This window comes from Camelus dromedarius, chromosome 9 (assembly GCF_036321535.1).
Source record: "Camelus dromedarius isolate mCamDro1 chromosome 9, mCamDro1.pat, whole genome shotgun sequence".
NCBI lineage: Eukaryota > Metazoa > Chordata > Mammalia > Artiodactyla > Camelidae > Camelus > Camelus dromedarius.
The window spans coordinates 3758276-4046633 of record NC_087444.1 but is presented as its reverse complement, the minus strand read 5'-3'; the positions used below and the strand labels follow the sequence as shown (position 1 = coordinate 4046633).

The 288358-nt window shown below is 44.4% G+C and overlaps 3 protein-coding genes and 2 long non-coding RNA genes across 17 annotated transcripts; 3 read left to right on the top strand and 2 right to left on the bottom strand.

Moving 5' to 3' along the window:
• Positions 1 to 112272: 112272 nt before the first annotated feature.
• Positions 112273 to 123106, top strand: F3 (coagulation factor III, tissue factor). Of its 2 annotated transcripts, XM_031457640.2 has the most exons (6): positions 112274 to 112501; positions 113582 to 113693; positions 117692 to 117882; positions 119843 to 120021; positions 120688 to 120847; positions 122158 to 122402. In XM_031457640.2, exons 1-6 carry the CDS (start codon positions 112402 to 112404, stop codon positions 122289 to 122291), a joined length of 876 nt encoding a protein of 291 aa, XP_031313500.1. In that variant the 5' UTR covers positions 112274 to 112401; the 3' UTR covers positions 122292 to 122402. The 2 variants fall into 2 exon arrangements, with proteins under 2 accessions (XP_064344811.1, XP_031313500.1); XM_064488741.1 differs by lacking the exon at positions 120688 to 120847 and having other exon boundaries at positions 112273 to 112501; positions 122158 to 123106.
• Positions 123107 to 129500: 6394 nt separating this feature from the next.
• Positions 129501 to 266760, bottom strand: ABCD3 (ATP binding cassette subfamily D member 3). Of its 7 annotated transcripts, none has more exons than XM_064488740.1 (23): positions 266743 to 266760; positions 175750 to 175786; positions 169588 to 169686; positions 166039 to 166127; positions 159607 to 159676; positions 158130 to 158227; positions 157648 to 157771; positions 155416 to 155472; positions 153370 to 153512; positions 150690 to 150759; positions 148284 to 148353; positions 148094 to 148191; positions 147878 to 147969; positions 146201 to 146292; positions 146047 to 146110; positions 145850 to 145913; positions 140339 to 140416; positions 140171 to 140236; positions 139980 to 140069; positions 139385 to 139504; positions 133681 to 133785; positions 132199 to 132255; positions 129501 to 130207 (listed from the first exon to the last, which is right to left on the bottom strand). In XM_064488740.1, the coding sequence occupies exons 3-23, from the start codon at positions 169612 to 169614 to the stop codon at positions 130130 to 130132; spliced, it is 1752 nt and encodes a 583-aa protein (XP_064344810.1). In that variant the 5' UTR covers positions 169615 to 169686; positions 175750 to 175786; positions 266743 to 266760; the 3' UTR covers positions 129501 to 130129. The 7 variants fall into 7 exon arrangements, 4 of the variants coding, with proteins under 4 accessions (XP_064344810.1, XP_031313498.1, XP_064344808.1 ...); XM_031457638.2 differs by lacking the exon at positions 266743 to 266760 and adding an exon at positions 192314 to 192509; XM_064488738.1 differs by lacking the exon at positions 266743 to 266760 and adding an exon at positions 176426 to 176721.
• Positions 192667 to 214104, top strand: LOC105085218 (uncharacterized). Of its 4 annotated transcripts, none has more exons than XR_004138712.2 (6): positions 192667 to 193112; positions 193778 to 195707; positions 197335 to 197384; positions 199614 to 199939; positions 206479 to 207056; positions 213031 to 214104. It is a non-coding gene; the product is annotated as an uncharacterized LOC105085218 (long non-coding RNA). The 4 variants fall into 4 exon arrangements; XR_836782.3 differs by having other exon boundaries at positions 207714 to 214104; XR_010382179.1 differs by lacking the exon at positions 197335 to 197384 and having other exon boundaries at positions 207714 to 214104.
• On the bottom strand, positions 229160 to 230119 carry LOC135322153 (argininosuccinate lyase-like). Its single transcript, XM_064489967.1, has one exon. The coding sequence runs from the start codon at positions 229914 to 229916 to the stop codon at positions 229380 to 229382; it is 537 nt and encodes a 178-aa protein (XP_064346037.1). The 5' UTR covers positions 229917 to 230119; the 3' UTR covers positions 229160 to 229379.
• Positions 257180 to 272904, top strand: LOC105085210 (uncharacterized). 3 transcript variants are annotated; one of them, XR_004138713.2, is made up of 4 exons: positions 257180 to 257383; positions 267934 to 268041; positions 268679 to 268796; positions 269709 to 272904. It is a non-coding gene; the product is annotated as an uncharacterized LOC105085210 (long non-coding RNA). The 3 variants fall into 3 exon arrangements; XR_010382181.1 differs by having other exon boundaries at positions 268679 to 269288; XR_836780.3 differs by lacking the exon at positions 269709 to 272904 and having other exon boundaries at positions 268679 to 269526.
• Positions 272905 to 288358: the final 15454 nt, after the last annotated feature.

Genomic DNA, 288358 nt, shown 5'->3' with positions numbered 1-288358 from the left:
CTGGTTTTTCAACTGAAATATTACATTTAGCACCAGTGGAAGAAACGATCGGAAAGTTCCCTTATTGGGAGGCAGGCACTTTTCAGGCATGCGTTTATAACATCTGCTTGCTTTAAAGCCAGCCGCTCTGAATAATGGGGCTATTTTCAAAAGCATAAACCCCTGACATTCAAGGCCACGGGTGCACTTGCAGTTTTAGATCAGCCTCGGCATCCAGTTTATTCCTGTATTTGTTTCTGTTGCCCAATGTGGAGGAAGTTTGGTTCAAGATCTTATTACTGAACCAAACCTGGGTCCGCTTGCCCGTGCACAGTACAGCCAGCCCACTGCCACCGGGCTGTGGTGAAGGAAAGGGCAGGGTTTACTGCAGGGCGCCAAGCAAGGAGCCCAGGTAGCTAGTGCCCACGAGAGCTGAACTCCCCAAAGGCTTTCAGGGAAAGGCTTTTAAAGACAGGGAGAGGGAGGAGGGGCTGTGGGGTGTGTGATTAGCTCATGGACATTCTGATTGGTTGCTAGTAAGGTCATCAGGAGTCAACATCATCAGCCTTCTGGTTCCAACCTGTCTGAGGTCGACGTGCTTGTGGGCAGCACACAGTTAACATCTTCCACCTGGTGGGGGTTTCAGTGTCTGTGGAACAGCTCAAAGGACATGGCTCAGAATATTATCTGTAGTTCATGAGGAGGAACTAAATGTCCTTGACTTGGTTTAATGGCTAAACTATTATTATTTTGTCTTGTTTGACTGTTTTCCTTTCTTTCTGCGTTTTTTCACTTCTCTGATTAAATGCACTGTGTGGAACTCAGGGAAGCCGAGGAGAGTAAAGGTTTTTCAAGCTGAGAACATGTGCTCGTGCAATATTACCCTGGCCGCACAGCTAACTGTTACGCAGGAGAGAGCGAATGCGGTCGCCTGGGCTTTCTCAGCCTGTGTTTGCTCGCTCAGTTCTCCCCCATAACGTGTCTGTGTAATTGATGTGAGAGGACATGGTCAGGCCTGGATTTTGAGAAATCACCTGTACAGAGCTACAGTCTTTCTAATCGATGACACCTTTATTAAATACTCAAAATCATCAACCAGAACAGCAGAAAAGATCAAATCTTCTAATTGTATCAAAGAACATTTGCCTATCAGCGTGAATTAATGAATTGGTGGTCTCCAGTATGTGAACGTTTAAAGCCCATGTGACTATGTTGAAATAAAATTGCACTTGATTTTTTACTGGTTTAAAGTACATATTTCGGATCATTTTTTTAAAAAGTATTTTTAATAGAAAATCTATGGACATTGTCCAAAAGCCAGAAGATTAAAAAGGGGTATTTAATGACAAATAAATCTCCCTCCACCTCACCCTCAACCAGCCTTTTTCTCCCCAGTGTTTTTTTTTTCCACTATTACCAGTTTGTTCGAATCCTATTGGAGATATTCTGTGTGTGTGTGTCTTAGTTTGGGCTACTCTACAAACAGACTTGGACACAAGGATTAAATGCAGCTGTTTATCTGGGAAGAGCTCCCAGGAAAGTCCAGCAGGGGCTGGGGGCCTGAGACTGGGTAGGGAAGGCAGCCAATGAGGGAAAGATCACCGAGTAAATTGCACTGTGGACAAACAGGGCTTAATTCCAGTGGGGACTCTGGGAGCCAGCACAGGACACGTGGATCAGAATTATTTCTCCCGAGGGAAGATGAAGCTGGCTTTATAACCAACCACATTGTCTGAGGGCTGTGGGGTATGGATGACCAGCCATGTGGCCAGGCACAGTGGACCCTGGCAGCCAGAGAAAGCCCTCAGTCAAAGGAGTGCAGGAGCTGGCACTTGAGAGCGGCAGGTGTGCCCTGAAATGGTAAGGGGCAGGAGGCCTGGGCAGGGCACCAACACCATCTGCTACAACATTCTTCTAAAAACATTTTGAATGAAATTTGAACCAAATGTTTGCAGCAACTGTGGCCCAGCCTTGTGAATGCCAGGCTTCCACAGAGCCCAGTCTGGAGGCCATTGGAGTTTGTGGGAACAGTGAACGAGGCCTTCTAGAGTCTAGCTCCTATAAGCGACTTCTGGTTCCCTTCCTGCCTTCATCACGGTCAAGTTTTCACCCCGTGATACAAGTGATCTGTGCTGGTGAGGGGACACCCTGCAGAGCGCCCTTCCCTGACTTTCCTCATGACGCCTTCTTGGTCTGGGAGCGCCCCTTCCCTTCCTCCCACCTGCCTGACGCTACTTGTTCTCCAGACTCAGGTGAGTGCAAAGAATAAACTTCCCTTCGGGGCAAGAGAAGGCTTCCCGAGGTGTGTAGCCCTGAGCCTGACAGAGACTACGCCCTCAGGAGTGATCTGCCCATCTCCCCATCTGTCTGATGCCCTGGGGAGCCTTCCCCATCACCCCCTGGCTAGATTAGGATTCCACTCTGCTCACTGTCCTAGCATCCTGGGCTCACCAGGGTCAGAATGATCTGCCTGCCTGCCTGCCTGTCTCCCCCAACTGCACCAGGAGCTTCTTCAGGGCAGCAAGCAGGCTTTGCTCACCTCTGCACCCCCGTTACTGGGACAGGGCCAGGCACCCAGCAGGGCTCAGTAAATGCTTTTGAACGGAATTCAACTGAGGGCTCTGCACAGTGACCCTTCTTTGCAGTGTTTGTAGGAATTCTGAGGAAAGAGAAATTGCTGCAGACAGGGTGGCCCAGGAATTCTCGTTAGGTGACCCTGTATAAGACACGCACACGTGAAGATTGCTGCCTCCTGCCCGGGGAGAGACCTGTAGACCGGTTCCTTAATTTGCATGCAAGACTGCTTCTGCATTGGTTTAATGGATAGCCAGTCACTCTGTCCATAAGTATTTTCTGAGTCTCTACTATAATGTTGGCCACTATTTTAGGAGATGGAGATACAGGGGTGCACACGACAGAAGTAGACTCCATCTCAAAGAACTTACCCTCCCCTGGGAGGTGGAGAATGGTACAGAGTGGAATGTTCATTTGGACGAGCCTGCAGTAGCTGACGAATCTGGAACAAGTGGGGGCTCTTCAGGGCCTGGCTGATGGAGACTTCAGGCAGCTGTAAGTAAAGGCACAGGGGCAGACTTCCCAGCAGGAGGAGGGAACCAAAGGAGGTCCGGGACAGCTGTCATACAGAAACACATCGAACTGTGTCTGTGGTCAGCATGTGGAAGTCGCAAAGAGGTATAAGCCTCAGTCCCTTCCTCTGAAGATCTGCTGTCTAGACTGGGGAGGGAAGTCACAGTTATCCTGAAGATTATCAGCTGGTGAGGACCATCCAGGCAACTATTTTTAAAGACACTTTATTAATAACTAAAGACTTGGAAGGAAGTTGCAGAAAATAGTACAGAGGGGTTCTGCATCCCCTTCACCCGATCTCCCCCAGTGGTGACGCTTACATAACTACAGGACAGTCGCACGTCAGTAAAAAGCACACATCTTATTCAGATTCCATTAGTTTTGCATATGAGTCTACAAAATCTTTCACGTGCGTAAATTCCTGTAGCAACCACCTCAGTCAAGATACAGAACTGTTCTGTCACCACAAAGACATCCCTGGTGCTACACCTTTGTAGTCACCCCGCTCCCCCAACCCCTATCCCCTAACCCCTGGCTAGTGTCAAGTTTCAAAGTTCTTGATGGATCCTGGCTGAGTCCTTTGCCACGTGTGTGGTGTGCAAATATTTCCTACTTATCTACAGCATGTCTTTTCATCCTCTCCACGGGTCTTCTGCAGAAAAAAGATTTTAATTTTGATGAAGACCAACTTAATTTTCTCTTTTATGGATTGTGCTTCTCATGTCACATTTAAGAACTCTTCCTGTTTCCCTGGGTCCTGAAGATTTTCTGTTTTCTTCTAAACGTTTTACAGTTTTACACTTAAATCTATGATCCTTTTTGAGTTAATTTTGTATAAGGTGTGAGGTTTAGTTTGAAGTTGGGTTTTTGTGGGTTTTTTGGGACTATGGATGTCCAATTGTTCCAGCATAATCTGTTTTTTAAAAAAACTATCCTTTCTCCATTGAGTATCTTCTGCTCCTTTGTCAAAAGTCAGTTGGTTGTCCTTGTGTAAATTTACTTCTGGCTTCCCTATCTTGTTTTGCTGATCTATGCCTCCATCCTGCCTTATCACACATTGTCTTGATTACTGTAGATATAAACTAAATCTTAAAATTGGATAGAGTGATTCCTCCCACTTTATTCTTTTTGTCTAAAATTGTTTCAGCTATTCTAGTCCCTTTACCTTTCCACCTAAATTTTACAATAATCTTGTCTAAGCCTACAGAAATTTTCCTCGGGGTTTTGATAGGAATTGTGTTAAACCTGTGGATCAGTTTGGGGAGAACTGACATCTTTACTAGGCTGAGTCTCCCAAGCTGTGAACACGGTATGCTTTCCCATTTGTTACATCTTCCTGAATTTCTTTCATCAGCATTTTGTCGTTTTCAGCAGATAAGACCTGTACATGTTTGGTTAGAATTATGTCTACATATTTTGTTTTCACTTCCACCTGGTTACTGACAGTATATAGAAATACAATTGATTTTTGAATGTTGATCTTGTGTCCTGCAACCTAGCTAAGCTTTTAGTTCTAGATGGGTTTTGTTTGTTTCCTTGGGTTTTTTGTTTGTTTTTTGGGGTTTTTTTTTTTTTAAGATTCTTTGCGATTTTTTCCATAGGCCGTATATCATCTGAAAATAAGGATCGTTTAATTTGTTCCTTTGCAGTATGTATGCCACCGTGGGTGGATTATCAACTGTGAGAATCATCCCACAAAAATCTGTATTTAATCCCAAATATTCTGCTTTCCCACTGTCTTCTAGGTTATTTCCCCATGTCCGCTGGGTGCTCAGGGAACACAGACTCACCCTTACATTAGATCAAGCAGCTATTATTAGGAAAAACATCTGGACACAGTAAGACAACACATTGTAGAGCCAAAGAGGGAGGGCTGGGGGCCTTTCACATCCCGCCTCCTCCCTGAGCAGAGGTCATCGGAGATGACTCTCGGTACTGTGTGTTCCTTTGGGTGAGGACCACCCAGGGCTTGGGCTGACCTTCTCAAAGACCACCCAGGACAAAGCAACCCTTCTCCCAGGACTGGCTGAAGTCAGGCCTTTCTGAAGACAGACTGGGAGCAGAGACTGACCACCGGGTCGGAGGGGTTGTGGGGGGAGGCTTTGGGGAGGTTGAGGACGGCCTCCCCTCACCTTGGCTCCAAACAGGTTTTCAGCAGGTGTGTGGGGCACATCACTGTCCTTTGTCTCTGATCTGAGACACATTCTACAGGGTCCTGCGGGACATGGGTTTAGGTGTGACTGGAGAGAAGGAAAACAAAACAATGCTCTTCTTCCCAGTGGTAATGAGTCTGGGCCATACAAGGAGAGCTGCCCCCTTGATACCAGGAAACAGAAGCCGGGACTGGATGTGCGGACCCCACCATCCTCCATGATGTACCAGCAACGCCCTGTGTGCAGAGGGGTCCTGTCCAAGGAAAGCTCTGCTTACCCAGGTTGCTTGCAGCTTTTTAATCACAGTACTGTTTACTTTTCTGATTAAGTGTTGGACAATTCATGGCTAGAAAATACTAAAATTTTACACTGTATGCAATGCTTAATCCACACATTTGTTAATGGTGGGTATGTTTAAAGAGGCTGAAACAAAGGGAGTTCACTTCTCCTTCATACGTGCTTGGCTGTGGAGAGATTTATTTCATCTAGAATAGTAAGATACAGAACATAGAAGACATTTTCATCCACTTTTTGGAAAGCAAGAGATGAAAATACATTTTTTTAAGCTGAGGCTATTTTGAAAATGGTAAACTGGAAGAAAATTTCAACGCAAATTTAGTTAATTGGGCAGTAAATTCTTACTGCTTCTGTGTTCTGTACGACTCTGCACATGACTCTATAAGGTCTGCCAGCTCATGCAGTTAGAGGCTGGCATGACCCTAGATCTGCGGACATCAGCAGGCTGGAGGCTCCGGGGAGGGGACTGGTGGTTTCAGTCCAAGTCCAAAGGCCTGAGAACCAGCAGAACCGATGGTGTAGTTTGCATCCAGAGTTTGACAGGCTCAGGACCCTGGAAGAGCCAGTGTTTCAGTTCAAGTCTGAAGGCAGGAAAAAAGCTGCTGTCCTATTCTGAGAGCCGTCTGGGAAGAAGGGTTTCTCTCCTCTCGCGGGGAGCATCAGCCTCTTCTGTTCAGGGCAGCAGCTGGTGGACGGGGTCCCAAGCACGAAAGGGGGTGACCTGCCTACCAATTTCGGCGTTCGTCTCATCCAAAAACACCCTCACAGAAACATGAAGAATAATGTCTGACCAAGTATCTGGGCGCCCTGCGGCCCAGACAAGCTGACACATAAAATTAATCATGGAAACACAAGCACGCACCAGTGAAAGACCATTCAAAAGAGAGTGAGGTTCTGGCGCCGACTTCTGATTGCCTTCCCATGGAGGGCCAGGCTTCTCCTACCTGCCGGCTGACAGAATGTTCCTTACCCCCTTTTAAAATCTGAATATTCTCTTAAAATTACAATAATGGATGCCATTTACTGCCTCCCTACTATGTGTAAACATCTCACTTAATCTTCTCACTAACCCTTCTCCCCACTAAGCTTACTCTCCACGGGAGGGGATGTTGGTGGCATCTGCATATGAGAAAACCAGGCTCAAAGAACTGTATACCCATCAGTGTTTACAGTACCTGGAACACAGCAGGTGTTCAACAAATATTTGTTGAAAGACATTAATTAAAGGCCATCCTGCCAATAAGTGGTGAAGTTAAATTTCAAAACCAGATCATTTGACCCCAAAGTCAGTGGAGAAAAACGAGTGAGCACAGACAGGAAGAAAATGCGTGACTTGGAGGCTAGGCAGTCGGGCCTCTGGCACTTCATCTGACTCCTCCCTGAGGTAGGCCAACATGACTGAGCCTGGAAAAATTCCGGTAATTCCAGCAAAGCCCGTCGGGCTCTGGGACAGCTCCTTGAAAGTGACCTTGAGCAATTAAGCCACACACATTGGCGGACATCAGCTCTAGTACTGGTTGACTCAGAAACTCAACAGCCCCATTCCTGGAACGATTTTGAGCATAATCTTCTCCCTGTTATTAATTTATCCTCAGAATGTTTTGGCAATAGCTAGAAAGACAGGGACAGTATATGTTTGCAAGCTACCTTGTCTCCCTTTGATTAACAGTGTTCAGTTGGTGGGGTTGAGGTGAAGGTGATGGAGGGCTGGTTATTAATTTCATGAAAGTTACGTTGTTCAGCCTCAGTGAGATGTTTATCAAGGGGCTAAGATTCCTCCTAGTAACTTACTGGCTATATTTGGAAGCCTGTTAGGTCCTGGAGGCCACGGGGCGCTGTTTGATGCTCCTCAGCGGTGATTCATGACATAGAAGCTACCTTAATCATTCTCCCGAGGCTCTTCCCAACTTTCAGCTCAAGTGCAGCTTCACCCCGGGAGCACTGGCCTTGAGCATTCACCGCCAAGGCTGTGGGGAATCTGTTTTTTATTTTCAAAGCAAATGTGTGGATCAGTTTTCAAGGAGAATTTTGCTGTTTCATCTGAACTTGCCAAAGACTTGACGAGGAGATCTCAAAAAGGCAATGCGGTTTTGTCAACTGTTTCCGACCAAGGGTGGTGAACAGTCAGGGGGAGGAAAGGTGGGCGTAGTTGAAGAAAGACGATCCATCCAGGCAGAGGCCCCTGGAAATGCCCTATTGTCTAAAACTGACATGAGTCATGTTATACAAGAAAGGTTAATGGTTGTTCCTGGGAGGGACAAGATGACCTCCATCTAAAACTGGAAACTGAAGCCAGAACCTTTGTTTTGGGTCATCTCTCCCTAGTTCCACCTTCAAATCACATCTGGGATGTGTCTTGTCTCTCTTCTCCACCGCTCTTACTACCACCCTCATCAGCACTCCCATCATCCCTCCTCCGGGGCTGCCCCCAAAAGCCTGCTTCCTGGTCTCCCTGCAGTGCATTTTCCACTCGGTGCGACCTCTTACAAGCCAGGTCACAGGTGTGTCTACTCTGCTCAAAAGCTTCCCAGGTCTCCCTGCATCACCGAGAGTGGAAGTCACAGTCCTTCAGTGCCCTCCGTGATCTGACCACAGGATTCGGCCCCTCCCTTCCCTCGCTGACCTCCCCTCCTACCCAAAGATAGGGCCCAAAGCAAAGGCTCGGGCTTCACTTTCCAGTCTTAGGTTGGGTGGAGGGTCAAGGCTTCACTTCAACGTGTCTCTCTCTGCCTTTCTTGCACCTCCCTTGTCCTACAGTCTCATCATGTTTTAAATGACAGGCTCATTTGCACGAGCCTTGCTCTCCCTGTTGCTCACTCTATCCCAGGTGCATTGGTGTTGCTCTTTCTCAAACACGCTGAGCTCTCTCTGCCTCAGGGCATTTGTACTTGCTGTTCTCCCTGCCTAGCATGCTCTTTTGCCAAATAATCATATGGCATGCCCCCTCATCTCCTTTAGGACTCTGCTCCAATGTCTCTTTCTTTTCTGACTGTGCCAGTTACATTGTAAATCCTTCTGCAAAACCATCTCTCCACCCTAGTGCACCCTCTCTTGATTTATTTTTCTCATTAGCACTTGTCATGACCTAAAATACTATATATTTTAATTATTATACTTTGCCAGTAGGGATCTTTTGCTCTATTCTGTTCATTGCTGTATCTCCCGTGCTTAACAGCACACTTAGCACACCGCAGACACACGTCACCTATTTGTACAGTGTAGAAATGAATGAATGAAACATTCAATAAGCAACTAGAATCTGCCCAGGCTTGAGCTGCTTGTGCACAGTGTGGGGGACATGCTGCTTGCTCCAAAGAGATTCATAATCCACTTGGGAAAATGGTGTTGGGAGGACGGGTCATTCAGGTGCTTCTGCTGTGAGATGTAGAGCCTTGCTCAAAAATACTCTCAGAAATTGAGGTTGATTTTAAGGATACCTGTGGACTAAAACTGGTCCAAGAACCAGTAAGTCATCGGGAGCCCAGGCAGTGCTGGGAACCCTCTCCTTTCCTTTTCTTCCACGGTTTCCCTCTCTTGTAGAGCCTCTGGACCATCCCCAAGGCCCTGGTTTATTCTCCTCACCTGCCAGGCTGCCCAGCCCCTTCCCCACTCTCTTACCCAGATCCCACAAGAGCTGCCCTGCCCAAGGTTCACTGTCCCCGCATTGGGCAGAGGCCCTCACACCTCGTGGGTCACCAGACACACCCAAGAGTGAGCTGCTGTTGGCCTCGCTCTCGTTTCCTGAGCAGAGACCCAGGTTTGGGTCAGTCAGCCAAGTTCAGGACAGGAATAGTACAAGATAGGCCGGAATTCTTTGAATTTTTTATATAGGTTACTTGTAATTGTAAAAAAATGAGAGTATAAAGAAGAAAAAATAGCTTAAAATCCTGACTACTGTTAACATCTTAATATACGCTTTTCCTTGCACACATATATGCTCATCTTTTTGATAAACACCTTTTAAACATCTTTTTTATAAGACGTATCTCCTATGCACTTTTTTTTTGTTTTGATAACTTATTAACTGTATTTCGTGAATATCATTTCATGTCATATCTAGAAGTATATTGGTATTTAATTATTGATAATGTTTCATTTATGGATATATAATGATTTATTCAACCAATTCTCTATCCTTGGATAGTTAGGCTGTACCTAGATTTTGATATTATAAAAAATGCTGACGGAATGGTTTTTTACATAAGTCCATGATTACTTTCTTAGAATGAATTCCTCGAAGCAGAATTTCTGGGTTAAAGGGCATAAGTATTTGAAAAATAATAATAGCTAACGTTTATTGAGCACTGGCTGTATACCGGTTACTTTATATGTCACGGTCACAACACGCATATGAGGTCGACACTCTTATTCTACCATCCCACGTGAGGACACGTTCACGGAGACATGAAACAACTCCCCGAAGATCGCACAGCAGGCAAACGGCAGAACCGGAATTTGAATGCAGGAACTCTAGCTTAAAGCCCTAAGCATCTAAATGGTATTGCCCCCCTGAGAGAGTAGGAGCTTTTGCAGAAGGAAGGGCCCTGGTAGGGTCTTGAGGAAAGGAGGGCCTTCTGCAAGCAGGACTTTAACCCAACAGGCCACGTGCTTCCAGTGGACACATTCATTTATGTAACAAATGACATCGTGAGGGCTTCCAATGAACAGTGATGTCCCTCACTGGTGACTTTGGATGCAGCTAAGATGTTTCTTCTTTGACCCTTTCAAGGTAGAATTTGCTTACTGCCCTCTTAAGCCCAGTCGATAGCCCCTTGATTGAGAAAATATTGCCTTTTCTCATGAATGGACTAGCAGTTTGGCTGGCGAGATCATTCCTTGGTCTTAGTAACCCATGTTTCTGGAACATTACTAGCCTGTACCTAAATATTATTAAAAAAAAAAAAAAAACACCTTAAAATTTCAACAGAAGGTTGATAAGCCCAACCTCAGGGTGATAGAAGGGACAAGAATAGGTAAAAGGGGGCTGGAAGTGACTCTCAAAGAGCCGGCGGGGGCGGGAGGCCAGGTGGCTGTCGGGCGGCTCTCTGATGGGTGAGTCACATGGCGAGCAGGTGTGTGCTTGGGGCAGGATAAAAGTCTAGACTTGATGAAGTAGCAGTCCTTCAGCCGTCAGCAGCAGCAGAGGAGTGACCCAGAAAGGCAAACATATCTTATGACAACGTGGAAACCTCACTTGAGAGCTCTTGGCCTCCTCATAGGTGCGGGGACCACACGTTCCTAAGAATTGGTACAAGTGATCTGACACATGGTCGTCTAATGAGTCAGAGTGTGTGGAAGGCCACTCCCAGGAACCCAGGAAAGTATACGGCACAGCTGGAGAGTACCGAGCCCTTGACATTGAGAATTCTACCCCCTCCATCTTTAACTCCATTTTAGATCCATTCTTTAAGATATTTATACAGATAAAACATAAAATTATTTTACCTATGCAAGCATATCCTGAAAAGACATCTGCTGGTTTGCCTCTGTCTGTTTTCCATCCGGTTTCCCAGAGTAGAGCTCCCCTCACCTGTGCGGAAGTTAAGGACCAGACCAGGGACCATCCCTGAAAAACATCCTGCCCTGAGTTGATTGATTTGCCCCCATCACCTGCCATCCTGCCAGGCTCTTGAAACCTGCTGCACTTTTTCAGGCATGTGGTGAGATGTATACAGAGGGTAGGTGGCCTCTCGCCTTGGGCATGGTACCCACCCTCCTTCCTAACTGAACCTCAGTTTCATTCAATTTCTCCTCCTTGGTGAGGCCCTTGTGCTTCTAGGGGGGCTGAGACCCTCTCCAGCTTCCAGAGGCTGGGTCTTGATGAAGCTAAGCCACTCCAGGTGACCCTGTTCCTCTTGCTAGAAATAGATTAGGCCTGAATGTGTGGTGCAGTTCTGACCAGTAAGAAGTGAGAGAAGGCTGCTGGAGGGTTCTGAGAGAGATGAATTCCTTCTTAAAAAGAGAGGCAGGGACACTTCTTTTACTCGACGTTTGTGTTTTTATGTGATACCACCTGTGAGCTATAAGCAGGGGCTGCCGTTTTCCAACCGGAAGTTGATAAGCTAAGGAGAAGCCCGTAGATTTGCACTAAGGATGATAAAGCAGAAAAGGAGAGAGAAGCTGGGTTCCCTCTGTCGCTAACTTGGCAGCCGTCCTATCACAGGGCTTTTGTTCTGTAGAATAAGAAAATTTCCTTGTTGTGTAAGACTCTTTGAGTTGAATTTTTTAGATACTTCCAGCCAAAAACATTCTAATGCAATCCCTCAATGTTTCCATGCCCAAAGAGTTTCTGACCAGCAGTAGGTGACATTGAAGCATCCAGCATCTCCTCCCCACCTCCCTCTCCTCGAGGAAGAACATTTTCAAAGTCTGGATTATGAATACAAAGTAAACAGAATTTCACCACACCCTGTTGGAGAAAGAAATGAAAGTTGATTGACACACTCTCCCAAGTCAACCACATTAGTTCTGAGAATTGTCACCAGTCACCATATAACCATAATTCTTAAAACCAGATTCTGGGTTTTGGACTTGAAATGTTGGTTGGTAAGCCTTCAAGAATCGTAATTTTTGGCACCCCAAATGTTTCCAGTTGCCTGTTTATCCCACTCTGGGGGCACCTGGTGCCAGTAAATTTCACAAGTTTATTACAATAGCATGTAATATTTCAGTTTAAGACAAGAATAGTAACAATAGATGATAAATGAATAATCTGGTTCTAAAGCTTATAAAAATTACAAAATTACTTCCATTTAAGAACAGGCAATGCCATCTGGATTAAGAAATGACCTAAGCTTTATCCAAAATGGTCATAAAATTTTGAAAGTAAAAAATTCTCCCGTAACTCCCATGTAAAACCTAGACTTCTGATATCTCATCATCTTCTGACTCTAAGATAAAGACGTGTTCCCTAATTTAATGTCTAGTAAAGTGACCCAGACGCAGCTCTTTTTCCTGAAGTGTTCCAGAAGTCAAATATATTATACCCGTGTCTGGGAGGGCTGTGAGAGAGAGGTTTACTTAGCGGACAGCTAGATCTGTGACTTTTGTAGATCGGGCGGCCAGGAAGTTCCCAGAATCTCTACAATTATCTTGTCTTAGCCCATCATGTGACCTAGGATTCGAAAAGAACAAAAATAACTCATCATCCCAGAGCCTGCCACAAGCCGCAGCAGGCAAGGGCCTGGGACCGGCGTAATACTGGTAGGAGAAGTTGGGTGCACACCCCTCTCCATGGGCTGAGGAGAAGAGACTAATCTGGGGGAGACAGGGGCTCAGAGCCGCTATGATAGACAACAAGTAACAGAATGTGACTTTACCTTTTCATTAGGGCTGGTGCACTGGGTAGTCTCCACTGCCCTTTCAGGTGGATTTTCCTCCCTTTCCACCGTGCTCTGTGCCCCAGGAGGCTAATGATTTGCATCAACAGCCACCTTTGACCTTTGACCCCTGGTCGAATTTGCCAAGGAGCCCCCACAAGAAACTGGAAGGCTGATGGAGAGTGACATGGGTCTTTATTCCCCCCGGCTCCCTGTGGGCCCCAGGCCGTCTGTGGCTATCTTCTTCTACCTAAGGCCCAGCCCCTGTGGGGCCACCCTCCTCTCAGTCTGTCCCTCCAGGTCCTGGTAACCCCTTCAGGCCAGGGGCAGTGGAAGCTTCCTGGTGCTGCTGGGCCCGGGGTGTCTCTTCACCCCTTGCTGGCTTTCCTGGACAAGAATGAGCCCCATCTCACCTGTGTCAATGGTCCCTTCGTTTACCTCCCTCAGCTACTTCCGCAGTTACTGCGCTGTTGGTCTCCCGCTGGGCCCGGGCTCTTGCTGCTGTTCAGACACCCAGGTCCCACATGGAAATAGGAGCACTGAGCACGCAAAGAAAGTAGATTTAATTTATAGGAGAAAGTTTTTCCTCTTTAAATTTAAAAAAGTATTTCATTCATGTATTTATTTTGGCAAAATATGACAGCCCATTTCACGAACATTTTGGCTATAGACTAGTGTCATTTCTTAATTCCAATTGCCCCTAATGCCTTCCAGGCACTTGCTGAGTTCCTACAAATTTGTGATTTCCAGACAACTGGCTGTCCTCTCTCCCTGGTGAAGGGTTAGGAATATCTGAGTCTTTAGCATGGAAGTCTGGCAAAGAGAAAAATCATTGGCTTAAGTTTCTGATACGGAGCCATGAAGATAATGCGTCACATAAACTTAATCTGTTTCCTAAGAGGTTGTCAATGGTTCAGTTAACTTCCACCATGTTTATTGAAAGCCTGTAGTGTAAAAGCTCTGGGGGTTCAAAGATGTTTAAAACACGCTCTCTGACCTTAAAGAATTTAGGGGATTTAAGGCCTCGTGGAGGTGTCCTAAACCTTCACAAAGGAGAAGAGAGGACAGTGAGCTGTTCAGAAATCATGGAATTGTAGGAGCCCAGCAATTGCCACTTAGGAATTAGGGGTAGGTGGGCAGTTTTAGCCAAAATGTTCATGAAATGGGACCTCAGATTTTACACACACACACACACACACACACACACACACACACACACACACACACACACTTGGTTTTAAAGTAGAGGTAAGTAGGGGCCCGGGGAGGCATAGACTCATAAACACACCGTTTCTGCGCACATGCACTAAATGCTGTAATGGATTTCGTGCAGGCAGGCATTGTGGGAGCACCGAGGAGGAGCAGGGGCCCAGCCAGGGACTGGAGAAAGCTTCCTGGAGACAATCCCTGGGCTGCACTTTGGAGAAGAGATCCTAGGGAAGAAAGGTGGGCATACGTGAAGGCAGAGGGAAGAGCGAGGGCAGGTCCGGAGACGTGAAACAACCCAGGGTGTGAGACAGCCAAGTGCAGTTTTGTGCCCAGGACAGACGGAGGAGCTGGGGCTGGGCGGGACCCGGGGGGCCAGGTGGGGCTGGGACCGGCCATGCGCTCAGCCCTTTTATTTATTATTCTTCTTAACCCTGCTGCTTCCCTGGGGCTTGGCACAGGTTCCAAAAGTAAGCAAAGAGCCTTCCCAGATTGCTTTAGGGAGAAAACGGGGTGACTTCAGGAAGGGGCAATCTTGATGCTGCCCTCATCAAGGCAGGGACTGAGGCCAAGGAGAGGGAGTTCTGTCTAAATGACAGCAGCCTCCCTTCCCCAGACACCTGAGTGAATGGGCTGACTGCCAAATGGAACGGTCCCCCCTCCCCCACCCCAGGCCAATCCACACGCAGGACGCAGAGGTGCTCAGGGAGCGTTTAGGAGCGTGGACTTCTAGCTCCCACTCAGTCAGAGTATGAGGACTGGCATTTCGAAAGCTCCCCATGGGATGTAGGTGCTCAGCCAGGTCTGCAGACCACTCAACATTTCCTGAACAGTGTTCCATTGTTCTGGGAGCTACTGGGCCAAACACCTTAGAAGAGTTGTCCTAACTACAGGACCTCTCACTTTTCTTTATCTGCCACTGTACTTTAAAACTCTCCAAGAGGAGCTGGGGCAAGGATAGAGAGAAATACTTATATTATATTTTCTAAGTGTATTTGACCACAGCAGGGTATTTCTCTCCCTTTCTCTCTCCCTCTCTCCCTCTTTCAGTGGAGTATGTCTTAGGACTGGGCTCCATGAAGCACACATTTTGAGAAAAGCTGGTCTAAAAGCTCAGGAAAGTGGTGCATGATGGAGAATTTTTTTTTTGTCACCTTGACTAGGGTACCCAGATATTGGTCAAACATTATTCTGGGTGTTTCTGTGAAGGCATTTTGGGGTGAGTTTACCATTTGGATCAGCAGTAGACTGAGTGAAGCAGATTGCTCTCCCTAATGTGGGTGGGCCCTGTCCCATCAGTTGAAGACCTGAGAAGCTGACCCTCCTCCAATAAGAGAAAGTTCTTGCCTGACTGCCTTCAAATTGGGACATGGATTTTTTGCTTCCTGCCTTTAGACTTGAGAACTGAAATCTTGGCTCTTCCTGGGTCTTGGGCCTGCCAGCCTTTGGACTGGAAATTATACCATCACCTCTCCTGGGTCTCCAGACTGCTGACTCATCCTGCGGATCTTGGCGTTTGTCAGTCTCCATAATCTCATAAGCTAATTTCTTATAAATAAATTTCTTTCTGTCTACCTATTGTAGGAGACCAGAACAGGCCACTCCAAAATGTGCTCTTGGCATGAAGATTATTTTGAGAAACAGTAAATACAGGAGAAGCCATAAAGGCAGAGTAGCAGTTACTCTTCTATAAGGGAAATTTGCATTTATAAAAAGAAAATCTCCATTTGTAAGGGTATCTCTTTCTCGGTGCCTGAAAGAAAAGGATGACTGAATCACTAGAGACTTATCGATGGAGAAGACACCCACTTAAATCTGCATAAGAGTGGGGGAGGGCATATCTCAAGTGGCAGAGCACATGCTTAGCATGCACAAGGTCCTGGCCAGGACCTTCTCTAAAAAAAACATAAGTAAACCTAATAAACTCCCCCTTAGAAATAAATAAGTAAAATAACAATAAAGTAAATCTGCATAACAAACTTGCTTTTCCCGGACTCCCCCATCACTGGCCTCCTCATGCCCTTTTGTCTTTGACTTAGCTGAAGGTAGTAGTTAAGTCTGAATTCGAAGGTGCCTGTTTGAGAGTTCCTCATTTTCCCTGGGTGTCTCCCATGTTTGCATGAGATATGTTAATAACCTTCTGTATTTCTCTTGTTAATCTGTTTTGCTACAGGGACCCCAGCTGAGAATTTAGAAGGGTAGAAGGAAAATCATTTTTCCTCCCCTACTTTACCATCTATTTATCTACCTACTTATCTATCATTTCTGTCTATCTATTCATTCATCCATCCTACTGGTTCTGTTTCTCTGGAGAACCCTGACTATTGCTGATGACCTCCATCGGTCACTGCAGGCCTGGGGCCAAGGCAGGGCAGGCTGCCTCCCACCAGCTGGCCAGAGATTGCCACGTAGTCAGGAGCTGTCATGGTGACAGGCAGTGGCCTCGGTGCATAAAACCTCCCTGGTGAGTAAAGTCTCCCTGGGGAGTGCTCCCTCACAGAGCCAAGGCTTTCTTTAGGCTCCGGGGAGGGGATGACCACCCTCCCGGCAAGCATGCTGCTTCCTGCAGGAGGGGGCACTTACAAGGCCCGGCTGTGATACTGTAATGTGTGGGCTCCAAGGTAAGGGATTGCATTCTTTATGGAGTTCTAGAATTGACCAAAGGACTCCCTTCCCCCAATCCCTTCATGATTGCTCAGGTTCTTCAGGGGACCAAAATGGGTCCAGAAAGCAGCCTCAGGACGCGTGCACAGGCGCTGTTGCATCAAAGGCCCAAAGAGGCTGAAAAGGAAGCGAACTAAAGCTGCATCTCCCACAGGCACCTGCCTGCTCTGGAGGACGATGCTCAGGCCCTGGAAAGGCAGCAGCTGAAGGAGGCCCTCGTCTCCTCATCTGACACAGTGGATGCTGTCTAACGCAGAAGTTTCTGCAAGCCACAACATGGGGCTGCCAGTGACGACGTGCTAAACCCTGCCAGGACCCCTTTCCTGTGCGTGAGGCCAGCCTGAGAGAGCAGAGCACTGTCTTCCAGAGATGGGCAGAGCTGGGATCTGGGCGAGGACCAGGCCCTCCCCAGGGTTCAGACCTGTGTTGCACAGCAACCTGCAAACCAGGAATGGGGCGCACCCAGCTTACCCCTAAAGCCGAGATGAAGGCTTGAGCCTGGAAAAGTTAACTTCAGGAGGAAGGAAAGACTGTGAAGAGAAAAAAGAGAGAGAAAAGAAAATTTTTAAAATTTCCTGCGCCTGCTCTGGGCCGGGCGCACACATGTTCTCACTGACCCTCACCACAGCACCACAGGAGAGCGCTGTTACGACTCCCGGGAAGGGCAGGATGCAAACAGGGAGCACAGCGGTCAGGAGACTTGCCCGCGTTCACCCAGCGAGGATGCTAATTCCCGCCGGCCTGCCTGCAGGGCCTGGGCGAGCGTGGGAAGGAAGAATGCAAGACAGAGGCACCAGAGGAGAGATGTTGGGGGCGAGATACACAGAGAGACCAGCACCTGGGTGCTAGGCACGGGGCATGGTTCCTGGGGTCACAGGGCTGGAAATGAGAGGGGACAAGGGCAGGGAGTGTCAGCTCCCCCAGGGTCCTAGAGGGCACTTCTTTAGCATCCAGGGTGGGGGCTCCAGACAGCCATTTACTGTTCTCCCTGGAAACGTGCTTTGTGAGTTGCACTCTTTCTTACTGATGTTTGTCTTGTCTCTGTTTATTTACCTGTTCCCTTGGAGCTGCTAGAAGGGCTGTGGCCTGTGGCCTGTGGCCTCTTTTCATCTGAGTGGGACGGGGAATTAGGAGCCACAGGAGCAAGAAGCGAGGGGGCCTGTCGGGCCTGCTGGTGGCCAGGAGAGGGCTCAGGGCCTCGCGGGGGTTTGGCCCACCCACGGCGCCCTTTCATCAGCGACGCCTTCCCTATGAACAGCAGACCCAGAGGCCTCTGCAGAGCCAGGTCCTCTCAATTCCCGTGGGCCCACAGGCTTCTCCAGAGGCCTGTGCCAAACGGGGCAGAGGATCCTGTGGCTGGAGGGATAATTGGAGATGCGTGGGCTGGGCAGATGTCCACTTCTGACAAGAGCAGCGGTTTAAACAGCCTGGAGAACATGTCCGAGTCCGGCAAAGAGACTCCTGTCCCCACATCCCGCTGTTGCTCGGCCTTAACCCCATGCTGGGGATTGCTCAACAGCCCCACCAGTCACACAGAGCCCCAGCCTGCAGCCCCGTGGGAAGGCAGTCTTGTCCACCCCATGGCCTGGGGAGCCTGCTGGCGGCCTCCTGGCCGGACTCTCCCCACTCTCTCCAGGGCGAGGAGGCTGCCTGGCAGCGAGGCTGGCCGACAGCCTCTGCCTCTCTCTCCTCCACTGAGTGTTTAGTATCTGGACCTGCATCTCGCTGTCTTCCAGGAAGGCAGAAAACAAAGGCCAGCACAGGCCTGAGAGGAAGCGGTCACCCTGGGGGGAATCAGGTGGGTGAAAATGAAAGTGAATCTCCTCTGGGTTCCTCTTGGACTTCCGTTCACGTATTACTGAAACCGAGGTCAAGAGGTCCTCCAGTTCATAACCCGGGACTGATCTACTCCAGAAGACTGCAGGGACTGGCGGGGAGGCCACATGCTCCCCCGGGGCAGCCACACTGGCGCTGTCACACTTTCTGGCGATAGTAAAGCTGGCTGCATCCTGTCCTCCGTGGAGGTGGGCCCCTCCCAGGCAGGGTCCTTGCACGTGCTCAAAGCCGGCTGATAACCAACCCCTGAACCTGTGTGCATGTTTTAGCAGCGTTATCGAGATATAATTCATCTACCGTATGATTCACTCTTTACAGTGTACAATGCAGTGTTGCAGCTCACTCACAGGGTTGTGTGACTGTCACTACCGTCTACTTGTGCACATTTTCATTATCCCCCAAAGAAATCCCACACCCCTTAGCCGTCACCCCGCTCATCTTCTTCACTCCCCTAGACCTAGGCAACCACTAATCTGCTTTTTGTCTCTACAGACTTGTTGATTCTAAACACTTCATATAAATGGAATCATACAGTTTGTGTCTTTTCTGACTGGCTCCTTTCACATAGCATAACATTTCCCGGGTTCACCCATATTGCAGCATGTGTCAGGTCTCCAGTCCTTTTGCTGGTGAATGATATAATCCATTACATGGCTGTACTGCATTAATTAAGCCATTCATCATGGTCATTTGGGTTGTTTCCTCCTTTGAGCTACTCTGCATAACCTGCTAGGAACATTCATGTACAAGTTTTTGTGTGCACCTGTTTTCAGTTCTCTTGGATATACACCTAGGAGTGGAACTGCTAGGTCATTTGGTAAACTCTGTTTACTCTTCAGAGGAACTGCCAAACTGTTCCCCCAATACACCGTTTCAATGCACCATTTTGCATTCTTTCCAGCGGTGCACAAAGGGTTCCATTTCTTTACATCCTCAGCAGTGCTTCCTGGAGGAGACAGCACTGAGGTGGGCCTTGAAAAAGAGGCAGATTTTTGAGGGGTAGGTTATCAGAGTAGAAAGTGGAAAGATGATGTTCTCCATAGAGGGAACAGCATGTTAAGGATGCAGAGGGCAGGGTGCCTGGGGTTTGCGAAGCGTCTGGACATCCAGTTGGCCGCCGTGCAGCACTAGAGCAGGGGAGTAGGGCTGGTGGGCTTGCCACCAAGGGCCCAGAACTCACTGTCCTTAGTTCACCATGAGGCTCAGGAGAGGCTTCCTGTGTTGGGGGTGGGGAAGGACTTACAAGATCCATCATTAGGATGGAGACTCTGCAAGAAGCTGATACTTAGTTCAGAGACAGGAATTTCTCCACTTCATCCAAATGCTCTGGCTCTATGCAAAGGTCAGAAAAACACTGGTGATCGTCTTTCTTGGGGAATATTTCCAGTCCACTGACGCTGTCAGGGAGATAAGCATCCTTGTGATGGCTCTGGTGCTCCAGGCCCACCCTGGCTCAGGAAGTATGAATATGCAGAAAGATTAGCTGTGCTGGGGGAAAGTATTTGCTAAACATTCTCAGTTCTTCAGAAAAGTTCAGGATCAGTTCAAATTTGGGGCTGAGGTTTGAGCCGATGTTGATTTTATCAGCACCTGGATGGTTTAGAAGAAGGGTTGTTTGTATGAGAACAATGATGCCAATGGAGGAAGCAACAGTGACCGTTTATTGGGTGTTTCCTTGTAGGCACTGACATACATTTTCACTCATCTTTTCGGCAACTCTGAAAGGCAGGTGACTTAGAGGTATGTGGTAGCTACTGCTTTCGTCTGTCTGGCGAACTGTTCCATCACCTGCCTGTTGGTGGCCATGTGACTGGGCACCGGCCAATCATAATCATTCATTCCCTGACCACAGTGATTGGACCAAGGAGAGTGCATAGGACCCAACCTTCACCAATGAATGACCCGTCCTGTTGCTAGGACAGAGGGGCAGGTTCTCCTGAGCTAAGCTGAGGCTATGGTGACCACCGTGACAGCTGCATGGCAGTCCAGCCTCTGCCCAGTCCTGCTTCCTTTACTCCCTCCAGGAGTGGAGCCTGAGCGCTCACATCAAACACCTTGCTTGTTTAAATCATTTTCTCAGAGTGGTCTCCTAGGGAACAGACCAAAGAGAGGGAGGAGGGGGAGGAGGAAGAAGAGGCGGGTGATGATAGTGGTGGGGGTGGGGTGCTGATGTCTGACTTTACAGAGAATTTTTCTTCTATTGCATAGTGTAATTAAAATGAAAAATACAAGCATTCAGGAAGCCCTCAGGGTCCATCCAAAATCTTCATCCGAGAAAGGCTCAAGCCAACCTTTCCACCAGCTGCCAGACAGGCTAGCACAATTGAGAGGTGGTTTGCCTAAAGGCTAGGAGTGACCCAGATGGCCTCTCAAGAATGCTTCTGAGTTTCTGTCAATTATGTTTTGCATATCTAAGAGCTGTCTTAAATGGATGATTTCAGAATTCTAAGTTTGCAGTTTGCATGGGTTGAGATTCAATGCCCTTTTTGCTGAGTGGGCATGGAGGATGATGAGTGCCTCTGAATAAGTGGGGCGAAGGCAGTGATGCAGCCATCGGCCAGCCTGTTAACTCCAGTCACCCTCCCTGCTCCATCGCTGACCTGACTGTTGTTCTTGGGTCTGTGGTGGGCAAATCTGAAGCGGGCATTCCAAGATCTAAGACACCATGAACCCTCTCCAGAGCAGGGCAGAGGCCCTCTCAGCGAAGCTATGTGGACAGGGGCTGGGGCTGCCTCACATACCACCCACCGAGGGGCCAAGTGGGGGCTGAAATCAGCCTGCATGCTGCTTGTTGGGCCCTGTGCCCAGGAGACACTGTATCTGTTACCAAACTCAGATCCGGCTGCTCACAGCTCGAAAATCAATACTGGAGAGGCAAGTGTTGGTAGAAAGGGAAAACGTTTTTAATCAGAAAGCCAGCATTCTGGGGACAAGGTGGACTTGTATCCCAAATCCACCTCCGAAGATTCTTCTTAGTCATGCAGGTTTTTAAAGGGGAAAGAGGAAGGAGTCTCAGTGAATCATGCAGATAGGAGATCAGACTGGTCTGCGTGCAGGCTTGTCAACTCCTCCTCGTGGTCTTTCTTCGGATGCTGTCTTGTTCACCCAGTTTGTTCACCAGATCACTGAAGGGAAAGCCAGGGAAGAGATCTGATCATCAGCTAATTACTTGTTCTTCATTTTAACATCTTTGACCTATGGAAAAAGGTTAGGCAAGGTATTGTGTGATCAAAAGATTTGAAAGGTGTCTTGGCCAGAGATGAGTAGAGCAGGGGTACCTTGTTTAACTGTGTTACAGTGTAGCTTTTCCAAAGTGACAAAACAAAAGGGGCCTCCTGCAGAGGGCTCTTTCCTGCCCAAAGCTGCTTGCATGTCCACCTGGAGATCAGGCTGCCTGTCTCCAGTCTTCGCGAAACAGGCCCCACACTGACTCGTTCCTCCTGCCAGGATCACACCTTCCCTCCTTCTAATCGTTTTCCCATGTGAATTAAAAAGGAGCCTGGAGCCCCAGCATGAATGATTGCCAGGCACACACCTGTAATGGGCAGGTTTGTTCACAGTTCACAAGGCATAAAGATTGAATTTGTTTTCACATTAAATGGGCTGATTGGATTTGACAACTAAATTTCTCGTTGTCCTCTCAGTGACAAAAAGGATTTGGAGCAATAGAGAAAGAACTTTTTTTTTCCCATGCAGAAAGGTCACAGAGTTTACCTGTAAACTTAGCTCACAAACAAAAAGGTTACAGCTGGGCATGTAGAGTTTGTTGAAAAGTGTAGGGTGAGATCAAAGGAAAGCAAATATAATTTTTCTTTACTTTTTTTTCTTAGGCCCGTGCCAGAACGTACACATTAGCCAGTGTCTTGAAACTTTTCCCACGGAGATAATTCTTCCTGCCTCTGTCACAAGCACCTGAAGGTGAACGTCGGGCCCTGCCAGAGGCCCACTGCGGCCCAGGCCTCGTGGTCAGGGCCTCTTGGTCACGCTGAGGGCGCAGGTAGACTCCGCGTAAGAGGTAGGCCTGGCCACCTCTAGTGAGTTACGCGCACTGCGTGACACACAGACTGAGGGTCCGGGGGCTCCTGAGAGCGGTTAGCACATTTGTACCCAAACCCTCAATCCGAGTAGGACAGGAAGAGCCTCTCTACAGACACTAGAGTCATGCGAAAAGAACTTAACCTTGAGCTGTTCCCCAGACCCATTCGATTGAATACTATTAATAAATACATAAAACTGATGTCACAAATGACAAGGTAGCCTGAATGCCAGGTCCAGGGGGTATCACTTGCTTGGTGCAATTTGAGAAATTCTGCCTTTGAGTTTAACGTTGCTTTTACTGAGGAACTTCTTTCTAATGGGAACGGAAAGTAGTAAGTCACTGATACCTTAGTAAGAGTGGGTCTGTTATCTGGAACCAAGGGAGCAAGAGGAGAGGGGCCTGGGAGTTGTACGAGGGTTGGAATGACGAAGAGGGAAGAGGACGTGCCGGGTAAGTCTGTCCCGCTCCTGCAGGGTCACCTTCTCCACAAGCTCGTTCTGGGGTAAGAGGGCAGGCTGTGTGCAGTTTTAGCCTCTGTTTTGCAGCAGTGAGTTGGGAGATGTAGATTTCCTGGTTTCCACACAACAGGGGTGCCTCAGACTTCTAGACATAAACAACAAATCCCACAGCCTGAGTCAGTTTTGGGCCTCAGGGCCCCAGTGGGATCAGGGAAGAGCCAGACATACTAGAAACCAAGCCTCCCTGAGCAAATCTATTTTGAATTTCAAAGTTAGTAGGAAGCATCTAAGAAAATAAATGCAGCAGAAATAACTGTTAGCAGAACACAGCTGCTCTATTTATTCTGTGGGATTAGGTGCCTACAGAAAGCCCTCCTCTTGCAAACCGAACAGCTCACAGTAGGATTTGGAGAAAAGAAGCAACATAACAGCCAGAGAGTGTGTCGTTCTGGATTATCTGAGTTCCTCGTGTTCCAGAATGTTTTTATGCACAAAAGATCCTAAATCACATGGCAGTCAACCCCTCCGTTCATCCATCTTCCTACCCATCATCCATCCACTCATCCACCTGCCTGCCCATCCCACATCCATCCATCGACCCATCCACCTGCCTGCCCATCCCACATCCATCCATCCACTCATCCACCTGCCTGCCCATCCCACATCCATCCATCCACTCATCCACCTGCCTGCCCATCCCACATCCATCCATCGACCCATCCACCTGCCTGCCCATCCCACATCCATCCATCCACTCATCCACCTGCCTGCCCATCCCACATCCATCCATCCACTCATCCACCTGCCTGCCCATCCCACATCCATCCATCGACCCATCCACCTGCCTGCCCATCCCACATCCATCCATCCACTCATCCACCTGCCTGCCCATCCCACATCCATCCATCCACTCATCCACCTGCCTGCCCATCCCACATCCATCCATCCATCCACCAAACACTACTTGGTATCCATTACAAGTGTCAAGACAGTAATCCATATGTACCCATCTACTCACTGGATGGGCAGGAAGTAGGTAGTTCTTTTCTTCGGTAAGGGAAGTAGTTGACAGGCATAGTGAGGCTCAGGAAGACGCCGTACAGAACAGACATAAAGAGCGTGGGTGCTGGAGTTAGCTGTATTTTAATCACGGTTCTGTCACTTTCTAGCCATGTAGGAAAGCTACCTAACCTCTCACTCGGTGCCTCAGTTTCTGCCTCTGTCAAGTGAGGGAATAATAGTCTCTATCCTACAGGACTGTTGTAAGGATTAGAGAAGACAATGAATGTAAAGGGCTTAGCACAGGGCCTGGCCCACGTAATGTTCTCCGTACAGTTGAGCTGGTGCTATTCAAAGTAGAAATTTGAACAGAACCACAGTGAATTCTGCAGCGTCTAAAGCAGTAGTAGGAAAGGGGAGCTTCCCGAGAGGCAGAGGCCAACGCCAGGCACTGGGGACACTTTACTAAGGCCCCGGTCCCTGTGCGTGGAGGGCGTAAGTTGGTGGTGGAGGGTGGGGAGTTAAAGCCTAGGGTTTTCTCTCTATGTTTGTCTTCCTGTTCCCAGAGGTCCAGCAACAGCTCAGGCCAGTAGTTCTGGTGGGGAAAGCCAGAGGATGAGGAATGTCCCCAGGAGAGTAGAGGCGGCAGATCAGAAGACCTTGGTGGCAGAAATCTTGCAGGATCCCAAAAAGGGCAAACTGTTGGCCAGGGGAGCCTGCAGAGGCTTTGAGAGACAGGGCACATCAGAGTCCTCCGGCCTGCAGGGCCCTGGCTCTCCTCTGTTAAGTGCTCCCCCAGGAAGCAGTGATACAGAGGAGAAGCTGGTGGAGAGACAAAGTCCAGGTCGAAGGCCCAGAGGTTCCACTGTCGTGAACACGGCAGCTTCTGTAACCCCACCCTGGGCGTGTGGAGAACGGAGAGATCCTGGGGAGGAAGCACACAGCTGGGTGATACAGAGCGGCCACAGACGGTCCTGGCGGAGGAGAGAGGTGGTCACCCTAAAGAAGTCCCCTCAGCTTCTTGTGACCAGCTGGTCCTGGAGCATGGGAGTCAGGGGCAGGATGCGGGAGGATGCTGCGATTACAGGAAGAGGCTCCCTCTGAGCCTGGGACCTGCAGCTACACCTCTCTGGGACTCTTTCTGTGTATCCTCAGGGTGGAGGGTAGGTGTCTGGACACCCCCTGCAGATGGCAGTGAGGACCGCCATCTGGCTGCCTCATCTCAGAGGGACAGGATAGACGTATGGCCTGAGGAGGACTGGAGACCCAGGGCAAAGGAAAGATGGGTGGCTGAAGACTCCCGCCTGCTGGAGGTGGGTCTGCTCTGGGACAGAGCCAGGCTGTGTGTGTGGTGGGGGGTGACGACTATCTCCAGGCTCACACAGTACAGAGCTCGCTGCTTTAGGGGCAGGCACTCCTGGGAGCCCAGCAAGGCTGCCCCGAAGATGTTGGAACAAACTGGTTGAGTTTGTCCAGGAGATACCATGTGCACGACACCCAGAGACTCCCACCTTATCCTTTAAGACATCAGGGTTGGCTCAGATACCGATTCAAAAGCCCCTGGAAGGTACGAAGCATCCCCGAAGAGATCTGCAGCTTCTAAGGAGGCTTGTTCGTGGTCAGCCTTGGTTCTGAGTCCCTGCTTCCCTGAGTTAGTTCTGTTTCTGACTCTGCCCCCCCCCCCCGCCCCGTTCTGAAGCTGCTGTCCTGGGTTCACACCACAGCCACCGTGGTGGAACTCAGCCCCTTCCCTTGACTTCCGCTAAACAAGCCGCTCCCAGCAACCTGCGCGAACGCCTGTGAGCTGACTCTCCTGGAGGCAAAGGAGGCTGCAGGTGGGGCTGCATCCGAGCAGAGCAGAGACTTCCCCCTCTGCAGGAGACCTCCTGGTCTGTAGGGGTCTGTTGGCCTCTCTCTCCACGCCCCTCCACAGCTGATCTCTGCTCTGCACACGCCCAGATTCTGTTAAATTCTAATTCAGGAAAGTCAAATCATTAATTAAATTAATTTAATTTTAAAATTAAGATTAAATTAATTTTAATTAGTTCAACTTAATTTTGAACAGCCTTGTCCTTCGCTAAGGCATAAGCCAGAACCCACCTTCTAACCCTAGGTGTTTATCAAGGTCTGTTCTTCAACCAAGATAGTCCCCTCTGAGAGAGGCTTGAAATGACTTTTGTCTTGCTCTGTGAGGTGGGACTGAGGTAGAGGACAGGAGGGAGAGGATGAGAGGATGCTGCTTTTCCTTGCTGACCTGGGAAGGGCTCAGCCCCATGGAGCGTGTAACCAGGTTAGGAAGCAAAGGAGGAAGGACAAGGTGGTCCTGGGGAAACTTCCAGTGCAGGTGGGAGGGGTCACGAGCTTACTTCCTCTTCCCCGGAGAGCAAGGAAGGACACTAGCCTGTGGTGGTGGCTGCTCTTTCCAGATCCGATGCTCATCAAAACAGCCAACCCTCCACCTGGAGGTCATCCCTGACAAAAGTGTTTCTTTTAGTAAAAATCAAACAAAACTTTAACCCTCACTAGAAAAAAAGTAATACGGTGGTCCAGAGTAATTGCTATGACTGTTGTGTTGCTGAGTCAGCCCTAGGAAAAGGGAAATGAACCGCCTCTCCCCCTCCCACCCCTGCTCGCGCCAGGAGATTGACGAGAGAGTACAAGGGGCTTGGTAGTGGTTGGCTGGCCCGACAGCCCTTAGCACAGACTGGCTCTGTGTTGAGTGCTCTGGATGCAGGATCCCGTTTAATCCTCAGAGAGAATCATCAGAGATTCTCCAGGGTATGTGTCTCCTCTATGCAGATGAAGAACGGAGGCTTGGGGAGGTGGAGTTACATGTCCAGAGTCAGTCACATGCCATAAACTCAGTGAGACATAGAGGTTGACCTGGACTCCGTTTGCCCTCCTCCAAATCCCGGTGACCTTCTACGGCTGTCCCCAGAGCCATCCCCCACCCCACAGTGACTGCATACCAAGGGGAACAATGCTGAGAGGAGGCGAGGAAAATGCCTACAGCTCTGAAGGGCGCAGAAAGGGACAGTGACACTGAGATCTGAGGACGGGCTCTGCAACTGTGGTCTCTGCACCTCTGGTGGTGAGGGTCCTTTTGAAAAACCCTAACCCGTCCCAGCTTGACAAAGGGCAAGGCTATTTGGTTAATTTCTTGTCAGAAGGGTGGCAGCTGGGTGGAAAGGGGAAAAGGGAGAAGAGCCATGAAAGACGAGACAGGGCAGTGGCCTGCTTGCTGGCAGCACCTGCTTGGTAGGGGTGGGGATGGGATGGGTGTGGGGATGGGGATGAGGATGGGGATGGGAGTGTGATGTGGGTGGGGATGGGACAGGGTGGGGTGGGAGTGGGTGAGGGTGGGGCCGGAGATGGAGTGGGGGTGGGGGCGGGGATAGGACGGGATGGAGTGCGTCTGGGGAGGAGGTGAGTCCTGCACGCACTGCTTTTCCCTCAGCCTGTTCCGTGGAGTCAGAAGTGAGAGCAGAGCTGAAGGACTCAGGCAGTGATGGCACTCACCCTTACCTGAGCCCAGCGCTGGTGGTGCTAGAATTTATAAACATATTAACTCCCCCAGTGACATGCTGAGGTGGTGTTGGTTGATCTTGTTTCCCAGGTAAAGAGACGAAGGTGAGTTAACAGCTCGATGAGTCACCCTGTAGCTGTACAGTAACCTCTGTACCCTCTCCTTAGACGCTTTCCATTTGGAGCTTTAATATCCTCTGAACTTCATTGTAAATTGCATAATTACAAATGACGGTCATGCCGTTGCCCCTCAAACTTTTATTACAAATCATGTAACTAAAAATTTCGATCATGCCTTTTCCCCCAGAACCTATCCCTTGGCATCATCTTATATTAGAATCTTTAGAGAATACTCTACAGGGCATTTTTTCAATTACTTTGTTTTAAACAACCAAATGATGAGATATATTCATCATAAACTACCTACAACCATGCTAACACGGGATTTTGGGGTAGGCTCCTGGAAATACAGGAAGGGAGGGCGATGAGGAAATCTGACACATATTTGGCAATTATTCCTGGGATCTAACCCCTCAGTTATTAAGTGTTGGAGGCCACAGTAAACAAACTATATAAAGATCATGTGAAAAATCAGTATTACTATATACTGTCTTTTAAAGATAAGTGGTCATCCTGAGAGATCACAAATACAGAAATGAGTATTGGAGCTTGGAGTGAATTTTTCAATGACAATATCATACGTAGATACAAATCGTGCTGAGTCTCAAGCAACCTAGATAGATACGAAAATGATGTGCTCTGAAAAACCAGCCTGAAGACTGGCCCTAGTAAAGACCAGGATGCTGATGACAAAGGCACGTTGGAAGAGTTTGGTTAAAAGTATTGCATCATGAGTTGGTAAAAGCAGTTATGTCTACATTATAAACGTGGTGTGATTTTTAAATATGTCATTTGAACTCTTAACCTATTAAACAATATTTATAAATTAACAAATATCACACGTGATTTTAATTACGTACATGTAATTAAAGCCATGCATTAATTATTATACACAGACGTGTCTTTCTCATTCACATCCTGCCACATTTTTATATTTACATCAACAAAATTGTTTCTTAAATGCTCATTCGGTAAACGAGGATGCTCTAATCTCAGAGTTACCTGACATTCGGTACTCACCCAGTGCTTTGTGTCCACCACGTCACTCTCACTGAAGTGAATGCTCTGCCCTCACACACACCGTTCAGCCCAACGCACAATCTGTCCTCAGTCAGAGGTTGTTGAGTTATTGCTGACATTTCAGAGATAAGAAACAGAGATGCCAAAGGGGTAGGAGACTGGGCCAAAGCACACAGCCGTGCGTGAGCGGAGCTGGCTGGTTCTAGGAAAGCCGCCCAACATCCCAGCCAGGGCGCAGGCCACTCCACCAAGCCGGAGAGCGAGGAGACGCTTCCCCTTGCTCCTCTGGGAGCAGAGCCCCACCGCAAGGCAGGGACTCTGCAAAGCGTCCGACGGGACGCCGCAGAGCTCGACGTATCTGGAGACGTGCTTTTCTTGGATGTGGCCTCTGCCCAGGGCAGCACCTCACACGTAAATGTGGCCTTGTGCTAATTTGTTACCCATCTTAGTAGCTGGGAAGCATGGCTGGCAACGTTTGATTATTTATTTGGTTTATAAATTCCCACCTTTTTTCCATCTCAGATATTTTCTCTTTTATTCTCATATTCTTTTCAACGTGTGACCGTGGCCCTGCAGCCCTGCCAACAATGCGCTGTGCAAAGAGCTCTTCCCTGGAACTCGCCACTTTTTGGAAGGGACAAGCTCAGTGGAAATTCTGCAGCTGTGCTGATAAAATAATAGGAAAAGGGCTTTGACGGCCCAGGCGTGGCGGCTAGATTGCTAATGTTGCAAGTTGGTGGGTGTTTTGATCACTGATAGTAAACTTAGTTATGATAAGAGAAAAACATTTTAAATCACGTTTTTTGGAGATTTTGGTGATATATTCTCGCAATTGGGAAAAAATTGGTCTCCAAATATAATTTTAAGAACAACACTTTAAAGAAGTGTTAACGTTCCCCTAAATAGGAAGCGTATGGACTGCGTGTGTGCGTGTGCGTGTGCGTGTGTTGAATTCGTCCTTCTAGACAAGCGGACAAGTCAAGCTTTTGGAGGCAGACCTGTCTCTGGGTGGACTCATGCCATAGTCAGAGATCCTCTCCTGCCTTGTTGCCTTCCCACCCATCAGTTGACCAAAAAGACCTTGTTGCCATCCCACCTCTTCCCCCTTCCTTCCACCCCTCCCTGGGCCCAGCTGCTCTCAGAGTTCTCCGCTAGGAAGCGCTCCCAGGGAGGCAGCTGAGGCCGGCACATCTCCTATTCAATGAGTGGGTCCCAGACTGTTGGGTGAGACAAGACCTTGGTGGATCCTCTGGGCCACGGCCTTCACTGCAAGCACGGAGAAAGCCCTCAATCCTCAGTGGGGACACCAGGGCGGACTCTGAGAATGCTCCATGGGGGTCCCGCAGCGCTCTCCCAGGATGCAGGAGAGCAGCCCACGTGGACTACCCCGATGGAGGAGATCGTCCTCCAGGTCCTGGGGCCACTCTGCTCTCTGCCTGTCTCTCCTCCCACCTCCTGCCCCCAAATCCACCTCTCCGAATGGGCTTCGAGGGGCCCGCAGATGGCTATGCGGGAAGACCCTTCCAGATTCAGGCTGCTGGCAGGGCTGCGTGAATACTTCCACTTGGAGACAATTGCCTGGACTTAAATCACCATTGTCAAGAACAAACATTTACTAGGACCCTTTAAGCACCGGGGAGATTTTGTTGGCAGATGCATCATTCCCTTTTCCCTCGACTTGCACACACATGTAATTCCCCACCTACACCCTACGATGGGGTCTTGTCGTTCCAGAGGTGGCCCAGATCTGTAAAGGGCCCTCGGGGCCAGACCTTGCTTAGTGCTCTGGCCCATTCTGGGCAGCTAGTCAGCTCTTCTTCCTGAGGGCAGCTGTTTCTGGCCCTCCTTCCTAGACAGCACCCCATCCCCACCCCAGGGATGCACTATCTTAGCAACTTAACAATCTTTGCAGAACTTATACAATTGTAGTTAAGCAATTAATTGAGGAACTAGCTGGTTATTTATTTACTCCACATTCCCAAATGCCAGCCCCCAGAGGGCAGGGATGTCTCTGTCTTATCCCTGAGACCTTAGGACCGTGCTTGGCTATATAATGGGTATGAAATATTTGTTTGAATGAATAATGGGATGGGGGTCAGAATGTCAGGGCAGCCACACTGAGTACAGGGTGGGTTTGGTCCAGACAATTAGCTCTGGGAGCCAGAGAGACGCAGCCTGGGTGGGTGGGGAGGGGAGCCAGAGGCTAGGGAGCAGGAAGCCCAGCCTTGGAGCATCTCACAGGAAGGCCTGCACCGCCCTGCTGGCCTGGCTCCTCCAGCAGAGACAGTAGTCAAGGATGTGACTTTCAGTCCCATGTTTTTCTGAGCAACACAGGATTGGAAGGAAAAACAGTTTAGGAAGAAACACAACATTCGTGTATTTCTTGAAGGTCTGAGAGATCCTCACAAGGAACAGGACAAGTCGGAGTGGCCAGAGTCATTCTTCGTGCCGTGCAGCCCAGAGGGCCCTGGGCTTCTGTGGGCATCAGGTGTTTCTGGCTCCCGTTGAAAGAACTCCCCGGGCTCCGGGCTCTGGAGTCAGAAAGACCTGGGTTCAAGACTCCATGTTTCACTTGCTAGCTGTGTGAACTCGGGCAAGTGAATTAATGTCTCCTCGAGCTTCAGCATTCTTTTTTGTAAAATGGGCATTATTTCTAGCTTCCTATAGGAACTAACGGATCATAAATGAAGCGTCTGACCTACAGGAGGCGCTTTCCGTAGAGAATGGCTAGAATCATGGTGTTTGGATTACTCTGTTAGCTCCTGGAGGAACGTGGGTTTTGGTCCCTGTGGATTTTGACCCTTCTCTTGTTAGGGGTTAAATAATAACCCATTGAGAGGCAGGTGTTTATCTAGCTGCTAGGAAGTTTGTTTCTTAATAATAAAAAAATTTGTTTTTCTTTAAACAACTCATTGGCCCCACAAATCCAGCTGCAGCACTGATTCAGAAGCTTTCTTGTTAGGATTATCTCCAGCAATTAATACTCTCTCGGCTTGATAAGCAGGAGGCCACCTGGTTCTGCGGACCCGGAGATGCTGCGCTCAGGTGTGGAGCCCTGTCGCCAGGTGACAAGGGGAAGAGTGCGTGGAGGCGCACAGTCTTGAGCAATGAGCTGGGGCTTTTCGTTTGCCTGCTCCTTCCTTGTAAGGAGCTGGTATCATCAGTCTTGCAGAAATGTCACTGCTGTTTGTTTATCTCTCCCCAAGTGGCTGAACTCAGCTTTTTTTCTCAGAGGGGTGGGGTGGTGAGTACGCGGGGTAGATGTGCCAGCATGTGGTGCTTTCCTGGCATGCGGCTTCCGCTTCATCTGTGACCCTGCATGAGTGCTGGGTGTTAAGTGGGTGCTTAGTGAGAGCTGGTTCGGGGCTTGATGGAAAATGGATCAGGTTACGTGCTCCGAAAAGCCTGGATGGTCGCTTTTATGTGAACTGAAGAAAAGCTGAAGGCATCTAGGTCTCCACCTGACACTTGCTCCTAGCTTTCCCCGGGCTGACCGGGCCCAACAATTCCACTCTCCCTTCCTCTTGCAGGTGTCCATTTTTTAAAATCTACTTTCCAGGTGCTCCTCCAGTCCCGTGTGAGTGAGCCCCACTGTGTGCCCAGCACTGTGCTCAGACGTCCGTGCAAAAGAGGCCAGAGCTTCTGTCCTGCTGCGGGAACCTTCTGTGTAGTTCAGGAGTGAAAACACACTGAGTGGTTCCTCCATGGGTCCTCCTCACCATCTACCTTTCTTCTACCCTTAGGGACATTATTTTTAAAGATTTTTTCATGTATCAAATTTCCTGCCATTCATTTCCACAGCCTGGGAACATGGGTCAACTTCTCAATGTCCCCTTTGTGGTTCCCTGATACCCTTCACGGACCTCCTTTCTGTTTATGGGTTTTATGGTTAATCGTTACAGGAGCAAGTAAGAATAACAGGCATGGGAAAGCTACGTGGGTCCCTAAATCCTGGCTTTTAGCTCCTGCTTAAAGAAGGTAAATTTGATGCAGCTTTTCTGGACAGGAAATTGGTGATACTGCCTTTTAAAGTTCATGTACCACCATATGTAAAAATAAACTCAAAATGGGTTAAAGACTTAAATGTAAGACTTGAAACCATAAAACCCCTAGAAGAAAACATAAGCAGTGTGCTCTTTGACACTGGTCTTCTTAATAGTTTTTTGGATATGTCTCCTGAAGCAAGGGAAACAAAAAGCAAAAATAAACTAATGGGACTACATCAGACTAAAGAGTGTTCGCACAGCGAAGGAAACTATCCAGAAAACGGAAGGGCAGCCTGCTGAACCGGAGAAGATGTTTGCAAATGGTACATCTGATACTGGGTTAATGTTCAAATATACAAAGAATTCACACAGCTCAACATCCAAAAACAAACAACCCGATTATAAAATGGACAGAGGACCTGAACGGACATTTGCCCAAAGAAGACAGACAGACGGCCAACAGACACACGAAAAGGTGCGCAACACCCCTAGTCATCAGGGGAATGCAAATCAAAACCGCAGTGAAACTTCACCTCACACCTGTCAGAATGACTACCACCAAAAAGACAAGAGATAGTGCTGGCGAGGATGTAGAGGAAAGGGAACCTTCACGCACTTTCGGCGGGAATGTGACTGATGCAGCCGCTGTGGAGAACAGTCAGGAGGCTCCTCAGAAAAAGGGTGGCGCTCACTTCCCACTTCCTGCGTCCTTCAGGCTGAGCCCACTTTGGGTCCGGAGGGACACGGCCTCCCTGAAAGCTCACCGCCAGCAGGAGGCCCAAGACAGCTTTTTAGGGCAAATAAATGCGAACGCTGCAAAGCCTCCCTGTCCCAGCCCAGCCCTCCCTGGCCCCTCCCCACTTGATGTGCAGGTCACAAAGGCATGAGCATCTGCGCCCTTCCTCTGTCTGCATGGTCAGGTCCTTCATCTGTGCAAGCTGTGAACTGACGCATTGCTGGGGGGACTCTGGGGAAACCCACTAGCCTGTGCGGGGCGGGGGGCTGGTGGAGCAGCTCTGAGACTTCTCGGTGCCCCCTCTAGCAGCTCTGACCCTTGGCTAGTTCTTTAAGAAGAAACTGCCAGATGTTACTACCCAGAAAGGGACAGGAGTCAAAGAGCAAGACTCGAAGAGCCGTGGGATTTACTCACTGCTGAATCCCCGGCCCCGGGAACAGTGCCTGACACACAGCGGGCGCCCAGTACAGGTTTTTAAATGAATGAACGAATGAATACACTATCTACACGTCCTTGGTGCTTTCTCCCTTCTCTCTTTTATCTTAACCTGGGGCATTTCAGACTTGTATCCCAAGAAAGCAGGTGCTGTGTGAAAGTGCGGACAGACCCTGGAAGGGGATGTTCTGCTTCTTGCTGTGGGAATTTGGGCCAGTTCTCCATCACTCAGTTTCCACATCTATCAAGTAGGAATAATACGATCCACAGTCTTCATCCTGGGGTAGCACGAACAGCAAACGGGCACACGTAGGTGTCAAGGCTCTCCTGTGTGTGTGGTGCTTGCCCACTATCTGGTGTCGGATTACAGCAGCCCAGACGGGGACCCTTAATGGACCCCTGGGGATCCTCACCTAGGTGCCAAAGAGAAGTCAGTCCTGGAGATGAAGAAAATCTTTTATTTAGTAGGTCGCCTCACTAAAATGAGTCGAGTTATCTGTGTGGGTAGAAATTTGTTTGGTTAGAAACTGAATTCCTGGTCTGAGTCCAATCTTTCCTAATGGTCCATATAAGGGAAGGGAAACACTCCCACGCGGGATCAGTTGACAAAGTCTTGAGAAACCAATAACTCTGGGTTTACCTAACAAACAAGCCCTTTCCTGACTCAGCCTTCTCAAGTCCGGAGCCTTTCGGGAACGCGCCGAGCTCTCTAAACAGTTACGAGAGCTCTTGTTTCATCGTCCAAACATCTATTCTGAAAGCTGAGCCCCAGCGCACAGACCAGCTTGGATCGATCCTCACCCTCAACCCTCAGGGTACAAGGCTGCTTGTGGAGGTTGCTTCCTTGTTGTGCAGATCAGACTTTCCCAGTGACCCTCCTCCCTCCTGCTCACCACACCCTGCCTGCTTGCTGGCTGGGCCTGAAGTCTCTTTGACAAAGACAGAGTTTTTCACTGCTGGTTGGAGAGACAGCCTAAATGAACATACCTACCCCAGGATACGGCTTACATTCCTGCCAGACTGTCACCGGTCACTCCTGGAAGCAGAGTGGTGTGAGAGGGAGGGAATGAAGTCGGGGAGTAGGATCTGGAGGAGCACAGAGGACCCAGAAAGGGAAACTTAGGGACAAGGACCAGGTCGACCAACTTTAGAATCTGGCCACGCGTCAGCTGCAGACCGCAGTAGCCGGAGCACAGGTCTGCCCTTGTCCTCCCCTATCCACACAGGGCGCCTTCCATCATGGTCTGCTTCGTGGGCCCAGAGAGACTAGAAGTTCTTCTAGAAAACACACGCCCTAATTGCCCTTATTTTGTCCATGAAGCCAGGGATGTAAGGTCCACGGTAGGCTGTGCTGAACTGGGCCATGGACTCTGCAGGCACATTTAACCTTGGACAAATCATTTGACCTCTGCGGGCCTCAGTTTCCTCATCAGTAACATGAAGTGGTTAAGCTGGAAATTTTCCAAGTCCTTTTCTAGTTCTAAAAGATGGCTCAACTCCCCAGGTCACCCGGCCCTGTATGGATTCCGTGGAACATCGGGGATTCCATATCTTGCCCTGTTGAGAGAATAGAGACCCGGGGGTACAGCTGAGACAGCCGTTTGAGGTGCTTCCTGCCTACAGCTGATTACACTTGAGTCCCAGAGAGCGTCAGAACTATCTGGCTTCTTGGTCTTTGCAGCTTCCTAGCTGTGCATGACCTTGGAAGACCTTTGCACCTGTTTCCTTATCGCTAGAAGAGAGTGGGAGCTCCTGCCTGGCCAAGTCAGTGGGAGGTTGGAGTTGATGTATTTCATTTCCTGGCTCACTACAAGGAGCCAAGGAATTGTTGCCTCCCTTCCTTCCTTCTTGTGGACAGAGTCATGCTGGGCTGGATGTGTTTGGAGGAGGTAAGTTCATGAACTGCTCCACAGATGTATTGGTTAGGCTATCGGCTAAGCTTCTGTAACAAAAAGACCCCAAAATACAGTGGCCCAAATGTGTCCAAATTCAATTTCTCTCTTATTAACGGAGGTCATGGATAGAGGTAGGAGGTCGGTGAGCAGCTCTGCTCTGACACCTCAGTTTTTCTCATCCTGCTTTTCTTCAAGACAAGGTCAGAGCCCCCCTCCCTTGGGGGCCCCAGATCCCTCTTGTCCATTGGGATGACACATGGGCAGCTCCCCTCAGCAGACACAGTGCACTCTGCCTTGCAGGCTGAATAACTTTGCAGGCAGGAAAGCTGTGACTCCGCCACCGGGTTGGGAGCTCCTTGAGGTCAAGGGTCCTGTCTTCTTGACATTTATTCCCATGGTCTTGGCACATGGCAGGCTCTCCAGGAGGGTCTGCATTCCTGGGAACCTCAGCCAGCCACGGTAATGAAAGCTGAGGTGTTTGCTTAGTCATTGCCACTTACATATTTTTTGGCTTAATGACCATGCAGTTTCTTCATACCTTCCAATAAGTGAAAGAAAAAATGTGGATTGGGGGGGAGGTGTGTGGAAATCAACTCTCATAAAAATCTTGGACCCACCACAGACATTGGAGCAATGTGCTTCTCCTCACACACGGACGTGGAAACACCGATTCCCCTGCTGTGTGCGTGTCAGGAGCCCTTGGGGGGGACAGCTAATGGGGTGCCGAGTGGAGTGAATATTGTATTATATGTAAAGTTTATAGAATCAAACTTCTTAGTGGAAAAGCTTGCTGCAGTCGTTAGTTGTGGTCACTGCCCCTATTTAACTGGTTTATGGTTAATCCCAATCCCAAATAGCAGGGCCATTCAGTCATCCCCGTGCTGTTGGCGTCACAGCTTGTGCAGTGAAGGGAAAACCATGAGCTGGACAACGGGAGCTCTGCTGATACTGCAGAGCTGGCATGGGTCGGCATAGGATGTATTTTGTTTCACCTGATTTGGAAATTTTCAGACTAACATTCTTGCAGCCATTCTCTGTGTTAGATCCAACTTCAAGTTCTTTCTGACAAAGACTCCTGGTCCTGCCCACTGCTCCTCCCTTAGTCTATTTCTGCAGGGAGTGAGATAGTATGTGTTCTTTTCCAGTGCTGGAACATTTGTGAATGTGGCAAGACTTCCTCTACTTCGGCTGCCGGCTAAAGCCTGTGGTTCTACACTCAACCAGTGTCCTAAGCAGAGGATGCCTCATACAGCTGTGCAGGCTGTGCACTGCATGGCTCCAAGGAATACTAATTACATGGACCACAATGGAGTCTCCACAATACTCCAGGAAAGCCCCAGCTCATAGATTACCTGCAAATTTCTTAGCAAATGTAAGCTTGAACCCTCTGCCATATAGTGTTCAACAAAACCTTGACTGGGAGAAGAAGTCCCAAGAGCCACGAAGCACGTCTGCTCCCGGGTACTGTCAGTTTGTTCCTGGAACAGCCCAGACTAATAGAAAGCTGCGTGTCTGGACCACAGTGTCCTGGCTCTGCGTTCAGTCGCTTTCACTTAATTATGCTCTGGCCCAAGGCGCTGGCCACAGTGGAGACTAACCAGGCACATTCTGATCCTCTGCAGCTCTCTGAAGGCTCTGGTGGGGGAACTTGCTCGCAATATACAACCTCTTTGGACGGGCTGAGATGGGAGAGAGTTCTCTCTGTCTCAGTATCAGGAAGACTTAAGATTTTTCCTGAACTGTTTGACTTTATAGACAGGAGCTGACCCAGCTACAGCTGCTTCCATGTGTGTCTTGATGGTCAGAGAGCCGAGAGGCAAGTTGGTGGCGCGACACTCACTGGTATAAAAACCTTAGCATGTGATTCATGCCCTCGCCCCACGTCTAGCTTCATCTGCATGAATTAATTCAACAACAGTTATTGTGCACCTACACGTGCCAAGAGAACTCTTCTAGACACAGCCCTGAGCAAAACAGACAGAAGTTCCCACCCCCAGGAAGATTACATTCTAGTTGGGGGGAATACACGATCAACAACTTACATATGCATATATGTAACGTTATATATATGTTACCCGTATAATTACATATGTGTGCATATGCGTATGCATACCATTATATACAACATATGCATATAATATTACATACGTAATATTGTATTAGTTGGTGATAAAGAAGTAGGGAAAAACCCAGGGAAAGGGAAGAGAGTGGGAGGAGGTGAATTTTAAATAGAGTGGAGATTTGGGAAAGGCTTTCTGCGAAGATGCCACTTGAGCAGACTCTGAGGAGGCGAGGGAGTGTGCTGTGTGGGTCCCGGGGAAGGACACTCCACGCAGAAGGAGCAGCAGGTGCGCAGTCCCGAAGCAGGAGCGTGCCCAGCAGGCTGAGGAAGCAGCAAGGAGGCTGGCGCGGTGGGAGCGGAGTGGATGGGGTGGTGATGTGGTCAGACTGATGGGAAGTAAGGTCATGTCAGGTGTGGAAGCCTGTGATGTACTTGGACCTTATGCTGCATCAGATGGGAAGCCGTCCGAGGGTTTTGAGCAGAGGAGTGACAAAATTTCAAAGGACCACTCTAACTGATGAGATGAGATCAGGCAAGGAAGACAAAGGGAAAAGCAGGAGGCCGATCGGGGACAACTGCAGGAACTCAGAGGTGATGGTGCTGTGAGCCAGCTGGTGGTGGAGGCAGGTGAGAAAGGGCCTTGTTCTGGGTTCATTTTGCAGGTGGAGCCAACAGGATCTGTAGATGCAATGCGGATACGAAATAGAGGGAAGCTTTTGGAGGGCTGAGCTCTCCCAGGTAGTAGAATATGGGACAGCAGATTCGGACACACCAAGCTTGAGAGGTTGGTTGGACACCAAGTGAGGAGGTAGGAGTTTGAGTTCTGCGCAGATATCCTGGTCGGGTGTAAACAAACTGATGGTGTTTGGAGCCGTGACATGGGAAGGGACGACCACAGGGGTGGAGAAGAGGGCACAGAAGAGGGGCCCAAGCACAGAGCCCGGGGCACTGCAGAGCTCAGAGCTCATCTCAGCCTCCCACCCTCGTTTTTTTAAACCTGATTTCCCAGGCTGGTATTTAGCAAATCTCATTATTTTCAGTTCTGTGAACCTCCTTATATTCTCTCTAGAACAGGTCAAATACAGTAGCAGTGATATCACGTTGTTCGTTTAAGACCTGTTTTTTAAGGGCCAGTGACACTGGGCATCAGGATATGGGGACAACCAGCCGATTGGTCTCTGCCCCTTGAAGCTTCTGTGACAGCTGAGGAAAAATGACAGTGCTTGATGTGTAAATAAACACACAATAAAGACAAATTCAAATTGTAACAGGTGTTGTGAAGAAACTAGAACAGAAAAAAAGGAGAAGGTAGCACAGGACGGGAGCTGAGACTTGGCTGAAGACATGCTATCTGACCTGGAACCGAGGTGGTGGGAAGGAGGCAGTGATGCTCAGAGGAAGGGGCAGCCAGTGCAAAGGCCCGGGACAGGAAGGAGCTGGGCGAGTCTCGGCGACAGACAGTAGGCTGGCTGGTGTGGCGGGAACTCAGGGACGGGGGAGCCGTGCGGGAGGCAAGGTGAAAGGGATGGGCGGGAGTGGTCCAGGTTGAGTCTTGCCAGCCTGGCATGAACACTGGATTTTATTTCCCAGCAGGGGAGTGGTGGGCTGTGATTTATGCTGAGTGTAGCACGGCCTGGAAAGGAGCAGGGAGACTGACATGGAGGGTGTCACAGGGGCCAAGGACGGAGAGGTCGGGGACTGGGCAAGGACAGAAATGGTACAAGCAGGGGAGGGGCTCGGTGCTGGGTAGGCCTTGCAGGCAGACTGAATGAAGGAAGAGGAAGGTCCAGGATGACTCTTGGGCTCTGGCTTGAGCAGCTGAATGTACGTCGATGCTATTTACGAGCCGGGCAAACTGGAAGAGGGCCAGGTTCAGGGAGAGATGAAGAGTTCCGCTGTGATAAGACGATGTTAAACTTGCGATGCCGGTTAGTCACCTTGCAGTTCTGCACATTATCCACAAGGGAAGTTGCGCATTCATTCAGTTAGTATTTGTTGAATGAGTGAGTGGATCCCGGCCCTTATGGGATGAGGGAGGCCAGACTGGGAGTTCAAATCGGCAGTTCAGAGTGATGATGCCAGTATGACACCATAAGAAGCGGGCTCCCTGGTGTTCCCACGATAAGTCACCTCGGCCACTGGCGGAGGCGCTGGGCTGGGAACGATGGGCGGTCTCTCTTCTACGGGCAGAGGGTGTGTGGTAGGAGAGACTGCAGGACCAGCGTGCCCGCCCCAGGGCAGGTCCAGGCCCCGTACCTGGGCTCCTTCCGCTGTCTCACACATGACATCCCCATGCGAGGTGGAAATAGCTGTGGCCCTTGGGGACGACGTGGTGGCTCAGGCAGCCAGAAGCTGTGGACACAGTTCCAGCCTGAAAGAGCGCAAGGCCATCAGTAGGCAGCCCAAAGCTGGCCAGGGCTTCCAAACAGGCCTGACCCAGCTCTGTGACAAGAGCAGTGACTCCCCAGACAAGGCTTCTCCCCTTGCCCTGTTCAGAAGCACCTCAGGGGAAGGTTGGCTCAGGCTCCAGGAATGGAGTTCGGGCCGGGTTTCTTCTGCAGGAGCCAGGCCTCTTCTCTGGGCCGTCAGCCTCACTAGTGTTAATTCATGAGGCGGCAGGAGTGGTGGGCTTGGCCCCCCCCAAAGCCCTGTGCCTCCCATGTCCCTGTTTCCAAACGTACAACCTCACAACCCAGTTCAGCACACTCCCCTTAAGAACTTTGTTTTTGTAAATTTGCACATCAGTAGTAGAAATACAGATTTTTTTTTTTTTGGCAGATGCAAGTAATTGTACTAAACAATAACTGTAATGGTGGGTTTCGAATGTAAGCATAAGAATTTATGGGGAAAAGAGGCAGTATCTTAGTCCATTTGGGCTGCTGTAACAAAATACAGAGACCTGGTAGCTTAGAAACACCATAAACTTATTTCTCACAGTTCTGGAGGCTGGGAAGTCCAAGGTCAAGGCAGCAGCATGGTCACGTTCTGCTGAGAGCTCTCTTCTTGGTTCACAGCTAAGCGCCTTCTCTCTGTCTTCACATGGTAGAGGGGCTCAGGAATCTCTTTTATAAGGGCACTAATCCCACTTATGGGGGTTCCACCGTCATGACCTAAGCACCTCCCAAAGGCCCCACCTCCTAGAGCAATCACATTTGGGGGTTAGGGTTTCAACATATGAATTTTGAGAGACAAACGTTTAAACTATAGCAAACAGTATTTTGACGTGATTAAGAGCTTGAAATCTGAAGCCAGACTGCCTGCATTTGACTCCAAGCTCTATTACTTACTAGTTATGCGCCTTTGGGAAAGTTTCTTCATCTCTTAATACCTCAGTTTATTCATCTGTAAAATGGAGATAATAAAGGTACCCAAATCATAGATTATACTGAGGATTAAATGAGTTAATTAATGTAAGGTAAAAATGGTGCCTGCACATAGTAGTGTATAGTAAAAGCTAATATTATTAATAATAGTATTGTTTTTATAGGTAGATGACTTGATAGAAATGCCAAGCCCAGGGTCATACACAGAGTTTCCATTTCAGTGGGCCTCACAAGATTTTGGTGAATTTTTCACAAGCACTGTAAGAGATTTTTGATGCAATTGGAACAAAGTGACACTTTGAGAAACCCTGAACTATAAGGCAAAACTGAGCGTCCAGGACCAAGGCAAGGGGGGATGTACTACAGGGACAGAAGTGGGAGCAAAGAACTTCCCCTCTTCCCTGATTCACAGTTTCATACTCTTCAATGTGATGTGTTTAGAAAAGAATCCATTAAGCTCTTGCAATGGATACAAAAATAGTTTCCAAAGAGAGTAATTTCACTGTACTGTTGATTTTTTCACATTATTTTATTTTTACACATCTCCCTCCATGAGATTCTTTAATTGTGATATAATTCACATACCATAAAATTCAATATCTTAAAGTGTGCAATTCAGTGGTTTTTATAATATTGAGAAAGTTGTACAATCATCTCCACTGTCTAATTCCAGAGTATTTTCATCACTAACCACTCAGAAAAAGATGTACCCATTAGCGGTCACTCCCATTCTCTCCTTCCCTGGCCCCTGGCAATCACTCATCGCCTTTCTGTTCCTATGGACTCGCCCCTTCTGGACATTTCATGTAAATGGAATCTCACAGTATATGACCTTTTGTGATTGGCTTCTTTCATTAATCATGCTTTCAAGGTTCATCCGTTTTGTAGCATGTATCAATATTTTTCTCCTTTCATAGCTAAGCAACACTCCATTGCATGGGTATAACACATTTTGTTTATCCATTCATCAGATGATGGAATTTAGATAGGTCCATTTTTTTTTTTTTGCTATGATGAATCATGCTGCCATGAAATTCATGTACACATTTCTGTGTAGATAGATGTTTTCATTTCTTTTGAGTAGATACGTGGGAGTAAAATTGCTCTGTCAGTGGTAACTCACTATCCAACTTTTTGAAGAACTGTTTTCCAAAGCAACAGCACCATTTTACACTCCCACCAGCAATGTATGAGAGTTTCAGTTTCTCCATATCCTCACCAACACTTGTTGATGTCTGTATTATCTGTCTTTTTTATTTAAGACAATGTGTTTATTTATCCTAGTGTGTGTGATACGGTATCTCAGTGAGGTTTTGACTTGTGTTTTCCTAATGACTAATGATGTTGAGCAGCTTTTCATCTGTCAGTCTCTGGCCCTGCGGGGTTTTGGGTCCTCAGGCTGGAAGAATGCTGCTGACTCCTTCCCATCAAGCCTAAAGGGGTGCGTGTTTTACCCGAGCATGAGCAAATAGCTAGGCCCTTTCTACAGCAGATGTGGTTTTTGCCTGAGAACCTAGCAGAGGAAATGAACACAAAAGTTTTAAAATTATTTCACAAACTAAATGAAAAGCTGAAGAAAATAAACTAACATGAATAAAATAGAAGAGAAACTATATGGGAAGACATTTTGTTATTTAAATACTTGCTAGAAAGATATTTATTTGCAGTAAAACTCACTACCTGGATCACCCTCCTATGCTAAACAGGCCGGCCCACTGCCCTTGTTGACAAAGAATGCTGCCTGCCATTCCAGTAAACAACCAGTGCTGCCCGCCATGTGGTCGTCAGCCACTGCAGCCACCCCTGACAGCGCACCCTCAGGGGAATTCAGGGTGGAGAGGAACAGCATACTGGCCCCAGAGAGTTCAGAACCATATCGAAGGAATAATTTCAATGAGCCCAGACTCTTGCATCTTCCCATACATAGAAAAGCACTAAAATCATTAGCTTGAGATGTCTGGGGTTGTGCGTGTGCGTGCGTGCATGCGTGCGTGCGTGCGTGCGTGTGTGTGATTAGCAGTAATCTTTGGATGCTTGACTACATGTTTTTTGTTTTTTTCCAGTAAAAACTCTATATGAGCTCTCTCCTCCCTCACCTCTTTGGAACAATCCCCTAGAGCTATCTGAGAGGCAGCCATCCCAGGCTATAGTTCTCAGTACTGCCCCAAATAAAGCATAATTCTCAGCTTTGAGGTTGGGCACTTTCTTCAGTCGACACCCAGGACATCCAGTGATCCTGTAATATGCAAAGACAAACAGGCATGTTCCTGAGTTACACTTCCCTCAGAGAGATCTTATGACAAGTAACACACACAGGATGCTTCCTGACTGCGGGGGGGTTTACTTGGAGTCCTCAGTTGCTCAATCGCAGGAATTTCAAAGTGTTCTCAGTCTGTAGTTTGGGGATCAGAGGGCTAAATTCCTGGGGGGCCTGGAAAGCGGTGTGTATCACTAAGAATCTCTAAGCCAAAACTTGATGGGAAATGGATTTGATTTGTACTTATCGTGCAAACCAGGAATTCCCTAAAAATGAGATCGCAAATCCATTGGGAACTCTACTGAGGGTGTTCTGGGAGGTTCCAGAACCTTCATCATTTGGGAAATCTGATTTCAAACTTGAATGCCTCCTCTCTAGGCACATTCTCTCATCCTCTGAGTAGCATGATGAATTACTCTGCCTTTTAGAGCTTATAGTAGTAGAAATCTAAAACCAAGTCTGATTTCTAAAAAAGAAGTTTGCACAAAGTTGTTGACAGAAGGTCTGTTCTCCGACGCACTTGTGCCAGAACCTGATGGAACAGCTTTGCCGCCCAGGAATCCAGCAGCAGGCTGGAGAGACAAGGAGGAGAAAAGAGGGCCAGTGGCCAGCTGCTGTTTACCACTTAGTAGTCATGTGGTTTGGGGCAAAGTATTTTCTATGAACCCACTTCTTTCTCTGAAAAACTAAGATGAGGCTACTTATCTCAAAAGGTCGCTTTGAGGCGTAAGTACACGATACAGTGAGCACTTGACGTAATGAGAAGTGACACGTGAAGGAGGCTGTTGTTACTCTGCTCTTCCCTCCAAGACAGTGGGAACTTTCCATCCCTTTCAGACTCTTCCCGGACTCTAATCTCAAACCCCAGGAATAACTCCAGGCATTCAGAAGGTATTCTATAAAGTTTTCTTAGATGAAACAAATCCAGCTTTCTGGATGAATAAAATATTGAGTCGATAAGTGGATCTAATCATTTAACAAATATTTATTTGGTGCCTGTTCTGTTCCAGAGACAGTTCTAGGTCCTGCAGAAATAGCTGTGAACAGAACAGACAAAATCCCATGCCCTTATGGTGCTTCCATGCTGGAAAGGAGAGCCTCTAAATTAATCATGAGAATGAATTGGAGGTTAAGTGCTGTGGAGAAAAATACGGCAGGGGAGGAGAGTGCGGGGTGCAGGGGCGAGGAGAGTGCGGGGTGCAGGGGCAAGGCGAGGCTCCGGATGGGTGAGGGTGTTTGTCAGGGCGCTTCACAGTTCTGAAGGCTGGATTCTTCGGAGGTGAGTTCACCTCCCAGGGCTCATTTCTAAAGAGGCGTCATCTTCCTCCCAGCTCAGTGGTCTCGCTGGCCCCAGGCACCAGCAGACAGGCTCAGGGTCAAAAGCCAGGCAGCAGTGATGAGGGCAAGCCCTGCCCAGCCCAGCAGGTGGAAGGAGACCCTGGGGCAGGGCTCCAGGACAGCCAACCCCGGGAATTAGATCACCTCAGGAAAGAGTCTCCACCTTGGTTCTGTCTAAGAAGCCGGCCACTGTGTTTCCTTGAATGGCCCCGGACAGAGACTGGTTTCACACACTTCAAAGTCCTTCCTTGTTTGCATTACACCAATGACACATTCTTGTCCAGAGTCATCCAGACAAACAGCTGCTAATTTCCTAGCAACACTGCCCTAGTCATTCTTGGATGGAATGGAATTAATCCTGGCACAGAAATAGAAGTTTATGTTTCAGGAAAAAAAAAAACTTTCCAGAATCCCTTTCCAAGTCCGCCCAACTGTTCAGTGTCCACCCCCAGAAACCATACTGGACCGCGCTCAGCAGGGGGTTCGCTCCCTTCAGTAGCCTTAGAGCCCGGACGTGTGGTAGCTTTACAGGGAGGACTCACATAAATAGTAGGAGTCACAACACTTGCATGTGTGCAGAGCCACCGTGGGCTGTCTCTCCAATTTTCAGAATCATCAGTGTTCTGCCTCATGACAAGTTTACTAGGACACCTGGACAAGCCTACAGAAAATGATTTAACATCATACAATGTCAGGGTAAAAAGGCCTCACCAGACTATCTGGTGAAGGGTGAAAACTAGGTTGTGTCCTGTGTGTGCACCCATGCTGGGTGTTGGCTCTGGGAAGCACTGCCTGTGAAGGAGTCCCAGGCGGCCGGTTGGTGGGACGTGGTGGGTGATTGATTGGCAATGTCGGCCGTGGATGAGCGGCAGTAAAGGGGCATGCCTCCTGGGTATCTACCATGCCAGGTTTAGGTCCAACTTCTTACTTTACAAATGAGGCAACAGAAATTCAGAGAGTTGAGATGACTCCATTGAGATGATACCACCAATGAGAAGCAGAGCTGGACCCAGAATCCAGCCCTCTAGAGTTCCACCTGAGTATTGTTTTCAGCATCCGTTCTTTTGCTTTCATTCATAAGGTCTGGAGACGGCTGCCTTAATAAGGAAAGGAGAGATTAGGGACCTGGCTGGTCTATCTGGTGCCTAACACTTGGCTCACGGGAACCAGCTGCTCTGGGGATCCCAGCCCAATCCTGCTCCCTCTGCCCCCTCCCAGCAGGACGGCAAGCCTCAAGCTCTTGTGGACACAGCAGGAAGAATAGGATCCTCCTCTTCAGAAACCTACAGTGATGCCCAGAGGGCTGAATCCCTGACCAGAACCTGAAGTTATCTCCTTCTCCCCATGGTTATATTGCCTTCATCGTTCTTATCATCCCGGTTTGGGGGCGTGGCTCAAACTTGTAATGGTATGCACGAATTGCTTTTATTTTCCTCCCAGAGTGATGCTGACATAAATTGCATTTACTACTATTTTAAAACCTAGTCTTCCTGGCTAAGAATAACTGATTTATTTGGTGAGAAAAGACATTCGTATGTGGATGTCACTAGAAGGCAAAAGGGACCAGAAAGGGTTTTTGCTTTTGTTTTAATTTATCAAGAGATAAGCTTTCTTTCAAAAATAAAATAAAATAAGCCTTGGCTGAACTGATAGTGTTTGCCATTTCTTTTGGCCCAGGACCTGGTCTTATGCCAAGCTCTATGCTTGTTTTCACCTCCTCCTGAGATGCCCTGTTTCCTAACCTGGCAAACACTGTTCCCTAAACCCCGCTTCTGGTGGTCACAGGCTGTGCCTCTCGCTCTCTAGGTGGGCATCATGTTTCCCCTTTTACGGGTGAAGGACTGAGGTTGACAGAGACTCAGCGGCTCCTCCCAAGGTCTCCTAGTCGAGCTGACTCCTCTGTAGCACTCCACATCACTTCACCTTCCTAGACTCAGTTTTCTCATCTGTAAATGGAGGAGCAGGCTGGATGATTCCATGATCCCTTCAAGCTCTAAATTTCATAGCCAATGCCCAAAGTTGAATTTTACACTTTAAAGGGGCGAATATCATAGCATAGAAATTATATCTCAGTCAAGTTGTTTAAGGTGTGGAGAGTACAGCTCAGTGGTAGAGCGCGTGTTTGGCAGGCATGAGGTCCTGGGTTCATTCCCCAGTGCCTCCATTAAGTGGGGGAAGAAGCTGTTTAAATTTTGTGGGATCAAAGATATTCAATAGGAAAATGCAAGGCTAACTGAGAAGTCAGGCTCACCCCCATTCTTAGCAGCCAGAAGGCTCCTCCCACCACCACTGTGACAAAGCCACGCCCACAGGGTGCTAACGCAGCGTGGATCCTCCAGGATCCTCTTGTCCACCTGGTTAGTGACGCTTCAACCCCGTCTATGATATTCCCGCCGGGTGATCGTCTAGCATGTGCTTGGCTAGCCTCTTTTTCCTCCTCTCCAAGCGTTTGTTGAACACCTACTGTGCGCTCAGATCTACGCTAAGCGTTGAGAATACCTTTTTCAATGCTGTCTCTTTAATGTGGTAAACTTTTATTTTAACTTTTGTAATGTGTAAGACAGTTTACTGGTTTGAATTCCTTTTTGTTTATTGATACCTCTTTTAGGTTGGATTCTCCCAGAAGCAAATCCTGAGGCAAAGGTTCAAATGGAAATCATTTATTTGGGAAGTACAGGTTAACACTTGTAGGGAGGTGGGAAAGGGACCCAGGGAAGGAAGCCAAGAAGTGAGCTGCCACAGTGAGCCACTACAGCATAGCCCTGAGGGGAAAGTCTGAGAAAAGGTGTAAAAGTACCCCCCACAAGGGCCAGGGAGGCGGGGTATCTGTGCGCCAAGTTCGGGGGTCCTTGGCTGAGCATGCGCACTGGAGATGTGTTATTTCTTGGCACCCCTGGCGGCCGAAGGAAGCGCGGATTATGCAGCTTCCCAAGATCTAAGTTAGGAGAGAGGAGAACCCTCAGACACAAACACACACTCTGGCAGTTGGTATTTGCAGGACCTGTGGTCCAGGGGATACAGGTGGACGCTGACAGCGTCAGCTGCAATCCCCCCTCTCCTTCCACGCGCGCGGGTGGCGGGCAGGAGCACACGAAGTGCGTCATAGCGCCGTGAAGTAGGTAAAGGCCTAGAGGAAATACAAGGTGAAAAGGAAAACAAGCCTTTCTGGTAAGGCAGTGAGTGTCCTAGCTCACCCAGACAGCAGGTCATATTTGTTAAACTCTGGTTCCCCAAAATACCACCAAAACTGCCTTTGAAAAGGCAAAACTGAATTGCCTGCCTGTCACAAGAATTGAGGCCACAAACTTCACAAGAGTCTGGAGCAGCTCCAAGGGGAGGGGCTTGGTTGAGATCTGGGTTAAAGCAAGTCTTCCTTCTGTGCTGAAGTGCGATTAGAAATAAGGGTCACAGTGTGACCAAGGCTGGCCAGCACAGAAGGGCGAGGCTTTTGCAGTGACGGTTTCAAAGAGTCCTGTGTGGTATTAATTATTGGAAAGGTGAAGAGTCATGTGTTTGTCTAAGTGGTTTTGAGGGGGAAGTTCCTGAGGTGAGCGCAGTGATCGGCAACATCAGGCTCCCGGAGCAGGTGTTGTGCGGGATGGGAAAGTCGTGCTGATGGACAGTAAGCTGTGTGGGTGGTGCTGGTTTCTGTTCACACCTTCAGCCTAAGCCTGCGACATTACAGGCTGAAACAGTGTAGGGAAAGCAGTTCTCCAGAAGTCCACACGCCGCCCAGGGACCGGTCATTCTTGCTCATTAGGGAGAAAACCCCCACACCCATGTTCCGTCTTGGAGAAGGAGCAGGATTAGAGGGGAAGGCTTGGCGTGCAGGGGCGTGACAGTGTCTGTGACTGGCACGGGGCACGCAGCCCTGGAGCCCCCAGTGGGGGCCTGCAGGCTGGGAGCAGGGGCGTCCCTGCAGTGATGTTTCCTCTTCAGGAAGCGTGCCCCCTGCCTCGCTGCCAGGTAGCAGCTCTCTCACTGTCGCCAGAAAGGAAGTCACAGCCAGTCTGGCCCCCTCTGCCAGCCCCTGCTTCTCCCTGGCTCACCCTGGCGTTGTGGCTGCTATCCTGTTCTCTGCTAAGTGTGTCCCCGGGGCAGCGGAGCTCGGGGCAGGATGCTCCCTGCTCCCCTAGTCTGGTGGGATCACCGAAACCCCAGGGGCTGCTCCGCCTCTTCTCTCCAGGCCACTACGTGCCTGCCCCCCTCGCCCCGTCAGCTGCTGGCGGCGCCCCTGGCAGGCAGGCAGGCAGGCAGGGTCAGATTCTCCCTCCGGACAGGAGAAGGGACCTGAGGCTCAGGGTCAAGTCAGTAAAAGAGCTGGGTCAGCAACCGGGTCTTCTGTCTTAGTGCAGAGCTCCTTCTGGGGTGAGAAGCGCCCCCCCCATACTCACCCCTAAAATCACTGTGACAGAGTCGCCGGCCGTGTAATGCTGCGCTCCACGTCCGAACCAGAGAAGCCGCTCTTTCCATGAGAAACGCGGTTGCACTTGGCTGCGCTCTGCAGGGCCTTGCTATTCAAACATTTACAAATATAGGTGATTATTTTTTTCATTATGAGAGTAATAATGCTCATTACAGAAAATGTGCTTCGAGAGTGGATTTCTGTGCTTCAGAAGGAAACCTTTGCTTCATTCCTGGGGGAAGGTGACCTCATCTGAGAGGAATGAATGCTCCTAGGGGAGGGCCAGGTCCTGGCCTCACTGCTTTTGTGTTTCTAAGGCAGGCCTGGGCCTTTCTTACTCTCCAGGAGGGTAAATAAGTCCTTATGTTCCTAAAAGCTTAACAGACCTTCATGTCCTTTCCAACAAGCTGTTAAGTCTTATTATGTAAGAAAAGAAAGAATGAGAGCTTTTGTGTATAAGAGCCCAGTGAGGGGGGGCAGTCCTCAGGAGAAGGGGTCACTAACAGTGGCTTTGCGGCCGGACTCCATCCCTGGGGGTGGACTGGACCAGGGCTTGCTGTCCTCAAAGTGCCAATGACAGGGCAGGAGACAGAGCACTGGGTGAGATGCTCTGATGTCCAGGGGCCGACTGAGGGGCCACCCACGCTGCCGGGACCCACTAGGAAGGGCGAGCAGGCCCCCTCAGAGTGCCTGATTGACTGAGCCAGGCGGGAGGGAGTGAAGCTTCACAGAAGCCTTGCTCTTCGCCCCCCCCCCCCAGTGCCCACATCTGTCAGGCCTGGGAACCTGGTCCTGGCATGGGGTGGATTCTGTTTCTGTATTTGGAGGCCAGAGAAGAGTGGCTAGTGCCCCCGAGCAGGGCGGGAGGGGACTAGACACCAGTGTTGCAACACACAGAAAGTTACAAGAATTCCACGGGACTCCCCATCCCAGCGAGCGCGGCTGACAGTGCTGGGGTCCCAGGTTCTGGGGAGCCTTTGCCCTTGGCCCTCCCTGCAGATCAGGGTGTTCCGTGGGGAAACAGGGGGGTGGTTGGTTCCAACTCTTTCCCCAACACTGGCTGCGGCATCTGTGCAAAAGCAGCTTTTAGCCAGAATGTTCCACCCCTGGAGAAAGGTGAGCCTCAACACCCAGGACTGCTGGTGACAGGCCCTTCGCTGCCTTTCTGTTTTCCTAATTCAGCAACATCTTGCAACACCTGAAACTGCTTAAGGCTGCCTGGGGTTTTGCAATCCAAGTGTTTGCAGCAGAGGATGCTTATCAGTGGAACAGGTAAGTCCAGGTGTCAGCAAAGCGGCGAGTGCAGAGGGTGGCACGTGGGGGTTCAGAGCCCCTTACCTTTGGGGTGCATGCAGGGCGTGTGTCCCTGGTGTCGCCCCTGCTTGGGGTCTCAGTGGGATTGAATGGCTTTGGTGTGACCCTCCAGACATGATGGAAGTCCGGCTGTCTCTTGGTTACTGCTTCTCGTAGTTCACAGTACTTCCGTGAGGCAGGTGATGAGATGTGATTGAATCTTGGCTTGTGCATTGTGAGGATCACAAGCCTTTTTGCTTAATTAAACAGAATTCAATAATATCTAAGCCACATGTGGGAAGAGTACAATGACCCTCAAAGTCATCCATGTCCTGCTCCCCAGAGCCTACAGCTGTGTTGGATTGCATGGCAAAGGAGTCACGATCACAGGTGAAAGTAAGGTTGCTAACCGAACGACGTTAAGGTCAGGAGGTAATCCTGCAATATCCAGGTGAGCCCAGTACAATAACAAGGGTCCTCAAAAGTGGAGGAGGGAGGCAAGTGATGTGATGTGAGGGCTCAACGCACCTCAGCCGACACCTAGATTTTAGCCCAGGGAGAGCCACGCGGGACGTCTAACCTGCGGGACTGAACGGCGATAGAGCTGTGTTACACTGGCCTCTAAGTCCGTGGTACCCGTTCTAGCAGCTGTGGGGAGCGAATAACCACGTGGTGACACATCTTTGAGAAACCGCTCACCAGGCATTGATGGATGTTTGAGTTTTCAGATCTCTGCCTCAAACAAGGAAGCAATCCTTACTCCATTTTTTAGGTTCCTCCAGACCTTATGTATCAAGGGGAAAATATGTCCTGAAAGCTCCAGAACCCCTTTCCCCGGCCCCGTGCTGCTCCCTTCTCAACCCGAGAGGCTACCCTGGCCTGGAGAAGAAAAGCGAGAAGGGACACCACCAGCTGGAAGGCCAGGCTGGAAGCAGCCGCTCCCCGTCTCCGAGCTGGGGGAGGCTCACCCCAGAAAGGTCCCGGGCCCTGCCTGCTCAGGGAGGGAGGCCCAACCGCGGAGCCAGCGCTTGGTCAAGAAGGAAAGTTGACCCTTCCCTTTCCCGCATCTCATCCCACTTAAACAGTTCAGGGTGGTGCAGCTCACTGCTGAGAGAGGTGACAAGACGCCTCGGGGGCTTCAGTCTGCTCCCAGTGTGAGGAGGAAGGGGGTTTGCACTGGGAAGTTCTCTTTGCTTCATTCAGTCCTTGGGGGAAGAGGGGACAGGGTGGCTGCCAGCTAGTGCTAGGCCCCCTTCCGCCCACCAGCCCCAGGCCTCGCTGAGCAAGGTCACAGACTCCAGCGGGAGGGCTGCTGACCACGTGTTCCACGATTTAGAGGAACAAACACTCAGGGCGAATGCAGCCTCCTTCTCCAGCCCTCCGTTCCCTCCAGAGCTTGGGCTGATTTCCCCCAATGCTAACAAACAGCTCATAATTACTAGCAAACTCCTTGGCACCCGGAAGCCAGGCAGCGTCACTTCCAACGTGGATGTGGGCCAGGTCTTGGCCCCAGTGCAGCCCCAGGGTGTCCCTAGCCCCTGTCCAGCCCGAGTGCACTGATGTGCAGAGGCTCACCACCGTCCCCAGGAAGCTGGCTCATGGCAGCCAAACCGGAGCTCCCACAGGCCTGTTTCCATCCACCTGAGAGCGAGGCGTGAACACTGAGCCCTCCCTGATGCTCAATGTGGAGCAGGTCCAGAAGGCCCAAGATGGGTGCCTGGTCTCGGAGGCCACTTACGTGCGGACGGAGAGCAGGGACCACAAGCTGTTCCTCCCCAGCATCTGCCCTGACACCTGCTGGGCGGTGTGGGAGACGGTGTGAGAACTGTAAGGGGGACACTGAGCTTGTGCTCAGGCCACGACGGGCTGAGGCACACGGTCAGTTCAAACTTATTTCCCTGAGCCCTACGTGTTTTCATAAGGAAACTTCTCTCCAGAGAGAGCAGAATGAAGCAACACCTCCATCCCCTCCCCGCCCCCTCCCCCCCACTGGTGGAGGCAGAGACGCACACCTGCGGGGCCACATTCCCACCCTGGGCTGGGTGTTCATTTCGCCTTTCCCACGCAGCCTGCTGGTTTTCCTCCAGGCACCCGCACCGCTCCTTCAGGCTGGGCCATGGTGGACAGGAGAGTCTGAGAGGCCTTGCCCACCTCCCCTCCCGCTCCTCCCTCCACGGGCCCCCACAGTCTGGGACTCTGCCTGAGGGATTTCTTTGCAGGAACGTGCAGGCAGACTTGTGGCAGTTGGTGCCCTCCACCAGTGACAGGGAATTGGCTGACCCGTCCCCCTCCTTCCTCACCCCAGGCTCGGGGGACAAGGCCAGGCAAGGTCTGCATCGTCTCCCAGAGGGCCCCCGTGGGAGTGAGAGCATCTCTCTACCTGGTCACACGCTTGTTCCATGCACTTGGATGTGCTTCCTTCCCTCATCAGCCTATTACTGGGAAAAGGGAAATAAGCATTACCTAGGTTCTTAGTCACCTGAAAAAAAAAGAATTTTTGACGAGAGACAGAAAGCGTGATATAAGCAAGATTTTTATTAGTGAAGTAAAAAAGAATAGTGAAAGAGAGCACACTCCTGAGAATTGGGGGCGGGCCAATCCCAGAGAGGAGAAACAGCGCCGCCCCTTTGTCTTTCCTGTTTTTACATCCTGGTTTCACGATCAATTGGTTGGTTGATTGACAACTCAGGTTCCCTGCGCTCGGTTGACAGACAGCTCCGGTTCCTTGTGTTCTGGGTTGTTCCTTTCCCCTTCCTCTCCCCCTGCCCAGTGCTCGACTCTACCTAACTGCCTAACAAGCCCACTCAAAGCCACAGAGGGGAGGCTGTGTTAGAAAGAAAGAGGGAACATCAGTGAGAAGGTGCCTCCTTTAGGACCTCGTCAAGCCCAAACCCAGGAGAAAAGCAGCCCCGGGGAATACTTTGGCCGAGCAGTGGGCTCTCACTGCTGTCTTTGGGTTCATAGTTACATCCTTCTCAGCTACTGCAGGGGTGCATGTTGTGTGAGGCCATCAAGGACACAAACTGTGGCACCGGCGTGGCACTTAGTAGGTGCTCAGTCAACCATCAACTCAGTGGAGCTCGCCCCAGGGAAGCTGGGAGGGGGCTCTCCGAAGACCCCCGGGGTGAGAGAGAATGGCTCTTGGACTTTCTGTCCATCTGAAGCCACCAACAAGCAAGAGTTTAGGCGTCGCGACATCCCGTTTTTCTCTATTACTGGAGGAGTCAACTTCACCGCAGGCTCATGGGTGGACCTAAGTCTCCTTGTGCGCGGACTGTGAGGTCGTCTTCAGGTGAGAGAAGCTTGGAGCCTGGCCTGCTTTCCAGGGCAGGAGGCCGAGCCCTGAACTGATCATTGTCCTCTCCCCAGAACTGCTAGCGGGCTGTCCAGGGCTCCTTTACGCACTGTTTCTGCAGGGCTCACCCTGGATGCTGCTCCCACGGTGTAATAATGTTTGGTCATAGCATTTATTGCACATAATTGATTATTGTACAGGGAACCGGGAGGAGGTTGAAACATCCTCTGAGCTTGGGAACAAGCCTGAGGAGTCCATTTCTATAACCCTACTGAAGAATTCCTTAATAAGTTAAAGAAGGAAAAAGAAAGAGAAAAAAGTCCCTGGCACTTGAAGACCAGAGAATCAAGTCATGTTCGTCCCCCACAGGCCTTAGACAGCTGGTCCCCTAGGACTTCCTGTCACTGCCGTGAGATCTCGGCGTCTGTCTCTGCAGGGTTAGTAAGCATGGGGGCAGTTGGTGTCTGGGCTGTTCACTTCCTCGGCCTGAGCCACGCCGGGCGAGCTCACCTCTCCCCCAAGAAGCGTGGAGGAGTGAGGAGGGGCGCAGGCCTGGGCGGGGTGGCGCTGAGCCCTCGCCAGCCTGTGCGTCCGTCCTCCAGCTGCAGAGCAGCCTGGCCGACTCACCCAGCCAGCGGCCTTGTGGTTTTTTGGAAAAGGAAGTGTCAAAGTAAAATGGGAGGTGGAGGGGACGCTAGACGGGATCGTATTTCCAGGCCTCTCTGCCCAGGAAGTAAAAGTTTGCTGGGAAATGCTTCTGATGGCCTTAAGCGGCACAGGTGATACACTCCAGAGGGAACACCGTCCCCCGCTGCGCGGGGCCTCTGGCAAGTATTTAATATCGCCGTCTCTTGTATTTGTCTCCAACTAAACGGTCCTTTCCTTGAGGATGGAGGTTAATTTCCACAGCTTTGTTACCTGCCCCAGGGCCCTTCATCCACATGCCCAGGAGTGTTGATCTGCTTTGATCTCCTGTTGTGGAAGACAGTGTTTTTTCAGGAAAGGAAGAGCACTGAATTCATGAAACTCAGTACAGGTTTTGACCTTGATTTATAGATGGAAACGTCTAGAAAATGAAGAGGGTTGGGCCAGTCTGTGAGACCAGTTCTAGCTCTGGCCCTGGCGTCCTCGGAGTCGTGGAGGAGTGGGGTCAGAGCGGGGCGGCCGGCTGTTGGCAGCACCGCACAGGTGGGTGCTGGTGTCCAGGGCTCCAGAGACCGTGTCCTAGTCCCTTCTTTGCCACCACCAGGATGTGCACACAAAGACACAGCAGGACCTCAGCACCGCCCCTGGGTGTGTAGGCAAATATTAACTTCAGTCATTTACTGAATTAGTATTTGCTAAGGACCTTCTGCAGAACACTGGGTTGAGGGCTGTATTGTGAGGGGTGCCAAAGGTGCCTTCAGGGAGGTCGGGGTCCAAATGCCAGCTCCGCCTGCAGCCAGCTGTGTGGCCCCACACATGCTCCGACCTCTCCGAGTCGATTTCCTCGTCTGTGAAACAAGGAACGCCAGTCCTATTTTGCTTGTTTTAAGAATTTGAGGTAATATATGGAAAGCTTGTTGGACTGTTTCCAGGACTGGATTGTTATTAAGAAATAGATTTTATCTGATAATTTCCCAGCACAGTGCTTAGCACCTGGGAGTTATTAAATAATTGGTCATGTAGGGGAGCAGATTTTGCCACCCCCAAATATGTCTCTTTGTCATAGGGATTTTTTTAGTCTGATTATTTTTAAGAAACAGCAGATGCAGGAGAAGCTCGGAAAACCGAGCAGAGGCTGCCCTTTGTAAGAGACATTCACACTTACAAGTGAAACCTCTGTTTGTGAGGGTGTCCCCCTCGCTGTACCAGAAAGAGGGGGTGACTCGATCTCTAGAAACCCTCATCCGAGGAGAAGGCAGGGACCTGAGTCTGCACAAAGCCTTCCTCTTGTTGCTGCGCTTTTCCTGCGCCTCCGATAACTCCCCCACCTCCAGCGTCTCTTCAGTTGAGGCTGATGTTTAAGGGGAGGGTTTCCACCATTTCGGCTGTTACTCAGTTTCCTAGGTCTCTCCTCTGTATACAGGAGTTACAGGGGCTAATTTTTGTTTGCTTCTCTCCTATTAATCTGTCTCATGTCAATTGAGTAATAATTGTACCAGCCAAAGAATGTAGCGGGAAGGAGGGAAAGCGTTCCTCCGCTGCAGTGGTTACTGCAGTTACTGTTAAAACACTGTCACCCGTGTCATCCGCGTGGACCAGCGTTAACGACGCTTTCGGAAGAGAGGAGACCTGAGGGGGCCCCAGTGGAGGACCGGGGCTCAGCGAGTGGCAGGCGAGTCTCCACCCGAGGGCTCTTTGCCTCCCTAGTGCACAGCCTGCGTGCGTCACACCCTCACCTGTGTCCCTGCGAAGCTACTCATAGGTTTGTTATTCATTCTCCAGAACCCATAGACCCACCCTTCCGCAAGGCTTTCTGACAGGAAATAGAACTGTCAGCAGATCTTTTAGAAATTAAAATTGGGTTCAGCACTCGTGTGTTTCTCCAGGCATTCGCCGCAACCCGGACGGCGGCTTTGTTATCCGCAGGGCCATGGCGGGTGTGTGTGTGGGGGTGCTTTGGAGGAGGTTCTCCCCTTAAATGGGTCTGAGGCAGCCTGGGGCCAGTCCACTGCCCCCAGAGGAATGTAAGAAATGCCCTGATCCCTCAAGAATCTGGATTAATAGGCCTTCTTGGTGGGCAAGGGAACCTGCTATAAATCCTAGCATCTAAATTCAAGGGCTTTCAAATTCTTGCTTCTTAACGCTCTGCTATTAATTAATTCCATACACATCATCACGTGTTCTTTGCCTCCCCCCACCCCCCGCCCCTATTTTTCTCTGGAGCCATAACCATATTTGGGGGGTTAGTAAACAAGTAACTGTGGGAAAGGTTTTTACTTCTTTGGCCTTACCTGTCCTCCCCGCCTCCCCTTCTCTCTCCCAGGAAAGCATCACACTTGGCTTTACTGCACTTCACAGACACTGAGGGGTTTGTTTGTTTACAAATTGAAGGTTTATGGCAACCCTGCTTCCAGCAAGTCTGTCGGCGCCATTTTTCCAACAGCATTTGCTCACTTTGTATCTGTGTCACATTTAGGCAACTCCCTCAATATTTCAAACTTTTAAATTATTACTGTATTTGTTACAGTGATCTGCGATCAGTGATCTCTGATGTCACTGTTGTAACTGCATAAGGCGCCCACAGAAAACGGTGAGCTTAATCCATGAACGGGTGTGTGTTCTGACTGCTCCACCGACTGGCCATGCCCTCTCCTCAGCTCCCCCTATTTCCTGAGACACAAAAATACTGAATTTAGGCCACTTAATAGCCCTACAATGGCCTCTAAGTGTTGAAGTGAAAGGAAGAGTTGCGTGTGTCTCACTTTAAATCAAAAGCTAGAAATGATTCAGCTTAGTGAGGAAGGCTGGCCAAGCACTAGGCCTCTTGTGCCAGACAGCCAAGTTGTGAACGCAAAGGGAAAGTTCCTGAAGGAAATGAAAAGTGCTGCTCCAGCGAACACATACTTGATAAGAAAGCAGAATAGCCTTGTCACTGATAATGGAGAAAGTTCCTGAGGCCTGGAGGGAAGATCAAACCAGCCACAAGGTTCCTTTAAGCCAAAGCCTGATCCAGAGCAAGCCCTAACTCTTTAATTCTGTGAAGGCTGAGAGGGGCGAGGAAGCTGCAGAAGAAAACTGTGACCTGGCCCGTGGCACTTAGCCTTTCTGGGCCCCACTTTGTTCAACTGCGGAACGAGGTTAATCATACTTCTAACACCCCGTTCCTGCGAGTGTTAAAGAGTGTGCAAAGCCCCCTGGTGCCTGGCACAGTGCAGGGTCAACAGATTTAGAAATCTCTCCCTTCTCTCCGCTGCCTCCTGGGTGCATTATCTTGCTTTATTGCTGCTGAAATTTCAGTAGCTTAAGATATCTTAATATTGAAATGTGGAACCTGGAAAATACTATTTTTTTTTAAATAAAGACAAAAGTAAAATCGAATTACTTTTTTTTTGCAGGGCTTTTTCGACATTTTCTAAATATCCTGCTGGATGGGGGTGGGAGATCTGGAAAAGGAACTGGGGACTTTGCCCTAAATATCCATTAACTGGGGCCTTGAACTGTGGTTTCAGGTGTTGTCACAGCTCCTACAGCACACAGACCAGGGAGCAGCTGGGCTGCTGTAAAATCACCTTCCCCAGGTGCAAAGACTGCAGCTTTTGAGACAGCCTGTGAGTCAGCAACAGGAGTGCAGTGTGAGTCACTGATAAGGAAGGGGTGACTCAGCCAGCGAATCTTCCTTTATGTACCACTACCTGAACGAAGTGCCACTTCGGTGGGTATTTTGTGCAACGGTGTCGGGGAGAGAGGATGAAGTCATCGAGACTGTGAGATGGGAGCTTTCCTCCTGAAGGGACGGGGGCGGAGCCCCAGCAGACACCCGCGCACCCCCCTCTGCTAACCCCCTCCGCCCTCAGATCCTGTTTTGCTCCAAGAATCATCCTCTTGAGGAAACGCTTACTTACTTTGCTCATTACTACCGCTCTCCTTTTTTCCTCCCCCAAACCACATTCAGAAATGCCAGGGCTCAGGAGAAGAGTCTCTCCCTTCTCCGCCTCCTCACAGTTACAGAGCTACCCGGAGCCACCTTAGGAGGCCACGTGAATCCCCCAGGCATTTCCCAGAAGGATTCTGGCCCATCCTATTTCTAAAGGCAGCCACAAAAGGAATTCCACGTCGAGTTCAGTATAAACAGGTCACCATCTGCCTGGAGTGTCCACTCCAGCACAGGTGAAGCACCTTGTTTCCCTCTGTGCTCCAGTTGGCTCCCGCCTCACTCAGCCTCCAGAGCATCGCATGCCAACAGGTCCGACTTCCCGAGCCTGCAGAGGAAAGGGCGTGATGCTGCAGGTCTCATCAATCCAGATTGTCAGACTGCTTCCTTGCACCTAGATCAATCCAGCTGATGCTTATTTAGAAACTAGAAGGAGGGCTTGTACCAGACGCCCCTGGGGCCCCTCCTCCCCACTGCAGAGCTGGAGCCGTGCCTGCGGCTTTACGGTGCTTTACGCAGCCACATCCCCCTGTCGGCTAATCAGTCCTGGCTCTGTGCCCTGGGGAGACCTGCAGGCACTGATGTGGGCTCCTTCCTCAGTCCTGGTGCGGGCAGGGAGGGAGTCAGGGCAGGGGCTTGACAAGAGAAGAGGCTGCTCAGTCAAGCAGGGACCCAGGTGGCCCCGGGAGCCTCGCGGTCATGGGCAGGCTGCTTCCCCTCTTGCAGCAGAAGCCCCGCTCCCCTCTTGTGTCCTTGTGTCAGGCTGTCGCCATCGCACATGGGCCACAAGGCTGATCCCTTCCAGAGCTGGCTGGCCCCGCCTGCACCCCTCCTTCTGCCTGTCTGTTCCCCTACTCTTTCCTGGAAGATCCCATGGGGGCCTTACCTCCTGGAAGGGGGCTCTGGTCTGGGTTTTTCCTCCCCAGCTGCCAGCACCCTGTTGGGAGCAAGGCTGAGTGACCACTTGTTGATTGTTTCCAAAATGCCAACTTGACCAATCCCAAGTGAGTCTTCAACTTTCAAGGAGCCCCTGGCCAAACGGATGGCCAGAGTTGTTAGAATCTTGGATCCAGCAGATCTAGACACAGACTTGGTTGGCTCAGTCCTCCTAGCCAGACGCCCCTCTGTGGGCCCTGCACCCTCCCCAGTAAACAACCAGGCAGAAGGTAGGGGCTGAAGGGATCAGAGGGAGGAGAGAGGGGGAAGCAAGAGGAAGGCGGAGATTGGGAAAGAGATGCAGAGAGAGGAAGAGGAGGGAGGCAGGGAGCAGGGGAGACAAGGAAGCGAGGGCAAGGCTGGGGTCCTGGAGGATGGCAGAGAGCTTAGCCGGGCTGGGCAGGGGAGGGGAGCTGGGACATAAGTTATCCTAATTATTGAGTGCCTACTGTGTGCCTGGCTCTGTTGTAGGGCTTGGGGATACCGTGCTCAAGGAGACCAGCTCTTTCCTCAGAGTTCATATTCTCGTGGATGACTGATGACAAACAAATTAACATGTAATGAAAGTTGTTAAAGGAAAATAAAGCAGGTGACGGGCACTCTCAAGTAGAGGCAAATCCCGCTCGGAAGGTTCTGACTCCTGGTCCAGAGCCATTGTGCTCATGTGAAAGACAAAACACATCAGACAATGAGACACTCATTCGGGCTATTGTGATAGGGAGAGTGTTCATTAAGGAGGAATGTTTCAAAGAAAGGGAAAGGGCCTGGGGTTTTGTACAGGCAGGTAAACAAGGGAGTCATCCTCTGAGTCTTACAGGAGCCTTGAGGGGGGATGGAGATGGGTCTTGTCTTGAAATACTTGAGGGCAGGTGGTCCTTTGGGGTTTAGCCTTTGGAACACAAAAGGATGGGAGATTTTGAAAAAGCAGAGTAGGGGTTTTCTTAAGCATTGCTGTTTTCCAGAAGCACAGGGCTCAGGTAAAGGGCAATCTTGTCACTAATATCGCCCGACCCCCATTATTCTAAAAACTAAATGTGATTGTTTCCCTGTGCTTATTACCTGCACCTTAGCTTTGGAGTTCCTTCAAGTGGCACCCAGGGCCCTTCGTGATGTGACTGCTCCCTGCTCCCAGTGAGCTGAAGTAGGAAAGCACAGGAGAGGATCTTCTGGGCCAGGCTCACCCATCACCTCTGTACACCTGCCGCTGGCCGGAACTCAGTCATGTGGCCGCGTTTACCTGCGGGGGGGGGGGGGCGGGGGGGGCGGGCGGGGGGGGCTGGAAAGTATAATCCAGCTGTGTGTCCAGAAATCAGGAGAAAATGGATGTTAGTGGTCACAGCCAGCTGGCCTTTTCACCTCTCTCTCTAGGAACATCCCTCTGCCTCCTTCCTGGCCCTTCTCTGGTTACATGGCACCTGGGCACCTTTCCAGAGTCACTTAAGCATGCCTTCCTTTAGGAGCTCTTTCCTGACCACCAGCGTAGGCCAGATACCCCCTGAATGCCTCAGCAGCACCCAGAGATCTGTTACAATACTCCCTGCACTGATTTACAACTGTTTATTTTCTCGTCGGTCTCCCACGCTGGACCTCAAGGTCCCTGGCATCAGAGACAGCCTTTTGCCTGTCCGTCCTGATGCCCAGCACTGCCGGACGCCCGGTTGGTGATTGATAACGATTGTTGAATAATGAACGCACTCTGCTTTGCTTCCAAACTGCCAGGATAATTTCAACCGAAAAAAGACCAGAGGGCCCCCTTGTAACCCTAATACAAGGTTTCACTTGAGACCTGGGCCTGGATCAGTTCTTGCAGCGGGGCCCTGAGAGGACACTAAGCATTGCTGAGATGAGAGGCGCGGAGAGGGCTCGGGCGCCTTACCCTGCGCTCAGCCCGCTAGCCACCTTTCACTGCCTGATTAGCCCACAGGGAGGGAAGGGCGCCGTGGCCTCGGCCTCCCGGCAGGTGAGGACGGAGGGAGCGGGCGCCCACTGTGTGAGCTGGGCGAGGACGGCAGCCAACTTGGGAGGATAGCAGCAGGCCTGGAAGGTCCTTGTTTGCATGGTATCTGGGTCGTCAAGTAAAGGGTTACGCGGTGACACACCGGGTAGGGCCTCCGTGATCCTCACAAGCTCCCAGCCAGTTTGAGTCAGAGCCAAAGGCAGTAAAATCTTATTAACAGAGGAGAGGAATGCTGAGTCATTTCCATAATGGCTGGCTCGCGCGGCAGGAATCGTGACAAAGCCCAAGGATGAGAAAATGGTGACCTCTTTTCATGTCAAGCTATTGCCTGGAGTCTCACCTTTACGACTCCTGAAGAAGGAGCTATACGGCTCACACATCCAGGAACAAATAAAACGGGGTGATTACCTCATGGCGCGTGAGTAACCAGGCGGCAAACGTGTTTGGGAGCAAAGGCCTGAAGGCAGCTTCCCACAGAGGCCAGGCCTCCCACCCCACAGCCGCCGTGCTGGGGGCACGAGAAGGACCGGGGAGGGGTCAGGTCCCTGCGCGATTGGGCCCACTGGGTGCCCCCGCCACCTCCAACACTCACGTCTGAGATTCATTAGGCCCCATGGGTGAGAAAAAGGGACAGAATCCAAACACATTTCTTAACCGTAAGTGGTTGACCTGCGGTCTATGATCGGTAAAGTGAATGAAATAAAGGTGAATCCTGCCTTTTGACCATATGCCTTGTGTTCTGGTGTTTCTTTTCTTGATTGAGCTAGTCCTTGCCTGAGCCCTTTGGGGAGCAGGGAGGGTGTCTGAGGACACAAAGACAGGGCTCTTAGGAACCATCCAAAAGACCTCAGGGACATCAGAGCCTCAGGGCAGTAACTTCCAGGGGCCTCTGCGCTCCTTAGCAATCCTCACAAGAGGGGAAAACTATTGAGGTCACACTCCTGTGGAGTCCCAGGCATGTACACCCATTTTGCCGGAACATTGAGCTACTCGAATGATAACGTGATGATTATAGCTTATATTTATTAAAACGTGAAATGTGCTAGACACAGCTGGGGGATTTACATGTGGTATCTTGTTTAATCCTTGCAATCGCTCTATAAAATGTAAATGATACACACTCATCCTTTTAGGTGGGAAACATACTGAGGGGAAGATGCTAAAAAACTGAGCTCACTCTGCTCCAGCCACACTGGCCTTTGTTTTCCTAAGATCACACCAAGCTTGTTTCCCACCTCGGGGCCTTTGCACGTGTTGTTTCTTCTGCCTCAGCCACATACTTGCCCAGATCCTCCCATAGGTTTACTCATTACCTCACTCAGGACTCTGCTCAAATGCCACCTTCTGCAGTGAGGCTTCCCTGATATGTCCACATAACATAGCCCCCAGCCCCCACCTGTTGTTCTCTGTCTCATTACCCTCCTTTGTCTTTCTTCATAGCATTTAATAGTGCTAGAAATTATACCATGGATTTTTTTTTCATCTGTTGATGAGTATAAATAGGAACTTTGTCATACTTAACACTGAGTTTCCAGGTCCTGAAGAGAGCCTGGCACATCGCAGGAGCTCAGTAAGTATTGGTCGGGTAAATGAATAAGAAAAGTCCCTCAGAGCAGCGCCGGCCCAGGGCCCGCACCAGCTATCAGTGAGGGCCAGCAAAGCAGAGGGGGATGGGAAAAGGAGGAGGGAGGAGGAGGAGGCAAAAGGAGGAGGGAGGAGGAAGAGGAGGAGTGCTGTTAGGATCCCAGTTTAACCAGGCTTTAGTTTTTCTTGTGTATCAAACTTAGGGACCCCATACTATCTCATTTAACTCTCACATCCTGTGAAGTAGGTGACTTTAGTGACACAGGAAATACAAAAACAGAGGGCAGAAGCACATTTGCATCGATTCCTTGATAAACTCTTTATAACTGGGAAGAGCCTATTATCAAAGGGACAGACTCCCAGCTGCTTATCTTTATGGAGCCCAAACCGCAGGACTTAGTGTTTATTTTTTTTTTTATGATTCAGCTTCATGAATCCTGCAGGCTATTTAATTTATTGTGTTTACTTTCACTATAACTTCAAGATAAAAGGTTTATTCCTACCAGCCACCATTCCCTCAAGAGAATTTGCCCCATAACTTATGTGTATTGATTCAATCCTCTGGACGCCTGTGAGTCTCCTCTATAAACTGTTTTGTCAGGTTTTATGGAGGAGGGGCCTGAGTTTTTCTAAAGATGTGTCCACACTAAAACATCGTTTCATAATAGCATTCAAACAGCATTTAAATCATTCAATCAATTTCATCAAGTACTGGAACCTGACACCTTGCAAGACAAAATCTTGCACAGTGTCCTCATCTGAGTAATCTGAAATCCTGGGAGTCCCTGATGCCCCTTCCCTGTCTAAAAAATCCTCCCTCCGCATTGAAAGAAAGCCCTCTTCAGTGGGCCGGGCCCTTCTGTGCCTCCTTGCCTTGCAATGCGCAGGCTGGTTGCTCTGTGGTTAAACCTGAGTTTATGCAATAAGGATGTGGTTACTATTACAGGGTTTTGCAAAATGAGGGAATCTGGTGAAGTGTGGCCTTTTGAGCAGGTTCCCAGGTTATGTAACAAGCCCCAGACCAACAGCTCCCTAGGCCGACTTGCCAGCTTGTGAGCCTGACTTGTCCCTACGTACCTCCCTCCGTGCACAGATGGGAGCCCATAAATCCATGCCGGGGTTAGGACTTGGGGTCACCACATTAAAGCTTAGAGCCACTGAGTGCTGAAGCTGCCCCCAGCCTGGTGCCAGGAACTCTTAAAGGGCCAGTAATGCTGAAATAATAACACATCCCCGACAAGAGACACTTAACCCCTGAAAAACGTCAAGGCGAATGGAAATGGTAAACCGCTGTAACGTCGGAGAGATGCTTCGGGAACCCATTGTCCTCTTTGTGTCCTGATGAAGGGAAAGGTAACTTGCAAACGCTGCTGCGCCCCAGGTCTCATCCCTCACGGTGTCCTGGGCACGAAGCTTCGCAGGAGGAAATTTTGGAGCTTCTCCTCAGGACCCTCCTGCTGCATCTGCCCGAGTGAGCCTTCCTGTAAACAGCTCCTCTCCACGTTACTCAAAACTTCTGATTAAGTACCTGCCTAGGGTGGGAGTTGAGCAGGGCCAGTGTTTTTTAGTTGAACGAGCTAACTTGGCGTAGCACATTATGGCTTATGAGCAGGGTTTACGCCTCAGCCCTTGGGATCCTTACTACCATTTCTGTTAGTGGAAAACCAAGGCACAGAGGAGTTGACAACTTGTCTGAGACCGTATCGCAAGAAGAAGAAAACTGGAATTTTAATTCTGATCTCTTGATGTCACGTTACAAGCAAGCCAGACTAGAGAAGCAACCCTAAGCAAGCCCAGCTCTCTCTGGGTGGAGACCCCTACTGCCGATATCACACAGGGCACCGCACTTCACAGTTTGCAAGTCATCCTCAGGCTGTTGTTCAGGCAACAACACAGGGCATGAATGGCCAACTGGAACGTCACGTAACAACAGGCACCGACCCACAGAGGCCGGGACAAACGCCAACGCACTCGGCAGAATTCAGAACGACCTCATAACTGAGTTTCCTAACAATGATCTTAAGTCCAGCAGGGCAAATGGGGCTCAACGCTCACTGCACTCTTACTTCAGAAAGCAGTGCCTACACACGGATCTGGGGGGACTCTTCCAACAAAAAAGTTTAACACAAGGTTGAGTTTCTCAAAGGAAAGGACGTAAACACTTCAGCAGTTGATTCCTCTGAAAGGTCTCATCCTCTGATGGCCCTGGATAAACGATACGTTGCCACATAGACCTGCTGGTCTTCCAAGCCTGAGTTCCAGCGCAAGGTTTTAAAAAAATCTGTTCAAAGTTGTCACCTTCAGCAGTGAGAACCTTACAATCTTCCCACAAGCCTAGAGGGTTCTGTTCTATGAAAGTGAGTCTCCTTTTACCCAGCAAGCCTCCAAAATTCTCAAATTGTTGGCAGTAAATTAAATATTGCCATGACGTATTGTTTTCATGTGCTCAATGCGTCGTCTTACTCTTTCCTGCTCATGCACCATATTTTCAGCGAGTGCCAAAGAAATAAACATATTTTCTGGAATACATATGTTTAAAATAAAATATATTCCCAATTCTTAGGCCTCCTCAGAGGATTCCATGCCATTTAAATGACAGGAGAAATTCTACTGGCAAATCTGCTATGGAATACTGGAACATGAGAGGTGGAAATGGTGGGGGAGACCAGGGATGCGGGTGTCTGCCACCAGGGCCACCCACCGTGCCTCCCCTAGTCCCTCCAGGAGAGGAGCCTGCTTTCTCGATGCACTGAGCCCAGGCAGAGGAAGATCTTGCCTCTGCGCCAGCCAGTCCCCTGCTCAGCCTGATTCAATTCCAGAGCTGGCTGGCTCTAGAATCCATGCCCTTGACCATGCTGATCCTCAAAAAAGCAGAAGTCTGGGGGAGCAGAAGGATTTCCCTGCAGTTCATCCACTTCCCTGTCTGCTATCACCCAAATCAACACCTGGGTCCATTTCCAGCCTTTCTCTCCCCTTCACTCCATAGAGGGCAGAGGCTGTGGTCATGAATTTGCACTAGTCAGGTCCCTGAATTCTGTGTGAAGTATTGCAGAAGAGACCTTTTCACTCACCATTGAATCTGAGACTCTGTCCTCTTTCTAGTGATTTTTGACTCTACCAGGTAAACAGCAAGTTTATTTGTAGCATCATAACTCTGAGCCACGTGGTCTTTGTTTTAAGTAACTTGAAATGGTTAGAATGTAAGGACCAGCATTTGGACCAATAAACAGTATGTATGAACTTTATGTAACAGGATATTAAATCGAAGCTGTAACCAAGCAGGACCCTACGGGGCCTTCCCAGGACAGACCCCTCCCCATGTCCTCTGCTATAGCTCCTCTCTGATGTACCCAGATAATAGGATCTCATGCATATTTCCTGAGTTTTTCAGATGCTAAAAACCACCACCCAATGGAAGAAATCAACTACCTGATGATCATGAACACTTAGCCCCCAGACCTTCTGGCACCTGAGGATTGATCACCGTTAATCAAAGAATTGTGCACAGCTGATCACATAGCCTGGGCCACCCCTCCCTCAGCTGGCCTTTAAAAATGCTCAGCTGAAACCTTTTGGGGAGTTTGGGTTTTTTCAGGCATAATCTGCTCCTTCTCCTTGCTCAGCCCAGCAACAAACCTTTCTCTGCTCCAAACTCCAAAATTTTGGTATTTTTTTGGCCTCAGTGTGTGTTGGCACACAAGCTTGTGTGCCAACACAAGTAACAATTTTGGTGAAGTCAGCCTAGGAATCCGTGCTTGTGGCAGGTGGAGCCCAGCCAGACGCAGCCCGGGAGTGGCTGGAGCTACGATCCGCGTTCGGTGCCGACTGGGGGTGAGTCGCTGCCGCTCACCCAGGCTGGGCGACCTCTCCACTCCCCCTGGGCTTGTGGGGAGTGCGCCGCTCCGGGCTCACTGCAAGCCGCTCGGGGTCCGCTCTCTTTCAAGAGCTGGGCCAGTCTGTTTGGAGGCCTGTCGGGCGTGGGAGTGGGAGCTTAGACGACACCGCCTCTGCTTGTCTGTGCTACTGTGGCCTATTTGTTGCTTGTGTGGACTGCTTGAGAGTGAGCCACCCTGGCTCGCACTGGATGGGAAATTCTACCTGCTCCACCTGGGCTCATTTCCTCCTGGGAAGTGAGCCATTCTGAGCTCACTGGGAGCCACGCCATTCTGGAAGCTTCTGTCTGGGAGTAGAAGTGGAATTTGGGAGCTATACCTTGTCTGATCTTTTGTGGGGACATGTTTGCTGTTTGTACACGTGTGTGTGTCAGTGCTTGCATTGGCCAGCTGAGACGTCTTTGGTGAGTAATGGGGTTTGCACGTGACGACACCAGGGTATCCTGCTCTACTGTGTCCGGGAAGCATTGCCTGGGGTTTTCCCTCTCTGGCCTTGGCCATTCATTCAGCTTCATCTCTGATGGGGCGCTGGTTGGAAATCCCCCTTTTGGGGGCTAGGAAACTGTGACCCTGAGAGACCATTCTGAATTGTTTACTTGATGTTTGACAACACTGGCCATGAATAATTAAGTGTGGATGATCAGAGCACTGTTCCATCTTATAGTCCCCCAGGATATATTTTGCAAAACTGGGAGATCTTCAGCTATGCTCCCATAAATGAAAGGAAATGATGTTTATTGTAACACTGTGTGGGCTCAGTGCTCCCTGAGATCTGGAGAACAATGCCCCTAATGGCTCTGCTGTGTGTCAAAGTGGGCCTTTTGCGATTGCTTTGGCTTTTATCTTGAGTGTGTATGTGAGGGTGTCTTGGTGCCTGAGTCTAAATTCTGTTCTCTCTTCCTGGTTTTGCTGAAAGTGAGGCATGTGAATGTGAGCAAAAGCTACCTACACAGATAGTGCACACAAAAACACAAACAACAAATAAGCTGCAGCTGCACAGACGATCAGGGGAGGTGTAGCCTAAATAGATATGTACATCGCATGTTACTGTTATTTCTTTCCACTGAAGTGAATATTTGGGAACAGGAGAAAAAGTCCCTGAAAGTAGCCAGGATGGTTGGGTTTCATAAAAGCAGTTAGAGGAGGAGCTTGCATTTCTCTTCCTGTGCCTCGGAGATGTAGATGACCTACCTGGGCTCTCAAATCTCAAAAGAGGTTTTTTAAACTCAAGCAGAGAAACTGTGAGACCTCTGGTTCTGTCTGTCTTTATGTAAAAAAATTAACTTGTGAATGAGCTCCATTTAACTGACTTAAAAGTAAGTGCTTACAAATTACTTCCAAGTATTGTCAACTGAAATAAACGCGTAGCCTAGAAGTTAAGAGTTATGTTTTATTTGGCGGGAGGACTCGAGCCGGGATGACAGTCTCTCAGGTCACTCTGAGGGACTGCTCCGAAGAGGCAGGGGAGGAGCTAGGATATATAGGAGCTTTACAACAAAGACCAGGTAGTTGGAACAATAAAAGATTACTTGTTATCTAAAGAAAGCCAGGCACCTCAAGTTAAAGAATTTAGTGCTTTTCTATGTATGGGAGGGAGCAAATATTTGGGCTCATTGAATTCATTCCTTAGCTATCTAGGGCCAGTATCCTGTCCTTTCTCATTCTGAGTCCGCTCAGAGGGCACCACTGTGAGTGGCTGCAGAGGCGGGGCTGCAGGCCTGTCCTCACTGGGGGCGGCGGCAGCCGCTGGTGACTTGGTTTCAGCATTCTTTCCTTACTGATATGGTTGCACTTATTTTCATTCACAAAAGTTTGTAAAAAGGGACCCCCCTAAAAAGGAGTTCTGTGCATGTTGGGGCTGAGAATAGATTAAATTTTATTAGGTAAATTAATTTTGTTATTAAAAGTAGGCTGGTGCAGGACTGGATTTGGGTCCTCTGTGTTGAAAACAAATTTACTTAGAACGCTTCTGATAGCAGAGTGTGTGAAACTTTTTGATATTTTTGACAAGGTTCCTATCAAATTCTAATTAAAGTTCTTTTGACCTCAGTTACCTTTGAGATGCTTCAAATAGCCCCTGAGATGTCTCAGAGAAAACTGTTTAACTGGGGTTGACTGGTACGTTGAATTGCACAGGAAACATTGTCAAACGAGTGATAAGCCTCCTCAGATTATACGGTATGAATAAATGTGGTTGACATGGACAGTCTAGAAATTGTATGGAATTTCTGAAATTTGGACGTCCTGGTATCATGCTGTCAGTCCTGATTCTGGTTGTTATCTTGAAACGTACGTCAAGTAAGCTAATTAAGCTGCTTTGTCGAGAACACTGTAATCAAATTTTTCACCTTGTCATTCTGCGTCTTTTGTCACTCGCAGGCGGTAAAGCGGATGCTTTGTGGAACTGCTTCATCTTCAGCAAGACTCATAAAAAGGACCTTTTGACAGGTACAGTTTTGTTTTAAATCATACTGCTGAGCTGGGTAAGATATTTAAGAAGCTTAATGAAAACTCTGATTTCAGGAAACTGTTAGTAAAAGGAATTAACTGCATGGGATTGAGTGAACTGGTGACTGGTTGTAATTTTCTGGTTGTCTGAAATGTTACTGGCTGTTAATCTGCATCTTCTAATTGAGATGTCTGCCAAATGTTTGTCTCCCTATCAGCATTGCCGCTAATGTTTAAGATAGAAAGAGAATTCTCCAACGGAGTTGTCCCAGAGTGTAGCTATTCATGATGTGCAACAGTGTGTGCTTTAAGTCTATTACTAAAAGCACGTGAGTGTAACAATTGGGTGTAAGTGATAAAGTGTACAGCCTGTAAAGTGTTTCCCCATTTACATACCTCTGAGCCTGTTCACGATACCGGATTAGGTTCCCCCAATGTGGATAACAGGCAGATATAAAGGAGGCCCAGCAGGAGGGACCACCCCAGCATCAAGGGACAGATATTTTGATCATCAATGCTTTGCATTGAAATAGTTGTAATCCAAAGGGGAAATGGTGAAAAAATCTGCACATATTGAGGTATGGGGAAGTCATTCTGGCCTATGCATGGTTTGACTTAAACTTTACTAACCAAAGCAGCCTGTTTTACGGCCTTTTGGACATGCATTGTTTATCTGCTTTGGCCTTGAGGAGAAGAATGTATGTGAAAGGCAAAATAGAGTGGCTGTGGTTCAGACACCCAAGGTAAAATGAGGTGGCCATTGTGGACGTGATTTCAGATACATTCCTGTGTTGTTGGGAACTCTGATTTTCTGAGCCGTGTCGGACTTGGGACGCCACCGGCCACTCTCCGAGCGGTGTCTGCTGGCAGGTGGCAGCTGCAACCTTATGACCTCAAGGTCTCCTCTTGTAACTATTAATTTTTTAGACAATAAAATTGCTTTAGATCAGATGTTAGCAGAAAAAAAAGAAGACATGTAGTGGCCAATAGCTCCTGTTATGTATATGTTAATGCCACTTTAGAAGTTAAAACCTACTTAGATAAAAGCAGACAGCTGGCTACCTGGCTACAAGTCTTCCCCAAGTGCCAGATCCAGACTGGTTTTCAGGCTAATTCTCCTGAATTCCTCAGGGAATGAGATCTTAATCACACAGGACTTGGATCCAGGACTTGGAACTTGGGACTATTTCCAACTCAATGTCCATTCCCCAGATCGAGGTAGGACTACACGCCATTTCAGCAGGAAGGAGCCAGAGTGGCCATCACCCTATTCCCTGAAAGATCTGGAGGGGAATGAAGCAGGATTAGAGATTGAAACTGAGTTCCTCTGATGAGTTTCTGATTAACCTCTCTGTTCAAAACATTCTCCCCCTTCTTGTCCAACCCCTGTTCTCCTCAAGGTTGAGGATCAAAGGAAAGGGGGGAACTGTAACCGAGAGGACCCTCTGGGGCCTTCCCAGGACAGACCCCTCCCCATATCCCCTGCTGTGGCTCCTCTCTGAAGTATCCTGCAGATACTAGCATCTCATGCATATTTCCTGAGTTTTTCAGATGTTTAAAAAAAACACCACCACATGGAAAAAATAAACTACTTGATGATCATGAGCATGTAGCCCCCAGACCTCCTGGCATCCGGAGGCAGGGAAGGACTACCAATAGTAAGCAGATCATAAAGAATGATGACAGACTACAAATAAAGATGCATTTTGATTACTTTGTGAGTCTGCTGTGCAACACACAGGCGACTCTCGTTTGTACACTGGTTCTCACACAAGCACAGCCGCACTGCCTTTGAGGAGCTCAGAATCTAAAGGACAAGACAGTCGCAGGGAGAGCGTCTAAGGGAGAATGTGGCAGTTGCCCCCCGGGGCCCACAATACCACCCTCACCCCACCCCACCCCCTGAAAGCAGACTCTGAGACAGAGCTGGGCATGAACGGTGCCCTTGGAATCAGCATCTGTGGGTGGGCAGAGGAAGAAGCAGGAGGGACTGAGGGAGATGTGCCTCTGCAGCATAGGTCTGATGATGGGGTCGCTGACCCACAGGGAGCTCTGGGCTAGACAGGTTCCTCAGAGTTAGGCTGAGATCCCTTCACACTCTGCACTGACCAACCATGGGGTGTGGACCGCCAGAAAGGGGCATGGCGTGGGCAGCTGGGGCCAGTCCTGGGGAGCTGGACAGCTGAAGGGTGTCCACCAACGGCACTTCCAGGAGCTGAGGCAGCAAGCCCTTTGGATCAGGGGGATGCCGTGGCGTAGCGCAGGGCCCACCGTGCCACCCAGAGCACTCTAAAAGCAGGGAGAGGAGCCATGGACTGCCCGGAAGAACCCTGAAGGCTTCGCTGAGAAGAGTCCCAGATGGTGAGAAGAACTTTCGGGCAGAAAAGCAGGGGTGTCAATTTGAACTACAGTGCACAAGGTTCATTGGTGCCTAGCGGTGTTAGCAGGCAGATAGCTAGATATGAGCAGAGAAAGGCGGACGCAGACCAAATGGCAGGAATTGGGCAGAAAGGAGGGGCACAGGCCAAATGCAGGAAACCACACATCATGTGAGCACCAGGGGTCCCTGGGCAGAGAAAGAAAAGGAGGAACCTTGGGGCTGATAAGGGATCATGCTTTTGGGGGAGACAAGTGGCCTGGAGAAGAACAAAGAAAGGTGAGAAAAGGCAGGAATTTCTAGTGTCCGAATGTAACCTTTGCTCATTATGCCCTCATTTCAATAAAATTAGCCTTGCAGATCAGAAGTACCCATCATGCACCGACGCCATGACACTTCTGATCCAGACTAAGCACAAAAATCCCTCCTCCCTTCGGGAAGGTGGAGTTGGGATGATAATCAGGGAATACGACCCCAGACCCTTCCCTCCCCAGTGAATATTCCGCCCATTCATTTTCACACCCTATGTAGCTAACTTGCCATAAACTCAGGGCAGCCGCTCCCCTGAGCCTGCCCGCCCTCCCCTGAGAGTGTACTATCCATCCTTTAACAAGTCCTCACTTAACCTTTTTTTAACCACTACGTCTTGTCTCTGAATTCTTTCTGGGATGGGACAAGAACCTGGAACACTGGTTGCATCTGTCGGCAACAGTGGACTGGGGAGGGTGGGTTGAGAGGGAGGTGAGGGGATTCCCTCCTCACCCTCGGTGAAGACCTGCCTTCATCCCCTGTGTGTGAAGCCTGGACGCCTCAACTTGTTCCATACCCAGTAGATGAGCATAATTATGTGGATAAACAGTAGACTGTGGCCAGAAAGAATCAAATCATGATGCGCTGGTGAGCAACTCAATAGAAGTCTTTAATCTGCAAATATTTAGTCTATTAGTAAGGAGCAGTGGGTGCGCAGAGGCTGCCACACTGCCTCCCCCCGCAGTGCGGCTCGAGGGCCGCAGTGGACGTGGAGGAACCGGCCCACACCCCTGACTGAGCGGCTCCTCACTTCACCTCCTGGGGCCCCTCATCGGTAAAGCCGCGCTAACAGCCCCTTCCCGCGGTTGCGCGGCTTAAAGGCGGTGATGTATCTAACGCTGCGCCGTGCGTGGTGGGTTTGCCGCCTTGGGCAGCACACCAGGGCTGCAGGAAGTGTCCCCGGCCCGCTTTAAGGCCACCGCTGGTCTTGGCCGCTCTGTCACCAAAGACACCGTTTTAGCTGCAGCAGCCCGAGAGCACCGTTGTGTAATTCATCTGCTCGGACGAAGCTGGGGCTGGGGACGAGCAGAGCCGGGGAAGCGAGGGGCCTGTTTTTCCTCCCCTCGCTGGTCCCGGGCTGCGGTTGGAGACGGTTGCTTAGCGACGGGGTCCATTCATCCGCCAGCCGCCCCGCCGAGGCGCGCGGTTCCCAGCAGGGGAGGAGCGCCGTGGTGCCGGTCAGCGCTCTGATTTGTGAGGGTAAGACACTTTATAGATACTTCTTCCTGAAGGAAGTTTTATTCTGAGGTAAACTGGGGACGTGCCTCTGGTGAGAATTACCGCCGGGATGAAAGAAACTATGAGAGGTGGGAGGGGCGGGGAGGCTGCAACCCGAGGCTCCTGCCCACCCTTTTCGTGGAGCACATTATTCCGGAACAGAGGCAGGATGACCAGAGAAGCTGCACAAGCGGGCCTCTGTTTCACACTTGGCAGGGAGAGTGCAGGAGTCTTTTTTCTCTTTTTAAGGCTTTCTGAGCCTCAGCCATTGTGCCGCTCCCTCATCCCCCACCCCCGGACCCCCGACACTGCCGCCCCCGGCCCGGCTCCTGAGCGCTCAGAAGTGGGGCTGAGGGGGTGGCTCGGCGCCTGCAGGGGCTTGTGAGTTGGGAGTTTCTGGGCTGTTCCCATTGAGCTGGGTCCCAGAGCTGTCCAATCCCCTCCGCTCTGGGAAGCGGACCCTCGACTTGTTCCTTCCACCCGCCCTGGATTCCAGTTGCTTTTGCAGGGTGGAAGCACTAAGCCGTGACACCGTTTTAACAGTCAGATTTTCCGTAAGATTAAAAGGAATGAGCTGCAACGTTTTAAGAAAACATGATTTCCTCGGTCAGTAGCTTCAAATGCTTTTCAAGGAGGAAAACGAGGGAAAAAGCAGAGCTAGTCAGAGCAGCCTGGCTTGTTTGAAATTCGTCTACAATGCAAGTTTACAATTAGAGGGCCCGTTTTAAGGGCAACTAACTGAAGAAATCAGCTTTCAGTGAATTTCTAAGTGAAAAAAACCATAAAGCATTCCACGTAGCTGTAAAACCCTGCCTTGAGGCAGAAGGATGACAAGCGCTGGTCCTGGCAGGTGCTACCCTCCGGCAGGTGCCCCGCCTCTGCTCCTTCCGCGCAGGGGGTAGTTTAAACCCATCCAGCTAAGGGGCGTCCTTGACTGACATCAGTCTGATCAGTCAGCACCATGTGAGCCCGAACTGTCCTAAAGTTCTCAGCTGCTCCCTGAGGCTTTTTTTTTTTATGTCCAATAGCTGGATATACAAAATAAAAGAGTAGTCGGGGTCACAGGGGGAAGAGCCTAGCTTCTTTCTCTTACTGTTTAGAATCCAAGATGCCTCCTTGAGGAATCTCCTCCACTCCCTTCTTCAAAATCTAAGGGAGAGAAAAACATGGGAGTCAGTGAGCCCTGTGCCCCTCAGTCATTTCTCAGCTGTGTGCACACTGCAAAGGGAACCCGAGATGAAGAGAGTGAGGTGTAATTATTCAGCCCTGTAATTCAGAGGCAAATCGGCCTGAGGCCTGGAAGATTTGTAGGGTCACTGGTAAATTAGCAAGCCCTGTTAGCACCGAGAATCCAGAAGAAGAATAATCTGAGATTTCCCCCTCCCCACATCACCCCAATCACTGGGAGGAAGGAAGGGCAGGGGCCAGGTATCCACCTTGACTTTTCCAATTTGGGGAACAAGAAATAGATATTTATCCAGGTCAAATCAAAAGAAGAGAGGTTTATTATGAGACGTGCACAGTAACACTGGGAAAGGGAAGACTATTCTGGGAATGTCCTCAGCTCCTCTTTTCCTGCTCTTCTGCCTTCTGCCACACTCTTTATGTCTGTTCAGTCTTATTTTTGCCTTCTGGCTCCTGCTTCTGGTTTACCTCCCCACCCCTCAACTTTGGTTTTGGTTTCTTTTCTTTTTTAAAACATTTTTTGTGGGGAGAGGTAATTAGATTTATTTATTAATTTAAGGGAGGTACTAGGGATTGAACCTTGTGCCTGCTAAGCATGTGCTCTGCCACTGAGCTGTACCCTTCTCCCCCCCTTGACTTTTGATCAAGACCATGGACCCTGCATGGTCCCAGCTTCACCTGCTCTTGAATGTGCCCCTTCCGGGTCCTGCTCCTGGTGCTAACCCATCCTCTTGATATTTTTGGTTGAATCTCCTGGGTGAGCCCATCACTCTGAGCTAGCTCATGTCAGGGTTTACTGGACAGACCATACATGACCCTGGGTCAACAGCCTGTCCCAAGCCATTTCCTGTGGCTGAAGGATAGCCTTGGGGAAGAAAGGAAAGAAAGAGGGTTTGGTAAATCAGGTATGACTAAGGTAGACCCTTCAGCAGAGGCTCCCAATTGTCCGATGTTGAATGTAGATGACCCCTTGGCTCTGGCTGAAAAAGACAGTGCTAGTTTTTAGCAGTCTGTATTGGATAGACAAGCATCCTGAGAAATTATTTCATTCAAGGGGACAGCCATGAACAAACTGTGAAGTGCTTTCAGTGCTTAGTGGATTGCAGGCCTTTGGGAAGGACCAAATCTAAGCAAGGTACTAGTTTGGGCGGTCACACAAAACTAAGTGTCCCAGAGCATCGCAGCTTTTGATGTAGGAGTCCTGGTCCTACAGGAAGGAATTCTCAAGCTCCATTTTGGCTTCAAGGAACTTCGGAGAAGCAAGAAGAGCTCTAGGCCAGGGTCAAGGGAGAGAAAGTCATAGCCAAGGGTCCAGCTGAAGAAGTTTCCCCCGTCCCCCATCATGTGTTGTGCCAGACAGTTGGGATCCCTCTGAGGAGAGGCTGGAGCTCTCCCCACCCTGAGACTCCTGTTCACACACACCACTGACCCTCGTCAGCTGACTTCATGCCTTCCTGAAGGAAGGTTTGACTATGATAGTTTGTTCTTTTGGAAGAATCATGTTTGGGGTTTTTAAGTCCCAGCCTCCCTGTAGGAGTTATGCTCTCACACTCCTCAGCTTGACCCTGGAGAGAGGATCTTTGTCCTTTGTAAAGGAGAAAAACCTGTGTTTCTCCTCTCAACACTCTGCTCTCAGTACTTCCCTTCTGACACCCAGAATCTTCATTCTGGTCGCCAAATGTGTGTGGGTTTTTCTCCCACACCAAGAAATTCTAAGACACCAGCCGAGTGTCCTACAGTGTAACTCAACTCTGACTCTCTCTACCCAGAGACAGCGTCAGGTCCCACAGGTTAAGGGCTTAGTCCCCCCACTTCAAATGCCAATTGCATGTCCAGATTGTTACCTGTGCTTGTGGCCAATAGGCTATAAATCAGGGGTTCCCATTACCCCCTCCTCAATTTGTTGAGTGGCTCAGAGAACTGTTTACTTACTTACTTGTTTATTATAAAAGGACATTATAAAGGGTACAGATGAACATCTAGATGGAAGAGATGCAAAGAGCAAGGTATGTGCGCAAGGGAGCTTCCACGCCCGCTCCAGACATGCCACCCTCCCAGCACCTCCACGTGTTCACCAACAGGAAGCTTTCCAAACTGTCCTCTCCGGCTTTTACAGAGGCTTTGCTCCAAAGCACGGCTGATTAAATCATTAAGCCATCTGTGATTAATTCAACTTCTAGCCTCTTTCCTTTCCCCAGAAATGGGTGGGGAGGGACTGAAAGTTCCAACCGTCTAATCACGTAGTTGGTTCTCTTGGCAACCAGCTCCCATCCCGTGATAATCTAGGGACTTCCAAAATTCACCCTATGAATATATACTCAGCCGTGGTGGAAAGGAGGCTGTTATGAATAACAAAAGATATCAGTTTCATGTTTTTCATTCTGAAGCTATTTTACGAACTGAGGACAAAACCCAAATATTAAAACAAAAGATGTCTTTATCACTCTAATCAGTTAGGAAATTACCAGGGATTCAGAGCTGTGAGCCAGAAACTGTGGGTGAAGACCAAAATGTATAGTTCTTATTAGAAATCACAATATCACATGCTTCTTAGCTGAAGAGAGAAATTGGTAAATTGCAATGGACCATCACTGTTGGGGAGACTGAGCGTTCCTGATACCACAGTCACCATCCTGCTCAGGATGGAGGCAGTGGTGTCAAACTCAAGCCTGCATTCGAGAGAAACCTGCTTCTGCACAGGGAAACTGGTTAACCAGAAGTTCCACTGCCTCGAAAAGCCAGCTCTTTCTGAAGCTGGCAGACCTGTCATTAAGGAGTGAAATCTATCTATCTATTTTATTACTCTTTGTCAGTCTTTTTATTATTTTAAAAAATCAGTAGCAACTTTTAAACCTCGTTTTTAAAAAAAAGTAATTGTCAAAGCATTCCTAACTACATTAGCTCCAGTAATACAACAGCCCTGTGGCTGCACCGGGGCAGGAGTTACTAACCCTGTTTTGCAGATGTGGGACCTGAGGCTCAGAGAGGAGAGAGGGCTTGTTTCTGCAGGGGGAGAAGTTTCCCTCGACTCTCTTAGGGTCCCTGGCTGGTCTGATAATTAAGCTGGCAAAGACAGATTAACAGGAGAAAAGCACACAATTTTATTTAACATAATTTTTACATGACATGTGAACCTTCACAAGGAAATGAAAACCTGAAGAAACAGTTAAACCTGTGTTTTTTATGCTACATTTGATGAAGAGCAAACAGTCATGGAGAAATATGCTAAGACCATGGTAAGTGTAGTAAACCGGGGAAACCGAGCCAGGACTGTTGTCTGGGATTTTCTTGGTGTCTCTGGGTGTAGGGAGGGCACCTGTCACATGAGGGTTTCACGACCTGCTCCAGGGAAGAAAGGAGGGGGAGGCTCAGACCTCCTGCTCCTGCCATTTTCTCAGACTCCTTCAGCTTAAGATACTCAATGTGTCACGGTGTACGGAAGCCAAAGGCCTCGTACTTTGACACCATATACACACACGGTGCTGTTCTGAACCCTGTCGTCTCGTGCCTCATACACGGCACGACTGGAATTTGAATCCCGGCTCGGGGTCCAGGTTATCCAACTGTACTTTTCCATCTCCATTTTACATGGTGTCTAACAGCCATTATATAAGTTGAAGCTAAACGCGAAGCTGATAATGTTTTATTAAAACAAAACAAAACAAAAGATGGCTTCTTTTGGCTGCTAACCCATCTTAAATGAGGCAAAGAGAAAATAAATCATAAAACAGCTTCTTATCGCTTATGTTTTGGAACACGAGCCCGGCTACATGGAGAATTTACACCAGTCATCTGTTTAAGGATTTAAGACTAAACTCAAATAGTTTCTTGGCAAAACATAGTCTCTTACTTGAAAGAATTTTGAGAAGGCATTCTTTAAAGCTTTCTTAAGTTTCTTGAATGTCTAATAGTGTCTCAAGTTACATTTTCGTAACTTGCAATATTAATAAATTAAAATATGGATTCAATTTTCCTTAAAATATAATTTTAATCAAGAAAAGAATACACAGCTGAATTCATTTTGACATTATTTTTTAAGACTTAAGCACTTAAAAACTGCCTTAAGCTATTCTTTGATGAGCTCAAGATATGTTTAGATTCCCACATCATTACTAGCACAGGACAACTTTTAAACACAATTTTGTCCTTTCATTGAACATGTCAAGGTGAAATTAATTTACTTGTTTTCTTATCTGCTTCTTGAAGATCCAGGGGAAAACTTTCATCATCAACCAGTGTAAAAATAAAGAACAAGAAAACACTTGAAGGACTGGTAGGATTTCATCAGGGCTCGAGGCCCCATTGTGGCCTGTGTTCCAGCATTCTTGCCTCTAAGTTTTTCCAGTTGCCCACTAGGATTAGGTTAACTCTAAGAAATTTCACATCACTAAGTAAAGTACACACAACCCACGCCAGCTGATGATAATCACCACTGCCATCTTGCCCTAAAAGAACCCGTGTCTTCCTGAAATCTTGGTGAACAAAAGAAGTCATTTAGGTGACAACCCACATGACGCAGCAAGAGTACCTTAAGAAGTTCATGGTATCTTATCTGTCAACAGTGTCCAAAATCCCTGATGTGAAAGCTGTAAATCATTAAGCCTCCAAAAATTACAAACACTCGGCTGTGTTTGCCAGAGATGCCATCATGGAAAATTCTGAGAAGCCTTCAAGGGCTTTCTCCCTAGATAAATTGTAAATGCAGAAAGGGGGAAGGGCTCAGTGGGGCCAGGGTGTGTGTGGGGGGGGTGCAGATGTTAGATGAATGCAGGAAAGAATTTGGCCAATAAATTGAGATTCACTTGCTTTCCATATATCATCTTTTTAAAAAGCTTGCTTTTTTAATTAAGTGAAGCATATATAAAGGGTGCATATTAATAGTGTCCAGGCTGAGGACTTTATACGAAGAACACAGCTGTGTAATCAGCATTCAGAAAGAAGAAAACCGGACTGTCACCAGCTCCCCAGAAGACCCACTGACACCCCCTTCCCAAGGGGCACTCCCGGACGGATGGGTCGGCCTGTTTCTGGGTTTTACGTGGAAGGAAGCGCACGGAGTACTCCCCTGTAGTGTCCTGCCTTCACCTGCCCTCATGTTTGAGAGTCAGGGTACAGTTGCCCGTGTGGGCCGACCCTTCCTACCGCTGTAACGCACCCCGCTGGGGGACCACAGCCCAGATTATTCAGTCTAGTTCTGATGGGCATGTGGGCCATATATTGTGAACCAAAGGTTACTGTCTGGCTTCAGAAAGTTTTAGAAAAAACAACGATGTATCTGAGAGAGAAAAGTCGGGGGATTTTTATGCCGACGTAGAGAAAGTAAATAGAGGGACTGCTTCACTGGCTTGGAACTGGCCTGGCTCCGCTCTGCTCCCCACCCCAAACCCCAGACTCAGGAAAACTTGTGAGCCGTGCTCGTGAGAACGTAGCTGTTGCAAGGCGGGTGAGATCTGGAGTCCCAGAAAATGAGGGGGCACTTTGGGTCTGCGGGAGTAAACACAGGAAGTTGCACGTGTGTGTAAACTTCGGAGAAGCCCTCTGGACTCTGGCAAACCCTCTGTAAATATCTCCGAGCAGCTGGGACACCTCACTGAAGGTTACTGTGACTTCAGCCTTCAGCATCGTGACAAGGGTGGATGTCCAGTCACTTCTCAGCCCCCTAAACTCTCAGGAGAAAGTGAGACCGTGAGGTGCGTATTTGATCTAATGGGCTTACTCAGGTCCTGGCAGACTGACCCCCCTATTTGCAGTGTAACTCTGGCCAGTAGCTTCTCTAGCCTGTGGCTCACACTCTTCTCCCTCCTTCAAGGACACAGCAGGTCCCCTGCTGAAGGTCTCTTTTTGGAACTCACTGTCCTGTGCTCACTATGTTTCAATAACCTGAGGCAAAGCCAGCTTGTTTCCACAAAGTTTCTGTTTGTCTGGGTGCAGTGGTTTAATATATTTCTAAATATTTCAGAGAGGAAACGCTTGAAATTTCACTCTCTGATCACCAGTACATAAATTCAAAGTGCCTTTGGGATCTAAAGAAAACAAGAGTGCTCATTTGAAGGAAGGAGACTGGGAAAATACCAGGAAGTGTAGTGTTTGGATTCATCAGAAAGATTTTTAAAATATTTATATTAGTATCAAGAATTTATTTATGTTTCATATCTTGGCAAATCTTTGAAGAAATTATATATATATATCTTCAAAGATCTTAAGCATTATTTCACAAAGAATATGCTACTGTTTTTTTAACATTTTTTCTTGAGTTATAGTCATTTTACAGTGTTGTGTCAAATCCCAGTGTAGAGCACAATTTTTCAGTTATACATGAACATACATATATTCATTGTCACATTTTTTTTTCGCTGTGAGCAAGAACGTGCTACTGTTTATAAACACAGATGTATGAGGCAATGGTAGACATTTCTTAAAAGAATTAAGGCTTTTAATTATAATTTTTATTTTTCCTGCCTCTCTCTTTTAAATTAAAAAAAAAATTTTAAGTTGGAGTATAGTTGATTTACAATGTTGTGTTAGTTTCTGGTGTACATCATAGTGATTCAGTTATATACAGATATATGTATATATTCCTTTTCATTATAGGTTATTACAAGGTATTGAATATAGTTCCCTGTGCAAATGGTAGGACCTTATTGTTTATCTATTTTATATCTAGTAGTTAGTATCTGCAAATCCCAAACTCCCAAATTACCCCACCCACTTCTCCTCCAGTAACCGTAAGTTTGTTTTGTTGGTGAATCTGTTTCTGTCTTGTAAATAAGTTCATTTGTGTCATTTTTTTTAGATTCCACATATTATATCATTTGGTATTTGTCTTTCTCTGTCTGACTTACTTCACTTAGTATGATCATCTCTGGGTCCATCCATGTTACTGCAAATGACATTATTTTATTCTTTTTTATGGCTGAGTAGGATTCCATTGTGTATATATACAACTTCTTTATCCAATCATCTGTCAATGGACATCTAGGTTGCTCCCATTTTCCTGCCTCTCTTTACTGCATACGCCATTTTACTTGTTTTTTTCTAAACTTTGTGAGCACTCTGATGATATGAGATGGTGGATTCTAAAATTACATCTGGAAGACAAATTAATGACTTCTCAGGTTGAGCAAAAACCTGTGCTGTGGTTTGGGAGGCTCAGTCTCCTGATAAAGTTCACAGAGAGGCTTAAAGTACAAAAATATGATGCTATTATTTTTTTCCAGTTTTATTGAGAAATAATTGACATACATCACTTCATAAGTTTAAGGCATCCAGCATGTTGGTTAAACTGTGAAATAATTACCACAATAGATTCAGCTAACATTATCTTCTCACATCAATACAATAAAAAGAAAAAAAGGAAGAAAAGAGAAAGAGGGGAAAAAGTTTCTTCCTGTGATGAGAATTCGCAGGGTTTTTTCTCTTAACACCTTACATATATGTCATACAGCACTGCCAGTCGTTGTGTTGTACGTTACATCCCCTGTACTTATATGTCTTATAACTGGAAGTCTGCACCTTGCGACCTCCTTCCTTCGACTCCCCCTCCCTCACCCTCCACCTCTGGTAACCACAAGGGTCTGATCTCTTTTTCTATAATTCTATGAGTTTGAGATCATATAGTATCGGCCTTTCTCTGTCTGACTTGTTTCACTTAGCATAATGCCCCCAAGGGCCACCCATGTTGCTGGAAATGGTACAATTTCCTCATTTTTTATGGCTAATACTCCTGTGTGTGTGTGTGTGTGTGTGTGTATACATATACACACTACCACTTCTTTATCCATTCTTTATTCATTCACTGATGCACACTTAGGTTGTTTGATGATATATTTAAAATAATTATAATATTAAAATAATTCTAAAAATAGAGTAATAATAATTAGTGTTCTGTGTGGACCCTGAAAACATGAAAGGAATAGAGCTCTTCTTCATGCCCATGACTGTCAGTTCTTTGAGGCAAAATTTTCTGTGCTTTTAACTTTCGTGCCAGTCACTGTGTACTTTAATACATTTTCAAAATTAATCTTCACAATGATCTAAAAGGTAGGTGTTACTAGCTGCCCAGATGAGGAAACTGCGCTGAGAGAGGTGAGCTCCTTGCAGGGGCTGTAAGTGGCAGAGCTGGGACTGCAATCCTGCTCTGGCCTGCAGCTCGAGCCTCCACCGCTGCTCTCCCCGCCGCCCTCGTACGTATAAGCTGCCCGTGAAGACTGACATCGAGGCCAAATTAGCCTGGACACAGAGGCAACACCAGGCCCAGGAGGGCCAAAGGCTTACATTGCTGACTGCAAAGGTGAGGACAACCTCTGCTGAATTTATTGAAAATAATGAAATCTAGTTTCCCAACAATTTAGGGCACAATGTCAGTATTAAAATTTGGTTTTGGTTTTATCTCTCTTTTAAAACAGATGACGTGAAGAGAATTCCATTTGGAGAGCAAGGACTGCTACGTCCACTGAATGTCTACTTTTTGCTGTTAGGTACAAGAATGGAGACGTTAACAAAACGGGTCCTACATCAAAACACACAAACATGTGACTATTGCATCTGTCACACTGGGCAAATGATTATTTTGCCTCTTAAGCTTGCGTTTACTATCAACACACAGTCAATCTCCTTATGATTAATAACCTATGATGAACCCCTCTGTCTAAACTGCTCACATGAGTTCTTTCCTACCATACCGAGGCATTCACGAATAACACCATAATAACACTATAAGAATTCAAGTATTTTGTTCCTTTAAAGGTTCATTTACAAGTTTTCTCAGTGAACTATAGGGTCAGTTTTCTGCTGCAAACTTTTACCAAATTTATGCACCTCTCTCCTCCCATCTTGCCAGGTAGAGCAGCCTCATGCTAAAATCAAGCTCAAAACTACAGATTTGTCCTTAGGTAAGATCCACACTCCACTCTCAGGAAACAATTCTAGAGGGAGAGAGTCAGAGTAGCAGAACTAACCATGTGGAGCACCTGATCCCGTTTCTTCCTTAAAAATGGAATTACTGAGCCTCTGAGAAGCTAAACGGCTTACCTGTGGTAAGAAAGAAATAACCTGCAAATCCAAAATTTACACTCCGGCCATCTTTTTTGGCCCCCTATATACAGCTCATGCCAAATTCAGTCCTATGGTCAGAGAAGCCCCTGGTGTGAATTTTGACACATCACTATGCATCATTAATGCTTGGAAAAGGCAGATTGTTGGTGAAAGCTGGTTGAGGAAAAACATGTGAGGGGACCCCCGGCTTCTGGTCTAACCCCAGTTACCTTCCCACCAGCCCTCTCCTGTCCTGCCCCTTCCCGACTTTCCTGGACTAAATTACTCAGCGATGCTGACACCACTCTTGTCTGAGCAGCAGCAGCTAGGGCAGCACCTACAGCGGCACATGCATCACCCAGGCGGAGATGGAGACCACCCAGGGCTATCTGGTCAGTGCATTTACAAGGATGCACGCAGGCTAGAGAGAAGTGAAAGAGAACTGGACCAAAGCACCCAAGAACGCAGAAGCTGGAGAAAAATGGTGACTTAACCGACTTGATCAAGATCACACGGCCGCTTGGTGCCCGAGTGGGGATCTGAACACTGGCCTTAAGAGGAGTCTGGCAGCTTCACACAGTGCTGTTCTCCCAACAGAGCCTAGTTTGGGAGGTGCTTCCAGAGGGGTAAAGGGTGGCGCAGAAGTACAAAGGGCAAGGACAAAGGAGGATGCACGTAATCAGTGGAAGTGTTTACAGAGAACCTACTCCCTGTGTGTTGGACACTTGTTATGAACTAGATGGTGTCCCTCCCAAATTCATATGTTGAAGCCCTAATCCTCAATGTGACTCTGTTTGGAAATAGGGCCTTTAAGGAGGTGGCTAAAGTTAAATGAGGTCATCAGAGTGGAGCCCCTAATCCAATAGGACTGGGTTCCTTATAAGAAGAAAAAGACACAAGTGAAGCCCACGTTCACAAAGGAAGGGCCACATGAGGGCACACCAAGAAGGTGGCCATCTTTAAGCCAACAAGAGAGTCGTCAGGAGAAACCAAACCTACTGCACCTTGATCTGGGACTTCAAACCTCCAGAACTGTAAGAAAACAAATTTCTGTTGTTTAAGCCACCTAGTCTGTGGCAGTTTGTTATGGCAGCCTGAGAAAACAAATACAACAAAGATGACAACAGTGAGGGGCTCCTGAGGGCAAGTTCTAGCTCAGTCTCCTCCTTCTCCAGGTGTGCCAGAGCCCAGGGAGGAGACGGGGGAACAGGCGCAGGCAGCTGAACCGGCACAGGTATTTTCAAGTTAATCAGGTTCAGGCTGAAACAGACAAGTAAAAAGACATAAATAATGATGAAACTTGTAGAAAGTCATCAAAAATTTATCTTTTTTTATTGCCTATCTGTTTGTACATCCTTTAACTGTCTTGTTTCTTTAGTGTTTTTATAAGAACAAATATTTATCTCAGAAACTCATTTCTTGAAAACTTAGAACAAATCCAGACTATTTGGGGCTTCAGATTGTTGATGTCTGGAAAATAATAGTTTATGTCAAGAAAAGTCTAAATTCCGTTAAAAGAATCTGTGGAGGGATGTCGGCAAAAATGACAGAGTAAAAGACATCTGGAAAAATCTATTCCATAAAAGTGAGGACACTGGCAAAAATTGTCAGAATCAACTTTTTTCAGAACTCTGAAATTTAATCAAAGGCTTGTGGCAATCTGAGAAGAGTTTATTCAAGAACAAAGACTCAGTCTCAGAGCAGAAAGCTTTGCGATATTTTTAACTTGCTTTATTTCCCCTCCCTAACTCAACAGTAGCCTTGATAATCAACAGCCCACAAGCACAGTGAAAACCAGCAGCCTGGCAGCCACTGGAGGGGGCAGAATGGGGATGAAGCTCCTTCAAAGCCTTATTCCCAGGGAATTATCTTTATTTGACCCATCTGGTGGTTCTTGGAAGACCCCACTTGCAAAACTGTCTTTATATAAATTGACGTAGAGCTTACCCACTGTCAAGAGCCATTTCCCAGAAACATTAGTTGAAAATATTATAGCAGCCTAAGGCAGCAAATAACAGTTGGGTCAAACATCAGGCTAGCCAAAAAGCTTAAAGGAAAAATCTGGGGAATGAGATGTCTGTAGAGAACTTTGAAAAGCTTCAACATATTCCTGGGAATCTAGGAGGCTACATGCATGCCCCGGGCTATACACATGTTCAGGAAAGACCTAAGAAGGCCAAAGATGACCTTGAGGCTCTGCACAAGCAGGAAGTGGAAGCTAAGACATAGTTGGAAAGTGCTGATCTAAATGTTGAAGGATTTCCCCAGATACTCACACAGAGCTCCTCAGCAAAATCTGTGAGAATTACTGGTCCTAACATTTGATAAAGTTTGTGTCTGATCATTAACTGACCATGAAGCTAAATGAGCAGAGACATCAGTAGCCACACAAGACAAAGTATACAGAATTAAACTACAGAATTAGTTCAGAAAAGTCACTAAGCAAACCAGCAACAACAAATGCTGTGAGGGGAGAGAATGACTTCCAGTGTTACTGCATATTTTTTAATGTCCAATTTTCAACAACAATAAAAATTATGAAACACAAAGAAACAAGAATGTATGGCCATACTTAGTGGGAAAAAGCAGTCAATAGAAACAGTCCCTGAGGAAGCCCAGACACTGGGCATACTAGACAAAGAGTTTAATTAGCTATTTTAAGTGTGTTCAAAGAACTCAAGAGAATCATGTTTAAAGAACTAGAGAAAAGTATGAGAAGGATGTCTCATCAAATAAAGAGATAGAAAATAGTTTAAAAGAACCAAATAGAAACTCTGGAGTTAAAAAGTAAAATGCTGAAGTGGAAAAAATTCACTAGAGGAGTTCAATAGCATATGTGAGCTGGCAGAAGAAGGAATCAATGAATTTTAAGATGGGTCAATTGAGATTATCCAAATTTGAGGAAAAGAAAAAAAAAAAAAAGAATGAAGAAAAATGAACAGCACCTAAGAGACCTGAAGGACACCATCAAGAATACCAAGATATGCATAATGAGAGTCCCAGAAGAGGAGAGGAAGGGATAGAAAAAATACTTGAAGAAATAATGACTGAAAACTTCCCAAACTTGATGAAAAACAATAATTTACAGATCCAAGAAACTGAATTAAAAAAAAAAAAAAAAAAACTCCAAGTAGGATGAGCTAAAAAAGATTAATATGTGGATTGTAATCTGCTCAAAGCCAAAGACAGAGCGAGAGTCTTGGAAGCAGCGAAGGAGAAGTGATGCTGCTTGTGCAGAGGAGCCCCGATAACACTGACAGCTGATTTCTCATCAGAAACCATGGAAACCTGAAGGCGGTGGGATGGCCCATTCAAAATACTGAAAAAAGACTGTCCAGTAAAACTACTCTTTAAAAATGAAAGAGAAAGTAAGACATTCTCAGATAAACAAAAACCAGAAATACTTTAGTATTCAAGCTTAAATGAAAGGACTTTAGACAGTAACACAAATCCATATGGAGAAGTAAAGGGCACTGGAAAAAGATAATTACATAATAAATATAAAACACAATATAGCTGTATTTTGGGGTTTTAACTCTCTTTTTCTCCTGTTTGGTTTACGGACAACTGCACAAAGCCAGAGCTGTAAATCTGTGTCAACAGGCACACAATGCATAAAGATGCAATCTGTGTGAGAGTAACAGCGAAGGAGATGGGAGAGAATGGAGCTGTGTAGGAGCGAAGCTTTTGTATACTTCTAATATCAAGTTGTTAGTAATTCAAACTGGATTATTATAAGTTACAATGTTAATTGTAACCCCCAAGGCAACCAGTTAGAAAATAACTTTTAAAAAAAATCTGTGGTACAGATGTGTCTTCACTCACTCATATATACAAAATGGTGGTAAAACCAGTATGAATTAGTGAAATCTCTAAAGAAAGGAAATTCTTCATTGAGGATATCATTTTTATTCATTTCTCAAAACACAGCAACTAACTGGAAGAGCATACAAAGTGTTCCTTCACTGTCTTAATTTGAGGGTCTGCCACATGCCCGGCACTACATGGTGCGGCAACATAGAGGCTTAGCTGAATCCATCTTCATGAAGAGCTTCCCTCATGGACCCATAACTTGCAGCAAGCTGTCTGTTTCTGTTATCTTGATTTCCTAACCATCTTCATATCTAAACTATTTACTCAGCAAATATGTGTTGAGCTCCTGTTATGTGCCACCCATGGGAGATACAGAGCTGAACAAGGCAGATGGAGTTCTTGAACCCTCCTGGCCTCAGGGAACTTGCCTGTATGTAATGTGTCACATCGTGCAGTATATATTCTGTAATGGCAGAGGGTCAGTGTGCCAGGAAGAAATAAAATAAAATAAAACCAGGGTGTGGGGAGGGGATGCTTATAGGTAAGGTGATCAGGAAAGAACTCCCTAAGAAGGTGACATGAAGAGAATTTTCAGTCAAATGCAAAGATCTGGGGAAGGAGAGTTTCAGGAAGAGGGCACAGCTACCAAAGCTGAGGCAGGACGGAGCTGTGCCTGTGAGGGTTCGGAAGGAGGCCGGAGTGAGTGGAGTCTCTTCTCTTGACATGTATCTTGGATTCAGCCTGGCTTCTGCACCTCCCACCACAACCCACATCCTTAGCTGTAGTACTCACACCTAAGCTACTTCAAGAATCTTCCCATTGTTCTTGCCCCAAGTCTGCGTCTCACATAAGTCACCCTAAACCCCACTGCCAGAGAATTTTCCAGAACAGTTTCATCGTGTCATCTCACAGTCAAGAAGTTCCAAAGGCCCCCTCCGGCGGCTGAGCCCTTCAGTTCCTCCACAAGCATTTGCTGGTTCTGACCACGTCCCAGACGCCTGTCTAGGCACTGTGCCCGCACCAGTGCCCGTGAGACCAGGGGCTCTCACAGGGCTTATGTTCCGAAAGGAGAAGACAGACACTTAGCAAACACCAAGATTACTTCAGATGAGAGTAAGTGCCAAGAAGAAAACAGAGAAGTCGTGACAGAGGGGTAACCTGAGGTGGTCTGGAAAATCTGGGGCCGGAGTCTGTTCCAGGAGTGGGAATAGCAGGTGTCAGGTCCCTCACATGGGGCTCTTCAGAGGCTGATGCCCCACAGCACCTCCTTTGGGAGGGTCTCCCCATCACACCAAGGAAGCGAGGTCCCTCTCCTCTGAGTGACCAGAGCACAACGCCCATTCTTGGAATGGTCAGGTCTGACTCCCTCCTCAGACTACGAGGAGGAACAAGAACCCTAACTCATATTCATATTCGGCCACCTGGAACGCGGTGAGTCACTGACCACCACCCGGGGAGCCGAGCTGAATGAAGCTTAGCGTCCTAACCTGGCAGGTGGAGTCACGCCGTGTTGGGCTCTAATCCAACCTTAACTCACATTCCTGGACCTGGCTAAGCCAGCATCCTCTCTGCTCCTGTCCTCTCTGGGTGAAACTTGGCAAAGTTTACAAACTTTAATAAATCAGTATTACGTGAACATAAAATTATGGAACAGAGAGTATTGTTTGCCTAGTTAGAATAACTTTCAAGAATGAACATGCTTTACCTGCTGGACTGAATTAGTGAAAAGTAGTTTAAACTTTTGAAACTGATCTTGACAACAGTGACTTGTGGAAAATGCTTTATCTTGATTTAGTAGTTTTGTTTAAAGGCATTTGTTGAAAGACCATCACTGATCTATTCATCCCATTAATATTATTAATTAATATAACTGTTGAGCACGTCTGTGTGCAGGTATATTCCCAGGTATACCAGGGTGAAAAAAATATACACACTCTATTGTCCTAATGGAGTTTATAGTCTTGTCAGGGATACAGGCTAGGAGACAAGAAAAGACACAAACAACTGTATAATTATGATACAGCTATTAAAGAACCAAACAGCACAGAGGACAGAGAGTTACCGAGAATTCTGCATAGTGTGTCAGGGAGTGCCTTGCCTTTAAAGCTTGACTCAGCTGCACAAAACAGGGGTGGATCTCACAGCCTTTAATAAATTTTAAATAATTTAGTTAATTCTAACAGGTGGTTTCCAATGTCCTGTGTGGCCATTATAATTTTCTGTGTTCTTATAACAAAGATTTTTTTGGCTTCGTCCTGCAAGTAACCATAACTCACTCTGTGCTTGTAGTGCATTTGTCCTTGTAGAGTAAGAACCCTTACCAAGGAGGTGGCGCTCTGTTCGTCCCCCTGAAGCCTGATCTTTACCATTCATTTCAGCTGGGTAGAGTGACAGTTGTGGCACTAAATGACAAGCGTGCAGACCTCTGTGGACTCACGGTGGCCAGATCCCACAGCCACACATCAGAAGCCCTTCAGGTCACCCGGTTCAGCAGGCTAGAGCACGGCGTCTGCGGAACATCTGGGGGCACTCAGGTGGGAGGCCGGCGACCACGCCAGTCCCGGCCACAGGCCTCCTTCCACCCGGAGCAGCAGCCTCCCAGCTCTGTGCTGCAGAGGGGACCCCGGGGGGGCTGGAGATTAATTAGGGCCCGCACTTCACAACTTCACAGAGTTAATACAGGAGGGCGCTTGTGAGTCCAATTAAATGGTTCCTCCTGAAGCAGCTCCCCTGATCTTCTCGGAAGTGGGACAAAGGAAACGCAGGAACACGACAGGCATGAGGCGGCCACAGAGAGCTGCGTCTGTGCGCGCCCAGCCCAGACACGGAAATTATTGTGAATTCCAGCGAGCAGAGAACAAAGGCAGAGCGCCTCTCCCTGCGTCCCTGAAGGGAATGTACAGATGCTAGTAAACAGAGGGACAGGACCTCCTTGACAGAGACTGCTCATCTGGTTGTAAGCGATCTGAGGCGCTGTAACAGGAGCCACTAGCAAAGAGACACGTCTAGGGGTTTTGCACAACTATCGATTTCTGGTTCATCCAATAAAGCAAAGTGCTTCTAAGCCGGGCGAGAAGGTGGTGAGAAGGGCAATCAGGGAGCTGAGAGGAGAGGCCCTCACGCGGGGCTGAGTGTCCTGGACGCCTGGCCATTGCGTTTCTTTACCACTGGGGGAAACACGTGGTTCTGAGACTAAACTCAAATACAGACCTTAGGGATGAACCTGTCATTGTTAGGAGGGCCTGTAATTCCCATCAGTGTTTCTCACCAGGGCTGTATTCTTCTCTTTATGCATCCCCAAAATTTGTTGAGCATCTGCTGCATGCCAGACCTCTTGCTGTTGGGTCTTCAGGGCCTCCAGAGGACATGGAAGCAGCGCTGCCCTCACAGAGCCCACGTTCGAGCGGAGTGGGGCTGGGGGAGATAGAAACTGGGCTAACAAGCAAGGGCTCTACAAAGCAGTAACGCAGGGAACAAGGGGGTAAGGGTGCAGGTGACGAGCAGGGGGCCTTCAGAGAAACCCTCTTTAAGGGCTGTTCTATAGACTGGTCAAGTGACATCTGTGCAGAAAGTACAGGGTAAACCCTGTACTCCTCCTGTAGAGGACAGGATTCCTGGCAGAACAGGAGAAGCCAGTGCAAAGTCCCTGGGGCAGAGACCATTCCCGGCACAGCCAAGGAATAGCAAGAAGGTCGCGTTGCTGAGCAAATGAAGGAGAGAATGGTAGGAAATGAGACTGGAGATGTAGGCCGGGGCCAGACCCCGTGGGGCCCCAAAAGGACTGGGTTGGGAGCCGTGGAAGGTTTTGAGCAGAGAAGTGATGGTGTCTATTTAGACTTGAAAGGGATCACTCTGGCTGTATGTGCAAAACAGAGGGAGCAGGAATAGCCCGGGGAGAAGACGAGGGTGGTAGAGCTTCATTTTCCATCCTAGGAAGCGCAGGTCAAGGTGACTTGAGTCCCTTGAGTCAGATTTCAAAACCATAGAATTTTGGTTTATCAGAAGGTCTGTGGGAGGGTCTATGACCGCACTGACCAGTATGGTGGCCCCTAGACACATGGGTGTCCTGAGAGTGTGAAATGGAGCTAGTCTGAATGGAGCTGTTCTCTGAGTGTAAATTACACTAAGTTTCAAAGATGTGGTAACAAAAAAGGGAAGAAAGAAGCCCCCAAACCAGAAAACCAGAATGTGAAACATCTCACTAAAATTTTATACTAATTACATAATGAAATGATGTTTTGAATATATTGGGTTAAGTACAACATAATCTTTTTTCTTTCCTTGGAATCTTTATCGCATCTAATGTGCATATGCCACACATTAGCCTCTCACTAGCTATAGTGCTGTTTCCAGCAAAAGCCTAAGTGCAGGCTGGTGTTTCTTGCCTCGTACATTACAGGGCCCAGTACCCTGTTAGCCACACAATGTGAGCTTTGTAAATGCTTGATCCTGGACTGAAAGGAAGGTCGTGAGTGCCCAGCTGTTGGCAAGCTGCTTTCAGAATTATCGAGAACCAGTTCATCGTAACATGGTCACTCACAGAGCAAGCAACCTATAGATAAGTTGCAATAAAAAGAATAATGGAAGAATAAGAAATTTGCAGATACTAACTCCTATATATAAAATAGACAACAAGGTCCTACTGTAGAGCACAGGGAACTATAGTCAATACTTTGTAGTAATCTATAATGAAAAAGAACATGAAAAGGAATACATGTATGTATGTGAATGACTGAAACACTATGCTGTACACCAGAAATAAATACATTAAAAACTGACTGTACTTCAATTTAAAAAATGCAAAAAAAAAAAAAGTAGCTCCTGTTTTCAAAGGAGTTAATTGTCAAAGTTATGACAAAGGAAAAATAATCTCACTTAAATTGTAGAATAGACTACACTGTATAGCACAGGGAAATATACACAAAATGTTATGATAACTCACAGAGAAAAAAATGACAGTGTGTATATGTCCATGAATAACTGAAAAATTGTGCTGAACACTGGAATTTGACACAACATTGTAAAATGATTATAAATCAATAAAAAATGTTAAAAAAAAATCTCACTTAAATTAGGACCACATTTTCCAAATGAAGTCAAAGGCTGTGGTTTTCTTTTCTCTCCAGCTCCCTCTGGTCCCACGGCCTGCAAATGGCATTCCTTGTGTCAGAATTCAGGCCTGAATATTCTGTGACCTTGACAGATGAAAACACGACTTGCCTTAGGGCTCATGGAATCCAGATATTAGGACTAAGGTTTATCTCCTCACCAGGGCGGAGGCAAGTCCTCCTCAGATTTGGAAAAACATACTCTTGAAATTGACTCCACCTATTTCTTTTTTCTTTTTAAAATGGAGCCGCTAGAAAATTTAAAATTAAAAATACGTGGCTAATGTTTTTGGCTCACATTGTATTTCTGTTGGACTCTATTGTTATTATAAATTGAATTATACAAAAAAATCATTTGGTATTGCAAAACCTGCTGAGAATTGTTCTAGAATGTGTTGTCCATTTTCTGGTTTTAACAAACAAGTTATGCAAAGGATAGCTAATGGAACTGAATTTACTTTAATTAATGGGGTGAGTGTGTCAGTGATTCTGCATCACATTCTGCGGATGTTGTTCTGAACATCTCTCAGTGGCCCCGCTGTCTCAAAGGTGGTAAAATGTCTCTTTGATGCTGGCTTTGCCCGGGAGGGGCCCCTGGCCTGGGTCCTCAGCATCACGGGTTCAGATCACGAACTTAATAGGTTTCCTGGCTGAGGTCCTAGGGACATGTTTCTCAAGAGTTGGTATGAGAACGGTGACTTTCCAGAAGGACAGGCTTTTCTGGGTCATTCTATCTGGCCTCTTGCTAATTTATCTTTTCACCTCCCCAAGGTATCTGTGTCATGGGTTGGGCCCCAACCCCAGGTGGCGCAATGCAAGGTACAGGGTGGAGCCACTGCCGAGGGACCAAGAGGTTCCAAAGACGGATGGCTTTACCCCAGCGGGGCTGCGGCGTGGGAACGGGGTGCCGAGACCTCGCGGAGATGGCTGCTGATGGGAGCGCACCTCAGGCTGCATCCCTCCCAATCCTAATGCAACTTTCCAGCAGCTCTTTTCCCAGGAATGATCAAGTTGAGGAACAAGGTGGACTGTCCAGGTTCACTGGAGGAGGCCGCACACCCAGAAAGTAACTTAGCGATTTGTAGGAAGAAACGAATCGTCAGGAATCAGAACATCTGGGTCAGAGAGTCACTCAGCTCTGCTCTCCACGGGAGATGCTGCTCAGGAGCGTGTCTGGTGGCTGCTTGATAGACAAAGACAATGAGTAGTGGAGATAGAAGGGTCCCCCAAACATTTGGGAAAGGGAGAAATGGGCACTCTCTGAAGAGTTAAACTGTAAGGTCACACCACCCAGTGAGTCAGAGAAGAGCCACGTGTATTGCTTAGCTTGGAGCGAACACTCAATATTTAAGGTCTGCCGGCACGTCCAATTGAAGAGTCAGTGAGAGAATGGTTCCCAGCCCAGAGCAAGTCCTGACTAAGTAGTAACATATTTCATGGGGGAGGAAGTTAATTACCCAGAAGCACAGAAAAGAGGGAGCTTCAGAAACAAGCCTTGTGCCCATTTGTACCGTCCTGAGACTGAGGCGGGCGGGGGAGCATAGGGGTCTCAGGTGTGCGGAAGGACACATCCAGCTGTCAGAGCCTGGACCGTGCAGCATCTGAGTCCTAGAGCTGTGTTCCCAGGTTCTGACTCCAGGATCACTAAGCTGATAATTTGGCTTCCTGTGCAGCTTTTCAATGGGAGGAACCATGCTAGTGACCTCAGTGTGATTTGTCTAGTCTGCCCGAGAGTTCTATTTCTCTACCCTGGTAAGTTCATTGGATTTATGGCTGGAGATAGCAGCGTTTTCAAGCAGAGAGTTCATTCACATAACGAAGCACTTAAATGAATTGTGTCTCCGAGGCTACAAGACTTACTCAAGTAGCAAACTCGGTAAGTCCAGCTAGTGCGTCCTTCCTGTTGAGACCCCTGCGTGTTACTGGGTTCCACTGCCACCCAGTATGGTCTTCAGCACTGAGTACAAAGAATCACGTTCCAGTCTGGCTAAGACATCTGTCTTGGAATCTGCAGGTGCAGTCAGCTGACCACAGGCCCACATTTTGGAGAGCTGCACGAACTGTAGGTGCAGAGAAGAGAAAGACACTGGGCTGAATGTTTATTTACCTGAAGACAGCTCTTGAATGCTTTTTAAACATGTCTGTATTATTAGCATTTTGATGTATAAAAATATAAAACCAGGAGTGCGGTTTGCTCATGCATGCTGTGGGCAGGCCACTCAAGGTGGCCGCTCTCTTGCTCTCTGTACGTCCCCTGCTCGACCAGTGCCGGCTTCGCCTACACCTACTCCCATGGCTGACCTCCTACATCCTTGCCCCAGGCCCCAGCTAATGATTGTTCTAGCTTTAGGTGAGGACTCTCCACTATGTCAATCAAAGGGGCAATGAAGGACATGCCTCTCTGCTGGTTTCCCTGGTAACTGATGAGCCAACCTGACGTCAATTCCCCTGTAACTGCTGACCGCCACCTGGTCCTGCCCCGCCGCCCGCCCACCGCTGTCGGCTGTGGGGAGCCACTCCTGGACCTTGCCTCAGACATGTAAGCTGCCCCTATCCGTTACACCCGTGATGTCTCTGTCCCTGACTCCAGGCTGTTTCTTCAGTCTTGGAGCTGTGCAGGCACGGGCCTTGTAGGCCTGCAGGGTGTGGCCCAAAACATGCGCTCCGCAAGTATTTATTGCACATCTGCTGTTTCCAGCCCTGTTTTAAGTGCTGGGGACATATGTCAGCGAAAAAAACACACAGAGAAATCTATTCTCAAGGCAATCACAGTCCAGGCGGGCAGGCAGGAAGGAGATGATTGTCTCCTAAAATGTCTCTTTGTAACATAAGTTTTCAAAATTATGCAGTATTTTGGGGAGAGGTAAGTGTTAGTATAAATTTTTAAATGGCAAGGGAGTAGGGCAAGGAGCATTAAGGTGCTTGCTGGAAAGATTGCTGAACTAAAAAGAAGTAAAAAGGCTGGATTGAGTACTGTTTGGTTTATTTCCATTTTGAACACAGCCCCGTAAGAGTAAACAGGTGACCACCCATGTTCTTTAAGGCTAATTTGCAAAACCTACAGAGCAGAGAAGAAATCTCAGCATATTGATCACGTCTACCCCAAAGGAGGGCAGTTTCCCGCAGGCCCTCCTTGTGGTCTCATTAGGAGTTGCATCGGGGACACATACACGCTGCTGGTTGGACTGTTCCAGGGTCAGGAGCACTTTGTCTCTGTTTCTGTTTGTCAGTTTGCGTTCTGGCAAGCCAGCAACCCCCGCAACCTTGGCCCGCGTCCCCTGCTTCCCTTCTCAGAGGGCGAGAAGGGGAAGGGCTCCCTTCAACTACCCACGAGGCCACTGACCACCTCCCCTGGCAAAAGACCCCCTTTGACGGGGGTTGAAGTTCTGTGCCTCTTAACCTCAGGACATCTCGGTCCTCGGAGCTGCGACAGCTCGTTGATAAAGCTGCGCCCCAGCTTCTCTCCTAACCCTGCAGATCAGCACTTGATGGGGTGATTGGAGATGGAGGATTCCTCTTCCCCCACATTTCCCTTTCCTCCATGTGGGCTTGCTTTCTAGATCATAATGCGAGTTGACTGGCTTACATTTCCCCTTTTGAGGAGTAAAAGCAATGGCTAAAAACATTTAAGAGAATTATCAAATAAAATTAAGGAAATGGCATAGTTGGCCCTTTCCCGTAACTGTGGAAATCACTTCCTTTCAAGGGAGCTCAAAACAAAATCATAACCCTGACGTGAAGCCCTCCAACTTAGAGTTTCGACCGAGCTTGACCAAACTTACACTGCCTCTCATAATGGGAGACACCTGTCCAGTCCCTCCGGGGCACACACTCAGGACCTGGGCTCCTGTCAGTATTTACCGGGTGTGAGCTCAGAGCTACGCAAAGTTAAGCATCCCTGATCGCGTTCTTTTTATATCGTATTTGCTAAGACTAAGCAATCAAACGTGCTTAGTAAACAGGCAAGATGAATAAACACAGAGAAGAAATAAATTAAGGAGAAATAAACAAATTAGTAGAAACACAGCTACTGTGCTCCTCGAGAGGTGTGAGGTTCTAGGCTACTTCTCAGCATATCAGGAAATGGAGGGGAACGGGCTTTGGGTTCTCAACAGAACTGACAAAATACGAGTTGCCTCACATCCTGTGCTGATGGGAAAGGAGCGGCCGCTCTCAGGAGACATGTCTTAGATTTGTAAACGCTGGCTGAGGCCTTAAGGCCGGTCTTTTTCTCTGAGGCAACCATCTAATTTAAAAGCTGGTGGAAAACTTTCTTTTATCCTTTTGACATTAGAAAAAAAATTGAGGTTTAGAGAAGTTAAGTAATTTCCCCAAACTGACAGCTCAGGAGACGCAAAGCTGAGAGTCAAGCCCGGGTGTACCTGGTCCCCGAGGCTGGGCTCCTCCCGTGAGCCCCGCCAGCGCGCACCTGCAGCCCTGAGGCGCCTGCCAGGGCCCCCGAATCTGGCTCTGGGTGCACACGGGCTTCCAGAGCCGAGGGGACGGACGGCTTCGGCACAGGTGCAAGGTGGTCCAGCAGCAAATGAGTGATGAGTCAGGTACCACAGCTGCGTCCAGGCTTGGAAGGCAAGCTAAACCACTGTCAAGGGACTGCTCCAGTGGCTTCAACCAGGGACCACTGCTCCACAAGGAACAGAAATTAAACATTCCTTAGCATGCAGAGAGTATTTGGATGAATGCTAATTAATGACGTATGGCACTTCCTTATAACTTACCCCCCATTCCAGGGTATTAGAGATCTTCCACAAACAGCGATGACAGTACCTTGTGAGGTAGGTGCTTCATTCCGCAGGGCAGTCAGGAGGCAAGTGAGGAGCTCACATGAAGTTGGCAGTAGGAGGTGTGTGCTGTATCTAGCAGAGTCTAGGCAGAAGCCAGAAACCAGCATCTGTGTCTCATACGAGTGGATCTGATGCAGGGAATTGGTTGCCAAGGTAATGGAAGAGCTGAGACACACGAGAGGACACAGGGCAGCAATATCAAGAGGAACCAGAGCAGACATCTGCTCTGCCCCTCGGGACGGAGGCACAACAGGCAGTGCTAGGAGATCCCAGGGGCAGGACTGCCTGCTGGGTCCACGGAGGAGGTGCAGCGACCGTGGGCACACTCACCACGCTGGGGGCTGGGGATGGAGAGAAACACCCTGCTTCTCCCTTCCTCTTGCCCTCTGGTCTTCCACCCATTCCTCCCAATGACTGAATTTAGAAACCAGAAGGCAAAGGAGCCTGGGGAATGTAATTCCCTACCATAAAGGGCTAGACAGAGAAGGACCGACTTTGAATCTAAGATCAAATATGTGCTGTGCAAAAGTCAACAGTGTGGTGGTCAACAGGCTGCCAATATGGTGATGGGTGGGGGAAGGGAGAGGTGGAAAGTATCACTGTAGCCACTGATGGGAGGGGAGTAGGCAGCACACAAGGACTTTCTGCTCATCCCCAGCAAAAGTGACCATCAAGTATTTTAAAGCATTTTTAGGAAAATGAGAAAGAGGGTCATAAGAATGGGCTAAAATCCAGAAAACATTGAACTCCAAGGAAGTATTGAAGAATAGCACATGCCTGGTGTACAAAATAGAAGATTTAGAAGCAGCACAGAGCGAGCTTCATGTGGATGCAACTCGTTGGAATCAAGCTGGCCTAGAAGAATGGAGACAAAGCAGCGGCTGACTGCGGAGGAGCCCCCAAACCAGCACAGGGTCAGCCCCGGCTCTGGCAGAAGCTGGAAGGCTGTAGACTCCTGGACTGGGGAGGGCCCTTCCCAGGCTGCTGTTGTGCAAGGCCTTCCCGTCCCTGGGGTGAGTAACCATCATTTAGTCATTCATTCCGTGGAGATTCATTGAACCCTGCAATGTACCAGGCACTATTCTAAGCCCTGCAGAGGAAGAAAGCAGACAAATAATAGAAACACCCCAGCCCCTCATGGGAGCCAGAGCAATCTAGTCCACCCATCTGGAGGAGGGGCGGGTGGGGGTGCCGGTAGGCATGGTCAGAGAGAGCCCTGCACCCCTGCTTCCCCCATCCCTCCTGGTTCTGGTGGACACATTCACGGCAGTTAAACATGCAGTAGGGACACACCAGTGTCATTAATAGACAAATTACTATAAAGAACAACATTTCCCCTTGGATTCTAGTTTATTCAGTTCAACTCCACAAACGTTTATTGTGTGCCCATTCTATGCCTGGAACTGGAGCTGAAGAGGCAAATACTTCCTTAAAAAATCGTTGCTTCTGCCCTCAGCATGGTAGGAGTGGCACCTCCATGTCATTTAAATCCAGAAATTGCTGCTGGAGACCCGAGTCCTTTGCAGGTTCACACAGAAGGTGGAAAGTAATTTCCCCACCAGCACAAAGTGGCAGTGACACCCATCAGGGCAACGCGAAGCTGACCTGAGCCGGCCCAGCAGCCCTCCAGGCACCAGGTCTGAGGTCCGATTTTCAATCAGGGAAAGCCTTTCTGATTTTGCCTCACAGAGAGGTCATTGCCCTCTTTGGCGGCACAGAGAAGATGAGCCTGGCCCCTGCGCAAGAAGAGCGTGCAAACCCAGATGGGGCGTTTCACGTTTTCGGGACCAAGTGGAGCACAGAGGACTTTTCACACAGTGAATACACTGTATGTCATAGTGATGGATGCTGAGGTGGGAAGCCCCATGAAAAGACCTGCAGGACCCCCAGGCAGGGCCACTACTTTCCTGCCAGCACCACCTGGTTCCCTGACCTGGCAGCATTATCTCGCTTTTTGCTTCTGTAAAATGGCTTGCTTCTAGGAAAGCATAACTTACCCCTAAGAGTCTATTGGTTCCCAGAGCTAACTCCTGATTGGTCCATTTCTACAAAGCTCATTCCTGATTGGTCCACTTTGTTACATCTTACTTGCATATGATGTTGCAAAGGCTAGACTGGCAGTCTATAAAAGCCTGTGTAAACCTACCAACGGGGTCCAGAGCTTGGAGTGTTAACTCCTCCGGGCCCACTGGCCTCTCCAACCCTCCAAGTGCTGCTTGGTCTCTTGCCAGGATCCAGGTTGCTATCACAACTAAGCTGTAACACTGAGCTGTAACACACTTTGCTGCAACAATACGTGGCATTATACATTTGCCCAACCCCGCAGGACGTACACCACCAGGAGAGGACGGTAATGTGAACTGTGGACATTGGGTGATAGGATGCATCACTGCGGGTTAATCTATTGTAGCAAACGTACCACTCTGGTGGGGGACGGTGATAACGATGGAGGTCATGCATGGTGGGGGGGCAGGGGCTCTATGGGAAATCTCTGTACTTTCCGCTCAATTTTGCTGTGAACCTAAAACAGCTCAAAAAAAGTCTTAATTTAAAAAAAAAAAAAAAAGACTCAAAAACAACAAAAAAAGAAGTGTAGGCAGCTGAGTAAACTCCCTGGAACAGTCAGACAGACACAAGGCAGCCCCTCCACCCACCGCCCCGCTCCGCTCTGCAGGGGCCTGGGGAAGTCTGAGCAGTTCCACAGGCCGGAGGCCTCCCGGTCCGGCCCTCCCTCCCCATCTGGAAGGCGGCAGTGAGTGGACACCAGTATATTACAGTCTTATTTTCTCCTCTTACACTAATGCTTTTGCCAAAACACCCAAGTAATCTAACTTAGTCCAATATTATCATTTACCTTTTGATTTATTAACAATTAGGGGAAAAATACATCTGAACAAATTTCTTACCTTGTACGTTTTTTTAAAACGTGTTCCTCTGGACTGATAAGGAAAAGGAAGACTCTGTTAGTTATTCCAGATACCCCTTCTCCTGGTGCTAGGCTCAGAATCGCATTCTTGGAACGGTACTGCTGTGTCTTAAGAGTGCAGACACACTTCTCTTTCAGAAGAGAGAAGAGGTCATGTCCAAACCCGGACGTTCTCAGTGTAGGCGCTCTTCTTCCTGGAACATTTGTTTACCTTGGGAAGTTACATTTTTAAGCATAATCAAGGCCTCAGCCAGCCAAGTGCCTGGGTTTACTCAGTCACAGGAGGTTGGGTATCATGTAGCAATTTGTGCAGAGCCTGCAGTCTATATTTTCCAGAAAGGAGAAGGGCTGCGGGAGTCCTGTTGGGGCCCTCCCCCGCCCCCCTCCTTCCCCGGGATTTGCAGCCTGAAGCTGAGGAGGTCACCTATGGGGAGGGGCGGGCTTCACCCACCTCACCCCCTGACTTCCTACTGCCTCATTCTGACTGTCTCTAGAAAAGTTAGTCTGCCTCCATTGGTTCCTAAGTAGCATTTCTGATCGTGATACTAAGGGTTTTTGTGACTTTCAACACCTGGAGACACCCATGGAGATTCAGGCTTTGTCTAAACAGTGTCACTGTTGTCGTTGGCTCGAGCAACCAGGTCAAAACATTACACATCCTTCCAACAACTGTCTGGGGATGAACTTGAGGGTTGGGTGGATTTTTTTGTTTGCGTCTTTGGCTGATTGATTAAAGCAGCTGGAGTAGTTCAACAGGTGTGGGAGGGCAGGGTCCATTTCAGGGCCTGCTCGTCCTCCTCGGCATTAATTAAAAGGTTTTATATCAAGGTTAATGCCTCTCAAGTTAGCTGCTGAAGGAAGCTGGATCCACCCGTGGAGAGAATAGACAATACAAGAAAAACCAAAAAATGAACAGAAAGGCATCCAAACATTTCCTGCCTCACGAGGGGATGCAAACAAGAAGACAGCCTCTGGGGCTTTATTTAAAGTGATACTTCTTCTATGTTACAGCACAGATCTCTGCCTTCACCTCCCTAGGCCCCTTTGAAGGCAGGGGAACGTCTGATCTTCTCTGTGGCCCCGCAGTCCTTCGCCCCGAGCTGGCGCATAGTGACTGCACAGGGCTGGGTGACGGTCAAGTGCGTGTGCTCTGGAGTCCAACGGCCTGCTTCGAGCCCCTGCTCTGACACATCCCAATGTGTGAACTTGAGCACGTTTCTTTAGCTTTGCTAAGCCTCAGTTTTCTCAAGGAGGAAATTACAGTATCTGCTTCTCAGGAATTTCACGAGAATCAGATAAGCCCAGTACGTGGTGAGCCCGCAAAACATCCTGCGACTAAATCTGGATGATCTATACAGAGAAGCTCATCGGTGCTGGTTAAACAGTTAGTGCTTATTAATGAAGTCTTCAGGCAAAGGGAAGCCTACTCATCTAGACCAGTGCTCAGTGAAGATGGAGTGTTAGGAGGTGGGTATTAGGGGAAAAGCCCAGTGCTTGTCCAGTATTACCAAGAAGACTCTGAGGGATTGTGGTTTCGGGAGCTCTTAGTTGGAGGCAGTTTGCTTGGGAGAGGCTTACAGGCAAGTGGAAGAATCCCAGAAGACTGTTCTGCGCCTCCCTTTGTGAGCTGTTCCTCTCAAGTTCTCTCTTCCCCAAAGCCCTTCCCAGAACGGCACATCCCTGCTGAACTTGAAAAGGGATGGACACTGAGAAATGGGTTCAGAGCCTGCCATGCAGTCATCTGCCACCCGGCCTTGCCCTAGGGCATCCCCCACCTCGTCTCCTGTACGTGCTGTGCCCTGCAGGTGTACCCACTTAAGTTATTCTGCCCTGGGAGCTGTGCATTCATTGTGTGCTGACTGCACGGCTGGGTCTCGGTAGTAAAGGACATTACTAAGCCTGTGATAACAGAATTCTTGCAAGTGCCAATGCGGAAGTAATAGAAGCAGGCCCACCAGCAGACGGCCCTGGACATCGGAGTTAACTCCGGTGATAAAGAAATGGTGGGTCTGAATTTGGCCCCAAACTCTTATAACCAGTTGACATCTGGAAACACTGGACTCTTTGAACCAAGTCAGTTTAGAAGGTGTGTTTACAGCAACTATGAACTATAATCTTTAGGAGAGAAATGTCAGTTAAAAACTTTAAAAAGAAATGTGGAAACAGTAACTGTTTGATACAACTAGTGTACATCAGCCAGGAATGTCAGCGCTGGCCCTCACTTCCGAGCCTCTAAGATAACAAAGCACAGAACGTGAGGTCTGGACCACTGTTCCATTGTGCCCATTTTATAGACAGGAAATCTAAAATCCTGAGAAATCAAATGGCTTACACACCTGCACACACATCACGTCCATTTCTCCCTCAGTGGAAGGAGCGTGGGCCACTTTTCCATGACCACTTTTGATTTTAAGACTTGGCTGTTTCTCGCGGCCTCAAAACCCAGTGTGCTTTGCTCTTGGTTTAACTGTGCTGTCTGAACTAAAGGCTTAACTTGTTCTTAATCTTGTCTCTGAAATGCTGGCTCAGAGACTTTGTGCCCTGCCCAGTAAGTCACCGGCACAGATGACGCAAAGAGCCAGTGCGCATACTTCTCTAGCAATAGAAAGCGCCTGGGTCGGCGATCTGGGGACCAGATTTTCACGGCGCCTGTGTCGGTGCCAGCATACCAGAGTTAGACATGAAAGCCGAGCCAGAGATAGTGGCGGTGATCCAGGGAGGTTATCAGAGCACACCAGATACGATCAGGGAAGATCATCGTGGCGGAGCTGAGACAGCAGTGCCGGCAGCAGCTCTCCTGGGTAACTGAGTGGGCGGGATCCCCGATGACAGAGAGCCACGGAGATGGCGCCTTCACACCCCTGCGGTCATCCGTCCCTGATGAGATGGTGGTAACCATCTCTGGGTTAAAGAGCAGCTGGGAATCAGAATCTATGAATATCGCCCAGCAGAACTGGAGTGATGTTGCCAGTTATAATGTGACCTTTCTGCCCAATGTAGACGGAGGCAAAGAGACTTTCTCAGGTATTGGGGACAAGGCATGCCTTCCTTCTCTCAGGGTATTTGGTGGCAGCTGAAGACTTGTGGTTCATGTCCACATACTCAGCTCCAAACTCCTCCCCATTATAAAAATCAAATCCTCTCCATCTTAACCCACAGCTCCCTGACATCACACACACGTCTCACTCAACCCCTGCCACCCCCATGGGGTTTTTCTCTCCTGGCTGCATTTAATGATGATTGGAACCTCACTGCCAAATGGAAATCATGTCTCTGATGGGCGGGAGGAATAAGGTCCAAGGTGATTTTTTCTGGGATCAGCCTCAGTCCTGGGTTCTCAGACACCATCAACATTTTTCTAAGCTACTTTGAAGGTGGTGCGGAAACGGCCATATAGGCAGAGCACAAAGGTAGTGACTGCTCAGTAAGTACGACCTGAACACCCAGGCACTGGGGCCACCTGACCTGCTCCCAGAGCAGGGCTTGGAGGTCAGCATGAGGCAACCTTGACTGGGTCTGGGGAAGTGATGCCCCATGGAGTATCAGGTCCGTGATGGAGTCAGCCCCGTATCTCACAGCAGGGAACTCAGCAGCAGACGCCTCTCCACTGGGCTTTCGGATAAGGAGGAACCATCATACACAGGCCAGTGGAAGTAGGGTGGCTCAAACGAGTTCCATCTTGAGCCTGGGCATTTGCATCATGATAGCATGAATTCATAAGTAAGAAGAGGCACGTGGGAGGCAGGTACGTGGAGGCGATTGTGGTTTAAACAGACTCATCAGCTCCATTATGCCAGAAGCAAGGAGCAGGTCAGATGGGCCTTCCTAACCCAGACTCTATTTATGCGCTGTAATCATGACCTGTGTTTCTTAATGAGTAACAGAAATGCTGAGGAACATTTATTTCATGCTGTCAGGGCAAAAAAAAAAAAAAAAAAAAAAAGGCATCTTCAGGGAGAGTCTCCTTTTAGTCTGCTCTGGAGAGGAAAACTGAATGTGGAAAAATGTTAAGGACTAAATGGGCTGGAAACAAAGCAAAAGGAGCCCTTTATTCTTGAGCAAGGCCAGGTTTTGGCTTGGCTTTCTTTCGGAAATTCCCCTTGTTTCCAAGCCTGGAACTTCAGCTTCACGAGGCAGGGAACCTCAAGGACAAAGGAAAAGGGACTCAGATCCATGCAGTGGTTTCCCTGGAGCCTTCACGGGACACACGCTGACCCTGGGAGGTGATGGAGCCGCACCCGGAGCTCAGCTGTCTGCATTCAAATCCCAGCTCTGCCACTTCCCAGCTGTGTAACCTTGAGCGAGTTCCTTAACCTCTCTGGGCTTTGGGTTAACTCACATTATAAAATTCTATCTACCTCTCACAGGGTTGTCATGAGGATTAAATAAGCTAATACCTGGAGGAGGCTAGAAGAGAATTTTCTGGCCATTTTTACTAGCTGCAAATAATAGAAATAGACAGCTGATAAGGGCCAATGAATACTTCCAAATGACCATTTGCTTCTCCACTGACATCATAACATCAGCTAAGAAGAAATAAAAGGCTAATTGTAGAGGGAGCAGTTATTTTTGTAGATTTCCTGGATTCTCAGAAAGTGACATCATGTCAGAGCTATGTCTAGTGTACTGTCCATTCATTTGGCAAATATCTGATAGTAACATCTAGGCATTAGAGGTCCTGGCCTCCAGTGGAGGAGCAAGGCAGACACATCCCCACCTGTGTGATGCTCAGACCAGCGCAGAAGACAATGGCATCACAGGTAACCTCAGTCTAGGGCCATGAAGGTGGCAAGAGGGTAAGTACGGGATTCTGGCTGCTGACCAGGTGAGAGGCTGTGTCTTGCATGGCCCCAGCCCTGCCAGGTACCCAGCACAAGCCAGACACACAGTAGGTGGTTAATAAATGTTTAAGGAACTAATGGATACAGCACTTATTGCGCTGTATCGTGTGCCTCATGTAGTCCATTATCTCCTAATCTTCAGACCAAGAACACGTCTCCTTCATTGCTGTGTCCCCAGCACCTAACATCATGTCTAGCACACAGGGTAGGGGGCAATAAATTTTTGTTGAATTGATGTGAATGGCTGATAAAACCTAACGTGTCTCTTCTCTGTTTAACTGTGGAGGCCCTTCTTGCTTTAACCCAAAGAAGTAAGAAACTTGACAAGATCGGTAGCCATGCTGTGTTTAGGAGTTGGGTCTTGTCACATCCATTTAAATTACTTACGTAACTGGATTTCTGCTCACTCTCAGCTGCCATGATGACTTCTTTTCTCTTATTAAAACTCTCCTCCCCCATCTCTCTGAATATTCCTCTGTTTTCCCCCAGGTCAATGTCCTCCTCCAGGCTGGCCATCTCCCAGCCTCAGTCCCAGGCCCAGCAGTAGCTCTGGTTACTGTGGGACCACTAACTTTACCTGCTCCCTCTGGTAGCAAAGCTCTCTCCTGGCCCCAGGCGTGGACACATGGCCAGGTCTGTATTCCTCTGGCAACAGTGATTGGCCCAAGGAGTGGGCATGTGCCCCAAGCAGGGACAAAGTCCTCCCTGGCATGATGGCTGGACCCTGGTGTGGTGAACCTGGGAGGATGTCACCCTGGGGCTGTTGGTGGCCACCAGGCCCTACCACACGGAGTCTACCTGAAGAAAGTAATGGAGACCAGCTAAAATGGGAGATGGGGGACAAGCAGGTGAGAGCAAGAGAGAGACCCAGTCTCAGAGACTCTGGTTTCTGTAGCCCTCCCCTGGGCTCATTAACCTGTGCATCCCCCTTTCATGGGAGCTGGGCAAGCAGGTGCCTGTTGCTAGGGGATTCACTGTCACCACAGACCCTTCTTTGGAGACCTCCTCCACTTTTACAACATCAACCAAACCTCTAGGGAGATGGCCCCCAATTTCTGTCCTTAACCTTAGTCTCTTCACAACCCTTGGTACCCCATTTCTAACTTTCAGTGCTGAGCATTTTTCCTGGATGTCACTGCCCCCACCCCCGCCACGCCCACTTCAGCATGTGTAAAGCTCATCGCTGCCGAGCTGGTGACCTGGCATCCGGGCTCTTCCTTAACCCGGTGCCACGTTTCTCTGCCCCAAGCCCTCACCCCTCTCTCTCCTTCCTGCCCCCGCCCAGTTGGGCGCTAAGTCTGCGGCTTCCCCCTCCACGTGGTTTCTACAGCCGTCCTTTCTCTCTTCCTCGGCCACCATGTGGGGTAGGGGCTTAGCTTCTTGATGTGTCCCCCTGACTCAGTTCTCTTGACACACAGTGACCAGAGGAGGAAGCCTCTTAAGGTTCTGTCTGCTGAATCGGGTCCAGGCTTCCTAGCGGAGCCCACAAGGCTGCCCACGAGCCATCGCCCTAGCGCCCGGCCACACGTCCCACCCACGGGGCTGCCGCGCCCCAACCCTGCGCGCGGCCCCCCTGCGCGCGCAGCGCCCCGCCCAGCCCTTGCTCACCCTCCCCCGACCCTGTGGTCCAGCTCAGATGCTGCTTTCCTCCAGGGAGACTTCTCTCATCCCCCCACGGAGAGTGAAGGCGCTCCTCAGAGGTCCCAAGTACCTTTTCTATCTTTAAACAGAGCTTCCTGGATACGGGGGACTACCGGGGACTTGCTAAGGCTGGCGCGGTCTCTGCGCACAGGCTCCGAGCGACCAGCAAGGCACGTGGCTCCGCGCCCCGTCTCGCCTGCCTTGCCTCCTCCCGTGGACGGAGGAGGAGCCTGCAAGACATTTTAGAAAAGGGACGCGTGCGACAGCTCCTGGCGCCCTGCCCTGCGTACAGTGACTCCTCAATAAGTGTTTATTAACCTGTATAAGGCAGGGTCTTGGTAAACAAATCCATAAAGGAAAAGAGATGTGGGAAAAAAAATACTGTGCTTAAAATTAAGGTCTAGGCTTAAGACTAATTCTTTCAATTTGATGATTTTAACAGCTGTCTAGAACATTTACCCAGTTCTGAACCCCCAGGCACTGTCTCGGTACCACAAGCACCCTCTAGAGTCTATGTCCGTGACGCCCCTTATGACAGGGAATAGGAGTCATTTCATGGTTGGTTTGTAGCTGATTTAGAACTGAGACTTGCTACAATATAGTAACTGTAAGGGTGATGGTTTAGGATGGCAATTACAACTAGCCAACATTAGAAACGGCTTCTGGTGTGGAAATAATTTTGCTTATTCAGGAATTGCTTCCCAGCTTGAAAGCTCTGTTTGCAAGAGGAATGGGTGTAGCAGGATGGAATGTTATCCACTAATGTCAGCAAGTGATTGGATGGGCACTGGGCTAACATTTTGGAGCATCTGTTACCCATGCTATTTTATACAGTGCCAGCAAATGAATTATCTAGAAAAGAATGAAGCTTTTTATGCAAATGATTTAAAACTGGTTACTTAAAAAAAAAAAAAAAAGTCTTCATCTGAGGAATTCCACACCTAGTTCTCTTTTCTTTTAGACTTGCCTTTTTATAGAGTTGTCTTTCCATACCGGACTTCATTCTTTTCCCATGTGCAAAACTTTGAGAGTTCACCAATACATTCAACCTGATAAAGTGCATGTACTTCGAGCCCATGGATTATTTTCTGAGTTAAAAATGTCTGTTTGGGGAATGGACTATGACATACCCAAATCTTACTTTTTTTTAAATTTGTATGGAGAAAATTTATTATTAAACAACATTGTTAAGACTTTTCATATCCAATCCAAAATGCTGACAGAAAATCATTCAAACCATTAAGTAGGAGTGATGATAAATATATTAGGAAAAGGACTCTTTTTGTTTTATATCCAAAGTCTAGCAGAGAACGCAGCATCAGGTAAGATATTCAAGCGTCTGTTGAATAAATGGATTTCTGTTCATCAAATTAGTGTGTATGTCAGTGTAAGGTCAGTCCACTCCGGATGACTGTTCCCTTGTTCTCTGTACATCCCCCGCCCAACCAGGCCCTGCTTCACTCACATGACTATCCAGTCCTCTTAATTGTAGGGCTTAGTCCCTGGTAACCGATGAGACCACCCGACATCAATTCCCCCATAAGTGGCACCCTCCTCCCCTGAGTAGCAAAGACTGTTGCCCTGTCCTGACCTCTGTCTGCCGCATGTGGTGGGCTGTCACTCCAGGACCCTTTGTGTGAGACCCCCGACGTGTGAAACCACTGATGTCTCTCTGACTGTTTCGAGGCTCTTTCTTCGGTCTCGAGGCTGAGCAACTACAAGGCTTGCAGGCCTGTGGGGTGCAGCCTGACAGTCAGGTATAAGGAGTCACAGAAATAGGGAATTAACGGATTGTTACACAACATGGTGCCACATAAAAACTTTTAAATCAAGTGTTATGTTAATAAGAACATAGGTAAAGTTTTTAATTTTAAATAACTTTTTGTTACTAAAACAATATCCACAATTTACATTTCTCATTAATTTATTTTGTCAACATCGTATGTAGAGAATGTATGATGAATATTTACTGTTCATCAAAATGAAAGTTGACAGGCAGTTTTGATGAGCCTTAAATGTATGAAGATAGTTGTGTGTTGAAAACACTAATTCTGTCTAAGGTTTGAACTGGAAGCTTCTCTAAAATTATGCTTTTCAGAGTACTGGTGCTATGGAATAACTTGTTTGGAAAATTTTCTGTAAACTCTTCTAGACATTTAAAAGAAGTATTTTGAATGACCAGGATAATAAATTTCATTGTATGGGCTCTCAACTATTTAATTTTGGTCTGAATGTTAGCTGTTGGACAAGTATATAATTATTTTCACAAAATGCATACTCATGACTGTCAGTTTTTCCATGACTCACTATTCCCTGCCAGATGGTTTATAGGTTCTGCTAAGTCACTTTTTTCCCCAGCACTCTATGTTCCCACCCCTATTTCCTCCGGCCTTTCTTTATACTTTGCCTTTTATCTGAATTTGGGGTAAGTGATTTTATTGCTCTTTTTTACTATTTCATGTGAATTTAATAGTTTTAATATGAATTACTCTCAATTTCACATATTTATCATCAAGCTTAAATTACCCCTTTCCTGGAGAGAGAGACATCTTGTGCAACTTATTCAGAAAAGTTACTAAGCCTTTCTATGCAAGAACAGCTATCAACAGTTCATCAGATGGCTGAAGAACCTTGGGACTCCCCTACTATCCAGTCTTTCAGGAAAATGCTAGCCAGTTCTCAAACTTTCACATTCGTTTTCAGCTCTTCAGCCAGCTGTCCTCCTGATTAGATTTCTGGCTGTAGCCAGGATCATTAATCGTTAAGGTGGACAGCTGGAGCCTACTGTCAAGTGATGCCTTGCAGCCCATAGTACGTCTATTTTCTTACCAAGTTGAGGATTATGGAATATTCATTACCTGCCGCTAGACAAAATTTCATTTCTTGAATGAAAATATTTGGCTGCATGCATGGTTTCAAAAAGTATTCATTGATTCAAAATGCACTGAAAGCCTACCAGGTACTTGTAGTTGTGTGAGGAATATAAAGAAAAACGCAGTTCTTACTTCCCTAAGGACCTCTAGTGAGAAAGACAACAATCAGCTGAAATCAAGTGAAGTTTTCAATGAGGTCAGGCTGGTGAAATTGGTGGGCAGCACTGCACAAGCAGAGAGGAAGAGCTGCAACGCCGCCCGGTCGTCCCCGGGCTCCTCATCAGCCACATTTCATCACCGGTTTTGCCAATGAACGCAATCTCTTCTACATGTCTCCACACATGTGTAAACACACATGTTTTGAAGGAGAAGCTAGCAGAATATTTCTGCTGGAGAACAATGAGTTCCCCAAACTGCAAACATTTTCTACACCCACTGCTGAGCACTGTTGAGTGCCTAGGGATAAATAAATCAACAAGAAAGCCTGGGCTTGTGACCCAATCGTACTTCTCTGTCTTGGGACATGAAGCATGGTCTTAGAAAGAAAGCTCCTTAGGGCAGAAGACCAGATCTGCACTGTGAGCGCAGGCAGGCGTGTTCGCTCAGGCCCGCTGACCATGGGAGGGAACCTCACCTGTGGAAGCGTATCTGTGAGGTCCCCCCAGTCCTCTGATGTTCTGAGATCTAATCATAAAGGGATTGTCAGGACAGCCTGATTATCATTATAATTTAGGAACTTTTCGAACTTCTCAGAGTATCTAAGATGTATCAAATAGAAGAGAGCATTGGTAACTGCTGAATTTGACTTTATTGAAGGGGTAAAAAAAATTATGTGAGGTTAATGAATAATTTTAACCTTCAATTTGTTTCTGTGCAAAAAATATCGACAGAGAATTTTAGGGGTGTACTTTGTGCTGAGCAGCACTGGAAATCAACTGGCCACAGTCTGATCAACCAGGAGAAAGCTTTGCTCTGCAACATTGTTTACCATAGCCAGTTTTATTCCTTTCTTGAAAATAGAAAATTTTTTTAGCATTTTTCAAATCTTGAAGAATGTTATTCTATATTCACTCAAAACCCTATGCTAACACCCAACAAACCCTTCTCTTCCTTGCCTGATAACGTTAGTGAATATGCAAAATAAATATTCATCTAATTTATCAAACTTTAAGGCACCTTTGGGTCACAATATAACATTAAACATTTTTTCTTGTCAAATTGCTGATCTTGACATCAGTTAAGGCTCTTCATGATTTCAGGACAGCCGGTGGCTCCAAATGGAATCAATTACTATGTAGACACAGCAGCAATTCTCTGGGTCTTGTAAGGCAATTGATTGAAATGTAACATTTTCTCACAGCTGTCTACAACTCCACAGAAAAGAATCACGACCCAAGCGGGGCTAAAGATCTGTTAGGGAAGATGACTCAGGCCAGAGTCTGCAAAAAGGAAGGATTGCATGACTTGTTTTGTGAGTATAAAACTTTGTGGGTTTTGGAGTTGGAAGAGATCTCAGAGAGGAAACCAGCAAGTAGAGCTTCCAGCTTCCAGGAAGGACGGGCTGGAAGAGCTAAACCTGGATGTGCTATTTCAGTTCAAGCAAACTGGGAAAGTTAAATTTTGCAAAGATTTCTTTTATATATATTTAGTTTTAGGTGGGGAGGGAGATATTAGGTTTATTTATTTATTTGTAGGGGCAGCACTGGGGATTGAGCCCAGGACCTTGTGTATGCTAAGCATGCGCTCTACCACTTAAGCTATACCCTCCCCTCCAAAGATTTCTTTTAAAATGGGTGTAATGCTATATAGCTCAGGAGGCTACGTGGAAATGTGTATGTATAGAGTATGCACTAAAATGCAAGGCTAATTTCCCTAGAAAAAAAAGTGGGAGAGAAGGAAGGAGGGAAAACAGACTCCACTCTCCTAAACACCCCCCAGTCTGTCTCGGGGCAAATACAGAGTAACAATAAAGAACCAAGGCAAGTACTTTGGCAAGACCACGGACAACGCTGCTCAGCAGAGTAGGAATTAATATGCTTTTTTCCTGACAGTTTTACAGCAAAGCCCAGAAGTGGAAGCCAGAAAATTCAGAAAAAAACCAAAGCTTAACATGGTGGCATGAAAAGTCTGATTCATTTTTGGTTTCTTTATACTTGAACGGAACTAAGCCAATCTTGCAAATGTCTTCTTCAAAGTGAGAACAATTCTTTCCGGAACCACTGGGCGGCAGATGTCACGCTGGAATTCTCCCAGAGGCAAACTGCCAGATTTAGGGCAGCCCTTCCTCGGCCACTAACCCGCGTCGGGCCGGGCTGTGCCTGGGCCGACTGACCTTCCGACCTGCAGGAGCACCTGCGCTGGCACCACCTCGTGGAATGCGACCCACGCTAAGGGCCCGGGGAGGAAGGCCGGCCAGGTGTCCTTGCCTGCGGGGTGGAAGACGAAGCCGCAGCTGGAAGAGGGCGCTGCGTCTCGTTACTTGGCTGCAGATTCCAAGGCTCAGCCCCACGTGGGCAAAACGCCCGGGAAATGTCCTCGGCTGCCGGAGCCCGTACTTTCTATTAAACTTCCTAAATGCTGCGCTCCCGCCGCCGGGACAACACTGCATCGCCAAATGGAAGGGAGCAATCCCTTTCTTTCACCTCGAGAACTCCTTCCAACCGCCGCCTTTTACTTCCCCACAGACCTGCTGCTCACTCAGGCGGGACATCGGAGTCGCCGGCCTGGGTGGCTCAGTGGCCGGGAAGCTGGATGATCAGGGGACCTGGGTGGCCGAGAGATCTGGTTCCCCTCAGCACCTGGAGCCGCCACGGCCGAAGGGAACTCGCGATTGGCAGCGCGGTTGAATCAGGGGTGATTCAGCCCTTGCAGGGTCTCGGAGTTTCCTAGCGCGAGGCGGGGCCGGGGTGTCGACTCGCCGGGTACCGCCCACTGAAGCGGCGAGACCCAGGCCGGGGCGGGGAGTCCCGAGGAAAGGCGGAGGCGCGGGCGTGCGCCAGGCCCTTTAAAGCGCGCCCGGCACGGGCTCCTGCACACTCGGGGCTCCCCGCGCGCGCCATCCCGCAGCTCAAGGCGCCTCCAGCCCAACCCCTGAAGCCTCCCCAGCCTCCGGGGCGCAACAGAATCCTCCCCGCCTCGCCGCCAGCTCTTGGACATGGCGACCCCTCTTGGGCCCTGGGCGCCCTGCCCCAAGGCCGCCGTCGCTCGGGCGCTCCTGCTCGGCTGGGTCCTCGTCCAGGTGGCGGGAGCCGTAGGTGAGTGGCACCCGCCCCCCGAAGCCCTGGGGCGCGCCGCCCGGAGGAGGGGGGACGATCCTGACTGGCAAGGGGCTCGACCTGCTGCCCGAGGTGCCACCCGCCCGGGACCCACCGCCCCTTCTGCTGGAGATGCTTGCTTGCGGCGTCCATTGTTGCTTAAGAGGGTCTGGGGCTCCTGCTTGAAGTTTAGGGAAAGGGCTTCCCAGGAAGCCGCCACCTTCAAGGGGCGGGACGTGGGTCCGCACCTGCACCGGTCGGTGTGCAGCGTTTGAATATTATCCTTCGTTACATGTGCGCTTTCCTTAATGAAAAGCGGTGCTCGGTCTTATCTTGAGCGTATGTGTTTTAGATTGGGTTAGACAATCCTGCGGCCAAACGTCGCTTGGATTGGAGCAGGCACCGCACTGTGCATGCCCTGTAAGCCTATTCTGTGTGTGTGTGTGTGTGTGGCGGGGGCAGGGCAGGGACTGACCTGCTGAGAACCGGCAACGCTGACCTTAACAGTGAGGCACCCGGACCGGCATCCAGCGGTGTGGCGGGCGGAACGTCTGTCGGAGTGTCTGTGGAAGTTTCAATAGAGAGCCATCCGATAAAAAATGAAAAAAGTCACGATTTGGCTTTTTAATTGTATGCAGCCCTCACTCCTCTCACACATGTGGCTCCACCTCTCACCTTTTCCCACAGTTTACGGAAAGCCCTTCCTAGCCGGCCTTCCCCGCAGAGCCCGCCCCGTCCTCGGTGGGCGGTGGGCGCCCCGGGCCTCGGAGGGCGCCTGGGCCGTGCTTCCAGGTTGCCATCACAGGGCTCCCCCCGTGAATACTTACAAGCACCGATTTCAAGGTCCTTGCTTGTTTTCTTAGATTACCGGGTTTTGCCAGGAGGAAATTCTGGGTTTAGGGAAAAGTTGCAGATTTTTTCTTAGGATAATTCAGCGGTAAAGCTTTTGAGATTGAAAAAAAAATGTGAGGTTTACGGTGATGCTGGGGGGGGTGGGGTGGGGAGATATTTTATACCATCAACACGAGAGCGTGTGCTGAGAAGTTCATGTAATAATAGCTGTTTCTCTGTTGTTTAAAGGCGCCTCAGATGTAGTAGTAGCATATAATTTAACTTGGAAATCAACTAATTTCAAGACAATTTTGGAGTGGGAACCCAAACCCATCAATCATGTCTACACTGTTCAGATAAGGTAAGCTAGGTGCCAAAAAAGAAAAATAAGGTTTTTGCTGTTTCCACTTTCCGTGCTGAATATATGTCTTTAAGGTGACTAATGGATAACATTATTTAACAGGTAACAAAGAACAGGGCATTTGTGATAACCTGCTGGCCAGAGCCGTGCTCTGTCAGGCCCACGACATTTCCAGACCTTAAGTTGATAGAATGTTTTTATTGGTTTTGGAGATGATGGGGAAATTCATAAGTGGAGTATAAGCTATGGAGAAGTGAACCTTCTTGAGCAGGTCGTGGTGGCCCTGATAGATGTGCTTCTGGTTGGTGGATAAACTAATCTTATCTAAGCACACAGGTCTTTTTCTGTGCTAACCGTCTAGACTGCGAGCCGGATCTAACATGTTAGAGAAGAGGTGGGGAGGAGTTCAGATGTATACATTGCCCTTAAGCAGTGTTTGATTCATTAATCTTTGGACTCATGATTCAAAATTCGGTTGCATTTATGATCCTGGAGGTCACATCCATGACTCACTAAGCCAGGAAGGAATACTCCTCTGCCTGCACCATCAGCCGTCAGGGCTGCTCTGCTCACCCGTCTTCACCTGTGATCGGCAGCTCTCCCCAAGAGCCCTCAGTTCGGCGTCTTCAGTCCGTGTCCTCCTGCCTTCCTTGATGGTTTTCACAATCTTCTTGGCAAGGTTTTGGTTTCTGAAATGTTCTAGGAGGCTTGGTAGAGATGTTATTAAGTAGAGGAGAGAAGCTGTGGAAATTATTTTAACACCAATTGAAGAAAGGCACAAAAGGATCGCTGGCCAGAGTTAAAGGTGCTCTGCTACTTCATTTAGCTTGTGTCAAGGCTTTTACTAAAGCGCTCAGAACGCAGCTCCTGGGTATGGGGTCGGTCTGTTAGGTGGGTGTTCTTCCCACCCCCCAAACTGAACTTCATGACAACTATTGCCGAACTAACAGGGAAGGGAATTTTGAGTCCGTGTGTGTGCATGTGAAGGTACATACAGAGATACAAAGGGATTTTATAACTTGAGGTAGTAATTACGATTACGGTCAGACTTGTCAAGTCAGATTCCACTAGTTGAGAATTAGTCATTCCACTGACAGGGAGTGAAGCTTACCTTGCTAGACACTTCCCTTCTAGGCAGTGAAAATAAGGTTTTAGGAGGATCCTGATCTTCTAAATATATTGTCTTAAGTTTGGTGACCATGAGGAAACATTTACAATTAGCCCGGTTTTTAAACACAGGCCTTTGTGAACTCAAAGCTTTTGGACTTCGCAAGGCTGCTATTATTTAGGTGAACACGGCCCCTGATGTGCAGACATTCTAGTGCAGAGTTGCAGCCGGGGGGCACCTTCGGACCCGGGGTGAAGGTGGTTCCCGACCAGCCGGCTGTCTCCCCACGGGCGGGTGTAGAGGACTGTGAGCAGTCCCTCTCTCTGCCAGAGACCCGCACCCTCCCGTGATGTCCCCACAGTGAATGGACTTCCTGGATGTAAGGACCATAGCAATTCATTTTAGAGAAAAGGAAGCCGGCCCTGGGAAGGTGAGGGACGTATTCGTGCACTGATGGTGCACACCCAGCCAAATCTGGAACGTAGATCCACGCAGCACCCCACACCCCCACCTCCTCAGTGGCCCTGCCCCGTCGGATGAGAGGCTCCAAGGCTGGGAGGAGGAAGGGGACTCGTCCCCGCTGCGTCTCCTCAGTGTGCCTTCCTCCCTCCGGGTTTCCTTCCCTGAGAAAGCATCTTACCTGCTGCCCTCCCACCCCCGACCCCCCGCCACCGCTGTGCCTGAAGCCCCTCCTTGGAACTCCAGCTGCATTTCCCCCCATTGGAAACAGCTTTCAGTGGTGGCTGCAGTGTTACTGGCTCAAGCCTTAGCACCACCGAACCATCCCCTATTGATTCTACGAAGTGTTCTGAATTCTAACACAGAACTTCCAAAGCTTCTAAGAAAACAGCCCAGATTCTGTTGGGACTTTTTAGTAGTTCAGGCGGGACTTTTATTATTTCCAAATCAGGAGATTTTGCAATACCCAGAGGAAGCTCGGAGGCGTTTAAAGTGTTGCTGCCTATGCTAGCATGCAGAGAAACTTGCCGCAGAATCACCCTTTCCTAACCTGTTCACGGCGCTTTATGGCTTTAGTGCTTTTGGTGATTTAGTTCCTTATGCTAAATTCTGCCAGAGGACTGTGGTTTCTACGTGTGAGCCGAGAGAACCAAATGCTATCTCTCAGATGGAATGTAGCCCCAGGGCCCAGCAGCCTTTCCCCTGTTATCTGAACAACTTGTTTGCCATAATGGTGGAGAAGAGTCATCACATTCTCCTTCACTTTTTAACATAGAAATGATGTAATTTTTTGAAATGCATTTTGGTCATTTTGAAATTAAGTCTGCATCTCTACTTTTTTTCATAGAAAATTGGAGAAATCTAAGAGTATCTAAACTGATACTTCTGTATTACTCTCAGTTTGTAAACTTAAGGACAAAGAGTGTCCCACACCTTCATAGCCTGGTTATTAAGATTTTTTAAAAAATACTTATTTATGGTTCTTATGCCTGGTTTTAGACAATTGAATCCGTATGGCAGCTTGTTTTCCCCTGATTCCCCTGTAAATGTAGCCTGTCTAATACTCAGCAAGGCATGGCTGCTGGCTGCAAGCCCTGGAGCCCCTCTGCTTCATGGGGGAGCACAAGGGCGTGGCCCCCGGTGCTAGGTTCACCGGAAGTGCTTTCATGAGATGTCAGTGCCGGGGCAGGGAAGGGAGCAATCTGGAGATCCCCGCAGAAAGTGGGATTGGACATGTCCTTGGTTGACAGGTGTCATCAAGTAGGTTTCTCCACCAGTCTGTCCCCAGACCCTGCCAGGGGCTGGCTGGGGGTCCCAGCGGTCCCCGGCATTTGCTTGTGTCTCTCTTTCCTGAATTTCCTGTCCTGTCATCGGGGTGCTCTGGTGGTTGATGATGGGGAGGGAAGAGCAGGGGAGCTGTCACTTCGTTATGTGTGGACCAAGTTGCAGTGACATTTATCTATAAATTGTTTCGGTCCTGTAGAATAATTTCAGTGTTAGTAGAAGTTCTTTATATTATTTCAGAGTAATTTCATTTTTGGTAGTTCTTTAATCATTTCCTCTTTAATAACATCTTACAAAAGGAAGATCTGCCTTGAGTCAGGTCTGTCTCTTCGTCTCTCAGACTTTGTTAGACAGATATTACCTGTGTTGTTACTCTGTGATCCCTGATGGAATGCAGCCACATCCTGTGGAAGTGAGGGAAGTGCGCGGTGTAACGAGAGGAGCAGACCCAGCTCTCAGCTCATTAGCTGGAGACCTGGCACACGTTACCTAGCAGCTCTGGGCTTCAGTTGTCCTCGGGAGTAAGAAAGACCCGGTACCTTCTTGGAAGGATTATATCAAATGAAGTAACATGTTTAAGGGCCCAGTATAGTACCTGGCTTGTTATAGATTCAATAAAGGTTAAATAACCACACCCATAATGCTCACAGTGGAATGTAATACAGAGAATGTGTTATTACACAGACCATTATCACTACATTGACTATAGTCTACAGAGAATGTAGAATGCAATAACCAGAATGTGACATAAGTAGACTACAGTAAACAACTGGGTCTTGATGGAAAATTGCTTTCTCCCACATGATCATGACAAATCACCTACATTTGAAGAAAGCTATTTAACAAAATGCTTAAGAGCTCAGACCCCGCAGTCAAATTGCTGTCTGGCTCCAAGTCCAGCTGTGCGGTTTCCACCTGGGCATTCAGTCTCACCTTGGGTCAGCTGCCTTCTCTGTGGGCATAGAGACGACGACAGAACCACTCCCAGTTTGCTGCGAGGATTCAGACTCGTCCAAAGTGCTCCGTGTGGCAAGGCCTCCCTGGGACTGCTTGTGGCAGCTGTCACTACACTGCAGCTCCCCAGGCAGAAAGTGATCTGTCTTGTTGGATGCGAATCACAATGTTCCATTTCCCTTCCTTCCTTCAGCCCGAGATTAGGAAACTGGAAAAACAAATGCTTCTACACAACAAACACAGAGTGTGACGTCACCGATGAGATTGTGAAAAACGTGAGGGAAACGTACCTGGCGCGGGTCTTTTCGCAGCCGGCAGACGCCGCCGGCTCCGCGGGGGAGCCTCAGTTTACCAACTCCCCGGAGTTCACGCCCTACCTCGACAGTAAGTGGCCGCTTTGTAGTAGCCTTTCATTCTTGTTTTCATATGTTTTTGAATATTGCTTGCAGCATAGGACCCTTAGGAGCCATTATGTAAAGAATATTTATCCATAAACACACCTTCTTTCTCAGAAACTGGCAAGTACCACCGCCCTCTCTGCTCACTCTGGACGTGGCAGGAGGTCCCCAGAACGTGAGCTCTGGAGCTGATGATGGTGCCATCGGGGAGGTTTCTCCTACTTGACGTCCCCAAAGCCTCCAGTACCTGGCCGGTGGGCTGCCGGGAGAAGGGAATTCTCCAAGGCTGGGGTGCATATGTTTCCCTGCATGTTCAGGAGACTTTATGTCTCTCTCTCTTCTGAATTTCCTGTCCTGTCATCAGACCAGAAGCCCAGGTTAGGGTTTTTCACACACAGTCACAGATCCATGGGAGAAGCTCGGTGTCCCTCTGATCTCCGAATCGGGCTTCCTGCCTGTTCACTCACTTGACCTCGGATTGAGTCCCTTGATGTGCAGGCTCTTGTCGGGCCAGCTCCCATCCTGTGTCCCTTCACGCTGGTCTTGAAAACACAGAATGCTTTGCTCCCTGGCCTCTGGCTCGGTAAACAGACCTAAGCATGTACGAAGGGAATGCAGAGGTTTCCTGCCATGTAGGTTTAAATTTTTGTCACGACTGTGGTTCTGAACGAGGTGTTTTAAATAAACACGTGTAGCGCATTGAGAAGAGTGAAGTCCACTGCTCTACTAAGAATTAGAATTGAAGCGTTGTGTTTTGGGGAAGGCTCATTTCTCTTTTACCACATGGAGAAGCCAGCCAAACATCTTGGACTTTCTGTTTTCAAATGTTCTGTTTTGCTGCTCTTATAAATCCTCAGAATGTCTCAGAATTTTCTGTATTCCTTGCACATAACATCTCTCAGGGAGTCATTTTGCCAAGACGTTATACAAATTTCAATGCAATCACCTATCAGAAATGGGGAGGGGGCAGAGGGACAGGCAGCCATGTCTCCACTTAGGATCTACTTTGAGGGGCGTGGGGGGGGCAGCCTCACCCCAGGTGAACCTGGCTGCCCACCCTGAGCCCCTCTTTGCCAGAGACCCTGTCTTTAAACTCCTCTGGTGCCTCCCCGTGTGCCTCTCATGGTCCTGAGCTTAGCACAGCCCTCGGCCACTGCCAGCGACTCTGCAGGGTCACTGAGGCTTACTCTCCCTGCATCGGCCGCGGCCTCATGATTTCCTTTTGTAGTTCTCGGGATTTTTGTTATCTGCTTCAAATCCTTTTTTGGTGTGAGAGAGAAGACATTTTATATATTGATTTTGCATGTGCTCACACACACACACGTGGTTGCATATGGTTCCTGTTACATTGTTAGAATTTGTCTTACTTGTCATTCAACCAAAGCTCACGAGATCATTGCGCCATTGCAGAGACCTGGTAGTTAAAACTGGTTCCTGAGGTCCCACAGACATCTCCCGGGCTTCCCCACAGCCCTCAATCTATTGTCTCTAAAATATGGACTCTTGTGCAGCTGTTTGTCTAGCCACATGTGGCTGCTGAGCATTTGAAACACGGCTCATGCCCTAAGTGTAAAATACACACTGGATTTTGAAAAGGATCTCCAGGAGTCTTTGTATTGATTAAATGCTGACATATTTTAGCCTTTATATTGTGTTAAATGAAATACAGTTTTAGGATGAACTTCGCTTGTTCCTTTTTGCATTTTCTCATGCGACGGCAAGGAGCTTTACAACGCCGCCGTGGCCCCCGTTGCCGTCCCGCGGACAGCACGGCCGCAGGTCGTCCGGGGTCCGGCTCTGCGGCCACTTAGCTCACTGCTGCCGGGCAGTCGGTCCCGTGCGGTGTTTCACGAGGGGTGGTCAGGCTGCTAACCAGGATAACTCGAAACGATTCTACTTTGTATAGAATTCTTTGGTTCCAAAGAAGCTCATTTTCTATCTTTTAGCAAACCTCGGACAGCCAACAATTCAAAGTTTTGAACAAGCTGGGACAAAGCTGAATGTAACCGTGAAGGATGCACGTACCTTAGTCAGAGTGAATGGCTCGTTCCTAAGCCTCCGGGAGGTTTTTGGCAAGGACCTAAATTACACACTTTATTATTGGAGAGCTTCAAGTACAGGAAAGGTGAGCATTCTTTTGTTTTTATGACTTGTTTTAAATTGCAGATCCTTGATTTTACAGCCCACTTCTCCAACTCAGAAATACCGGAATAGGGGGGTTGAGACGGCAGAGTGGCGGAGTGGAAGGCATGCCTGCTGCCTGGTTCTGCCTTTGAGCTGCCGGGGGCAGGCCCCCTGGGGCACCCAGGCTCCCCGGCCAAGGGGCTGGACCAGTCATCTCTCAGGTTGCCACCAGCTCCCATGTTTCTTCCTCCACTGAGGATCCCAGACACAAAATCTGTCGTCCATTCAACAATTAATACTTCGTCCTTTTTCCCTTTACTGCAGATATTTTCTAAAGGAGCTAAATTGGGTTGACTGTGCCCAAACTGGGTATCTTCATTTTTGGAAAACTGCTAAAGATGCTTTTTCAGGAGTAACTGATTAGCCAAGTAACTATTTTTTAAAAAAAATTTAAACTGAAGTACAGTGAGTTACATTGTGTACAGCACAATGTCCCAGACATGCATATACATACATACATATGTTCGTTTTCATGGTCTTAGCCAAGTCGCTTCTGATCCCTTGTATGTCAGATGTATCCACATAGGCTTTTATTCCCAGTGACTTAGTCAAGGGGATGGGATTCACTCTGAGCCCAGATGAATTAAAGAACTCTATCTTTTAACAGAAAAAGGCCACGACAAACACTAATGAATTCTCGATTGATGTGGACAAAGGAGAAAACTACTGTTTCCAGGTTCAAGCAGTGATTCTGTCACGAAGAGCTAACCAGAAGAGTCCAGAAAGTCCCATTGAGTGCCACAGCCGAGAGAAAGGTGTCTTCAGAGGTGAGTGGCTCTGCCTTCCAGAGGACCAGCTCCACCTCAGAACCAGGATGTACTTTGTTCAGGAACAAACTGCCTTGTGTGTGTGTGTGTGTGTGTGTGTATTCGGGGGTACTCAATTTTATGTATTTAGAAATGTTTGTGTTGTTCCCTTGTATTGACAGCTGTTTTCTTGAGCCCTTAACATGTGCTAATCCTTCTGCTGAGCACTGGACCCGATGGTACATGTTTAGGATTTAGCATCAAATCATTGATTTCTCTGGGCATTTTTTTGTACTTAAATTCTGATCTTAGGGCTTGGGGGAGCTTCTGGACCAGCTGCAGCAGCCCTCGATAGACTGTTGCACCGCTGTGGGTTGTTGGCCCAGAGGATGTAACCCATGAAGGGAAAGGATTGAGTCTATCAGATACAACACGTGCATGTGTGTGCGCCCAGCCCACACGTGTATGACCACGTATGTGCCACACTGGGAACCAGACGCCGGGAGGATGGAGCCTCTCTGGCGGTGCTGTGGGGGCCCAGATGTGTGCGTGAGGCTGAGAGTCTTGGGCCTCCCTGCAGGCTTGGTAGGGATGGTGCTCTGAGTACCTTCAAGGAACACGAGTCAGGGATGGTGGTGATGACCTAGTGCCTTGCTAAGGTGAGACTTAATATCTTAAAACACTTTTAAAATAAATTCTCTCCTGTTAATATTGACATTGACAGAAGGAAAGGACTCTCTTCCCTTCTGGTCCCGCACCCTCTTGGGCCACCGTACCCACAGCCCTCACAACCGTCTTCTAACGCCAGCTTGAGTTCAGCCGCCTCTCCGCCTTTGTGCACAGGCGGGTCGCTGCTCCTCCTGCCTCTTCTCCATCTGCTGAAATGCGTCCTTTGAGAACTGTTTCACATGCCACCTCCGCCAGGAAGGCTTACTGCCCCCGCCAGTTACCATCTCTTCTTTACGAATCTTGGTAGCGCTCTGTATTTCTCTTTGTGCCAGTAGTTCATCCTATGCTATAATCACTGCCACCAAACTCAGCCTCATTTTTAGCCACTTGTTTCTAACAGCCGATCTTGCTTCTGTCCACGTGTGTCTTTCTAGACTGTGAGCATGAGCCAGCTTTTCACCGTTGTCAGTTGCTCCCAGACATCAGGGGTTTGACAGATTCCTCCCTAATCGAAATCTGTTGTGGTGGGAAGAGTGGAGGAAAGAAATCTCAAGTGATGCAAAAGCAGGATGGTGTAATTTGGGGTTGTGCCCGCAGTTCTGCACACGGATACATGGGATTCGCGCTCTCTCTGAGCTGGTCTGGCACCTTTTATCTTTCAGAAGTCTTCTTCATCGTTGGAGCCTTGGTGTTTGTGGTCTTCATCGTCGTCATCCTGTCTCTGTCTCTGTACAAGTGCAGGAAGGCGAGAGCAGGGCGGGGCAGGAAGGAGAGCGCGCCCCTCACTGCTGCGTAGAGATCTCGCCGTGGGATCTGCCGGCTCCGCGGAGGCTGCGTGCGCTGCGACCAAGAGCTTTGAAGGCAGTAGAATCCGTGCAGGCAAGGGAGTGCTTTGGAGCACGGAGACCCTGGGGCTCAAAGGGAGCTCTTTATTTGACCTGTTCCCAGCGTCAGCATTAGACACTTGAGAGGTAGTGAGCGGTACAGCAATTCCAAGGTTTAATTTCTCTTTTAACACTAGGGCACCTTTTGCACATATCACACTTCAGACTGTGTGTTTTCTACACTCACCGTGAAGCCGGGTCGTCTAAGGAAAAACAAATGAACAAAGGCCTTAAAAAATCCTGGGTGGACTTTTGGAGAACTTTTGAGAGACTGACTTCAAACCACGTGGGAGAGTAAAACGGAACTTGGGTGGGTTTTTCTAACACATAGCTGTCCTTTTATGACGTGGTGTTTAGCTTCTTCTTCCCTCTTGTTAGTTCAGAACAATTAGCAGACTCTCACGTGAATGTGTTGAATGCAGCAGGTTTGTGCTTGGGGCACGTTCCTAACAGCATTACTGTTTAGCACTTTATCTGACTGACGCTGTCATGAACACTGACGGCTAGCTGTGTTTTTGTAAGACTACTATACCAACAAACTACATAGTTTATGATTTAAGGTACTTCACACTCTTATGGTCAACGTTGAATATATTTATGTAATTTTTTAAAGGTTTTATATATGGGGATTTTCTATTTATAGAGGTAATATTGTCCTGTTTGTATATATTGAGATAATTTATTTAATATACTTTTATATAAATAAAGGTGACTGGGAATTGTGACCACTGTATTTATTACATCTTCCACTTATTATTTATGATTTGGCCTTTGTATTAGTTGGTTCTGTTGCAGTAACGAGTGACCCTAAATTCTCAGTGGCTTATGACAACAGTGTCTTCCTATTACACTTACGTTACAGGTTGGTGGCCGTGGGTTGGCTGCAGCTCTTCTTAATGTCTTCTCAGTCTAGGACCCAAACCAAAGTGAAGTCCTCTTTGGATCAGGGCAGAGGGAAAAGCAAGAAAGCTGGTAGAGTAGGCAGCCACATCTTCAAGCTTTAAGCCGCCTCCTAAAACTTCTGCTCCAGAGTGGCTCACTGTCACTTCTGGTCACATGCCACTGGCCCAAGCAAGACACATGTCCAAGCCTGACAGTACTCTGCTTACCGGGAGGCACCCCAAGTCCCACGGCGACAGGCAGGGATGGACAGTGTTCCTGGGAAGGGACAGTTTGCTGCAGGCTTAGAGGGAGAGCCTTCTTCCCACAGGTGTTAGTTTGAATTGCAAATGAAGGTCGGAGAGGAAAACAGAAGGAAAGTTCTTTGGATTGTTGTCTTAAAAGAAGAAAATTGGATAAAAAGAATGTAAGCTAGGGAGAGAGGAGGAGTGGAGTCTGTAGAGTTAATGAAAAGCAAACTAGACTGAGCGCTCTCTGTGGGCAGGATGGGGTCTCATTCCCATTTGCTGCTCCTTCGGGGAAGCCGTGCCTGTAGGCTCGGTTGAGCCGACTTCACAACCGCCCTCTAGAGGGTGCAAATAGTGACTCCTCTGTTCAACTGCAAATAAAATCTAGCTGAACAGTCTTGCTCTCACAACTACTGAAAGAAGATTCTAGAGATGTTAGATGAATGATGAATTTTAAATGCATTTTGTTCCTTTGCTCCAGAGAACTCGTAAGCATTGTCAATAAAATTCTAAACGTCAAATGTTAGGTGTAACACCATAGTCTAAGGGACAATGGGCAAAACAAATCTTTCACATCCTCATGAGAACGGCAGCCTGAAAGAAAAAATGGTAGATATTTTGGAGCAGTGAAGGGAAACAGACCAGTGGCTGGTTTACTGGGCTGGTTCTGTTGCTTTGCTTGCCATAATGTGTCAGCGCTGCAGTGGCTGACCCGTACACTGTCGCGGCGTTCACCCTGGATAGTGAGCGTGTGCGTTTGCAGCAGAGTCAACAAGAGAGGCTGGTGTGGGGACATGTCCCCAGAGAAGTGTGCGGTGGCTGTTATCTTGAATTCCTGCTCACATGGGGCTGCCTGGGACACAGAGCTTAGCGCATGAGACAGAACAAGCTCCCAGAGAGGACATCTGACTGGGCGATTCCATCAGGCTGCTCGCTCCCTGCCAGGAATAATAAACAGCACTATGCAATTCCGTGGCCTCATAATCTAAGGAATTTGAATGGTCCCCTAAAGAAAGTACTGGCAGAGTGAAGCCGGTCTGGGTAGTAATGAGGTGTCTGGCTGTTCACAGGGAAGGAATTCATTACACATCCAAATAAAGTGGTACTGCAACGATGGGGGAGTCTGGACACTGCGAATGTTAATCACCATGCAGGTTTCCACAGCCGTCCTCACAAGGAGCTGCTGCTAAAACAACACCTTAATCAGCGCTGGACAGAAGACCACGTTCTTCTTGCTGGCTGGTGTCCAGAAACGACTGCCCTCCAGTGGGCCAGATTATACTTCATCACTTATTCTTGCTCTTAAAGTTTCCCATAAAGCCGATTGTTACTAAACTAAGCTTTCATGCTCTGAAGACAGATTTTTACCATCTTAAATTATGAGCCAAGTTTGGCTTAACGTATAGAAACGCCTGTGAAACCCAAAGACACGCTCACCTCAGTTACAGCCGACGGCCCCTGTAAGTTGAGGGCCTGTCTCCGCAATAAACAAAGAACCAGTGGTCTCTATCAAGTGGTGAATAAACTCATTCCCAAATCCAGTTTTCACCTCATCTAAGACGTGTATTTAGCACGTGTTATTCTTCTCCAGTGGTGGCCTGAGCAGCTTTGTGACTGTTCCAATGCGGACGCTCACAGTGGACTCTAGTTCTCCGTTCCCGCAGCCCTGCTTTTCAACTGCAGACCGAGGTGCTCTGGCTTTGGTATTCAGCACATTCCTTCCTCGTGGCTGCAGAAAAACTGGTTTCGGGGGCAGACGTGTGACCTTCCCCAGTCTGGGAGGGTGAGTCCCAGGGCTCCTGCTGGGAATACTGGGACGCTCTCTTTCTTGACGAACATGGTAAAGAAACAGGCAGCCCATGTTGGTTAATCCAATGGCGTTCAAAGTGTGGCCCCGCATCTCAGGGGATGGAATGGGAATTAGCATTCCTGAGAGTTTATTAGAAAAGTAGATTATAACCCTGACCTCAAACTTACTGAATCAGAAATCTGTTTTAACAAGCCCTCCAAGTGGTTCTAATGCCCAGTAAATTTCAGAAGCATTGGCTTAATCTGTAACTTACTGCAGTGAGAGGCTGGAGCAGCTCTTGACCCGAAAGGGGGCATTCCCAGCTCCGGGGGAGGTCAGAATGCAGCCTGCTGTGCAGCCAAAATCAAACTGAGAGCACCTGAAGCACAGACAAGACCCTCCGTCCGCAGACTGCGCTAGAAGGTCTGTGACACGTGGGCCTGTCAGGAGTCCTCCTGTTGCAGGAACAGAGCCTCGAGAGAACTTAAAACTGGGACGCCTGCTTTCTCCTATGTCAAGTGAGCTAATTGGCCTAAAGCTGTCAATCTCTTTTAATCCAAATTCCATGGTTATATGTTACTAGACAGGGCATCAATAATTAATAATTGAAAGACAACACCCTCTTCTTTCTGGGAGAAATGAAATTAGTTGTTTAAAAAAATCCAGGAGTTTTGAGACAGAAGTTGCAATTTATCCTGAAGATACAAATTTTAATGAACTTCCAAAATTTAAAAGTTAAAGAAATTTTTAAAACTTAAAAGGTTTAAGAGAAGCATTTTTGACATAACAATCTTAGCCTGATTTTCAAAACCACTGGAAAACCAGGCTCCATCTGCAAAGAAACTTGTCTTCTCTAAGCATGTATTGGTCCAGAGAATAAGAAACACTCAGAGGGGCAGGAGAATGTTTCCCTTTGCATAACAGCATTTGGGCTTGTGTCCTTTATGACTAAGATTGTGGCGCCACCTTGAGTTCTTGAGGATTGCAACTTGACCAGAATTACGGATTGGATTGTAAAAATGAAGGAATCTAAATTAAAAAAAACTCAAAAACACCTGGAAATGACTAAGAATGAAGGAACACAGTGGGGAGGGGCGGCCAGAATCACTGAACCAGAGAATCTTCTCTGAGCCGCTGCATCTGTACCTGTGATGGTCTTCTTAGTCCACAGCTGGAGCTCCCACCCCGACCCGCGACTGAGCATCATTTGAGAGCTAGTCAACCTGACATGGACGTTCTCGGGCCCCACCCAGACCTACTGAACCAGAACCTATGCTTTCCGGGTGACTACATGCACACAGAAGTCTGAGCAGCTCTCCTGTCTGTGCTTTCCCCGAACATTCCGCCCGCTCCCCCCTATTTCAGGGAGGCAGGGAAGTGAGCGCAGAAGGGAAACACACCGCCCCCGTGGGTACGCACGGCCTTGACAAGAAGATGCCATTTATTAAACTTGAGTATCAGCCAGCTGCTAACCTGTGCCCGAAGTGCAAGCAGAGCCACGATCATACAGCAAATCCTACACATTTCACTAGGACAATCCTTTCAGGACCTCTGTCTGCCTTAATCAAAAACAGGCAGCAGAGTTTATGTGCTCTGAGTCAGAACAGTGGCTTTTCCAGGCTAACCGTCGGAAGAAGACGTGAAGGAGGCCTTGAGGTGTGACACGGTTCTGTTTCTTAGGCGGTAATAAACACGCACACGTCCTAAAACCTCGGTGAGCCTGTTGAGGTTATGGGCTTTTCTGCCTATGTATTAAACTGCCATAAAGTGCTTACAAATTTAAGAATGATGGAAGTGCATGTGGAGGATGTGGCAGGGGTATGGGCAGCAGGGAATGTCTAAGATGGACGAATTAAGAAACAGCCACATGGCACACTGTTTAAAAAATAAAAAGTAGTTACCACAGAACAACTGGAAGTTAAAAATGGCCCTAGGGTGTGGGGATGGACTGTTATTCATTCATTTTTGGTATTAGATTTTTTTTTGAGAAAAAAAGTTTTATTTAGATAAGTTAAAATCTTTTTAAGTATTAGATTTTTTAAAAGCAGCATGTATATGATATGTTTATAGGTTAGAATTCCAACTTTTCACAAAAGGCAGAATAACTTGACATAGTTTCCTACAACTACCTATAACTAAAGTCCATCTGATAGAAGAAAGTTCACTCTGCTTTTAGGCAAATTATGGTTTTTAAACACAAATTAAAAGATAAAACATTATATAAGGAAATGATAGATGCCATGATATCCCCACAGTTTTAAGCCAAATGCTGGTCATTAAGGGGGAGGGGAAGGGGTGAAGGAGGGCAGGACATGCCGTCCCAAACAGGCCACATCAGCACCAGGACCAGTCTGAGCTAAAGGCACTTGGACAGCAGGTGCAGGAAGGGCGCTCTGACCCTCCCCTTCTTCCTGAAAACAGGATAAAACTCTCCACCAGAAGGAAAATGACACTCTCACCAAGGACAGGACACTGACGCTGAGACAATTCTATACACGTAACCCTGAGTTTCCTTTAGCCTCTCCACATACTTACTGTTCCACAATTGCTTCTCTTTGTTCAGCCTCATAGCCTTTAGGTTTTGCCACTTCTTTGGGGCTTTGTTTCCTTAAGAAGGTTTTCATGTCACATAAAACTTATTAAATACATTTGTACATTTTTTTCCTGTTAATCTGTCTTACGCCAATTTAATTCTTAGGCCCAGCCTAAAACCCTGAGAGTGCAGACGTCAAATTTTGCCTCCCTTACAGAGGCAAACCCGAGATACACTTTGTCCTATGAGCACTGTGCAGCAAACAACTCTCACTATAGACGTTTCTGTTTTCTCACTATATAAAAAAGTAGTGGGAAAAGATGTGCCCTGCTCAGTCATGTTCTGGAAACACTGGATCCCTTTGCTGGAGGCCTTCTTAGAACCACCGTGTTAATGGGCACTGTGATTCTCCATGAAAGGGATCTTCCTTTATGCCTCAAATGGTGAGGCACATTAACATTTGTTAAAAAGGAATAAAAAATACAGAAAAAAAGCCCAAAATGAATTTCTGGTAGCAAGAATCCATCACAGAAGGAACCAGGAGGCAGGCGAGGAGAGCACTTCTACTCACAGGTCCGGAGGAACCTAGGAATCTGAGACACCCCCCCCGACCCCAAGCCGGAACAGCCTTCCCGGGACTTAACTCTTAGGGTCTCCTGGCGACTTGGTAACATTTGTGAAGTACACTGAAGATTTTTTCTGCTTTTTCTAAAAGAGAAATTCATTCTGTTAAAACCACACTTGACAAAACTTTTTTAAGAAGAGACACTGGGCGCTACAAGGGCTTTCCGAATGTTATTTTTGTGTTTTTAAGGCAAGACTGTATGAACTCTGTATGAACCACCGAGGACTGAGATACCAGAACAAAAAGAACAAGTAAAGGTTGTACAGGATATGTGATTTTTTTTTTTTAATCCGAACAGAAAATAAGTATACAAGTTTGCTAAAGAGAGGTGGTAAAAATTGAATGTTCTGTATTACGGAATCAGTACATCAGGTTTTACTTTGGTAGTCAGTGATTCTTACAATTAATTCTGCAAAAAAAAACAAAACCAGTTATGCAGAAATAAGAATATAAAAAGCCCCTTTTTGAACTCCAGTTTGATAAAACTGATTTCATATCTAGCTCACTGATAGTATTCAATTTCAGTTCTCCCTGTGAAAATAATACACATAGTCATTAATGGTGGCTTGGTGAGATGAAACTGATTTCTCTTAGGATACAGTTCAACATAATAGCCCAAATATAAAAACTTCATTAAAGATTCACAGAGATAAACCAGTGCCTTAGGAAACATAATTCACCCATGTGCATAATTTTATAACATATTTTTTAAGCATAAAATCACAGTCAAAGACAGTGATAACATTGCATACTCAGTGCTTTAACTTTATGTAGTGCATTCCTATGGCTCATCTGGAGTTTAACACCATGTAACCACCACACTTCTAATGAATGGGCTTCTAACATACACAAATCCATCCAATTCTTCAAACATTCTCAAACTCTTACAAGACCTTGAGCTCGACATGTAAAGACTCTGTGTTTGAACATCTCAATCACTGGGAAGATTAGGCGCAAAACATAGTAACCATCCCTTGTAGGCAAGACTGCACATATACTTTTGTTGCATCACCACAAAGAACCCTCAAAAAACTCAATACTGAAAACTGAGAGGGGCACATTTATTATTTAGCCGAAGAAATTTCAAATGGCTCTCCTGGAGTCAAACGCACCCCAAGACACATACAAGGAATGAGTATTAACTGTGGCAGCTAAAGACATCTGCCACCGCGTAGTAAATGCTATTGTGCAATGATGTCACACATTTTGATAATACACTATGATCTGTTTCCCACTGTTGTGGGACACAAGAAAATGAAACTCAAGACTATCTTGTTAGAACAGGACAAGTGATGACCCCAATTTTAAACAGGGTTCTTCACTGAAGGAAAAGATAGAGCCAAAAAGTCAAAGTAGCTGACTTCAAATGGTTTGCATCCCAGGATGAATCAGGTTACACTGATTTAAGCCCAATTTAATTTAGGCAGATTTTTAACCACAAGAATAAGGACATTCTTAGTACATATTAATAATTAAACCAACATATACACAATTAGCAATATCCTATATAATATTAAATGTTTCAACAATTTGTTCTCAATTATTTTATATCCAGTTAATTTGTTGCTTTGTTTAAAAAAAAAACAAGCTCAACATAATCTTACAGTGTACTTTGTGTTTCTAATCATATTGTGTGATTATTTCACTGAAGTGGGTACAGTGCCGCTCTCCGGAGTCTAAGAGCCAAACTCAACTGTATCTTCTGTTATCTGTTTGAATTCGTAATTGCCTCTGCCGTCCATGTGCAGGTAGTACTATGGGAAGGAAGTGGGGGAAAAAATCAGTGACTAAGAATTTCCTTTTTATCAGGAATTCATGTAGAGGTTATTGTGTAAGAAAATGATTGGAAATAATTATTTTAAGCTTCTAAAGTCTTTAAAAGTTGATACTCAGAAATGCTTACTATTTTCCAAGGAAAGACTAAATGAAGAAGTCTGCTCTTTTAAAAAACAGTCACACTATACCTCTGCTGGGAGTGGATATAGCACTGTCCTTTATGAGAGCTAAAACACCAGACTTCATGATTTTAAAGGAACCAAATCTACAAGCATCCCACCAATTATAATGCGTCTGTCACTCCGCCACCAAGGAGCAGACCCACCACAGTGCGAGTCTGCTGGGTACGGCAGCCTCTAAAATACTTACCTTAGATCAGCTTGGGACCTCTAACTTGCGGCTTTTTGTTTGTTTGTTCTTTGATTTAGCAGAGGAGGATAGAGCTACAGAGTGAGCCTATACATCCCCTCCCATGAAGGCACTCTGAGGAGAGCAGGTACAAAACCTTCTGTTTTATTTAGTGGGGTTTTTTATTTACAGAAGCAATCTCTGTTTCTCCACTTTCTGTACTGTTGTTTTTAAGCTACTCTGGACTCCAACACCGGAGCGCTTCATGTCACCCTCCTGCACGCGAGCACCGGCCTGATGGTTATTCTGCTGCTTGTCTGCACCCCCAGGGGGAGAGGGGAAACCTATGGCTGTCATGTTTATGAACTTCTGAGAAAACACAAAGGCTCTGGCTATATTTTTAAACTGCTTTGATTTCTTGCTATTTAATTTCTCATTCAAGTCATGAAAAATGGGCAAATCATAACATGCCATTAAGATAATAAAAGCTATCTTTAAAAGTCAACAGCTATATAGAATTTCATTACAGTTTCTTTCATACAGGCTACGTCTTTGCTCCTCGTGGTCATCTATGAGACAGCCAGGCAAGGGCCAACAACTTTATTCCCTGAAGGAAGCGATTAATGCCAGAAACGGTGGTGCCTGAACCCGGTTTTCTGGCTTAAATCCCATGCTCTTCATTTCACTACCTGTACACTATCACCTAAACTGTAAGGTTCTTGAAAGTAAAGACAGTACTCGGTTCCTTATGACTCTTACTCCATTTACTACATTTGGTAAAAAAAAAAAAAGGTGCCCAATCAGGTATGCATTTTACGGGACAAGATACCCTTACCATGTTCCAATTTTCCTCAAACCCTTTCTTTTAACTAAAATTTCTGTATCATTTAGTAAGGAAAAAAAGGAAGGAAGAGAAGAAGGAAGGAAGAGAAGGAGGAAAGAGGAAAAGGGGAAGGAGAAAGGAAGAGTGAAAGAGAGAAAGAAAGAAAAAGAAAAAGAGAAAGAGAAAGAAAAAGAAAAAGGGAAGGGTTTAATTTTAGGGTTTGATCATTTTACATTAAGAGTCGAGAAGAACCGCCGTAGGGAAGACGGCACTGCGGAGCACTCACGCCCATGTAAACCTCGCTCTAACATCTTTGTAAATTACCGTGACCACCTAATGAGTTCCATTTTATCACCGTGTAATGACGAACATAGCTAACATTATTCATCTCCTTCCTGTAGTCCTGACCTCTACCAAAACTGTCCCTAAACTTTCCGCTGCCTAGTCCTTCTTTAGATTCTTTCCCTTCTATCAATACAGAATAGGAAGAAAAAGTCCATTTGGCCACAGCTGTGATGAGATTGTGCACATTTTAGTCAATTATACAACTGGAGAACCACTAACTGGTTCTCGCATATATAACCACAGGTTGTTTACACACAGTGTAGCTTTGAAATTGACAACTACAATAACATTTAAGAAGATCCTATTTTATTTTATAAAACTGAATTAGTCACTTTTTTCTTTAAGGTATATATTTAAAAAGGAATATACACCAAGAAATCTAAAACCATTATCACCCGAATTCACATATGAAAATAAACTTTCATTATACCATTCAATGCAAGGAATACAAACCTCATGGTGTTTCCAAAGGGACTTTCTGTGCGACACAGTGAAGAGGGTGATGCCAACCTATACAAGAAAAGTGATCAGGTTTCTATCAGTATCACAGCCTGTATAATTTAAGTTGTTGAGATGACTGTCTTCAGCAGCTACAGTTAAAAATCAGTGCCCCAGAGAACAAACTACAACCAATGCTCAGTGTTCTAAGGTGGCGCGAAGGACAGGCCACCAACTACATGATAGAAGCTAACAGGCCCCAATCGAGTCTTTAAGAACAAAACTAAACTAAAGAGGAACTAGCTTAATTAAGTGTATTATTTTGTTTGGGGCAGAAAATGTACATTCTAGCACATTTTCTATTTTATTGTGAAAAATACATGAAAAGAGTATAAAGATAATAAAATAGCAAAAGGTTAAAATCGGGAAAATTAAATCAATAAAGTACGGTCTACAGTAAATTTGTTTTTCAAATGCAGGGTCAAAATCTTTTATTGGGAACCACTGTTTGGGAATGCGTCTTGGAACTGAGATCTTGGACAAGGAGTACTAACCACCCCCAGAGGGTCCTGGGGTAGAATTCTGTGTGCTACACACATCACTAATTCTGCAACAACACACATGGACACTGACAGTCAGTGGGACAAATGAAAGAGCTTAAAAATCTTCGTCAGGCGTGGTTTGGCTACCCAGGGAGCTCACGACAAAACAATGACAAATCTTTTGGTTTTAGAAGCTTACTGGATTTTAGACTGTGAATAAGGGTTTGTGGGTCATACTTCAGAATTTCAAAACCACAACAACAGATACAGCTAGTTGCTCTAGGTCAGTGATTTTCAATTAAGGAGAGGAGGCAGGGGCACTTGACAATGTTTTTATTTTACACTGTCACAACTGAGAGTGCTACAGACATCTAAGGGGTAGAGGTCAGAAATGCTGCCAAACATCCTACAGAACAAGGGACAGCCCCCCACAACAAAGAGCCATCCAGCCCTAAATGCTGACTACTCCATAATCACTGAAGGAATGAAACCAATGCAGACAGCCTCAGAAAAGACTAAAAGGAAGCTTTGGTAGAATGTTATCCAGGCCAGTGAAAAAGGCGAATAAATTAAAAATTGCCAAATAACTACTGTTGAGTTTTCTTGATTAAAAAAATTATACTTAGTTAAAGTTAATGGAACAGACTAAAAAAAAATCAATGTATTAACACTGAGTACTGGGAATGAGGTAAAAAGGAAACAAATTTAAATGTTTATTTCATACGTAATACATGGCTAAAATGAATTACATGCAGAATTCATTTATAATTCTTTTTGTTTTACTCACATCCATTAATTACCAGTTTAAAATCTCCGTGAAAGCAAGATACAGCCCCTGGACAGTACTTCCAGTAATTCTGTCACTTTAAAACTTGCAATCTCCTCTTTGGCCAGATACTCGGCTGGACACAGAGGACACTGGGGGTGGAGGGCACTGAGCACCGGTCACACTTACCTTTCGACAGTGACTGTAGATGTAGCCTTCCACATCCACACTGACTGCACTTGTGCATTCATCCAGGATGGCAAACTGGGGCTTATGATAAAATAATCTTGCCATCTGAAGCATAAAAAGAAATATTTTGTATAATCACATGCAGACTGAAAATTAGTAAGCTAAAACGGATTTACTTTAAATATACATTTACAGTCTTGTAAAGAAAGGGTGAAAATTGTTGTCTCAAAAAATCTACCTGTCAGAAACAATACAAAGAAACCCAATTGTTTTTACTGTCTTCCCGAAGAAAGGGAAAAAACGTAACACATGGGAAATACTGTTAAGAGTAAAACAGAAACTTCTAAGACTGATGTGAGATGAAGTTGAGTTTTTAACTAATATTAAAATTCTCTAAATAAGATTAAAGGGTACACACTTTAACCAAATCTTCAAATTCAGATGACAGATGGCTCAGGTGCAAAAATGGGACTATTATTAAACATTCTGTTGCTTAAGTAATGACAATTAATTTTAAGTGGCCAGCTAACATGCCCACCAGCAGCGTCTGAGTGCTCTTGCCCCGCACCCCTGTGCTCAGCACCGGGCACGCCCAGCTTTCCAAGCCTTGCTTGTTTTGTGCATGAAAATTAACGTCAAGGTTGTTGCAGCTTGCCTTTCTCTGATTAGCAGGAATGCTATTTGCCATATGTAGTTTACTTTCTGGGAATTATTTATTCTGGTTCTTTGTCTATAGATATTCCAATCTGCCATCTCCTCCTAATGACGCTCTCCATGTTGCAAGACCAATGGACACATTTCTATCCTTGCCCAATTTATCTTCTCTGCAACGTACAACTCAGGTGACCACTCCCTCCTTCTTGAGAAAGTGACAGTGAAACCATGGTTTTAAGCTTCCTCCCATTTCTTAGGCTACTGGATATCTTAGAGAACTCTCAGAATTAAAAAATCTAAAACTCACTGATTTTTTTAATTTCTCCCTTAGAATCCATTCATACATTCTCCCCATCTTGAACATTTCAGAAAATGACACTATCAAACAGCTGCTAAATCTAGAAAGCTGTGAGTCCTCCTTGATTTCCCTTCTCCTCCTCCCTCCCACCCCGACCTTGCCACCTTCAGTCCACCGAGTCCTGTGGAGTTCACAGTCTACTCACTTCCCCCATCTCACAATCCCGCCCGCCGCCCGGGCACAGTCCTCTCCTCCTGGACGACCACACACAGCCCTCTTCTTCCTCTTTGCTCCTCTCCAGCCCAATGTCCATGAACCAGAGAGGATCTTCCAAAACTGCAAATCAGAGTTTCACTCTTCTGCTTAAAACCCTTCAGTAATTTGCCATTTCACTTAGAATAAAAATCAGACTCCTTCCCAAGGCCTACGAGGCACTGCACAACCTTACTCTGACTCACCCTCTAACCTCCACATTCCGGCCGCCACTGTCTCCTCTCCACTCTCAGGACACGAGGTGTCTCAGGCCTTAGGGCTTAGCACGTCCTTGTGTCCCAAACGCCATACTCTGCTTCTTGCATCTTTCAAAGTTCTGCCTAAGGTCCCCTCCTCAGATAAACCTGCCCTGATGCCTCCCCGCAGCCCAAGCTGGCCCCTCTGCAGCGTCTCTGCAGCCCTTCGTCCAGGATAAACTGCACCCTGTCCGTTTCTCTGTGTCCCGCATAGGCTGTAACATCCACAAAAGCTGAGGCTCTTTTAATTACTCCTGTACACCCAGCACCTGAATAGCACAGGAAACATTCAAATATCGGATAAATGAATGATCGAAACACATCAACAGGTTTCTTGGTGTTTGTATCTTGTTTGTATGAGGTGAGGAAGGAGAAGCAGCAAGGACAGACCATCAAGAAGTCCGACTGCGCGGAGCCTTTGGTCAAGTCAGAATTTGCTTGTTAGATCACAGAGACCTGAAAATGTCTTTCTGGAAGAAAAGGACTAGAAGAGATTAAATATAGGTGTGTGTGGGGGGGGTAGCACATAACGAAGGAAAGGGATGTGATAAAACCGGATGAGGGAGGGTCCAAAAACACAGACGGAGACACTGAGCCTGTCTCAAGAGGAAGGGTGACGTACCTGCCGAAGCCTGGAAGCACGGCGGTCAGGACGGCCCAGGGCAGGGCTACTAAGAGGAGCAGTCGCTGGAGGCGCGCCCCAAGCGCCCCTCCTCCGCGCTCCCACGGAGCGCTCTGCACGCCTCCGCCACCAACCACCACATCACATGGGGGCTCTCCCATCGCTTGTCCGTCCCTCTCCCACTGCGCGGTCAGCTACTTGAGACGGCAATACAGGAAGATGGTGAAGTGTGTGAGCACGGCAGTCACACTGCTGCCTGAGCTTGCCAAGGCACCCCCCCAGCCCCCGCCAACAGCTTTAACACTTACTAGCTATCTGCCTGGCAAGCCCCTCCACTGCTCTGCTTCCTCTGTGGAGCGGGGCACACACAGCCCTCATCTCACAGGACTGCTGTGAGAATGAAATGAGATAGCCTGTGGAAAGTGCCTGGCACACTGCCTATCACCTATTAAGCACTCAGTAAGAATTAGCTGTCATTTAACTGAAATAATAGTTTCTCTTTTTTCTTTAAGGAAAGGTGAGTTATTTGGCTGAAAGTGGTGGAATCGGTAACGGGTTGTAAAGCTTGAGATTGGCAGTTTTCAAACGCTTATCAGGAAAAACGAGACAGAGGGACAAAAAGAAGTAAAATGACTGCCCAGCCATGCTGTGAGCCCCTGTGAGGCTCAGACACCACAGAAGTGTGGCAGCACCGATCCATCTCATTCCCTCATTTCTTCAGTGGTGCTTAGAAGCTTACGCCCAGAAATGCCAAGGCAAACAGCTGCCCTTGGGATGGTGTTTAAATAATCTGAGGAAACAAAAAGTGGGAAAGGAAGTTAAGGGGAAGGGATCATTTGTCTATTCTTCTAAGAAATATCTCCTGAGTACCTCCTATGTGCCAGGCCCCGGATTATTAAGTCTGTGCTGGACAGGAAAGGAGGCAGGATCAGAAGGGATCCGATCAACTGTAGAAAAGGAAAGGGTCAATATTAGAGAACTCTCAGAGAGTCTGAAGAATGAGGGCAGTTGCCAGCTAGGTAAAAGATTCAGTTACAAAAATGGATTTATAAAAACGCTAAGAATTTTATGACAGCGGCATCTGTGGTAAGGAGGGCTGGGCTCTTCTTCACATGTCTATCAATGTTTCAACTTCCCTATCACACACACTTTTTCAGGATCCAATGTAAGAAAACCCGCTGCTAAACAGGAAGAGCAAGAACAGTGACGCAGAAAAGACAACCACGGGTCAGAGAAGCAAGAGAGCCCGACTCATGACACCAGGCGGAGCGGCTCTGGCTGATGGTGGCTGGACCCCAGTGGATGCAGTGGACACGAGGGCCATGGCACTTGAGACTGCAGGGGGCAGTGAGAGAAGAGAAGTGGACAGGCCACCTGCACGCTGAAGGCTATGCACCGCAACGCAGCCGTTAAGAGCAGGAGCGCTGGGTCAGGACCTCAGTTCCCCCGCTCAGCAAGCTGCTTCCGCGCCCCAAGTCTTCCCTCTGTCCGCACCTCACTTCCCAGGGCTACTGAGAGAATTAAATAGGGCCTGCCATTCAAAACTGAGCCTTCCCTCATCAGTATCCCAGTGCACGCTTTTTGTAGCCGTGACTGAAGACTGCCTGCCTTGTACAGCAGGAACCCGAGAGCGCTTCGCTCTCCTCACTAGATTACCTGAAGGCAGGCACCAGCTAAGGGCCCGGCACGGAGCAGATTCCCAGCTAACACTGAACTCTGTGAAAAGCATATGATAATTAAGTTTTTTCACTGTTAAAATCGTGGAATAATAATATTTCCGCCTACATTTACGCTGACTTTTTTCAAGGAACTTTCAGCCATGTGCTCATCAGGCCTCCCCTTATTCAACAGCGTCACTCCATCCCCTCAGATTCAAATCCTGACTCTCCTGCCCAGGAGCTCCTTTGGTTCATTTGTTTTACACCAACCTTCACTCTTGCAGATTCACTGTTTGGGTTACACTTTTCAAGTTTTTTCTTCCTAAAAATTATGATTTTTATAATTTATAAAAAATGTCTTCTCTTCCCCTCAACTTTTCACTTTGAAAAATTTTAATCCTACTAAAACACTGAAAGAACTGAAACGAATACACATACACTCTCCACCCAACTTCGTCAATGTTCACATTCGTTGCCTTTTCTCTCTCCCTCTAAACCCTTCAAATAGCAAAACAGGAAGCTCTCTTTTAAACTTCACATTCAGTTCTCCAAACACTGGCCTACACAAAGCCCAACCTTTCAACGGCTTGGCCACGCAGCAACGCTGCAGGTGAGCCTTCCCCACTTCCCAAATGGCTTGGTCACGTTCATCTGGCTTTACAGGACTCCTCCCCCCCACCCCCTGTTCTTCTAAGACAGCCTCTCACTGTCTCAGGCATGCCCTTGAATTTCTTACCATCAAATAAAACTCCCTCTTGGGCACCTTTACACCACACATACAGGATTCCTCAGTTCAAACACATTTTTCTTTCTCTGAGTTTCCACTGTGTCCAGTTGTGAATCTCGCCGTATCCTTCCATGCCCTTTGAGGCCACAGCGCAGGAATTTAAATTAGTTTTCTTGACTTGCAGTTACTTCTATAGTCATTTTCTAAATTGACTAAACGCTAAAAATGCCAACTTCCCACTCCTTTAGCTCCTCTTTCCACTCTGATCACAGCTGATATGTCTCCTTCCCTCTGTTTATGACTCATCCGTCACTCTAGATTAATCTCCTGTTACAGCACTAGCCAAATCACAGTGTTAAGTTGATACGAAGTTCATATAAAACGGGTATCATCTGGGCAAAAACAACGTGCAAAACAATCAGGGGCTCGGAGGTAACCAAGAGGCAGGACACAACTGAAGGTGACAGGCAGGCCATTCTACAACAAGCCGCTTCCTCTGCTGTCTTTCCTTGGCTACAGTTTTCCCACTTCCACAAAATTAACACTTCCTCGCAAAAAAGTCCTCTGGATCTGCTCTAACTATGGTATGTCCAGTTAGAAAATGACTCTTTAAAAGTTCTCTCTCTTAACAGAGCACTTGAGTACTCAGAGTATCACTCTTAACATGCCATGTTTGTTTAGGGATAAGTTTAGTCAATTACAAAATTAAAATATTTTCTTTCAAATGTTTCTTTATATTAGGAAAATTTTTAAATTCTAAATAACCTTAGGTAGTTGATACTGAACCCTGAAACAAGGGAACATAATAATGACAGAGGGAAAGGGCAAGAACAGAATAAATAATAAAATGATAATAAAATTAACCTCTCTACTACCTTCACTTACTTTAGCGAGAACAGCCTGAGGAAGACAAAGGTACGTTCACAGGGAAAAGGCACTGAAAGGGATCTCAGAGCCTGACTGGGACCAGTGTGCTACAAAGTTCCCCAACTTCCAGAAAAACGGTTAATGGTACATAATTGCATCTGCATCCTTTCCTTTCATAGGAATATTTATGAATTTTTCTGAATTCCAAATTTACATGCAAGTTAGATTTTTAAGCCCTTTTAGTATCATTTAAACTAAGCCATACTATAATAATTGCTAAATAAAAAGATTAAAACTGTGTGCCTTGATTATCAACACGCTGACTTTATGCAACCAGGTGCATTGTTGTGCAATGGCTTCAATACGTACCGCCATTCTTTGCTTCTCTCCACCACTGAGCACATCCATCCAGTCCTGAACACTGTCCCAGCCTCCTTCACGTTCAAGGATGTGACCCAGCTGGACATTGTCTAAGTACTCCTTCAGCACCTTTCAGCAAAATGATTAAAGATGAAATCAAGCTTAACATAATCCAACATTCTCTATCTTGCTTTATTTTTTAAATTAGAATCACTATAATTCTACTGCCAGTATCACTAAAAAAATCACATTTCACAAAACAATGAGGCATAAAGGTAAACCTGAATCCTTTACTTCCTATTTTTACTAATTTTGACAAAATATATCTAATAGCTTAAAGAGAGTAACACTACTGTATATAATTAAAGGATGAGGGCAATGAGAAAACAAACAATAGAAAGACAAGGTTAAACACTCAACATGTCATATTTAAGTAAGATGGTTAACATCTTTCCTCAGTTTGGAAAGTTCTAATTGATAAGGCTTTAGAAGGCTTCACGGAAGGTCGGAATAAACTCCCTGGCATCTAAAATACTTAACTGATTAAGATAAAGAACCTGAACGGAGTGTTTTCGGTGGGTCTAGGATATAAACGTTTCCTTACGAGGTCAGATATCCCCTTCTTCTTCTGATCTTCTCTTCCATCTGGATATATCACTTGGTCTCGAAGTGTTCCCAGGGTCATATAAGGTCTCTGAGAGTAAAAGAGCAAAAATCATTGGAAGGCAATTTTTTAAAAACAAATAAAAAGCTCTTTAAGTCAAAGATTATAAAACAACTTGAACAAGGTCTTACCTGGGGAACATAAAATAACTTTCCTCGCTCTGGTTTAGTCAGACGTCCTCCAAAAAGAGGCCATAACTATAAAAGCAAAGGAGGGGGAAGGGCAACTGTAAATTTTACAACGTGGTAGATCATATGGCAAAATAAGACTGCAAAATCTTGAGGCCAGTTTGTACTTACTTCACCAAGAACACGGAAAAGTGAACTCTTCCCACAGCCATTTGGACCACAAATTAGAACGTTGGCCCCAGATCGAACCTGAAAGAAAATTAGTCTATGAATTAATTAAACAGGATATATACTCAATGAGCATTTCCTTAGTCAAATAGTTCTATGCTCATGACAAGCTTTCTATTTGTCTGTAAATGTGGTATTAGGTCGATGCAGTGAGGGTATGGTTGGAGAGACCTTTTACTTTTGTTTACTTTCAATTTTTACTTAGTTACTTTCTTTCCATTTAAAAATCACAATTGACTTATCAACTTAATCTCAATCAGAATACAAAGACCTAAAGTGAATTCTTGAAAACAGTAAATACGTATGTATACACAGTCTCTTTTTTAAAAATGGAATTGTACCATTTACATTGTTCTACAAGCTGTTATTATGTAATATGTTTTTCCAGGTCAGTATATTCAGATTCTCCCCATTCTTTCCTTAATAGTTGCAGCGTACTTCATAGTAAGGATGTACCACAATTTATTTAAATGCTCTCTCTTTTGTTAAATATTTAGGTCATCTTCATTTTGTTTGCTCTTTTAATAACACTGCAGCGACACTCTGAGTCAGCGAGCAAATTTATGCACGAGTGAGAGATGTTTCCACAGATCAGATTCTTAGTAATTACAAGTGTTGGATCAAAGGATACATGGATTACAAATATTTATAAAATGCCACCAAATTGCTCTGCAACAACGTAAAGATAAAATCAAATGCAAAAATACCCAGTGGTTAAGCTCTCAACTTACAGTCCCGTGGAAGTGCTAAGCAACCCCGTGAAGAGTCACAGAACCTAGGTCAGGGTGCAGTGAGATGCGAGCGGGAACCCAGCCCCAGCGGGACGAGGGCGGCAGGCAGGTGGGCGTCGCCCGGCTGTGGAGCTCGGCTTTGGTAAACTGCTGAGCCTTAGGTCCCTATTATTTAATTCAGCGAATATGTACTGAATACTCAGGGCCAGGCTCTGCTCTAGGCAATGCAGCTCCACTAGTGAATAAAAAAGACCAAAAAAGCCCAAACAACACAAGCCTCCCCCAGATCTTTACCTTAGCAGCATGCTTTCTAGTGGGAGAGACGTGCACTAAAGTATATGCATAGCAAACAAGCAAGTTAAACAGTGTGTTAGAAAACAAGTGCTGGGGAAATACAGATCAAAGTGAAAAACACCCGCGACTGGGCAGGGAAGGCTGCACCTCTAAGGTGGTCAGGTCAGGCCTCGGTGAAAGTGACAACTGGGCAAAACTTAGAAAGGAAGAACAAATTAGGAATTTAACTGGAGGAAAATGGTTTCAGTCCCAAGCCCACACACAGAAAACAGCTGCAAAGGCAGAGGCAGGAAGGTACCTGCCCTATTCAGCAACAGAAAGCAGGCTGGTCTGGCTGCAGAAGAATGAGCAAGAGGGGAGACTAGTACGAAGGGAGCTCAGAGAAGCGAGAGGAGGTGGCAGGGTTAATGGCAGGCAAATCCTGCAGGGCGCTGAAAGGCTCTCAGAGAACTTTGGCCTTTTCTGATGAAATGCAGTCAGAAGGTGGAGGCAACCCAAGCGCATGAATGCATAAACAAAACGTGGCATATACGTACAATGGAGTATTATTCAGCCTTAAAAAGAATAAAATGCCTCAACATGAATGAACCTGAAGGCATGATAAGAAAATATGACAGACACAAGAGGACAAATACTATGATTCCATTTGCGAGGCACCCAGAATAGGCAAATTCATCGAGACAGAAAGTAGAACAAGAGGTTACCAGGAGCTGAGGGGCGGCGAGAAAGAGGAGTTACTGTTTAATGGGTACAGAGTTCCTGTCTGCTGTGATCAAAGTTCTGAAGACAGCAGTGAAGGCTGCACAACACACTAAAGGTACTTAATGCCACTGAACTGTATACTTAAAAATAGTTAAAATGGTAAATTTCATGTATATTTGACCACAGTTGATTTATAATAAAATACCGCAACTTATGCACATCAGTGTTAGAGAAGGAGCTATTCTGATCAACTCTTCCAGATGAATGATGTCTCTTTTTCTGAGAAATTATTTTAAAGAGTCATTTTGATGGACTTCTTCTAAACACGTATTTCCTCTTCTTGTAAAACTGAATACAGTGGATATTCCCAATCTGCAATGTTATTACACATAACTGTACTCTACTATGACAGTGACATCCTCAGGAGCGCAAGTTCAGAGAGCCATCAATTAGACGGTTTCCTACCACTCCGCATTATTTCAGCAACGTCAGCCATGTGCACTTTTTTCTGCCCCTAACTGCTCATTGCGGTTTCCTCTGTATGCAACACCCCACCACACCATTTGGTGCAATACGCCAGGAAACCCAAACACCAAGTTTGCAATCATGTGTATAAATAAAAACTTGAGTTTTCTGAAGTCCTTAGGTACTCTTTTATGCTCAAATGTCTTAAACTCAGCATTAACTTTTCTTTATTCTGTGGCTTTTGATAAGTGGGACAAAATTTCCAGTTATGACACCAGCTATGTTAAAGCAGGGAAAATTTTCCCATTTTAAAGATTTATAGAACCATTTTTTTTCTTGGTCAAGGTTAAGACTAAATGCCAAGAGTAACTTTCACTGAAAATTAAGTTCTTAATAACACTATATTATTGATGCTCCTGAATTCCTAGGGCAACAAAAGCTGTGAACCACCATATATTTACCAATAAAAATATTCCCCCAGACATATCACTTCTTGGTAAGTCCTACTTCCTATGAATTTACTATAATAAATCCTCAAAATATTCTACATATAAATATTTACATAAAAGAGAAATTACATGAAAGTTTGCTGTACATGGGCTTTAGACATTAAAATATGCTTACTGAAAAAGTAAAAATTTTAGTAAGTTACAACATATTATTTAAATGCCCACATTATAACCTGCAAGTTGTTATTTCTTCAGTCTACGTAAATATGTCATTGCTGAGGTAGTTTATAAAGGAATAAGATATAAAATCTCCTATTTCAAAGAAGCCTAAATTTTATAACCCAAAAGGTAAAGTGATCATAAGGTTGGAAACATTTATTTGTGGTGTCCAAGTCTCAGTTTTATTACATCTCTTTGCAATAGAAAGGAATCCTTATTTTCAAGTAAGCCAGATAGATAGAAAAAAAATCAGATATTAGTAAGAAATGAAGGATGTTTGCTGAATAAAGGAAAACTATGTTAAGAGGAATGAATAACTGTGGACCAAAGGGACAGAAGCCAAAAAAACAGCTCCCAGTAGAGGAGAAAACAAAATGAGAATCAGGGTAGATAGCAGGTGACCACAACATGGTCACAAAGTAGCAAGACTCAAACAAGTACAGGCATAACTGGTAACCAAAGTAAGACTTCCCAAAGGAAACCAAAGTAAGAGCAAAAAAGTAAGGGTCTTCCGGAGATTAAGAAGTAATCAGGACTGGCCAGAAGTATATTAACATTCAAACATAAGGGCTTCAAAGGGAAGGGCTTTGGACTAAAATGCAAGTGACCGCATTAGTGTGGTAACCTTATGACAAAGTGATCAATATCACAGATCATAATCATAATCTATTTACTCCATATATCTGTGCATACAGATCTTAAATCCCTTCTCACTACACTTAAGCCACGTGGGCATCTGTATCGTTGGTGTATCCTATGTTTGCATAAAGACAGAGGTGAGGGAACGTGGGAGAAAGTGCCAAGAGGATTCCTCAAAGGAGAAACCTCATGGGCCTTTTCACTCTTGGGCAGTGACGACAAAGAGGCCACTGGAAATCTAACAAAGATGGGGTTCTGAGCTCTGAAATCGAGCCCCATGGGTGGCCACCCACTTTGCCGAGGAGCCCCATCTATCTGACAGGAGCACCCAGAGCTAAATGAGAAAACACCTTTGTCATACTTGTGCCATTAAATATTTACCAACTACGTTCACATTTTCTCTACTTCCCTTTGTGTTTCCTGGCTTTAAAATAAACAAGACAATTATGACAATGTAGAATACTCATTTGTTGAATAAACCCAAAGTACTCTGCCTAACTAACGCTTTCCATTGTTACAGCTCCTGAAAAGAAAGTGGAGGTGTACGTGATAAATATACGTGACTAAGAGTAGAAAAACTGAAGACTGACCTATGATTACAGCACTTTGAGAACAAATTCAATAATTATACTACTTATTTTATAAACTATCAGACAACATTCCTTCAGCGAAAGCAGCTGAAAAGAACCCCCACGTACAACACAAAGTACAGAAGGCCATGGATTCTAGAGCTGTGCTGCCCAGTGCGACAGCTGCAAGTCACATGTGGCTATTTAATTTAAAGTTTATTAAAATTCAGTAAAATCTAAAATTCAGTTCCTCAACCCTACTAGCCACATTTCAAGTGTCCAGTACCCACATGTGGCTACTACACTGCACTCTGCAGATACAGAACATTTCCATCACTGCAGAAAGTTCTACTGGACAGTGTTGTTGGAGAGAAATGGCATCTGGAACTGGAGAAACAGCCTACGTGATAGAAAGCCGTTATTAACCTTCAAGATTTTTCAAATGTAAACTATTCACAAAGTCACAATGGACACATGACCTAAATAGTAATCCTTAGGTCTGTGAGAGGCTTACAAAATCATACAAAAACCACTCATCTTTTGCTTTTTCTTTTTAACGTGGCCTGCTGCATTCCCTTCTGGCTAGCAGACTATGCACTTGGCGTGAGCTGTGGCGTGACCTGGGTGTGGCTGTCTGCGGGGCTGACAGTGACATCAGTGACAGGAAAGTCTGTATTTCATCAGTGACAGGAAAGTCTGTATTTTGTTCTTTAGGTATAGATGCTCCTGCACCACCAAAACACCACCAAAGCAAATTATTTTAAGGAGACCAATGCTGTATTTGCATGTTTAAACATGCACCTCACACTGGAGGCTCCAATTAACTGTATCTTCTACGGCTTTCTTGAGATGGACTTCATTCGCAAACAATTTTTTGACAGCAGTATTTGAACCTTTGAAGTTCTGTCAATAAGAAAATAGATTTCTTACTGTTTCAAAGACTTACTTTTTATTTTTCCTTCCAGTTTTATGGAGATATCACTGGCATACAGCACTATATAAATTTAAGATGTACAGCACAATGATTTGACTTCCAAACACCATGAAATGATATCATAATAAGTTTAATAAATATCCATCATCTCACATAGATACAAAAAAATAGAAAAAAAATTATGTGCATAATGAGAACTCAGGATTTACTCTCAACAACTCTCACGTGTAACATACAGCAGTGTTGCACATTTATCACACACATCACATCCCTACTGCTTATTTATCTTATAACAAACTTTGCAGCCTGTAAAAAGGCTTACATTTCAAAGCAATTTTTGGATTCAGAGACTAGGTAAAGCCTTAAAATTATTTTAACTATTCAGACAACAGTTTTTCATTTCACATTTTGAAGATGATTTAAGCATTTATTATAATCATGTAAAAACTTACTTCAAAATTAAGGTCTCGGATCAAGATATCTCCATTTGGTGTTGCTAAAGGAACATGGTCAAATCTATGGAGGAAATTAATAAAAAGAGAATAATTTCACATTAAACACTAAGCACATGTAGCTAAAAGAGAAAGGCTACTGTGTAGTTTAGCAAATGTTTATTTTGGGGTGCTAAAGGACCCTCCTCTATACGTACTTTATAATGTTGTCTGCATTGATGATTTCTCCAGCACCAGGTATCAAGGGAATGCCTTGTTCTCCTTCAATACATTACACGGAAAATCACTATTAGAGCACTATGTTACGTCAGCAGAAACTCATACTATGTGACCTACTGCATTCGTATTTACCCTTTTCCTGTTGCGAGACCATGGTGCGTTCATATTTGCCATGATTTAAGTCCTTCAGTACTTGCATTAATTCTGTAATTCGGGCAGTAAAACTGAAATTAAAAAAAAAAAAAAGGAAGTCATAATCAAAACTTCAAAGGCTATCATAGCTTTTATTTTTATTTATTTATTTAAATATAATTGATATATGACATTGTTAAGTACATATCTTTTATTTTTATACAAACTTAACTAAAGTTCCTAAAATTATTAGTTTAGATGAAATAACTTAAAAGAAGTCTCATCAACATAAAGTATTAGTAACAGTACACATGTTTCATTATTATGTTTCAGTAGGAGAATAGGAACATGAGGCTAAGAAAAGAAGTCTCAGGGGGGTCCCACCTCAGCAGCTCCTTACTTCATCACCAGTAGGCCAGGACGGTTAATTGCCACTAGAATTCTAAGGAACTTTCTAGCAGATACCACAAAAGGACTAATGCGAGTGCGTTCCTCAGACCCAGGGAGCGTGGAGCTTGAGCCCCCGCTGCCGTGAGCTGTAAAGCCATGGATACAGCTGGTCTTGCTCTGAGAAGTCATTTATTTTAGGCAAGCCAAATGCACATTATTTCCCTGCAAACGTGGAAGAATCTGGAAGACTCCTCTCTTTCCCCGAAGAGGGGAGAAGATGAAATGCTCTTAGTATTAGACAGAAATCGCTATGGTGATAGAGAGAAATCAGAACTAATGACAGGAGGCTGAGGAGTATGAGGCTGACAGGACAGTCAGAGCAAGAGCACTAATCAGAGAAGCAACGCAGGATCCTCCTGTGAGTAAAAGGCAGAAGCTTCCTAAAGGAACAGAGCAGCCCGCACGTCAGGGCTGCCAAGGACGAGAAAAGGTGTTAACAAGCAGGAGGGGTGGCAGCTTCTCAAGAGGAGGAGACCCCTCGTAATTGTTTACAACTTCTGTCTCGCCATGAAGACTCCCTAACTCCAAAAGGTGGAGAAACAGGAGGAAAGGAAACGAGGAGATTAATCCCAGGCCGCCGCAGTCATCCCACTTCTTCAGACGGCCTGAAACTTACGGTGCTTCTTTACATTACAGTGTTTCTTATACCGCAGCAAGCCCTTTATATCAGACCCTGAACTACTGGAATATTTAATTCCATTTTATGGCCTAAGAACAATTTTACTAGACAACGTGACCGCATTTACAACTAGACCTACAGAGATCACAAGGTAACATTTTTTTTTCCCACTAAAATCAACTTCATCTTTGTTTGTTTATCTTATGCTAGGTTGCCAGTATCAAAGATCTAAGGGGAAAAAAAGTATGGTAGGGGACAAAAAAATTCAAATGAGAAAATTCTATTCACTAACTTAATAGTCTGTGAATTACAGAAAAACTGCCGCAACTCAGCATTTCCCAGCATACTGAACACCAGTGTGCACAGAGCAGGCAGCCTGAGAACCACTAACCTAGTTTACGGCTCAAAACAGCTACCTTAAAGAAACATGAAAAGTTCACTAACAGAGAAGAATCTTCCTTAATTTTCTATCAAAATCAGCTTCCAAGGCTAGGACATGAGGCTTAAGTTGCCCCTTATCTTAACCTCAACTGAGCACAACCGTTAAGGATAACATGTATTTTTAAAATCATTCTCTGCAATTGCTCATTATTACTCATCTTACTTACCCAGCTAATCTAGTCATTTCACGGCCAGCCAGAACTATCCGACCCAGAGCTTGAGACATTCGCAAAAGCATTCTTCCACTTTGGTAGTAATCCTTAAATAGAAATAAATATTAGCCTTCACTTACATTTCTAAGATTAAAGCTAGGTTTCCTTTACTTTTGCATTTAAATTTTCAATTGATCACGCCCGTGGTTCTGACTACTCCTAGCACCGTACCTCCAGGAGTTCTGAATGCGAGCTCCTGAGGTGCCGAGGATGAGACAAATCCAGGAAGGGACGGCTGACAACAAGGTAACCAACCACAGTGGCAAGATCTGAAACATGACGGTTAGGGTTTTAAAAACATCAACAATACTTCACTTCTTCCAGAAATCTCATTCCCCCATCTCTTTAAAGGCATACTTACATTTGGCAATTATGTTATCAATGAAGCCCATAGAAAACCGAAACAAAATGAAATTATGTAGATGTTCCACCTGGCAGAAAGCAAAAACAAAAAATATATATATACTTTCTATGTATTAAAAAAGTGAATCTACCATGAGGACAAAATACATAATACAAAACTTATGTATTATGTATTAATAATGTATTAATAATTAATAATGTAAAATTATGTATTAATAAGCAAATATTTACTGAATGCCTATGATTTCTGATTATAACGTACATATTTCTTTGAGCACAATGCTGATCACAGAGCAGGTACCAAACCATTTTTTTGCAAACAGAATGGAAACCATATAAAGAATGTTGATGCGTATCCTTTGCATGTAATAGTACAATGATACTGTATTCATAATACTGTCAGATGTATATATGCTACAACTGATCAATAATCAAAACAAAAAACAGAAAGAGGAGCTAATTTAGGTAAAACCCTAGCTGTCTGGAAATGGCATTCAGCACTTTGCTTCAGCTGGAGACACACGGTCTGTGCTTTCTCTAAGAATTGTACTACGCTCAACTTGAACCAAGTGCTAATGCAATGCTGCACCGTTTGAGTCTGCAGCTTTAATCCCAGCATGTGTTACCTTAGAATTACAAGTCTAAAAGTGTATTTTATTCTCCATTTTTAGTGTTCTCGACTTTTCCACCTATCGGATTACCCAAGGTCCTGCGTGACCTGGCGCTGGGCTCTGTCTTAAACCTCACCTGCTTTTGCTTCGCTCCTTCTCACTGAGCTCCAAAAATACTGGCTCCTTAAACCTGCTTTTGACATAGTGCTTTCTTCCTGCTGGTCCCTCTGTCAGGAATACTGTCTTCCTAAATATTTACATTTTGTGACTAACTCCCTTACTTCATATGGGTTTCTGATAAAACATCACCTCCTCAAGAAAGGCCTTCTTGCCATCCCAGCTGAAACAGTTAGACAACAGCCCCTATCATGCTCTCCCACTTTATCCCATTTTATTTTTGGTCATAAAATTCATTACTACCTGAAGTCATTTAAAATATCCAGTTGTTTACTTGGCTACTGTCTCCCTCACTAAAATGTGGGCTTCCTGGGAACAGGGTAGCCTGCTCTTAATATCTTCTGCAGAAGAACACTGGCTAGAGCACCTATTCAGAGAATGCCTGCTGCTTCATCCCATGCTCAGTGCTGGAGATAAAACAATGAATGAAACAGACAAGGGCCCTGAGCTCACGGAATGTACAGTCTAATGAAAGAGACAAAGTCGTAAACAAACAAGATGATTACAAATTACAATATAGGCTTTTAAGAAAACAGGTCATTAAATGGCAAGTAACTGGTGGAGGCCATTTTAGACCAGTTAATCAGACAAGGCCTAACTTCGGGGCTGAAATCTAAAGCGTAAGGACGGGCAAGCCATGAGAAGAGCAAGCTGGTTAACAGCAGTCCCCTAGAAAATCACCTTAAATGTATTTTATCGGTGAACACTATCAAGGTTCAGTCATATTAAGTATAAATAAAGTAAAAATTTAATTTCTGAAATGATTTTAAATGACAACTTCTTTAACCTTTTAAAATCACCTCAAATCTGTATTTAGTTTTAAAAACTTCCACTAAAATGTAAGCTCCTTAAAGGCAGGATTTGGTCCATCACATTTACCACTGTTACTACACTAAGCACCTGGACAAGCACACGCACCTAGATGGCACTCAGTATCTTTTAAATGAATAATAAAATTAATTGAATTCAAATTTTCCAACTGGCAAGTAAATAAAAACTGAAGAATAGTTTTCATAAGAAACAATGTTTACAATCTAAATCAACGGTCAGCAAACTATGGCCCACAGGTAAGATCTAGCCTGCCATTTATTTTTATAAATAAAGTTTTATTAGAACACAGCCACATCCATCCATTCACACACAGAACGTGGCTTCTTTTGCGCGGCAGAGCTGAAGAGCTGCAATAAAGACCACACGGCCTGCGAAGCCGGAACTACGCGTGAGCTGCCTGGCCCAGCAGTAAACAGAAGTCCGCTGCGCAGGCTCAGAGTGACAACGCGCGCATCTCCACGAGCACCGCAGGGCTCGTCCTTTCCGTGACAGTTGCTCAATCTGTCCCTAAGTGAGACTCCTAAGTCACCTCTCTGAAAAATACACTGACAAACATTTTAATAAACCTCCCACTTTCATTATTGGGCAGCTTAACAAATCGACGTGACAGTTTTTAGAAAAAAACAGTATAAAATCCTTTACAGCTACTTTAAAATAAACATTTTAAAGATTAAAGATATATAGATATACACACACACACACACACACACACACACACACACATCCTGGCACAGGCCAAAACATTCTTTCCCATAAATACTTGAGCCCCAAACGTGTCATCTTACCAGTTTTCGGAAGACTGAGTGGATTGTCTGCTTTTCTCTTTTATTTCCATTGTAAAAGGCAATTTCTTCACTATTGAAGAAAACAATTTGGCAATTAATTTTAATGTTACCTAAGCCTAAAAAATAATGAAATACAGTATTTGATGCCTGAATGTTTGTATTTAAATGGACATATTGTGACTAAGTTCATCGGGTACATCTCAAGCCACGGTCTGAACCTGGCTGGCCGAGCGGAGCTCAGGAACACACACCTGACTGGACCACAGGCCGGACCACCCACGTATGTTCCTTATGCCATGTGTTGTCTGGCTGGAAAAGGTGCTGGGCTGATTCTCAGAAATATGAATAAAGAAATAAGAAGAAAGTTTCCATGACACACAGGAAGGCAGGGCTGGGACTGCCATTAAGGACTACATACTGAGTACAGATCCAGCCAGGAGGGAGAAGGGAAAACAGAAGTTAGAAAAGGTAGTGATGTCATGACATACAGTCTCTGAAAGACAGAAAAGCAAACCAAGACCTTATAAGAATAAGCTGTTCTTATTTTTGAAGCCCCACCATATCCTCACAACTCCCCTTTCCTTGAGCTGATTTGAATGTATTCGCAAGGGCCACAAAGATCTTAACTAGGAAAAAGGGGGCATTTTTATGGATGAAGAAAGGTTCAGGGAAGTTAAGTAAATTTGTGAAAGTCATGTCAAGTCAAACAGCTGAGATTGTAACTGGTATCTGACCGTAACGTCTCGCTTTCCACTCTATGTACTATGATGTAAACTTGCCCAGAAAAGTACCTCTTAACAGCAAAGGAAAGTGAAGCTTTACATAGGAGTCTAGAAGGCATTGTTAAAACGGCCTTCAGTAAACACCTATTATTTCTTTAAAGTCTTTTTTCCTTAAAAATTTATGTGAATTTTATATTCTAGTCCAAAATGTACCTGTATTTTTTTCCATCATAAAAACAAGGTAGCTCTTACTTCAGCCCCTTCAAGTAAAATTAACTTTCCATAAAGATGTATCATGTTTGACCTGCACTTCAGTTTCCTTTACACAATGATACAGAGAGCCCCAGGGAATCAGAACCCCAGTTTAACACAATTCTGCACTTACAACCTCTTTCTTACTTCCTTCTACTTCTTTTGCACATTTAAGTCTATGGAGAAAGAGGAGGTGAGAATACCACTTCTTAACATTTTAGCCCAAACCTAGAACCTGAAAGAAAAGCACATCCTAGAATACTGACAGCTGCCTGTTCAACACCTATCCTCTCCTATGTTCTTCCTTCTAAGAGAACGCCAATCTTCTCAAAGTTCTCCATCCTCTACTGTGCACCCATATGGTTTAGGAATGGCCTTAACTCCATCCACAGTGGAACAGTTTCAACTGGTGTAAGCCAATCAATTTGCTGTAATTGTTTCAGTGACAATTCTGGCCAATGAGATGTGAAAGAAGGTCTGCTGTGGGTCTCCTGGGCAGTTTCCTTGCTCTCTTAAAGAGACAGCAGAAATGGTCTGTTTTTGTTTCTGGATGTTTTGCCAGGGAGGAGGGCTGGTGAGATCTAGAGCTACTTCTGCCATCTTGTGATCATGAAAGAATTAGCTGGAGGAAAAGGGCAACATATAGAGGAAAACAGAGCTAAGAGAAGAGCCAGAGCCCTGATCATGCTGTGCCTGAAACTGCTCTACCTTAAGAGTTCTTATGTGAAATGGTAAACGTCTTTATTGCTGGAGCCTTCTGAGTGAGGGCTTTCTGTTTCTTGCAATAGAAAGCATCTTAACTGATACCATCTTTCACTCACTTGGCAAAGAGCCTCCCTACTCAACCTTCAATTCTTCTGTCTCCCTACAGCACAAAACCCTGTTTAAAACTGGTATCATTTTAGCAATCCAAGAAAATAAAGGAAGAGGGAACTGTTAAAAGAATAATTTCCCAAATAAATTTGTAAATGACAACAGAGTAGTAAATAAATACTAGGACTCTCAAAATGACTTAAGGTTGACAGATCATCCATGTGTGAGGAAATTTACTGAGTACTTGCCACATATTAAAAACAGTGCTGGAAGCTTTATATATATTTCATATTCAATCTTTTCAACAACCCTGTATTATCTACCCAGTATAAATAAGAAAAGTGAGGCTATAAATAACTTGTCAAAAGTCATATATCACGTAACTGATAAGTGAAGGAGGTAGATTTTGAAACTAGTCAGGCTGGCTCCAAAGCCCAGTAATTTTTCTTTCTATGTTGGATTTTTAAGCTACCTAGAAACCAGGCAGAGACACACGCAGTGCGACTGGATTAACTTTGAGGATTCCAAACATAGTCTCAAATAAAAATATTTGCGGATAAATTGGAACAAAATTTTCTCTGAAGAAGTAAATCTGAATTTGAATGTATTCTGACTTTGCTTAGAGTGAAATTAACAGAACAGTAGTCAGCAGAAGACATGAAGAGGGAAGTCAGGGCTACCACACACTGAACAAGAAGAACGGTCAGCGAGGTAGAGGATCACTGCTGTGTAAAACTGATAAACTTCATAATGCATATTTTCAAAAAAGGTAAAAACACACATAATTTCAGTAACAGTGTTACCAGACTTTCTGGAGTCAACTTATGTGACTTTACCATCCATACAAGTGAAGTTTTAGTACGGCTAAATACATCTAATACACTTGTGCTTGCCTGTTTGTGATCAGCCGAGAATTAACGTATCTGTACTCTCCTTCAAACTTCTGCTCAGTTACTGTCATCTTGCCGATGGGCCTTCGAAGCCGAGTCAGGAATAGCCCAGAAACAATCAGGTAGGCCATCATGCTTGCCGGGCCCTGTTATTATTGGGAGAGGAAGACGGACAAGGGTCAAAGATACAAGAAATTCACTGAATGCAACGCGCACAATTTATTACAATCAACTCCAGCGACTTTGCTCTTTCAACGAATTTTTTTCCCCTTTAACTGTTTTGTTTCTGAGAAAACGCACACTGGGCCTCGGTGTTTTCACTGCTCATCTATTCCTGCTCCATCACCCACCCCCCAGCTCTCTCAAATTTGCTCACTTACAAACTCCTGATTGCAGTCCCACTCTCTCTATGGCGTCTAAAACTCTGCTGGTAGAATTCGTCTTGATGTTTTCTTAAGATTCCACGACAGTTCTCAGGCAACTTTTTCACTTTCTCTTTGAATGTTAATGTTCCCTGAGGTCTCTTCCTTGGCTCTCTTCTCCTCCCAAATTTCCATCTCTAATCCCATCACTCTCAAGAATCCAAGGTATTATTTCCAAATACCTGCTATGCATCTTCAGCTTAGCACTCTGTAGACCCTCAAGCTCACTTCCCCCAAACGAGCGCGACCTGTCTTCCCGTCTCCCGCATCTTGCTTCCAGTGCCGCTCTCTCTCATGTGGCGAAGGACCTCGCCACCCAAGGGCCATTCCAAGGCTTTCAGCCTGCCTTTTCAAGCTCATATACATCTTATATTCTGCCACACTGAAATAACTGTTCCCTGAACATGCCATTCAATGAAGTTGTTCTTATATCCAGCACGCCTGACGTAACTGATGGACACCTGCTCATTCTCAAAGCAGCTCAAACATCACCTCCGATTCTCCGGGACACAAATACATTATTCCAACTTCTATTACTGGACTTGTTACTCTGCATTACAGTTGTTGAGTCTCTACCATCTCACTGGATGGTAACCCCTCTTCAGTAGGAACTGTATCTTACTCAACTTTCTACTCAGAACTACCTAACGCAGTATGTGTGGAATATAGAGCACATTCAAGACTTCTAAAATTCAGCATGATTGATTCAACATATTTCAATAATTAGTACAAGAATAGGCAAAAGAGATAATTAAAACACAGTTTCTACCCCTAACAAAAGCAGAATCAGAAAACAGGAATACATGGAAATATATTTCAGTATTATACACATGTAATAAGGACCACTAAAATACACAGATAAGGGGTATTTAGCCTATTCATCTGTTTATAGTAAAAACAAGTTATAAGAATGACTAAACCTGGCTCATGGGATATCAAGATGTGAGGTAGATAAGAAAATTAAAATAGAAAACTGCTTTCCCCAATGTTTTGGAAAGGAACAAAAACCCTACATAAATTATTTATTAATCAACTACAAAAGGTATGTACGTACACATGTACATATTTACATAAAGCCACCACACTACTATATGGTTGTGTTATAAATATGTAACAATAACATCACACATTAAGTGACTAAAGTCAGACTTCAGTGAGAACACTCAGAAAGTGTAAAGGTCATTTTTACCAGCACAAATGTCAGAGAGACAAGGTAATGAGGCTCATGGGACAGTCAACCATTTATAGTATTATAAATATTCTCGAAACTGTCATAGCCATTCTAAAGGTATTAATGACAAACATTCAAATTTCACACTAAAATAGCTCTCTCCAAATATCTTTTTAGACATTACCTTGCAACAATAAACACATGTACATTAAGTGTTTAAGTACTTCTGGTTATTAATGCCACAAAAATTTTCCAAGTATCTGACTTTAGGAAAATTAAAAAGCCAAATTAAAATACTTTTAAAATCTCTAGTATAGTATTATTTTATAACCATACTTTATTAGGTACATCTTGTAAAAGCACATTCTTTGAGATACATAAAAATTCTTAAAACCACCCAGCTATTCACAACCCAGTACTGCAGCAATTTAAAAGACAGAATAGAAGTCAACTCACCTGAGCTCCAATTGCAGTCGTTAACTTGAAGATATACAAAACTATGTCTAAAAATGGCTGTAAAGTAAAAATCAGAAGGTACAGAATTAAAAAGAACTAAATTGCCTAGACTTACAGCTAATACAACATGTCATATGTAAACTGCTATTCAACACTTGACACACGATTTGCAGCTGTAACTTTATGCTGTAACAGTATGTAGCACGATGAATACACAAAAGACACAGCTCTTATTCTCAAGAGACTGAAAATGGAGACAGTGTGACCAATGTCTACTGATCATCAAGTGGGATATTTATTACTTTCCATCAACTAACATAGCTCTACTGTGATCATTAGCCTTTAGTAACACAGTAATTTCTCCATTTAGTATAAAGACACTGAATAAAATGGCCTGAATTATAAGCTCAATTCTGCCACCAGCTTTTCTGGTTTCTATATATCTTCACCTGAAAAATGAGAGGGTCTTTCTGCGTTTAATGTTGTTTGATTCTACTACCCTATCACATCTATATGTTGAAACAATCAAGTGAGCTTATGAATCTAATTTTCTGATATAAAACTCAAGCTTCTAGAACTAAAATAATACATTAATGTAGTACTCCTCACACAGAGACAACTCAACTGATGTACCAAAAGTTGTACATTATTTTGAAGAGTTTTTCAAGAAACTCAAACTCGCTTTAAATCCATAGCTACCCCTTTCTGACTAATATCTGCATTATTACTAGGATAGGTGGCTTGGTTTAGTACTTGGCTTGTACTAAGCTGAACTTTTTCTTTTTTTTGTCTTATGAATTACCAAGAAGTTAGACATACTTATAAAAAATTCAAGTACATTTAAAAGTTATTGACAAAAATAATGACTCACTTAAGTCAGGGTTCAATTAGATATTTTAAAAAGTAAATTACACTGCAGTACATAGCACCACTACAATTAATTTGATAATATCTTTCTCTATTGCAGATATGACAAGTCCTGAGCTACAGACTTGCTCATGTGCCAAGATATAATAAAGAATATATAACAATGTCTACAGAATGAATGAAAAATAGCATATACAGCCCCCGCCCCTCAAATACACAAACAGGGAACAAACTTTAAAATGTGGTAATAGGAGCAGAAAAAAAAAAACAGCTGAATTAACTGAACAGTTTTTAGTTGTCAGAGTTTCTAAAGTTTGGATCAATTAGTAAAGGCTTACAGAGAGCCAAATGAAGAACAAAGTTTGGTATGAAGTAAGAAGGTATGTTAGTAGCGGACCCATCATGAGGAGGGAGGCTCTTGTGAATATGGACCACTTTTCTCAGAACTGCCTATGCTCCCGCCATCCACATGGTGGAAGTGGGAGCGTTCCCGTTCTTATAGGGTAAGCCTGCCCCTATGATATAGTTTTTTGTCTCGAGACTGGATCTCTCAATCAATTGTGGCTAGAGGCAAAGATAATGGTCCAGTTTGAGACAAGATCTGACCCCAGACCAAGAGCAGTCATGTGGATTGGAGTGGGAAAAGGGGTATCCAAGATGAAGAGGGGAGGGACAGCTGGGGAGACAATCTTACAGGTGCCCACTACATATCCTAGTCAGTGCAGAGTTCATGCAAAGAAGACGGCTTAGTGAGAAGACGATAGCCAAAACTGTAAGGGTGGTGAGATGAGTCAGACAGGTAAGAACTGAGGTCATCAGTAGGAAGAAAACTGGTCTTTATCATCAGAGTCAAGAGCTTTGGTAATATTCTGAGAAAGGGGGAAAAACAGTCCTTAGAAACACTGAAATAAACTAATATCTTGTGGGAAATGTTTTGACTATTATTTAAATAATCTATTAGAATTAGAGATACTGAAGCAGAGAAATGGGCAGGAAGAAGCCCAAGTCTAGGGTTATGGATGTGGAATTAAAAATAAATTGCCATCAATCTCTAACAACTGCCAAAACTACACAGGCCAAGAGATAAAAATTCAAATTTCTGATGTTTTACTGAAATCAGCCTGAAAAATTCTTATATAATCTTTATAAGACACTAAATTCGAAGTTCTCAGTCAAAACACCTCACAAAAAATAATATAAAAAATTAAATAATTATAGTTAAGACTATTACAACAACTTTAATTTTCTTATTAAAGCCTTAAATATCTATATGCTGCTGTTATGTTCATCAAATCAATTCTATATAAATAAGCTCAGATTCAAAATTCAACAAATTAACAACAATAACAACAAAAAGAAACTTACCTTACTAAGATTTGAATACAGATCAACTACACTGTTACAAAACTTTTCTACATCTTGTGTAAGCAGCTGGTCTGGATTAGCTATTCTGTTGTCCAGATTTCCCATTTTATAATATGTGAAAGCTCTAAAATAACAATAAGAAAATGACTTTAAAACAAATAATTTTAAAAACAAAAAAATTCACATTATTCTGTGCAGTGCAAATTCATAGAAACAATAAAGTCTGGAACTGGAAGAGGCTCTAAAGATTGTCCCAACTTATTTTAGGGATGAAGTCAAGTCCAGAGGAGGATGACTTGCCAACAAATGGAAGAGCCAGGATTCGATTCCAAATGCCTGAGGTCTTCCCTACATGCTTCTGAGTCTATGAGCAACGTTCTTGAAAAACATATCCAATAAGAAAGAAGACTTCCACATCTCAACATCACAAGTGTTATTGTTCAATGTAAGCAGCTTTAATGTAAAAACAGGTTACCACTTACTGGAGATACTCCTCATAGAGGTACTTGGTCAGTCTTATTCGGAAGCACAGTTTGAGCTCATTTAACCCAAACTTCAAGAAGTTATTAACCAGAGAGATCTAAAACAAACAGATACATATTACTGGTTTTGCTTCATTTCTACTTACTAAATTATAATTTATTTCCCCATCACTGGCTTTGTTTCCAAATCCTATGATTTTTAAAAGTGGCAGTCCAAATTGATGTAAGTCAGTTGTTTTACTTAAAATTTACAAAGATACAAAGAGAACATGCTAAACTAAATGCAAGTAGCTATATTACACTATGTTAAACTTTACCTGGAACTTAACTTAAGAATATGTTAAGATCATTAATTATGAGAAGCACCTTGATCCCTTTTTTGGGTGGGGGAGGTAAAGAAACAGAAGCCCGATCTGTCACCTTTCCATCCAGCGCACAGAGACTGTTTCAGGAGCCTGACATTCACGCTTAGTGTATCTTCTCTTCCTACTACACTGCAACCCCAGACGACAGAATTCCATATACACTTCATTTGCATTTGTTAAAAAAAATACTGCAAGTTTTATACCAACTAATGCCATTTTCTAGATTATTTCTGGAGTCATCTTTACTACTCTTTTCTTTCATTTATTAAAATTAATTTTTTATAGTTCTCAAGTCACATTTACATAATTTTCCCAAGAAAACACTGGTCTTGGACTGAATCTCAGTCTTTGATTTGTATCAGTGCTGCTTATCTCAATTTTTTATTTTAAAAGGTCTTAAAACCATATATGTCCGTCATCAAGCTTTAGTAAATCTGACATATTTTCTCATTAATTCACAATCAAGCCCCTTTCTTTTATTCCCACATCTGTAATACTAAAATTCTTATAGTGCCTATAAAATAGAATAAAGGTAAGAATCAAGCAAAGAGAATTGCTTATGATTTAGACTACTTAACCTTTATTCTTAATAAATTCAGATAATAAATGCCAATTCAATTTAAACTACATTAGTGGTTCAAGTTACTATAATCATTTGTGGCCTAAAGCAATGATTCTCAACCTGAACTTCTGCCACCCCCCCTCCCATCACCCCCTCAGCCCCAGCAACCTCGCTATAGGCTCCCATAGGAGATCTGGCAGTGTTTGGAGGCGCTGGAGACATTTTCTGTCATCACAACCAGGGGAGCTGTACTACCTCCATCTAGTGGGCACTACTAAACATCTGAGACCCTGGACGAAAAGTCAGAAAAAAAATCCACACATGTGTACACCCACAAATGTATACAATGAAACTAAGCCATAATTCCTTTAAATTTGTCTGCCTAGTATAAAGGTTTGCATTGAAAAATTCCTCGTAAGTTACAAAACTAAACTTGAAATAGAAATTTAGTATCATAAATCTTTAAAGAACTTGAGTAAAAATCCTTAAAAGATTTTAGTAAGATGTGATTTTTCCCCTGTGCAAAAACTTTTTAAAGAATTACACTTACAAGAGGCATGGCAGCGATGAAGTTGAATAAGTATCTCTTGAAATCTTTTCTGTTACGACCAATGATACCACTGCAAAGCACCACATGCAATGCATTAGTTGCAAAAGAAGCAATATTCAACACAAAAAAAATCTCTGTAAATCTCTAGAATTATTTTTGGAAATTTTTACTGAATCAAAAGAATCAGAAAAAAGATGCTAAATGTATTTTCTTACAAAACATGAACTTCTGAAATTTTATCATTTTAAACAATTTGCTTGAAAATCACTATAAATGGCAAAATTAAATGAGAATAATAACTAGTTCTTTCCTTAGTAACAATGGTCATTTAAACAGGCTTAAGCATTACAAAAGGGGTTTTATATGGTGAAAACAATTAACAGCTTTATAGACCGAGGAATGGATTACTGTGGATCAAACAAACTAGTATTTCTTTGTCTGTTTTTAAATATTTTAATATCCTGATTGTCATCTGTATGAGCTAATGGCAGGGAGACAAACTAATGAGAGATCAACTAACTCTTACTATAGAGGGCCAAGAGCAACTATTTCCAGCTTTGTGGACCGTATGGTCTCTGTTGCAACTACTCAGTTCTGCTATTTGTAGACAAAAAACAGCCGAGAATCAAACTGACTGCGGTGCTGAGAAAATTCTACCTAAACAGATGGTAGTGGTTTTCAACTAAACCAGATCTGTTACCTCTTTTTAATCTGCTTTATTTATCTGTTTTTAAAATATCCATTAAGAACTTAATTAAAGTAAGGGTTCTTCTACTTTTTTAAAAAATGTTTGAAAACCATTATATCACTATAAGTAAAGGACTTCTGAGTTTCAAATGTCTGTGAAGCAGTACAATATAATTTATTTGATCACATGCTGTTTTTTCAAGTAACATTTATTAATATTATCAAACGCAAATTAAATATATTTTGAAAAACAATGCACTAAATGATTCAAATCTAGGTCCACACATGAAAATGACTGGTATACATACAACAAAGAAATAACTTGCTTTTTATGAGGGAGTAGGTGAATAATGCCAAGTAATATGAACTGGTCTTTTAGGGCAAAAAAGTTCCATGGTCAAATAACTATGGGAAAACCTGTGTTAAACAAAGCTAACAAATGTCTTTATCAAAGACTTTCTCAAAGCTCTAATGTATCAGATGCATTGTAAAACTCTCTGAGAGGGCTTTGTGGCACTGTAGCATTTCCTTCATCATTGCTAAGATTCCCAAGAATATACTTTGAGAAGTGTTATTTTAGATCAATAGAAAAATAGTCTAGTTTTGACATAACTGCTAAAAAGTAAAAAAAAAAATTAAGCTGAACTAGAAAAAAGTTAAAATAGAACCACACAAAAATGTTGTTTACAGCAGTAAGTATATTAGAGACAAGAAGCAATTAAGACACACAAAAAGTTTAGAGATTCAAATCTAAATTGTTTGAACGAAACTTTACATAAAACCAAAGTGCTTTTGTGCTGCCCAAGCTGTGAAACACACAAGATGATAAAACTTTGGTAAAGCACATGCCATCTTTCAGCAATGGTTTACCATTGGAGTAGCAGCTATAAATTTAAAAAATGATTTCTTGAATAAAGTTTTATCTCTGCTTATTATTCCGCTGCAAAAGAAAAACAATAATTAATAAAGAGTAATTTGACAGTAGCCCCAATCATAATCACTTATTTCATAAAGATCCCTATATGCTTTGAAAGTATTTCAATAAAAGATAGTTCAGTAATTTTAAAATACTACATGTAGCCACATAAAATACTACATGTAGTTTATATTTATATATAAAGTAACATATATATATTATGATTATATATGGCACTATAGGGGAATAAAATTTGCCACCCCAAAATGTGTTTCTTTGGCATAAGGATTATTTCAGGCTGGTTATTTTTAAGAAACAGAAGACTCAGGGAGTCTTTCTTTCGACCTCCCCCTTAGCTGCTCAAAGAATTTAAATAAAAGGCCAGCTTTAGGAATAGAGCTGTCGCCAGAGATACTGCAAAGAACACAACACTAAGTGTGGTGGGTGGAACACAGGCTACGTGTGGTGGGTTTGACACAGGCTAAGTAGGCAGGAGCTGGAGACCAGAGTCTACTCTGTGTCCCACAGTCTTTACCAAGCATCTGCTTTTCCGTCTTCATGTGAATTGCCTTCCTTCCCTCTGAAGTCCCAACCCACTACCCCAACATCCTCTTTTGTCTTTTAGCTGAAGATGGTGTTTAAGATGAGGACTTCGGCCAGTTTCCTAGGTCTTTCCCATGTATATATGTTAGTAAAATTTTGTTTGATTTTCTCCTGTTAATCTGTCTCACATCAATTTAATTCTTAGACCAGCTAGAAGAGCCTAGAGGAGCAGAGGAAAATTTCTTCCTCCCTAACAGCAGCAACAAGATATGAAGGATTAGCTCCATTATCATGGAAGGACCAGTTTCTACCTCAAAGAAGGGGTCTATTCTACTAAAACTTGCCCCTACTCCAAAGTCTTTAGTCACTGTTAACAAGTAAGCCTAAACGATGTAAAGAATATTAAAATTAAGTACATTAAGGACCATAACAAGTCTCTCTGAGACTATTTTAACACAAATACTCAAATCTAAACATACTTTGGAAGGGGCAAAATGGAAAAGGCAGATAAAGACATTTACAATGTAGTTTGAGTAGCAAATTAGAGAAATGTGTTATTTTTAAAATAAAACTATTCTACATTATGAATTCACAATATTTTAAAACTTTTAATTAGATCAAACATTAAAGATCTCATGCATGGCAGAGGCTCATATACATTTATTCAGAAGAAAGTTAACGATTGATTCTAAAATGATCATTTCATAAGTAGTGTTTTTGGTTAAGAGTATAAGAAAGTTCCTTGTACTGTTGTTCCAAGTTTCCTGCAAGTTTAAATTATAAAATTTTTTTAAAAACTCTTAAAACTTTAAAAAAATTTTTTCTACATCTCATAACTAAATTTTAAAACTGAGTACCCAACAAGTTGATTACTCTATCCAGTAGAATTATAAACTGGCTCAAGCTACAAAATAACTATCCTTTTGTCCATTATCATCAATTAAATTTATGCACTATCTACTCTTAGTAATGCATTTTCTCCAGGGCATTAAGTCTTTGGAAATTCCTAGTTTAGAAGATTAAATATTATTCGTTTAGGTTACAAAAACATGAAAGCACAAAATCTGAATTAAAAGGAAAAAACTTTTAAAAGCAATCTTCTATAACATGACTGTACAGGGTTCTTTATATGTATTACGTAGCTGATTCTATACAGGTATCTAACATAATGTTGTTCACAGTGGATATAACCTGTTACTTTCGTCACAGGTAATTAATAATGCTATAGTTGGGGAGGCTGTATTTTTATTAGTAGATACGACATTTAAATAATAAGTCATCAAAAGAAAAAATACAAAATTCTATAATCATGTAAAAGGACAAGAATGCCTTCTCTACATTAATTATAAAAATGACTCAAATTACTCGTGCAAAAAATTCACAGAAACAGAGCTTAACAATGAAACTGATCCTCCTAAAGCTGATGCGGTAGCAGCAATGAACAAACATTTTGATTATGTTTATCTTAACTCCTTAGATCTGTTAGAGGGTTCCTCACTGGGGCAAAACACACAAAACCAACCAGAATCCCTCTACAAAAGCCCTTCAGGAGAACCAGACAATCAACAATCCCACAACTCAGCTTCCAATAAATTAAATATGAATATACAGCCGCGAGTGACTGCTTGAGGAAAGCTCTAACATGAAGGACAAAGATCAGAACAACAAACAACAGCGAAGGAAACAAAGAAGCAGGGAGCTAAAAAAAAAAAAAAACAGTCACAGGCTTGAAAGAATGATGGCTACAGAAATGAACATTCAAACAACAAAGACAGCTCTTGGAAATAAAATTAAAACAAATAAAAATTCAGTCATAAAGTTAAAAGAAAATGTCTAGAATATAGGGGGAAAATGTCAGAGATGAAAATAATAGAGAAATTATAAAATAATCAGATGATTAGTCCAGGGAGTCCAACACTCAACTAATAAGGATTTTAGAAAAAGTACAAAAAAAAAAAAAAAAATGGAGAGGAGGAACTTTTTTTAAAGACACAAGAAAATTTCTCAGAATGAAGAATGAGTTTCTAGAGTGAAAAGAGCCCACCTAGTGCCTGGCACAACCACAGTGAGCGAAAAAATTCACATCAACATTTCTGTGACATTTCCAAACACCAGCAACACAACATCAACAATGAAGGAATAAAAGCTTCCACAGGAAAGAAAAACAGACCCACCGGCATGGAAGGCAGACCAGCACAGGGACGGGCCCCAGCCCCCAGTGTGGAACCTAGACTAGCCGCTTTAAACCTTGGCTGCACATTAGAATCACCTGGGATGCTTCGAAAAGTAATGACTAATTGAATCAGACTCCAGGGGTGGGACCAGGCATTAGCAGTTCTCGAAACTCCCCAGATGATTCCAACAATCCTGCAGCCAAGGCTGAGACCCACTGAGCCCTATACAAGACAACAGGGTGATGCTTTCCAAATTCTAACAAAAAGTGATTTCCAGCTTGTAATGCATAATAAACACAGCTAACTTATCAATCAAGTTCGAGAACAGAGGACTTTATCAGATTTACAAGATCTCAAAAATTTACTTCCCTTGTACCCTTTTCTCAGAAAAAGCCTGCATCTGCCAAAATGAGAAAGTAAAAGATGAAGAGGAAAATAAAAGATCCAGAAAACAAGAGCAATTTAATGCAGGAAAGATGAAAAAAATTCCCAAGATCACAACAAAAGTAAATTCAAACGTAACTGCTATTTAGTGGAGCTAAAATGTAATCTATCCTGATGAGAGCAGGAAGACAGAAAACTAACAAGATGTATGGCAGGGGGAGTGGTAACAGATGAAAATCAATAGTTTATCTGGTGTATCTGACATAATCCTGAGATTTTATAGTGTTGTCAATAAGCTTGAGTTGAATTAGTAAGAAGTAGGCAAAAACTTAAAGCACACAAAAACTTCAATTTATAAACAGCAGAAAAAAACAAAAAGTTACATACAAAAGAAACTACCAGAGAAGCGCGTGTGACTCAGCTGTAAACAAAAGTCAAAATCATGAAGACAACAAATTCTGATTTAACAAAAAAATTGCAAATACAACACTGAGAGAATGAGAATGAACCTGAGCAGGAGTGTAAAAGAGCCAATTCTCCTCTTCCAAAATAGAAGTAAATGTACGCATACTCTCTGAGACTGAAAAATCTAGGAACAGTAACGTGTTACACTGAAATGCAGAGATAAAATGAGAGAGAAAGCAGGAAGAAGTTAGAAGACAGCTGGCTGCAGGAGTGACAGTTACGGGCAGGAGGAGCGGGGCACAGGACTGAGGTGCGAGGCGCTCTGACGGCATGCTCATGTATTTTTTTTTTTAAGCTATCCATGTATTACTTTAAGTAAAATAAAAAGGCATGGGACTGACCACAGGATTCAGGGAGACCTGAGCTGAACATAGGAGTCTACACGATTTACACATATTCAGAGGTATATTGTTAGGGTTTTAATTCTATGCGATAACCTTTATTCTGCCAGAGAGGGGTCAGAAAACATGAGCGTAAGGCACTCTTCCTCTCCTACAAATCCTCTAAGAAGCAAATCAGAGATATGAGGGGAAAAAGCTTTCAAAATTAGGGAGCATTTAAAAATTTCAACTACTGGCATTCAGAAAGTTATCTTAGGTTAAGTATTTTAAGAAATTTTCTGATAAAATACTGCATACCAGGAAACAAATACTAACAAAAAAATTTCTACTCTGACATTCAAATTGGTATCATAAGGAATAAATTCTTTATTAACAGATAAATGTTAATATTCTATTATTTTTGTTTTTAAATTCAAAATCGTTAGTTGCAGTGATTAACAATACAGTATGTACAAAGACTATAATAAAAAAATATACAACACTAACCAGAAATGGAAGAAAATGTCTAAGACTTTTTTGCCTTTTAATAAACATTCTCAATGTGATTCCCTGAGATGCTTTGATATGTTCCTCAAATTATCTCATTAATTTCAAACATCCAACTTCGTGACTTTTTAAAACTCCCATTACAGGAATTATTACAATGCCTTTACATTTTCTGTTTCCTGTCTCTGACCCTCTAAACAACCGCCAGCTGTGCAGGGCTTGGTACAGGGTCTCTCCTGCTCACAGGTACATACCTACAACTGCCTGTGGCACACGGGAGACACTCAGTAAACATCTACTAAGAAAATGAACAAAGGCACAATTTGACTTAAGTACTTATACCTAATTTAGAATCTATTTCTTGCTTAAGATAATGCTTAAATGTAACACAAACCAGTATTTCACACATATAGGAGGAAGGTGAAGAGAAAAGTACCTTTCAATGAGTGTCCCATTTTGAATCATCAAAACATCACAATACGTTCGAGACACCAGCATAACAGCAATAAGTATCAAGTAACCTGTCTAAAATAAACCAGGTATAGTAAATTAATTAAACGCACCTTAGAAAGTAAAAGAAACATTACCTTGGTGGAGATTTTTGGTTTCTAAATTCAAAGCTTTATTTTAGCTTTAATATAGTTGGCTGACATTTTACCTACAGGCAATTTTTAAATATAATTTTAAAGGAAGTTTAAAAATATAATGTAAATGGAAAAGGCCTTATAGATCATTTAATCTAACTTCCTAATCTGGAATTCAAAAGTGAATCCCAGGCAGGTCAGACGACTTGCCTTCATACAATCAGTCAATGACAGAAAGCAGTAGTGTTTACTTGGGTACCTGAATCACAGTGCATTGTGATTGTCGTATGTTCTCAATATACAATTCTAATAAATAAAAATGACAATAACTGCTAAGACAGAGTTAAAATACAAACAATGAAGCCTAAAATTTTGCCTAAGTAGAAAAAATTTGGTTCAGTTTGTTTAAAAAAATCTCTAATAGTGCCCCTGCCCCTGCGGGGCTTTCAATTTAGTTATTAAGGCAAGATTTACACGTAAAAAGTAAGAAAACAGACCAGTGTAGGTAAGTATATTTGCATCACTTCAAGTGATGAGTGGCAGGATGGGAAGGTCTGAGGTAGCAAAAGAGGTTTATGACATTAGAAATACATTAAACAGACCAAGTAAAACAAAGTTGAGAATGAGGATTATGAGTTAAAAAAAAAAAAGAAAGATTTAATGCAAAGTAAAAAACAGACTAAACCATAAGAATTATGGTTTTGAATATCCAGCAGAGCTACCTGTTGCAAGCTTCTAGGTAGAACAAAATGTTAAAAGGTGTTGTTTGGAGAGCATTACATAAGCAATGTTGGGCAAGATGGATGATCGAGAGAGAGAGGTGAGAGGCTGAGGGACTGGCTAGAAGTCAGTTACTGTGTGAAGCAAGAATCTACCCTCCAGCCTCCAACTCCAACACACGCACATTCAAGGCAGACCTTCAGTGTTCTAAACTGGAGGACTATGACAGCAACCTAGAAGCTGAAGTCAGGGAAGAGGGTGTGTGACGGGGGAATGTTGGCTGGATAATGTGTTTGATTTCAAAGTTACAGAATTGAGGGGCACTTACACCTACGACTTATGTAATTTTTGCAAAATCAGTATTATTTTTTTAAAAGGTGAAGGTACTAAAAATATAGCCCTTTAAGTGAAAGACAAGGTAAGGATTCATAAACACAGAAGTAATAAATGAATCCATAAGAAAGAAGACAATGTCAAAGAAAGCCGATGTGACTGAGCTGTGACAGCTGCCCCCCTCGTCTGGGGAGCTGGCTAGTGGGGAAGACACTGTCTCCCGACCCTGTCGCACCACCTCAGAGTTAGGTATTCAGCTGACAACAGAGGAACGTGCTGATTTTCATCAGTACTATCTGTAGGTGACGCCTTAACTGTAATGCTAACTTCTAATTTAGACCTTAAATACAGTCTCAGTGCTAAATTAAGCAATTGAAGAATAAAGCTAACATTAAACAAAGTTTTTTCCTTTATTTTATGTTCTTTGCTTAATTTTTTCTTAAAATAAGTACCAAGTTTACTTGTCTCACTTAAGCAAAATCTGACCAACTTTGATGACTGACAGTCCTGGAATGTCTTTTTACACAAAAGATGTCCGTAGAATCACGATTCCATTACTGGGTTTGTAGAGCACGTCAGAAACTAAAGATCAGTCTGCTCAGACAGTCCCTCGCTTTATGATACATATGAACTTCCATATATTCATACACAGTCTCTTCATTTCTTTATTTCACGCAGTGATTAATTAATCTCTCTAACTTCAGTCATCTATGATTTCTACGGGAGTTCATTTCACTTCCTCAACTGGGGTTTTTATACCCGTTAAAGATGGTTCATAAAACAGCTCTGTGGCTTGAATTTTAAATAAAGATTCTTCAAAGTCAGACAGGTTGTAGAATGAGAATTAATTACGTCTGAAGAGACATGGGACACTGCCACAAAGAAGACGATGAGCGTTAGGCTGCATTTTAAATATATTTATCTTTTGGAGGTGTTGGGCAGGGTCAGGAGGGGGGAGGTCGTTGAAAGTATGAGAGCACAGGGCCTGGCTGTAACACAGCAAAGAATCTCCCAGGCAGATGGTATTGAAAAGAAGGGCAAAGTCAGCTTGTGATTAACCCTATAGGAAAGACAGAAGCCAAATGTGGTTTTTTTTAGAGTTTTAGAAAGAAGACTAGTTAGAAAAGGAGAAGCAAAAAGACCAATTAAGAGATTATAATAATCCAAGTAAGTGAGAACAGTAGGAATGGAAAGAGACTCATCTAAGAGAAGCTCAAGGATACTTGGAAAAAAACATTTAAAACATAAGGGAGGAAGCAGATTTAAAAAGTGTCAGTGTGATCTCATTTTTATTAAAATATGTGCTCACACACAAGAAGACTACACCAAAATACGAACAGAGGTTCTCTCTGAGTGGGAGGCTAATTAGGCACCGAGGGAAATAAATAACTACATGTTCTAATTTTTCCTTAAGAAACATATTATTCTCTATCTAACTGAGAAAAAATATTATTAAATTATTTTTTAGTTTCTCAAGGGCGGAATCAACGAGACATCATGCTGACGTGAGGGGAAGGAGAGCAAGTGGGATGGAGGAGTGGGCCTTCTCTCGGAGAACTTCAGAGCTTCAGAACGTCTTAGCCTTTTCCTGCTATCAACTGATTATGAGGCTAATGCTTTTAAAAACTTGAACAATGGGGAACAATTATGTTTTAAGAAGACATATTTGGCAGAAAAGATTTAAAAGGGGGAGATTCTTTGGAATGAGACTAATTAAAGAACACTGTAGTATCTAGCCAAACATGTTTAGAAGGAAAAATTAGCAGACACCAGCGACTGAAAGGATGAGGGAAGTATGGGGAGGAGGAAGAGTCAAAAATGGTGTATTTAGTGTATAAAAGGAGAATACCGAGGTGATTAAGGAGGGAGATCACAGCATTATTTTTTGAGTCATTAAAAATACAAACAAATAATGACAAAAATAATCTTGATAAAAAGGCAAAGGAGGGGATAACAAGACTTTATTCTTACAACCAGCTCACTTCCTGAAAATACTTGAATTCAGATTATCATTTAGGTATCTTAAGAACATATTTAATCAAATATGAAGAAGCAACCCTTGAACATATTCCATATTAATGTGACTTGTTAACATCTTAATGCGATAAAAAGATCTGTCTTTCTAAATTTAACCTTGTTTTCATCATGTTATAATAAAGCAGTCCTGGATAGGGTAGCTGTGCTGAAGTATTCTAGTATCTCACATAAAATACGAACAAGAAAACACTATTTAAAAACTGGCACTGTTTAACAAGGGTACTTGTAGGACAGGCAATGATTTAAAGATAAAATTACGTCACGTGACCTTTCAAGTTCAACACTTAACATTGTAATTTCGTAAGACTTACCTCTTTGCAAAATGTTTTGGGGATCATGATTTTCAGAATCTGTGTGAGCCTCAAAAAAAACACCTTGTCCACCACAGCTCGCTCTTTTTTCCCCTCTTTCTACATTAAAAAAACAACAACAACAAAGCTTTAAAACAGCTATAACAAGTAAGATTAAAAAACTATGTCTCATCCAAGTCAACATAAACAACCATCAAGATGGTTATCACATTCAAAGAACACAGGCCTACACTGTTCTTCATCTTCAAACATGCTTTCAGGAAAATAAGGTGTTGCCAAAAACTGAATAAGGAAGCAAGAAGCTCTGAAGCCAGAGAAATCTGCGGCAGAAGGGCACTGCGCGTGGAGGGCGCAGCCAGCGCCCAGACCCGGTGGAAGGCCGGCTCCTGTGCTGCGGGCGGTGCGCGGGCGGTGCGCGTGCGGTGCGCAGGCCGCCCAGCGGGGCCGCGGGCCGGGCAGCAGCGGGGGGGGGCCAGGCGGAGGGCCAGCTGAGGACGGCCCCATGCTTGCTCATTGTTCACTATCCACCTCCTGGCCAACAGCGGAACTCTGTGGAACTCCTGAACAGGAATTTTCCTGCTATCAATTTCAGGAAAATTTTGGATTCCTAGATTTATCATTTAGTGTTTCCAGTATGCAATCTGCCAATTCACTCCCTCTTCCTTATAAACTCACAGACAAGGTTCCTTCACTCATACAGTTCACATTCTAGCAGGGGAAATACATAAAAATAAACCAATAAACAGATTGGTACAGCTAGACAAGGCAGGGTCGTGAGAAAAAAAAGCATGATTCAGAAAGTATGATGAGAAGAGTCTCTTCTGGGACGTGTCGGTTAAGCGGAGACGTAAATAAAATGTAGTCACGTGATTATCTCGGGAGGGGGAGGGTAGTAAAGCACAGGGAACACCAAGCACAAAGCCCAGTTCAGGAGTAAAACTGGCGTGTACACCAGACCACTGCTCGAGCAGAGGAGACAAAATGAGCAGAGCCGAAGAGGCAGGCAGGGCCTGTGAAGAACTGAGCCCTGAAACCACAGGATTTCGAGTTGGTTGTCAGTGTGCAGGGTAACCACCAGAGCAGTAATTCATCTTATTACCCTCAGACATTTCTGCATTTTCACTGGTCCATGAAAATAGAGGTATAAAACAGTTTGCAAGGATAAGGAAAAAAGTGACCTGAACTGGGTATGGTGGAGGTTATTTGTTTTATTACACCTGGGCTGTCTGGAAGAACAGCCAGGAGAAACTTCTCAGAACAGGCACGACTCTACAGAAGGACCCCATCCCCTAACCTAGCCCCTCCCCCAATGCCTGTAACCACAGCTCACGTATTTATTAACTAGTGCACTCTTGATAAACAAATATCCGTGGTGTTGTAAACTCTATTAGTTAGACAAACTGGTATAAATATGCTTTAATGAAATTAATGTCTAACTTGATAAACCTCATGTGACTAGTCTGCGTACTGAAATAGAATAATAATAAGCTGCCACCCCTATGCCAGACACTGTGCCACGTGTTTCACACCTGTGATCCTAACAGACACTGTGTGTAGTACAGAACTGCAGACCAAGGAAGGAAGTGTGAAGACACTGAGCGTGTAGAGTTAGATCTGAAGAAGAAAGAACTGTATGAGAACCAGCCGACCCTGTAACTGCTGGAACAGAGTTCAGGTCTTTCAAACATTATGAAGGGTGCAGACTTCATCCAGCTGACTCATAGGCCCAGTCCACTTCACTCGCATATACATGCATTCATTCATTCAATAAAGTTACTAGCCCAATGATGGGGGACGCACCAGTGAACAAAACAGACAAAAAGCACTGCTCACTGTCTGTTTACTTTAGCTAGCCTATTCTCCTCAAGCCAAACCTTGTAACTTCAACCTAAATCTCCTCTTTCATGTCCCCAAACTGAGAAAGGATAGGAAGAAAAGAATAAAGAGAAGGCAATGCACATCAAATGCTTTTTTTTAAAAAAAAAAAAGTTAAACTTGTACTCTCAAGTTTTTCCTCCTGTCTCTGCCTCCCTACCTCAGCTCATCCCACCAGCAGGCAGCATCTCCTCCATTCCTAGACTGAGCCTTGGACAGAATAATTCCAAGGGAAAATGGCCATCTTCTGACTTATACAGAGGACTACCTATTTCTAGCTGCTCTCAAGAAGTGATCTAGGGCAAACAATCAGGAAGCTTTAAAAAAAAAAAAGCTCTAAGTCTGTAACAACGAAGCACCTGGTATAGAATTAGCAGTTTACCTGGTACGTAATTCCTCCTCGTCTTCTTCTTCTGTTCCTGTTGTCACTGCTCCTATTTCTTAAGCTGTCTGAAAGCTAACTTTATTATTTTCATTACATTTGAATCCATGAAGGGAACTATATACTTCCTAGAGTCAGGAAACACCAAACACCTGGACTGGAGGACTGCCTCAGAAAGGCTGAAGGAATATCAAGATGCTCTACCACCCTTGATGACATAATAAAACTCATGCCTGAAACCAATCTAAATGCAAACACCTACAGAGAATGTGCATTTCATAAACACAACTAGTCTCTCCTAAGAATTCATTTTAAATTCACAATTGACTTTCCCCACCTCTAAACTTCCCAGTAATTTTTAAAAGTACAAAAAAAACCCCACTTTAATGATACAAATCTAACATGCAAATCATAGGAAAAGCAAACAAATCATTAAATAAAGATCATCTAAGAAGTTAAAGTAATAATGCAACCAGAATGTACTTAACATTCAGGAGTCAACAAAGGTCCAAGAGCAATGAGAAGTTCCCGCTGATGTGTCAAATCAACTTAAAAAGGTGAGATGAACTAGAACTGACTGAAAAAGATGTTTGAAATAGCAAGTAAAATGAAAGGCTATGGTGCTGACAAGAATGTAAGCATTTCTGAATATTGTTAGAGAATGTGTAAACTGATTAAACTATTCTGTTGCATCTATCAAAATGTAAAATGTACACTCACTGTAAAATGTGAAACAACCCAGCACATTTACCTTTAGAAACTTATCCTAGAGGTATTCGTGCATGTACGGTTAACACATAAATGAAAAAAAGTGTGCACTGCTTTATACTATAAAATTAAAAACATAAATGCACATCAACAATGGCATACTACATAAGTCATGGTAAATTTATGCAATGAAAATTCTGTGCAACTGTAGAAAAGGAAGCAGCTCATACTCATAAAAGAATAGTATAGAGCAGTTAAAATTCACTAGATCTACAGTCATCAACAAAGATGGATCTAAAGAAATCATACTGAAAAAAGGTGGAATGATACATATAATGATTCAATTTATAAAATTTTTAATATGCAAAATAATTCTACCTACATTGTTCACAGATATACATATACACACACATTCCAAAAGTATAAAAATATGCATGGGAATGCTAAATATCAAACCCAGCAGTGTGTATCTTTATATATTTTGAATTTTAGACCCTGTGTATTACATGAAAATTAAATGAATAAATATTTTAAAAATCAAGTCAACTATCTCTTTATACTATTTTCTAACTCTATTAAATTTTTTCTCAAATCTTGTCTTACGAAAAGTATCACACTCCAACGCATCTCACCAATGATTATTAAAAATTTCAGTGAAAAAAAGTCCCTTTTTAACTGCTTCCCCTCATAAGTAACATCTTCACTATAGAAAAATATGATGAGCAAAAATAAGAAGCCTACACTACCAGTGAGAGATATCAACTGTTAATATTTGCACATCTTACCAAAGTTCATTTTACCATATGCCTATGTGTGCACTTCCTATGAATTTTATATATTTGGTATCAGTGTGTACACTGTCTTATATCCTTTTTTTGCCAATCATTTAATCTATCCTAAATTTAGCATGCTTATACCAAATGACTAGCAAACAAGTATACATTTTAAAAACTGTACCTAAAATGGTAAGAATTTTAAAATGAGTGCATGAATTTGCTGGACTGACTAGTTGCAGTGATGGCCTAGAGTCTGCAGATGTGATGATATGCAGATAGCGGCTGTAACGCAGGTAACTAAGGTTTGATCACTAGCGTAATTTAGATATGAGAGATTGTGAAGATGGAGATTTGCTAGAAGACTGGAGATAAGCACATCTTGTTCCATTTTTCAAACATTATGGAAACGAAAGAATAGCAGTTTTGATGTCAATCTCCAGAATATTCAGAGAACAGACATTGACATGGAGGGCTTGGGAAGACCTGACAGACACGAATCACTAGAAGCCAGCCTGAGTCGACTACAAATAAGTCACATGAAACCCTTCTGATTTTCTTCTTTAAGGATACTGTACCTAGTACATTAGCTGACATGTACAACATAAATCCATGTGGGCAGGAACTGACTTTGATAACTGCTGTACGTGCAGAACCAAGAACAATGTCAGGCATATATGAGGGGCTCAATCACTATTTGTTGAAAGACTTAATAAATGAATTAATAAACTAAGGAACTTAATGTTATTAAACTATTGTGGTCTTCCAATGGAGAAATAAAGATCAGATTTTGTTACAGCTGGATATAGTCACAGCTGAATAAATCATAACCAGAAATAAAAACAAACAAAAAAAACCAAACATCAAGACATGCCACAGAGGAATTTTCTTGTCCTAACCTAGTCAATACTACTGAGGAAGATAGAGAAGGCACGTTAAATTTGTAGGTAACACCTTCCACCTAATGTACTAGATGTTAGGATTACATTCAAAACTACACTGATAGAATAGACATACCACAGAATAGACTAGTAGACCCTACAGACTGAGATTTACAGGGATAAATTAATGTGTATTTGAAAGAACACAACTGAGTTACCTTATGACCCAGCAATGCTACTCCCAGGTATACATCCAAGAGAAATGAAAACATATGCCTACACAAAAGCTTGTACGTGAATGTTCATAGTAGCATTATTCATAATGGCCAAAAAAGGGGAAACAACCTGAATTTCCCTCAACTGATGGATAAATAAATGTGATAGAGCTATACAATGGAATATTATTCAGCAATAAAAAGGAATAAAACACTGATACACTCAACAACACAGACAAAACTTGAAAACATCATATTAAGTGAAAGAAGCCAGTCACAAAAGGCCACATATTTTATTTCTAAGAAATGCCCAAAATAGGCAAATCAATAGAGACAGAAAGTAGATCGGGGTTACCAGGGGCCAGGAGGAGAGGGTAATGAGGAATGACTGCTAATGGGTATGGAATTTCATTCTAGGGAAATGAAAATTTTCTATAATTAGATAGTGGTAATGGCTGTACAACTCTGTGAACATACTAAAACCAGTGAATTGTATACTTAAACAGATGGATTTTATTTATGTATGAATTATATCTCAATAAAGTTGTTATTTAAAAAAGAAATAAAGAAATCAACTGATAAAATACAGATGTAGGAAATCTGTCAACAGAGATGTTCACCAGAAAGGTACCTGAAGGTTATAATTGACCATAAACTCCACTTAATGTAAAGCAGTTATGACTAAAGAAGTAAAAGCAATTTGAGGCTGAATTTTAGCAATATGATACTCATATCAAGAGATGTAACAGTGCCGAGGCATTCCACATTAGGCAAGTCATATCTGGACAAGCACGCTCTATTCTAAGCATAATGTACAGAGAACTACCTGGTACAGACCCAGAGGAGGGCGCACTATGTACTGAAGAACTGTCAGAAGCCATGTCACGTGAGAGATACTTAGCGGGATTAGGGTTGTTTGGTGTGGGAGAGAAGGACTCAGAAAATGCAACTATCTTAAAAAAATACAAGAGTCTGTTAGAGGAAATAGAGTAAACCTGTCCTGTTTCTACAAAAGACAAAACAGAGTCAGTTGTTAAGAGGCTACACGGGACGGTGAATCTTGTCATGGGCTGGAACTACGACACACGGCTGCCTCCCGGGCACTCCCACTTGCCATCAAATGAACCAGTTCACGTAAATACCAGAAGTCACCTTACACAGATTCGTATTTTAGGAAGAATTTCTATAATACGTAGCAGATTGGAGGTGATATTTAAGTTCCCCTTTAATTCTAAAAATCCATGATCTTATCCTAATGCAAAAACATGTAATGAAATAAATGAAACAAAAGCATGAAATCCCAAAGAGTAGATGCTTTAAAATTTTACCTCATTGTTCTGTAATGGTGGCTTTCCATTCTTCTTACTGCAAAGAAAAAGAAAAAAGAGCGAGAGAGCTTTACTTGCAAACTGTTCCCATCATAAAAATTATTTTAAGATATCAAAAGAATATATCAGATTCTCCAAATGAGTTTCTTCTTTTACATGTCAGCCTGAGATAGACTATGTTAAATGCAATAGTCCAGCTGCCTCTTACTAACTATAATTCACAGGAAGTGCTCAGTACGTGTTAACTACTACAATCATGCATCAGGTATTATGTTGGTAATTTAAAAAAAAAAAAACACATACACACTTATTTTACAAATTCTCCCATGGAAATGTGGAGTCTGTTTTTCTATCTTTGAATTAAGGCATGGCAATGTGAATGGCTCTGACCAACAGAACATCAGCAAATTGACACAAGCAAGGGCTTGAAAGATGTTTATGCCCTGGGCCCTCTCTCCTGCTGCTAGAAATCTTCTCCCAGCCATGTGGGCAATCCTAGGTTAACTGCCTACAGGAGAGATCATGTGTCCTTTCCCTGTTACAAACGAAAACACTGCCTTGGAAGAGTCAGCAGCAGCCCCAAGGTTACTCTGGCACTTGAAGCCGGGTCTGACTACTAACCCAGACTCTCTCCCTAAACCCTGTAATATCAGGCTTGGGTTCTTTTCATACACACCATCCTAGCACGCCATGCTTCTGCATAACATTGATCACATTCTAAATCTCTCTCTCCTCCCAGTAAGGTAGTTCCATGAGATCAGAGTTACTGCAGGTTGGCTCTCCAAAGAAGAGGTGAGGTGGTGTTTGGAGTACAAAGTGTTCATTAGAGATCAATGTCTGTGAAAGGAAGGTGACAAAAGAAAGTTTGGGCAGAACTCAAGCTGTGATGTAGGCCCAACAAAATTTCAGCCAGCTGGGCAGGGAGCCCTACAGCAAGTACTGTCTGTCCATCAGAGCGCTCTGTCATGAGCTGAAATGGTCAAGTCTTTAAACCTCCTTCCAGCACAGTATGCAAACGCATGCTGCTCCAGGGAAGTCATGACCTGGGGGGAAGATGGCTCTGCAGCTAAGGGGGACCCTAAGATGTGTGCAGAAGGGGTTACCTGATGATCTGCATTCCTCACAGCTGGACAGTAAGCCCTTCTTTGAAGGCAATGTGGGGAGCACATCTCCCTGGCCACCGCAGGGCTCATGTATCACCCAGCCCCCTATGTTCAACACCTAGTGGAGCTCCAAAAACTCTGCAGAATGAACATTTTCAGTAATAAGACACCAGGTCATTCAATAAGGCTAGAAAGGCAAACTACACTTTGGTAGGCGCTATCATTTTTAAAGTGCTTGGGGTTATTGTTGATTCTAAGTTCAGCTGTATTACAGGATTATCTCATTTTAAATTTTCATGAGATGGCAAGACTGTTTCAGAAAATGCCTTCCATATACACGTTCAAGCATGCACAGTTAATTATGAGCCTCTTTTATAAGGCTTTCTAAATTCCTCTTTTTGAAGAATTCTTTAACGTTTCCTCAGTTTTGAAGATTCCAGCTACATAACTCACACAGATTAAGATAAATTAGAGTAGTATACTAGAATCCTATTTAACAGCTTACATTTTTTTCACTTGAAACGTCATGCTAAAGATTGGAAAGAAGTTAATTTACTTTCAAATACAAGATCTACTAGTAGACAGATTCAAGTCTACCAAAAATTCAGTATTTTCCTTTTCTTAATAATTTATCCTATGAAACTAAAAAGGCTCTACAACAGACATGTCTTCTACTCCTGTGTGTTCTACTACTGAAAAAAAACTATTTATCCACTAAATCCATTAAAATAAAAGTTTTTGTGTTCGAAATATATTACCGACATGCACACTAAATGGCAAGGTATCTGTAATATGTGCAACAATCATTGACTATCAGTTGTCTTGTTATATTTCAGGGTTTAACCAACTGGAGTTATTTTTAAATCTAATTTTGTGACTATGTGAATCACGATCACTCATACAGCCAGTCTACTATACCAGTATCGGTGTCCGGTTCAGTCAGGAGCTGCTCATCTATATTCTTCTCGCTCAATAAATCAGCACACTTTACAAAATGACAGAAGTTCATATCAGTCCTTCCACTGCCTTGCCCAACAGCCCTGCCTGGGCAGAGGCAAGGAAAAGAGAGTCACAGGACCAGGGTAAGATACAGAAAAACAAGTCGGTTGCTAAAGTGTAGAAGAAAGACACACAGAAAAGATACACTATCAAACACATCTGCTACTGAAAAGCCAGGTAAATTATAAAAGTGACGCGGTCAAGAATCATTCAGATGTACACAGCTGCCTTCTATATGCTAGGAACTATTCTTGATCAGTGTTTCTCAACCTTGTGGTCTCAGGATCCTCAAAACTTTTATTTTTGTTATATGGGTATTTATCATATGGAATTTCAACCTTAGAAATTTTTAAAATATTTACTCACTTAAAGATAAACACATTACACATTAAATAAAATTTTTGCAAAAACACCTATATTTTCCCAAACAAAACCGCTTAGTAAGAAAAGTGGCATTGTTTCATATTTTGGCAAATCTTCTTTATGTCTGGCTCCGTAGAAGACAAATGAATTCTCATATCTGAGTCTGCATTTTTTCCTCCCTACTCAATACAGATAGATACTTGTTAAACAGGAGTATTCCAATAACTGTGGATACTCTCCTGCGGTGTTGCAAGATATAATGCAGTCTGAAATCATAGCAATACACTTACACTCTGATACAACAGAACTCACTGGTCTGCACTACATCTTCAATGGCTCTTTCTACCCATTCAAAATTTTCTAAGGTCATGCATTAGTCATTTGGAAAATACTGGTTCACTGAGTTATAAAGCAGACCTTCCAAATGTATTAGACAATATTTTTAAAAAATTATATTTGTTAATATTGTTGACCAATCTTATCAGAAAGTTCTCAAGCACTGGGGAGCTATCAAGCTCATGGCTGCACAGAAGTTCTCCAAATTCTAATTTTCAACCACAAAGCATTTATGCTGGTTATCAACAGCAAAAGAAAAACACAAGAAAAATTTCCAAATGTTTGTAAACTGTGGTAAATTAAATATTGAGACAAATCCCTAAAAAGGAGGAATCTTTTTTCCCATCCTTGAATGTGGGCCAGGCTTGTGTCTTGCTCTAGCCAACAGAATATGGTGGAAGCCTTTCTGCTTTCACCTTAGCTTCTTGCAATGCTAACCTGCAATTACCATGTGAGGAACTAGTCTGGCCTACCAAATGATATAAAGTCATTTAGATGAGAACCAAGGCCCCCCAGCCACCAGCCAGCACCAACCATCAGATGTGAACTTCCCAGCCAACCCTCTGGCTGAAAGCAGCCTAACAAGTGAACCCAGACAAAAGCAGCAGAGGAACTAACCAGCAACCCACAGAATTAAGGGGAAAAAAAAAAAAAAACTGTTTTAAGCCATTAAGACTTGGAGTGGTCTGTCATACAACAATAGGTAACTGACATAAATAAATTCACTTGTGAAATGTCACAGGTCAAAGAAATTTTAAAAATTTGAAATGAATGATATACATATCCAATGGTATGTTTACAAAGTAACAGTTTACCTATCAAAACCCTGTGGGATGCAACCAAAGCAGTGCTTAGAGGACCTTCTAACCTTAAACGCACACATTAAAAAAGAAGGCTGAAAATTCATTATCTGAACATTAGAAAAAGAACAAAATTAACTGAAGAAATTATAAAGAATAAAAGAATACAGATAAAAGCAAAAAATGATGAAATAAAAGACACTCAATAGAGGTAAAGCAAAACTAAAAGTCAGACTTTAAAGAAAAAGAACACATTTAAAAACTCAGGGCAAGACTGATCAAAAAAAAGAGAGGGCAATATAACCAGTATCAGAAATTGATCTATGAGGGTTAGATAAAACCCTCCTCAAAACCTCAACAAGCTGATTCTACATTTAAACAGATATAATGCAAATGCAAGAGGTGATCACTAAGGCACATTTCATGCGTTTGTAAGATTCACGGCATTTATAAAGTAAGGTTCCTCCAAAGCATCTATACAAGAGCATGAACATTTATTTACAAGTATTGAATCAACAGGTTCATAACGACGCTTAGGAAGAACTCATTGCCCACCTTCAGGAAATAACAAGGAACTAATGTATTATCTTAAAACCTGATAAATAAAGAAGCAAATACTTACCTTCCCTTTCCTAACTGAACTGTACCACTGGGTAATCAAACAGTAGACGAAGAAAAGTTTCTCTTTATGGAAGCATTCCACCCTCTACATGGAGTAGTAACAGAATTCAAATATCCCCATTTTGCAAGCCCTAATAAACTCACTGATTGAGGCATCACGTATCAGTGGCTGCTCAAATCAAAAAAAGAGAGCCAGCCAGACATTACACCCCTTAGGAGAGAGAGTACAGGACATCGATAACTAGGAAGTGCTCCTGTCCAAAAAACAAAACAAAATCTAAATTTGATCAAGCTTTTAGATCTGACTGCCAATTTGCAGGAAACACAGAATACGAAGGAAAATTATGAAACTGGCATAATCCAGATTACAGAATCTGTATCAGTCAAAACACTGGATTGCTTCAACAAATAAACCATAACAAAGAAAGGGGAAAGAGAAATGGCATGAAGACATGCAGGTTAAAAGATACTTGAACGAGAAAAACACAAATACAACTAAATGATAGTGCTCCGGAGCGCACATTTGGGTGATAAAATTATAAAGACGTGCAAAGATTCAACTGCTATCTAGGTCAGGGTGGCAGAGGGAAAGGCTGTGATTGGAAGGGGCATGTGGGAGGCTTCAGGGTGGATGGCAAATACATTTCTCGACCTGGGTGGTAGTTACCAAAAAAGACGTTAATTTATATATGTGTTTTGTGCAGTTTTCTATATTTGTTGTATAATATACAATAAAAAGTTTTTTTAAAACCTTAAGAGTATCTCACTATGACTATGTTTTAATATTAACATACTACAATAAAATTTTAATAATTAATTTCACTTTGAATTTAACATAAGATTTTTTTTTTAACCCTTGCACGATTTTTGGCTATTCTTTTGAATCTGAAACTGAGTTTATGATGAATCTCTCCATCCAAAACTTTATCCCCATTCTGGTCCCCTCTGACTTCTGGCTAACTGAACTAATCAACCAGAGTCAGACGACTAAACCTGCTGTGGCTCGTCTCCCACTCCCTTGCTTAGTGCCCTGCAATAAACCCTTTGCTGCAAACACCTGCTGTCAAGAGTTTGACTTCCTACGCGGCGGGCGCTTGGTTAAGTCCATCTGAAGGATTGGATAAAAATACTTTATTCTCTCTTGCAGCTTCCACATGGCTAATTCAAAGTTAAGAACTCTTATAATCAGGTATCATTTGTATCTTTCAGATTACTCACTGATAAAATGAAGATTTAAAAAAAAAAACAACTATCTCAAAAGACTGTTGTGAGGAATAAAGGCAAAATAGTTAAAACCATGCCTATACTAAGTTCTCAAATACCTACTAGTAACGCTACCAGTCCCTCCAGTCTCTGCAGCCCCTTGTTCTCAAATCAGAACTCCACCAGTGCCCCATCTCTGCTCTGGCTGCTTCCCCACCTAGAACGCCTTTTACCCCTTTTCTCTTCAGATCAGGCACAGATACGAAGCCCCCCCCAGGTAACACCCAGAACAGGTAAATAGACATCCCCAGCTCAGTGCTGCCGCCAAGGTATGCGTCTACCACAGGCCTAGTCATAGACTAGACTCGTGCAAACTTTCCGTGTATTTCTATTTCCACAACACTAGGGTTAGAAGTAATGTTCACCACTTCGGTATCTCAATGCCTAGCCTAGTGACACACAACAAGCAGTCAACAGAATGTACCAGATACATGTTGTATTTCCTCCTACACTTCCTTTCTTCAATAAAGCGAGGGAAAGTAGCTATTTGTTGAGCCAGTGATTAAATACATAGAGAAATATATTCACTCATTCAATAAAATGGAAATTATCAAACACATAAAAAAAATGAGATCCTTTCATTGATTCTGTCCTACACTTGCTTTCTCCCCACCCCTATTCCTTTACTAAATAACACATCTTGGGCATTATTGCAAGGGGAGGGGAGAAGCAAATGAATATTATAATTGAAAACACCTTAAATCTAATTTCCTAATGCAACAAAACTGTATTCACAGGTAAATGGAGAATAATATTTTAAATAAAATATACCAGGAGGTTTTTTTTTTTAACTAGAAATTTGATGTGAAATGTTAAGAGACAGGATTCTCTCAACAGCCTGTGAGTTTAACAGCAGAAATCCTGTCTAATTCAATTTTTAATCTTTCTAAGTGCCCAATACAAAGCTAGAATGAAATAGGTTCTGTCTTCTCCCGCCACAGGATCCACCTAGGAAACAGACCTCTCTCATTCACTACCGCGTGTCCTCAGCACCGAGCACTAAATGCTGAATGAAGGTACAGACTTGTACCACACCCCTACCTTGAGAACAGGACCTCTCACCTCTACAAACCCAGCCTGACACATAGCAGGAACGCAATGTTCTCTAAGTTAGTGCATGATCTTTGCGTTCCTTTCTTTGAGTGGTTCATTGATTCCCACGCCAACCTACTCCCTCCAGTCCTAGTTCTGGAATGAGGAAAAGATCTGAATTGACTTCAATTTCTCCTTTTGCTATAACTTAAGTTCACCTCCAAGATGTAATGAAGAAAGAAACATAAATTCAAATAATACTGAATTGGAAGTCAGAAGATTGAGTTTGATGCAAATTACTATGAAGCATTTTTACAAGTAAGTTAAAAGCACGCATAGTAAAAAGGAAATGCAACAATATGCTAATACCATACTAATCAAAGCTAAGATGCACCGGTTGTAAATTGCACCCTAATTTCAGAGAAGATGAAATATGAAAAAGCATATTTACATATGAAAAAGTGCATCTTGGAATCAATGAAATATGACAATAATCATTACAGGTGTTTAGTCTCTTCTTTTTTTCTACTATTCAAATTTTCCAAAGTGTGTATTTATTTTGATACTGCAAAAATATTTACTTTGTAAAACTATAAAGCATGGAAACAGTATTTAATTATAAAACAATTTTTTAGGTCTAGTCCTACTCACTAAAGATAAATTTATAGGACCATACCTTTTCCTTCCAACAAGATACCATGTCTCACGTTGCTTACTTCATAAGTTTATGAAAGTGTACAAATGTTTTAAATAGTGACATGCAGTGACACAGACACAGCATGCTGATTAAATGACTAAATTATTATTTACCTAGAGAAGTTGCCTCATTCCACATAGTACATTTATTTTTAATGCCAACAGGTAACTTCTTAAGCATAGAGTAAGTCATACAACCTACAATTATGTCTACTGTTACAATACCATTGTGGCAGTGTGCGAGTTGCTTACACCTATTCACAGACATCAAATTAGATGAACGCCTTGGTGAGCTTTATTTTCGATTTTATACTTTATTAATTTAATTGCATTAATCCAGGACTGCTAATCTAGCCAAAGGACAACAAATGTACGTTTTAAAAAACAAACAAAAGCACCTGTAGCATGCTCACTAGTTCTACCTAACAAGGCTTCAAGCTTATCTTAATGTGCATAGTGGTTCCCACTGAAGAGCACAACCGCCAGTCATCCAGAGTGTTTTACCTTCACATTTATGAAAGGCTATATTCTCGACAGAGATGCCTAAAACAAAAGTGATTTCCTCATAAAAAGGATGTTTTGAGAAAAGCCATATTCTTAAGCAAGGGCCCGATGCCTATTTTTTTTAAGAGAAATGACTACAAATGTCATTTTTAAACAACTCTAACATTCTGTAAAAATAATTCCAAAAAAATAACAATAGAGAAATATAGTACTCATTTTGCATAAAATTTAATTTGGCATATGTAATTCTAAAGAAAATTACAAAGAGCACCTATCTTTCTTCCTCATAATTCTAGTGTGTATTTTATTGCAACAGATTAGAAGGTGATGATATTCATCAGGTCTTGGATGAGTCTGACGTTGAAATCCTGGGGGGAAAAAATTAAGAATTACTTATGTAAGTGAATAAGATGGCATAGGTACTTAGAAGAAAGTGGTAAATTCTAAGAGCAAGCATGAGTTCACCAAAAAGTCATGTCAGACCAAACTCATTCCTGTCTCTGAAGGGGTCATGAAAATTCTGTAATCTTAGTTTATTATGCTACAAAGCATTTGATGACGGAACAAATCAGGGGTTCTCCACCTTTTCCATGTAAAAGAGATGGATGCCACGTACAGCTCTAGGGTCTTGTCTCATTAGCTCCATGACTAGAAAAGAAAGACTCTTCCCCACTGGCTCCAGCAGAAACATCACAAAGGAGGAAGGACTGACTGGCCCAGTGTGGATGGGTGCCTAGCGCTGCTGTCAGAGTGCTGGTCATTGTCACAAGGACAGGTGTGAAAAGCAACAGACAAGTTAAAAGTGAGAACCAATACAACACCCAAAGGGTATCATTTAAAAGAAATACAAATACATTGTTCTGTGCTTAGTCCTCTCCAGGAACCTCATTTATTGACAAAATATGCAGAAGGAACACTAATTAAATGTGCAGGATGCAAAAAAATTTAGGAGGAAGTGATGTGCCCAAACAAAAATAAGTGCAAAGATCCACATCCAGGTTTTTAAAAAAATCAAACACAACACACTGAGAAGGGGGAAGTAAGGAAAAACAACCATATAAGCTACATATGCCTGAAGAATAACAACTGTCAAGAAAAGGAATGTAACCTCACCCATTGTAACGAAAGCTCTGGATTCACAAAGCAGGTAACAGTCCATTTCACTCTGTCGGTCAAATCTCCTCTTAAAGGGGTGGAGGAATAAAGAGGACCGTAGTCAAGGAGCAGCAACCACAAAAACACAGAGGCCTGAAACCACGCCACGTAAAAGCCACTTAAATACTGTCCAACTGTCCAACTCTGGTTCTACCAACGCAAAAGGTTTCTTCAGGGAGATTTTCATGGCATATTTGAGGAAATTTTTAGGAAGACTCGAGTTTCTGCGAACCTAACAGTGGGATGTTTTGCTGTCCTGTAGCAAGCACAGGGAGAGCTAAAGCAGTCTTTTATTTACTGAGCTTTGTTCCAGCGGCTGAGTTAGAATGCTTTCTCATCTAATCCTCACAACTAGTGCGTTAAGTAAATACTATCATCCCTGCTCTACAGATGAGAAAACTGAGGCTTAAAGAGGTTGAGTAAATTGACCAAGATCACAGATGTAGCAAACAGCTGAATAAAACCCTGAATCCATATCTAACTCCGAAGACCATGTTTTATCCTATACCAAGTGCAGCCATAATAAAGATAAGTTGCTGCATATAAAAATATGCATTCTTTCAAATTAAAATAATCCTGTAACATCATTTTACACCTCTAAAGTAGCCCCCCCAATTCAAACACTCCTTAATGGTAATTAGAGGATTAAATCATCACTCATTCATAGTATTCTATGGAACAAATTACAAAAAGTAAAGTATGGAATTTCTGTAGCTCCAGAATGTTCATACATTTTCCACAAACACTAAGGAACACTCATAACCTTCCTTCATTAACCCTATTTCTGGCAATTTATTCCAATGAAATAATTCAGCGGAGACAGAGATGTTCACTCACAACAATAAACAGTATTATCTACAAAAAATGCAGAAGCAATCAAGATACTCAATATGTAAGGGTAAAATAAATTATGATACAGTCACACAAAGAAGTATTTATCTTTTTTTTAATACAGTAATGAAGTTCATGTAGAAACACAGGAAAGGTGTCTATACTTAAATGAAAATAGCAAAACATTACATAACTATGTAAAAATATATGCACATAAATAATAAAAGGTAATAAAAATAAAACAGTATGTGTGTTATGGTGATGACATTATGGATAACTTTTAATTTTTAAAAACTGTCTCTAATGTTTCCACTCTATTGTTAACTGTCAAAAGCAGGTTATAAAATGATACCCATTTTTATAAATTTGTAAGATTTGGTTTATCCATGCACATAAAAGGGACCCAGCTCCTAAAGAGCTCATAATATACTTAAGGAGACATTTACATTTGCAGCAAGAAAAAAATTGTTACTTAAAATAACAGTAACCACATCCCTAAGAAATGAGCATCACAGAGTTGGAGTCATTCAACGAACATTTTTGAGTGCCTACTATTTGCCAGCCCCAGCTCTAGCCACTGGAGCTTGACAATGAACAAAACAGACAAAAATTTCCTGCCCTCATGGAACTTACATCCTAGCAGCAGAGACATACAATAAACAAGTTAGTATATAAACTAAATAATGCAATTGATAGTGCTAAGTGCTAAGGATAAAAGTAAAGCCAAGAAAGTGGGCAGTGTGTGTGTGTAGGAGATGCTATTTTAAATTGAGTGGCAATGGAAAGTCTCACTGAGAAGGTATCTGCTAAAAGACTGACTAATGGGAAGGAGTAAACAGCGGGGCTAAACAGGGAAAGAGAATTCCAGGCAGGGGAACAGCAATCGCAAAAGCCCTAAAGCGGAATGCCTGACCAATGATGCTAACGTGTCCAAAATTGAGAAGTATAATTAATTACACGGTCTACACCCAGTTTCCCCCAGCAGACCACAGACAGCTACACAGTTCTGAGAAAATAACCAGCATCTGCTGGTTTCTGTACACAGCTGCTTTTCCTGGCAAATCCTTTAAGGCCTTCTTTACCTATGATTGCTTAAGCGTTTCGTTTTTACTCTGAGGATCCATATAAGGCCAGCCCCTTCAACATCCACACACATTTCATCCTAAGGGTCTCCTTCAATTTCCAGCCCCTCACCTGACTCATGCTTGTAATTCGCAGAACATTCAGTGAGCGTATGAAACAGGAAGGTAAAGCCAAACCCTTCCAGAGCTTGCTTTGAAAGGAGCAGACCCCAGGAAGGAAAGCGGAATTCAGTGCGCAGGAAAGCTGTAGGGGGGTCAGCGGGAGAGAGTACACGGGGTAGAATCTAAAGATGTGAGAACATCCAGGGGTAGAGAGAAGACCCAGCGACAGGCCGCAGGGCTGAGGCTCAGCGAAAAACAGCCAACAAATCTCCAACAGTGAGAATATCCAAGAAACTTGTAAAAAAAAAAAAAAAAAAAAAGGATGTCTCCATTTTAAGCTGTTCACTGCCACCAAATAATCCCTGTCACTACTCTCACGTTTTCAGTAAAACTCTACCACAAACACCTGCTTTGTGACTGATGCTTTAGAGGAATCAAGGCAGATACCAAAATGACAGGCTCAAGAGACAAGATATAAGTCGGATCTAAAATAGAGCAGAAACAGAGAAGGAAAGTTAGGCATGACTGAGAGAAACACAGCTCCCTGAAACTTCTCAGAAATATTTGGGGGAGGAAACTGTGTGCCCACCATCTATCAGCTGGGGCTTTGGAAAGGATGAAGGACCACTCCGTAAGCTGGTGGACAAGGCTACACTGACGGCGAACAGCTAGATCACACCCAGTCAGGCAGTGAATAGATGAAACAAGAAAAGTACCTAAGTTCACGGTTCAGAGGTTAAAGGGGGATGATCATCATTCAGATCAAGAGCTGCTTCAAAATACTTCATGGAAAAGGTGGCCCTGACCTAACTCTTAAAGGATAAGAGCTAAAGAACAGAGGACAGAGAGAGAGATATTCCAGGTGTGGCTAATATTATGAATAAGCCTCCAAAGCCAGGAATGAGTGCAGTCTGTTCAAAGAGCAGGTCACAAACTGGCCTACTTGTAACAGAGAGTAGTCATTGGCAAGAAATGGCATGTAAGGTTAGCCAGGTAAGGGGAGACCAGATAAAGAAAGGCTCTGAAATCCAGCATGAGAAATCTGAACTTTGGCAAGGATCCATGGGGAGGGAAAGGAAACTGCTTTGTTCTGTTTTTGTTCTTCATTTGATTTATTTAGATCATAAAACAGCTTAACAATCCCACTCCTAGGCATCTATCCAGAGGGAACTCTAACTCAGAAGGACAGATGCACCCCATCTTCAGAGCGGTGCTATCACAATAGCCAAGACAGGGAAACAACCTAGATATCGACTGACAGATGACTGCATATTTAGACAATGGAATACTACTCTGCCATAAAAAAGAATAAAATCATGTCATTTGCAGCAACATGGATGGACCTGGAGATAGTCATTTTAAGTGAAGCTAGAAAGAGAAAGAAAAATACCATATGATATCACTTACAAGTGGAATCTAAAAAAAAAAAAAAAAAGACAAATGAATTTATTTACAAAACAGAAACAGACTCACAGACATAGATAACAAACTTATGGTCACCAAGGGGAAAAGGAGTAGGAAGGGATAAACGGGGAGTTTGAGATTTGCAGATAATAATTACTATATATAAAATAGATAAGCAAGTTTCTACTGTATTGCACAGGGAACTATATTCAATACCTTGTAGTGACCTACAATGAAAAAGAATATAAAGGAATCAAAAAGGAATATATGTATGTATATGTATGACCGAAACACCATGCTGTACACCAGAAATTGACACAACATTGTAAACTGACTATATTTCAATTAAAAAAAAAAAAGGAAAAAAATAGTTTGGCAATGTAGACCAGTCCCTTCCCTGCCTTCTAAAAGTGGTCCACTGATTTCCCAACCCCCAGCACGTGTTTTACAATCTCAAGTACACAACTGTCACTTCTCCGAAGATAACATCTCTACTCATGTATGCTGGTGTCTCTAATTGCCTGCCCATCACCCTTCAACTATCCTACATCATCTGCCACTCTATACTTACTGAATGTCTATCCCTTAACATGTGCAAACGAGGAATTTAAAGATGACTCAGCTCATGCCCGCCAGAAACTCAGAGTCTGACCCAAGCAGAAGCCAAGAAAATAAACTAGGACCACATAGCGTGGTAACCAGAGTAGAGGAATGCTTAGAGCAGCATGAGAGCAGAGGAAGTAACAACAGTTTGGAGATCAGAAAAAGACAGAAAACATCTAAGAGAAAGTGCTAAATGAACTGAATCTTGAAGGAAAATAAGCATCAAAGGGTGGGGAGAAGTGGAGATGACAGTGACCACAAGCAGACTGCAACGGCCGGGCAGAGCCTGTCCGACTCAGAGACTTAACTCCATACAGCCCGCCAAGTAGGAGAAGTGGTGAAGGACCAGATCGTGAACACCATTCTCTCATACTAAGAATTTTGTGTTTTAGAATAGCAGAAAGATTTTAATGAAGAAATAACACGTTCGTATTTCTGTTTCTTAAAAAGAACTCTAGTGGTAGCAGAAGATGGACTGAAACAGCACCACCACCAAGCTTCCTCCTCTCACAAAATGCTACAAAATCTGATAAAGGCTGCTATTAACATTCAATTTAGCTCCAGTTATTCATTCCTACCCCCTTTCTAGGTTTAGCTAACATCCTTCATAAAACCTTCCCTAATTCTTTCTAAACACATTAATCTCTTCATTCTCAGAATTTCTAAGGCATGACTACCTGTACACTGCATAGCCATCATCTTACATTTTTAACAAATTCCCATCTAAAAATGTCAAATATTTCCTGAATGTATGTGTAATACACACACACAAACACACACCCCTGTCTCCACCCCACAGCACCTAGCACAGTAATAAAACAATCTGAAACAGATACTTCCTTTGAACTGAATACACGGTCTCCTTTATTCATAAGTAAAAAGATTCCACTGTTTGTCATAAGTAATAAACAAAATTAGATGTATGATTAAGCAAAACTAGGGTGAAAAAGAGTACAGTGGTCATGGGGAATGGAAACAAGGGAGCTTTCTGGGGAGATAAAAATGTTCTAATTTATGAAAAGGACATTTACACTATTGTATCCACTTAAAAAATGTATATGATGCATACAGTTCAATACATATAAATTTTACCCAAAAAGCTGTAAAAATAAGGGGTAGGGAGCAAAGAACTACAGATGAAACAAGAATGGTACAATGTTGGTGGTACTTCTTGTTTAAAGTGTACAGGGGGTCCATTATATTATTCTGCTTACTTTGAATATGTGTGTAATTTTCCATAATAAAAATTCAAATATATGTATATATATAAAAACTCATATATATATATATATATATATGTGTATATATATATATAATCTAACATATGATTTGACTGGGTAGAATGACTGCATTAACAAAACTAAGAAATTACTCAGAACATTAAATTACTCCTTCTCCCAATGTCTGGAATTTATGACACTGTAACTTGTAAAGTAGTTCTATTAGTTTTATTGCCCATCTGATTCTAAGGAATATTCTCCAAAACAAATCTACTGTTAATAGCACAGACGAAAAAAGCCCAAGTAGTCACAGGTTCCTTCATTAGGCACTAGACAGTAAAATTAATTAGCTCTGTTAGCAAAGATACCCCGAAAACCAGTAAAATACAGTTAGAATTTTCTAATCTTCAAAGTGTGATGCCAAGACAGTGACTGAAAGATATCTAAAAGATTCTGGAAGTATATTACCTATAAAGATAGACTCAACACCATTCTTAATGGTTTTAAAATAATTCAATCATTTTATCTCAGTGATTTAAACTTCATGCTTATCTGCTCATAATTTGCACTCCCCTCTCATAAACTATTTAATTTTTTCCTTACTCCTGTCAGTGCAAAAGATTAACAACAATCTTTCATTCAGTAAATTAACTGTTGCATAATTTAATCCCCCCCAAAAGTTCACAAAGTTTCTCAAAAGGAGATTTTAAAGTATTTTATATAATAATGAACACAAAAAATTGCTTAATAAGAGATTCCACTATACTGTTTTGCTATTATTGCTACTATTTCCCATCAGATTATGCTTAAAATTTCCCTTACTTAATAAGCTATGGCCTTATTAATCAGTAACTACTTTAGCTGTGACAGGAAGGGGCTTGAAGAGAGCTTCTGGGGTGTTAATAATGTTCTTATCTGGGTGGAGATCTGGGTGATGATTACATGGGTGAGTTCCATTTGTGAAAATTCTTCAAGCTCTACACTTAAGTGTATTTTTCTACAAGTATATAATACTCCAACAAAGCAAAGTTTAAACAAACAAACAAACAAAGAGCAAAAACGCAAGCCAGAGCTGTTAGGTTTGTCTTCAAGTCTCCCTCATACTAGAACACCTGCTCTACGACTGAAACATGTCTCGGGAAAAATGTAACTCAAGGTTATTTTATAGCATTCAATGTTTTCTATTGCCATATTCCTTGATAACAAATAACTTCCATTAGCAAGTGGGAGCTCAAAGCATACAATCTAATAGAAAATTTTGTTTATATTTCCCAGAATAAATCATTTCAAAAGTGAACTGAATAGAAGAAAAGTGAATAGGTACTGCATTGTCCAGACAAGATGCATATCACTTTCAACTTCATTAAGTAGATTTAGGAAGGAAAAGAAAGACCAACGCTCCAGACTTCAGTAAGTTAAAGAAGTCAGGAGGTTAGTAAGAATTTCATGCGAAGGAAGGCCACGTAGTGTTTCAGTCCAAAGGCTAATGTAAACCAGATACACTAGGTAAATCAAAACAGAAGGCAACAGCACCTGCGCAGAGAAACTAATGAAATAAAACGCATGAAAGCACGATGCGAAGATTTAATATGAAATATCCAATGGTGCCAAGAATGCTTGGCAAGTATCCTTTTCTCATTCATTCGCTTAAGGCAAGCGACTCCCAGCAAATAAAAAATTGTCTGTAACCTCACAACAGGCACTCAATTCTCTCTCTTCCTTCTTATAATCTTCTAATCTCCCAAAGTTAAGTCTAAACACTAAAATTCTCCAGGGGGGAAACAATACAGTATAAATAAAAAGGTTCTTGACCCTTATTTAAGACACATTTTCACCTTCCACCTGCAGAGCCAGGGAACCGATCTAGCCTTTCCGGGTGAAATGCCAGGGCGTCCACTGACCAACTCCAAGCGGACCCCACTTTAGAAAGTAACTTTGCAAAGTGGACCCAGGATAGTTCACAAGACCTATCCCTCGCGACTTACCAACAGCAGCTACTAAGGAATCGTGCCAAACCTCATCCAATGACTTGGACAACAGCCTCAAGCCCGGTGAGTTCAATCCCCATCCTTAAGTCACACACACACACGTCCACAAAGCAAACCCACAGTCTGACAGATGAGATGGCAAACCCACAACACACCCAGAAAGTTGATGCAGAAACGAGGCGGTCTGGGGAGGACTCGGGGGCCGACCCCTCGGGGCAGAGGCACAGGTTCGCCAGCGGGCGCAGGAGAAAGACTGGCAGCCCCGGGGGCAGAGTGAGCGAGCCCAGTGGCCGCCGGCGCCGCGGGGACACCGGGACGCCCTGACGCTGGAACCCGGCGGCGGCCGCCCCCTCGCCGCTCGGTCTCGCCGGGCAAAGCGACCCGTCCGCCGGGCGAGGAAGGAGAGCGCGCAAGGAGCGCCCGCGGGGGCCCGGGGAGGCGGCCCGGCCACGGCCTTCTTACCCGTGCAGGCCGAGGGCGCGGCGCCGCTTGTGCAGCAGGCAGAGCAGCAGAAAGGCGGCCCCCGCCAGCGAAGAGTTTCGCACCGTCAGGTACTTGCTGAAGGCCGCCATGGCACAGTCCGCGAGAGCGCGCCGGGGACGGGGACGGGGACGGGGACGCGGCGGCGGCGGCAACCTAAGTGCAGGAAGCGCGGGGGCGGCTGGGAGGAGGGGAGCGCGCGGAGGGAGGGCGGTGCCGGGCGCGCTGGACCGCCCCTGGGCGCGCGCCGCCGCGCCGGAGCCCCCGCGGACTTCGCCTCGGCGGGAGCGCGCGCAGGCGCAGGCGCCGCCGAGGCTGGAACAGCCCCGGGGCGCGCTCTGCGCACGCGCGGACCCTCGCAGGGTCGCCGGGAACGCGGGCGCGAAGACTCCCCCCGAGCTTCCCGCTGCGGCCCCCAGCTCCTGCGACGCCTTGTTGTCGCCCCCGCCTCAGCCTTGACCTCCCCCTCGCCGCGCCACACACGCGCGGGCTTTCACAAGTAACTGGAAGAGCGGGCCTGGCCTGCGCCGGAGGTTTGGTGGGACCTGCCGCCCCACCCGCCGTGATGGGCCGTTACCACCCTCTTAAAGGAGCCCGGGAGGAAGGGATGCGGCCCCAGCGGGGACTGCACAGAACTGAGCGCACAGCCATCGTCTAGACCAGCGTAACTGTCCGGAGCTCTGCAGAGGGGTACCGAAATGTGGGAAGAGTGACTACACTTTTCCAAGCCGTGATTTAGAATGTCTGGGGGATTGTGAAATTGGCTTGGTGGATGGAGTCCGTGAGTTTTTTTTTTTTTTTTTTAAATGAAAGGGAAGAATAGAACACAATAGAGAAATCTGAGTGCATCGCGTGTGATGGAGTTGTTTCGATAAATTTTTATTCCAGTCTTGAATCTGTCTGCCCCGGGGAGTGATACAAAATGTATTTCTTAATATAAATCTTATCAAACGAAAAGCTTGAGAAACACTGTTCTTTGCAAAGAAACATTTAAACGCAACAGGCGTGCATTGTATTAGTGCTGGCCTTACTCCCAGAATTAGAAGGGCCTTACAGATTACAGCATTCTTCTGTTGGGCCCTGGGATACAGAAATCCTTATCCTTAGCATTTAGACTAGCATGTGTACAGTGCCTAGCGAGTCCCTGTCCTCAGCTGAGGAAACCAGAGAAAAGCAAGTGTGTCAGAAAGTAAGAACGTAAACCTCGCATAATACACACACATTAAGTAGCCCACATTAACTTAACGCACAAAACAGATTACTCAGTGTCTTCTCTAAAAATAGGTAGTTGCCTAACACAGATTACAAAAATCACAAGGACCCCAGATATAGTAGTATGTGGGTGTGTGTGCGTGTAGCTGTGTTCAACTGTCTATAAATTTTGCTAAAGTGAAACTTCTAAATTCTTCATTTGCTATGTTGATACTTTCATTATCTCTTTAACAGGTAATTAGGTCTATTGGGCACCGAGAATACAAGGATGAACAAATCACAATCTCTATTCTGCAGAGGCTGGTAGAGAAGAAAAAACATGAAAAAAGAATTATAAATGTGGAAAGTACCACAATAGGGGTATGCACAAGGCACTGGGACAGCACAAAAGAAAAAAGTGCTTCATTTTGAAATTTTCAGTTAAGGTTTGATACAGAAGGTGATTTTGTAGCTGAGTCAGAAAGGACCAAGGGAGTCACTTGGGAAGACAAGAGAGGAAATGGGGAAATTACTAACTTCACTAATAAATTGCACAGTACTATGAAAGTGTTAGGAACCTTGGAATAAAATGACTGTATCATCTTGGAGTTTGTAGCAGTAAAGGAAATGCAGCATGCAAGATTAGTGCAAAATATATCTATTTAGTAAATTGATTATATTTCAAAGGAAAGATATTTAGGAAGTAGACTATAGGTGAAAGATAAGAATGACTCACTGGACAAGATATTCTAAAAGGTACCCTTGTTCAAGAAGCATGAGTGATTCTTGAAAAATGAAATTAGGTAATACGAGCTCAAATAATTTTGCTGCTCATAAAGCCCATTAGATAAAGACCATCAGGAGCAAACCTGTAACCCAGCAAGGTTAGGTTTATTGCCACAGCAAACACCACCACACAGCAGAGGAACCATGCGCATGTCTCCAAAAAACAGAAGAAATGGGGACCATTATAGTGTTGGGGGAAGGGAAGAGTTTAGGTAGATTCTAAATGAAATAGTGCTTAACAGACTCAGAGCAAATCAGATCTGTGTGCAAAGGGATTAATATCAAAGCTGGATGAGAATCAGACTAAAGGTTCTATTTCCTTGAAAGATAAATTTAAGATTAATGTAGAATATTGTGTCCCCAGGCGCCTTATCTGACCCTCTGCACTGAAAATTGAGGCTGCTTCTCTAAGTTAAAGTGGCTTGGGTGGTTTACATCCTCCAGGCAAGAAAGGAATGTTCTGTTCCTACTAATATGAGTTCCAGACAATGAAGTTTCCATCAACCTAGGATTTTAGAAAGTTCCTTAGCACTGTGTCCTTTGATGATTACCCAAAGCAATTTTTCAGATTCACACTTTACAATACTAAATAATTAAGAAAAAATGTGATTTTTATTGGGAGATCTCAAGGAGCTTTCATTTTTAAAGAATCTGAACTGCTAACAAGGGAGAGGAGACCAGTATATGGAGTTAGGGAATGTAGGAAGCCTGTTGAAGAGATGTTGTGTCAGCCAGCCTCCAACACTGTCCCTAATAATCCTTGCTTCCTGGTGTTCGTGCCTTTGTGTAATCTTCCTCACTTGAGGGCTGATCTGTGTGCACAAGGGAGTACAGCAGAGGTGACGGTATGTGACCCCTGAGACCCTTGAGCACTGTGGCTCCCGCCTTGGTCTCCTGAATTGTTTGCTCTCAGGGAAGCCAGCTGCCACAGAGAACAGTCAGACAGCCCTGGGGAAGACTCGAGGACACCCACCAGGAGCCAGCTCCACGTTGCTAGCCTTGGGAGCAGGTCTTGCGTCCCCAGTCAAGCCTTAGGTGCCTGCAGCCTCGTAAACAACCCCGAGCCCAAACACTCAACGCAGGTGTCGCACTCCTGACTCACACCCACTGCGGGAGATAATAAGTGCTGATCATTGTTATCAGCTATGAAATTTTGGGGTCATTTGTTCTACAACTGATGTGACTTGATCCAAGCCTTAAAAAACAGGTAGACAAAAGGGGCTTTAGGAGAAGATGTAATAGGGGCAAAGCTATTGAGACAAGAAGGTACAAAGCATATTCTGGAAGACGATCAAGTCTGGTGTGGATGGAGGTTCGAGAAGAGGTGTGAGATGGAGAAAAGGATGAAATGTTTCATGGAAGTCAACTTGTGGAAGATCTGAAACACCAAGTTAACCAGGTGGGATTTCATTCTGCATGTAAGAGGGAGTATTGCAGGTTTGGGGGAAGGGCAGTGACCTCAGCTATCACTTAAGGAAGACCATGCTAGTGGCAGTGTGTAGGCTGGATTGAAGGAGGAAGCATCAAATAGAGAGACCAGTTTGAACACTCTTGAAATAATCTAGGTAAAAAGTTGTGAGCATCTGAGTCAGAGCAGCACAGAGTAAACAGGAAGGAGAGGACTTTGTGGGTTCAAATTGGATGGGAATGGGTGAGATTGTTATTTAGTAGGAAGAAAAAAAAGATTTAATTAACTCTGAGATTTCCTGGTTGAGTGCCTGAGAGGATGATAATATTTACCAGAGGGCAGGGGCACATAAATGGCACATACCGTCAGGAAAGGTAACGAGATGCAGATGAATTAATGCCTCATGAGTTCCTCATAACTAAGATAAAACCCAAGATCCTTAACATCTCACACAAAGGCAGTAGTGATGTAAGCTCTGAATTCTATTCCTTCGACCTGAAATGCCAATCCCTTCCTGCCCTAACATCCTTTAAAACAAAGCTTTAATGGTCTCCTACCCCAAACTGTCTTTTCTGGCCACTTCCCCCTACCCACTGCCAAGTTAATCCTTCCCTCTTTTGTACTACTTCTGTTTCAGGTGCAAGTCTATTAATGTATAGTAGGTATCTGGAGAGGCAGATCTTAAAACTTTTTAAAAGAGAAACTGATAATCGTTTATTTGAAAAGGTAAACAAAGAACAGTTCATCTTTGCTTAGAAAAGAGTCACTTGAAAAACCTGTGTTACTGATACAAATAGAAGGAGAGTTAGGTACACATTGCTCTGGCCAAAGTACGTAAAAGGACATCGTGACAAGACCATTCCTCCAAAGAGCCCTCATTAGCCCAAATCAGCAATGGGAACATTTACCTAGTAGAGCCTCCTGGGAAGAAAGGCTGGGATCTTAACCTCTTTCCTTTTGAAGTTCAACATTATTAGAACCTTCCGATAGACTGAGGTACTGCCGTCTCCCAGGTTTAGGCTCCTAAAGAGAAACTCTCAGAGGAAACAAGAAGTCTGGGCTGGTGAGCTAGTTCATCAGCAGAGCCTTGTGGCCACAAGGAGACCTGGTTCCAACTGAGTATTTGACTAAGCCATGAAGGCCATCCCAATTCAGGCATCTTGGACTATCCTTGTTCTTTGGGAACAACATACAAGCATAGAGAAATCTTGAGAGCCCATGCTTCGACCGCTCTACAACTTGTGCATCTGGGACATCCTGGCAGGAGAGCAAGGATACTCAGAAGAGGAGAGCCAGCTGGAAGTGGCAACACCTGTTGGCAGCCAAAGGCCTTTGGCGGCTGAAACTCCAGTCAACAATTACTTGGAAGCTTTAGTTCCCACTCTCACCTAGAGAGAAGTCTAACTGCTCTGGGCTGAATTGACATCTGTGGCTTTTGGTGAATTAGATGAGAAAGCCTCAAGAGTAAGATACTGGATTTCCTTGTTAGGGCCTAAGTCAGGCAATTAATTGGAAAAATAAACGACATAAAGTGATACGTGACTTTGACCGCAAACTAATGAAGCAGGTCATATTGATTAAAAACACTCTCACGCAATTATGCTTTTTGTTTCTTTAGAGTTGGTGTATCCTCAGACCCTGCAGAGTGTTGGCACAGAGCAGACACTAGTAAGTGCTTGTTAAACTGAACAATGTTTTGGGATGTTGAGGAATGCTCAGTGGAAATGTCCAGTAGCTAATCAGAAAATTAAGACCTAGTCCTTAGGGAAAAAGATCAGTACTAAACATTCACATGAAAATATTTGGTAGTGACTTACTATGTGCCAGGAACTGGAGTATTGGTGAGAAAAACAGAATAGTTCTCACCCAGAACAGTCTAGGAGAGGAACAGATACTAAGCAAATAATCAAATAAATATAAAGTCCCAAATATAATAAGAGTTTCAAATATACATTTAGAAAAAATATGTATGGATTTTGAGGTCTTCCGTACACAAATCAGGGGAAGGCTTGAAACTGAATAAGAATGAGAAGAATAGGCAATTGAGAAGTGGGACATAATCCTATGAAACAGCTACATTTTAGGGCCGGAAGAAGGAAGAGGAGCCAGGATAGTGAGATAATTTAAAAGGTAGTATGGGAACCCAGAGGCATGAAGATCACAGAAGTCAAAATGGAAGAGAGTTTCCAGAAGGATATAGGAGTGTTAATTCAGATTATCAGTAAGTATTGGAGATACAGTCCTTCATGAAGCCTTTTCTGGACTCTCTTTTCCTCTCTTTGGTGTCCCCAGTCTACAGATTCAATGCCAGCCTTATCAAATTACCAATGGCATTTTTCACAAAAATAGGACAAAAAATTAAGTTTTATATGGAAACACAAAAGACCTCGAATGGCCAAAACAGTCTTAAGAAAGTAGAACAGAGCTGGAGGAACCACACTCCCTGTCTTCAGACTTTATTACAATGCTACAGGCATCAAAAGAGTGTGGCACTGGCACAAAAACAGACACATTGATCAGTGGAACAGGACAGAGAACCCAGAAATTATCCACTCACTTATGGTCAATTAACCTATGACAAAAGAGGCAAGAATATACAATGGAGAAAAGACAGTCTCTTCAATAAGTGGTGCTGGGAAAACTGGACAGCGACATGTAAAAGAATGAAATTAAAACATTTTTCTAAAAACCACATACAAAAATAAACTCAAAATGGAGTAAAGACCTAAATGTAAGATCTGAAAGCATAAAATTCTTGGAAGAGAACATGGAATACTCTTGGACATGAATCATAACAAGATTTTTTTGGATCTGTCTCCTAAAGCAAAAGAAATAAGCAAAATAAACAAAGATAAATAAATGGGACCTGATTAAACTTTAAGCTTTTGCACAGCAAAGAAACCCATAAACAAAATAGAAAGACAAGCTCTGGACTGGGAGAAAATATTTGCAAACAATGCTATCAACAAAGGATTAATTTCCAAAATATACAGACAGCTTATATAGCTTAATGTTTTTTAAAAAACCAAGCCACCAAACCGTTTTTCACAGCAACTGAACCATTTTATATTTCTACCAGCAATGAATGAGGGTTCCAATTTCTCCATATTCTCACCAACACCTATTTTTGCTCGTTTGTTTATTTTTGATTACAGCCATCCTAGTGAGTGTGAGTAGTATCTTATTGCGGTAATGATTTGTATTTTCCTAGTAATTAATGATGTTGAGAATCTTTTCATGTGCTTGTTGCCCATTTGTGTATCTTCTTTGGAGAAATGTCTGCTCAAGTCCTTTGCCATTTTTAAAATTGGGTTGTCTTTTTGTTGTTGAGTTGTAAGAGTTCTTTATGTATTCTGGATACTAGATCTTTATCAGATATATGGTTTTCAAATAATTTCTCTCATTCTTCAGGCTCTCTTTTCACTTTCTTGATAATGTACCTTAACGCACAAAAGTTTTTAATTTTAATCAAGTCCAATTTATCTATTTTTTCTTTTGTTGCTTGTGCTTTTGCAACATATCTAAGAATCCATTGCCAAATCCAAGGTCATGAAGATTTATATTATACTTTCCTCTAGGTGTTTTATAGCTTTAACTCTTACATTGAGATCTTTAATCCATTTTGAGTTAATATTTGCATGTGGCATGAAGTAGTTACCTAATTTTGTTCTCTTGTATGTGGATATCCAGTTGTCCCAGAACTATTTTTGAACCTATTGTATTTTTTAAATGAACTTTAAGTATAAAACAAATAGAGAAACTTAGTCTTCTCAGACATTCCTCCTTTTGGGGGTGTCCAAGTCCTGGGGTCTAATATCTCACTAAGGAATTGTAGAGGCCCCTTCACTTACCAGTTGTCTGTCTGCACTAGCCGTGTCTAACACGTCATTGTCTCAGCCTGCACAGGAGACCTTGGATGAAGCTGGGGATCTTCTGACCTGGCATCCAGCTAACCTGGTACACTGTGCAGTTAAAGAACCCTGCTCTCCTCAATCCTTGGGCAGGATCTATTTATTCTCTTTAAACTCCAGTCTCAGTTTAAGCTTCAACAGTCAAAAGTCATGAAGCCACCCTACCAAGCCCTGCTGAAGTGGTGAAGCATAAAGCTTGCTCCAGGAACGGGAAAGGAAAAGGGAAAATGATAGGGGGGAAACATACACTGGCGTCTCAAGAAATTATCCTGCTACACATGCATGGGGAACCTACCTACAGGAAATTCAAAAGTAAGTAAGCTAGTCCCCATCCTCTTGAAATTAACAACGGAAGGGCAAACACAGGGCAGAGCGTTACAGGGAGCCTAGTGTCTGTTAACACTTGTTTCTACATTTGCTCTTCATTCACATTTCCTTTAGTTCTCTATCTGGTCCGCTGTACCCCACACTCGGATGCTCAGTTCCAACCATTTTTAAGCAAATTCTCATTGAAATAGTAGTTATAGGTTTTTTTTTTCCTGCAATATTGTGTTAGTTTCAGGTGTACAGCAAAGTGATTCAGTTATACATACATAGTATATTCTTTTTCAGATTCTTTACCATTATAGGTTATTACAAGATATTCAATGCAGTTCCCTGTGCTATACAGTAGTTCCTTGTTGTTTATTTTATAAATAGTGGTTTATGTATATTGATCCCAAACTCCTAATTTATCCCACTCCTCTCCTGCTTTCCCCTTTGGTAACCATAAATTTGTTTTCTCTGTGAGTCTCTTTCTGTTTTGTAAGTTCATTTGTACTATTTTTTTTAGATTTCACATATAAGTGATATCATATGATGTTTGTCCTTCTCTGTCTGACTTACTTCACTTAATATGATAATCTCTAGGTCCATTCATGTTGCTGCAAAAGGCATTATTTCTTTTTAATGGCTGAGTAATATTCCATCACATGTATATACACCACAGCTTCTTTATCCTGTCATGTGTTGATGGACATTTAGGTTGCTTCCATGTCTTGGCTATTGTAAATAGTGCTACTATGAACATTGGGGTGTATGTATCTTTTAGCATTAGAGATTTCTTTGGATGTATACCCAGGAGTGGGATTGATGGGTCATAGGTAAGTCCATTTTTAGTTTTTTAAGGACTCTCCACACTGATTTCCATAATGGCTGCACCAAGCTACATTCCCACCAACAGTGTAGGAGGGTTCCCTTTTCTCCATACCTTTCCAGCATGTATTATTTGTAGACTTTTTAATGCTGGTCATTCTGACCGGTGTGAGGTGATACCTCATTGTAGTTTTGGTTTGCATTTCTCTAATAATTAGAGATATTGAGCATCTTTTCATGTGCCAGCTATATGTCTTCTGTGGAGAAATGTCTGTTTAGGTCTTCTGCCCATTTTTTGATTGGGTCATTTGCATTTTTATATTAAGCTGTATAAGCTGTTTGTATATTTTGAAAATTAATCCCCGTCAGAAGTATTGTTTGCAAATATTTTCTCCAAGTCCATAGGTTGTCATTTCATTTTGTTTATAGTTTCCTTTGCTGTACAAAAGCTTTTAAGTTTAATTAGGTCCCATTTGTTTATTTTTGGTTTTATTTCCATTACTCTAGGAAAGAGATCCAAAAAAAAAAAAAAAAACATTGCTGCAATTTATATCAAGTAATTTTCTGCCTATGTTTCCCCTTAGGAGTTTTAGAGTATCCAGTCTTACATTTAGGTCTTTGATCCATTTTGAGTTTATTTTTGTATACGGTGTTCTAATTTCATTCTTTTACCTGCAGCTGTCCAGTTTTCCCAGCACCACTATTGAAGAGACTGTCTTTTCTCCATTGTATATTCTTGGCTCTTTTGTCATAAATTGACCATAAGTGAGTGGGTGTATTTCTGGGTTCTCTGTCCTGTTCCACTGATCAATGTGTCTGTTTTGTGCCAATGCCACACTCTTTTTTCCTTCCTACTCTGGATTACTGTAGCTTTGTAGTAAAGTTTGAAGACAGGGGGTGTGATTCCTCCAACCCTGCTCTTCTTTCTCAAAATTGTTTTGGCCATTCGAGGTCTTTTGTGTTTCCACATAAAACTTAAATTTTTTGTCCTATTTTTGTGAAAAATGCCATTGGTAATTTGATAGGGCTGGCACTGAATCTGTAGATTGCCTTGGATAGTATGGTCATTTTAACAGTGTTGATGCTTGCGATCCAAGAGCGCAGTATGTTTTTCCATCTGTTTGTGTCGTCTTCAGTTTCTTTCATCAGCGTCTTACAGTTTTCGGGCTGCAGGTCTTCTGCCTCCTTAGGTAGGGTTATTCCTAAGTATTTTGTTCTTTTTGATGCAGTGATAACTGGGGTTGTTTCCATAATTTCTCTTTCTGGTATTTCGTTGTTAGTGTGTAGACATGTAACAGGTATCTCTATATTAATTCTGTATCTAGCAACTTTACTGAATTCATCGCTGAGCCCCAGAATAGTAGTGATAGGCTTGGTGCCCTAGCTGAAGGCTAAACTCTCAGTCACCCACTTGTATATGGGATCCAGTCGACCAGACACAGCTCCTGGGCCTCAGTAAAGCTAAGTGTGACTCACTATTTGGCCGCGTGCCACCGTCTCCGTTTTAGGACTGGAGTGCTGGGACTGGACGCTGTGTTGAGGCATCTCAGCCCTCCTTCTCAGAAGCACAACTTTGCACAGTAACTTGGCCAGCCTAGCATCCTGCTCCTCAGTCCTTCTGTACGACATTGGCCATTGTCTGACTCCTGGACCCTTTACCACTGTGTGCCACCCACAGAGCAGAAACTTAAAAGGCTGCTAAAATTCGATGTGCCAGAAAAAAACATAATAAAGCCAGAAAGTTTTGAAATACAAAACTTGTTAAAAGGCTGATGAAGTCTTTATTATAATTTTTTAAAAAACTGCAGTGAGTACAGTTTTACCAATTTAGTTGATCCTTGAACAACACAGGTTTGAACTGCATGGGCCCACTTATACACAAATTTTCTTCAATAAATACAGTACCTGTATTTTCGTTTTACAGACCTTTAAGTTGTGTGGAGAAAAGTTTGTCTTCAGTAAGGGATTAGCAAGAATGGGACATTGTGCTGTACACCAGAAGCTGATACATTGTAATTGACTGTACTTCAATAAAGAAATAAACAAGGGGTCCCATATGTGGAATCAAAAGGACTAGGGTTTGAATCCTGATCCTATCCAAGCTATCTCCCCTTCCACCTTGAGTGCGTCATTCACGAATCCCCTTGCTTCTGAGGCAGAGCTGGCAGTGCCGCAGTGTTCAGCAGGGGGAGGGAGGGGTGGGGCCAGCACCCTCAGCCCCGCGTTGTTCGAGGGTCACCTGTGTAGCTATGGACAGTACTGGTAAATTTTGGGATTAAAAAAAATGTAAATTGGCTTATAATAAAAATGTGGATCCAAGTTAATTCATAGTACATTATTTCAATTGTCTGTTTATAAAATGTATCAAAGATCTATCAGTGATCTTTTAGGGAGAAAAGCCTAAAATAAAATATAAAACAGCTAAAAATATAAGGTGACTTATGATTTAATGTAAATGACCATAGGCAAAAATGCCTTAGAAGTTATAAAAAGGAGCAGATTAATATGAATGGCATTAGTACAGGGAAAAGCTCTATGAATGTTCCTTTTATAGAATCTTACTCTTACATAATGGTTGCAATATCCTTTCTTCTCCCTCTGAGACGATGAATGATAGCTCTTTATTTTTGAGTTGTCTTCTCTCTGCATGCTCTGTTCCCTCCAAGTTGTGATTTCTGTCATGCCTTTGTCTTCATATGAGATTTTCCCTGGGTGTCTGATGATCCTTGACTGTATGCTCATGACCCTCAAGAGTGTGAAACCATTTTTAAAGCACTGATTAAAAAGCAAAACACCGCCCGCATACAGGCATCATACTTTGTTCAGCGGACTTAGTTTACTATTTACTTCATGCCTTGGTTTCTCTTCCTGTATTTACTTGGGCCCTACTTTGTGAAACAGGCACAAGGTGATTCTTTAAATCGTAATGATGACTATGAAGGAGAAAGCTATAAACAGGCAAACATGAGCAGAAGATGCTAAAGCTACAACGGGCCTTTACATCTGGACCCATGGCCTTGTTTACAGGTGAAGAGAGTGAGTGAAGGAGAGACGCAGGGACTCGGCCAAGGTGCTGTGACTAATTAGTGACAGAACCAGTATAATCTTCCCTAGTCCATTATTTGTTTCTCTACTTTTCCTATTTCATTCCTCTGTAATGTAGTTACAGGAAGACAGACGCATTCGGAGTAGTGTCTTGATGTTGGTACCCACTTAGACTCAGATATTTCTGTTTAAAGTTGTCAACTCAAGACTTCAATAATCAAAACAAGATTGTTAGAAAATAAATTTAAAATGACACCACAGATAACTAATAATGAGATTCATTAAATAATTTAAGAATATTGCCAATTAAATACCTTTTTAAAGACAGCTATGCCTAGGAAAGTTGACATGACTCCCACCTCCTCATCCTTGGGAAGGTTTTGATTGTTTTGTTTAAAATTTTTGTTTGTTTATTTTTTGCTTGGAGGGTTAGGCCCATCTTTTGACCTATTCTATTCCCTTGGTTTTAATTAATTGTTTCCTAATATCCCTGATAGCATCTTAGAGCAGCTTTGTCCATAGTTTTATTTGTGTGACAGGGATGGATGGATATTTTTTCAAAATGATAAAATATCTCCACCTTACTCCTAAAGTCAGCTTCTTAATGAGGAAACTGGCAGCATTCTCCTTGAAGTCAGGAACAATAAAAATACCTGCTCTCTGCACTACTATTTAACATTGTCTGGAGGTCCTACCCAATGCAGTTAGACTACAGAAAGCAGTCAGAGGCAGAAAAATTGAAAAATAAGAAGTAAGTCTATCTATTTTCAGGAAAGATGATGGATCCCTGGAAAACCCTAGAATAGGAGTCAGCAAACTGTGGGCTACAGGTGAGATTCAGCCCTTCATCTGTTTTGTAAATAAAGTCTTAGTGGAACACAGCTATGTCTGCTCTTTTGTGACTAGTCTAGGGCTGCCTTTGCACTACAACGGCCGAGTTGAGCAGTTGTATCAGATCTTCAGACCCTCAGGTCTAACATATTTACTCTATGGTCCTTTATATAAAATGTCTGTCAATCTCTGCCCTAGAGAATCAATGATAAAATTATCTCAGACAATGAAAGAATTATAAAAGGTAGTAAGATACAAAATTATCATGCAAGAATTAATAACATTTCTATATACAAACCAGTTAGAAGATATAATGGACGAGAAAACCCCATTTACAATAGCAACAAAAAAGAAAAAATATTTAAGAATAAGCTCAATAAAAAATGTTCAAAACCTATATAAGGAGAGTTATAAAACATTCCCCAAGATAATTCTGAACAAATAGAAAAACATCCCTGTTCATGGTTAAGTTGTTTCAACATAAATATGTCTGTTTTCCCTAAGTTAATTAGTAAACAGTGCAATTTCAAGAAAAATTCCAATGAGCTTTTTATGGAAGTAGATAAGGTTATCCTAAAGTTCATATGGGAAAATAAACACACAAGAATAGCTGAAAAGAAAGGGTTTAACCCTTTCAGGTATTATAACACACTATAAAATTGTGGTATTGACATATGAACAGACAGACCAATGGAATAGACCAGAAAATCAGAAATGGAGCCAACTGCATATAAAAATCTAGCATATGATAAAAGTAATATTTCATCACTGGATAAATGTGTATTTTTTAATAAGTGGTGTTGAGACAACTGGATAACTGCTTAAAAAAAAGATAAATTTAAATCCATTCCTCACATTGTACACCAAAATAAACTCCAAATAGATCAGGGATCTAAACATAAAAAATAAATTACAGAAGTACTGCAAGAAGAAATGGGTGAATTCTTCATAACCCAGGTATCAGAAAAGGCTTCCTAGCTATGACTAAAAGCCCAGATAAAATAAAAGAAAAAATTTGATAAATAGAAATAATGAAAGTTTGAAAACTTCATTATGTCAAAAAAATCAGCATAAGAAAAATAAAAAGGCAAGTGATATACTAGAAGAAAATATTTGCAACCTTCATTGCAGATAATCGGATAATCTCCCTAATCTATAAATAACATAAAACTGAAGGAGAAAAATCCTACAGAAAAATGGACAAATTAAAAAAATCAGACAACTTATAGAAAGATATAAAAATAGCCTTTAAACACATTGAAAGATGTTTAACTTCACTCATAATAAGAGAAATGCAAACTTAACTATACTAAAGTATAATTCTTACCCATACATTATCAAGAGTTCAGAAGCTTGGCAATGTTACTCTGTCACAAGGTTATGGGTAAAAGAGATACCCTCATACATCACTGTGGGAATGAAAAAAGAATTGAGGAACTCTGGCAATACAGATACAAACACAAAATTATACATGTATTTACCCCCTGATCCAGAAATCTAAATTCTAGAAATTTAGATGCACAAGGATGTATACCACTTTCAAAAGTACAAAAATGCATATGCACAAGAATCTTTCTTGCAGCATTATTTGAAATCTCAAAGTAGTGGAAACTAATCAAAGACTCAAGCATAGGACATTGATTGAAGAATCTTTGGTACAGGCACACAGTGAATTCTATGCAGCTGTGAAAAATAATAGAGAAGATCTCTATGAATTGAAATGGAGTAATTTCAGGTGGTACAATTAAGTTAAAAAAAACAGAACTCATAGAGGATGTTACCTTTTATGTACAAAAGAAGAGAAAATAAGGATACATACATATATTTGCTTGTCTTTACAGAAAGAATCACTGAAGGAGAAACCAGATACCAATGAAAGTGGTGGCACAGAAGAGTGGGAGGAAGTAGTGTGGAAAGAATGTGAAGAGAGTATCACTTCTCTGAGGACATTTTTTGACTTGTGAAATTATGTTTATGTTCTACATTCTCAAAAATTAAATTCAACCACTGAGAATGGGGGAAAAAATGAAAAACTGAAAGCAAAAAAACCCCAAATTAACCTTTCAAATGAATACCATAACCACATTGGAAAAAGAATAAGGAAAGAAAGAGTCAGGAAGGAAAGAAGGAAGGAAGCCAATAACTAATAAAGAAACATTTGAGTACACACCCTCTGTCTTGGGCAGGGCGGAGGGTAGGAAAGAATTACAAGTGAATCCTCAGCCCGTTTTACAGATTTGTTCATTGTAGTAGTAAGGGCAAATACTGAAGCTGTTTTAGAATATATTATAGGATTGAACAGATGTATTGATGTTCTTGGGAGCTAGAGAGCTCACAGAGGAAGAAGGGACATACAAATACAGATTGGAAGAAGACAAGACAGAACCCTGAGAGGATGGATTGGAACTGGACGTCTCAGGTATGAATTTACGGTTTCTAAAATAGCGTATCAGGTGTGTGTGCACTTTTAAGTGCATGTACATCAGTATGTGTGAATATTTATTTGATTATGTCCATGGAAAGGGCTGAGAAGCAAAGATACTGGTAGCGATGATCATATCTACACCCTGCCCTTTAACACCATTCTTCACTAAGAGGAACCACGGCTCCTCAAAGCAATGACTAACACCAGGGATGGAGCAAGGTAGGTACAAGATGAGCCTGGAACATTTAGTTATGCCAGAAAGTAAGGGAGTGATTTTTAAAAAACTGATTGGGGAGTGTCACAAGAACCCAGCAACCATCTTGAAGAGACTCATTGCGGCCAAATCTGGGATAATTTGTGGGCCAGAATAAGTGCAGTAATGAACTGTAAGCCATTGGAGAAACAGAAATGAATGCGTTCATACCTATAAGAAATAAATGAACAATAGTGCAGAGGAGAGCATTCTCGATTGCAGCTGAATATTGAGGGCCAGCTGTTAATGTGGAGGAGTAAGCAAGCTGGAAAATAATCATTTTGCAAAAATCACAGCAAAGATTGTTTCAGGCAGGAATCACCAATGGACACTAAATCTAGGAAGAAATTTTCATAAGAAAGAGAATATTTTCATGATCCTCAATTATCTCCCCACAGGCCACCTATTAATTACAACAGAGGAAAATTAGTTATTTAATAATGAATAAATTAGACAACATCTCGACTGGGCAATCCAAATGAACATCAGCAATGCAGGACAGGTGGGCAGCGCATGCCTCTGACTGCGCTACCTCGCGTCTTCTATGCAGTGTTCTGGTCTGGAATGCATCATGCGGACCTAATCATGAAGAAACACCAGAACAACCTGAAATGAGGAAGATTTTTTTAAAAGAAGATAAAAGGTGTAGCATATTTGTCAAAAATGTAATGTCATAAAGACAGAGAAAGGCTTTAGAAATATTCCAGATTAAAGGAGGCTGAAGAGTGGTGACAGTTAAAAGCAACAGTTACCTCTGCACTGGGTTTTGTGTTGCAGGAGGTAGGAACCTTTGTTGAGAACGTTATTGGGTCAATAACTAACAGAACTGGGATATAATTGATAGAGTAGAGTATTATACTGATGTTAACTTCACTGAAATTGGTAGCTACCCTGTGATTATATTAGAGAATGTCCACATTCCAAGGAAACATATAGTGAACTTTTTAGGGGTAAAGGGCCATAATTTTGGAGCAAAGGGCCTTTAAATGGTTCAGGGAAAACACACACACACACACACACACACACACACACACACACACACACACACACACATAAAAAGAGAGCACACACACAAATGATAAACTAAGTTTAGATACTTTCAATGGATAAATCTGGATTAAGGGTGTATGAGTGTTTTTGTGCAACTTTAATTTTTGCTACTTTTGGTAAATTTGAAGTTATTTCAAAATAAGTTTTTTAAAAAGAGAAAAATTCAAGACTAATTCAAGAATACTCACCGTAGCTTTACTCATAGCAGCCTAAACCTAGACCCCCATGTTCATCAACAGAAGGACAAGTCAACAGACTGTGATCCATCCATACAATGGAACACTATTCAGCAGCGAAGAAGGAAGGACTGCTGATAAGTACAGCAACTTGGACGAGTCCCAGAAACACCGGATAAAAGAAGACACACGCACACGCACACATACGCACACACACACACACGCACACATACGTGCGTGCACGCACACATGCACCCACGCACACAGACACACACAACTTGACTCAATGACTATGAGGTGCAAGAACAGGCAAATACATGTGTGACAGGTCAGAGAGTGGGTGCATTTGGAAGTAGGGTGAAACTGACTACAAGATAGGATGAAGGGACTTTCTGGGGTGATGAAAATGATCTATATTTTGTTTGGGGTGGTGATTTCATGGGTATTTACAAATACCAAAACTCATCAAACTGAACCCTTAAGATCTGTACCTTTTATGGTCTATAAATTGTAACTCCAAGTAAATGAATAAATGTTAAACAAACAAGCAAATTTTTTTTAAGGGAGATATCTTAAGGGACATTCAGGTTGAAAGAGATGTTAAACATCTCTGGAATGTATTCCAATGTTAAGACCATTATGCCCTGAGAAAGACCCTGGGTGTCTAAAAATAGGAAAGGAAATAAATGATCTTAAGAAGATCTAGGGTATCTGAAAACATGGAAGGGAAATAATTTTTTTAACTTTTTTTATTGAGTTATAGTCATTTTACAATGTTGTGTCAAATTCCAGTGTAGAGCACAATGTTTCAGTTATACGTGAACATACATATATTCATTGTCACATTTTTTTTCACTGGATCTACCATAAGATCTTGTATATATTTCCCTGTGCTGTACAGTATAATCTTGTTTATCTATTCTACATTTTGAAATCCCAGTCTGTCCCTTCCCACCCCACTGGAAGGGAAATAATTTATCTTAATCTTCTTGGAACCAAACCTTAGAATACTTAAGAATGTCCTGTGGGAGGTACGGTTAATTTCAAAACATAACTAACCGGTTTGCTGGTCCAGAGAGGTAGATGCGTACATGGCTACAGTGGGAAGGATGTCTAGGTTTCGCTGCGTGGGTTTTTTTCCATACGTGTGAGGAGTGGCGCATCTTCACAGAACTGGGGCCTGTTTGGGCACCATTCGTATCCTGGTTCGCCCCCGCTGGGCGCCAGCCAGGGCTGCCACTACACGTGTTAGCAAGTTCCACCAAGTTCAGGCATCCATCTCTAGCAGCACATGAAGGAGTTCGTTTTATTCAAGTGATAAAAGGATTAGTTCACAGAAACTACAATGCATAATAGAAATAATGTTAATTGAAATATCTGTGCCATAGTTCAAGTACCCACAGTCATTACGGCATAGTTTTATAACTGCAGCAGCTCCTCTGCTGTGGCTGCTGGTGACGCCTTCGTCCAGAGGCACTGGGGTGGTGTTCTGTTCCAGTCCTGTGGCAGCTCTGTGACTTTGGTCGGGCTGGCTCTGTGAGTTCTGTCCTTGACTTCTTTTGCTCTGGAGTGCCCCGCTGGTCCAGTTGAGGGGGTCGCTTCCTGTTGTCACAGCTAGCATACAAATTCTGGAGTTTGCCAGTCTTCTTAGTTCACCAAATTCAGTTTCAAGGGCACAGATTTTCTCAGTGATTCTTTTGTTGTTCTAGAATGTTGTGCTTCTAATTACTGTTACTGCAGTCTTTGCAAAACAGGGACTTCCATGAGAAAACCTCTGGGGGCGCTTGCTGTCTGTGAGCGTCTCTGTGAATCCTTACTAACCCCCGCTGCAGCCAGAGTGGAAGCGGTTTTTAACAGCCTTCCATGGCCTAACGTGGAAAGTAACGATCACCCTCCCCCGACACACAGCTGCCCTTTTACCTAGAGCTACAGCAGCTGAGGGCGAAGTGATCCGCTTACACCGCGCGGCGTTTCACGAGTCATTCATTTCACACTCACCCGTGTGTGGGTTGCAGATTGATCGGGATGAGAGTGCATGCCTTTGAACAAAAACCCCAGGAAGCGGACAGAAAAACGAGCAAGGGATCTTGAATCTGAGTTTCACCTCGTGTTTTTGTCATAAATAACTGTGCGACCTTAATCTCTGGTTCTCAGCTTGCTCGGACGTGAAATAAATAGTTCAGCACTGGCTGCCTCTGAGGGTGGGGCTTGGAGCTCCTGGGCCAGACAAGGACATACCGACGGAGACGAAAAGAGCCAAGAAGTAGACAGGCTCTTACATAAGGCTATTCACACGTGCAAATGCCTGAGAGAGAACTGTTGTTCATATTACACGTTTCTCTACCACTAAACAAAAATATGCGTGTATTACTTTTATACATTTTAAAAACACAAAAATTATAAAATAGAAAACTTTTGGAGAAGTTGATTTCTAACATCCTTTATTGCTTAAAAATGTTTATTATTAAAAATGTTACCAGAAGGTGTTAGGGCAGGGAAAGAATGTATGAAAACGCATGGCATCACTGCATGGGGGTGGAGGGAGAGCCGACCTACATCATTTGGGAAAAGAGTGTTTTTACTGGAAACTGGAAGACTAAAGACAAGGAGAACAGACCCAAAACACTGTATTTTACTTGGTAACCGTGTGTCACACAAGGGCACAGTTTAGCAATTCTGATGCTGCTTTACAAGTAGACTAGGGTTGAACAAAAATAAATGAATTATAGACAATGGGGATCATGTTTCTCATTTCAGAGAAAGTAGATTACAAATTAGCAAAGGAGGGAAGACTAGAATGAACTGTGTGGAGCTTGATGAATCAAAGATATCAGTGTAAATTCAGGTAGATAAAAACGGATGATACAGAAATAAAAAGAACTTCATTGGCCAAACTTGGCACAGTATGAGCAATAAGATTAGTAACAATAGTATTGGATTATGACTCCAAGAATAAAATAAGCATCTATTACTCCATACTAATATAAATAAGTGATTGAATAAATAAACAGAGAAGAAGGGAAAACTCTTCCTTAGAGGAAAAAATCCCAAAATTCCAAATAATAAATGTAGAAGAAATGAGGGCAATAGAAAAATCACCGTTTGAGCACCACAGTAATAATTATTCAAGGATGTATGCTAAAATTAGTGGATGAAACTTTAAGGAGAAACAAAATATTTGCATAGCCTCTCGCTGAAATATTTACTAAGTGCTTTAGTGGTTTTTAACATATGCCCACAAATTCTTTGACACTCCTCCCTCCAGGAGGTGCCATTCATTTCCCTAGGTCTTGAAATGTTAGCTGGACTTAGAAACCCACTTGTAATATAATGTGGAAAGGGAAAAATAGTAATTTTACAGTGTAGGAATGGCAGATGGCAGACATCATCTTAACCAAGAGATGAAGGTTAGTATCACCAGTAATAAGTTGATTGGTACATGTTGATATCATGTATCCTTGATACGATGCAATGAGAAAGGCTCTTCATCTCTGTGCTGTTCTCAAAACCCCACAGCCCCAGTCTAATGAGAAAACATCAGACAAACTCAAATGGAGGGCCATTCTACAAAATATCTGGCCAGTGCTCTTCAAAGGTGTCAGGTTCATTATAAAAACAAGGAAAGACTGAGAAACCATCACAGATTGGAGGAGACTAAGGAGATATGCTCACTAAATGCCATGTGGTATCCCACTGACTCCTTGAGCAGAAAAAATGTAAGTGGGAAACCTAGTGAAATTCAAATAAAGTCTGTAGTTTAGTTACTCATGTCTACCAAAGTTTATTTCTTAGGCTTGGATAAATACCCCAAATTACACAATGTAATAGCATTAGGGGAAGCTGGTGAAACATATGCAAGAATTCTTTGTATTATCTTTGTAACTTGTAACTTTGTAGCTTATCTTTGTACTATCTTTGTAACATCTGTAAATCTAAACTGCTTCAAAATAGAAAGTTGGGGAAGATGTTATATGATAAAATGCACTGTGTCAAAATAAAAAATAGGTACGTCTAATCAGGAGCCCTATTGTTGAGTCCAGAATCAAGTTAGAAACTAGAATGAATGAATAAATCCCAAAAAGATGTTAGATGTAAAGAAATATAGGCCTTTACACTCTTTTTTTCTTGAAATATAGCCAACACCTTGGATTTATTAACAGAGCTGGGCACATACCTCGCACGTCGTGTGAAACTAGAACTCATTATTTTGTCATTAGCTTGCTTTTCGTATCTCTAAAAGAACCTCAGGAGATCATCGAGTCCCAGGCTGGGGAACCGTTTTCACTCCCATCCAGGCCCGTAGACCCATAGAAAAACATGAGCATTAGTACAAAGCAATTTAATGCCATTTCAGTTGCTAGATGTTGTTTTTTTCTCCCCAGAGATAGAAATGTGTGATGAATTATATTTGTGTGCATTTAAAATTAAGAAGAGTTACATAAAATTGTTCTATAAATGAAAAAAAAAAACAACCTTCTATTCATACTAGTAACAGCTTATGGAAGGAAAGGGGAGAGAACGGAAGAGGAGGAGGAGCTGCCGGACACCCCTGGGTGGGTGCTGCCTCCGTGGCGAAGCTTCGCGGGGTGGCCTGGAGAACGAGGTTGGATGCAGTGTTTCTGTGAAGCAGCCCCGAGCGAGAAGCGCCTGCGAGTAACTGCAGTCGGTGTTCTGGTAAAGGATGAACGTCAGAGTTCACTGCGGAGATTCTGTAGTCAGGTCCAAGGAGGGGAAAGGGAAAGACTGAGTAATTACTAGAGCTTCCGTACACAGTGGCGTATCTCATTTTATTCCCGAACCAGCCCTGCGAGACACGTACTATCAGCCTCCTTCTACAGCTGGGGAAACTAAAGCTAAGGGACACTAAGGAACTTGCCCAGGGTCACACAGTCAGTAACTGGAGAAGACAGAATTGGAACCTAGGTGAATGTGCCCTCAGAGTTTGCGCTCTTAACCACAACACAAAAAGAGTCGACAGCTGCGCAGACACAGGAACCAAGAAGACAAAGAAAGGATAGGCAGGAATACTGTGGGAGGGAGCAGCGTTTGCCTCTGGCGCCTGAGATTCACTGCTAATGGCTGCAACCACACACACCTACAGAAGCAGTTTGTCCCCAATTCCAGGGCCAATTTTCCAGCCAGCTCTGTCCTGTGCAGGCCTGGAGTTCGGCAGAGTCGAGGCTGCTTGGATGGAGACTGGGAACCCTTCCACCACGACAGAGTGGTGTCTGGAAGGGGTGTGCTGCTCTCAAACCTGCCGGCAAGAGTACTGTTTCTACACTGGCTAAAACAACTGAAAAACTAGAGAAGAACAAACTGATTTTCAAAGCCTCGTGTTCCTTGGGTTACCCTTCCCAGCTTCCCTGTCGCAGGTGGCATCTAGTGTGCCTTCCCCAGAAGCTATCTCGTGTCCAAACTCTGCCCCCCCGTGCCATCTTCCTCTCTCCTCCTCTGTGAAGACTTGCCCCTTTAAAACCGGATCCTCTGAGGATCCAAATGCGAAACTCCTAATTCTGTTTCTAAATTAACTGGAGGAAATAAACTAGAAGGAAAGATTAAAGTAGCAACCGCCCTTGATTTTTCATAATAGACAAACATACTCTAAAATTCTTAGGAGAAAACTTGCTTTCTATTTCTGTCAGTCTGTTTGTTGAAGCTTTTTGGTAAGTCACCCGTTCTGTTCAAAAGGGGGAAATTTTGTTTTAAATAAAATTTAAATTAAGGGGCATTCTTCAATTAGAAGAGACAATGGAATGTATTCCTTGATTTTTATACAGAAGCTTCTGAAAAATAAATTGACTCTAAAAACAGCTCTAAAAGAATCCTTACAGCATGCAAAAACAAAATCAAAAATCAAAAACAAAACAAAACAAAACTTTGGCCACCTGGGCAAGTAAACTTAACTTAGTCCATTTGCCAGAAACACAGTTTGGATCCAAGCATTCTTTTGAGTTTGTATCTTAGACGTGGCTAAAACTTTAAATGAAACTACAAGGTCCCTGTTTGTATCCGTCTGTATGCTCATGTGTGTCTGTACATACATGCATACATGTGTTGCAGATGTGTGGTAGTCTTTATCTCTAGATGGTATTGCTAAAATTAATTTGTAAGGAGCTCTATTTAAATGACTTGAAAACAAACAAGCACTTATATGAGTTAAACAAAAATTATGGAAACTAAGCCAAAATGATTTTCAAGTTCACATGATCTAGGATTAAATTTTAGTAAATGAAAGCTAGCTTAAGATTGTTGGTTTAATTAAAATAAGCATGTCTTTGAGGATATCAGCTGAAAAGAATGCAGACATACAATCTTAATTCTACTTGGATTTATTGGCCAGATAACTTCATATTATCTTTTTTACAAAATTTGTCAGCAAGAAAAACAACTTAAGAAGGCTAACTGTTTTAACATCATACATGAAGTTTTTGTGAGTAACCTAAATGCAGTTGTCGGCAATAAATGATTTAGGCCGGTGCAAGTGGGATATGCTTTTTGCAATTACTATGGCTTGAAAAGTAAATTCCTGAAAACTTTTTGGTAACTTGAAACTTCAGAGTTTTGCTGAGATTATATTAAATGATGGGCAGTTATTAAATATCTAGATCATTTCCAAATAAGATAAAATACTGAAATGTTACTAAAATATGTTCATCCACTTTTTATTTTCTTTACAAAGGAACTAAAGATATTTCAGTTTATTGGTAAACATATTTTGTGCCACACTGGAAAATTTACCATGAGGAAAATAGATTTTTATTTTAGTCTGCTCCTGATGAGAGACTGTGAAGGATTTTTTTCTTCACCTATTAAGTAATCTGTTTAGAAAACAAAGATTTGTGTTTTATGAAAATAATTTCTTGCCCTTCATTTGGTCTTAATCAGGTCTTTCATGACTAAAGGAAACTGAATCTTCTTAACATTAAAAGCTAGGTTTTGTTACATATGTAATCTTTTTGCATTTGCCTTTGAAGTCTTTTATTGTTACTGTGGTCAAATAGATACTTAAGTACCATGTCATAATGATCTGTGGTCCTGTTTGCTCAAGTGTCCAAAAGCTTCTGATATTTTTGACAAATTTCCAAAAAATTATATTCTAAACAAAGTCTGTTTGAAATTTAACTAACTTTGAGTTCATCCAGAGGCCCCTGGAAAGTCTTAAAGAATTTGTCTCTGACCTAGGGAAATGTTAAAGTAATCCAGATTATTTTATATGCTAACTTCCATGGGAAGCTTGTCAAATAAGAAGAAATACTAAACCCTTTTACCTTATATTTGTACAGGTACAAGTTAATATAAATGTTCCAAAATTGTGTGAAATTTCTGAAATTCTAAGATGTCCTGATATAATGTTATTGGTCATAATTTTAAAATGCACGTCACAGAAATAAGCAGATTCTCTTTACAATGAACTCTCATCAGATCTTTAATAAGTGGGCATTTTCAAGTCTTTTGTCAGTTATAGACAGTTACTGTTTTACTCTGATGCCTTTGCAAATGTGTTTTATCCAGAGAAATTCATGGAAAGGATTCTAACAGTTACTCTACAATACCGGGTTTTTGATGACCTTAAGATTATAACACTGAATTGGGTAAGAATTTCTAAAACTCTAACAGAAAACTGACTGTTACAATCATTTATGTTCCAGATGTAAAGGAGCCCTTTTTCTCCTCTCCTTAAGCTATTTATAATTTACAGCCATTTGGTAAACTGAATCTTCACAACAAAGGTTGAAGCATTTATCTTTTTCTCCCTACCTCATCCCTCAAGAGTTCTGAAATTCTTATTAAATATTCTTGGTTTTCATGACACTGTACATATTTGCATAGGTTTGGTGTATCTCCTTGTAATGGGATGCCCGATGCACCTGGCTCCTGCTTCTCTTGTTCCACAGCTGATAAAAGGAGACAGACTTCTGTATTGTAAAGGCCTAATTGCTTCTGTTAGAATGACCTTGCTTTGGTAGAGCACTCTGTTTCTAACATGCTTTCAGAAGACAAAGACCCCAAACATTGCATCCTACAGCCTGGAGATTTTGTGCACTGGCAGAGACGGCTCCAGAAGGGCTCTCTGGCCTTGCTGGAAGGACCCCATCAGGTTCCGCTGACTAACCGCTGTGTCGCATGTTGTACCTAAACAAGGCACCAAATCCCAACTAGACTTGCAAATTGCATGGCCGTCTGAGACAAAGCTCACTAGGGTCTGAAGCAGATGACATCTGAGATGTCTGTACCAGGCCTGTGTACCTTTCTTTCAATGTCGTCTCTTACCCTTTTGCTCCCTCCATTCCATGGAAGGACAGTGCCCTCATCCTTATTGCCCGATCCCTTGTGAGAGAGGCAAACCTCTCTGATGGCTGGATCTGCCACTGGAAACCGCAGTCTGTCCGAGATAGCAATGGCCCTTTGGCTCACCCTGTAAGTAATTTTATTGGAGTTCCAGAGGCTGCTGCCTGTCCCAGTTGTTCCTTGGGCCCATTTTATAGTCAGTGTGCTAAGCCCACCTGAACCTGTTCTTTGCTTCAACGTGACCCAACCCTGGAGTGAGAAAACAAGACCTTTTTAGTATTTGTCTGAAAGATTCTGTGGAGTTGGTAATGCAGATTGGATTCTTTGTAAACTTGCTGACATATTTACATACCTAGGTAACCTCTCTGAGTGTAACAACATCATGTCTAAGGCTTTGTTTAGTAACACTAACATCTCTATGCTAGCGATTGAGCCCATAGATATTATCACTTATGTGGAGACCTTGCGTTCACCCCCTGGTTGTAACCTTCATATGTGGAAGTTTGGCGAATGGCTTGGGCAATCCATTGCCTTGATAGCTGGCGAATACAAGGACAGTGTGCCTTTGCTGTATTCACTGTCCTGTTCTCTCTGTAACGGAACAGAAGCCTGTCATTGGTCTGCCCCATTAAACACCTGTAACTGCCTTAAGTGAGAACATCCGGGAGATGTGCATAATTCTGGCTTTGCCTCCACGGGGAGAGCTTTCTTCCCATGGGCTGGCACGAGTGCTGGTGAACACGTGATCAGGAACCTCTCTCTGACATTAGGAGTGTTAGCTGACTCTGTAGCCAGCACAGTTCCAGTTCAGCAGTGGTCACTTCACTTATCGGCCAAGGTAGCCGCATAATCTCTGGTTACCTATGTGCTGAGAAAAGAGCAGTCTGTGCAAGAGCAAACACCTCTTGTTGCACTTGGATAAATGCCTCTGGGGTAATAGAGACCCGATTACACAAAAGTAAAGCGCAAGCACGTTGGTCACAGTAACTTCCGCCTGACCACCCACGTCTTTTGATTTACTTTAATGGCTACCTTCAGCTCTGCGTTCCTGGTTTAGAACCATCTTGCAATTATGTTGTTTTAAATTCTGCTTTGTATACTTGTTAATAAGTCCTGCACCTATTTCTTGTCAAACCTTTGTAAAAATGACATGCCTAAAAAGATGATGCTACCTCATCGCTTTGAGATAATTTCTAGTGCTTACAACCTTGACTAAATGTGGACTTTCAACCAGAAATGCCTGAGAGTTCTCCCTACTGCTTTCCTTGTTACTGAAGTGCAGCTTCCTGAGGCTTCTGATTTGTGTGCTTCCCTTTGATGTGGGACATGACAACCAGGGAAGGTCTTTCCTGGCACCAAGGGACAAACCACTATATGCAGAGATCTTGACTCTTAATCAATGATCCTTAGAGGAAAGATCTTGACCAAAAAGGGGAAATGTAGAAATAAAGAAACTTAAGGCAAAACTGGAGTAGGGACAGGCCTGGAGGCTGAGCGCTCATGCCCAGCCACGCGCTGTCAATTACTCCAAACAGGAAGAGACGCAAACCTCCATCTGCTGCCCACCTTACTGCCCGGCAGGAAGAAGAAGATGTCTCTCTGCCCAAGAACAGGCCAGCCAGTCAGAGACTGTAGCAGCCCAGCCAATGAGAAACTTCGAACTTGGTACTCCCAACTTCTTCCAACGGACTCTTTGATTGTTTAGCCCCTCTCAGCTCCCTTCTTTTCCGCAAGCTTCTCTTCCTTGTTCTCTGGACTTGCCTATGGTCTGCCATGGTTCACATATCCTGAATTGCAATTCCTCTTTCAGTTCCCAAATAATCTTGCTTTTGCTGGTAAGATAACTGGCTATTACACTCTTAAAGTTGACAGGGTACAGCAGAACAAACAGAGGACCAGGAACAAAGAGACCCAGGTTGTAATTTTTACCCTATAGCTAACTGGTTTGTGAGTTTGTTGAATTCATTTAACCTCCCTTGGCCTTGTTCACACAACTGAGAAGTAAAGATACTGATCAAGATGATCTTTTAATGCCCTCTGAGCAATAAAATTCCTTAGACCACGTGAGGTACAAGAGTTCTAAATCCCTGCACTACAGAATGTGAAATACGTTCTAAAATGTTCCCTTCATTCTGCCCCCTTGCCCAGTATGCTAATCCCAACACCTAATAGGTAGTTAACAAATGTTTTTTAATTAGAATTTACCTCACTGAATAGTCATAATAATCCTCCAGGGGAAATAGTATTTTTCTCTCTGTGCATTTAAGATGACCTTACAGAGGTTGGGTAAGTAAAGTGATAGATTAAAGTCTATCTGCTCCAAAGTCAAGGCACACTTTCTGAGACATGAGCAAATTACTTTCTATGTAGAGTGTCTGTTACAATTCTTAGCAATAGGATCAACTTCAATCTAAGAGCAAAACTAGAGCATTTTTGCAGTATTCTCAATTACGGAAAATATTTACTCAAATGACTGTTTTGTAAGACACAGTAATAGACATGGTGTTGTTTATTGATCAGTTAGTACTCTGGCCCTTCCCTTTGAGTGACACAGATTAGCCGGGAGACAAATTGTACACGTGTGCGCAATGAGGAACACATATAAAACACATTACAAAAACATGCAAGATTATAGGGCAAATGCTAATTGCTATCCTTAAACTCTCCATCCTCTGCATATGTCAGTGATCAGACCCCTTGAGTGATCTCCTATTAAACTGCTTTCACTAAAAGAGAAGACAATATTTACATTGTATTAAAAACCAGATTAAGCATTTCTGGTATTTCTGTTCCAGTCAGACTGGTGCCCTTACAAGCTCCTTCCTTTCCCATAAGCAAGATTGCACCCTTACTGTATCTTAATATTTAGGTCTTACCTTTGGTTCCTAGACCCATCTTTGTCCAAGACACTGCTTTGGCTTCCCTGCTTTTGTTCCAAATTCCATAATTTTAAGCTTGTTTCACCCTATTCCTCCTCCAAGCAAAGAATTTAATTACCTGTGAAAACCCTACCCCAGTGTCACATTTGGGAATTGATTCCCTCTTACCAGGGAAAGGCTTAAGAATGCATCACAGTACTGAATGCTTTTCTGTAGAGGGCATAAATGTTCCTAAAACAATAAGGCCAAATAGCTTTTCTTTCCCTGCTTACAGTACAACTAAATTATTGAAAAGAATGTTTTCAGGCAAATTCAGCAAATTCCTCAGTCCTCAGTACTTTCAATTAAAATACAAATAGTGTACACAAACTGTATACAAATTCTTCCTTAAGCTAGATTTTAAAGGAATTCAAGCAAATTGCCACACACATAGAATTCTAAACTCACTAAGTTTTATTCCGAGCTGCTCACCTGTTTATGTACATAGACATCCACAGCCACACTGCCTCCTCCACATGGTTGGGTGTCACTGCAGATTAGAGGGCCTATTCAAGGGACCTGCTTCTGGAAGGGCCGCTATGGAGACAAGGCGACTCTGACTATAATCTCAATGAAAAGCACTGGAGGTCCACATCTAAGAGCCTGCTTGTCTCTAGCCAAAATCTCAAATATGCAGTCAAACCCTCCTACTTACTCAGGGTCTTCACTTTGAGTCCCTGTGTTCTGACTCCAGACTGTATTACATCTGAATAAAATGTGATCAGCATCAACTTCACTCCAGGGTGTATTTTAGTCCTATCAGATTGGTGTCCTCTCTTCTGTGGAGTATTTAATAAGCTTGATTTTGTGTGTGTGTATATATATATATACATATATATATATATACACAAATATATATACATTTATAAATTATATATATTTAATAAATATATTTATAAAGTATATAATTATATTTATAATTTATATTTGTAAATTATATATATATATATATTTCTTTGCTCTGATGTTAGGATTTTATGTTCTTTTATTTATTTCCCACATGACATAAACCTTACCAGGGGTATAGGATGTCCAAGCCAATGTCCAATAGAACAGAACCAGCTTCTCACAGGCCTACAGTCAGTGGGACAGACTGATTTCTTCCATAGTGGCAACCGGCAGCAGCCCTCTCTTCATCAGCTCTTGACTTTCATAGAAGAGCACAACAGCCCCTTGTCCAGAGACGTTTGAAAAATCACTGGACACAGGTCCCTCTCAAGGTTATCCTTATCTTCCTCAAGGTGTGACCTGCCTTCCTTCATTGCTGTCAGTCTGATAACTGTGGTAAGATCTCAGCATAGTCTCAGAGTGGAAATACAGTTCTTGTTCTGGGAGGAAGCAGCCTACATGCCAAAAAAACTTCAAGATCTGCTTGGTATGACTATTTCAGGGCTCCAAGGAACACGTATGTATGGGGATCTTGAGGATATTAGATCAGGGATGGTGGTAGGAGGTGGGGATACAAAGCTGTGTAGGGTACAGCTTACTGACCCAGGAGTCCTCCTCCATGACCTGGAGCTCAATGTTCTGTGGCAAGGACACCAGAAGCCTGTTTAACATGCTGCTAAGATGGCTCTTTGAAGCTTGTACACGATAATAGCCTGCTGAAAACGAGGTGGTGATGCAGGAGCTGCCTTGGCATAGTATTGAAGAGGAATACCAAAGATTCAAGGAGACAAAAATATTAGAATGAATTTATTATGTGTGAGCTGAGACACTGGCACTTGGCAGTGTCCCCAGGAGGACCCAGAGGATGCTTTTTCACTAAAGCAATGAGGAATGCGTTGCTAAGGGGCACCAGTTAATTTAAGAAGCTCTGAGGTAACTATCCCATATAGGCTGGTGTCGACAGAAGAAGGTGTTGCCAGGAAATTGAGATTGCTAATATCAAAGACATGTAGGATTCTGGAATGACAGAGGCCAATGGACTTAACTGTTAGAATAAAGGGGACGTATGCCATGATGAGCAGCAAGGCTATCTGCAGTAGAACGCAGTATGCCTAGGCCCTCAGGAGTCAGCAGCTCATAAACGCGGCACCCCCTGGTGGACAGATAGATGGAGAGTCCGTCAGAGCGTTATTTGACTTGTAAGAAAGGAAAAAACAAGAGCTGGTGAACAGAAAAACTTCCATCAACTTTCATTTTAGAGGAAAAGAGTCCCTCACCCAGTTTCCAAACATATCATCTCACAGACCCAAAGCCACTCACACCCCTCAAAAAGAGGCGGGTCCCTTGAGGAAAGCCAATGCAATGCTACCACAAGTGTATATGATGAATGTTCCCACGATCCCGCCCAAGGGGATCTAAGACTGTTCAGCAGGACTGATATATACTGACAAAAAAAAGAATCAGCAGGCTTTCTAAGAACTATTAAGTACAGGGCTACGGCTCTGTGTGGACACTGACTTCAGGGAACTGAAGTACCTTCGTTATCCTCTGGTTGAAATGGGGCCATCGGGAGGCCAGGGTAGACGTGGGATTCTAGCTCAAGGGTGTCTCAGTGGGTTCAGTGGATCTATCGGATCTCCCCTGTGGTTATTTCTCTGGTTTCTGAGTGTGCAGTTGGGATCCACATAGTTAGTAGCTGGGAGAACCCTCACATTGGTTCCCCAGCCTGTGGAGAGCCGTTATGGCAAGAAACTTGAAACTGCCCCTTCCCCCAGCCAAGGTAATGTGCTGGCAGGGTTGTGCACCAGCTACCCAGAGAGGTCGCTAAATCAGTAATTCATCATGGAGTTTGGGGTGATTTTTTTTCCTTTCCCTGTTTTACTCCTCTAGACCCTCACTCTTGCAGCTTAGGATTACTTCCCACATAAACTACCTCCCTGCAAGGCTGCTTTTTGGGAGACTTGGGGTAAGATGTTTCCTCGGTGGCCTTGTCTGTGTTACTCCACTCATTTGGGGAACCATGCCTCTGTCTTCTGTAGCCACGTGATCTGAATGGGAGCTGCCACACTCTCAGGGAACTTTTCTGGTTGGTCAAGGGATGGATGTGGAACACAAAATGGGCCCACTGGAGTGCTTCTCCAAATTTTCTGTATCTGAAGATAATGGGAAAAAATAGCCTCAAGGCTGGGCACTACCAGCAGAACCTGGAGTCTGGCCAGACCTGCAGAAACTTGACATCTGCCAAAGCGGCCATGTCTGCCTCTGCCTCTTCTGGAAGAATGATTCGACTTCCCCTCCCTTTCCCAGATATCTTGAGTGTACCTCACCGAGGAAGGTAAATTGCATCCGGAAATCTAGCTCCTGAGCTTCCAGTCCCTTGATTGCAAGGGAAAGCATAGAAGAAGGTACAAATGAATGCTGATGGCTAATAAACAGTAACAAACGTGGGGGGTAATGTATACTTCAAGACTACATACAATGACTGGTTCAGAGTAGAAATTAAATACATGAAAGCAAAATCGGTTCAAAAACCAGGTAGCGTGGGCGCACTCTGGTGAAAGGCTGTCTGCTAAGGACCACCTCCCTTCAGCACTTCTATAGGGTGCGAGTCATCAGCCGTTTCTGCAAACATATGACAGAAAAGATGGACCCTTTCCTGTGCCATGATATTATTTCTGTCTGTATTATTTGATCTACGTAACAACCATGTGAGGGTGACTTTATTATCTCCATTTTACAGATGGAGAAACAGGCTTTGAAGAACTATGTATTTTGCTCAACTTTACGTGGTTGGGAAGTGACAGAAACAGGCCTTGAACCCGGTGATTTTTAGCTTTGAGGTTCATGGTTTTTTCCTCTGTACCATAATGGACTATAACAAAAGTACAAATGGCCTTTGGAGTATAAATGAATTAATTCCAGTTGGGGGAATCTGAGAACCGTTTTGGAGGAAGCAAGCTGTATGTCTGGCCATTTGAATAATTCAACAGGCGACAGTCTTCCCAGTGCTAATCACAGGTAATAGAAAAGAATAAAACCTAAGTTATCTTAGTAATTTAACATTTGCTTTGACAAGGGAAAAAACACACACAAATATGTATTAAATATGAAGAAGAAAATGAATATAACCTTTGTAAAAATTTTGGTGAAAATCTTTTTAGTCTTTTTTCCTGAACTTTTTTCTTCAGTAGCTATGGTTACATACGGTACAGTCTATTGGTATCTGTGTGTGTGTATTTCCTCACTGTTTATGAAAATTTCAAGACAAGCCCTGAGTGAGATAGTGAGATAAACATCTCCTGAAGTTTGGTTAGGGCCACATTTCTCAAGTTGTGGGTAATGATTGACGGAAATTCATAACTCAGACATAGAGGCTCTGAAATGTAAAGTTATTTGGAAGATTAGTTACCAATACTTTTCACGGGCAGGAAAACAGAATTTGTGCATGTTTGAGGCAGTGACTGATACATACAGAGTACCTTTGCATCATCGGGTGAATGATACTCAAAGGATTGTTGACAGACAGCAGCGGATGGGTGACAGTGGCTGCCCTTCAGATGGGGAGTTGCTTTGTGTAAGACCATGTTTACCATTCTCTGTCCTCTTTTTTCATAACTGCTCCACTTCAAGTATGGTCTCTTGGCACGTTTGCTCCCCTCCTTTCTTCTCAGCTCTCTCCCTCTCTCTGCTTTGTATTCTGGAGTCACATCAGGTGTTACGAAATTCAAGGTCTTATTCCAGCCCATGATTATATTTTACTTGGTCAAGATTTCTAGATTTCCTGGAACTCCAGTTCCAAGAGAAGCTTTGTTTGCCAACATTCACCTTGCAGTGTGACCACTTTCCCTTCCTCTGGGCTAAGAGAATGCCCAGCGCTCACTCAGCAATAAGCCCCTGAGATGTTTCAGGGAGGACAAGACTCAATCTGCCCAGATCTGCTACAGGAAAAACTCAGTTCTCCAGGCTTCATCTGTGTGGCTTCCATCCTGCATCCTGTTCTCGAGTGGCCTCAGAGTCATCCACAGAGGCCATGATTTTGTTTTATTAACCAAGTTCAGCCTCTGAGCAATGTGCCTAGTCTTTATGTGTTCACGGCCCTTTAAGGATGGGAGAGCCAATGGCAGCTCTGCTTCTGCCTCTCCGTCTGTTGTGGGTGTTGGAGAGAGGACCAGGCTTTTGGCTCTAACTTCGCTCAGCATTGCTTCCCCTCAGGGTTCTGAGCAACCATTCACTTCCAAAAGTAGTTGTCTACACTGAGTGGGAGCTACCTCAGGGTTGAGAAAGCCTCTTTTCTCTGTCTGCTGGGCTTTTAGAATCTTCCTGGCACACCTGAGCCCGCAGGGCCTGAGTTGGGCAGAGTAAGGCTCACGTTCCTCCTGAGCAGTTGCGGGCTTACGACATTGTCCTTTGTGGCGGAAATGCCCACAGCAGTGCGGGGATTGGCATTCTCTTTAATTGAAGGGTTAGTTTTAGAAGTTGACTCTCGGAGCGATGAAGTTAAGGGGGTAGCCTTGCTTAGGATAAGAGATACTTGTATTAAACTACTGCTGAGTGAATTCCCAGGCTGGGCCATGTTCTCAAACTCAACACGTGTTATTTCATTTTTATCAACACAGAAAATATGGGAAAGGCGGTATTATGTATCTCATCACAAGTGAGCAGAAGCTGAGGAGACTGAGTGATTTTCCCGCACAGAAACAAAGAGAAGTCGGAATAACTGAAATTATGGTTTTTGGTCAAGAATGTAGCTTAGCTGTGTTCCATTAAAAACTTTAGTACCTGGAACAATTTAAAAACAATTCAGATAAGCTATGTTACGGAATATAATTGAGCTTTAAAGAGGAAATTTGAAGGTTCAATGAGAGCATTTAACGTGGCATGTAAACTATGTGAGACAGTTCAGTGTTCAGAAGGATCCCTTTCATATATTACACGCAGGTAAGAGATTGTATTTGGGTCGTAACAACTTACAGAATTTATAACATGATGATTAGCAAATTCTAGAATTAAAACCAAACTGAGACTTCAATAGCCCTAAGGAATAAATCTGATAACTGGTGGGTGTCTAAGCACCCGGGTTCTGCTGCTGACTCAAATGTTACGACAACTGTTGCTGCTGAATAGACAAGGAATATATTTGTTTTATTAAAATATGTTTTACAATACTTTAACAATTTCTTTCAAAATCAATGAGAATTTAACTCTCAAAAAACCTTTTCAGAGTGACATTGGCATCATAGTGGCAAAACACATCCCTTGTTCTGTCCCCCACTCAAAAAGAAAAATTCAGCATTCTTACTCATAATCAGCGGCAAAACTGAAACTCAGATCTAGGTCTGACTGCCTCGAAATTCTGGCTCTTAGTCCCCGTGCTGACAGCCTCCCACAGAGAAAACACTGAGATTCACTCCATTAGCTTGAAAGTAGGATTCACGTTACTTTTAACACAGGTCTATTTTGAACCCGTGCAGATTAGTCAATGATTTACAGGGTCCAACTGTATGCAAGGTACACCAGCAGGTACAGTGAAGGACAAGTCAAAGTGTGACATGGTTCCTTGCCCTGAAGTTACAGAGATGGCATCAAACTAAGTGCTGGATAAAAATGCAAGAGTTAGAGAACAGAATTAGGCAACAATTCACGACGTACCACAGAAACATACAGAGAATTTCCTATGTATCAGACCTTGTTCCTCTAAAAACATTTTTTATTGTGGTATAATACACTTTTTAAAAACCTTTTTGTGGTATAACGTGCTTAACAAAACTCACCATTTTAAGTGCACAGTTCAATGGCATAAAATACATTCACATTTTTGTGCAACCATCACCACTTTTCATCTCCAAAACTTTTTCATCAACCCAAACTGAAACTCTGTATCCAATAAACAATAATTCACTTTTCTTTCCTTCCTCCACTTCCTGGAAACCCCTGTTCTACTTTCTGTCTCTATGTATTTTACTCTTTTAGAGACCTCATGCAGGTGGAACCATACAATATTTGTCCTTTTGTGTCTGACTTATTTCTCTTAATGTAATGGCTCAAGGCCAATCCATGTAGCATGCATTAGAATTGTGTTCCTTTTTAAAACTGAATACTAAATATTCCATTATATGTATCTATGACATTTTTGTCTGTCATTCATCTGCTGGTGAACATTTGGGTTGTTCGGAGCACTTTAATGAGAGTTCAACTTTGAGATTATTATCCCCATTTTCAGATGAAAAAACTGAAGCTGAGAGAGATTGAAGGACTTGCCCAGTACGTAGTGAATTTGAATCCAGAAGCCCGAGTAAAGGGCCTGAAGTCTTAACCACTATGCTCCGCTGCCCCTATGTTTTTAAGTGAAAGGTACAGCTAACTGCATTCTCGCATCTAAGGATGAGAAAATCCGCAAAGGCTGGATGAACTGGGAGAGGACCTCTGGGCGCCAGGTGTGGCTCTGGCTCTGGACCTTACGTTACAGGAAGTGAAAGATTTAAATAACCTCGGGCCGCAAGAGCCGAGGTTTGAAAGGGCAGGGACAGGATTTACTTTGAGAGGAAGGGTTATGTGAGGTCCTGCAGGATGAGCCGTTTTCCACAAGGGAGGTCGTGTGTCAAGCAAAACACCTGCTGAAAAAGTAAGACAAGCAATGACCCCAGCTTGCTTCCTCCCCGCAGCCTGCCCGGGGACACGGCCTCTCAGGCCTGCGCTTCCTTCAACTCAGCCGCTGGGTACAGAGGACTGAAGAGTTTTGAAAACTGAATATACTTTTTCTCCGAAATCTGTAGTACATTTAACTTTTTAAAACAAATGACATTTAAAATGCAACAGAAAGACTGGCTACTTGAAGAAATGTGTAGAGTGATTACAGGCCATCTCTTTTCTTTATGTTTTACAGAGTCATTTGTCAACACTGTCCAAAGACGAGCCGTCTTTTCACTGTTTTGCCTCCTTCTGTGGTGGGGCTGAGGGGCGGGGAGGTGAAGGCAGCAGGAGCCGTTGGCTGGCCCGGGGCCCCTGGTGTTTAAGTGGTGAGCCAGCTTGAGGCTTCATGACTGTGACCACCTTGAAAGCAAAACCTCCGGCTTCTTCATCTCTGTTTCCCTTGGAGCCCAGCACAAAACAGCCATCCAAAACTTTGAAAACAAAGGTCTCCCGGGTGGCGTGGAGCCAGAAAGCAGGGATGCTTGGAGGGAAGAGGAAGCAAGCCCCTGGGGTGGGCTTGGCCACTCTGGCAGTGTGACCACCAGCAAGTTACTTAAATGTTCTGGGCATCAGTATTCTTAGTTGAAAAATGAAAACCATAATGCTGGGTAGTGAAAAGAGAGATACTTGTTTGTTTCCCTTTTCTCTGTCAGCTTAGAGGTCTCCCCGCTCACTGTGAAACCAGCGCCCCCATCCAACACAGCTGGCACATTCAGCCACGCTCACAGCTTCTGGTTCCCAAAGGGAGAACGCTCGTGCAAGCACACAAAAAGGTTACTGATGAGAACGATGCTATTGCAGCTCAGCTAAGGCAGGCAAACTGCTACAGGTTGGAAATGGAGAGTTACTGTTTAATGGGCTCAGAGTTCCAGTTTCGGATAATAAAAAAGCTCTAAAGATGGTGTTAGGGCTCGTGGTGGTCCACCCCAAAGTATGCCACAAAGGCACGCTGATTATTCTGGACTGAAATGTTGCTTGAGAAGCAGCCAACACAAGAAGGAAGCTCTGATCCTCCCCCGTCACCCAGAAAAGCGGGAAATAAATCTCTCATGTGAAAGGTGCGCCCCCTGCATCTGGAGGTCGAATGACACCCTTTTTGCCAAAGACAGGGATTCAGAGCTAAGAAGCATGAATTGACAACAAACCTTGTTACTTTTTAAAATTTACTTACCTCAAGCCCAGGCTCTATTTAGGCTTTTCACTAATTAGTCACCCCAAACCTAAGTTTCTTTGTCCTGTCAATTCCTCACAAATTTATTGTTTACTTTTCTAGAAAGTAGAAAAGCTGCCTGTTTGGGCCACCTTCTAGGTCCCATTTCTACAAGATCTCCATGTGCATAAATTAAAATTTGTTTCTTTTTCTCCTGTTAATCTGTCTTGTGTCAATTTTATTATTAGGCCAACCATACGAACTCCAGTGATGTAGACGGGGAAACTTCCCTATCCCCAACAACAGGCAGATGGTTGCACAACAACGTGAATGTGCTTAACATCACTGACCTGCACACTTAAAAACGGCTGAGATGGTAAATTATACACTATGTCTATTTTAACATAATAAAAAAATTCTTTAAGATGCCCATAAAAACTGTACATTTTCTGAATCTTCTGAGATCATAATAAAGATTACAAATATAACATTTTGGGTTTCCTAAGCTTTCTCAAAGAGGGCTGTGTTATGGGCTAATCTTCAGCTTATGACATGACTCAGTACAAAAAGATGAAACGGAACCCCCTCTCCCTCTCCGGCTCCCCTCCCGTCTGATTGGGAAATAGTGAAGTAGGCTTTGAACAGCACAAGTGGGTGTTGAAAGGAAGCCCCGGAGCAGCTTGCGATGTAGTAACTGTCAGGGCAACGAGGGACGAGACAAGAGGAGTCAGAACAAGCCCTAGTTATCATCATAAAATGGAAACTGTGAGCCAGCAGGTGCTGTAAGGTAGAGAGTTCAGCTCTGCTCGGAGCAGCTCCCGGTCCACACCCAGAGGACTGCCTGCAATGGCCCCGCTCCCCAGAGGCAGGACGTTGATCTTCTTCTGCACCTCCAGCAGCCTCTCAGAGTCTCTGGCTCAGGATCCAGTGGCTCCAGCGGGTGGGCTGAGCCCTCTGCAGGTGTGTGTACCCCGGGAAGAGGACATCCCATTCCGCCTCCGCCCGATCCACCATGGTTCTGATGAGCTCCCAGAGGGGGGCAGAGAGCGTGGAGCAGTTCCGTCTCACCCACAGCCTGAGGTCTGTGACTACCTGGTCATTCTGGCTTCGTCCTGTGTGTAGCTTCCGTGAGGTTTCACCGATGAGCTCCTTCAGACACCGCTCGTTGGCTGTATGGATGTCCTCGTCGTTGGGGTTTAGTTTGAAGGTACCCTGGGCCCACTCCTCAGCTACCTTGTCCAGGCCCTGGAGTATCTGGTCCATCTCGGCCTTGGTGAGGAGCCCCGCCTTCTCCAGGCCCCGGCTGTAGGCCTTGCTGCCCTGCATGTCCACCTCCCATAGGTGCTGGTCATAGGCGATGGACGCATTGAACTTCTCCATGATGGGGTCCACTGCTCCCACAAACCGGCCACCCCACAGCTTCCCACTCTCCGATGCCATGTTGGGCGGTTCCTCGTCGTCCGGGAGTTTTGGTCCTCCGGGTCACCGCCTGGCAGCGCCGTGAGCCTCTCGCGAGCCACCCAGCTGGTCAAAAATAGGCTCGTTTCAAGACAGCTAGATCCCAAGAGGAGCAGACAAGTGGGGAGAGCTGAGTGAGGTGAGCAGAGGAGACTGGTGGGGCGGGTCCTGGAAAGTCAGCTGCTCCCACTGCCGTCTCCGTGCAGCCCCTCACCTCAGATCTCCTGTGTCCAGATACTTGGGCTATTCGTGGGCGTCCATGCATACATCCCTGCAGAAACAAACCCGCCATGCCAGGCGCCACTCAGACCTCTTGTATGTTACTCACTCCATCTGTGAGGGGTTCCTCAGTTTGAGAGGTATAGAAATGAAACGCGGCACAGGGAAATGCAATAAAAATGAATGGTAATCTATTGGGAACTTTACTAAGAATAGGATCATATAATTTGGAGGAAAAAATAGCTGAGGTTACACTAGTAGATAAAGGAAGACCCATAACAACTATCACTGCTACCAAACTAACAGCCACTCAGTGATGGGGCTGAAGAGGAGCGCTGGCAGCTGGTTGGCTCAGCCAGAAGTCGAGCCGGAGACACAGGCTTGTGTGCAGTTAGCTGATGGAGAACGTGACACCTGGGAGCATGGAATGAGGAATGAGAATAAAAAGGGAAGAAGAAAAACCAATAAGGAATGCATTCTCTCTCCGGGTTGGTTTCTCCTAAGGATGACCAGTTACTTTTGAGAATCTTTAGAGAATTATGAAATATGCCTCAGAACTGTTCACTCAGGAGAAGCCGACGGAAGCATTTATCCATAGGTTCCCGACCTCTTTTGGACAAAGATTGCCACTGATAGAGTTAAGTCCCCTTGGGGGAACAGGCACCTGAGGGTAGCCTCTGTGTCAGCATCAGAGAAGCCCCGACAAAGCTGGCTGAAGCGTGAGAGACTTTGGTCATGACAGCACGGCTGTTTACAAGAGGTGTCTGATACAGTGGCATTTGTTCCTCTTAGTCCAGTCAGGCCCCTCTGATCACAGTGAGCCCAGAGAGATGAGTTTTTCCTAAGGGAAGTTAGGAAGAGAGACCTCACTAAGATAGTACCTTCAACTTCGGCTATCCAGAACTTTCTTCTTCAATTCAAATGCAATACAAATAGTCTGTCTAAAGGTTTAAACTCATTTCCTAAAGGATATTATAATAAATGAGAAAGCAAAAAAGTCACAAGGATGGTGCACTTCACATACACATTTATATTAAAAGCATTTATTGTGTCACTATCCATACATAGGGAGTGAAAGTTGCTACGTTCAAATGTCTCTTTGGCATGCAGAGTACTTTGAGCTGAAGACAGTCAGGAAATAGAAGACTCGTGAAGTCTTTCTTTTTGGTTCTCCCTTACCTGCCCGAAGAATTTAAATAAAGGGCCTCTTGGGAATAGAGCTGCCACCAGAGATATCTACAGAGAATATGGGCTAAGTGTGGTGGGGAAAATGAGGCAGGATGTAAAGATCAGAGGCCACTCTGTGTCGCACAGTCTCTGCATGGCCCAGCAAATGTTTATTTACCACACATTTACTTTTCCATCTTCATATGAACTGCCTTCTTCCCCTGTGAATTCCCAAACCCCTACCCTCAACATTCTCTTTTGTTTTTAGCTGCTGGTGATACTTAGGGTGAGAGTTCTGGCCATTTTGACAAGTTACCCAGTTGTCCTGGGTATCTCCCAGGTACACACGTTATCCAACTTCTGTGTGATGTTCTCCTGTTAATCTGTCTCATGCCAATTTAATTCTTAGACCAACCAGAAGAACCTACAAGGGTAGAGGAAAATCTCTTCCTCCCCATCACGTGAAAAGGAAGGAAATCCACCCTTCAAAAAGATGTTCACATTTGTATGACGAGACCTTTTTCAGTGTAAGTGACAATACCCTTGTGGGGAAATAGGAGGGGTAGCCTGGGGAATGTTACATGTAACGCATGACAAGGGTAGGTCTTACCCTGGTTTTCGCTTGTCTGAATTCTAAGAGTTAATCAGCCCACATTTAGAAATTCATTTTTAAGAGCCTTTACTAAGAAACTTGGGGCTGATTCCATTTCAAGATAATATAATATAAATGACATTGTCGAACTTGGAGACTTTTATCTTAAGAGACTTATTTCAGAGCTTTCAATCAGACAGTAGCAACAATGAGCAGTGTCTGAGGAGAAATGATTTGTCCAGTGGAGTGAACACTTGCCTTTGCCCTTTGTGCTCTCAGTCCTTCCCGGGTGCCTGGCACAGTCCTATCAGCTTGTCACCCCATAGGACAAAGTCTACATCCTTATTTTACCCAAGTCTCTCTTCACATCTGTGCATTTAAAGAAACACATGCACAAATGTCATGCTACACATGCTACAAAATATATGAAGCAAAGCTGACAGACCTACAGAAAGAAACAAGTTCACAGTTACAGCTGGAAACTTCAACACCCCTCTCTCAAAATGAATAGAACAACTAGACGGAAAACTAGGAAGGATACAGAAAAACTCAACAAGACCATCAACCGACAAGCTCTAACAGACAGTTACAGAACACTCCACTCAACAATAGTAGAATACATGTTCTTTTCAAATATTCATGGAACATATACCAAGATAGACTATATCCTGGGCTGTAAAACAGACCCAAACAAATTTAAAAGAATTGAAATCATACAAAGTATGTTCTTCAAAAACAATGGAGTCAAACTAGAAATCACTAACAGAAAGGTAACAGGAAAATCTCTAACATTTGAAAAGTAAACAACACACATCTGGGTAACTCATAGGTAAAAGAGTAAGTCTTAAAAGAAGTAAATAGAAAAATACATTGATTGAATTGATTGACAATAAAAATACAACACATCAAAATTTGAGTACATGGCTCAAACAGTGCAGAGAGGGAAATGATTAGCACCAAACGCATACATAAGAAAAAAAGAAGTCTCAAATCAATCATCTTAATGTCCACCTCAAGAACCTAGAAAAAGAAGAGCAAAATAAACACAGAACAAGCAGAAGAAAAGAAATCATAAAGGTAAAAGCGGAAATTGATTAATTGAAAACAAAAAAGCAATACAGAAGTCAATAAAACAAAGAGCTGGTTCTTTTAAAAGAGCAATAAAATTGACAAACCTCTAGCAAGTCTGACAAAGAAAAAAAGAAAAGACACAAATTACCAATATCAAGAATGAGACAGAAGATAGCATTACAGACCCTAGAGACATCAAAGGGATATCATGAACATCTCTACACACATCAATTTGACAACTTAGATGGAAAGGGCCAATTTCTCAAAAAGCACAAACTACCACAAATTAGTCAATATGAAATAGATCATTTGAATAGCCCCATAACTATTAATTAAATTGGATTTGTAATCTTAAAAAACCCCAAAATGAAGTCTCTAGGTCCACAGAGTTTCACTGAAGCATCCTACCAAACATTTAAAGAAGAATTTAATACCAATTCTACACAATCATTTCCAGAAAAATAGAAGAGGTAGGAACATTTTCCAGTTTTTTTTTGAAAGCTAGTATGTCCTGATATAAAAACCAGACAGAGAGTATAAAAAGGAAAACTAAAGACTAATATTCCTTAAGAATATAGATACAAAAACCTCAACAAAACACTAGCAAACTGAATTCAGCTAAGAATTATACAGCATGACCAAGTGGAGTTTATTTCAGGGATGCAAGGCTGATTCAACGTTCAAAAATCAATTAGTATTATCCATCGTATCAATAGGCTAAAGGAAAAAATTACATGATCATGCCAATAGATGTCGAAAAAGCATTTGACAGAATCCATGGGAATTCATGAGAAAAACTTTTACAAACTTGGAACAGAGGGGAACTTCCTCAACTTAACTGTTAAAAAATCTATAAAACAAAAACAAAAACAAAAACCTACACCTAGAAACTAGAAGCTTTCCTGTTAAGATCAGGAATATGGTAAGAATCCCCTTTCTCCACGCCTTCTCCACATCATACCAGAAGGCAGTGACTTCCTCTGAGTCTGGGTACTTGGCCCCTGGACCTCTAAAGGAAGCCAGTTTAAAGGGATTAACCTTTATCTCTTCTGTCCAAGAAAATGGGGCATAATCAGACCCACGGTCACTGTGGCAAAGGTTTAGACAGAAAAGCTGGCCAAAGTTAAGATCAGTGTTTTTCAAACTATGAGTGTTGAACCATTAAGGGATTACAACCAGTGTTTTTTATAAAACGACATCAGAAATAGAGAAAGAATGTATCAGTACGAATCATATATAGTAAGGGCAACTTCTGTGAAACTTTTGTCTCAAATTGATCTATTTATGTGTGTTTAAGGGTGCACTTGTAGGTGCCGGTGCATGTATTGGGATGAGTAAATGTATTTCTCACTGTGAGTTGAGGCAACCATTTTAGATGGATCCAGATGAAGGCAAGAGGTTCAGGGCTCAGATATGACCCAGCTCTTCTGGGACTAGCTGGGGACCCAGAGAGTGGATGTCCACGTAAACTGAAAATGTTGTGCCTTATCTGTTTGTCTTCCTACCGCTGTCGGCCAGCTTTCTTTTCAAATTGTAACAGTGAAGTGTAAATACTGGCATTACGGGCAAATTTCACTTGGCTATAAAAACAGATGCTCGGTACATATTTGTTGGAAGAATAAGTAAGTGACTCTCTTCTGTGTGCTTTCAATTCTAAACTCCATGAGAACAGAGACCATGTCTAGTTTTGTTTGGTATTGCATTCCCAGTGCATAAAGGCAGTAGGATCTCTAAAAATTTATTGTTTCAATGAAGAAGCGTTTTTTAAATTCTCTACATCAAACATATGCTGCTTTTTAAAAACTGAAATATAGTTGACATACAATATTATATTGGTTTCAGCTGTATTACATATTGATTTGATATTTGCACACATTATGAAATGAACACTGCAATAAGTAACTGCTTGTCCCTATACAAAGTTCTTACAATATTATTGACCATATTCTTTATGCTGTGAATTACATTCTTCGTGGCTTGTTTATTTTGTAACTGGAGGTTTGTACCTCTTAATTCCCTTCACCTATTTCACCCCGATGGCCCTCCCCTCTGGCAACCCCCTGTCTGTGCTCTGTATCCATGAGTCTGTTTACATTTTGTTTAGTTTTTTTTTTTTTTAGATTCCACATGTAAATGAGTTCATATGGTGTTTGTCCTTCTCTGTCTGACTTACTTCACTTAGTATAATACATTCTAGATCCATCTATGTTGCCACAAATGGCTGAGTAATATTCCACTGTATTTATACCACATCTTCTTTACCCATTCATTCATCAGTGGACACTTAGGTTGCTTCCATATCTTGGCTATTGTAAATAATGCTGCCTTGAACATTGAGGTGTATATATCTTCTTGAATTCGTGTTTTCTTTGGGTAAATACTCAAGAGTGAAATTGCTGGGTCATATAGTAATTCTATTTTAAATTTCTTGAGGAGCTTGCATACTGTTTTCCACAGTGTCTGCTGCGTAACTTACAACGCCACTGACAGTGCATAAGGGTTCTCTTTTCTCCATATCCTCACCAACACTTGTTATTGGTTGTCTTTTTGAAGATAATCATTCTGACAGGTGTGTGGGGGCATCTCACTGTGGTTTTAATTTGCATTTCCCTGGTAATTAGTGATGTTGGCATCTTTCCACGTGTCTGTTGGCTGGCTGTACATCTTCTTCAGAAAAATATCTATTCAGGTCCTGTGCTCATATTTTAATCAGGTTGTTTACTTGTTTTTGATGTTGAGTTGAATGAAATTCTTTATTTTGGAAATTAACCCTTTATTGGATATATTGTTTTCAAATATCTTCTCTCATTCAGTAGGCTAGCTTTTCATTCTGTTGCTAGTTTCCTTTGCTGTGCAAAAGCTTTCCAAAAGATAAACACATCAGCCTCATCATCTCCTTGGCATTGAAATCCTCTGTTAGGAAACCAGGGGGACTCTCAGATAGCAAAGCACTCTAACAGAATGCATAAGACTTTCATAATTGTAATTCCTCCATCTTTTTTCTCTCTCTCTTTTCTTTTTGTCTATAAAAAAGAATGCTTGAATTTTTAAAATGTAAAATAAATAGATATTTCTTCCATCGTACATGTAAAGAAAAACCCCAGCCCTCTTTGAAGAGGCATCTTCTTTAGCTGTCCACATAAAAATAAAGCCTCTCAAGGCTCTGACTTTTATCTTCAAAGCCCAGTGTCAATTAGAAAAGAGACTTCATAGTTTTTTGAGCTCTAGATTCAGATCAGTTTGAACCATCTGCTTCATGTAGGATCTTCTCAAAAGGTAGCTTCAGATATTTATAATACAAAAGATTTTAGGGCAAAAAACCAAGTCTTCCGTGTTTAGATCTAAGGAGACCCTATAACATTTTAGAATTTCTCAAATGTGAAGTCTTGCTGTCTCCACTTCATTCATGAGAACACACCTTCTGATTCAGAAAAATCTCAGAATGAGTGACTCAACATTTCTATTGTAGACTCTTACAAGGTGACTTCAAACACATTAGCACTGAAGGAGCACTGCCCCAGGATTAAGCAATTGACCCTTGACTTAGTCACAGGGAGCCACCCACTGATAACCTTTGCCTTTCCCCTTTCCCCCAGTTTCTGCGATGATTTTAAAAAATACCTCTGGAAATTTATCTGACAGATTTTTGTGAGCAGTGGTGGGGAGCAGTGAGGTTGGCAGGGAAGATAGCTGAACAAGTGCCCCCACCCAAAGTCCAGCTTTTTCCCTAATTGTGGGCTGTGGAGAATGCGATCGGCAGCCAGGAACTTCCAATGAGAAGAAGGGAAGGGACTCCCAGGGCAAAGGGCAGGGGAAGCAAAGGTAAATCTATTGATCCTCCCTGTTAATCATGTCCCTCCTGCTCCGTGTCATATAATGTGCTGTTTGTCAGATGAGTAAAATTATAGAACAATATATAAGGCTTTGCTAGAGACAAGGGTTTCTTATGCCTATATAAGCTTTGGTTAAAAAAACCATATTTTTTGACAAAAACAACAATAAAATATATTTTCGAGAGACACTTAAGGAGCTGCTTATCTGTTTCCTCAAGGGCAACAGTACAAGTATGAAGGCCCCCAGTTGCTGCCAACCAGACTGTAAGAGCAAAGGGTCTCTCCTGACAGGCGGTATTTGGTCCACACAAGGGATGCCCTTTGCACAGGCTGGTCATAACAAGATTCTTAAAACAAACAGAATATGAAATTGTTACGGAAATGACAGGCCAGTCAAGAAACAAGCACCACTCGGAGGGTTGGAGTACTCAGATGTATTACGCCGGTGGGCTCGGAGGGGCTTCTGCTCCGAAGCTCTGAGCACCTCCACGATGTGCGCATGAGGTTTTATAGGGTAAAGTACAAGCTTGGGGTATTCGGCCAATAGGCATGGAACAGCTTTAGCAGCATTATCATCACAAAAGTGGAGGTGGGGAGGCAGCAAACCAACATTCCAAAGCCAGAGATGTATCTTTGAAAACCCAGCTGGCTAGCAAAAAACATGAACAGCAAACCAACACTAATTAACCTAGATTTACAAGTTAGTCTAGCAGAACTCGATCAGTATTCCAATACTTAGATTTGTGAGTTATCTTGTTAGCCCAGCCCAGCCTCTCCTTCACATTCTTAGACTTGTGGGTTATCTTGTTAGACCAGCCCAGTTTTTCCTTCACAAAATAAGAGCTCACGAGTTCACTTCTGGCTGCCTTCATAGATGCTCAAATAGGAAACGAAGTTGGATATTAATGTCTGACCCCCTCTCCCAGGCCAGCAGTGGGTCACGTGGTGGGCAGGGGAGGTGAAACTGGCCTGCGGCCATAGGCTTGGGGCCACAGGGGTTCAAAGACTAAGTGTCAGTGGAGGGAGCCGTGAGAAGCAAAGTGTAGATAGTGTCAGTCGGATCAGGCTGCAAGTAACCGTGCAGTGAGAAGTGGTCGAGCAGAGGTAATGTCTGTGGATTCTAAGATCTGAGTTTAAATCCTAGCTTTGTCACTTAACTAGCTGCGTGACCTGGGCAAAGTACTTACACTCGCTCTAGCTTAGTTTCCTTATCTTCAAAGAGAGGGAAATAATAAACCCATAGTTTTGTTATAGGCCTTAACTGCAAGGGTTTATTTAAGGTACTTAAAAGAGTCCCCCAAACTGAGCTTAGTATACGGTAACAAGTAACAGAATCCCCTACAGAAACAGATTTAAACATTTAGAAAATGTATTAACTAACATAACAGTCTGCCTCTGGGCTTCCCAGCAGACTGTCTGGGCGGCACGCTATTATCGTCATCTCTGTTCCGCCATCCTCAGCAGTGACGGCATTTCAGGCTGGTAGCAAATGGACACAGGCTCTCCACACAGCACACCTGTGGCCTTCCTGTGAGGGAGAGAGGTGACGTTCTAGGGAAGTTCTTCCTCATCCTTCCTCTGACGTCTCAGTGCCTGAATTGATCTACTGGAGCAGAGAGTGAATGGGTCGCTCACAGACCAATCAGCCCCACTTCTGAAGCTGGGGCTGGAAGTAAGTGAACATCTAAATGGTGTTTGAATCCCATCAGGAAATCACCCTGCAGGGGTGGGAGTTGGTGGTGGAGAGTGGATACTGGACAGCCAACCAGCATCAACCCCTACAACCACGGTGGACCAAGAGCAAAACCGGCTGCAGGGGTGAGATGGGGCGGGGCACGGCACTGCCAGCCGCCGGGCCTGGAGGATCAGCCGGAGCCACTTCGCCTTCTGAGAGAGGGCTGTTTAAAGAGCGTGGGCAAGCCTACAAACAGAGGGGAAGCTGCAGAGGACACCAAGCGTCACCCTAATTCCTCGTTAGCTCTTCTTTCCTTTGCGAAGAGGAACAGGATTTTCTAAGTCCACTTGATGGCGGGCTTTGACCCACTAGGAGCGTTACAAACAAGGTGAATTAACATCAAGAACTTAAAGAGTCTCACATTTTACCCTACTTGCACCTAAGGGATTAACCTGCCACAATTTCATGGATGTTGGCAGAGGACTTGGGACTCCTGGGTCAAACACAAAGGACTTTGTCACTCAATGCAATAGCAATTGCCAGAGTGTGAGCATTCGTGCTGGTTCCCCAAACCCCAATTTCCATAGAATGATGCAAGAAGGGCCAGCTGATATCTGTACACGTAATGGGTTTTATCACAGGAGAGGAATGCTGAGCTTAGAGAACCCAAATATTACAATGGAAGGTAAAACTGCCTGTTCTTTGCTGCAAAAGTAAACATTATCTTTCTTATACTAGACAATGAGCATGGCTGTCCACACCATCTTGGACTCTGGAAAAAACCCTTGTGAGTCTGTGACTCCACTGACCACTCTGATCAGTCTGAGGAGCAGAGGCTAAGACCAAATCTGTCCAATTTTTCTCACACAGCGGCATTCAGTTAAGAGATTATCAGTAGGATTCTAGTTAGCAGAATGAGGCCAACCTGTAGTACTGATCTCACTCTTGCCTCCCGGGATTTCAAACCCAGGCAGCTGGACAATTCCATATGTCATCTGGTTCTACCTTAAAAAGTCGGGAGATTTTGCCCCTTAAGTTTCTCTTTTGATCTTTCTACTTGGCCTGAGACATTAATCCAGGTGCAGCAGGATATACTGATGATTGCACAGGCTCGGTCTTTGGCCTCAAAGAGGAAGTCTAGTGCAATGCTCCCATCTGTAACAACCCTGACCAGTGAGTTGAGGCCAACCTGAATGCCTTCCTTGGATGAGGCAGTACCACTGAGCACTTCACCTAACGTCAGGGACTGGTTTTGAACACCCTTCTCTAATTGGATGACCCCTGACGTAAGGATAACTCCACATAGAGTGTGCATAAGTGACAAGTCAGTTAACTCTCTGGGACTCTCCCCTGAGTAACCGAAGGTAGCCTCTTTTTGGAGAGACCTCTGCATTCTGGGGGCTCCATGATCTACTGGTGGTGCTTTCTTAAACACCAGAACTTTCTTATGGTCACTGCTACATTGCAAGTCACTGTGTTTTCAGAAAGCAGCAGGGATAATGCCTGGATTCCACAAAAAAACTACCATCCTAACATCACGCCCATGGAAGGAAAGTGTTGTTTATCGCTGTTGGGAGTCCCTACATAAGACCTGTGTCACTTAGAGGGAGATGCTGACAGTGCCCCCAACATAAGCTCTTAGCCAATTGGTAAACCTTAACCTTTCCAGTTCAGTTTAAATAACTGAGTCATTGTTCTTAGAAGAAACACCTGAGGGCAGTCAGTCTAACCTACCCTGCTTGTCCATACCACCCGCAGGTGGCATTTGTCCATCAGAGGAAATGACTTAGTTATGGAAATGGGGGTAGGAAAGTAGCTGGAGGTGCTAAGAGATGGTTTTTGGTGAAAGGTACAGGAGTGTGTGCCTAAGAGAGTGGCCATGTAGAGCCCATTTCTGATGCCATGAAGCCTGAGGGGACACAGTTTGAAAGCATGACATAAGGAAAGAAATGAATCCATTCAATCATGGGAAAAGGAAGAGGGGCCAGCAGTATACGCAGGTTAGGCCGCCTCGCAGGGGACTGGGCTCTCTGGTCCACCCCAGACTCCTGCGCGGGGCTAAGAGTATTGAACTCCCTCCCTGTGCAGCTCTGGGGAGCTTGCAAAGGCAGCAGATCCCTCCCTAGTGCATGCTGCTGGAGCCCCACGGCCCCTTCAACATGCTAAGGGAAGTTGCTGGTGGAGGTAAGGGATGAATTCTGGGGCAAGACTGACCCTTATGGACAGGTAGCAGGGTTTCTCTGAGAAGTGAGGAGAGGATACATAGAAAAGAGATTGGAGGAAGATGAGAAGAAAGATGTAAAGCTAGGGAGTGATGTTAGAGACCAGGGCACACCCATGAGGAACGCACTACAAACAATTTAACTTCCTGCGTGCACTTCTGGAATAGTCACATTTAACCCTCAGTTTTAGTCCCCTTCCCCTCATCCTGTGTTATAACTCTCTTTACCTCAATAGCAACCCACTCGCTCCTTCCCTCCTGCCCCCAGAGCAAAGTCAGACCATCCGTACAGGCTTATGTGATGGTCTTTTAGAAAATAAAGGGAGCGTGTAATAAATTAAGTGTGCCCTGCCCCAGATCACACCTCTCCTGGCACAAACGGAGGGACCCTCTGAGGCAGAGGGTCGATGCCGAGGAATTCCAGGCGGAGCGGCTGTGAGGTTGCCTGTTGCCCCCAGCAGGGCCGGGGGCAGAGGGAAGCAGGTGACCTTGGAGAACCGCTCCTGATCAACGACTCAGGTGGAGCACAAGACAAAGCCTCTCCAAATACTCCCAGAAGAAAGTACCCTTTTAAGGAGGGGAAGACGGTATTCTGGCCACAAGTAGATCAGGTTCTTAGACATTTTACTCCAGCCTAAGGTAAGGAAGCAAGTTGCAGTGGATTTGTCAAGGTCACCGCCGTATTTCTAGGGTGGAGCGTGGGGTGAGGATATAAACAAATTTACACAAAAACTATATTAAACAAGACTAAAAAGCAACAAGTTGAGATAGAAGTTCCAGGCCAAGTGATAAGCAAAGGGTTATGACCTCAATATAGAGACAGTGCCTACAATTCAGTGAGAAAAGGCAACATAATAGAGAATTGAAAATGACAGTGCGTTCAAAACAGCATGAAGCAAGGAGGGTTCGTTTCCAAGGGACCCTCTGTCTAGTTGTGAGTGGACAGAACCATGTGTGCAGTCACCTGGGGCCACCCACAGCCAACCAGACACCCCTTTCATGTGTGAAAAGTCAGAGGAGGGAAAGGTGACAGGAGCCCAGAGTGAGAGAAGTTCAAGTCAGAAGAGCAACAAACTTTGCTCGGAAAACACCACCAGCCAGAGGCAGCCTCCCAGGAGGCGCCAAGGGAGTAAACGCCGAGTTTATGCCCGTCCTGTCCCGGGCTCTCCACTGGCAGAAACCCCCAGGGAGCCAGAGGGCACTGGGGCCCAGGGGATGAAGCCCGCGCAGGTCGCTCTTCCAGGGTGAGGGCAGGGTGGCGAAGGAGAGCGGCAAACAGAAGGCTTCTAGCGCAGAGAGAGGGCACATGGGCGTGCAGCCCACAGAGGAGGAGACAGCAGGGCCCGCTGGCCCCGCGACAAGGCTCAGTCCCGCCACCGGCCAGAGTCCGGGTTCTGACCTCAGTCCTCCTGAGGCCTCCCGGGGCGGCTTTACCACGGGGCCGCTCGCGCCTTGTTTCCCCCACTGGGCCCCAGATGGAGTAGCAACCGCACCCGCACCAGAGCTGCCGTGGGGGTTAAACGGGAAAGGGCGCGTGAGGTCCTGGGCCGGGGCAGCGGGGGCGAGCGGTCAGTGCACGGCGCCTGGTTTTCCCTTCAAATTGGTAGATGACAAAGATCAGAACCCTGGTGGGGCTAAAGTCACTCTCAGACATATCTTATTGGGAGTATGAATTGGCATCTAACATTTCGAGGGGATAACTTGACAGTATTGTAATTCAAAATGGGAGTAAACAATTCCATGTCTCATAATTTATCCCACACAATTCCTTTCAGGAACTCACAAAGGTGTTCAACGCTGTATCGCAATTGGGAAAAGTTGGAAAGAACCTACATTTACGTAATAGAATTTTATATACCCACCTGTGTTAGTTATCTATTGCTGTGGAACAAATGATCACCTGGAACTTTGGACACTTCACAGCTTAAAAATAACAAAACTTGATTTTCTGACAGCCTGTGTGGGTCAGGAATCCCTGCATGGCTCAGCCAGGAACCCTTGGCTCGTGGTCCCTCGGGAGGTGCTGCTCTACTGTCATCAAGGCTGTGATCTCATCTGAAGGCTCAGTAAAGAGGAGGGGGAGGGGAAGATGTAGATAAAGATGTGCATCTTTTACTCCTGCACTGGGCTCCCCGTCTGGACTGCACTGGCAAGGGTATCCTCGCTTCCCATTGGAGTGTAAGACTCACAGCAAGGGCTGGGCTCTAGGCTGCAAGGAGCCAGAGGAGGCCTCCTGCCCTGCCTCGATCCTCACCCCCGCAGGCCAGCCCACCCTGGCTAAGAGCTCTTCCTCTCGAGAGGAAACACATGGTCTGGCACTGAGGTCAAAGCTAACCGCAAGAGTTTGCCTTTCCTTGATTTGTCTTCTGAGAACATATTTCCTCCTGGTACTTCATGAGGAGGGACTGGCATCTAAAACAGAATCAAGATATCTTGAAGTCCAGCAGGTCCTCACTAAATCTACGTCTCAAAGTGTCACCCCCTTCAGGTGCACACACCTGCAGCTGTCATGAAGACGTCCACCCTGGCCCTTCTGAGTCTTCTCTTGAGTCTAAACACCCCCTGTTTTGCATCATTTCCTCTCAAGCAAGGTAGGTTTCATACCCTTTGTCATTCAGCTCACTCCCCAAAGCAGTTGAATGGTGCTCCATAAATATTTGGTGGGTGAATTTATCCATTCAGTAATAAATAATCTAATTTATCAATGCCCTTCTTAAAACATCACCAGGGTGTGGTGGTGTTCTCAGGACAGTACACCCGTTCAGATGCTTTAGATTACACATGCACACACAAAAACCCCAAGCTGATGTACAATAATGGAATTCATTAGTCTACCAAGGAGTCCAGTGAAGATCTGGCAGGATGAGAAGGAGAGCCTTACGCTGTGGTGGAGGCTCTGGTTCTGCCTGTCGGTCATGCTGTTGGCTCAGGACCTGGTCCTGAGGCTGGGGCTGGCCTGTTAGCAAAGCACCTGCGGCCACCCCATTCTTCCCAGGGCAGGTCACACCCACCCAGAGGACGGGAGCCTCCCCAGCCGCAAAGCCAGAGGGGCTTTAGTGGGATCAGAACAGCTTGGGCCACCTTCCCAGCCCCGAGCCAGCTACAACACATCCTGTTTGACATGGGCTCAGGAGGGTGCCCACTTCTGAGCCAGTGACAGCTGCCGAGGGAATGGGGCTTCAAGCCAGTCAAACACTCCCTCTGCCGCTCCGCCCCCACACCTAGGGCTGGGGACATCTCGCTCTGTCCCCCTCACACCCATGGCTGAAACATACAGATCCTGCTAGGGAGAGAGAGGCGGGGAACTCGACTCCTTTATTGTGCATTCATCGGGTGTTTACTCACACTGACTGTGTGCCAGACACTCCTTTAGGCCCTGGGGTTGCAGCTGAGAACAAAATGGACAAAATGTACGCTACCAGGAGGGTCACAGAAAATGAGCAAACACATGAACAAGCCGGCAGGGTAAGAACTCCCAGGAACGATGGGGGCTGCTGCGCTGCAGAGGGCTGTTGGGGGGACCTCCCAGGAAAGGTGACATTTGAAGAGTGACTTGGAGGACGTCGGGGAGGGAGCACTGAGTGGGCACAGAAGCCCGGGAAGGGAGCGTGCCGTCCTAGCTGGGGAACAGCCAGGGCCGAGGGCCCCTCCCCGTGGGCCTGGGCGGCTGTAGCAAGGCCTGAGAATGGCTCGTAGGGAGGAAGTCAGCCACATCTTCCAGGGGCTGATTTTTAGGTCGCCGTGGTGTTGGATGGATGTCACTGCCGTCTCCACTTATTCCTCAGCACAGAGTCCACCTCCCATGAGTGTCTGCCAATACGAGATACTAGCTTTCCCTGCCTGCCCTGTGGCCAAGGCCTGAGCCAGGATCCAAAGCCCCAAGTCTACTCTCCTAAGTTGGAGCTTATGATTCAAGAGACTGGAAAGGAGAGTGACTACAAGCCAAGTCAGGGGAGCCTCCTCCAGGCAGGAGGCTCCGGCCAGATTCTAGGGCAGAAGAGAGTTGTGTGTGAACAGCAGTCATGGTCATGGGACAAGAGATGAGGGTTGGATGAGACAGAGGTGACAGAGATAGAAGGGCCACGTTCTGGCAGCTAGAGCAGAAAGGGAGAGAGAAGGCAGGTGAGGAAGCAGCGAGAGGGAGAGTGACAGCCGGGAGCAGGAGTGACCGGAGAGAGTGAGTCCAGTCGCACGGTGGCGGTCTGTTGGACACGGGCCACACCCACAGAGGGGCGGGCTGGGGCGGGGCAGCCTCCCATCTTTGGGGAAGAGTATTTAGAAAGCAAGAACGGAAACTAATCAGACTCATTCACAGATCTGGTCTTTGCACATGTTATTCATTCCATCTGGCAAACTCCTATTCATCCCTCTGCACCCAGACTAATTGTTACTTTTTGTGTGTGAAACCTTCTTGTACTACCTTGAGGCAGAATTCTTTTTCTAGGCTTCTGGAGCCCCTCGTTGACACCTGCATCCTATTGCTATGCACAATGCACTGTCAATTCTCTGTTTTGTCTTTAGTACTAGACTGCAGGTGGGCTCCTCAGGGGCCAGCGAAATGCTTTTGTATCCCTGGCATTTAACACTGTGCCTGGAATATAATCATCAAATGAGTAATGAATGAATGAATAAAATATTGATAAATGGAAAAAAAGCTAGAGGCTAAAAGTGGTAGCAGAAAGGGGTGAAATGTTGAAATATTCAAGTTAGGATACTGAGACATTCATAGAGAATGGTGGGACAGGTGAAGTTATCTTTGGGAGCTCTTAGAAGATTCTATCTGTGGAAGGAGATCTAAATCTTTGAGCTAATACCAAATATGAAGAAGAACTGCAGTCATTATGTGGGAATAGTTCGAGAAGAAATGTGCAGAGAAAAATAGATGAAATATTAGATGAAGTTGAAAGCCAGAGCCCACAGAGAACCTGAAATCGTGAGTCTTTCTCAGATTTTCTGGAAACATAACAGTGACGTTTTATGGTGCAGTCGTACAATGCAGTCATGAAAACCTTACACACCCAAGACTGCTTTTCCACAGCGCGTCCTGCAGGGGGTGGGTGCCTTCTCAGCAAGCACAGGAAACAGGATAGATCGGTGGCGCTTTTCTGGGGGCTGACCATGCAGCCAGGCCAATGGCGCTTTTGCACTGTTTTCATCCTTCCTTCCCTGTCTCAGGACATTTTGGGAAAATGAAAGTTATACTGGCTATGGCTGTGCTTTGACTTTCTCTATTTTCCCTCAGTGATTTCAGACTTACCCTCTGTCTCAGTGGTTCTCAACCCAGGAAAATTCTGAGCCTTTCCGCTGCCCACGCCCACCACCAAGACGGAGATATTCTGATGGTCACAACTGGCATCTATTGGGTAGAGTCCTAATGCACAGGAAAGCCGCAACCACAGAGACTTATCAGGCCCCAGTGTCCGCAGTGCTGCGGTCGGGAAGCCCTGCGAAGCCCACCCTGTGGTAGCAGCAGCACAGGTGTTATGCCAGCTGCTTGGCTGGCTAGCTTCAGGACTTTGCGGTTCTTGACGAATGTAGAAAATGTGGAGGGCTTGCCTTTATTTCCACTTTTGAGCCTAAAACAAGACTTTATCAATTAATCTTATATTGTACTTCAAATTCGATCACGTCTGAAGTCCACTTCAAAGGGGGAATTCTTCAGGTACTTTTTGGACCAACACTAACACCACCATTTAGCAAGTGCTTAGATGACACTGCTTGCCAAAGGGCTGTAAACACGGCGAAGGGTAAGGCAAGATGACAACAGTCACTCAGATCACGCCCCGAGTCTTAGCAGAGCAGACGTAATGTGAAGCAGGAGTGTGAGGGGCGCAGGACATGCCCCATGCCCCATGTTCCGGCGCTGGCACTTACCAGCCATTGCCCTTCGGCAGTTACCTCTCTGTGCTTCAGATTTCTCCTTGGAGATGAGGATTATCGTAGACTCCTACCTCTTAGAGTTGTTGTGAAAATTAACTATTGGCCCATCTAGAGGCTGGCAAGCACTCATACGGTTACCAGGATGGGGAGCACTTCTATTTAGTGGTCAGAGTGGTGCTGCCGCGTGACCAAGCTTGAAGATAGTTTACATTTTCTTTGGCTGGCCAGCTTTAAAAATTTGCAGTTCTTAACAAATCTTAAAATGTTGGGGGGAGGTTCCCTTTATTCCCACTTTCGAAGTTACAATGAGATTTTACAGATATATATTATGTTGCAGATCAAATTTACGCAAATTTAAAAGTGTGTCAACACTGTAACAGCTATGAGAGCAGGAGAGCAAACACCTGCGCAGCTCTTGGGCCCAGAGGCCCCGCCCCAAAGCTGTTGTCTGCGCAGTTGTGTGATGCGCCACAAGAGGGTGCCAGAGACTTCTTTTGAAAACTCCAGTAGGCTGGGTTTTATTTAAGTTATACCCCAAATAGTCTCTAGATGGTGCCCAAAGATTCCTTTTGAAAACCTAAATGGCCAGTTATTCATTTGGTATTTATAGTAAAAATAACATATCATTATCATATTTAATTGGAACAACCCAATACATGAAGTCAAGTGCAAACATAATTCAACATAGACCAAATCTTTTTTCTCTGATCTACATCCTACTTATGGGAAAACTCCTGCAGAAAAAAAATTCTTTTTCTATTAATATATTGAAGTTTCAACAACAAAAAAATTAAACTCACACTTCACTGGTGTTGATTCAGCAGCATGGAAAGGATGGGGTTCCTGGGACCTGCCAGACGGAGCCCCATTTCCCAGCTTTGAAGGATTACTGTGAAGAAAGCTGTGTCGGCGACTCTTGGTCTCTTTTCCATTACAGGCTCACACCTGAGCAAAGCAGAGTCAACTCGGGGGGCACAGCAGCAGGGTCTTGTCTTGTTTTGTTTTTTTGAGTCTTGGGCTTCATTCAAAGAAAACCTCAACATACGGCTTTAGACAGACATGCAGGGCCTTGGGCTAGCAAAACCCCACTCCCTGTCCCCGTCTCCTGCCCTGGGGCCAATGCTCTGGGCCGGGGCAGAGGCTGAGGAGGTGAGTGCACCTGCCACGCACAGTCCCACAGGCCGGTCAGCACCCACAAGGTGGGGCAGGCCCAGCTAAGGGACACCGTTAAAACAGCAGGTGTGCATAGCTTTTAAGAGTGTGACATAACAGCCACAGAGAAAAGGATCTTGGGGGTCTTTCAGATGCCCCGGTAGGACTCTTCAAACAGTGATAATGCCTTGGAAATGGTGTTCTCACTTTACCTTCTCTCTTTCATACTTACCTAAAGAACAGGCTTAAGAACAACAATGCAGCAAGAGAGAGCCCTGAAGTCTGGGACCAAAGAATCCCAACTTTGTCAGGTCAAGAAGGCGGAGAATATAAAAAAGAGTGAAATAATGCATTTGCAGCAACATGGGTGGACCTAGAGATGATCATACTGAGTGAAGTAAGTCAGACAGAGAAAGACAAATATCCTATAATATCACTTATATGTGGAATCTAAAAAAAAAAATGATACAAATTTTATTTACAAACCAGAAACAGACTCACGGACATAGAAGACAAACTATGGTCACCAAAGGGAAAGAGGGGAAGGGATAAATTAGGAGTTTGGGATTAACAGTTATACATTAGTATGCATGAAATGGATAAATAACAAGGACTTACTACGTAGCACAGGGAATAATATTCAATTTCTTATAATAAACTGTAATGGAAAAGCATCTTAAAAATACACATGTGTATATATGTAAAACTGAGATCGCTTTGCTGTACACCCGAAACTCACATTGTAAGGCAACTACACTTCACTAAAAAATAAAATTAAAAAAAAAAAAGAAGGCGGAGAAGGGTGGCATAGAAGAGGGTGAGGCAAGGGCAATGATGGATGACCACTCTCTGCCGGCACGGTCTTAGCGCCCACCTACGGCCGGCTCCTGAATCCTTAAAAGAACTCTATCAGTTTGGTGCTTTTACCTTCATTTGGCAGATAGGCAAACTGAGAATTTGAGAAGTTACTTTTTCAAGGCCACACAGCTGGTAAGGGGTGGAACCAGGAGTCAAGCCAGAAAGCTAAGAAATGCCAGGTATGTGAAGTGTTAGCAAAGGCGGACACCTAGCTCTTCATAATCTTCAGTGCTCACTCCGTGGCTGTTGTCAGAGGAGCCTATGGAAAGCGGGTTGTTTGCCCTTTCTCTCTGACTGACGGGGCGATGGCCACGGAGGGCATGGATGTGACTTCGGCACTGCCCAAGAGAGCGGACTCCAGTCACAGAGAGGAGTTCCCAGGGTCTGGGTGGCCCCCAGCTCAGAGCAGAGCAGCCCCTCTGTACTCTGGGTCAGGGTCTACCCAGTAAAACCTCCTGCCTTTCTCCAAGGTGGGAGTTTCCCTCCACTCTTTATTGCTATGCCAAGAAAAGAAAAGTGCTTGTAAATGGCTCGGGTGCATGAACAATCTAATTAAGATAATTAAAGTAATAAAACTAATTATTATAGAGTAGCCGTGTGCGAAGGCGAAAATCGCTGACACTCTTTAGGTCTGAGCTGCTCCATCGGGCGCAGAAGCACACAGCCAGCTGGCCAGGCCCCTTCTGATGACATGGTTCCTCCCTCCCAACCTAGATTCAAGCTCTACTGCTTCTCCCCTCAACGTTTGATTTCCCTGTTGGCAGCAGCCATACGCAAGTGAGCCTCCAATGATTCTAACTCCAAATTATTCCTTCTAGTCAAATGTCTGAGTTTTTTTCTTTTCAACTCAGAGAATCATGAAAGTTTAGACTCTGAGAACCTCAGCACTGAAGGGTCATGTGGCCCCCATCCGTGGGATGCGTGACTCCCTTTGCCAATGTGTCTATGTGGTCCTCACCAGCCTCCACTCCAGCACCTTTCAGAGACGAGGGGATTACAGCTGTGGCTGCTCTGACTGCTGTCAAATACCTTTTTGTTTCTGTTTTTAGGTAAACTCTGTCCCTTTAACGTTCCAGTATTCCTCATTCTACCCCTCAGGGACACAGAGAATAAGAAAACACCTCTCCCCAGTGTCCGAAGACAGAGCTCGGCCCGTCAGCTCATGCCTTCCCAGCGTTCAGTTCCAGCCCCAGGAGCGGAGCCCTGGCTGAAAGGTCCCACAGTTTACCTAGGAGGTGTATTTCCCTGAAACGGCCAAACACAGTCCTGCAGAGGTGAGGACCAGGGTCTCTGCCGGGAGGAGAACAGTCATATCTGAAGGGCAATGGAACATCAAGTCCGAAGGAAGAACAGGAAACAGAAGAAAGATACCAAACGGTAAACGTGTTCGCTCAGAGGGGCAGGCGCAGAGGAGGAGCGGGAAGAGGTGCAGGTCCAGGAAGGCAGTTCAGAGCTAAGACCACGAGCGGTGAGGTTTCGCAGGAGCTCCCCTTTAATTATACAGTGGTTCCTACAGATCCCACGGCCATGCAGGGCCGGATACCCTCAGCTACACGCTGGTAGTTCTTCAGTTGCTCATCGGATGACTGCTACCGAAGCTGCCTTTATAACCCATTCTAGAATCTTGTTGAACAGCTCATCAAACAACTGCTCATTAGTTGGTAGAAACCACCTGACGCTTTTGGGTAGTAGTGTGTCTGAGAGGTGTTTATAATGGACACCAGAGCCTGGAGCAGGCTTTCTTTGCTCAGGAAAAGTCGCTTTAGTGGACCCTCTTAACTGTGTAAACAGAGCTTGATAAAGTACGCGGAAAGCACTTAGCATAGCCAGTAACATCAGCACCCATCCCCTCCCCCCTTAGACTAAGCGAGGCTCGGGGCTCCGTGGCCTTGAGGAGAGAGAGAGGCCACACCGCAGAATCAGACGTAAAGGTGGTAACGCTGTGGCAACTCCCTGCTTCCTTACGCACCTCCCAAGTTGGCAGCTGCTGCCTCTGGGCACAAGCCGGCTGCTGCCCGCCCAGCCCTCACCCCCGCAGCGGGGCTGCACTGACGGGCCGCAGTCTGCGCGGCACCGGGTTGCCTGTGGTCTGCCTGGCCTTCGGCAGGAGAGGCCAGAGTGGCTGGGGCTAGGAGGGCCCCAGGGGCCAGTGGCTGCCATGCCCAGAGACCTGCTGGGGTGGGGAAAGTTCAGTGCTCACCTGCGCCTGCAGGCAGCATCCTGGCACCAGGTGCCAGGAGAGGGAGAGCCCGAGAGTAGGCAAGAGGGGACTGTGGATATTTCAGCTCCACATTATTTACTGAAAACGTAGAGAAGTGTGAATGTGAAATAAATGCTCCCAAGTCTGCTCGGTGGGGGAGGCAGTGAACTCTCATACTCTGAGTCAACAGAGCAGGTCATCCTGGTTTCACCTGGAATACCACACTGACTTTGTTCAGTTCGCAGGTCACAACCCCTTCCTTCTTCCAAGTTTCTCAGTGGTCACAAGTTCACCAGGTAACCGGTGTAATTCATCCAGACCAGGAAATACGCGCTCCCTTAGAGTGGGAGGTTTCGTCATTTCACAGGTGTCCCCAGCTTCCCCTTGGCCGAGCCCTGAGCTGGGTGCTGCAGGAAGGACGAGGAGCTCTGTGAGTCTCTCTGACCACCCTCCACCCTCCTCAGGCTGCAGGTCTCCCTTTACAAAGCACGTCGTGAGCTTCTGGCTTTGCACCCGCTCACACACAGTAAGACGCCTGGTTAACCTGGCAAGTCCTCCAGCTGCCAAGGCTACTTTATCCTCTAAGGTAAAAATGGAATGGGAGACCCAGCATCTCTCACCAAATCTCTAGACGTCCCCAGAGGGTTATTCTTCTAGTCGCTTCTGGGCTCCGGCTTCCTGCTTCTGCTCAGTTCCCCATCCCTACTCAGACCCTCACCTCCTGCACACTCTGCTCCTTCCCCACACCGTGTAACCCCTCCTGGAAACTCCTCCAATTCCTACACCCCCCAAACCGCATCCCCAAGAAAAACATCCCACTGTGTCAGGTCAGGTCCTCTGGGATCGTCACCAAGACAGAATTAGAAATGTGAGAGATTTCTTGACAAAAATGCGTGTGAAGGATAAAGAAGAAAGAGAGAGCAGAAGTAGGTGGGGAACCTTGGACAGGATGCAGGTCTGACACCTGTGAAGAGAGAAAGGGAAGGAAGGAGGACAATCTGTCGGAAGAGCCTCGGCCAGGGCACAGCTCTGAGAAAGCCCTGAGCCAGCAGGCGGGGAGGTGGAGAGCAAAGAGCACAGCTGGAGGAGCCCTGCAGCGGTGGGGACAGCCTGTGATCGTCCCTGCGGTGTTCGGTCACTGTCTGGGCAGAGGGGGAGACGGTGTCCTTGGTGTGGCCGTTGTAGTGTGCCCCAGAAGTGCAGCAGCTGGAGGCTGAGGGACCCGCACTCTGCAGCAGATTCTCTGGAGGAGACACCTAAGCAGCACACGCCACAGCTGCCACGCTGTGGGGCCCCGCACATCAGACCCCTCCTGGGGGTCCAGAATAGAGGGTGGTAAGACTTACACCAAATTACAGCCCAGCACGGCCAGTAGTGTACAGCCCAACGTGGGACACCTTTGTGTCTAAAACTCACTCAGCCTTTCTTGACCACTTGCTGGCTCCCTTCGTGGAGGCCCCTGACAGCAGCGCCTGCTCCTGCTTCGCTTCCCTCAGCCCTGTTTCTCTTCCTCTCTTCTCTTCTCTTCTCTTTCGGCCGCCAGCCTTCAATCCTTGATACTTTTCTTCTGCAGCAACTTGTCCTTGGAGATTTCATCTTTCATATCCAAGGTCATTTGCTCAGCAAAGGGTGGTCTCTCTGAACAAGTCTACTTCCATCTTCAAAATGAATGTTTTCGGGCCCATTACACAATTTTCCTGTACATTTCTGTAGAATTTTAAAATCTTAGCTGTAGGTATTAATTGATAACTGAGTGCATTTGCATTTTTGCCAAATACTTAGATATGTCTTCTACGATCCCTGCCGGAACTGTAGATTACTTCATGAATGATTGCAACTCGATGGAATTCAACAATATTTATGGAGTTTCACTCAGCCCTAGAAACTACACTAAGTCACTCTGGGTGACTGCAAAGAGAATTTGAATTAGCTTCTGCCCCTAAGAAATAAGCTGGCTTCTGGCTTCCAGAGAGAAAAGTAGGCATGTGTTAAAGGGGTCAGTGTGTACCTCCCTCCTGCTGTGGCTGATTGGCTGTCTACATGAGGAGGCTGGAGACAACTTCTAAGGTCCTCATTCAGGTGTGGTGACCAAGATGTCATTTATCCAGAGGAAGGACAAGACAAAATATAGTTGGGGGTGGGGGTGAAGAGAGTTAATCAGATGATTTTAGACAGGTTTCAGAGGCACTCAGTAAATAGTTGTTGAGTGGGTGAATGAATGAATGAAGAGGTAATGACATGAGATTTTCAAAAGGCAATTGGAAATTCCAATTTCAGAAGAGTAGTGAAGGAATGACCTGCAAAGAAATGCTAAATCAGGGGCTTGAATGAAGCTGCCTAGAGGAAGTAGAATGTGAGAAACTGAGTGAGCTAAGTCTAAAATCCTTAGAGATAATGTACATGAACATCCTGAGTAAAGAAAAGGCTGAGAAGGAGCAATGAGACAAGAGGGAAAACACCTGTCTCAGTGCAGCCAATAGTGTCGGCACTCATCACCTTCCCTTGGCAGACCTGAGAAGGTAAACAGAATCACAAGAAGCTAGAATAGAATAGGATGGAGAAAAACCTGTTCTTTTCTTCTTTGGTGGCCACAAAACCAGCCGTTTCTGCAGAGTCAGGGTGCAAAACACTGACAAAGGGGAGTTTAGCTTATGCAGGGAAGGAGGGAAGTGGGTGGTGCCACTGCACACTGGGAGGAAAGATGTTCAAAGCCAGAAAACACTTGAGCATGGCTCACAGCGGCGGGGAAGGAGCTGATGGAGGAGTTACTGCGGTGGGGAGAGAGGGATGGGCTTACTGATGAAACAGCATCCTGCAGGAGCCTTGGGGACACTGTTGAATCCCTAGTGCAAGAGAGGGGTTCACTTTGGAAAGGAGTGGGGGCCGAGTCCTCAAAGCAGGAGGGGAGGTCAGGTGCCAAAAAGAAATGGACTATGTTTTGAGTAGAATGAGAGACACTGAGGGGGAGGAAGGCCTTCCCACCATTTTTTAGAGCAAGAGAGACAAACGGCGCGATGGTTCTCGGAAAGGGTGAAAGATCTGAACAGGCGACACAAAGGCAGCACAAAGGCGGCCAAAGGCGACACAAAGGAGACACAATGGCGGCCAAAGGCGACACACAGGCAACACAAAGGCGGCACAAAGACGGCACAGAGGAGTTGGGAAGGTTTGCATTCTCAGCCTCGGACTGGCTGCAGCTCACTCTCAGCGACAGCTATTCTCTTCTTATTTTTCACATGTTGTCTCACTTGACTCTTAGAACAACCCTTACAAACCCGTTTTTGAGACGAGCAAACCAAAGCACAGATAGATTTGTGATGATGAGCGGGACTTCAAACCCAATTTGTCTTGAGCCCATGCTCAAAACTGCCTTCTCTTCTACATGACCAACCCCCCATCAGTCCTCGCTGGACTGCGCTCTTGCCAAGCCCTGCCCGGGATTCTGCGGCTGGTTTCCCACTCTTGGCCCTGTGCCCTCTCCGAGGTGCTTCCTGTGTCAGAAATAGCCTGTCTCGTCTTCCCTGTCTGCCTAGCACACCGTTCACTCCACCACCTCTCATCAAGGATTTCTTCACATACACCTTTTCTGTGATGTCTTCTCTTTTTAGATGAATCTGAGACTGAGATTCTCTTGCCCACACATGCACTGTACAATGCGTGTGCTTTCCTATCCTTGGATGCCCGAGTTTGTGGGAAACTTTGTGTCTACACTGATGTCAGCTCCTTAAGAGTGTTGGAATCTCCGAGTGGGGAGGGTTGCATAATCAGCTCTTAAGACCTTCTTACCAGGCTCTCTTCTATGATGTTAGTTAACAAATACCTTTACAGAGTATGACGCTGATGCCAATAAATGTTCATTTACCAGCCTTCTCTATATCAATCTCCAAAAAAACCCTATAAGAATTTCAATCGAGGTAATTTTTCTTTAAACCAGATTGTTTCATTTTCTGGACTCACATAAATCTAGGCACTTGGTAATTTCACCCTGATACTTTATCTACACTTGAAATTTTTCAGTTGCTCTTGAGTTATGAGGGAAATGCTAGCAAGTTTCTGCTTCCGCCCTGGTCCATTTTGGGAAATGTGCTAGATTTACTTGACTCTGACTTCTCCAAGTATCTGTCTTTCCAAGGAGCCATCCAAGCGCTGCATTAAGGCAGCGTTAATCTCTGCAGCTTTTCCTTACCATACAGAGATTGTCTCTTCTTGAGTCATCTTAGTTGATTGGAGGGAATCCCTGATTGCCCTTAATTTTCCACTCTTCTGACACTGTTTCCATTTCTGATACAGTTCACTGGCCTCGTGAAGGCAAAACAGAAAGCTAGACTAAAATAAATGAAAGTAAAACCTGGTTCAATTTCCCCGAGTTCCTGGCTAATGCTCCCTCTCCCTGCTCCCTCATCGCTTTAAGGTATTTAAAAAATCTTTTATTGTTGTGGCTTTTTCTCAGACCATCCTTCCATCACCATCTACTTTAGATTTTCTCAGTTCACTTTTGCATCCTCTTAGAATTGTTCAAAACCCCTCTCCCTATTTTTTCTTCTTTTTTTAAACCTTCTTTTTAAGTGTGCTGGTTTATGAATCAAGAGCCTTCTGTTTTTTCCACAGTAACTTTTGGCTATTCTCATGTGATCCTTTTTCATTTATCAGTTTGTCTGAACAGTTAATTCACTTCCTGGACAAGAGGATTTTCAAGAATCCTTAATTTGCCTTATTATCCACTTTGCCCCTTCAGTCAACCCTTTGTAATAGTATCTGGTCCTTCTAATCCAGTTCAGCGTCCTCATCTACCTTATAATCAGCTCCCCCAATTCTTGTCAGCGTCTCTAGCTGCCCTGGCCCCCCCTTCTGCTTGTCCTTCTCCCATGATTTTAACATCTTGGCTGATTAAAGTCGAGCTCTCTCTTAGCTTTCTGCCAACCGAGTTTTAGGAGTGAGTCAAACACAGTTTTATTTCAGGCTCACAATAAGTCTTTTTTTCTTGTGCCAACAATCACGTGTGGTAAACATGCTGATTTAAAGAATAAGCAAATTCTTATTTTCATAAAACTGTACTTTTTTTTCTATCACCTCCGACTATTCATAGACCATTTCATTCCCTTAGGTCGTTTTGATAGTCATGGATATTCCTGTCAGACACTTTCACATGTTTTCTTGAAAAAAATCTCATTTTCATGAATACTTTTTCTTGGTCTTAAACTATCTGCACTTGCTAAACTTGTGCTGTAGATGTTTCTTGTGGTTTCTGATGGAAATAGTTTGCTTACCAATCCAAGCTTAAACTTTTGCCCTTTCTCTGGGTGGGGGACAGAGTTCTCTGAACTAATTATGAAGTCATTCTTATCTGGAATTCGTAGTATTCATGGAGCAATCTCAGGGAGCTGCATGAATAGAGTTCGACACTTTGAGAAATAAAGGGGTTAAGTTATGAGCCGTGGCAACCAAACAATATGGCCCTGAAGAGCCGGGAGGAAGCCAGCCCTCCTAGCCAGCCCTGCACCTCCTCTCAGGCCGCGCCACCGGCCTGGGCCTCTTCTGTTGTTGGCTTGTTTCCTCTGATTGTAATTCATTCTGTATTCCTTCCTGCTCCTCTGTCTTGGCTAATTGTTCTTTTCCCACACTACAGGGTTTTAATTTCCTCTAGTCATCGCCTTATCACCAATATCTACACTTCCTCCTCTCTTTCTGACCCACCCCCAGCTCACCACTGACGTTCAGTGACCCGGACGCGACCGCCTAACTACCTGTACCTTAGTTTGCCCATCGCTGAAATGGGAGCGCTCTCTCTCCCTTTCCTTCCAAGGCAGCCAAATCCACTCATCCTGGGACAGTCCAGCTAGTAACGAGCTACGGGCGGGCTGAGCTCTGTGACTATTGTCATGAACCCTCCGGTCAGTTCCACTAGCAAAGCTGGAAGCTGCAAGGATATGTCATTTGGCTGGGGTGGAGGGGGGGCGGTTGCCCTTATTTTCAGCTTGGCGAGGGAATCCAGCAGTATAGATTTTAATTTTGTCTGTGTGGCACAGTCACTGACCAGTGCAATTTCCTCTGTGCTCTAAAAATCTGGGTGACATTTTGAGCAAACGTACTCTCTCTTTCCTTTCAGGGAAAAAAGAAAAGTTCTTTCTAGCCATCATGGCACGGTGTCGTGTTAGGAACGCCGTCACAGTGCACAGACTCACTACTACCCAAGTCTCCTCACATAGGGCCTAAGAGGCAGCTCTTAAAACCCCTACAGGGCTTACACGCTTTCTGAAACTCTGCCGCCGTCATTCCGCTGGAGGAGCGGGATCGGAGCCGGACGGAGGCCGGCGGTCCCGGGGCGCGCGCACTGGGGCGCTGCGGTTGCGTTTTGCTCTTGGAGGCGGTCTCTTCTTCCCTCGCCTCTCGGTGCCCAGGCCTGGGGGGTAGTGAACAGTCCTCCGGCCGAGGCGGGCGTGGGGGGAGGCCTCTGTTTTAGGACCACGGTTCTGGTTACACCTGACGGGACTGCAGCTCGATCCCCACGGAGCCTTCTCGCACCTCGTCTGCTTCCACCAGTGACGGTCCCGGCTGACGGAGCTTGCACACCGCGGATTACGGTAGCAAACATAAAAGTTCTCTTTTTCTTCTTGAAGTTTGTTCCAGGGGGAGTTCTCCTTTCCCTCTTTTTTTATATCGGTCAACGTAGCAAGTTCTCTTCTCAAGGCTAAATCTCCTGGCTGGGATTCTCATAGTTCAAGAATAATCGTATTTAATCAAAAGTCGGCCTGAGAAAAAGGCCCACATACCCTGAGCCGTGGCGGTGATTCTGTGGTATTTGGATGCGTGTCTGTAAAAATATTTGGACCCCAGATGGTGGGTTGTTAGGTGCATTCATCCCAAACCAAAGTTAAAAAATATTCACACACACAAAAGACGGGGTGCAGGGCGGGGGGGGGGGGGGTCGTCTCCGGGTTTTTTCCAGTCAGGGCGCGTGAGTAATGGCAAAAGAAACAGCTAAAACAATAAGATTACTGTGTTGGATTCTTCGTGCGTTGTCACGAATGAAGACTTCAAGTAGCGCAGAAAACATTCTCTCCCTCTGAATAACGCATGCCTCACGCACAGCTCACTTTGACAGCTCACCAAGGGTACGTATTTTCTGAAAAACAGACTCGTCCTGCTGGTGGAGGAAGCTCAGTGGGGTGACCTGGCTCCTGCTCAGGGCCGCACTGGGAAGCAGCCAAATTCAGCGCGAAGCCAACAGCCTGGGGCCCCGCTCGTTAATCGGAAATGACGTTTTCTCTGCAGGTTGATTTTGTTTTTAACAGTCACTTCTCAACTATCTACTCTAACGGGTGGGGAGGCATAGGATGAATAAACCAAAACACAGCAAAAGAAACCTGCACTGCGGAGTGCACGGCGTTTTTGTGGGAGGGCTGTTAATTATGTCACTCTGTGTCATGCGCCGTGGGGCTTTGGCCGTCCATTTGCTGCTGTGTTAGAGCAAACAAATGTGAACTGTTTTCTGAAGGAAGTTTGGCTCTTGCCCGTGGGGCCGTCTTAGGCGGCCTCTTTACAGACGTAGGTCTAAGCAGGCACCTGGCCTGCTTACGGGCCTCTGTTCTGGAAAGTAGAGGCCACAATTCTAGCTGCAGGTCTGCATCTAATCAGAAATAGAGTTTTGACATGTTAGGTCCCTGCCAGACAATTGATTCTTGACGTCCCTGCTGCTTGATTCTTATCAAAGCTTGATTGGAGAGAATGACACGTATGGGAGGATGCAGACCTTTGGGTTTTTGTTTTTGTTTTTTTAAGATATTTTAAATGTTATCTCTGGATCAAATCAGATCTACACACTTTGTTTCCTCAGAGAACCGAGTTTTCGAGGACTTCGCTTTGCTGTGAGGCCCTGAGTGAAGTGACACTGTAGGAAGCAGCTCTTGGAAACTCACTTTAAGTGTTATTTATGACATCAGTGTCCTTTTTGAAGATGCACGGGAGAAAGTTCTTTCAGGTCTCCAGTCTCTGAGCCCCTGGTACCCGTCTTTCAAGGCATCACGGATCCTGTGATTGGTCTGTTTCCTTCATTGCTCAGAGTCAAATTTGGGGTCCCTCTGCAGTAACTGTTTGAATCTCTATGTTAGGAATTTCCGTGCAGCGGCTTTATTTCTTGCTTCACTCAACTGTCTTTTTCTCTTTGCCCTGATTTCTCTCTTTTGTTTCATTATATTCCATGATTTTTATGTCACCTAAGATGCATTTCAAAATGAGACTGGGATGGAATGGACTCTTACGGCATTTCCTGAGCAAACATCAACAGGAAAATACCACTGGAGATAGCCCCAAAGCATGAATGATTATGGGAGAACATTTGTGAATGTTTTAATTATCCTAGACAATTGAGAATTTGAGATAAGACAGCTATTTTTCATTAATTTGACTGAAGCGCAGAGGAAATCGAAGGACATGTTGATAAAGAGGAAGCAAAAACTCCCATTCAGATAGTACTTTCCTACTGAGAAAACCAGGACACATAAGAGGTGAGGAAGGTACCCTCTGGCCCTTCACTGGGTGGAAAATGGTCCTGAAAGGGCCCATCTGGGCCAAGGGCTGAAGCCATGGGCTGCTTCATCTGGGGAAAGGGTTACCCTACTGAAAGAGTGAAACAAGAGAAAATTCATTCTCCATCACAGTTCAGTGCTTCATATCCCTCTCGTCATATTGCACACATATTATTATTCTGATCTTAAATCTGAGCAAACGATTACTTGATCCCTATGTCCACCCTTAACAAGGAAGCTGCATTATGAAGATAAAGTCTATCAAATACATTCAACAATGTGCTTGGCATTGAGGAGAAAGGAGCAAGTCAGAGTCCCTCAACGAGCGCAGCCCTTCTTAGCCCTTTTTGTTTGTTCATTTATTCAGACAATATTAATTAAATACCTGAAGAGAGGACTGTAAGAGTAATTGTTAGGGCGGCACCTAAGTTACAATCAGTTGGGGACCAAGAAAGCCTACCTGAGGAGGGGGCACTTAGGTGAGGCCTGAGACAAGGAGCCTGTCCAGGAGTCAGGGGTGGGAAGGGAGAGTGCTGAGCAGGAGGAACAGGGTGTGCAGAGCCCTGAGGGCGGGGAGAGATGGCAGCGGCGGCTGGAGAGCAGGGAGGATGGGCCAGCGTGCCTGAGAAGGGGGATGAGGTACCTGGCGAGATCGTACTGTAGTAAGGCATTTCTTCTCCCAGGTGTACTCGTGGCCCATGCCCTTCACTCCTTCAAGTCTTCACTCCAGCCACCTTCTCAGTCAGGCCTGCCCTGACCACCTCACTTAAATTGTCACAGCCCCCTTACCCCAACGAGTTTCCTTTGCACCTGCCACCTTCCAGCATAGTACACTACATGATTTATTCATCACGTTTCTTGTTTGTTTCCCCCTTACCTCCTTCCAGAAGCTTCAGGAAGGCAGGAATTTTTATGTTTCATTTATTGATGTATAACCAACATTTACAACAGGGCCTGGCAGGTACTCAGTCATAGCTTTGGAATGGAATTACATGGAAAGGCAATGAACGTTTTAAGCAGGGATGTGACCTTACCTCATTCATATTTTTGAAAGATAACTCTGGATGCTGAGTGAGAAGGATGCTTTAAATCTGAAAGGCACTTCTCTGCACTGCTTTACATCAACACCAGAATCTGAAACCAAGACTTGGCCAGGAAGACGCTGAATTTCTTTCCTTTTAAAATCATCCAGGTAGAGAAAGAAACAACACAGGTGTTATGGAAGCTTCAGGCACATGGGTGAGAGCCACAGTAGGAAGTCTGTCAAGTCAGGTCAAGCCAGAAGCACGCCCTCGTGCGTGCCTGCCAACAAAGCCCCAAGTAACAGGGATCATTACACGTCAGGTCACAAAAGCTGTGTTTGTGCCACGGTTCTCTTTGCTGGGGCTTGCTGCTGCCTTGGGGAAGAAACTGTTTACTTTTCATATCAGATTTTTATTTTAATTTTTCAGGTTTCACTCAAAAGCAAAGCAATTTGTACTAGTTAACTGTTTATAAAGAAATCTGTTGAAAGAAATTGCCTCAGGACGGGGTGCTCATACTCCACTGAGAGGAGACTGATTGGTTACACAGGTTTAGAAAGCCTGCTCTGGGCTGACTCATTTATTCACCAAATATTTATTGAACATTTTCTACGTGCATGACCTTGCTGTGGTGGTCATGCACACAGGTTCCTTATAAAGCTTACCTTCTAGTTGAGGAAATGACATGTGTGCACAAGAAGTTACACAGAGAGTCAGCCACGCAAAATGAGCCCCAAGGCAGCTTGTGAGTAAGCCCTGAACCGGGGGTGGAGACGCCAGGCTGAGCTGTTCTCACCAACTCGGAGAAATGTAGTGTATTTTCCTAAAGCTGAGTGTACAAACTTCATTGAAAGAGCTGACCGTTATTCTGAGAGTATGCCCTTTGTGCTTTTCAAGCGATAAAATGTCTTTTCTGTAATAAGAGGATTGTGATGGTGGTCTTTTGCTTTGCTTTAAGTCTTTATTTTGGCAGAATAAAAAACTGCCAATCCAGTATTAGACTTTTTTATTATTTTGAAAAGTCTTGCTGGTAGTCAGATACCCCGGACTAGGAACTGCTACTGTTGGGGGAAGCAGGTTGGGCAGGAGGGGTTCACTGACCACGTGGGATAACTGGGTAGGACGCTGATGGCCAGACTAGATGCACGTGGACATCCGGTACTGTCTCGCCAATCTTTGTTGAGTCGAATTTAACCACACTCTGCGTGGAAGGGATGTGAACAAAACCACGAGGTGGAAATGGGACTGGCCGGCTTGGAGTCAGTCTCCCCTCCGGGAAGAGTGGACATAGGTGATTATTGGAAAATAAGTTTGAAGAGTAAGACTGGGGCAGATTATGGAGAACTTTGAATGTTCAAGTAAGGAGATGGACTTTAGAGAAATGGGCAGCATTATAATGGGCAGTTTTGAAGCAGAAAAGTAACAAGAAGGAGTATTATTTTTAAAAGATTAATCTCAGTGGAAACTATGGACTTTAGATGATAATGATGTATTGCTGGAGGTTCATTAATGGTAAAAGAAGTACCACTCTGGTGTGGGATATCTATCGTGGGGGAGATTGTGCCTCTGTAGCAGCAGGGAACTTTGTGCTTTCTACTTAATTTTTCTGTGAATCTGAAATGCTCTAAAAAATAGAGTATTTTTAAAAAATAGACATCTGAGTGCAAAATGAGTGGGTCTGGGGAAGACCCTGTTGTGAGAGACCTGAAGTGTATATGGCTTGGGGAGTCTTCTTGAAGAAAAGGAATATAAAATCACAAACACAAAGTCAGGTACCAGTGCTTGAAAGGGGTTTGTCTATGCAACCTGGATGTCCTGGAGTTTAGGATTCATTTGCTAAATGATAAACCGAATTCTAGAAGGGCAGAGGTCCCAATCAGGGGGCAGTTGTGATAGCTCAGACCCAAGGACAGAAGGGCAGAGAACAAAGTACTAGCAGAGAGAATGGAAAACAGAGAGTGACCTTGGGCATTTAGAGGGGAGGAAAACCCATCGTGATTAATGGGACCTGAGGGGAGGGAGGGATTGGCAGAGGTGACCCTAAGGTTTGCACTGCAGTCAGAAACGGAGGAATCAGGGCAGAACGCTGGGCTGTGTTGCCTTCGGGTTGGTGGCTGCACCTCTCTGAGGAGGTGGGAGCCAGCGGGCAGCCTTTCCTAAGCGCCAGGCCCACCATCTTGGTGGACACGGCGTGTGAGAGAGGTTTCTAAGCCAGAGAACCTGAGTCTGAAGAGAGTGGCACCCTCAATGGGAGGAAGTTTCAATCCTGTGACATTTCAATGCTGTTTTCCCATTGGCCCCAAGAAATCTTAGAGGAATAGAAAACTGAACTATTTGCTCCAGGAACCAGAATAAAGACGGGAAGCAGTGGTTGCTGGTTAGCTTTTCCGGGAGTGGCCCAGAGGATGTTTACAGGAAAGATCCCTTTCTGCCCTGTGACTTGTAGAGCCGTTAGACTAGAAACAGGGCCTCCAGAGTGGAAACCCTCGGGGGCCAGAGCAGGCACAAATAAGAGATAAAACAGAAGTGGAATTTCCCCAGTCACAAAGCGCCCTTGCACATCCCTCAAAAAGAGAGAAAAGAAGTTGGAGAAGGCGGGTGGGGAATCTTCGTTAACATTGAATTACTTCTCTGTTCCTGCCACTGCCCTCTTCAGCCTTGCGTGTTTCGTCCCCCCCCCCCTCCTAAATTCCCTTCCATCGACTAACTAAGAATATTAAATGGAGTTGTATAATAAGTGGTTTCCCCAAATCATAGGTTATTTTAAAAGACCAGCCATCCTTCTTGTCGTTGCAGTTACATCAGGTGAAATCACAGTATTTACCAAGGTCACACCTAGTTTAACCAGGACTGGAGTCAGGCTTGGCCTCCCCTCGTGCTCAGTGGGATTGCAGAACTGGCCTCAAATGCCAGGGTACAAAATCCTCGCACATCCCTCCCCAGCGCGGCAGGGAACGTGGTCGTTATCCTGTTTGCTCATCTGAGAAGCGGAGATAACGAGAGGCGACCAGGGAGAGTAATCAGCAGAGGCCTCAGACGGGTAGGAAGGACAGATTTTGTGGGGCCCGAAGATTATATAACTTTGAGGGTGCTCTTGAATAAAAAATCTTACTTTTACAAGTTTTACATGCATACATTGCTAAGGCCCCTCTCAGGGTCTGGGAAGGGCTTGCTAAAGTGGGAGGACCTGAAGCTTCACCTTCACCAGAGTAAAGGTAAACCTACCTCTGAATAAATGCTTAAAATCAATGTTAGCCTTTGCTGTTCTTTGTTTTTTAAATGTTTATGGAGCACTTACTACGTGCCAGGCTGTGAGGTCCTGCTAGGTGTTAGGGGTGTTACACATCTGGAAATTCTACTCTCTAGGTAAAGGGAAGGTCATTAAATATCAAAGCAAGCCAAACTCCTTATCTAAAGAATGTGGTTTGATTTGACAAAACATCCCAAGATAATAAATGACTGCAAAGCACTTTGCAGACCTCCTTAACAGAAACATGGCACCAGTGGAAGAGGTGAGCTCTTTGTAATCATTACTTAAAATTATTTTTATTTAAAAAAATTGTAGTAAAATGCACATAACATAAAATTTACTGTCTTAGCCATTTTAAGTGTCCAGTTTAATGGCATTAAGCACATCCGTATTGTGCAACCATCACCACCATCCAGCTTCAGAACTCTTACCTTGCAAAACTGAAACTGTGTGCCCACTGTAACCTAACTGTCCATTTTCCCCTCCCCTGGGAATCACCATTCTTTTTTCTGCCTCTGTGATTTTGATTACCTATTGTAGTCAAATATTCTAGGAGTATTTATGTCTTAGATCTAAAAGAATCCATTTCTAGAGTACTTCATTCAGTATTTATATTTTTGTGACTGACATTTCATTCAGTATGTCCTCAAGGTTCATCTACGTTGTCGCGTGTGTTAGAATTTCCTTCCTTTTTTGAGGCTGAGTAATATTCGATTGTATGTATACACCACATTTTGCTTACTCATTCATCTGTCAGTGGGCACTTGGGTTGATTCCGTGTTTTAGCTATTGTGAATAATGCTGCTATAAACATGCGTGTACTTTCCTTTAGAACATTTGCATCCCTATGATCACTGATTAGAATGTGCTTGGATTAGTGCTTGCTTTTGCTCACATGTGAATTAAATAAAACAGCCAAATGCCTGAGAACCAGCAATCAAACTTAAGTTCCTCCTCATAGTTGACCCCATATCTCACTTCCAGGACGAGGGCAGTGGCCCAGTGGAGCCCTGATCTAGGACTTAAGGGATCTGGGTCCTGGTGCCAGCAACCCAGTGAGTGTTAACTACGTAAGTGATATTAGGGAAAATTCTTTCGTTTTGCTGGGCCTCAGTCTGCTCACTTGTCTTGTGAGTGATTTGGACTAGGAATTCCTTTCCAGGGTGTTCAGCTCTGCCTGTGCCTTGGGAAATTCCTCATTCCCAGGCAAACAAGGATGGTTGGTCACCTCCCTTCAGCAAGTACTCAAATGTGACACCAGATTTAAAGAAAAAAAAGTGCTAGATTAAATGGAATAGGGCTTTTTACTGCTCCCCCAGCCCCCAGGGAATATCAAAAGGGAATGTGGCAGCTGAGTCAGGTTAGGACAAAATTCCAAACGTGTAATTTTTAACAGGCATTTTGGGTAAGGGTTGATTTCAGATCCTGTTAAGAAGTCCTCCCTCACAGACATCTGGGTAGGGAGGCTTGTATGTTAACGATTAGACAAGAGCCAGCCGTTCGAGTCTCAGCTGAGCAGCTTAACACATTTTCCACTTTTAATAAATAGCTTGACTTCTCATGGAACCAACCATAACACAGGTAGGATTTCTTCCCCTCAGAGTGCATGCTTCTGTGTCATGGAGGAAAAGTAAAACAAACAACAGCAAACAAAACAAAATTAAACTAAGATGTGCCCCTGTCAGATCTGCAACTAAAAGGAAAGCTGAGCCTGGAATATGTTGAAGCACCCCCCAACCCCACCCCGAACCCCCGCCCATGTAGGAATGTGCTGACGTGCCTGCCTCAAATCCCAGATGAGCCCCCTTTACTGGGAGGAGGATTCAGCCAGACTCCAGCTACCACCAGCAAACAGGCAGTGCTGGTGTGAATGAAGTCAGTGAAGATTTGAGGATTGTTAACTTCTAGGGGCGACACAGATTCCTGGTTGATCTGGACAAAAGCAGCATTTCTGCTCAGTCTGTTGGTTGTGTATTTTTAGATTATTTGTGATTTCAGTCCTAGGTCCGTGGGCAGTTACAGCACATTGCTGATTTGACTGGGTCCTGACATGGGGCCTAAATGGTGACCTTGGGCCTACACATACCACCTTCTTACAAGTACATAGAAATGAAAAGACAGTTCCTCGCATCAGTTATTGTTCCCCATAGAAAGTGGTTTAGTGACTTTTTAAATTGTCTGTCATGCTAGACTCTACACTTATAGATCAAGTTATATTTCATAAAACGTGTCCACAAATACATCATTCAAATTTCCTACATTACGCTAATGTATGTAAGGTAAGAGATTATTAGCCTCATTTTATAGATGCAGAAATGGAAGCCCAAAGAAGTGAGGAGTTTCGCCCACAGAAACAGAACCAGTAAGTGACAGAACTGGACTCAAACCTCCACCTTCTCAGTCAAAATCAGGACCCCTTAAAATGCAAACCCAACTGCTTTGCCTTTTTAAAATATCCCTTCCAGCATTTTTGCTAATCTTTCTCATTCTATTGGTATCATCTAAAGATAATGATTAATGGGAGTTTAGAGAGAGTGTTAGAAGAAGGTCAAAAGGCATGTTGGGTAACACCTCCATTTAAAGGACCAGCAGAGGAAGGGAAGCCAGCAAAGGGGTTGGTGGGGCGCTCTGAGAAGGGCAGAGGGCCGGAGGCTCCGGCTGCCTCCTCAGGCAAGGGCGGAGACAGGGAACCTCACGCTAGGGATAACAACCGACAAGGACCGAGGGCTCGGCGTCCAGGGAGGGACGGATGACCTCAGGGAGCGCAATCTCACGGAACCAGAGTCTTGGGCTCCGTCAGCGCAAGCACTCACCCCCACCCCAGCAAAGCCCAGGCTGCCGGCTGCCTGCCCACACCACTCCCGTGACCCTGAGCAGCGGCTCTGCCGGGGGCCATGGCTCTCCTGAATCACTTTCACGTCTTAGGAGCTCACTCTTAAACAGTGCCTACTGCATGCTGAGCACTTTTTAAAGTACTAGGGCTGAGAGCCGTAAACAAAATGTTCAAACTCTCTGCACTCAGAAACTTCCCTTCTAATGGGGAGAAATACCTTAAACAAAAAGAAGGGCGCTGACAGGCGGTAAGAAGTGCTAGGAAGAGAAGTCAAGCACGAGGTGATTGTGGGCAGGAAGTGGGATCATACCTTGCATTCGACAGTCAGGGACGTTCTCTCTGATACGATGCTGTTTCAGAAAAGGCCCGAATGAAATGACTAAGCAACTAGGGGGAAGAGCGTCTCAGGCAGAGAGTGCAAAGGCCCTGGGGCAAGGAACCGGGGAGGATGAGGCTAGGAGGTGAGAGCAGGGAGGGATGGAGGAGGGGGAACATGGGTGCATTATGTAAGGCCCTGAGAATCATGCTAAGCTCCGTGTCACCCCGTTTTTTGTCCAGAGAAACTGAAAAATGAAGTTGACATATACTGAGATGGGAAAGTCTGTGGGAGTTTTGAGGGCGGAGATCAGGTTTTGACATACTAGGTTTCACACGCTCATTAGCTACACATCCAGGAGGATTTGCTGACAAGGTGGTTGGAGTCTTCAGGAGGGAGGCCCAGGCTACCAGCGGATAGATGGTATGTAAAGCCACAGACCAAATGGGGTGCAGATAGAGCAAGGCTGAGGTCTGAGCCCTGGGCACTCTCCCATCTACAATTCAGGAAGCCGTGGCATCCAACGAAGATCGAGATGGAGCGGCCAGGGAGGTTGGGCACCTGGAGAGAAAGACGCCTCAGAAACAAATGGAGCAAGTGTTCAAAGGAGGGTGGGATCAGATTTGTACGATGCTAACAGATCGAGCAAAATGAGGGCTCAGAACTGGCCACTGGATTTCGCAACATGGAGTTCATTGGTTATCTTGACATTGGAGTGAGACAAAAGTGGGGTGATGGGGAGAAAAGCCTGGCTGGAGTATGTTCAAGGGAAAATGAGGGAAGAGGAGGTGGAGACAGCAGCATGATAAATTTTTCAAGGAATTTTGTCATAATGAGCACCAGGGAAATGAGGCAGTAGCTGGAAGGGGACATGGGGTGAGAGGAAAGTGTTTGTTTGTTAAAGATGGGAGATATTCCAGCACATTCGCATATTTATCCAAATAAGCCAGTAGAGAGAGGGAAACGGATGATGCAGGAGAGGAGACTAAGGCAAGAGCAAGGTGCTGCATGGAGGGAGCAGAAGAGATGCAGGGCCCAGGGGAGTGCTGGCCTTGGAAAGGAACATGGACAATTTCAGGAGCCTTGCAGCAGGAGGGAAGCGGAATAGAAGGATGCAGACGCAGGCGCTGGATGGACTTACTGGTTCCTCTGTGGAAGATCTCTTACTATGCTTTTATTTTCTAGGTGAAATGAGAAGCAAGCCCAGCAGCTGAAATCGAGGCTTGAGGAGAGAGAAGAATCAGTAGATACCCGTCTTTGGAGAATGGGGGAGTGAGCTGGCTGAGGACACCGGTGAGGCTTGCCAAGGCCGCAGAAGGTGCAAGGTCACCTAAGATGATGTGATTGTTGGGTCATTAAGTCTAAACCACCAAACGCCAGGTCTCCCTCTGCCCCCACCCCTCAAATGTGATCTCCTTTGAAACACATAGCATCTATTGTTTTATTTGATCTTCAAACATTCTTGTCACATTTAACCAAGTCCCAGGGGCACAGCTGCAGTCAGGTCACATTCTCTCCAGGGTCAGGCTCAGAGGTGGGTAGTGGGGGAGAGAGAGGGGGAAGGGAAGGTTGATTCCACTGAGTCCTTTATCCCCAACCCCTAGGAACAGAGGGAGTCAATATTCTTTGAAGGTAGCAAGCTCCCTTCAGGAGGGTGGAAAGAAGCAGCCGGAGAACATGGCTCTGAGTTGAGAACTAAAAAAATGAGCTTTGATGTACTGAACCCAGAGTAAGACAGGCCTACCCAGCGAGGCCCGAGCTCCAGCAGACCATCACAGACCTCCCCAAGAGGCCCTGTGTGAAACTTACAGCATGGAGGAGAAAGGGAAGAGAACCAGTGACCCCTGGAAGCAGCTTGCCGCCAAGAAGGGAGGGAAAAGGACAGTGTCCCAAGGGTGCAGGTCTGATTTCTCCTCTTTCTACTCTGCAGTCTCCAGTCATGTACATCATGCTGTCTGGCGGGGACAGAGTGCGGGAAGGCGAGCGGGAGAGAAGGAGGCCAGGAGTGTGGCACTAATCCGTGTCCCCTACTTGGAAGAAGACAGCAGGTATGGGGAAGCAGGTTTCCCTCCTAACAGTCATGAACTGAAAGAAAGGTCTTGGACCAGAGAAGTCATGCATTCCCATGCCTGGACCGTGAGGCTCCCTTCGGCCCTGAAGCAAGCACCGGCTGGGTGAGAGGGAGTGAGAAATTTGAGGGTATAAACAAGGAGGTGATTACCACGTTGGCCTGTGTAACCCGAGCTAGCCACCAAGAGAAGTGCGCAGTGAAAAGGAGGCAGAACCAACCAGCTGGAGGCCCGAGTGAGGTCAAAGAGCGGCTGGCTGTGAGGGAATGTGTTGGAAAGCTCGCGGCCTTTCGCATAACCGGAGAATCACTACTATGAGCTTCTTGAGCCTTTTTTGCTGGAATTGAACATGCCCAGTTACTTCACGTCCTCACGTAAGCACGTTTCACATGTGTTTATAAACGGCCTGATCGCTTTGTGCTGCGCGTGCTCCAGCTTGTTCCTTTGGAAGGGCGGCGCCTGGAGGCCTCGGTAAGACTCCATCCAGCGGGAGTAGGAGGGAGCCTGTCTCCCCAGCCACAGACAAACCCCCTCAACGGGTCCAGGGAGCCAGGGTCTCATTCCTCTTTCGGTGGTGTTTCCGTCCCCCTGCTGACTCACCTTGAGCTTCCTGGCTACTACAACTCCTGTGTCTTTTTTGTTCAAGTTCTGCTGCCAGGCGGGAGCTTGCCACCTGGCACCCGGCAGTTGGATATTTCTGGCCTCCTGTGTATATTTATCTATATTAAATAGCACAAGTTGGAGGAATGATTTATTTGTGGGTTATTCCAACTCTTAACTAAAATCCTTACTTAATGACATTTTTCATCCATTTCTTGATGGTTTACTATTAGTCTCAGGAGTTTGGGTGGTGAAGGGAAGTGTATAACTTATGTATATCTATTTATTCAGCAACCACAAATGTTTATGGAGAGCTTCTGCGAGGTCAGCTCTGGGCTACAGCAGGAGACAAAGCCTTCGTGGAGTGTGCCGTGTCAGATCAGAAGAAGGTCCATTCCTTTGGGTTTGTATTCTTCATAAGGGAGAGACCTCAGCTTACCTAGAGACCTGAACTTGTCTACTGGAGTTTCTTCTTCTCCCCTCTAGTTGTAACAGAGGAATTGTTCCTTATCCCTTCAAAAGCCAGGCTGTTTCTACTTTGGGCGTCATTGCCTCTCACCTACTTTCTCTCTCCTGCACCACCCATCTCTCTCTTTCTCCATTAGGTGATTCCCTTCAGCACGTGCATCTCACCTTCAAAAACCCTTTCCTTGACATGTATTCACCTCTCCAGCTACTGCTTTGTGTTCCTTTACAACAAAACATCTTGAAAAAAAGAAATTCCTCTACGTGTGGTGCCTCTGAAGCTGGAAGCAGCGTGGATGTGTTTGGAACGGCTGCGAGTGCCATGGCAGGGAGCTGATAAGGGAGGAAGAGCACTTTCCAGGGCGGTCGGCGCTGAGATCAAAGCCCTCTGCAAATATTTTGATGGGAGGTGGCTGTATCATAGCAGAGCAGGCAGTGATGCCCCTCAGAGCACCTGTGCTGAATCCTGGTTCTACCATTCCATAGCCGATGTGACCTTGATCAAGTTAGTTACCTTCTCTGAGCCTTAGTTTCCTCATCTATCGAATGGAAGGAGAGATACTGCTCTCCTAAGATTGCTGTGACAATGAAATAGAACACATGAAAGCGTGAGACAAATGTTAGGAATTATTATCATACAGTAACATTTCTCCACTGCATTTAAAAAGAAGGCAGCTCATCCCAGCCTGGGCCTGGGTTCTTCCCAAACCAGAGCCTGAGCCAAACGCTTGCATGCATGACACCCCTATTGTCCACTCGGGAATGCTGTCCTGGAGCAGGACTGGGAAGAGGAGGAGTGAGACAGGGAAAGAGGAGGGAAGGCTGGTACAAGTATGTGTTGGTCAGGGCTGGGTCTGTCCAGGCTGTGGGTGACTGGTCCTCGATCTCACACAACTTTCCAAGGAGCCTTATGAAATGCATCTCTGAACAGTCCCTTCAGGGGGACTAAAAGGGGGAGCACGTATCCAAAGACTTCCATCTCCGTTGATCAGGGGTGACCCGCTGGGCACTGACCAGCCCCCATCTCTTCAGGGCTGCCTACATGTGAGTGCCAGGTGGACCCCAGGGGAGGAAGTGAAAGTAGAAGTTGCAAGACGTGCAAAGGCCATGTCAGGCTGTACCTTTGAAACATACTCAGAATGGGTTCCTGCGGCAGTGGCTGGAGTTAAGAGGTGGGATCAGGAGGATCTGAAATGGAGCAGAAGATACAACCCCATCTGACAGAAGTGAGAGCAAAGATGATGATGACATAAATTGGCTTTAGTATTTACAGCAAGTATTTTAATACCATCTCTTTGTAGAACAAGAGGGTAGACTTTACACATTAGTTTTCCATTCTATTTTTAGAGGAATGATGTGTTTCTATAGAATTAAGAAAGTCAATCCCCAAATGCCCACCTGGCTTTTTATACCAAATTACAATCAGAGGCAGCATGATCTAAATGGAAGCGACCCAGACCAAGACCTTGGATAAACTGCTTAACTTCACCAGTGAAGCAGGGGAAGGGATTATGGGGTAAACTGCTACCACCACCACCACTACTGTTACTACCACTACTGCTTGCTGCTACCACAACCAATATTTTCTCCCTGTATTCTAGTGGGTTTTTTGTAGAGGAGGATGGGGGAAAAGGGAAATTTTTCTCTTATGGGACAGTAAATTGCTTCTAATTTTTCACTACTACAGTGCTACAATGAACATCTGTATACATATGTGAATATTTTTAAGGAGAGAATCTTGGAAATAACTGCATAGGAACATTTTGACAGGTATTATCAAATAAACAACTTTAAAGGCTAGCAGTGTACACAATGATACATGATAATAATAGTCAACTATATAGGCAAACATCCTCTGACATAAATCTTAGCAATATTCTCCTAGAACAGTCTACCCAGGCAATAGAAATAAAAGCAAAAAGAAACAAACAGGACCTAATTAAACTTACAAGCTTGTGCACAGCAGAAAAAAACCATAAGCAAAACAAAACAACCACCTACGAAATGGGAGAAAATATTTGCAAATAATGTTACTGACAAAGGTTTAATTTTCAGAATATATAAACAGCTCATATAACTTAATAACAACAACAACAACAACAAAAAACCAATCTAAAAATGTGCCGAAGACAAACAAGCAATTCTCCAATGAAGGCATACAAATCGCCGATAGGAACATGAAAAAATGCTCAATATCGTTAATTATCAGAGAAATGCAAATCAAGACTACAATGAGGTATCAGCTCACACCAGTCAGAATGGCCATCATTAAAAAGTCCACAAATGATAAATGCTGGAGAGGGTGTGGAGAAAAGGGAGCCCTCCTACACTGCTGGTGGGAATGTCATTTGGTGCAGCCATTATGGAAAACAGTATGGAGATTCCTCAAAAAACTAAAAATAGACTTACCACATGATCCAGCAGTCCCACTCCTGGGCATATATCCAGAGGAAAATCTAATTTGAAAAGATAAATGCACCCCAAAGTTCATAGCAGCACTACATACAATAGCCAAGACATGGAAACAACCTAAATGTCCATCAACAGATGACTGGATAAAGAAGATGTGCTATCTTTATACAATGGAATACTACTCAGCCATAAAAAATAAAATAATGCCATTTACAGCAATATGGGTGGTCCTGGAGATTGTCATTCTATGTAATCCAGAAAAAGAAAGAAAAATGCTATATATCACTCATATGTGGAATCTAAAAAAAAAAGAAAGAAAAAGGACACTACATCTACAAAACAGAAACATACTTGCAGACATAGTAAACAATCTTATGGTTACTGGGTAATAAGGAGTGGGAAGGGATAAATTTGGAATTTTGAGATTTGCAAATGTTAACCACTATATATAAAAATAGATAAAAAAACAAATTTCTTCTATACAGCACAGAGAACTATATATAATATCTTGTGGTAACCTTTAATGAAAAAGAATATGAAAATGAAGATATGTGTGTATATATATATATGCATGACTGGGACATTATTCTGTACACCAGAAGTTGACACATTGTAACTGACTATACTTCAATAGTTAAAAAAAAATATATAGTCAATGATAGTCTATACTCAATTTGTCAATTGTTTGGTCTATTTCTTGATTTTAAGTCTTACTTTGTAAGGACTTTTCCATTATGAAAATCATAAACACTCTCCCATATTTCTGTTCAGTAATTTTATAATTTTGTTTTGTATTTAACACACAGATTTAAAAATCTATCCATTTTTTTTAATTGGTGAGAAGTGGAGATGGAACTTTATTTTTTTCCCACATGGATAGCCAATTTTTCCAACACCATTTGTTAAATAGTCTAACCTTTTCCAGGGTTTGGAAATGCTGCCTTTATCTTATCTTATATTCTTATCTGCAGTCTCTGGTCTGTGCCATCGATGTATTACCCATTCCAGCAACAATTCCACATGATTTAATGATAGTAGCTTTATGGTTTATTTGATAACTGGGAGGGCAATATTGTTGTTTTTGTTTTTCTCCTTTTCTTAGTTATTACTGAGTACTTACTTTTAGGACAACTTTTATAATTACTTTATGTTCCATTATAAAATCCCTTTAGGTTGTTGGTCATGATTTACTTATATTTTCTGTATGAAATCTTACCCAAAGTCATCCATTTACAGTAAAGCATGGAGGAGATAATCAGATGTTTGAGGAGAGTGAAGGCTTGAAATAATTGTTGTGGAAAGTAGACGACCTGGCTTATTCAGTTGTCCTGCAGTTGAGGAGGTAGCCAAGAATTTATAATAGCATCTATCTGCAGTTTGGGTGAGTTTTTCATCCATGCTCAGCTGCTTACAAGCCGGCATGAAGAATGATTTGACTCCCACAAACTTTTGGTCAACTAATCTTCGACAAAGGAGGTAAGAATATACAGTGGAATAAAGACAGTCTCTTCAGCAAATGGTGCTGGGAAAACTGGACAGCAGCATGTAAAGCAATGAAGCTAGAACACTCCCTTACACCATACACAAAAATAAACTCAAAATGGATCAAAGACTTAAACATAAGACAAGATACAATAAATCTCCTAGAAGAAAATATAGGCAAAACATTATCTGACATACATCTCAAAAATGTTTTCCTTGAACAGTCTACCCAAGCAATAGAAATAAGAGCAAGAATAAACAAATGGGACCTAATGAAACTTACAAGCTTCTGCACAGCAAAGGAAACCATAAGTAAAACAAAAAGACAACCTACGGAATGGGAGAAAATTTTTGCAGATGAAACCTACAAAGGCTTGATCTCCAGAATGTATAAGCAGCTCATATGACTCAATAAGAAAAAACCGAACAATCCAATCCAAAAATGGGCAGAAGACCTAAACAAGCAATTCTCCAAGGAAGAAATACAAATGATCAATAGGCACATGAAAAAATGCTCAATATCACTAATTATCAGAGAAATGCAAATCAAAACTACAGTGAGGTATCACCTCATACCAGTCAGAATGGCCATCATTCAAAAATCCACAAATGACAAATGCTGGAGAGGGTGTGGAGAAAAGGGAACTCTCCTTCACTGCTGGTGGGAATGCAGTTTGGTGCAGCCACTGTGGAAAACCGTACGGAAAGTCCTCAAAAGACTAGGAATAGACTTACCATATGACCCAGGAATCCCACTCCTGGGCATATATCCAGAAGGAACCCTACTTCAAAATGACACCTGCACCCCAATGTTCATAGCAGCACTATTTACAATAGCCAAGACATGGAAACAGCCTAAATGTCCATCAACAGATGACTGGATAAAGAAGAACTGGTATATTTATACAATGGAATACTATTCAGCCATGAAAACCAACAACATAACGCCATTTGCAGCAACATGGATGCTCCTGGAGAATGTCATTTTAAGTGAAGTAAGCCAGAAAGAGAAAGAAAAATACTATATGAGATCACTCATATGTGGAATCTAAAACAAAAAACAAAACATAAATACAAAACAGAAAGAGACTCATAGACATCGAATACAAACTTGTGGTTGCCAAGGGGGCAGGGGATGGGGAGGGATAGACTGGGATTTCAAAATGTAGAATAGATAAACAAGATTATACTGTACGGCACAGGGAAATATATACAAGATCTTATGGTAGCTCACAGAGAAAAAAAATGGGACAATTAATATATATATGTTCATGTATAACTGAAAAATTGTGCTCTACACTGGAATTTGACACAAAATTGTAAAATGATTATAAATCAATACAAAATGTTTAAAAAAAAGAAAAAAAAAGAATGATTTGACTGGGTTCACACTGGGTTTGGGTGAGGGTAAGACAAGCATAACAGAGGGAGAGGGGGCAAAAGAAATATATTTTTGTCTCTGTCTTCCTTTCAGTAAAGATAGAATAAACAGAATTGTGTTTTCTATTCACCAAATAGGAATACATGTGAAAAAATGAAGAGAGGTGCAACTTTTTTGTTTTGTTGTTGTTTTAAACATCTTAATAAAATAAAAATGTTAACTTGACAAGAAACCTAAATTACAACTGATCTTTGTATTGCAAAAATAATTTATCATACATATATAGTCATGTTATCCACGAGATGCTTTCCTTGTAACAGGAGAGCACTTTTGGTGTGAACTCTTATTTTTCAAGTGGGTATGTATTTCCCTAACATTTTCTTTGGTACTAAGCATTCTTAAATGTGTCCCCAGGGGGATCTGGAAATGTTGGTACATATCCATTTGGCAGTTTATGGATTTGTTAGAGTGTGGGAAAATTCTGAGGTTATTTTCAGGTTATGATATCTTAATACTTCTTGGCAGGTCCAAAGAATTGTTTATTTTTTAAACTGTAAAGATACCTTAGTCTTGGTCCTCATTGGGAGGAGAAATTGCTGCTATCTTTGAAAAAATATCATTGAAAAGAAAATCTTGAATTAGAAAATTGAGGACCTAAAATCCAGATGAAATACAAAAATTTACTAGTATTTCAAATTGTTTGTTGGTTTATTATATTTTCCTTTACTTAGACAAGCAAAGACAAGCACTACAAAACAAGGCAGTCATAAGGGGAATGATCGTGAATATGATGGGTTCCCCATGGATGTGATGGCTATCACCAAGGAGATCAGAAACCCACTTTTTACATTGTCCCTCTCTGTGAACCTAGGCTTCATTCTCTGTTCCGCCCCAGGGAAAAAACTCAGAGCCTCTCCTTTGGGGCTTGCCAGACTCTAGGAATGTTCCCCAGTGATACCCAGGCTCCAACTACTGCAAAGAAGAGGACATGATGCCCTGGAAGTTGCTCAGGAAATAATCGCACCCAGAGGCGCTGGCTGCTGTTTTCATAGTTCCCATCAGCCTTCAGAATATTCTCCATAGTCTTCAGTCATGGCAAGCTGGACTCATGCAATTCTAAATTGTTGTTCCAGTCTAGACTCTCACTGAACCAAAATGTGGTCAGATGGGGCGACTGCATTTTTCAAGAGTTGCCAGAAACCTCACATTCAACTGCTCTATTCATGTATCCTATGTATGGTCAATAATTTATTCCGTGAACTTTGAGGGAAGACAGTGAAAATAAACGTGAACCATCAGTGTATTCTTGGCAATTAGAAAATTCACATTTCAGATTCTGACTCCTCTTGACTCTGTCTTTTGCCATCCAATTATAAACCCGGTGAATTTTGCCTAAAAAACATATCTCTTACACCCATCCTCTCCTATTCGTTGGCACTGCCAAGCTCTTGGTTCAAGTCTTCTTCGCTTCTCATCTGATCTGCTGTAAAAGCCAGCCTCTCTCATCGTCTGAAAATGTACATCTACTCATAGTGCTTCTCTCTTTAACAATTTTCTGTGGCTTGTATGCCCAAATGGTTGATCTGAATTCCTTCAAGTCCTGGTCCATGCCTGTATGTTTCCTGCCTCGTCTTCTGTCCTTCCCTCTGTGATGTTCTGTGCTTCTACCACATAGAAATGCCTGTGCTTCCCGTGCTGTTCCCCTTGCCCAGGGGTGAAATTCAACATATTTAAAGAACAGGAACCCGTCAGTCAGAATGAACCACACAAACACGCAGAACTGCTTACGGCATTCTGCTGAGTATCAGCCCTGGATACTCTTCCTAGCACCTTGACCGTGATTCTCTTCCTGGGGAACTTCTGCAGATCTTTTACATGATCCACAGAAGACTAGCCATTAAACAGCGGCTGGAGGTAACGGCGAGCATCACTTAGAAAGATTTACAAACATGAAGACGCCATGATTGATGGGTCTAGTACCTATGCAGAGACTGAAGTACCTGCACAGCAGGCACTATTTGCAGAACCTGAAATGACCCTTTATATTTTTTGAGATGTGCTCAAAAACCACCGCCTCATCTCTGGATGCTTTGTAAATTGTTTTCCCTGCTTCTGTTTTTCAGAATTTAATCAGCAAGAGACATCTACCTCTCCCACAGGCCCAGCAGCAGATCAGTTTTTGAAACAGGCTAGATCTTTCTATTTCCATGCTGACTAGGAAACATTATGTCCTGAACTGACCTAGAAGTACAAGGAAAAGTAACAGAATCTTCTCCAACAAGAAAGAAAATAATACATGTTTTTCTTCAATCCAAATAATGGCTGTGTGAACTAGGCATCATTAATCATATTTCCTACATCAGCATTGTTAAGAAATGATCATCAGGTCACTGCTCGATGCAAAACTCTACACTAGCGTTGAGAGGAATTTAAAGAAGTGACCGACACGAGCTACAGTCTGCTGTGGAGATAAGACATGAACAACTGAGGTCGTAATTTTTACCGAAGCAGTGCGTTATGTGTCGCCCTCAGATAACGAACACCGCAGCAGCTAAGGGGAAGAAGTGACTTGCTCTCTTTTTCAGCCAGGTGAGGCTTTCTGGAGGAGCTGGGCCTTGAGCTGGGCGTTGAATGGTAGGTATCGTTTCAATACTGTCCCAGCAGGAGAACCAGTACCTGCTATGGAAATAGATAACAGAAGGCAGGGTCAGGTAGGGCCTTGACCTTGAGATGAGGCTGGTGAAGTAAATGGGGTCAGACTGTGAGGAGAACTGTGCCAGGAGGAGGCACTTGGGCTTTAGACAAGGGGTAGACCTCTTCAAGTTTCATTAAACTGAAGCTTGACATAAAGCAGCGTTTAAAAATGTTAATCAGATGAGAGTAGCTAGCAAGCAGAGTGCCGGGATGTGGAATAATGGCAAACAGCATGGGTTCTGGGGTCAAGTATTGGGTTGGAGTCTGGTTCTGACGCTTTCTAACTAGGTAGACTTGGACCAGTTACTTACCCTCCAAGTCTCCATTTAATCAGCAATAAAAATAGAGGTTATACCTCATTCTAAGGGTTATTATGAGAATAATAATATTTCACATTTATGTCTGTTGTCTCATTTAATCTTACATCACTGTTTATTTTTTTGTGGTAAAATATGCATAATATAAAATTTACCATTTTCACCATTTTTAAGTGTATAGTTCAGCACTGTTAAGTAAATTCACATTCCTGTGCACCCATCATCGCCATCCATCTCCAGAACTTCTTCCAAGCTCTCCAAAGGGAAACTCTGTACCCATTAAAAACTAACTCCCTGCTCCCAGCTTCCAGGCCCCAGTAACCACCCTTCTACTCTTCATCTCTGTGAGTTTGACTACTCTAGGTGCTTCACACAGGTGGAACCACACAGTGTTTATCCTTTCATGTCTGGCTTATTTTACTTAGCCCAGTGTCTTCAAGGTTCATCCATGTTGTGGCATGTGCCAGAGCTTCCTTCCCTTTTAAGGCTGAATACTGTTGCACTGAGTGCCTTACATTGCTGTTTTATCACAAGAAAATAGGACTTAGGGAGGTTAACTTGTCTAAAGTAACACAGCTAGAAAAATAAAGAGGTAGGATTTGGACTGAAGCAGTCTGATTCTGCATCACATCCTCATTTTCCCTGTATGTCCTCCCTTGTGCAGGTAAGAGACATGATCCAATAAATGCCTGGTTTTTGCTTTCAGGCTAATTAGAACTGAGTTTCTGTAGCTTGCAAGAGAAAGAAACCTGACTAATACACTGAATCCAGTGGCCCTCCTGGGAATGGAAAGCAAGAAGCCAACAAGAAGCATTGTGAAGGTGTGTGGTGTAAGGAGAAGAGACCTTCTGAGGTTAGGATACCTGGTGACCAAGAATATTTATGACTGAGTCGGTGGAAGAAGTTGCTATTTTGAGTATGAAAGAGAAACTTCTGGTACTCCCAGGAGTCCTGCGTGCTAGCTAGCTTCCAAACGCAGCTTCCACATCATTTGTGATTACTAACCACTTCATTGCCTTCCGAAATCTCTAACTTGTATACGGTGTTCAAGGTCTGCTTGGGGGTAGGGCTTTGGGGCTCTGACTTTTATCCTCCATCCCCACTTAGTCATCTAGGGTCAGTCTCCTTCCAGGTATAGTCCATAAACTGATCTGCTCATTCATTCATGTAGCACTCGCTTGCTGAGTGCTTACTGCATGTCAGGTGCCGAGCTGGGTGCTGAGGACATAGCGACGAGATAATAAACACGGTCCCCTCTCTTTAAAGAGGAGTGAAATCTAGTGGAGAAAACAGGCACAGAATGGACTTATCACACAAATAAATATAATTAGAAATTATGTTAAGCACATAAGACGTTGGTTGGGAAGATCTAATTTAGATGGAGGAGAGTGAGGGCATTAAGAGGAAATAACATTTAAGCTAAGTCCAGGCCAGGGTGAGAGGTCAACACTGAACTGGAAAGGAGAGGTGGGAAGCAGAAGGGTTAGCCTCGCTTACCCAGAGGAAACAAGTAGTTCCCCGGCCAGGAATGTGAGGCAGAAAGGCTTGAAACTGGTTTCTTTGAAAGCTGCACAGGGACTGGCAAATCAATCAGCCACGGCAGGGACCCCGCTGCCTGTTGCTCTGTCACCTCTCAGTGACTCTACTCATTCATTCGTTCTTTTATTTCTTCTTTTAAGAACTATTTATGGAGCACTCACAGGTTGGGGCCACTGTGCTACATGATGAGAGTTCCGGAGAAGGAAGACAGTCCCCAGTCTAGTTTGCAGCAAGAAGGCAGAAGCACAGGTGGGCCCTTCCTCAAACGATTCCAAGAGACACCCACGTCTTCCCCTTAGGGAACCATCAGACACAGGCTTGTGTGCTTGTTTGCTAAGCCCTCTCTCTCTAGGCACTCGCCCCCAGCAGACTTGTGCACTTTTATTGTTCCTCAGAGATTTCAATCTGGCCCTTGCAGCAGACGCAAAGCTCATTTACCCTCATAAAGCGAAGAAAGAGACCACGTGGGGAAACATGGCAGAATGACACCAAACAGCGGGGCTGCCCAGCCCCTCAGATAAACATAAGGAAAGGTCATCCAAACACAGGAAGGCAGCTGTCCCCTTGCCTTTTCCTTTACCCCCTCCCCTTCCTCTCCTTGGCTCCCTTATCCCCAGAGGGTGGACCCAGCCTTTCCCAAAGTTTATTCTGAGAGCTCCAGGCTCCCACAGTGGAACGTGCTGTGGACATGGGAATACGACAGCCCAGCCAACAGGGAAAACCAAAAATATAAACGGAGAGATTTAATAGATTCCTTTCACTCTCTCCCTCAAAGTTGTAGCAGAAATGTTTGCTAATAGTGCTTTTACTGGTCTTGGTATGTCAGCCCTTCCAGGGAAGAGGCCTTCTCATGTTTATTGTGTTTGTCAGCAAACAGTTTGCACAGAAAAATGTTAAGGTCTTTCTTAGGATCTCAGTCCGTTGACTTGCTCCATTAAACAAATGCAATAAAGTGTTCGGAAGCAAAGTCCTGAAAGCTTTGCATCTCAAACCCTGGCGATGAATTTAACAAGAGTAGGAATAACCCTAAAACTTCAGGAGAAAAATTATAAGGCTACATTCTCTTTAAACTCACTATTGGAATTTCATAAATAACTAGGACCCTTGAGCCTGTAAATAGGAAGTTGTTTTATCTTTTACTGGCATATTCTGATCAGAACAGTGGTGAGAATATTAGCTTTGGTTTTTATTCTTCACTTGGGAGAAAAAAGGTTAATACTGCAGGATTGTGTACCTCAATGATTATAAATCAGTATTTGTGATGAAATGTTCAGTACTAATTTCAAAACAAACACAGTGTTTGAAAGCAAAGCATAATGGTGACCTTTCTCATTAGCTGTTGCTCAAACAAAGATATGTTCCAGCAATATCCGATGCTTCCTTCCTGCCGGGGCCTCCGCCCTGTGCAATTTAGAACACTTGCGTTACATCCAAACCAGGGCTGAGGATGTGGTGGAGCTGAGTTTCAGCAGCATTGCGTGTATGGTTTATTATTATTTCCTAAAATTTTTAATGCTTTGTTCTCATAAATTTATTGTCATGAGTTGAATTTGCAAGATTAAATATGTGAAACCGCATAAATGAACTCACTGTACACTTACTTACCCTTCTACTTCTTCATCTCTCTATTTTTTTGTGGCAAATAGTTCTTGACTATAAGGACAGACAATTATCTCATTGCTCTTTGATAAATGTTTTTATGAATACATAGTAGGCAAAAACCAAACAAAAACAAAAGTAATTTTAAAGGACTATGCTTAACTTGTTTTGTGTAAAATGCTATAAACACAAATCTAAGAAAAGAATGTGAGAAAGAAACAGAGATTGAGGGGCTGCTTTCATACAAGTAATGCTTATGTCCATGATGACTGATGCTCCTAAAGCAGGCAGTAAAAGTTGAAGCTCATCAAAATCAAGGTGACTTTTCCATGGAACAACAAGTAATGAAGAATTTGTCTTCTGGCCAAAGACCTGATGCTCAGTCTTTATAGAAATGACCATGAACACTTGGTCCAACTACAAATAATAGAAATCGTTTATATTTTCTACAATGGACATAATTTGATAATAGAAAAAAACTGAATACATATCATTTTAAAGTAATTTTACTTCTTTATACTTACACAGCATAAATATTTCTAAAGTATATATACATAAGTCAGAGAGAGCTACACACTGATAAATCCCATGAAAGACCAGGGAGGTGGGTGACTCTGGTTAGCCTAAATCAGTCAGGGACTATTTCTGGATCTGAGAGTGGGATCCGTCATCCTTTAACATTTTTGCTAAGAATGGGGAGATCCTATTTCCCTCACAGAAAATCTGGGCACTACTAGGAAAGGGGAAGGGCAACGAACAGTGGAGAGTCAACCAATGACCATCCAGTTCAGTGGTTCATAGGAGTTGTCATGAAGATGAAATAGTACTGTGGATATAAGACAGTTTGCTAATACTCAATGCATGTAAGTGCTCAAGGGATGGGCTGAGACCTAAACAAGGTTAGTCTCAGGCCTTCCAGAAAATTTGGTCTACAGATGTTGGAAGACTCTCTCTTCCTAAAGGAACATGAACTGTCAGTACGTGAGCTTAGAGCTGCCAGTAGCCATCTTTCCATTTGGAGCCATATGGAGAAAGTCTGTCTGTTGCAAGAGAGAAAAAGGAATAGAAATCTGCAAGAAACCTAACGGGAGCATGTCATCTGTTTCCTACTGACTGACACACTCTTCCTCTCTAATGAATTCTCTCATCAACATATAAGCACGTTCCAGTGTCCTAGCCTTACAAATCCTTAATCTTTACCTATTACCTACTTTTTCTATCCTACACTCTTGATCACACCCCAGATCTTGTCATCAACTGGAATTGTTCCATCTCTGAAATCTTAAACTTCATTATTTGAGCACCATCTCCTAACCTTATCAATGCATATTTAAAAATTGTACCAAAAGCACTAATCCCCTTCAAGTTCCTAAATCCCTCTGTATGTCAGTTTCCTCACCTGTGAAATGGGGATGATGTTAGTACTTGCCTCATAGTTTGTTGTGAGAATTAATTCATATAAAGTATGTAGAACTTTGTGCCTGACCCCAAAGCAAGCACTAAATAAATGTCAGGTCTAATGAATTCTTAAAGAAAAAAAAAAGAGCACTAAGCCCCTTGATTCCTCTACCCCACTTCCAATTTCTCAGTCTCATCTCATCCTCATTTCCTTCTCCAGGCAGTGTAGGAGACAAAGGTACATCCTTTTGGTCTCTCTTTTGCTTAATACTCTCAATTCCATTTCTCCTCATTCTTCTGCATATCCGTCTGAAAAAATCCCAGTCCTGGGTCAATTCAACTAATCACTTTCTCCACCCTAAGCCTAACACTGGTGGAGATGAACATTCATTGAACGTTGGAGTCACCACTCTTTTAAGATCACCAGCTTCACCTCTGACCCTTCTACGTGTCCCTAGTAAACAGCTTCTCTTTTTCCCCTCAACAATACAATTTCAAACCTTCTTAACCTGAAAGGAGGGGTCTATGCTTGCCATTTTACCTTTCTCACCCCTTTTCTCTCCTTAATTCACTCCAATATCTTTTAGTCTCTTACTGTCCACTGAAGTTGCTTTTTCCTTGGTCAGCAATGAATTCTAATTTCTCAATACAATTGAATTTTCAGTCTTTGCCTTATTTAGTCTCTTGAAGAAACCTGACACTGTTGTTGAACTCTTTCTTGAAATTCTCTCCTGTCTTGTCTTCTGGGACAACATTGATAGTCTCTAAGTCTAGAGGTCAAATTTTGCTCGTAAGTTTTCACCTAGTTGCTGAGACTTTTGACTGTATGTCTGACCAGTACCCAGAACTCAATATGTTATAAATCAAATGATTAATATTTCTCTCCCTGTTACAGACTGCTCAAGCTCTCCCTCTTTATTAAATGACATCACTTTCCATTTTCTCAGTCACTAGAACCCAACTTTCTGCAATCATCTTTGACTCTTAATGCACCAAGTCTTCCTCATTCATTTGATCACCAAACCCTTGTTGATTCTATTTCTTTCTCAATAGTTCGGAAATCCTTTTGTCCTTGCTATTCTTTCTGACTTCTTTATTTTTTGCTTAGGATGTTACAACAACCTCCTAACCAATCTCTATAATTTTAATCTTTCATATTCCATACCACCAAAAATTGGTCATTCTAGAAAAAAGTCTAATTATATTGCTTCCCTTCTCAGAACACTTCATTGGCTCTCCATTGTCTTGAGGGTAAATCCAGACATACTGTCATGATATAATAATCTAATAGTACAAATTAAATGCTTCTGACTAAGTCAAGAAAAAAAGAGGCTGGTTCATTGCAACGGTATTGGAGAAGCCTGCGGAATTGGAGGAACTGAACAACCAAGTGCCAGGAAGATCCTGAACCGGGGTTGCTCTGAGGTGGTCTGCAGCAGAAGTTTGAAAACCTTCACCAGCACTGCTACTCATAATTGTGCTGACTGTGCACTGTTTGTGGTGGCCCTTCTCTTTATGGAATTGTCATTAATGTGACTCAGCCTAAAGATTTCCAGGCTCTATTTCCCTTGCATTTAGTTTCAGAATTCCCAGGAATGATATCCTGATTGACCTAGCATGGATAAACCAGTTAATCTCCAGATTCTTGGAAGGAGCACTTGGCACACGTGTGGCCACTGGGGACTCCCGCCTGTGTCTAGGCATTGTCAAAGATCTGAGAATCACTGTGAGCTGAGTGTATCTAATGGTTGTCTGCTATACTCTGTACTTCTTACTTTTCAATTTTCTTTCTCCTTTATTCCTCAAATTGTACCTTATTTTTCAGCCGTAGTGTGTGTTAACGGTCTGAATGTTTGTGTCCTCTAAAAGTTCGTATGTTGAAGCTCCAGCCCCCAGTGTAGCTGTTAGAAAATAAATCACTGTTGTGTAAGTCACCTAGTCTATGCTGTTTTGTTTCGACGGCCTGAGCTAAGACAGTGGGCTACCTGTTGTCTCCCGAAACAGATCGTGCTCTTTCAGACTATCTTGTCGTTGTGACCTGCCTGGATTTTTCACCTGCTGTTCATTGGGGTAGGAATTAATTTCTCCTTTCTCCAGCAGTACATCCCTTTTCCTTCCTCGTCCTGCAAATACTCATCTGTTAGGAATCAACTTAAGGATCACTTCCTCCAGAAAGCCTTCCCTGATTCTTCCAGGCTGATTTCATATTCCTCCTCTGTGTACCCACAGCTCCCTGAGCTTAACTTTACTACAGCTCTTATTGTAATTCCCTGTTATCGAGTCTGTCTTTCCCACTAGCTTGTGAGATCTTTGAGACCAGGAGCTGTATTTCTTAAACTTGTCTATGCAGAGGCAAACATAGCACCCAACTCATTGTTGATACTCAGCATATATTTGCAGAAGGAATGAATGAAACTTGTGGCTTTTTAGTTCCACACTCAGTCTGCATTCAACAACACGCTCTCTCCAATCCTCTATTCATTGCCTTTGACACAGTTGGTTGCTAATGTGTGACTCTCACTCATGAACTTATGAATAGCTAGGAGACAATTATTTTTACCTTTTATTTTTGTATCACCTATGACATCTCACTTTCTACACATTAGATAGACAATACATTGTTAAAAAAAATAAGTATGATTGACTAAAAAAAGCTAATACACTCTACACTATATTAAATGATGTTCAGCATCAAAAGGGTGTTTGTATTCCTAATGATTCTGATGTAGATCAGATCACATTTGAAGTATTGTGTTCAGTTCTGAGCAATAAATATGCGTTCCTTCCTTCAACAAATATTTATGGAGTGCTGAATTTGTGCCAAGTAACTTTCTCCTATGCCCAGGGCTTGAAAATTAAATAGACTTAGGTTTGAATCCTAGTTTTGCCACTTGCTATGTGTATTGGTCAAGATAGGCTAGGTTTTGCTGCAGAAACAAACAATCCCAAAATATTAGTGGCTTGTTTCTCATTCTTGATATATTTCCATCATGGACTGAATGTGACTCCATTCCACCTGGTCTTCACTCCAGGACCCAGGATGCCTCCATCTGCAGCATTGCTGCTTTCATGGTAGAGAAAGAACATGATGACCCATGAAAGCTTCTGTAAGAAATGACACACATCATTTCTGCTCCCATTTCATTGGCTGGAGCAAGTCATATGACCACATGTGGATTCACACAGAGATGGGCAAAAAGGGGTGAAAAATGCCATTATTTGTGTGTATGGTCCCACATACCGTATTATGTGTCCTAACCTGTTCAAGTCCCTGTTTTATCATTTGTAAAATAATCATCATCATCAACTCTTCCTCGACGACTGAGGTAAGGATGCAAAATAATGTATGTAAAGTGTTTGAACCTTGAAGTCTGTCAGGAAATGGTGGCAATTTCAGTTTAAAAGTTTCAAAATCCTGATACTCAGCTTAAGATATTTCATAAGTAAAGCTCTCCAAGCACTTCAGAATAAAGTAAATTAGTTCACTCTTCCTTTGAACTTTTTCTCTGAAGACCCCATTGAAACTGTCTGAACTATGTTTACAGCACTGGCTTGATGTTTTTTCCATCAAGGTAATTCTTGCCAGAATCAAGATGATCTGTGAAGAAATAGGTTGGAGAATATTTCTATGACTTATTTTTCATTTTTTCATGTTTAAGCTCTGTTTTCTAAACACGATTTAAAGCAACTGGGGTAAGATGAAGACTCATAACTTTTTGCATCTCTAGAAAATCCCACTCAGAAGATTTCTTGGTGCTGAAAAGGACATTTGGAAGTAGAATTGGGATTTTATGTTTTAATTTCAAAGCATCAGCTGATTTTTTTCTAAGTTTATAGTTACATTTTGGAGATATTTCTTTTCTAAAGCATTTTATTGATTTGTCAAATTTATACATTGTTTTCTACCAAATAATGTCAGAGCAAAGAGAATGGTTGTCTGATTTGGTAGAATTACACATATCCTGTTAAGATTGCTTCTGTATACACCCATTAAAAGTTAAGTGGGATAGTAATTTACCACTTTTCCATTACTCTTTCCATAGTGACTAAAACAAATTCTCTATATGTAGGGAGCAGAAAATTCTTTCCATGAAGTAACTGATTCTAGTTCTCTTAAATACTTGGTAACCACATGAATTATCAAATGTGATTTTTTAAAAATTGTGCAATTATGGCATTTGAAAGTGAGACTTGGAAACATATTATATGTCTTCTACTTCAACCTCTTAAGACATCTCATTGGAAGTGAGAGACAGGAGTGATGCTCAGAAGTTTCATGGGTAGTACCTCTGCAGACTTCTCTAAACCACTAAGCTCTGTGACCCAGGTATGCCTGGCCACCAGGCTATCCCTCAGCAAGGTCATCTTGTGCAGAATATCCTTCATGACCATGCAGTGCTTTCAGAACAGAAGCAGCGGTACACAGGCTGCCATTCAAACCAATGGCCATCTGTTTGGGACAAAACCAGAGCCCATCATGTTTGTAATCTCATTAAAGTATGTTCAATAGTAACAAGAATCTTATAGAGTTGATTCCCATTGGAGTTTAACATAATGTTTTTATGTATTTTTTTTTTCCCTTAGGCTTAAAAAAATGTTGCTGAGCACAGTGTCTTTGCTGAACTTTTTAACTTGGTATTTGTAGAGCTCTAAATACTAGGGCCTACACTGTCAGGGGAGAGAAAAGTGAAGGAAAGACCATTTCGTCTTCAAAAGGGGAATGAATACATCCTCCCTTACTCATAGAAGGAGAAATACTGATTTCAACTGAACTTGAGTAGTTTTGATTCAGTCAGATGTTCGGTCATAATTGTTGCCTGGGGACAAACCGCACAGAGAGGAAAATACTTTCATACCTTACGCGCGGCCCCTTCTTGGGTCCTTCTTCTTTAGCATGAAGCTGCTCATCACTCTCTAGGCTGCAAGGATTCCCCTCTCAACGTCCAGTAAATACTTCAGGGCCATGGCCATTCACACAGCAGGGAAGAGCATTGGAGACCCTGAAGAGCGTTCAAATCCTGTTCCACCATCTTTCTTTTTCTCTTCTGTTTCATTCTTACCGAGCATTAGCAAAAATGGACCATCACCCAAACCAATGGTTCCCAAATCTGTTGGATTACAGAACCACCAATGGAACATTTTTTAAAAGACAGGGTTCTGGGCTCCAGCCCAAATCTTCCAAATCAGACTTTTTGGGTGGTAGGGCCTAGGAATCCATGCTTTTAAAGAGTTCCTTGGTAATTGTGATTATCTGCCAACTTTAGGAAGAATTAAGAGGCTTGCCAAGCTGTGGATTACTTTGGTCTCTGCCTTTGGTCAAAGAGCTGTGCCTGGGACCTGGATCATTTTGGCAACAGAGAGACCTGGTCAGAACCTTAGCCCTCCTAACTGCCTTTCTGTACTGCCCCCTCCCACACAAATGCCATGCTGTCACAGACGCTGAGGAGTGCAAACCTGTGGACTAGAGAGTAGTCCATGCAGGGGCCTCAGTCACTGTGTGTCCATTACCACGGCAGTCCTAAGCATGACATCCCCAGGGGGAAAAAAATCCCCCAGCAGTGCTGCCAAAGCTGCACTCACAGCTCAGAATTGATTTTCACCAACCTTTGCTGCTCACCATCCTACTGTTTACACTGTGTAGTGTTTGTAGGTAG

Coding starts and splice junctions, on each gene's coding strand:
- F3 (XM_064488741.1), top strand. CDS start 112,402: ATGGCGACCCCTCTTGGGCCCTGGGCGCCCTGCCCCAAGGCCGCCGTC. Junction 113,694..117,691: donor GTCTACACTGTTCAGATAAG/GTAAGCTAGGTG, acceptor TCCTTCCTTCAG/CCCGAGATTAGGAAACTGGA. Junction 120,022..122,157: donor GAGCTTCAAGTACAGGAAAG/GTGAGCATTCTT, acceptor TTTATCTTTCAG/AAGTCTTCTTCATCGTTGGA.
- ABCD3 (XM_031457638.2), bottom strand. CDS start 192,423: ATGGCGGCCTTCAGCAAGTACCTGACGGTGCGAAACTCTTCGCTGGCG. Junction 146,111..146,200: donor GGTCTCGCAACAGGAAAAGG/GTAAATACGAAT, acceptor AATGTATTGAAG/GAGAACAAGGCATTCCCTTG. Junction 140,237..140,338: donor TTTTCCGTGTTCTTGGTGAA/GTAAGTACAAAC, acceptor TTGCTTTTATAG/TTATGGCCTCTTTTTGGAGG.
- LOC135322153 (XM_064489967.1), bottom strand. CDS start 229,916: ATGGCATCGGAGAGTGGGAAGCTGTGGGGTGGCCGGTTTGTGGGAGCA.